The sequence below is a fragment of the Cucumis melo genome, chromosome 10, assembly GCF_025177605.1.
Source record: "Cucumis melo cultivar AY chromosome 10, USDA_Cmelo_AY_1.0, whole genome shotgun sequence".
In the NCBI taxonomy this organism is placed as follows: domain Eukaryota; kingdom Viridiplantae; phylum Streptophyta; class Magnoliopsida; order Cucurbitales; family Cucurbitaceae; genus Cucumis; species Cucumis melo.
The window spans coordinates 2,751,791-2,956,537 of NC_066866.1; the positions used below are offsets into that span (position 1 = coordinate 2,751,791).

The following is a 204,747-nucleotide window of genomic DNA, read 5'->3' on the forward strand; positions in this document are numbered from 1 at the left end:
CTTTTCTTTTCTTCTTCTTCTTCTTCTTCTTCTTTTTCCCAACTATACCAATCTATAACTTTTATTTCTCTCACTACCTCCCAAACAAAAGTCTCTAATGTGTTGGTTGAAGAAGATCAAAAGCTTTCACATATATCGGATCACAAGATTTGCAGAATATTATCACTAAACTCTTCTTCTTAAATAGTTATCTTACATCCGTATTTTATTCTTAATTAAACTACTACTTTTAACTATGTAAACTCCTCCTTATCAAAACTCATTTTATATGTTCGATTGGATCAATCATTACGTCATCAACGTACACTGATACGACTAAGTGCGTGTGACATGCTATGGTATTGTCCACTTTGGACTTTGTTTTTTTACTTCAATTAAAAAGATCTTATATATACATTGAAAATCGTTTTTTAGTACAATGCTATTGGATGGAGGATTGACCATTAACTTCAACCTATATAGAAAGGAAAGTCGTGTCAATATTACAGAGTCATGCTCACTTTTGACACTATAGTCTAGTTAACGTCACCATGGATTATACCTATATATATATTAGAGGTAATGGGTGACCAAACTAAGCTAAAAAAAGTTTCACACAGCCAGCTGGCCATTTGCTTCATCCAAGCTAATTTCAAAACCATATTCAAAATGGATTGATATTTGGAATTTTCTGATTACTAAAACTCAACTCTCTTCTAAAGTATCATTATTAATTATATATAGGTGGTCCTTGGTAACACCTATGTTATAAATTAGGATACCATACCATTGATATTTATCTAAGAAACCTACCGTCTTATAACTTAAAACCAAATGAAAGAAAATTATCAAATAATTTAGTGGTTATTTTCGATTATATTAATATTGGTATTCTAAATTAATTAGTTAATTAATTGTCTTATTTTCTTCAAACTTTTAGAATATCATATTAAAATATAACTTAGCTCGTTAATTTAGAGTCTCTCAAGAACGAGATAGTACTTTTCTTGGTTCATCGTGGACATGAACCTATTACTTTTACCCAAACTAACTTTACTGTCAAAGATTATTTCCTCCCAAAATTGTGTTATGCTACCCTTGAGTAACTTTCATTGAAGACAAAAAACCTAAATTAAATTTGATTATTGTTAGAAGGGATCTTTCATGGCAATACCAATATAAGGAATAAATGAAAAAGGAGAAGTGATATTGTGGGTGGATTGAGCATAGAACCTTGATTGATAGACCTCAGTGGTATTCTTTATTTTTAAAAAGTAAATACATAAACATATACATATATATATATATATAAATGCTTTACAATTTGTCTTTTTTTAAAATCTTATCAAGATTTTGACAAATAATGGTTGATGCCTAGTTGAGCAGCTATATATATTTTTTCACAGCTTGTAAAAGAAATGAAATTTATGAAGAATTCGTCATGTGATGCACAATAAAATTAATTAAGTTTTAGAAGCCAAAAGATATGTGGAATTGGAATGAGTTGATCATTAGCATTAAAACTGCAATGTGATCGAAATGAATAAATTAAATTAAACAGAAGTGAATATATATATATATATAGATCATAAGAAACAGTACCAAAGACCATTCATTTTCATATTGATTTTGTTTTGTTTTTCAAAATGAGAATATATAGTCAACATCCATATCAGAAAGATTAAGTTAAAAGATTGGACTATCCAAAAGTTAGGAATTAAAACATTATGACTCATAAAGTCAAAAAGTGGTGGATGAAAATGAGTCCGCGTATGAATCACCCAAAAATTAGAGATGAAATGTCAAATGAATGGATTTTTAGAAGGAAAAAAAAAATGTCATACGACCGTTTGTTAAAGTTAAATTCGAGTAGAATTACCAAAATATATTCTCGTGTATATAAGAAAAGTAGTCTCTCTCGCTCATTTCACTCGAAATCGGTGTCACTCTTGCCGAAATTGGTGCACTCTCACTTAAAATTGACGTCGCTCTCGTTAAAAAACGGGATCGCTCTCAACTAAATCTCGTTGTCGTCCATCAAGCTCCACTCTCTCTCAATCACTCTTCACTACTCTCTTTTCATCGGAGTTACATTGGTCACGTGGACACACCGTGTCAGAGAAGATGATGTAGAGTACAAAAAGATGGAGAAAGAAGTGTGAGGGAGAGGAATATATAGAATAAGAGAGTAATACCGTAACTTCACGCAATCATGACATCAACGAAGGCCATTTTACATTTTTTTCAAAATCAAGTCATTTGTCTTTTTGGGTCTTGAAAATAGATCCTCTTTACAATTGTGAGAAAATGCAAGGTTAAAATTAAAAATAAATAAATACCACCTCTCGAACCCGTATTTCTTTACTTTAAAAAAATAATTATAAAAAAATGGTTGTTTTCAAAATAATTGACAAATTACTTAATCTCACAGAGAAAAACTGCTAAAAACAAAATTTATTTCGTTTGATTTTTTTATAAAAGATAAATATTTTGTCAAATGTTTTATTTTCGATAATTTCTGAAAATGGCCCGACTCCTATTTTTCTCCATCGCTGTTCTTTGTAACTACTGGGCCAACAGTCATTTTGGGCTGCTATCTAATTCGGCCCAATGTTCTACCAGGCCCAACCCTGCTTCACATTATTTATTCAAAGAAATCCGAAGTTCCAATTAACGACAAATTTAACGGTAATCTATGGTCGTCAACATCTCTTGTTATTGCAAAATAGTCATAACATAGGTTTTTTGCTTCTTGAGCCCGTTAGATATGTACCTAATGTTGCTTCTATTTTGTGTGGCATGGACTCATGGACATCTTTCCAACGCTTCAACTAGTAGCAGGAGAACGGTGGCTGAGAGACGATACTTTCTAGACTCTGCGTAACTAAGTGATTTTTCTATCCCATCATCCTGGAGTCTTGATAGTTTGATTGTAATGGGATTGTTAAAGATAGAGGTGGTCAATTAATTTGATTATTGGTGAAGTCCCTTGTGGAGGAGATACTTGAGTGGAGTTTAGTGGGGGGAAAATTTTGCATATTAGTTGATAGCATAACTACGTGTTAGATCATTTGATCTCGTGAACTTTTTAGGATGGATTATTGCCATTCTAGTTCTTGTTAAATCGTTTCCCCCTAACAATTTCAAACTCTTCTTCTTTTATTACTTAAACGACTTTTTTTATAGAGTGGATAATAAAGAATAAGTCACAAATTATAATTACTTTAAATATAGATATGGATAAATGTATTATCGTATGAATGACACCGAAGTTCCATTCACAATAACAAGAAACTTAAGGGTTAAATGATCTATAGACTATGAAAAAAATGAAAACTTAAAATTTTGCAACGCTTTTTAAATTTGCACAAAATAAATGAAATTTAAGTACTTATAGTAGTCGGCATAGCCTTCCCCAAGAGGAATCAAGCTAAGATTCTCAATCCCATAGTTATTCTAATATATATATGTATGTATGTATGAGAGAGAGAGAAGTAAATATATCCACCATCCAGCATAGACCCTAAACTTTCCAACTCAAAATTATGGTGATCCAATCCAAACATTGACCAAATCAGTCTAAAAGTGTAAGCTATGTAAAAATGGGTGGACAAAGACATAGACATAGACAATAGGTAAAAGTGTTAGCTATGTCAAAGATGACCATTATTATAGAGGCTCAAAAGGAATCTCTAATTATAGCCTACAAACCAGTTTTTACGCTAAATCAATAAAAGACAACAATAAAGTTGAACTCCTAAAAAGAAAAAAACCATACTCCAAATTGCCTTAACATAATAGCCAACAAGTAAAAGATAAAAGAACACCAATCAAAATGAGATCCAACAATGAAACTACAAGGAAATGGAATGAAGGGAGTGAGCACTTTAGCCATCTTCTTCCTATACTTGACAAATCTGCATTGCTTCAGTATAAATATGAGTAAAATTGCAACACTTGCACCAACTAGTTTTTAAAAGCTAAGGAAACTAAACCTTTTTACTATTACAGTTAATCCATCAAATTCAAAACCCTTAGCTTCTACAATTTTTTTGAAAATTTAGGCTTCTTATCTTTTCCCTTCAACCATTTTTTCCTTGCACTCAAAGACAAACTCCCCTCACCTCACGCCTCTCCTTTTTTTTTTTTTTTTTTTTTCCATTTCTAAACATAAAATTTCCTTCCAAAACTTGTTTTCTTTAACATACAGTCATCGATAATCCATTCATCACAACCGAAAAGTAAGGAAGATTTAACTCTTTAACCCAATAATAAATCACTTGTAAAAACTTCATAGACAAAAGAATTCATAGGTTGTGAATTGTCCGGATGATGAATATAAAGAAGAGGTTCAATTCAAAGAAGCAAACACCTATAACTTATTTCATTTCTTGAGACACATATATGATCAAAAGCTAAATGGAGAGCACATAAAAATACGGGAGTTCTGTGTTTCAGCTCATAAAAGTTAAAGAAAAACAGTATTCAGTGAGCTGTGAATTTTCTATTGTACTCAAATTATTGGGAACTATAACTGTCCTAACAAGAAAATCAATCTTTGTAATATCTCAAACCAATAATCAGGGGTGGGGGAAAATGGGGGAGATGCATTATCAATGGAAGAAGAAGCAAATAAAAATGAGTCTGATGAGAGAATAAATGATATATTTATATATTTTTTCTTCTTTTTAAGATCTCCTTCCATGGAAAGTTTTTCTATAAAATCTTGAGTAAAATCAATTCCTCCCCACGCCTCCCTGCGCAGTTGGTTGAAAATATCTGAAGAGAGTATGGGAAATAACTCATCAGCTAAAATCATGTGTAGAAGAAGAAAGAAAACAAACCCATCTTCAGCAATTCATCTTGGAAGTTGGAAGTGTGAGACCACCATCAATGGAGAGCATAGCACAAACACTTTGGTTTTTTCTTTTCTTTTCTTTTTTTTTTTTTTTTTTTCTTCTTTTAAATTTCAGCATCCCATCACAGCACAGTTATACACAAAATTTGCAGATGGTTTCCTTGCAAGCAAATCCCATCTTGGAGGTCCTTCACTTGGAACCCATGAATTAAGTTCTATATAACCTTCACCCATTGCCCTTGGTCCACCAATAACAATAAGCCTATCTCCACAAGCTCTAAACGCAAGCCCCCAACCATTTGTTGAAACTGCTCGTTCAGGCAATCTTCCAACCGTATTCCATTCTCTTCTTTGCTTATCATATTTCCTCACCTCCATATCAGTATGATCTGCAGCATACAGCTCATTATTCACCACAGCAAGAAGAGGGGGTGCTTCAGCTGCAGCCGGCATTTCAGTGTCCCTAGCTGCAGGGCTACGGCCAGGTGACATATTGGGAATTTCGGTCCATTTTCGAGTTTCTAAATCATACTCTTCACCACATGTAAGAACATTAGCTTCACTTCCTCCAACTCCGCCAATAACATAGAATTTCTTGTCCATGAACACCCCAGAACAAAGCTTCCTTGGTTTGATCATATTAGGAAGAGTCACCCACGTTTTAGTCTCGGAATTGTAAAGCTCAGCAGTGTTGAGAATGTTGCCATTAGAATCACAACCACCAGCCAAAATTGCTATCTCCCCTTTACTAGCAGACCCAAATAAACATCTGGGATCATTCATACTCACTCCAGGACACCAGGAATTTGTCAGAATACTGTATCTATAAGTAACATGGGAATTTAAATCCTTACCAAAAACAAGAAGGTCAGTCCCTACTCCCAAGGATTCCTTATCCGAACACATGAAACATTCATTTGAATCCATCCTTGGCAAATGCATCCACCTTCGTTGAATTGGATCAAAAGCCTCCCATTCCAGAAGATGGCAAGAGAAGTAAACCCAGTGTTCAATCACACCGTTCAAACGCCTCAGCTTGTAAAGCTCCCCGTTACGAATTAACTTACGGAAACTTCGATTCAAAGATGCAATAGAACCATAATCGGACCTGGAGCAGCGAATTAAGCAATTAATAGAGTTGTCCCGACCAATGGAAGAGATTAGAGAACCGGAATCAGAACTATCCCCTGAATCAGACTCGTCATTTGGATGATGATCCCTTGAAGATCGAGGTCTGACGTTTCTACCATAAGAACTTGAGGTTTTAACAAAATCCTCGCCATCATGATCTGACGGGCGTTTCCCATTTGCCATTCCAACCTCGAGTCGATATGTTAAATTAAAGCAAGGCCACTGATTTTCTTGGTGGAAAGAGCTTGAGAACACCCTCGACGCCAGAAAGGAGCGATCCTCCAACATATCTCTCTCAGATGCAACCAATATAAAGCCCGAGATTTTCACAATTCCAATCCGATCCGATGTTTCTTTCTTTCTTCCTTCTCTTTCCTAGTCAAAAAATAAATAAAAGAATCCCACAGCTAGAAAGAATCAATAAATCAAAGCTCAAGATCCACTCAAAAACTTGAGGGTGGGGGTTGAGAAATACAGAAACAAGTCGATATAATCAAAACCCAATGCAGCTTTTTTACTAAAACTATAAATTTTTTATATAAAAAGATGAAAGCCACAGATTTAGAAACCTAACTTTTTCTATCACCAAATCGTGAAATACCCGAGAACCAGCTATTGCTAGTGAGGAGGGGAAAGAAAAGCAAGGTATCTAGAAAAATTCCAGGAACTTTTGAAGTAATTAATAAATAAACAATTGGCAAAAAAAAAAAAAAAATCTCGCACTGAATTCGCCAAACCAATCATCTCACTTCGGAGTTTAAAATCAAAAAATGGAGAGTAATATAATTAAAAACACAATGCCGCATAAACTAATCCTAGAAAAAAAAACATCAACAATTGAAAAGAAAAAAAAAACAAACAGAAACAGAGAGGATGAAATTAAAAGCTACCCCAACTGCCTTTCCTTCCAATCAAATAGAAAAAGAAAAAACAAGGGCAAAATGAAAACGGATCTAAAAATCTAGATAAAACCAACAAAAATCCAATAGCAGATAAAGAAACCATCAAAATCAATAAATCAAAATCAAACGCATCTTCCCGATATGGAAGAGCAATCGAAAGATCTGATAACGATAAGGGTATAATCAGAAATAAATTAAGAATGAACTGAATTAAGAAAGAACGAGAAAACAAAATAGTACAGGAGAAGAGAGAGAAGTAAAAATAGGAATAAAAAGAAAGAAAAAAAAAACCAATAATAATCAGAAGAATGAGAAAGGGGGACTTACTTAATAATGGATAAGAGAAGAAATAGGGTGTTGATTGGAATATTTGAAAGGGAAGGGAAAAAAAACTTAACGAACTGAGTGTGTTGTATTGTCTCTCTGTTCTTGCAGACACAAAAAAAGGAAAAAAAAAAAAAACTGTGGTATTTCTGATGTTGGGTCTCTGCGTCCTTTGGATTCTCTCTGCAAATCAGAGGAAGAGAGAGAGAGAAGGAATTGGGAGATGGAAATGGAGGGTTTGGATTTTGGCTTTCGAGCTCTAAAATTCCTTTGTGGTCCGCTCTTTATTATCTTTCTCACTTTAAAATAATTTTAAAAAAATTAAAAACCAAACAAATACCTGTTTATGTTTATTTCTCTTCTTCTTCCTCTTCTTCTTCTTCTTCTTCTTCTTCTTCTTCTTCTTCTTCTTTCAGATCTTAAATTATTGCAAATTACACTTTGTGTTATCCCGCGTGACTCTCTCTGTTCTCTCCTCTGACTCTCACTTAGATTTGATCCTAAAGAAAAAGGACCCAAAAAAGAAAGAAAATAAATAAATAAATAAAATAAATAAATTTACTCGGGGGAAAAGACGGTCGCGGGACCCACTTCTTCCCCCGTCGACTTTTCTTCCTTCTTTCCTCTTTCCAGAAGTCGGCAAGCATTCCGTCCAACGGCGGCGGCCGGAGACTCTGTTTCTCCGTTTGGTCCAAAATGTACGCACATCAAAAAAACAAAGAAGAGATAATTCTCCGGTACTCTGCCACCGAGGCGGCGTTGAGTTGTCAAGTAAAAAAAAAAATAAACAAACAAATAAATATTCCTCAACAAAGTCAAATTTAACGGACCTCCCGGTTAATTTGGTTTCAAGGAGCTTTTATTCACTGCTCACAACCCCACTCTACTCCCCCTGCACCCCCCCCCCCCCCTTCTTATTGGTCACATCACTCATTTTATTCTCCTCTCATTAAACCATAATGGCACCACTCACTATAAAATTTATCATTGTTATTATTAATTGGATTTGACTAGTCAAACCCTTATTACCCCCCTCACTAATCACATTACTAATTAACACATTCGTGTAAACTCAACACCTTTTTTATTATTATTATTATTATTAACAAAACAACCATTTTGTAGTTAATTACAAATTATCCCACTCATTCATCCAATCAGGTAGATATATTTTTTTTTCATAACTAATAAATTTAATTGAAGCACTAAACTTTATTCCTAAGTAATTGAATTTAAATTACCTGAGTTTAAATGGTTAAAAAGTCAACTCTCCACCTATTGTTGAAAGGAATGGCATTTACTTTACTTTTATAGCATTTATTTATTTAAATGCACGAAAAAAATATTTTTAGTTTTTTTTTTTTTTTTTTTTTTTTTTGCTTCCTTTAATTTTTTACAATGGCACTTGAGATTTTAACTCCACTTTATACTTTTTGTCCTTTTTTTAAAAAAAAAAAAAAGAAATGAAATAAATTGAATAAAAACCATATTTCGAGGATTTAAAGATAAAAGGGAATAAAATAAAAAACGTGTAAGAATGGAAATAGGAAAAAAAGAAAGGGAAAGGGAGGGAGGGAGGGTGGGCATTGGGAGGAGTGGGAGAAGGTTGGAAGGTGGAAGTGGTGTAAACCTTATGTAAATGTAATTAAGGAGGAAATTTGGGAATAAAAAAGATGCTTTGTTATTTTAAACCAACCAAAGGGATATATAATTGACTAAACAAAACATATAAATTAGACAACATGAGTGGACATCTAGAGAAAGTGGGACCCTTTCTCATTTCCCCCTCCCCTCCCCTCCCCTCCCCCCCCCCCCCCCCCCCCCCAATTTATTTTTCCTTAATGACCATTCTACCCCTCCCTCCTCTTAATCAATTTTATTTTTTTCATTGATTTGATGTTATATTCTCTTATGCCCATAGCCTTTTAATTCCTCTATTATTCATCAATTCTTCTTCTACCTTTTCTTTTCTTTTCTTTTTTTTTTTTAACCATAACCATAACCATAAAATTTTAAGGTTTTTGAAAAATAACATAGATACTATTGGACTAAAAAAAGAGAATTGATGTATGAAAAGTAGAGTTGCTTATTAATGATTTTTTCAAAAAAAAAAAAAAAAAGAAAAGAAAATATAAAGAAAGAAAGAAAGAAAGAAAATGGGATATGATGATCTAGACGTTAGATCTGATAATCAAATGGTGTGTTGGGTGTAAACATTTTTGATTGGTGGATTTATAAGGAAGGTCTACATTACAGAAACAAACAAACAAAAACTGAGCTATTAGTCAAAATCAATTTGCGGATAAAGTTAAACCACGTATATTGAGTTCCCATAGAAATTGCCAATTTGGTTTCCACAATTCCCATATTACCCACGCTAATAAAGGCAAGCCCGCGTGCTTTTACATGGTCATACTTGGGATTTCGACGGATTAAAAAAGATATAATTAGTTGAATTAATTTTGAATTTAGACCTTATCTAAAAATCTTAGGTGGCAAAGGGCAATGAGAATTAAAAATAACACGCTTTGTAGTTTTGGGGTTTTAGTAGTCCACCGACTTTTCTGTTCCGTTACGGCTCTCAAAGGGCCGTTCGCATCATCATGTTTTACCCTTCGTTGACTCTCCAAATCCTTCCAATCCAATCCAATCCAATCCACCACCCAAAGTTTCCTTTATGTTTTCTATTCTTTCTTCAACCACTCTTTCCATAACTTTTTTTCTTTTATTATTATTATTTTTACAACACTCACTGTTTTTAATTCAATCAAACAAAATACAAAATTAATAAACACATTTTTATCATTTACTAACATTTTCTTTTCTTTAGAATACAATCTTACGATCTTTTTTCTTTTTTCTTTTTTGGATTTAAAAGTTTATATAATCTACTTCGGTATTTCTTGTAAGTGCAAAATAACCCATTCTAAAAAATCTAAAAAGTATGAGTATTTATATATTCAATTATGAGAAATTTTATATTTCAATATCATAAATTATATTCAATTGTTTCTAAATTTTCATGGTGTGTTGGGATAGACTTTAAGCGTAGTCTAACCCTCACAAATTGTGATATATTACTTTTTTTAAGACAATTTTGTTTATTTATAAGATAAATCGACAATGTAAAGATGGAAAGTATGTTATGTACTTTACATATTTCTTCGTAAATTTTTGTGGCACATTACCACAAACAACTATCATCCTTTATCTTCTTATAGTTACAAATCATGGGTATTTGAGGAGTTAGAATGTAATCAGAATTATTGAAAATCAGAAGAGCATTTGGTTACGTGTAGAATTCAGAGTATAACAAAAATAAAATCGTAAAAAGTGAAAACGATAAAAGAAAATAAAGTTTAATGAATGATTGCTTAAATGAAATGAGTTTAACATTACAATTTGACCTCAAAACACTCACATTGATACATGAATTTTGGATTACATTACAATGCATTCCTAACGATTAGTTTTTATTTTATTTTCTTTTCTTTTTCCAATCTTGATTTTATCTTTTTAAGGGTTACTAACTCTTTAATATTTTTGTTCCTTTTATTACTATTTTTAATTATTTTATTTTATTTAAAGGTTTTTCATCTTTATTTGTGTGGATCTACGAACTTGATGTTTGATTTTTTTTTCTTAATGTTTTGAAATCTTATAAAAGACATTATTCTAGATAATTTTTAAATGTTAGAAACTCAAAACATAAATTATATTTTTATTATAATAAAAAATTTAAATTTGTCAAATAAAATACGTTTTTCAAGTGTTCAATTTAAAAATTGATATATTAGAAAATCTTAAAATATTTGACAACAATTCAAAATAACTCTCGAAGTGTATTTTAAAACCATTTATCAAATGAGTTTTTATATAAAATGAAAAACACTTAGTTTATACCTTAAATTAAGATTCTAATGTTATCTCAATTTCGATATAGAAAAACCGTGGATTAAGTTTGTCCGAATATAAATAAAACAAAGAATTATAAAAATAGTAAAATAGACAAACTATTAAATTAAGTGAAATGGGTTTTTGTAAAAAAAAAAATCACCAAAGGTATAAATAGTTTACATTTTTTTTATTTTTCTTAAAAAAAAACCCCAAGAAAAAAACATTATCCCTTTCCTATAAAAGTACAAAATAAAGAAAGAAAAAAACAATAGAATTTGCAAATCTTGAAAAAAAATAAAACAAAGTAAAATAAGAGGCAAAACCCGAGAGAATTCCTCATAAATTGGAAAATAATTATAAGAAGAAAAAACGTAATTTGACTAAGTCAAAACTAAAATTAAATAATAAAATCCATAAACTTCAAATCTTTTGAAGTGATTGAATTGAATACGACAAAAAAAGAAAATCATATTTTTACCGATAGTTTTAAAAGTGGTTTACTTCTGCAATTTTTTTTTTTTCAAAAGAGCACCATATCTACCCTTAGTTCCATCCATTAGATAAAGTGATATTTGATATATATATATATATATATATATATATATATATAATGGGTTACACTAATATAAGTAATAAGAAGTTAAGTTAAAAGTGGAATTAAAATGAATTTAAAGGGAAATTAAAAATAGTTTATATATATAATGTATTAAAAAAGAAGGGGGTAAGGGGAAAAGTCCATTCTCCAAGGACCATTTTTGGGGAGTTGGTTTGGTACGTATCCTTTTCTTCCCAATCCAATCATATTGGTATTTGCAATTTTCATTTCTTATTATAATGCCTCTCTACATCTACAAATTACGAACCACATCATCAACCTCATCACACATTACAATATATATATATATATATATATATATATATATATATATACATACATTATATTAAATTAACACATTACAAAAATTTATTTAAAAACTCTTTCTTCCATCCACTGTATTAAATTCCCATTTTAAATTCTACATAAAATCATTTGAATAATTACGATATCGTTTCTTACGTCATATGTCTTGAAATCATTTGGTTGTGCTTTGCCCTCTTTTTCCTTCTTGACCCATTGTGATTTATAATCTATGAATAGATAATTTTATTTCCACACTAAATTCTCAAAATATTTTTTTTAAAAAAATTATATTAATTGAAATTGAATATTTAAATTTTTAATGAACTTAATGATTCGGTAATTGAAATGATGGAAGTGAAATGTTTGATTTATGATCTTAATTTAATTATTCTACTAAAAGAAACTAAACATTTAAAAGTATATGAATTAGAATCGATCAAAAAATCAAATTGGTGGACGAAACTAATGTTTTTACCGTTCTAAACTATTTTCATATAATTTTAGATATAGATTTGGTTAGGTGATAAATATTTTAATTCTCATGTGAATTAACGAATAATTATCGGAAATCGAAAAATCCATAACTACATGATAAGTTTAATTTCTATTACGATGTTAATAAGAGTGCAATCTCTCGTAATTTTCAATCTACCTACCAAAGATATTTGATAAGAAGTACATAAATACGATTAATTAATAAATACTTGTGTAAAATAAATAAATTAAATTAAAGGAGAATTATAAAAAAAAAAAAAGTTTTGAGAAAATATTTAGATTGAATGGACATTTGACAAATAATATTTTTCAAAATTTAGAGCCAATTATAATATATTAAAGAAAAGAAAAGCAATGTTTACCTAAATACCGTAATATATGTATTTGTCAATATATTCAAATGCATCCAGAAGTTTTTTCTTTCTTTCTTTTTTCCATTTGTTAGTTTAATGTATCAAGTAGGTTTAAGCTTTAATAATGAAAACATAATCTAAACACAACTCATATTCAAATATACTTTAAAGTACATCAGGAAATCAAAGTTTAGAATTTCTTTTCTATGGATGACCCATATTTTCTAGGAACGACTTGAATATTAAATGATAAAATTCTAAAAAATCAATGAAAACAAACCTCAGTGATAGGGCATTCCCACCACCTTCATTATCGGGTTAATCATTAATCAATTGGCCCAACTGTTGATCTAAAAAAAAAAACATGTGATTGAAATGAATATCTCAATTTAGGGCTTCGAGAGTTCTTTTAAGATTGTGTTCATTATATTGTGTATGAACTATATGGAGGAGGTTGAAGAACACAGTCAGCACAGAGAAAAGTCTGATGCTCAGTCAGCAAGATGCCACGTGTAAGGAAGGCACACAGTCAGCAGATGAAAAAGGAAAGTGTATATATATATATATATATATCAGAGTAAATCCAGAAGGTTGGATTGGTTGATCATTCCTCGAGAAACTTCTTCTCCATTCTTTTATCAACTCTCTCTTGAACACTTCGATTGAAATTCTGAAGAAGTACATTCTAATTATAAACTGATGGAGCAATGAAGTTTTTTAGGTAAAAAGAAAAAAATTCATCTATGTTGTTTTATTTGTTTGAAGGAAAAGAAAAGAGGGTTCGTGAATATATATAACTGAAAAATGAAAAATGTGTAGTAAGTAGTAAGAGTCGTTAAGGACGATATTAAATAGAAAGTATTGATTTTGTTTTGAGTATCAAAAATGTACTATTGGATAAAACAATTTTCAGATTCAACCTTCTTTATTCCAGTTTATCAATTGAAAATTCATATAGTTTTTGTTAAATTAAAACATGCATCATTTAATAAACATACTAAGTTTTTTTTTCTTATATAAATCATGTTTGTAACGTAATTAAAACAAAAGACTTTATTTGTAATATAATATATTGAGTAATAACTTGAATTTATTTACGCATGTAACGTAATAAACTCAAATGATTATTAAAAATTTGATAGATTCTACTAATGTTTGAATTCCAACAACTTATTTTATTATTTAAAAACATATTAAAAACGACATTTTAAACAATCGTCTAATATATAACATTCAATTTGTGAATTTTCTACCAAACATGTATAAAAAAAATATGAAATAAAATCAATTTCAAACTCATACAGTAATGCTTCATGATTTAGCTCATTTTATATCTACAAATACAAATTTTATTTTTACGCCAAGATAAGGTTGTCGAACCTCGAACTTGAAAGTATAAAACAGAAGTTGTAGATATAAATTATTTAAAAGTGAGAGAGAAAAGAAAAAAAGGGAAATTAGTATAAAAAATTCAGTAAGCTTTTGAGAACGAATGGGGGGTACGAATACATGAAGTTGCAAAGAATAAAATTAAAAGTAATGTTAATTTGATTTTGTTGAAATGAAAATGTGTGGAAAAAAGAGCCACACAGGATTAATTAATTTGAAAGCCTAAATGCACTCTCTCGATTGGCTCAATTATTATATTATTTCTCAAACTTTGGTTGTGACAATTACTACAATATATATTAATGTGTGGGTATATTTAAATAATGTAAAAAAAAAAAAAAAAAAAAAAAAAAAAAGGAAGAAAGAAAGAGGTAAATAAATGAGAAGAAATAGTAAAAGAGAAAGAAAAGAAGAGAAGAAAAGAAAAGGGAAAGGAGAGGGGAAACAAACTTGAAAAGCACGCAAAATGGACTACATTCATTCAACCCGCCAAAGAAAAGATTCTGGCGTGCACTAACCACTTGCAAATGCAAATAATCCACACCTCCCCCCCTCACGTACCGAGGAGCCCAATCCTCCAACCAATCATTGCCACGTCTCCCCCCCTTTGTGTGGTCATGTGATCCATTATTGGACGGTGAGAAAGTTGTTTATACACTAATTGCAATTCAATGCTCCCCTCCCTCTCCCTCTCCCTCTCCCCAACATTTTCCCTTTTTTTTCACCCAACCTTCTATTTTTATTTTATTAATAATAGTAATAATCTTTACAATTTTACTTTCTATATTAAGTTATGTTGTTAATTACTTACTATTAATCACTTATTATATTAAGCAATATGACAATCAATTTTGCTACCATATTACCAGAAAGACAGAGATGATATAGAATCACTCATATTAATTCAGAAAAGTTCAATGCTCTACCTTTGATTGTACAGTATCTTTATAATATTACATTAATCTATTCACACTAATTACAAATCTTACATGTTTACGAAAATTTAGTATTTATCGTTTTTATGTACATTTATTTGTATAATGTTCTGAATGCAACTACTTGTTATGGGTATAAAATTGATTTTTTTTTTCCCTAACTTATTTAGGGTATGTTTGGGAAAAATATTTTTATAAAATAGATTTTGTAAAAGTGATTTTTTAATGATCAGATTTTTGTTTGGTTTTATACTTTTGAAAGAGATTTTTTAAATACTTTAAAATGATGTTGAATTGCTATATGTTTGGTCCAAAAGTGATTTTAAAATTACTAAATAATATCTTATACTTGAAAAGTATTTAACCTATTAAATATAATAATATATCTTTTTACTAATTTGATTTTGTATTTGTTTTTTTTCTTTTATAAATGTTTTAATTAAAAGGTTGACCACCAATAGTTGCTGAAAATTGTTGTTGGAAATGGAGATCGGTGATGATCACTGAAAAATGGTGATTAAATATCAGCAATAGTAGTCGCAGAAGTTGGTCAATGATGGTAATCGAAACACAGTTGTGGATAGTTGAGCGAAAACGATTTGTTAGAAATATGGTCACTCGAAGTTCTAATAAATATCTAACTTTATTAATTTATTTTTAACAAATATCTAATTTGTTGGAAGTTGTTCGACTCCAGTTGTTGAAATGTAATCAAAAAATTAATCCATGGTAATGTTGGAAAACGTAGATATGAGGTTGGCAAAAATGCTTGCATGAAGTTGTTCTACACAGCTATTTTGAAAAATATAGTTGTTGAAAATTGATTGACGATGATTCCGACAAGCGTCAATTAGAGGTTGGCTGGTAGTAATCGTCGAAAATTTGCTAACCGCCGCTACAATAAAAAGTAATCAAAAGTTGAATTTCAATAAATATCATCATCGCAAAAGGGGAATAACTCAATCAATCATACTTTAGAAATCAATTTTAATTAATTTTTTATTTTTTAAAACTCAATTTTATTTTATTCTCAATCATAATTATTTTATTTTACAAAAGTGAATTTGCTAATAACAAAAAGTGATTTTTAAGCATGTCAAAATCACTATCAACATTCTCTAACTAAGTTCACAAAAATATAATAATATCATCAAAATTCAAATTTCATAAAGTCATCCAATTGAAAATTAAAATAATCGGTTGAAGACATAGGTCAATATATCAAACCATTTTTATTTTTCTTAATTTTTCAACCGAATGGTTTCAAAAAAAAAAAATCTTATTAATTTAAAAAGTGAAAAAAAAACATGTAAATAATGTTTTTACAAAAGTTATCCTAACAAAACAATTACAAATTACAAATATATAACAAAATATCACAATTTACTAGCGATGGTTATTGCTATTTTTCAAACAACAACAATAATAAAATTACTGTAAAAGAAAAATTAGAGGAATTAAGTTATAATTAGCGAATGTTTAATCATAATTATAGTAATTATATTTGTAAAAGGATCATGAAAAGGATGTAGACAACAGCTTATATTAACTTCAAAAGTCCCACTCAAAAACGGCACCGTATAGCAATATATGTTTTGAGACATTGAAATGCAACAAATAATCCAAATGCATTGCTTTTTTCATCATCTGCTTTTTAAACATATAAATGGATACTCATTCATACTTTAGAATATATTCCTAGATTACATAATTCTAAACTTTAATTTTCATTTTAACGTTACATATATATTCTTAATATGGACAACGACAAACATTATTAATGTTGACATTGGCATACATAACCATCGTTTTATAATTTGAGAGAAGGAATTTTAAATTTAAATACCCAACCCAAATTCCAATCATAGTTTTCTTTTTTCTTTCTGAAAGAGGGAAATATATATATATATATATATATATATATATAATGAAAGGGTAGAAAAAGAAAAGAAGAGACAAAGTTAGGGAATTGTCAAAGTCATTATAGTGAAAGGATGGAAGGATTTGGTGTTTTATAATTGGTAACATTTATTGTGTAATAAGTAAAACTATAAATTCTCATATCTTAGAAAATGACTTTATGCAATGTTGAGCCAATATGTAATAAAGATGAAACACCAAAAATATGTGAAAGTTGGAGTACATCTCACAATTTTTTTTTTTCTTTTTTTAAAGAAAACATCCCCACTCATTTATTAATTTTTTACTATGGGGAAAAGTTCTTCTCAAAAAAATGTTTTTTTTATTACTTATTTATTTATTAAATTCCCCATGAGTATTTGCTATTAAATTCTTTTTAAAAGTAAAAAGTTTAAAATAGTTAGTGATTTTATATCAATGAATGAATATAAAATCATCCCTATCGAAACGTCGGTTGTTTTTAAATACAATAAAATAAACTAAAATATTATAAATAAATATTGAACGAAACCATTATTAACTATCAAAACGAGGTTAAAAAAATGATCAAATATCTTCTTTTTAAAGCCAAACACGAATTATCACATAAATGAAATTAGAATATGAAATTATAGAATATATGTTGAAATGTATGATATGCAATTGATGCTAATTAAACACAACATCTAATGCGGTATAGATTATATAATGATATGTAAAGATAATATTCTATAATTAATAAAAAAAAAAAACTTGTAGATATAATCCAGATGAAAAAGAAAAAAGAAAAAGAAATTGCGTGTACCATAAGAATAATGTATAAATTAAAAAGTAAGTGATAAGGTTTAATTAATTCAAACATAATTAGGCGAATTTTGTTTCCATCTTCCTCTTTAGTCCAAATACATTCACTTTAATCTTACTCAAAGTATTCATAAAAACAGTCCATTATATAATTCAAATATCAAAAAAAAAAAAAAAAAAAAAAAAAAAACACACCAAAAGACATAGTGAATCAAACCTAACCTCTTCTAATTAACCACGACTCTCCCAACCTTCTTTTCTAATCATACTTCTAAGTAAGTATCTTAAACAACATTACACTAAATCAAAAAGATGTAATAAAATAGATGTTTAGCTTCATATAGCATTTTAGAATTTTGGCGTATAGATTAGACACGTGTATAGAAATAATTTCAAAAAGGAAATATACGATTCCCCGATTTAATTAATATTAATTAAATATATTATGTTGTAAAAGTAGATAGAGAAAAAGGGCCAAATAATATATACATAATTAATACAGAAGAAGCAACCAAAAAAAGCAAAGGCACAACAAATTCTTTCCCCTATAGCTATATATATATATATATATATATATATATATATATATATATATATATATATATAGAGAGAGAGAGAGAGAGAGAGAGAGAGAGAGAGAGAGAGAGAGACAACTTTATTCTAAGCACACAAAAATAAATATTATACAATATAGAATTAAATTAGACATTTAATTTTTGGGCTTACTTTGTTAATGTGCTAAAATTTTGAATTAGTTAAAAAGCTTTACGTGAAATAGAATCCATTCCAAAATGTGCACCTAACTACACAAAGTCGAACACATACTATTATTTTTTATTATCCTCTCTTTATTTTTATTTTATTTTTTTACATCCATCCACAACTTGAATTATTGGACCCATCTTTTTTTTTTTTTTTTAATTTTTTTTGGGGTTTATATTAATTTAATTTAATTTAATTTAATTTAATTATTAAACTGTCAGTAACGGGGCTACCTATCTCTATGATATTTTCCCAATTTAATGTTTTTTTTTATTGTATAGTTTAATATAAATATATACAACACCTTATAGCTTTGTTTTTAGTTGAAGGGGTTCTCAAAACAGATCTCAATATCTGATTTAAGGGAATCTTGTTTTTAATTAGTGAAAGGCAATCTAGAAATTAACAATATTAGCTATCCCCCCCTTTCTATAAGACTAAGCCCAAAAATTAATATCTTTTCATTTGTCCTTTTCCGCTCCTTTGTATTCTATGTCGTTAGCATCTTAATTTTTTAAAATGGGTTTCAATTTTATCCTTATATTTCAATTTTATTTTTAAGATTTGAGTTTAGTTTCAATCAATTTCTTTCATAAGTTTATTAGATTTATCCGTTTGACTTTGATTTTCGATTGTTAACGTTAAAGTCTATTAATTAATTTAATAAAAAATAGTGAAACATATTAGTTAGAGAAATTTTCGTAAATGTAATAAGCTGATCAAATATTAGTCTATGTAATAAAATAAAAAAGTCTGATTTACTCTTCCTTTTCATCGTCTTTTCTCTCTCTTTTTTTTTTCTTTCTATCGTCTTTTTTTTTTTTTTTTTTTCAAATTGTTATTTGATTCAAGATGTCTTTATTCTCTTCCTCTTCTTCGTGTGTACTGAATATAAAAGATTTTGAAAAAAAAAAGGTAGCAAAATCTAAACGATTGTGTACAAGAAAATAAATGATCGTGTAACATATTTAAACGATCGTGTAGCAAAAAATCATTTAGATTTGACTATCGTGTAACAAATAATCTTAAAGAAAAATCGTTTTGATTTGGCTACGCAAATCTAAACGATCAACGATCTTGTATCAATTACAAGAGCCAAATTCTACTTTTTTATAATTTTTGTATTTTTCATTATGGGCTGTGAGCTTTTTATGTTTTCGAGATTATTCTATACAATATAAATATGTTGTTGTTTTGTTATATTATTAAAAAAGACGATTAAATACAATTCTTTTTAAATTATTTAAATAGGAATTTAAAAGTATAAATAGGGAATTAAAACAAAACCGAAAACCTAAGATATAAAATGTATTATTGATCATAATGGATGAAATGGAAAGATGGTTATAGAAATATAGGTAGGGAAAAGGAATAATATATGTTTATACCCTAAAATTAAGGTAATGTGGAAACTACTGTGGGTGATCATCATTGAGAAAGAGAAAGGACGAGGAGGATGGGGATCAACCCAATCATATAAAAAAAAAAAAAAAAAAAACTTAATAATAAATAACACAAAAGTGATTAATTGAATTCAATTGTTTAGAGTTTTCTCATTTGAAAACGGAAGCCACTTTTTTGAGCCGCAAAAGAAACGGATTTATATATATATTTGGTGAATGTGAAAGATTGAGCAATTGATATTTGGTTTTGTTGGGTCGAAAAAGAAAGGCAATTTTGAATAGGTCTCTGCCTCTTGGAGTTAGTATAGAGTTGAAAAATAATCAAAATAAAACCCTTTTTCTTTTCTTTTTCATTTTGATAGCTATAGTTTCCCTTTCCGTCTGTCATTGTTATACAATATATATATATATATATATATATATATATATATATATATATATATATATATAAAAATATATTTGTATGTATAAAAGTTGACCGATCTGACTAATCTTACACCTCTAAGTCTATAAATCCGCCTATTTGAAGATAAGGAAATAGAGGCAAAAATTCATTTTCTTTTTAGGTATGAGTCACATTTATGAGTAGTTTCGATATGATTATTTCTGACCAAACTTTGGCTCTTTTTTTTGATCCGTAAGAGAGGAAAAAAGAAAATATATAATGTTCTTTTTAACGATAGGAAAGGTTGAAGAAGACAAGGTGTTTGATAAAAGTCCCAACCGAGATTTTTGGTTTTAGATTAAAGTGAAGAAGGAAGGAATCTTGGGAGTGGAATTTGGTTCTTGAAGACGAATAGTTTGATATTGATTGAAAATGAATCTGAATAATGGTGTGTGCAAATTAATGATGGAGAGAAGCCCAATGTTTTGAAAGAATAATTTTAATTTTTTTTTCACTGCAAAAAAGAAAAATAAAAGGAAGAAAAAAATGTGTCGATCTATGGCCCAAACAAAACCCACTTTTGTTTATGCCTAATGAATTGAAGCACAAATGCGCATTATTTCATATTCCAAATGCCACCTATCTACTCTCTTCTCTTCATATTCACATTTCAATGCAACATCGATACTACATTATTACTCATCAACTCAACTGCATGATTCAAGTTTTTATTTTACAAAACTGTGAAAACTAACAACTAAACTTATTTGGGTTTTCATCAAATCAACTTAACTAACAACCACATATACAACCATTCTCCCTAATCTAACAACTACCCAATTCAATTCAAACACTAGCAACACCTCTCATAATCTTAGGACACACTGTTTAGTTTGTATTAATAATGCATGTCCTATGGTGAGGGTGGGACCAAGCTAGCGATTTTGGTAGAGAAAATTCAAAAAATGAAAAAAGAAAAAAAGGTCCAAATTAATGTGGCCCATTGGCAAAAAGAAAAGCCCATAAATTTAGAATTGAGAAAAAAGAAAAAGAAAAAAAAGAGAAGAACTTGGGCTTGCCACTACTTGAAACATGTGGTTGGCTCCATGGTAATTATAATAGACTTGTAATTAAATATATATATATATATATATATAGAGAGAGAGAGAGAGAGGAAGAAGTGAAAGGGCAATGGAAGCATTAAGACAGTGATTGAGATGGTTGGTGGGCAAATATGTTTAGAGGAAACCTTAGGATTTGGAAACCCAAAGACAAAAAACAGAAAGTTAAGGACTTTGATATATAAAATTGATTTGAATTGGACAGTCTAATCTAATCAATGAGTTAATATTATTTTTGAGTTTTGAGTTGTCTTAAGCTAAGCCCCCTAGGGGAACATACCCACATGGCCTTTGCTTATAAACTATAATAATATATAATACTGTTCTAACCACTTAACCTTGTTACATGGATTGTTATTAATACACACACCATAGCCATCAACTAACTAATTTTCACACACCAAAACCAAAAACCTATCACATGATTTTTCTTCTTAACCCCAAAACATATAACTTCCTTTCACTTTTTTTCCTTTTACCTTTCTTTTTTCCCTCTATTACCCGTCCTCTTGGGTGATTCCATCTTATTTGTTTACTTTTTGGAACTCTGGATTAGGAAATTACCCTCAATCTTAATGCTTTATCTCGTTTTTCTTGTTTAATGTGTTGTCTTCTTGGATCTACAAGGATATCTTTGACCATTAATGGTGTGAAAATTTGGTGTTGACATAAGAATGCTAAAACACATCTTCTGTGCTAAATTATTAGGGTACGACTTTATGTGTTTATAGACTTTGAATGCAAATCAATATAGTTTCAATATTCAACCATAAATATTCCTCTTCTTCCTCTTCCTCTTTTTTAAGGATATTTTAAGCTTATAGGATTATAAAATGTTTCATTTTCAAAGAAAAAAAAAACGTTTTGGGGTTTGACAAAATTGAATTTAAGTTAATGAAAAGACTATGTATAATGTATTAGGTAATTTATAAGTTTATGGATTATAAAACTTCTATTTATTTGATTTTTGAATTATTAATGTTGCAATATATATATATATTTATATAAAATAGTAATATAGAACTTTAAGATTAATTATTAAAATAATTAAGCCGGATTCATGTTTTCCTTTGTCTCTAAAATGTGGACTGGAGTCCCTACTCTAGGGGGAAAAATTAATTTAATTAATGAGACATCACATCTATATTTGTAACACTATATAAAACAAGTTAATTAACTATTTTCCTTATTCTTAAAACAAAAAACATATGCTTAAACATTACTCAAGTGACTATATATGGACATTAGGCTTAAAAAGTTAGATCATACTAAATCTATATAATAACTCAATCATAATTCTTTTTCTTGATACGGAAATTTCTAGGTATAACTAATGGAACAATGATATTTAAATTAAGGAACGGTACCAATCATATGATATTAATAATAACAATAATGATATGAGAGTATGATGAGATTGTTAGAGAGATGATGAAAAGAAGAAAGGGGAACAGCCTTAAACGGCTTATGACAGGGTAATGTCCTTTGTTCACAAAGTTGTGTGCATATGAAGGTTGGCCGGCGGGCCTCCCGCCACAACCATTAACCACCTTTCTTCACTCCTATGACCCATGTCCCAAAATTTTCTACCATACATTACCTCCCATATCCTTTAATTTATGTACAAAAGAAAGTAAAACATGTTGAAGTTTGAACAATAATCTTCACCTCTCTCTCATTCCCCATCAAAATGTTTAACCCCCATTCCTTCTGACTCGTTTGTAATTTGGAATATAACACAAAAATCCCCAATCCCCCACATGCCATTTCCAGTTATTAATTATTGCATGCAGGTGCCAAATTTATTACATATATTTTATTAAACTTAGTCAAATGACCTAAAGTTCGGCCTCCATATTTAATTTCAGGTGGTGGGGAATATGTGATGAAAATATCATATCATATAATACTTGATTACCCGGTGGGGGTCTGTAAGAAAGAATTTTTTTTTTTCCATATAATCTCACATTGTTATTATTTCCATTTTAGTTGGAAATGAAGAAAAAAATTAGGGTTTAGGGGATATTAATGAAGAGAGATTAGAGAATGCCACGTGGTGTGTCAAGGGGGGGAATGAATCGAAAAGTAAGGCGGAATGTATGGATAATGCATCACTAATCATACTCAAAATTTGACCCTTCATTAAACCCTTGATCTTGACACTCCCAAATATTTCATCCAAAATTCAAAAAAAAGAAGAAGAAGAAGAAGAAGAAGAAAATAGTAATTAATTTCATAACATGGGTGTGCAGTACTCTGAAGCTGACACAAGCAGGCCCGCTTATATATATATATATATATATATATATATATATAAATATAAAGAAAACCACATAAACAAGTTGAAAGTTTTAGCCCCAGTTTGGAGACAGAAGGAGCAGGGACGGTATGGCTATGGCCTCGAGCAGCTTTTAGGGTTATTATTTGATTTAAATATAAGTATAAGTGAGTATTAGAGTTATTGGGTAAAGTTGTCCGCTTCGACCCCAACAAATAGTGTATTACTCATTCTAAAAACACTTCCCCTCCCCTTTCTTTTCATGCCCTCCCATATCTCTTTGTCCAATTAACATTACATTATTGTTTCTCTTAGCCTGTCTCTTTTCAAATTAACACAAATTAATTTTTCCAATCATTATTATTAATTTAATTCATTCATATATATTGCTTTCTATATATATTGCCTTTCTCCAACTAAAACATTATAGACCTTCTTCATTTCATTTTTGGGTTTCTCTTCAACTGATCTCCTTTTCTTTCTCAAAGTCCCAATATCTTTACCCCTATTTTATAATTGAAAAAGAAGGGAAGGGGAAGAAATTATAATATCTGACAATTTTTAGTTTAATTTTGTTGAATTTGGAAAGAAATAAAGACAATGTCGGGGAGAAGCTCGCGTTCTAGGCGCTCGGGTGTTGGTTCGAGGAATATTTCTGACGAACAAATTGCTGATTTGATATCCAAACTACAACAGCTCATTCCGGAGATTCGCAATGGTCGTTCCTCCTCTAGGGTATTGTAGTTCTTTCTTTTCTTTTTTTTTAATTCTCTCACTTATTATTTACTTCATTAACTTTAGATTAATTAATTAATTAATTTATGTACTTAACTAATCAGTTGGTTAATTAATTGTGTGGATATTAGTTTGCATACTCAAGTGTTGTGTGCTAATTTTAGTTAGCTGCTCCCAGCAGGAACGATAGTGGTTATCTATTGGATTTTGAATCTAATTAATTGATTCATTCTGCATTTCTCAATCAATAATCTCCATCTTCTTCAATTACGATTTATAAAAAGAAAGAAAAACTTGTTTAACAAAATCACGTGGATTGTTAAGTCAAATTTCAATCACAAAGTCTAGGTTTTTTTTTTTAGTTTTCAAATTGCATCTCCATGCAAGATTTAAACAAGTAGGTAATAAAGGAAAAAACTAGTGAGAGAAAAAGCAAACAATAAAGAATCAATACAAAGATTTACATGATTTACTAAGGTAATCTCTTAACAACATTTTCGAACAAAGGAAGAGCAATCTAATTTGTATAGAGAGAAAATATCATATTGCAAATAATAAAGCACAAGAAAGAGTTAGAGAGAGTACGTTTATATACTATACCACGTGCTTGGTTTTTTTAGGGTGCATATAGCGATATACTCAAAATATTTAAACAATAAAATTAATTTAAAACAATGTATTGGAATACTTTAAATCTATTATCTAGCACTCTAAACGAGCAAGGCATAAAAGTCTCACTCCAACAAGGATCTTTTAAAACCTAAATTGTTTATATGTATTGTATGTTATTTGACAATTTCAAGCATCTAAGTTTAGAGAAGTGTCGTTAAACAAACACTCTAATTTCTATTAGCATCTTTGCATTTGTATTTTTTTTACTAATTACTTAAATCTTTGATTCGTTGTTTACTATCAACGTTTTCTTTGACTGTCGATTTCATTTATGTCATTGCAACAAAATCTTATCAATTCAAAATGTGTGTGGTGGTTGTTTAGGTATCGGCCTCAAAGGTTCTACAAGAGACATGCAACTATATAAGAAGCTTACAGAGAGAGGTGGATGATTTAAGCGATCGATTATCACAACTGTTAGCATCAACGGATCCTGAAAGTGCTCAAGCTGCCATAATTAGAAGCTTACTTATGTAGTATATTAATCAACCGAATTTCCCTAAGTTTAATTACCTTCTTCTATACTCATAATTTTCTCTTCACCCAACCACACCCCCCCTACTACCCATCCATGCAATTAAATTAATATAAACATATATAAATTGAAGTCGTATAATAAAAGGGACGATATTGTGATCTAGACTTTACTTTAATTAATTACTCTCGTAGATAATATATATGTATAATTGAATTTTGTTGCTTAATGGTGATTAGAGAAGAAATTATGTGTACGCATGAAAGTTGGCGAATATATTGTATTTGTTCCCACGATATAATATCTCATAAGGTTGATTGAAATTTGTTCAATTTTTAATCTTTATATTTAGTCCCTTAAAATTGACTACATAATCGCAATAATTTTCATACTAAAATGTGAATATATGGTTAAAAAATAAAAAATAATAAAAATAACTATAATAAATTTGTAGTAGTAAGAACGAATTTGACACTAAAAATCAATATTTAAAAATATATAAACTAAAATTCAACCAACCAACCAATTTATAATCACGATGATTTCTTGAATTTCCTTTCTTCGTGCAAAATGTGGAACCTATTATTGTTGCTTTTTAAAGAAAGTCTTTGTGTGAGCTTTAAAAACCTCAGTTTTGTTGCTACCCAACCAAGTCAAATTTTGACCAAGAAGAGTGTTTTCAAAGTTCTTTTCTATCTCAAAACAAAATGATCATTATTCTTCACCATTATTGGATGGATCAGCAAAATTTTCAAGCATGTGTGAATTTTTTTTGCACCTGCCAAATTGATGTCATGTAATATATATATATATATATATATATATATATATATATATATATATTATTCCTACGAACTTTTCATGAGCAAGTTTTTGAGTGTGACAGGACGAGTCATCTATTCAAGAAACCCTTTTCCTTTCTTTTCTACCTACCATACTTCTGTTTTGAAACTCTCTGTAAAATCTGAAGCATTTCTTAGAGTTTTGGGTTATAATATATTGTTTTGGCATTAATAAAAAAAAGAAATATATGCATGTATGAACTAATGAAGTACTAAATGATCAAGGAATGCAGCTTATAGTATGTGCAATTATAAAGCATTTAATAGTTAATTAGCTATTTTTAAGCTATATATATATATATATATATATATATATATATATATATATATATTTCTCCTTTTCCTTACTTTGTTTGATTTGTTTCCCTTGACTTGGGCAGAGAACTTTAAAGAAAAAGGGTAAGAGTACGGCTACCTTTATCCGGAGATTGATAAAAAGTTTGAAATGAAAGATTGAATTTCATCGTACAAAGAAAGAGGAACTTATTAGGTAGGGTTTCTCTTCAAATGTATAAATCAAAATTAGCTTAAAAGCAACCGGTTCTATAAATGATTTGATCTCAAAACATCTAGTTATATTGATTCGGCTTTGATAGTAGTTAGTTCATCAATGATATTTACTCTTTGTATATTCATCCATATACGAATGATTGGTCTTAAATAAAAGAAAGAAAGAAAAAGGTAACATATATAAAACTATCCATTTGAGTTGTATCCATATGTTCGAATAAAGACGTTGACCTAATTAGGACTAACTAAACAAACTTTTATTGGTTCAAACTTTTTCGATATTTTTTTGTTCATACTATACTCGTGGATCCTTTCTTTTCTTTGTTTAATTATTTCCGTTATCTGAACGATAATTTTTAGATGGTATTGTAAACTTGATAACCTCATAAAAAGAAACAATTTTCATGAATGAAATTAAATTAAATCCTCATATTTATTTAATTAGCCCTTTTAAAACTTGCTTTAATTGCTTGAGACTAATAAAGATCATATATTAATTCTTACTGCTGTAAACATTACAAAAACATAGCTAAACAAACTCTCTCTCTCCTTCGTAAGTCGTGAAAGTTATTAGTAAGCATTGTCGAGACACAAAATCCCCACTGCCCACACTAACTTTTAACACCTTTATTATTCTTCATTTTCTTCTCTCTTCAACTCAAGTTTCCAAAACTAATCAAGAGCTTTATTAAAGGATAAATGTGCAAAATATATAAAATGAAAAGAAGATAAGAAAAAGATCAAAAAGAAAATCTTTTAATTATATATTGATTATGAAAGAGATCTACAAATTAAATGCCCACAAATTTATCCTATATATTTTGTATCAATCATGCATTGATCGGAACAATAATAATCTTCTCAAAATATATTTAATGATTATGTCAACTCAAGAGTATGGTGTAGATATGTGACAATTTTGGCTGCATCAAAAAGTTGTCTTTTAATTAAGAAACCCATTCTATTTTATTCATATTTAATGTTATTGTCTCCATGGAATAAAGATATATAGATGGAATGGGAAGAGAGTTTATTTATTTATTTAGTTTAGTTATTCCTACTTTGAAGCTTCTGTTTTACTTTTGATGCAAAAAGGAAAGGGTTGACTTCACTTTCTTTTCAAGCTTTTGCTTTCTATGTTTCCTACATTTCTTTGTCCCAAAGCATTGCCTTTTCTTTTCTTCTCAATACAACTTCAACACTTTATCATTTAATATACTCCAAAACAAACATTTGCCAAATATGCTTTATGATAAGGTTTTTCCTCCCTTAGGTTTCCACACCGTCTGTCCTTTTAAAGGAAATCTTTCACCAACAAAATATATAAAAAAATAATCAACTAAAAGGTTTATAAATTGAAAATCAATAATATTGTAAATATATATAACAATCAACCTTATTGTAATATATATAGGTTAAGGGTTTAGGAGTTTTAGAAGTGAATATTGGTCGTTCGAAGTCAGTTTTTTTACCAAACCATCAAAGAATTTGATTTTGTTAATGTTCAAATCAATCCAGATCATAAATAAGTAAAAACTAGTTGTTAATTGGTTGATTTGTTTCGGTTTAAGCCTTCAAAAACTTTAAAATGTTGGCAGTTTGAAATTCTCTTAAATTGACACTAACAATATATCTCCTTATCTCCAACCAACTAACTTTAGTTCGATCGGTTTTGATTGATTGACTCGATTTTTGATCTATCATGCTCACCCCGAGAATCTACTGTGATATTATTAGTATGTTTTATCATATTTACTATTCTTTGAAAATATTGCTTTCACATTCCCACAAACCCCAATAATTATTTTATTTAGGGAAATTATAATAAATAGAACATTCAATCAAATATTTACATTTCGTACAAAAATCTCCCAGTAGTTTTGTTGTAAAACTTTTCTTTTTTTGAAAAATGCCGAAAAAAATAGAAAGTCCGTTTAGAAATGGGCCTCGAGAGTAGCTTTCTTAGGCCCAGATATTTATAGGCCCGAATCAAAGAAGGCCCATTGGTCTATCCAAAGAATGACGGCCTGGTTTTGCTCGGCCCAGTTAATCTCACTGTGGTCTATTCATTCCGGCGGCAGTCTTTGGCGCCTCCTTCTTCGAGAGTTTTCTCAGCTCGTCTTCAGAAATTTCATTCTCTGGAAGTCAATTCCTTTGTCTTCCACCGCAAGTTTCATATTTCTACAAAACGAATTGGTCAATTAAGTTACCGTTCCTGCAAAATTATGAATCCCGGTGGTTGTACGGTTGAAGTGACGGGCTTGTCTCCTATAGCAACAGAGAAAGATGTTCTCGATTTCTTCGCTTTCTCTGGCGCCATCGAGCTCGTTGAGATTGTTAGGTATTCGTCTTACTCAGTATCGAGCATTTCATTTCATGTCCTTGAGTCCTTAACCGATCTGTCTATATGTGATTAGTTTTGAGTTTGAAGAATTTATGGTTTCATGAAAACAGATCTGGCGATGATGCCTGCACTGCTTATGTAACATTCAAAGATGCTTATTCTCAAGAGACTGCTTGCTTGCTGAGTGTGAGTATTCCAAATTCCAAATAAGCTTCAGGCCTACAATACAGTATTTGATTCAATTCTTCCATTAAGTTTATTAGGGCGTGCCAGCGCGCGCCCTCTGATCCTATATTGACATGAGATCTTCATATTTTTATATTTATATAAATTATATAATTTATGGTATTAATTTCTCTGACTTTTCATTTTTTTATATGAACACGAGAATCTTACGGATGCTCAAATTTAAAAGACATATCTTTCAAATTATTTTTTTTTTCTGAGGAATATAATTTATGGATTTAATGCATTGCATCGATAGAATAGTGAAAGCCGCATTTTTGATTCTTGGGTTGTGAGCCACGGCCCACGTATTTAACTTATAATGTCGAGTTAAATCGTTCTGGAAATACGATAGTGCCTTAGTAGGCATTACTATGTGGTTCACTTGTGTTGATGTGGCTCATTTGGCAATTTTAGTTGTAAGAAGAGTGACACGGTGACATTTGTTTTTCTCGATTTAAAATTCTTTTGAATTTGCTGTCGCTTCATTGGAGGAGGGATTCTTCATCTGCTTTTGGTGAAGGATCTCTCTATCTTTTTCCTCAATGAAGCAACCGATTGCCTTTGTAGAGGATTGAGCCCCGCTTTTACTGGATTCCTATTAATCGTAAGGGATGGTTTCGTTTCCTCCAGTAAGGTCCTTTGTTAGAGAAAAAAACCTGAGTGTGGTTAAACCTTCGCTAAATAATAATAGCAAAAAACAACAATAACTATCAGTATCGAAATAATGGAAGGGAGAGAGAGATCCAGAAATTGGCTTTCAAATAATGAAAATTGCTTCATGAGCATTTAAGAACAAAAGTATAGTTTTGGCATCATCAAATCTGGAGAAGAAGCCATTATAGGAATATGCCATTGGAATGTTCTAAGCAGCACAAACCCGGATATAACTATACATTCTGTTGAAAAAAGGGACCCGTTTACTATTGTATAGACACGGGGTATAAATGTTTTAGGCTTATGACAAATCTGGATCTTCTTGTACAAATAATAATAATAATAATAATAATAATAAAAAAAGAAGATAAGTCTGAACCATAGACATGTGGCAGATCTGAATCTGTAATTAGAGAAACACTAACGTTGTTGTTTTTGTTACTGCTGCTGCCGAGTCTCTGATTATGGATGATGACATTGTTGTTGTTGTTGAATATGTGATAATTAGAGAGCCAAACACATCGTTGTTATTGTTGTTGAGTACACTGTGATTAGAGATAAATAACGTTGCTGTTAATAATTATTGTTGAATAATCTGCTAGACACATTTTTCTCTCCTTATTCTTCTTGGCTGCAAATTTTTTGTTGTTTTAGATAGCCGCATTAAATTAACATCCTCTTGGATTCAAATGATTAAGGAATTTCTATACGGATACTAAATTTCAGTTTGTAAGCATCAAGTGTTCCGGTTTGATTATCCTGTCTTTGCCCTTCGGTTTACCCTTAGGTTTTCAATCAACTTTCTTTTCTGTTCATGTGCTTAATGATGGTGGAAATACCTTTATTTACCCAATTGGACTTCATCAGACTATTATTTTTTCTCTAAGGAGATGGTCGTTACTTTTGGTCCTGTTTTTTCCTCCTGATAATAATGATCATGCTTTTAGCGTTCAATATCTGATTCTTGCAGGGAGCAAAAATTGTAGATCAAAGAGTTTGTATAACACGGTGGGGACATTTTGATGATGAATTTGGTTTTTGGAGTAGACCTCCTGGCCACCAGGAAGAAGACAGTACTTCTGCTGTAAGTGCCAAAAATTAGATTTATTAATATTTCCTACCTGTTGCAATTTACAAATGTTTTCTTCCTTTAGACAATCTTTTATTAATTGACGAGTTCTCCATCTTGTAGTCGGCACAAAGAAGTCAGTTCATTTCCAGTGCTGGTAACGCAGTGACCATGGCCCAGGAAGTAGTCAAAACCATGCTGGCCATGGGTTACGTGCTGGGTAAAGACACATTCACCAAAGCTAAAGCCTTCGATGAATCTCATCAGGTTTCAGCAACGGCAGCAGCTAAGGTAGCAGAATTGAGTCATAGAATTGGCCTTACTGACATGTTAGGTGCGGGTTTTGAAGCGGTTAAATCCGTAGATGAGAAGTACCACGTATTGGAGACCACCAAATCAGCTATATCAGCCACAGGAAGAACAGCCGCTGCCGCTGCCGATACTGTGGTCAGGAGTAGCTACTTCTCTAGGGGAGCTCTTTTCATGTCTGATGCTCTGAATCGAGCGGCCAAAGCTGCAGCTGACTTGGGTAGTCGTGGTCTTGAACATTAGTGCGAGAGAGTGCTTCTATCTCATCCATTGTAAATAAAGAAATTTAGATGCATACCTTTAAATTTGCAAGTATTACGATATTTTATTAGATGGTACATTCATCTAAATGCTGTATGTATAAGTGTAAACTTTAAATTTCATAGAGTTCAATTACACGTACTAGTTATTTGACCCCACAAGTTTGCTAAATTTTAACCTCAAATTCTGTAAAATTGGATCAGAGATGGTCTTTGTTGAGTCGTTTGTCAGTTTGTAAATTCAGTACCCTTGGAGTCAAATCTATTCTTTTAGCACTCTTGGAAACGTCTCCCAATTTGTACTTTTTACAATCCTTCCGTTTACAGATTGTCTTTTCCTTAATCAATTTGTTTGTTGAAGGTTGCTCTCAAATTTTATAAAACTTTATTTGGTTCATTTAGATTGTTGATTGTGTAATAGGGAGGCCATATGGATGGATGCTTGATTTGGGCGCAACAAGAATGAATCCCCGCATGCAATTTCATGATGTTGCCGCCTAGGATGGTTCCTTCCAGCTGTAACTGTCTGAGACTTGCAACACGCTCTAGCAGGCAATAGCTTCCTGCAAGTTACAGGTCGGTCTACTCTTCAATTTTCTGCTGTGGACTGCGGTCTCATCAACTAGACATAGAACATGCAGTTTTATTATATGATTCTTGGCATTTAGGCAACACAAGGAACAAACTCGAATGTTATATCTAAGCTGTTAATTAAATGATTAATTCTCAGCCATAACATTTGAATCATGCATTGCACAATATTCCCACACACCATGGCTGTATTGTCGTGGTCGGAGTCGATCACGTCTTCTGTTTCAAGTACATAAATAGTTTCAATAAAAATGATCATGGACCCCCTTCTTTATTAAAAAAAAAAGCATCTTCCCTGTATGGATCAACAACCATTTTTCCAGTACGTTGAAAAGCATCCCATCCAACAAAATAGAAACTTGTATATTTTACTCGGATTGAACTAAAGCACAATCCGGGAAAATATCGAACCTGAATTAGTCCAGTCAAAACGCTATTAACTAAAAATTGTGGAATTGGAAAAGGAAATACACAACATAAAAAGTAAATAGAAGAAAGAGCTTGTAAATTCTGACTTTTGCAGAAAATGATGATAGAAAAGGACCAATTATGTTGGGGCAATTGTAGTGTACAAATTTTTGTTTTTGGGGGTATCTGAAATAATTGTCCTTTTGGAACTGTTTGGACCTTTTTGTTGCTGTGATGGGTTAAGAGACAGAGCCCCTTTGAATGGTGGGTCACTCATAGTGTGCGATTGTTGGTGTGGGTCTTAGCAAATAACAGTGTTTTGAAACTGACTGAGCACGTAGGAGGCAAGTCATTGTTTCTCCAAAGGAGACTCCTGCCTCCATTTCCTACACTTTCTTAACCAACACACACCAGCTTTCTCTTCCTTTTATCCACTGCCCCTGCTTTTATTTTCATCTTCCATAAACCATCAACTATCAAACTAGACTGGAATTAAAACCTAGGTTTTTAGATCTATAGATTCCCATTTTTTTTTTGCAGCTTGTTACTTTGGTTCATCTATTGTGGACTACTCATTTGATTAATTTGGTAAAAGCCCTTTAAGTTATGCTAGCTTCTAAAACTCGCTTCTTAAATGAAAAAAGTCTCTGTTTGGGTCATGAAAATTCCAAAGAATACTGTGTCATGTGTCACTGTTTGTCGCTCTCTCTTTCTAAAGATGAAAGAATCCCGAGGCCTAAGAGTCTTTGATTCATCTTCCTTTATGTTAGTGAAGGGAACGATATGACGTCCTTCATCATTATAGAGAACGAAATTTGAGGTTCACATCAAACCTTATTTTAATATTTATTAGATATACACATATATTAGTCAATCTTATCCTATCCTTCCCTTCTTTTCTATTCCTCTCCCTCTCCTCTCTTGCGTCTTACGTTATGTTTGTAAAGGATTCCAAATCCTTTGTCAAACCAATGGGCCCAACAGTATGAATGGCCATCTCTTCCCAGATGGCCAGATAGCAGCTGCCATCTGCTTTAAGGGATAGTTTTTTCCCCTCCTTTTTAAATTACTCAAGACTTCCTTAAAGAGAAATTTCTCACTACATCAACAAATTTGATTCTACAGTTTCGTAGAATAAAATGTTCCGTGATGTGAGTTGATAATGGTTATTATTTAAAATTGGATGTTAAAGAGAGAGTATATATAAAATTTACTAAATATATATGGAATTCACTCTGTCGAATTTCTTTCCTAACACATCGAATTTGAGTTTAAAGAAGAATTTAATTAAGTCACATCCATCATCCATGGGAATATATCAATAGATAAAACAATTAATTCAAGTTTGACACTAAAATGACTTTGAGAATAAGATTTTTGTTATAAAACAACTTAAAGTGGGGGAAGAGATTACAGATCAAAAAGAAAAGGAAAAAAAAAAAACTTAAAAGAGATTCCATTGATTGACTTTATTAACAAAGTCCCATGAATCATGATTGAGCCATGAATTAAAAATGATTAAGCTACCTATAGAAGGACGGTAGAATAAGCCACAATTTTTTGTAGGTGGACAAGGAATGAAAATCATAAGTTAAATCCAAAATCACACACACAACTATATATATTGGTGTGTTGTAATAAAACACATATCTTTTTCTACTAACAAACACTATAATTATGATTTCCAAAAGGAAAGCACACCATTGGTAATGTTTTTGAAACATCATAAAGGTTCTCTTTAGCTAATTAATTAAAACACTCTATTAGAAAGAAATTATTCAATTTGGGTTATCATTTTTCCAAAAACTAACTGTTATATTCCATGAAAACAACCAGCCAAAATTTGTCGATAACTTCCAGGACCGATGTGAATTATGACGCACGGTTAAAAAAAGAAGACATACATATAAATATACAAATATAAAAATGGACAAATCAGCTTTTTGGTGCATTCGTCAAAATTTACAATCAATTTAGATATTTTTTGAATAAAAAAAACAGCATCCTCTCCACTTGTTTGACAAAAGGGACACAAAACTTTTGAGATTTTTATTTGAATCTAAATAAGGTAGCTGTGGTTAAAGAAAGCCACTTCCTTTTTCCCACCCTTTTTCATATTATACAAATATAAAAATATACAAGAACACTCCGTTCATTTCAATCTGCAAAAGAAAATCTTTATAGAAGACTTTTTGAGTCCTAAAAAACTCACTGTTCATAAATGTTCAAACCAATCAAAAAATTGTCCCTACCAAACCAACGGCTGAGATTGCGAATATTCCCTCTTAGCCATAAGTCATTATTATAATAACAATCTTCTTTTTTTAAATTAAGGGAAACTGTAAACTAAACCAGTTGTTAGGGAATCCCTATTGCTGCATATCTTCCTGTGTGGAAGGGAAATGAATATATATATATATATATATATATATATATATATTATGTATATGAAACAAGGTATTCAGAACACCTAATTTAAAAAATTAAAGAAAAAGAGAGAGAGAGAAATATAGTGACGTCAGAGAGAGGAAGCACATGGGATCAATCAGTGTCAGCTGAATACACCAGAAGCATGAACACATGTGGAGGAGAAGATTCAGATTATTAATTAAAAATTATTTCTTTTATATATATGTATTAAAGAAATTTAACTTAAATATTTGTAAAAAAAAAATAGGCAACAGGGCAGGGGGAAGAACATGGATCCACCCCATTCCAATGGGGCAGTGCAAAGCTTCCAACTCATAAGGCATGTGATGCAGCTGAGAATCCTTTGTCTCTGCCCAATTTCTTTTTTCAAAGTCACTATTTTCCTTTTCTTTTTCTTCTTCTTTTTCTTTTTTGTTTTTAAATTTTTATTTTCCCCTCCTTCCAAATGGGACCTCTTTTCAGTCTCATCATCACCAATTCAAAGGACATAACCAGGGTCCCCTATTTTCTAACCTCTCTAGGCTTCATTTTGATGGAATCCCTCTCCATTTCTTTTCTTTCAAACCCTAAAACCTCCAAAAGAACAGTAATTTAGCTCATACATATATCTGTATCATTTTTAACTGTCTGAAATTATTATACAAATCCACACTGTTGAGGAATCTCTGAAATATTTGGATAGATATCATGGATTAGTGGATATATACAATTCCCAAAATCAAGGTGGATCATGTTCATGTGTGGCTGCTGATTAGTTTAGTTTTTATTGAATTTTGATGTGTTTATCTGAGAGGTTAAATCATGTGATAGAAGATTTGACAGAGAAAAAGAAATTAAAAAAAAAAACTGTCTAAAGAAGTTAGATTATGAAATGTGCATACAAATCTGTGGCAGCAGAATTCCACTAATATTTTTTGAGTTTTTATTTATGGGACCAATATGATGCCTTTAAAATTGCTTTCATGGGTCCTATTTGGTCTCTGTTTCTTTCTATGTACGTTATGGAATCAATTCAACTTAGAAGAAAGAAGAAATATTGCTACAAAAGAGGCTTTTGAGTTTTGGGAGTCGATGCCTTCCTGTTTAATTACCTATTCTTTTTTGCATATTCACTGTGTACTCTCTATTTCTCAGCGTCTGTGTTGCCTTAACCTTTAGCCTTATCCCTACTTCAACTAACTTGCTTTTTTTATGCATCCCTTTCTCTCTTTTCTTCCCTCTCCCCACAAAATCACAATGCCCCACACTCTCATATTGCTCAATTATAAACAATTTAATGGCGATTTTTATGCCGAAATTTGGTTCTTCATCATTCCCCTTTATAAACCTTAGACCTAAATTCAATCAATTTGTAATCTCAAGATTTTTACATATATAGGTTAAAACACACTTATTTCCTCTTTGAGATTGTAGGTTTTTTTCAAATATCTGTACTTTCAAATGTGTAGTACTCGTTCATTGTTTTGAGTTAGTTGAAATTTGTATACACACTGTTCAAATGCACATGTGAAGTGGAGGAAAAATATTGTTTAGTACCTTAAATTGTTGTGTTTGATGGAGGTTGTAAAGTCTCAAGCCATGATTTGGAATATATGGATTGAATCCTTAGCGCAACTAGCATTTCCCGACATCCCATGCGACACACTACTTGCTTCAGCTTGAGTTGTGTTTCTTTTGAGTGAGGATTATTTGTACATTCAACATGTTCTATTCTTACTCGCATGTCTTTTAAAATAAGTATACCCAAGCCTTTAATTCATCACGGGATTTCTCTAAGTTAAATCATGTCTATCTTTTAAATTCTTAGGAACCTTACTAGTAAATATTAGGATATTAGAAATATTAAAATATTTAATGTATTAGGATGTTAAGTATATTGTCAAATATGTATTGTTTATTTTACGTGGGTTCATTTAAACTTCTCTATAATCTCTCATTTGTAACATTTCATAAGGACACTTATTACAATTCTCTTTATTTCTCCTCCGTCTTAATAGTGAACTTGTCCTACTTAATATTATGTATTGACATAGTTTAAAAATCCCTCTCATTAAAATGTTATAAAGTTAGATCATGAACACATACCACATGCTATTTGAAAATCAAAAGACAAGTATTGTTAATATGCTAACCCCCATCTCAGTTCTACATGCATTACTGCTTACTTTGGGATAATTATATAACTCATGATTTCACTTTTGGTTTCTCTTTTAAGAGACATTATATCAATTTTTACCAGTACATTTGTGATCATTTGCCATCTAATATGCTCACAACTTTATCTGGCACCAAAGTATATATATTTCAAAAATCACTAAGTTAAGGTCATAATATTGATATAAACTTTTAGGAACAACAAATTCTTCACCCTACCAATAGAGATATCGTCCTGTCCTCCTTTTCATACTTATATACTCACGATATATCTCTCCCTCCCACCCAGTTCATTGATCACATCATCCCCAATACTATACATTACAAAAATAACAATAGATATACAGAATGGTGCATGGAAGTGAGAACTATATATTATAAAAGCAAAAAGAGATTTGCATGGGAGATGGAAGGTGAAATAAATAAATAAAGAAGGAAGGAAGGACAAAGTGGGAAATGGATGGAAATATAAATGAGAGAGAAAAAGGACAAAAGGAGGCAGTGGGTGGGAAAGAGTGAAAAGAAAGAGGCATAGAGATATAGAAGAAAAAAAAAAGTGTATTGATAAATGGATTGACAATATAAATGGACAAATATTATTATTAGACATCATTTTGGGGAACGAAGACGTAATAACAGCTCCACTGCTCCTCTCCTTTTCTTCGACTCTCTTTCTCCCTTATCCATCGTCGTCATCATCATCACCTTAGTTCATAAAATTTAAAAAACAATAAAAACGTTACGTGATTGTTCGGCCCCCAACTTCAACTTAAGCCTAACTCATCCAAATTATAATAGTTAATGTTTTTACTATTATTGTTACTATTTTAAACATCTCTCTACTATATTACATTGGGTACTATTTTCCACTCAAAATATAGAATATTATGAGATCTAATGGGTTGCTTGCTCGAGCTTATTTTCGACTTTTCTTGTACTATTTTCTTGAGATAAATAAGTTAGTTTGGAGTATAATGAAGATGTTAAGAATGTGTCATTATTCTACATGGGATGTTCCATAACAGCTACTAACATCTTGACTAATAATCACTAAATGTAATGATCATTTAAGACCTTGTTAGTCGACTATAATAACCAACTTAGAGCTCCAAACGGGTGAGGTGAGTGAAATCTGTTTTCTTTTCAAATTTGGAGAAAGAAAGGAAAGAAAAGAGATGATGGGAAAGAGGTTGGTCCTGGTGCACGATACCCTGTTGGTGGGTTAGGTAGCAACCCCTGCCCAACCCTTTCTTCGGACCCATCCCTTAGATTCCTGCCCCCACCACTCTTAGCCAACTCACTCACTTCTCTCTTTTCTCTTTTTTTCTTAACTTAACCTTCTTTCTAATTTCTTCTTTTCCTTTTCTTTTCTTTCTTCACTTTACTTTACTTTTCATTCTTCTTCTTGAAAAAAAAAAAAAAGGTAAAAAAGATTTCCCCCCTTTTCACTTATTATATATCACCTATACCAAGTTTTCCTCTCTTCTTTTCTTTGCTTTTCCCCCTCTCAAATCACCCCTTTTTAATATTTGGTTGCTAAGTCTTCATATTGGGATTCAACAAGAATTCACACTTTTGGATTTTTAGTTGAATTTTTTTAAAAAAAATCATACACCTTACACTAAAATTTGATTCCATCCCCCCCTCATTTAAAGGCTTTAACAACTAAATTGGAATCTACTAACTTCAAAAGTACTTTACCCTCACCTTCATATTTATATCATTAAAAATATAAATTTTATGTGTGTGAATGTGATTTCTTATATATATATATATATATATATATATATATTTTTCATACAACTGTCATGCATATATATATATATATATATATATATATATATAAGATGATTTGTGGAAAAAGTGCCATTCATTTCTCTCCAAAAAGATTTCAAAAAAGTTACCCATTAACTCTTAACTCTTTGATTAAAGCTAATGATGAAAATTTTTGACTTAAACCTCTAAATCATTACTTCCAACTTAATTAATAATTTATTCCTCCTAAGCTAATTTTATTATTACACTGCTTTGACATGACCCCTGTTTGATTTATTGTTAAGTAATGTAGATTTTGTGTTAATAATATATATATATACTAAATATCTGAAATATTTCAATTACTGCAGCTGTTGTTTTGTGTTTTTCTTTAATTAAATTATTTTTTTAGCTTCTTTTCATTTATATATCTCCGTACAAGATGAAAATTTGTAATTAAAAGCTGCTCGATTTATATATACATACCCCAATAATATATATTATGTATATATAAAATAAAAGAATCCTGCAGCACAAATACGAAGCTAAGAAGAAGTGAGATCACACGTTCTCTTTTCTTTTCTTTTCTTTTTTTTTTTCTCTTTTTATTTTCCTCTCTCTTTCTACGTATCTATTAGAGAGAAGAAATTAATGGAGGTCTTTGTAGAAGCTAATATGGTATATAACCCAATATTTCACATATAAATCCCTCCCATCTCTCTTCTCTCCATTAATTGAACCAACCCAACTTGGCCTTTTCAAAAAAAAAAAAAAAAAAAAAAAAAAAAAGGAATTGTGTGTTTCTCTAAGTGAACCCAAGAAGGGGAATTTAAAAGAAGGGGAAAAAAAAAAAAAAGAAACCCGATTCATAAATTCAATCCTCTACTTCGATTAAGAAAGACAAGATTCCAGCCGCACAGGGCGGCGATTGAAGCTCCGGCCACCATGACAAGCAATGGGATGGCTTTTTTTCCAGCAAATTTCATGTTACAACCTTCCCATGAAGATCATGATCATCATCATCACCACTCTAATTCTCCTCCATCTCTCAACCCAATTCTACCTTCTTGCACACCTCAAGATTTTCATGGTAAATTTTTTTCTCAATCATATATCTAAAAAGACAAGAAAGGTTGAATCTTTTGGGATGAGTTTTTGATTAAAAAAAAAAAGAAAAAAATTGAATCTTTATGGTTTCTTCTTTGCAGGGGTTGCATCTTTTCTAGGAAAACGATCTATGTCATTTTCAGGGGCGGAAATGGTTGAAGAAGGGAATAACGGTGAGGATGAATTTTCTGATGATGGGTCACAGGCAGGTGAGAAAAAGAGGAGACTTAATATGGAGCAAGTTAAAACACTTGAGAAAAATTTTGAATTGGGGAATAAGCTTGAACCTGAGAGAAAAATGCAGCTTGCTAGAGCTCTTGGTTTACAGCCAAGACAGATTGCAATTTGGTTTCAAAACAGAAGGGCGAGATGGAAGACTAAACAACTTGAAAAAGACTACGATCTTCTCAAGAGACAATTTGAAGCTATCAAATCAGATAATGAAGCCCTCAAATCCCACAACCAAAAACTTCAAGCAGAGGTAAATCCCTAATTTATATAATGAATTCCTTCATCAACTTTAGATTTTGATACTATTAATATTAGTACATGATGATTAAAGTTCAGATTTTGAACGCAAAAATATGGTAATGATGACTCCAAAAAGGTGCATAGGACTATGTGTCTGTGGGAGAGAGAGAGAGAGAGAGGGAGACAACATTAATATTAAATTTACTTTTCTTAATTATATTAACTTTAAGTTTTTAAGATGAATCGATGTATTAACATCGTATTTAAGCAAGTGTAGCGTTCAAACGTCCTCTCCTTATGAGTGATCTAATTTAAGTTTTTTTTGGTGAATTTTGGGAATTAAAAGGAATTAGAAAGGGTGGATGTATATGTAATATATGTATATGTACGTAAAATGTAAATTATATTGAAGGAAGTTTTTTTTTTCTTTTTCTTTTTTTTTTTTTTTTTTGATTGGGTGATGATCAATACACAGATAATGGCACTAAAAAGTAGAGAACCAACAGAATCAATCAACTTGAACAAAGAAACAGAGGGATCATGCAGTAACAGAAGTGAAAACAGCTCTGATAACATAAAATTAGACATATCAAGAACACCAGCCATTGATAGTCCTCATCAACAACATCCAACAAATAGGCCACTTTTTCCCACTTCTTCATCACTAAGGCCTCCAGCATTAGCTCAACTCTTTCAAACCTCATCAAGATCATCAGACCATCCACCAAAACAAATTGATAATCATCATCAAATCCCTAAAGAAGAAAGCAGCAGTTTGTCCAATATGTTCTGTGGAATGGATGACCACTCGGGGTTTTGGCCTTGGTTGGAGCAACAACATTTCAACTGATTTATCATATATCATCATCATCATCATCATCAAAATTCCTCCATCTCTATCCCCATCTCCATCTCCATCTCCCATGATATCAAAAAAAAAAAGAAAAAAAAAATATATTAATAATGTCATAATATTAATATGTTTAATTTAATTGGATTTTTCTCAGAGAAATATGATCATCAAGACTCCTCTTCTTCCCACCCCCTCCCCCAATGAATTTGCATAATTTGTCATGAGTTTTTTCTTTCTCTCTTTTCATTTTTCTTCTCAACTTAAAGGTTTGTGCTTTTTTTTTCTTTCCCTTTTTCCTTTTTGGTGTTAGATTATTATTTGTCATTGTATAAATTAGTGGAACATATATATATATAAATATATATCATATTTATATTTTCAGGTGGCGGTTATTGAGAACCCCCTTATGGAGGAATGAATAATAAAGATGTTCTTTTTGTTTTTTGGGTTTTGAATTTTAAGCAAGTAAATCATCAGAAGATTATATAATTATTGGATGATGCATTTGGAGGAGTTAATAACATTAAAAATAAAAAGGGTATTATATGCTTATAGTTTTTCTCTGTGTGACAATAATAAAGTGAATATTGGATGGCAATGATTTTGGGTGATGATTTTTGGGTGCATGAAAAAGAAAAATCTACCATGAAAAGGCAGAGGCAAAGGCAGGTATTAAAATAAAAAATAATAATAATAATAATAATTGAATAAAGGGAGAGGGAATCAAACACACATCCCAAGATTGGAAAGAAGACAAAGAGATGGAAGAATGGTTTAGAAAAAAACAAAGGAAAGTTGGAGAAATGGTCGCTCTCTCGTGAAATAGACCTCTTCACAATCACTGATTTTTTTCTTCTTCTTTATGATCACAAATTGATACCCAAACAAAAAAACAACATAACAAGATGAGGTATCAATATAACTTATGATAATTACTTCTCTTTCTCCTCTCATGTGAACCCCCACTCCCACCCACTCCTCTACTCATTTCCACATCTTTCCTTTTTTTATTATTCAGTATAATTCTCACAACTTATTAGACTAAAAACATCCCCATTAAACTTTATGAATTCTTTTTTAAATTAATAGAATTCTAAAAACCAATAAAACCCTAGACTCTTAGGGTAAAAGACAGTTTTTTTTTGTTACTCTCTATGTTTTAATATTTATAACAACGTAATCCTCATTCAATTTTGATATCTACCAATAACTTCATGACCTTTAAATTTTATAACAATCTAGTCTATATCACAAGAAAAAATTCCATCAAAATTTGAGGGTTTGGCTTTTATTATCTAAGTATTTATAAAGAAGTTTAACTCTATCTTTTCTATTTGTGAAAACTAACTCTATGTGGCATAATGGTTGATTCACAATTCTCAGTCCAAAAGTCAAAGTTTTACCTTTATACGAACAATCGGGATGGTTCCAACCTTAGATTTACTTCTATTTATCTATATCTATACGTACAACAATACTAATAATAGTAGTAGTAGTAGATAGGTTTATATATATACCATACATATATTATCAATTTGCCCATAAAATATCCAAATTTTGTGATTCTTCATTAGAACAGTAGAAGCAGATAAATGACTTCAGTCACCTCCATACAAGAAGAAAACTTGAAGAAAAATGAAACTATACTTTTAGAGAGGTGTAGGTGTAGTTGATAGCTATTACGAACGTACCGAAAATATTTATATTAGCTTTTGTTAAATAATATGATATTAAATTTACTTTCGTTCTTTAGTTTAAGTTTTTGAATTAGTGAGTAATTTAAAAATTAAAATAATAGAAAATGGGTTTGATTTCCTTATAATTGAAAATTTTAAAACATAAGGAAAATAAAATGAAATGAAACTTTATAAACAGTAGAAGGTTAAATTGAGAAAGACAGTAACCCAATTATGGGTGATGAGTAGGGCCTTATATAGGAGAGACTGTGGAGAGGTTTGAATGTAATTAGCAAGTTTAAAAGTTTTAAGGAAATATTAAGAACTGCTTTACATAATTTAATTAATGTAATTAGCAACTGCTCGATCATTCAAGAGTTCAATAAATTAACAAAAAAGAAACTGACATTACATAATTTAAAGAGAGAAGCCGACAAGTTCTGTATTCCCTTCTGGTCTGGGCATCCATCCTCTGCTCTATGCATATTTATGTGTTTTTTTCTTTCTAATACAATTGATTGCGTGAGTAATTGAATCTTCCTTCTTTAAAGAGTTGAGGTTCATATTAATACCATAAAGTAAAAATTCACTTTGCTGCATATGTTAGAATCCGATGCACCACAATTAGCTTCCTACACTTTTTTTGTTACACTTAAAAAAGATTCAAGATTTTATATAATTATTGGTTCATGATTTTAATTGATACTTCCTTCAAACTTAATTAAAAATATACTATACGTGCTCCTAAAAAACAGTAATATGTAGATCGAGGGTAAGTAATTAGATTCAAAATAATTTAGTAAATAGCAATTTTCTTTTTTTTTTTTTTTTTTTTAATTTGTAAACACAGACAGAAGGAACATATTGAATGAATACTATTTTGTGTTTTGATACCCAACACCACCAACTCCCTAATGCGAGAGAATCTTAATCTCATTGGACTTGGACGTCTATGCCAAGGCCCAATAACAATCCAAATTGGGCCTAGACATCCAACCGGGCCGCTTTCCCTTAAAATTAGAGATCCATACCCCAATATATTATTAACAGAAAGAAATAAAAATAGAGGAGGCCACGTGGCCGAAATAATATCCACGAACAATCAGTCCTCTAAATTGACCACAGCTTTTGGGCCCCACAATTCATCCTCCAACCAATAGAAACTAAGAGATCTCAAAATCATCCTTAACCATTTCTCTGCTTCATTTCTCCCCTTACACTTCCGGATAACGCCCCCAAATGGCCGGCTCCTCCACTTCCATCTTCTCACCCACCGCCGCCACCGCCGCCACAGCCACCTCCTCCTCCTCCTCAAACCACCGACCACTCTTATACAATTTCCCCTCAAAAATCACTCCACAATTCCACAGACCCACCACCCGCATCCTCGTCTCCTCCTCCACCAACACTTCTCGCGCTGCCGCCAATTCCAAAAACGCCGCCGAAGAAATCGTTTTCTTCGACGGCGGCGCCCACTACGGCGACCTGGTAGCAAATCTTCTTCTGGGTTTTACTCTGCTTTGGCTGCCCTTAACTCTGGCCGCGGTTTCTAGGGCTTTTTATCTCAGATACAGATTCACCAACCTACGGGTAACGGTGATTTCGGGACTGACGGGTGAGGATAGGAGTGATTTCTCGTATGAAGTGATAAAGGACGTTCAGGTGGTGCCACGTTTCATCGGAGAATGGGGTGATGTTGTAATTACTCTCCAAGATGGTACTAAGGTTGATCTTAGGAGCGTTCCCAAGTTTAGAGAGATCGCTAAGTACTGTCTTTCTATGGCGGATAAACCTGCCGTTCCTAAAGAAACTGGCCCTAAAGGATTTTAGGGATATATCCATTCAGTTCCCTCTGTGTACGTAATTCTAACTTTACTCCTTTTTTGTTTTTGAATTTCTTCTTGGGATTTGGATGGAGGGTGTATGAGTATCGTTTACATATGTGTATCAAATTGTGGGAATTAGTATACAGTTCTTCATTGAATTTTGCCAGGACTATATGATTGAGATGTTTATCCATGGATGGAGATTGGACTTGTAAATGCCTAACTTCAAATTGGATGGATCTAAAAAGGCATCGAGTCAAGTGTATATTAACTAGAGTGGGTTTGAAGTTACGCATTGCTAATTATGATGCTCCTTTCATGGCTTTGAATTGGTTAATCGTTTTGAATATCGCATTGCAATTTCAATCTTATGTTCAACAACAAATTAAAATAGAGGACCGAAATTTTAATTTTAAGTCGAAGACATTTGCATCTATGTTCAAGTTGGTCACGTTGATGGTTTCTTTTTCTTGTATGCTTAATCGCATGCCCATATAGTGTATTAATTGTCAGAGGACTTAACGAAGAAAATGTATCATAAGGTTGTTAACTCTAATTGTTGTGTTTGATTTTAGTTGGCTTTAAAACTTCCAAATTTGATTGCATAGTCTTTGTAAATATTACTATTACTTGATTAGTAATCTAATCGTGGAATCATCACGATAGTTGTCGAGGTGAGTATGGTTAAATTGATTTGTTCTAAACCATTTTCTCAATATATGTCCTCCACTCTACTTGTTCACTATGAAATGCGTAGTTGAATTTTATAAATATAACATCACATTATCTGATGTAATTTTATTTCTGGACTCGGCCATGTATAGTAATTAAAATATTAGTGTCACCAACCTAAGCTTTATTCTTTCATATGTTTCAAATGTCATCGTCTTTGGTTCTGCCATACAAATACCTTGCCTATAAGTAATGCCACGTGAATCATCATATATTGGTTAAGTGGTAAAAAAAAGTGTCTCAATAATCATGAATTCAAATCAATGGTGATTACCTACCTAAAAAGAAATTAATAAATATAATTTTTAAACAAGTTAATAGGGTGTATTATATATATTATGTTTGCATTAGTGACATTTTATAGCTTATTTTTTATGTAAGATATCAATTTATCTCTTATGTTGATATCAAATCTAGGAAAACGTAGAAATATCAACCGATGAAATTTAATATTATAACGGAGTGAGTTGTGATTTATTTGATTTGTATTCTGTTTAGTTTAATAATTTGAGGATGAAATTTCAAACACAAAACAAAATTGTATAATTTTATGTTTAATGAGTCGAATTATGCTTAAGATGGAACTAGTAACACTAAGGTGTGAGAACAAAAAATACGCCGAAAAAAGTAGTGTTGTAATGCATTTGAATTGACTTTCTAAGTGTTTATAAATTCTTCTTAAACATTTAGAATGATAATTCAAACATGCATTTAAATTGTGGTAAGTACGTACCTAGTTGGACTAAAAATCTTGGAATTTCTTGATAATTGGATATTGAGCTGCATTTCATGAGTTGTGTGATTATCTTGTAGGGGACTAAATTTAAGATGTATATAATGTATTTGACTAAAATTGAATACCTTGAACAAATCTTAAAGTTCTAGTCTTAAAAGATAATTCAACTAAATATACGTAGTACATTATTATTATATGTACTAGGAGTGTTAAAAAAACTTGATGATCCTCAACATCACTAGACATATTTTGTTTCTTTAGTACACTTAATGACTGAGCACATGAGAAGAGAAACAATAGTACTTTGAAAAACCAACAAGAGGGCAACTTACTTGGTTGGGGGTGTGGCAGAGCTATCATTTTGAAGGTCAAATCAAATCTACACATAAATAATGCAGCCCAAAGCCAAACCAAACCAAGTATGAATACTTCAATCATGCCCTATTAACCCATCATATGGACTTCCATTCAAATCTAAAACAAAAAAACTTTATGTTCACCCATTTCACCAACATATATAAGCTATGCATACTATAAAGTTTAAAACTTTCGCCTCTCGATTCATCCGTTTCTTGACGTTTGATCGGAATGACCTTTCTAAGCTCTAAAATCTAGAATTTCAGCCCTAAACTAACAAGCACAAGTTGCACAACCATAAGTGAAATGAAATAAAATCTTAGTTTAAGGAGAGAAGGGAAAGAGAGAAAAAAAAAAAAAAAACATGAGCGCATCTGATCTGACCCCAAATGTTATGATGTCAACTCTCACAGCCCAGTTGTGAGCCCAAGTATTGGTTCAAGGTAACTAGAGATGGAAATTGTAGGCCCATAAATGGGTGGTAGGCCCAATTAGACATCATTGAAATGACATGGGCCTCGGAGTTAATCATAACCTTATGGCCCATTTCAAACCCACAACTTTTGTGCAAGGACATGACAATTGACAACTGAGATTGTGACATTTTTAGTAATGTAATAATAATAGTTCCTTTTATTTTCTTTTTTTTTTTTTTTTTTTTTTTGAAAAAGGTTTCTCAAATGGTAATAATTAATGGCTAAAATTTCATGCAAGTCTGCAGTTTGCAGTGAAAAAAAAAAGAAGAAGAAGAAGAAGGCCATCCATTGCAACCTTTTTAACTTACATCTCCATTAAAACTTAAGAGAAGAGACCTATTTCTTTTATGGGACCCTCTAAAGGCTTACAAAATTAAAGCAAATCATTTCAATTGACAGAGAAATGAATGAATTCAGTTTGATGAAGATGGGTGTAGCTTTAAAAAACACACACACACACACACACACACATATATATATATATGGCCCCAATCAAAAAACCTCTTTAATTTCAATCATATAAATATGCATGGAGATATGAGTTTTAACATATCCATTAAAAGTGCTAAATGTAAAAAAAGAAAAAAAGAAAAAAAAAAGGTCATTTAGTTAAATTGGATTAGATTATTAAAGAAAGAAAGTGAGTTACTTTAGTTGTTAGAGGTTGTGAGTCTGACAAGATCATTTTTTTTATTTTTATTTAGACCCATTGAAACAAAGTTTGGTGGCAATACAGACTTGGGCAGAGAGAAAGATAGAAAGAAAGAAAGAAAGAAAAGGAATAAATTGGATTTTGAGGAAGTGAAGTTAGCTGAGATTTTTTGCCAGCTTATTCACTCCAGACTTTTGACCATGTTTCAGCATTTGTCTACCACAACATGGGAGGTGAGGTCAAGTCAAGGGCAGAAATGAGAGAGAGAAATTCAGTGTGCTATGCTATGTTTTGATGAAGAAGAAAAGAGAAAACAAACTCATTAAATGGATCTTTATAATAAAAGAAATGGTAAAGAGAAAGTCCTGTTTTTGCTATTTTGACAGAGTGTAATTCTGCTACAAAAGACATGGCTGGGGATGGCCCTCTCTCATTCAAATTCTCTCTATACATATGGGGGGGGGGGGGGGGGGGGAGTTTAATTAATTAAAAGTCTCAAAAGTTTATATAGAATGATCTTTGTGGATATTGTATTTATTTTATTGGGAATATTATTTATGTAATTGTGGAGCAGTGTGCCTCCAAGGAAAAGACATGATTAAAGCACCAAAACAATCAAATGGAGTTTGATTTTGTATTGATTATTGGAAACAGTATTTAGAGCAGTAGTAGGTTGTCACTTGAGACTTGAGTGAGTGTGACATCAATTTTGGTGTAGTGGGATTTTTTATTAGAATCAAAAATACAAATTATCAAACATATGGAAAAAAATAAAAAGTTAACAATTAAGTAGGGTAAGCTGTTATAGTTCGTTCGATATTTTAAACTTAAAATTATAACCGAAGCTAAATTATGTCTTTGTTTAAATTTTATTATCTTTTACACGAATAACTATGTTTATTTCGTAGAGTTTCCAAATCTTAAATTTACATAATAATATTCTAAGGATGTCTTATAATTATTCATTAACTTATAATTAACTAATATAAATTGAACTTACATAACATGTTTATTCTAATTTTTTTCTAAATTTATATAGTTTAATTATTTTAGCTGTTAGTTTTCTCAACAAAAACAATCTATTAATTAATTTTTTTTTTTATAAAAATACACATACTATACAAATATACTAATTTAGATTTAAATTTGAAGATTTAAATTAAAGAGTAAACCATATTTATTAAAATAAATAAATAAAAACAAAATATCTATTTATATAATAAAAGAAAGGTTTACAAAAAAAGTAAAAAGAAAAATGAAGAATCACAAAAATCCATATTTTAGAAGAAAATAAAAGACTTTGAAGATACCATTGGAGAAGACATACTAAAATACAAAAGAATCTTCAAATGTTAGATCATCTCTAAAACAAAGCGTGTATAATAAAACAAAGGATTGATGCATTATTAAAGACATAGGTAATTAGGGGTGAGAAAAGGGAGGGGTGAAAGTTAGATTAGATTGAAAATGGGAGTTAAGAGTGTGAGAAATGGAATGGGGGAAAGGGCATAGGATTCCCAAAGCATTCATCTTTAGGAAGAGCGTGAGCGTGCTTTGTATAAAAAGATAGTGAAAGAAATTAAAAGAAAATAGTAAGAATGAATGAATGATATTGAAAAGGGAAGTAGGCAGCAGCAGCAGCAGCAATATCTAGGAAAATGGGGTGCCCACATTGTTGGAATCCCCAAGTAAGTGAACCCCAACATACATATATATGCATATATATATATATATATATATATATATATATATATATATATATATATATATATATGAAAAGCTAAATAGGGATGAAATATTTATAATTGCATAACACTCTAATTTCTGTTCCACACGTGGGACCTTTTTTTTCTTTTTCTTTCAATTTAACATGGGATCCGCCTATGTTATATTTTGTCCCAACCCATCAACCAAAAATCCTACCTTTTCTTTTCTTCACTTCACTACAAATTAAAGAGATAACCCCAAAAATAAAGGCTGAAAAAGGCACATTTTAATTTCCCACTTTAAAAAAAAAAAAAAAAAAAACTTTGCCCTCTCTTTCAAATGTTTATTTATCACATTTTTTTTATTTTTTTTTAAAATCCAAACGTAATAAAATAGAAAAATATTTGATATATTTAAGAAAGAAAAGAGAAAAATTTAACAAAAACATAGTCGAACAATTACGTGAGATAAAAAAAAATGAGTTCAATCGAAGATAAATGGATGTGTGATTTTGATTAAGTAATGTACGTAGGAAAGTGATTAAAATGTCAAACCAGGAAGATTAGTTTGGATAGAAAAGGGAGATGATTAAGGATAAGAAATAGGGGGGGGGGGGGGGGGGAATTGTGGTATTGAAAAGGAAAAAAGCAAAAGGAAAGGGTAGAAAGTTATTTTGTACTCTTAGCATTGCTTTTGTCTTTATGTCTAGGAGTAAGCTTTATTATTTTGTAGGGTAAATCTCTCTCATGCTTTTTAAGACCTTATTACCACCAAAATTTGAACTTAAATTTAGTAACCAACAAAAGAAAAGAAAGGAAATACAATGATTAGAGGAGCGCCATACCAAAATCCCCTAATTGGGACCCTCAATAGTGAATGTATATATAAAAAAGAATGGATTGTTCTAATTGGAGTATTGTTTTAATAATCAACCCAAATCACTAAAAACAAGACACCTCAATGTGAAACTTAAATTAAATTTTTTATTTTGTATTCATCTTTTTTTAATTAAAGAAAGTTTAGGAGATGATAAAGTGTGTAGTGATGATGGGCTATTTTTGCTTTTCCGAAAGAAACACCAAAGAGGACCAAACACTCTTACAACATAACATTTTTCTTTTCTTACCATTTATGTCTCTTTCAGCCTATAAAATTGGTAAATCGATATTTTGTAATTTTAAAACAAATTAACATGAACATCACTTACATTACATCTACATTAACCATATTTTGTTGCTTTTGTTTTTATATGTTTTAACAACGTAATGGAGATAATAGAGATATTGATTCATTTTTCATGTCAATATCAAACTTACGAGAATGTGAAAGTATTGATTGAAATTTCGAAACGTTGACAAAAATCTAATATTCTATGTAACCAAATTTACATTTTAAATCTACGCTTATTTAGGCCCATTATAATTCAATAATGGTTCTAGACATTTCTCTCCACTTTTTTTTTTTTCGTTTGACTTTGCTTTGTATTAGACATGCTTTTGTTTTTGTTCTCTTTTTGCTTGATTTCTTTCCTAAACTGTTCGTCACATTTTGCTAATACTATATTAAATATATTAAATATGTATTTTTGAGTGCTAACATAGGTTTCATATTTGAATTTTTAATTTGAATAAGCATCTAAGATCACCAAGTAGGAAAGATAAGGTATTTTGAAGAATAATTGGAAAGTAGGGTACTTTAATTCGTGTACAAAAGTACGTAGAGAGATGTTCTTTAATTTTGAGAGAGATGTTTTCGTACAAAAGTACTTTTGGGTGGAAAGTAAAAGTATTCCATACTAAATTAGGCTCAAAATTGGTAGTATCAAATTATTCTATTTGTATATATACACGGAGATATCTATATCAATTCCTAAAGGGTACGGTGACTTTGGGAGTCAAATGTTTTAGATTTAGCCATAAACACGATGAGAACTCGGACTTTATTTGCACTATTAGCATTACCGAACACCATACTATATTTGAGATAACTACCACTTTTTTCTAGCATTGATGATTTATAACTAAGTTCAATTTGCGCTCGTCACACATTTGGTCGTAAATAGCGAGGATTTTATCTACGTGATTAATATTAAAGAATAGAAGCAAAATCTCATACATCAACTCAGAAAAAAAAAGTGATGATGAACGACATATATAAACGAAGATAATTATCTTACACTATAACGACGAAAAGAATTTAGTTAGATCAAATATATGAACTAATTCCTACTTCATATTAAGATGAGACAAATTAATTGAAGGAAGAAATGAAATTACAAACGTTCACGTATTTTAAATCAACATTGTTCCAAGAAATCTAAGTTACTTTCGATTGTATGATTTATGATTCAACAAAAAATTGATTGAATCGTTAATCGTATGATAACGATATAAAAAAAAAAATTATCTACCAACGTTAGTAATTATTTATGATCTCCTAGAGAGGTACTTAATTAGAAAAATACGTGATTAATTTAGATAAGAGGAGGAAATAAATTAAATAAACATACAATAAGATGTTCAATGGTTCTTTCTTTGAGGAGTGACTTGTTGGAAAGTGGATATAAAAAAAATGTTGATGGTGTAAAATTGAGGAAAATATAATTATATATATATATATATATATATATATATATATATATATATATATATAAGTAAAGTAATTTCACAATTATCTACAACTTTTGAATTGATTATTTCCTAACAATATCTTTCAAATGAAAAAAAAAATTAATAGTTCTTGGGTTTATATATTCAAAAATCAACTCCTTTGCAAAAGGAAAGCATTAAGTAAAAAGTGACCAATTTTGTCAAAAGATTTCGATCCAATGCATCTCATCTAAAAAAAAATTGATTATAATCCCAAACTTTTAAATAATAAATATATCTATTTCAAAAGCTAATTAATATTATAATAAAAGACAAAGTAAATTCCTTTTAAATAATAAACCCTAGTGCTTTAGACCTCTTAACTAAATCATATTTTAGAAATTAAATGCTAAAAGAGAATTTCAAATATGCAAACGAAATCCAACCTAAGTTAGAGAAGGAAATAATCGTGGATATATCAATGAAGTCAATTATCTTAATTAGATATAAGATTTTTGGGATGAAACAAAAAATAAAGCTATGAAAGTGTATGTTCAAAATAAACAATATCATATTGTTGTGTAGATGTATATAAAAGTTTGGTGTCCTAACAAACATAGTCGTATGATTATTAATTTAAAATATATCTAAAAAGATTGTAACATCTCCTAATCTCCTTGTCATATATGCTTTAAAGAAAAAACTATACATTTGATTGTAAACCACCATCTCCCTATAAGACAAACTCACCAATCCAATAGCTATAAAATATCACACCTAAGAGTATAAAACCAAAGATTAAGACAAAAGAAAAAAGGCAATATATATGATGACCAATAATATAATATATATATATATATATGGCCATAATATTGCCAAAATCCAACTTGCTCATAATATTGCCAAATCCTCCATATTGTTTCAATTAATACTAAGATTAAAACTCTCATTGAGTATTATTAATTATAGTTTCTAATCATCCCTAAAACCCATCTTATATATATATATATATATATATATATATATTTGAAAAAGATGGACCCAAAAAAAAAAGAAAAAGAAAACCCTTGAGGCCCATTTTTTCTCCTTCCTCTTCCCCTTTAGGTGGAAAAAAATGGGTTTTCCTTTCTTTATATTTATAGAGAGGAAACATTTGTTAAAATGTTAATTGATTATGCAGGTGATGAGGTTGGCATAATGAGAGGTTCCCATGAAAAAAGAAGAAGCATATGTGATCATAAGCCCCACATCTATCTTATCACTTCATCAATCTCTTTGGGAACTTGGGCCTCCTCCCACCAACCATATACTAAATTAATCCTCCTCTCATTATAATTAGTATTTCTAATTCTTGGTCTTAATTGTTAAATTAATTAATTTCCCTAGTGGAACCATCTATAATAATAGTTATAAATACCCTATAATATAGGTTTTATTTTGATCACTACTCTACTACTACTACAACCTAATTCCCCACGTTGTATTCTATATGTCTATATATATGCTCTTTTATCTTTTATTTATATCTTTACCAAACTTCCAATTTCATTTCGATTGTGCAGATCAGTGTGTGACATAAAGATGGTTTATCTTTAACCTAGTTTCTGATTATTTCAACAATATATAATATATAATAGAAACTCTCTTTTTAATTAGGAACTACTTTCTGATTAGTGTGAAAAGGGAAAGCACACTTGACAGGTTATATATGATGGATGGTGTTGAAAGCACTTCCCATACTGATTCTGTAGCTGATGTGTATTTGTAGTGAAATGAGGAGAATTTTAAAAATTGGTTCAAAGTGTATATATGTGTGTGCCAAGAAATAGATCAATGGTTTTGAGGATCATCGATGTTTTGACAACTATTATCAATAATAATGTGTATAGAAGCATTTGAAATCCACTGACAAAAGGATGTTGCCAAAATCTTTATTCAAATGGATGCTTTGGGAATAGCTAGCGGGAGGAAAAAATTATTCCAAAACTGACCTGTATAGATTGGTAAAGTTTTTCTTTCTTTCTTTTTTATTTATTTATTATGTTTAATCCACAAACATTTTAAACTGGAGGATTTATATTTTGAAACAAATATTAAGACTTTTAGTCCGTTTGGATTGATCCCTGTTTTTCGATAATTCATTTTTATGAAAATAATTTGAAATAAACTTTTGAATAGTACAAAAGTTAAAAAAAAAATTAAATAATTGGAATTCAATATTAAATGGAGAGAAAATAACATTGTAGAGGTTTGTCTAAGAATAATATTAAAAGTATGAGAATTACAAGAGCTTTTAAAGATTGTTTTTGTAATTGTAAAATTTTTCTGTGATTGTAATAGTTTTTTTCACATAATAGATTTATCCTTTTGTACGTCGATCGTTTTTCGTTTATATAAATTTTTTGTGTTGTTTCTTTTTCTTTTTTTATTATTATGTTGGTAGTAGGTGGTTTTCTCAATAACCATGTTAGATCAATATAAGATTTTGTCAGAGTAAATTAAGGAATAAAATAAGTATATTTTAGGCCATGCATGCATAAATTAAAACATAAATAAATTAATGAAAATTGAGCTAAATGAACGTACATTAAATCTCAAAACTATTTTGATAACGGAATGAGAGTAATTCGTATATGGGAGCCATCACACTATTTTTTTACTTTTTTTTTTTTTAAGTGTGAAATTCTCAACCATTTATACCTATTTTGACAATCAAACTTAGGAAACATCTTTTTGAAAAAACGAAAGGAAAAAAAGAACATAGAGAGACAAAAATAAAATATGTGAAAAGGAGGGTTTGTGAAGAAAATATATATATACACACACACATGGAGAAAGGTTTACAAGTAATAATTAGTATGTGTTTAAAGCGAAAGTAATAAGAAAAAGTGATTTTATATGCACATGTGTGGGAGGAGATTTAATAAGTAAGAGATCTATATATACGTATTTAGAAAATGATTGGTGTGTGGGGAAGAAGATCAGGACAAAATTAATATATGGATAGAGAGACCATTAATTATCATTAACAAACAAAAATATTAACTAATAATAAGATAGCGGTAAATGGCACAATGAATATGTATAAAAAAAAGATATAGGAAAAAATAGATAATCTTACGATAATATGATTAAAAATAATTTCATATTCTGTTAATGATAAATGTTAATAGGCATCTCTATTGAATAGACATCGTTGGAAGCTGTAATAATAGATATACAATTTTGCTAAGTATTTTACCAATTTAATTTCTAATGGAAGATGTGAAAGGGAGGGGATGGGGTGTACATATAAGTCCAACTTATGGTTTGCTTTTCAATTTAATTAAGTTTGGCCACATGCATTGAAATGTTGATCACTTCTTTTCTTTTTGAAAACATCACTTCTTCACCTTAACCAACTACGTTCATGTTTCCTTATTAAAAAAACAATTATAATGGTCGTTTTCTAAAAATATCGAAATCATAAATAGATAATTCATAATAGTCACTTTTCAAAAGTATCGAAACCAAAATAGGTCTTTTGAAAGTATATACACAAAAATAGATATGAACAAAAAATATAGAGACAGAAAAAAAACCAAAATTGAAAGTATATGAATTGAAATATTATTTAATTGATTGATTAAAACAAAAAGAAAAAAAGAATACTTTTTTTGGTCCTTTAATCTTTAATTCAAAATGTTATATGTTTATTTTTTAAGTTTTGAGTTTAGTTCAATTTAATTCCTAGATTCTAAAATGTTACAATTTTACTTTTAGATTTGAGTTTTGTTTGAAGGTCTATGTTCTTCAATTTGATTTTCACCGTATAACCACTTTAATCAATGTTTGCTAATTAATTTTAAAAACTTAAAATAACTATAAGTAAATAAGTTTTACTACATTTCATCGATATTGAAATTAAATTAATTAATATATAACTTATGATATTAAACATAATTATTTTAATAAAAAAATTTAAAAAAAGGTATTTTTTTTTTAAAAAAAATGTTAAATAAAATATGTAAGTTTGGCCCATTGGATGGGGAAAGATGGTAAAATTAGGCCGCCTTTGAAATTGAATAATAAGGTAAGGTGTGTAACAATGAATTGGGGGTCCATATATATCTCCCACTTATGACTTATACCGCGTCCCATTTTGTCAAACTTATCGCTAACGCGTTTGGAAATTAACTTCATTAATATCTTTATCAAATCCTCCACATACTACCAAACAACCACACACACACACACACACACACACACACACACACACACACACACACACACACACACATATATATATATATATAGAATAGAATAGAATAGAAAAGAAAAGAAGAAAAAAAAACACACACACACAAATTAAAGTGTCCTTAGACTAGGGCCTTACTTAGACAATGAATATGAGCAAACGTTATTTTCACTTTAAATCAAATATATTTATATATATATTCCAAAAGCTGACAAAATTAAGCATTAATGGGGTTTGGAGGAAAGGAGAAGGGGACGTCTAAATTTCTTTTCTTCTTTTTTCTGTTTGTTTGATATCAAAAGAAGTTGGATTTCCATTATGGAATAACTATTGCTTTACATAAATTTGTAATTTGAATTGTGTACTATTAATGTACTTTTGAACCATGAAGTAGACCAAATCACATTTGTAGAACATTGTTATCAAACAATTGTTATCTGATTAGGTTTTGCAATTGAGATCAATTTTTGAGTAATTAGAGTGTGTGTAGTTTTTGCATAGGGTTCCACTCGGAGAAGGGGATGGTCATTTTCTAGGTCTTATTAGCATTGCATTTGGAAGGGGAATTGTGGGACAAATGTCACCGACCCTCCACATTTACTCTCATCATTCATAATACTCTTTCCCTTTCTAATAATCCCATCAACCCTTTAATTTCTTTCTTCTTTTTTCTTTTTCCCTTTCTATAAAATATAGCCTCTCTTTTTTTCTTTCCTTTAGTTTTACCTTTCAATATTCCTTTTTCTATATACCCATTTTAAATCTTATTTTTCAAGATTCCCTCTTGAAAAAGCATTAATTTTTGTAACTTAACTCATTTCCCTCTTTAAAAACCAATATTAATTATGAGTTATTGTTTTTTAGCTTAACTAATAAAAAAAAAAAAATAGATCAAACTTTTGTAGTATGAAAATTATATATTTTTTTTTAGGTAGAAATCCGTTGAGACGAGAGTATCTCCTAGACAGAGTCTTTTCAAAATAGGATAAAGGTCCAAGAAATACACTAGGACCAATGGGGCACGAATGGGGAAGCATTGGCCACTACTCCTACATTGTACCCTTCAACTACTTTATACATATTAAAAGAAAAGTTTTAATGTGTATATATGTGTTCTTATGGGATACCCACAATTTTTTACTTCTAGTGTTGGGTCCCCAACATGCCATTGACAAAAATGGGTGAATGTACTTTTCCATATTTCAATTTGGCTTACATGATTTAATATCATATGGTTTTAATACCCTATGTTCAAGAAAATGTTACATAATGCTATAGGTTTAAATTTATTAATTTTGTTGTAATTGACTTATTAGGTTTAGAATAAGGAAAAGTTTTAAAAAACGACGGGTGTTTTTTTATTTATTTGTGGTGTTGGAATTGCAACCAATTCTCACTTTAGTTGGATAAAAAGATGACTATAGGTATATATGTGAAAATAACTATCTCAATTGATTTGAGACTTTTTCAATGTGAAAAAAAAAAGGTAAATTACACTTTTAGTTCTTAAGATTTGAAGTTCGTGTCTATTTAATCAATAAAAGTAGACACTTTAGTTAACTTTATTAATCTAACCTTAATAGACAGTTAAAATGCTGACGTGAATATTAGTTATATTTAACGATAGTGTAAATTATATTGAAGTCGTTGAAAAATATATAAATTAAAATAATAGCTTTAAAATATTTAAAAGTAATAAACTATAACTTTAAAGTTGTTTATCTTTTTTTATTTAAATCATTGGTAAAAAAGAATTTAACAAAATTTAAATTATTATTTATTAATTTAAATAATATTTAAATTTTAAAAATTGATACATCTTTTTACCAACAATTTTTAAATAAAAAAAAAATTTAAAAATTTTAAATATTTTAAGGTTTTTTTATTTTAATTTATTTTTCAACTAATTCAATATACTTTGTACACATCAAATATAAGTAATATTCGTACTAACATTTAACGGTCTAATAAGCATTTCCTTAAGCTAAAGTTAACTTGGAGACTATTTAAAAGTATTTAGGAAATATAGAGACATCTGTTTTGAAACTTTAGGGATCAAAGAGACATGAATTTCAAATCTCAAAGGATTAAAGAGACATTTTAATCGAAACAAAACCATAAAACTTAATGTTCAAGTAGACATTATCGTACTTAAAATATTGTCACATTAGTGGGATTTAACCAAATAAACAAGAAAAAAAAAGGTAATTATATTTTAGAGGAGATGAAAAGTTTAATTAAAAAGAAAAAGGGAATGCAATAAATCTTTTTAGGCGGGATATTTCGCTGTCAAGAAAAGGATAGGGTTATGAGTATGCCATGTAGGGTCCACCAGTTTGAAGATTTTGAAGGCTAAAATGACTAAATTATGCTTCTTTCATTCCTACGTGGCAGTTCTTCATCTTGTCCACGTAGGATGATGAAGACAAAAGTGTTATGGATATTTGGTGATCAGTTCATATCACTTGTGAAAGTGGAAGTAATGTTTTGAATAATATTTTTTATTTTCATCATAATTAAAAGTAACATCATTTTCTTTTTTGTTGGAACTTGGAAATAATTACTTTCATTCTAAGTTCTTTTAATTACCAACAATTCTTACACTAACTTCCATCATTTTCTTTTCATTTTTTAAATTTTGAATCTGCATATACCCTTTGTGTTTTTTAACATAACCCATTTTTACTAAAACAATTTGCTATCAATTTTTTTTTGTTTTTTAATATTAATAAATACGAACAAAATTTACTATTGATTGATGATAAATAATATAACATAATTTAATTTTAATAAACAATAACATTTTGTTATATATAAAAATATTTTTAACAATTTTATCATTTAAATTCATATTTTTATTTGTATTTGATACAATTTTGATATATTACAAAATGTTGATCTTCTTTTTAATAAAATATACAATGTATTTTGTAAATAGATAACTAAAGAGACAGACAAAATACACGTGTTTTCTAAATAATAGAATATAATTATTATTTTTGGTTTTATCGGGTATTTATAATTGTTAACAATTTTATGGACAATAATAAAATATATAGCAACTTTTTTTAAAAAAATTCAAATATAGAAATACGGTTGATAGATTAATATAAATATTACTATATTTATAATGTTTTAAAAATATTTTTATATATATTAATACGTTATATCTAGTTGTTATGTTGTTATATTTGATTGTTTTTATTAAACGATATTGAGTTTTATTCTTATTGTTAATTTCTTATGGTTATTTAAAACGTCAAGTTTAAAATAAAAGGCGGTGGTTACTTCGTTATCAATTTTAACTTTTATTTTTGAATCTTGGCTGAAATCAAATTGAACTATTATTAAAAGTCTGTTTGGACTTACGAAAAAAATATTTTTCAATAAACTAATTTTGTGAACACTATTTAAAATATACTTAAAAAAATAATTTTGATTAGCTTTCAAATACTTTAATTATTTTTTAATTTAAACAGATGAAAATTTAATCTAAATACATCGATTAGAAAAAAATAAATTTTTTAAGAAAAAATTAAAATTGAAACATATTGTATGTTTTTTATTTAAAATTTATTTAAAATAAAAATTAAAGAGATAACCATTAGATAAAAAAATTGTTTAAAGAGGATATTAGTCTCAGAGTTTCTTCTTTATATATATATATATATATATATATATATATATATATATATATATATATATATATAAAGAGTATTAGTTAAAGAAAGAATAATAAAAGTGAAAGGAAAGAAATAAATAATATAGACATTAAAAAAATGTTGGGGAGGAAAAGATAAATTTCAAGAAAGAGTAAAGTTAGTGAAAAAGATATGTTAGATTAGAGGAAGAAAAACAGAGAAAAGTTGGAATATGGGAGAAAATTTAGGGAAAAAATTAGAGGGAAAAAAAAAGTAAAGAAATAATTAAAAAGAAAAATAAAGAGGAAAAAGAGAATGGGAGAAATATTAGTGAAAGAATCAAATATATGATATTTAGAGAGAAAGGAGTTTGAAAAAGATATAACATCTTTAGAAATACAAAAAGTAGAAATTTATAGATTAGAGGAGGTGGAAAAATGATTGTTACAAAGACCTCAAATTTAAGAGTTTGAAAAAGAAAGAAAACTTTAATTTTATATACATTTTTAGAAGAAGCTAGGAATATATTTTTAACATTAGAAAAGAAAATCATTTTTATTAACTTTCAATTTATTCATCTTCAAATTTCAACTTTCAATTTCAAATCATTTTAAACTTTTAATAAAAATAAATTGATTAAATTAAAATTCATACGATATATCAAGTTTGGATAAAGTGACTTTATTAGTAAAATCCAACGTTAGATCCCAAACCCAAACGTTCATAAGTAAATATGCTTAATTTTGAAAAACTAAAACAATAAATAAAATTGTTATCGAATCGACCTTAATTTATATTTAACCAAATTGAGACTCAACCTCAAATTTCTTAATTAGTTTTAAACGATGACGTAAATCTTATATTTTTTTTGTTTTATTTTTTTCCTACTAAGTTTAAGAACAAATCTTCCTTCGAAGAAAAAATTATTTTTATTTTATAAGAAAAACAATTTATTTTATTTGATTTACAATTCCAATCCATTGCCTTCTTTACTTTTGACCCTTTACTTGTAATCAGTAACCACATTATGTCTAAATCTCTTTTTATGATGCATATCTTGATCATCAAATAATAAGTTCACATACCAAATTATTAGTCTTTTTTTTTTCTTTCCCTTTTAAACCAAGATTAAAGTAAGAAATGAATTTAATTACAAAACCAAATTTATTACAATAGTTGGCATTACTATATAGTCATGCTGCTCATCATATATTTGGCCACATATCTATTAATGTCACACCAACCAAATTACCTCCAAGCATTGTGGGTTCAAATTTTCAAATTTTCAAATTTAGAAATATGGATTCACATTTTTCATTAATTATTAAACACACAATAAATGAACAGTGATTTTTTTTTAAAAAAAATTATTTATTTTGAGATGAGATAAAGAAAGAGTTGTTAAATGAGCATTGTAAGTCTCACAAAAGTCATGTGTCAACTACACTTTATTATTGATTATTTGAAATATTTATTTTTATCACACCCCATATTTACATTTCCCACTACGTAAAAATATTAAATTTTGACACCACACATTACATACATTTGTTTTACTTTGGACTTTGTTAGTAAATTTATGGTTTTTTAAAATACTTATTTCATGAAGATTGAAATTTCAAATTTCTATACCATAAACCCTAAATCCTATTGTTTGGTTAAAATGAGATTTGACATTTTATTATTATTATTACATTTTCATCCTCTTCTTCGTCTTTCTCTCTCGTTACCTCTCGACCCACTTGTCATCTCCCATTCCTCAATCATACAATTTATTTCTTTTCGTTTTTAATCATACAATCTCTTTCTTCTCATTTCTTTATCTTTCTCTTTGAAAAAAAAATACGAAAAAATGTATTTTTTTTTTGTTATACTTTCAAAATGTTACATTTTTTATCTTTAAATTTTGAGTTTAATTTTTATTTGATGAAATGCTACAAACTTATCCTTTAAGCTTTAGTTTTATTTCAACGTGATCCCTAGATTTCAGATTTAATTTCAAATTTTAAGAAATATTCATTTTCAGTTTTTAGGATTAATATTTATTAATTAGTAAAATTAAAAGGTTTAAATAATAAAAATTTAACTCAGTTCCATTATTTTATTTTCGTCATTTTACTTCATAGCTATTTTGAATTAATTAATTAATATTATTTTCAAAGACCCAATTGAGTTTTTAGTAAGAAAATCAAAATAAAAAAAAAGTAAACCAAAAAACTTAAAAATTAAATTAAAATAAATTTCCAAATAACAACTTTAAATCTAAATACCAAATTCAAAACTTACCCACTAACCAAAATCACTCAAACAAAGAACAAATTTATTAGACTTTAATATATATGTTCTTTTTTTTTCTGACAATTTCTGTTATTTTTTGTTATTACTTTCCCTTTATTTTTTGTTATTATTTTCCGATAGGGTTTAGGGTTTGGAATATATTTTCTATTTCCTCACCAAAGAAAAAAAAATCTTATTTCCTAACGGACTCGATCCAATGGTAATAATTTCGGATGGGGAAAAAAATGCGAAACAAAATCCAATTATATTTTCAATTAGATTCAACAAATCTAAAAGTGTCAGAAGATCCAATTATATTTTTTTCTAAAAAAATTAAATATTATTTCTTAATTCTTTTATATCAAAAGCATTTTTAAATTATTTTTAAAAATAAGAATAAAAAGACAATTGTTTGTGAGCCATTGCAATGTGTAATCTGCCAAACTGGATAGAGAAATAAAAAATGCTTAAATTTCAAATTTGATCTAATCTAATCTAATTAATTAACAAAATAAAAGGAATAAAATACTAAAAAGTAAAATCCAAAAAAGAGAGGAAAAAAAAAAAAAGAAGGAAAAAAAGAGCCTTTAGAGGAAGGTGATTCATGCTACTTCCAAAATTATCAATTTATTAACAACAATAACAATATTAATAATAATAATTATAAAGAAACATTATTCAAATTTTAAATTGAAAAAGAAAGAAACTGACCAATGAGGATGAAGATATTCAGTCTTGAATCACATGTGTCATCCATGCATCCATGTATATACACACACATACATCATACATATAGAAATTTGAATAATGTAGGTTTAAGAAAAAATCAATTTAACATCTCAAAATTATTCTTTACCAAAATGGAAAAATAATTATAATAAGAGAAAGTATTGTAAATCGTATAATGTTTAAAATATTTTAAAAAAAAAATATAGCAAAATTTCAAATCTATTAAATTTTGCTATATTATGTAAATATTTTGGTTTATTTAGCTATATTTAAATAGACATTTTCAAATATAACCTAATGAACCAAAATATGTATAAAATATAGTTAATTTTTATATTCTATCAATGATCAATATTGATCACCATTGCTAAACTTCTATTGGTGTAACATTGCTAGTAGGGGTGAGCATGATAGATTGAAAAATCGAGTCAGTCAATTGACATCGGTTGAAAAAATTTCAAAAATTATTTCTTAGTGATAAACCAACAAATCGACCACATTTACACAAATATGGTCAATGTGAATTTGAACATTTACTAAACTGATCATAATCGATTTAGTCAAAAAAATTTGACTATGATTGATCGATCAATGATCATCCCTAGTTGCTAAAACTTGTATCAATGTATATTACTTTATTGATAGAATCTATAATTTAATATTTTTAATAATTTTGTCGGTTACGATAATGTAAAGATATATTCAATTTTAGAATAAAAACACTACTAAATAACAATTTATTTTCTATAAGAAAGATCAACTATAAACTAGCCATGAGTAGTAAATCTAAAATGTTGAAGGGTAGAGATTAAATTTGTATAAACTAGAAAATATGTTTTTTATAAAAAGATTAAAAAGAATGAAAGAAGTATATATATAAAATTAAAATTGAGAAAAGATATATAAGAAAAGAAAAAAAGAAAAAGAAAGGAATTGTCAGTGAAATGTGGGAATAGTAGAGTCCACCATGGTATCCCCCACATGGAATTCAGCGTTCTTTTTCAAACTTCCCTTCATACCCGCGCACTCATCCATGAGTCCGTTGTTTCTATTTCTTATTTCTTTTATTTTTTTATCTCTCTATTTTCTTCAATTTTAAATCCCCACAACCTCCTTCTAGAGAGAGAGAGAGAGAGAGTGTGTGTGTGTGTGTGTGTGTGTTTCAAACACAGACCTTTCTCTGTCTCATCTCATTTCCTTCATTTCCATCTCTCAAATCTCTCCCTTTCACCCTTCTTCTACTTCATTCCCTTTTTTTACACAAACCCATTTCGTTTTTCAGATCTACCTATTCAACCAGCAAGATTACCATCATCATCCTTACTGGGTTTGGATTGGATTGGATTGGATTGGATTGGATTGGAGGATTCATCGTTGATTCTTAGTTCTCTCTGTTTGTTTCCCCCTTGAATCCCTGGAGGTTTTGTTTATTTAAACTCAGATACTAGTTCTATAGGGAAGAAATTAAAGTGGGTAAGAGAGAGAGAAGCAAAAATAAAAAGGGTTAGAATCCGAGGCGATTTCTATTTTGTATAGGGTTTTTGATAGAGAGGTTTCAAGTTCAGCATCGCTTTCGACTTGAAATTGGTGCTGTTCCGTTTTTGAACCCAACAGTGTTTTTGTATCATCCGTAAAGATTAAAGGAAAGTGAAGGGAGAAGTGTTCCTTTTTTAGGGACTTTGCAGTTTCTTATCCCCCCTTTTTTATATGCTATAGAAAGGCTTACCTTTAGCATGCAAGTGGGTTTCAATAAAAGGGGAGGAGCGCCTAAGAGATACTGTTGATTGTAATTAATAAAAGCAAATGCAGGACACCAAGAAGAAGCTCGCCACCGAAGATTCCAAGAAGAAGGAACGACACATCGTTTCCTGGACTCAACAGGTTTCTCTCTGTTTTTTTTTTTTTTTTCAATCTCTGTAGATTGCTTCCCTTGTTTATAGATCGTTTTGATGTGATTTCTGATATGGGTTATTGGAGTTTTCAGGAGGATGATATTCTCAGAGAGCAGATTAACCAACATGGAACAGAAAAGTAAGAACACTTTCTAGTCATTGACTCTATTATTAATCTCATTTAGTTTATTGTAACCTTGATTGATTGTTTATGGAATGAATTGATTGTGCAGTTGGGCAATCATTGCATCCAAGTTCAAGGATAAAACAACCAGACAGTGCAGAAGAAGGTAAATGAAAATGATGAGAACGATGGTAACAAAGCTGATTCAAACAGTTCTTGTTTTCTTCTTCTGGGTTGATCGAGTTTCACTGATGTGAATGGCCTAAATTTCAGATGGTACACATACTTGAATTCCGATTTTAAGAAAGGGGGATGGTCTCCAGAAGAGGATTTGCTTCTATGCGAGGTGATTGATTATTCCACCCACTTGTAAGAGCGGAGAATCTTGAATAGAGATTTAAATATTGTCTGTAATCACTATCTTATAAGTTTAAGATCTACTGTAAATGTAATTTTATTACATCTCTTAATTGTATGAGTGAAATTGAATCTTTGATATATAATGTTAAAATGCCTCGGATTAGCAAATATTAGCACATGCTGTGGTCTCTTAAAAGTTAAAGTAGCCTAATGGTCAATATGTGTTCAAACTTTTGAGTATTCCCACGTCATTGGATGCCCCTATATCTAATAAATTAACCTGGTCTACAGGCACAGAAAATATTTGGAAATAGATGGACAGAAATAGCAAAGGTGGTGTCAGGCAGGTATAGAACTGTCGAGTTCTCTTATTGCAGTTCAATTTTGCTGCAAATTCACTAAGCATTTCTATGTGATATGGCTTATGCAGAACGGACAATGCAGTGAAAAACCGGTTTACCACCCTGTGTAAAAAGAGAGCCAAATATGAAGCATTAGCAAAAGAGAACTCAAGTTCATTCATCAATCACAACAACAAAAGGGTTCTATTTCAAAAGGGGAGTGATGATGTTTCTTCCGAAACTTCTCAGCCAGTAAAGAGGATAAGGTATAAAATTTGTATACAAGATGTCTAAATAGAAACGTGAACGAGAAATTGCTTCACAGAAAAGAATTGATTATTTTGCAAATAACCATTTAGGAGAGCACACATATCTCATACGACGGAAGGTTGCTTGCTTGAGGATGGATCAAAAAAGCCAGGCTTAGCAATGGATCAGCAGCCGAGAGCTCCGTTTGCAGTGCTGGTAGAGAACATTGTTGACAATGCCGATGGTCTAAGTGCTAGTAAGTCACTTAAAGAAACAACTTCCCAATCATTTTGTTAAAACTGGAAACACATTACAGAGACAAGGAATACCACTCCTTGGAGGTTTTGTTTGTCGTTGCATCATTTGATTTACTTTTGGGCTAATAATAATGGGATTAATCTCTTCATTCTCCACCATAAGCAGCTCAAAGTAACAAAAGTCAAGGAACCTTTATCAAGAAGGATGATCCAAAGGTAACTGCTTTAACAGAACAAGCAGAATTACTCAGTTCACTCGCATTGAAGGTTAACTCAGAGAATACAGATCAAAGTCTAGAAAATGCTTGGAAGGTACTTTGTCTATCAACAATGCTGTTATATGTGCTATGTAACATTGAGCTGCATTTTGATAATGGCAGATAACCAAGTAAGAGTATAGTGAGATGAATCTTTATTCCATGTCTCCCTCGGCTGAACGAATAAACTCTATTTTTATTTTTAGACATGGCAAGTAGTCATCATAAAAAAGAGGATATCCTGAATTATATACTGCTGCTAACTTCATTCCCTAAAAATCGGAAACTTCACTTCCTATTAATACTCAAGTATTCTTCATATTATTTTCATGCATGATGTTTGATAGATTTATTATTTATTATTTTCTTTTTCTGTAATGTCCATTAAATATGAATCAGATTCTCCAAGATTTCCTCAGTCGAAGCAAAGAAAATGACACACACATAACCAAATATGTAACTCCGGATATTGACCTTCAACTGGAAGACACTAAGGGTTCAGTTGAGGATTTAAGGAGTAGCAATGATGGTAGTCAATGGAGGTAACAGAAATATGCTTTCTATTATTTCTCAAATTTGGATTACTTTTTATTTTCGGCCTTATCAATGAAATGGCCTGCAGAGAACCCAATCTCCACGAATCTCCTGGCAGTTCAGAATACAGTACTGGATCAACACTTGTATCCCAAACAGCAGAGGAAAAAATAGATCAAAGCCAACCTGAGATAGGGACTCATCATCAGGAACCTCAATTTGAATCCGGGTCAAGTTGCACCAGAGAGCAATATAATATTGGTGAATCTGAGAAAGAAATACTTCCAAAGACAAACCTGGAGCGAGGTAATGAATAAGTTCTTACATTGCTTATAGAGGCCCTTGATCTTTCCCATGATTATTTGCTGCTAAGAAGATGCAATGTTTTACTGTAGCAGAGACTTTCAAGTGTTGCAATGAACGAAAAATTGAATCCATTGCCTCTTCCTTTTCAAGCTCGGAATTCAGCTCCCCCATGCATGTAATTCCTCTTTTTAGATCCTTGGCAGCAGGAATTCCCAGCCCACAATTCTCTGAAAGTGTAAGTGACCTTTACATTTTTTTTTACTGCACTAATAAAATCAAATCAGACAAGTGATTGTGTTTTCATATTAAACAAAAAAGCAGTTTCAGTAATAAACAATGATTATAAAACTAAAGCAAAACATGAGGAGCTTTTGAGGGCTTAAGAAATCTGCCAGTTCAAAATAGCAGTGTCTTAGGCGTAAACCTTCCCCAATGAGATGTGGATTTCAGTTAAAACTTTAACATCACCTACAACCGTAGAAGTCTACCACAGTTCTTTATAGGTCCAAATTCACAAGTAATCAGGTTATAATTAGTATTTTCTATTTAAGTGAAATCTGTCTCTATCTACATATTATGAAACTTAGTTATTGATCTTCGTGCTCACAATTGATAAACTGTCAAAAGGAATCAAATTAATGGATTATACAATCAATGAGTTGGGGCAACAATTTGTTAGGGACTTTTAATGGTAAAAATTAAACCCCCAACTTTTATAAATGAAAAAATTGGACTGGCGAACTATCTTTTAATTTAAATCCTTTACTTTCACAAAAGAAAAAATTGGATCCATTTACTTTCTTTCACTCTCATCTTTCCTCAATTGCTTTCTCCATTCTCCAGCTACTCTCTCTCCCCATTCCCTTCATTGTTCCATTTCCTCCCATCCAGCCCATAAATCTATTTGGTTGCTGCTGGGCTGGTGCTACTGTAGTATCCAATTCACGGAGAGAAAGTATTCCATGAGAGGAACGTTGATAATGGACAAAGAAGAGACATTTTACTGCAGCATCCTAGTCCCAGAAAGGATTCAGAAGGACGGGAGAGAGTAAAGTAGGAATTAGGATGAAAGTGAGCGAATTTTCAATTTTTGAAAGTTTGAGGATTCATTTTTTACATTTGAAGTTTTATAATTTGCTTTAGTTCAAGAACTACCATCAGGAACTTTAGTTCTTACCTAAAAGAAATCCAGTTCTTCTCTTGAACAGCGTTTCATATTGATAAATGGTTCAAACTAGGAGACATTAGGAAAATGAAGTTAGTCTGGGTTAGCAAACATGGATTACATGGATCAAATCAAACTATCATGTAGAAATGTAGGACTCAGCTAGATAAATCTTTGGCCCTTTTTTCATCTGGAATTCAAGAAGATCAGACAAGGCTACCTACAGAACAGTACTAAGATCTTTTCAGGTATTATAATTAGGAAGTTAAACTGAGTTTTAAATGGAGAACATGAAACACTGTAAGAAATATCATGGTAGCAGCAAAATGAATTTTGATGGCCAAACTTTCTTCATTTTATAAGAATGCTTCATTATCACCAAGCTTAGCTTCATTGTCTAGATTTTTTCTTGAACAAATATAAAATGGAGGTGTAACTGATAGAAATGCTTTTGTTTTGGGACTTAGTAGTTGTAATGCGTATTGGCCTCTGCATTTTATGATTGACCTCTCATTTGTTTTGTTTTGTTCTTTTTTTCAGGAAAGGAGTTTTCTTCTTAAAACACTGGGAGTGGAGTCACCTTCCCTTAACCCTAGTGTTAATCCTTCACAACCACCACCCTGCAAAAGAGCCCTTCTCCAAAGTCTATAAAACCTATCTAATCATCCCACATACAGAATCTGCATTGTGTAGGTTCAAAATTCAGTCTCTCTTTTTTTTCTTTCTTTAAATTAAATTCCATTGGTTTGCAGCCATTCCGGCCTAAATTTTTCATAGTGGCATGTTGATATCTGCATTCCATAACTCGAGTCTAGAATGTTATGGATCATTCGGACACATCGGGACACATATAACCTCGTGTTCCACATTCTTTTTTTCTATTCTCTCCCTAGGTGGGGTTTTCTCTAATAGTAACATCCGAACCAGTGTGCTTTGGTGTGTCATTTTTTTTTCACCTTTCCAGTTTCTTGCAATATGTGATTTTGGTGTCCCAGTTTTTGTAGCTTGATTTCCCACATGTATATAACGTCTAGATACAATTTGTAGACATTCTATTCAAAGAGTAAGCATGCTTTGGCCGCATTCCTTACTCCCCTCCAACAAAAAGTGACTGAGGGAAGCAAAAAAACAAAAAACTGATAAAAAAAAAACTGATGAAAACAGGTAGAGGATAACCAGTTGGAATGGTTTCCTATATACTTTTTTTTTTATTTTTGGTGTGCAGAGGTATAGAATCAGCATTTTTTCTTTCTTTCTGTTCCTTACCTGATTTATGATGTAACAAACATAAATATGATTTGAATGGAATGTGTTTTGTTGTTAGTGTGCACTCATCCTTGTCTACCTTGGTTTCTCTTTCTCAAATGCTCCTGGATTTTGAACAGAACAGCAACCACTTAAGTATGAGAATACAGAAACCTGACTCTCTGATTATCATTCTCAGTTAAACAGAAGAAAGTGAAGAAAGAAAACACTGAAATTGTAAGAGCTTTAAACTTCTGGAAAAACTTGATACGTGAAACGAGAGTTGGAAATATATAAGGTGGGGAGTTAGGATAAGACAGAGAAGATAACTGGAGAGAATTTTGTAAGGTTACCTGATGTAGAAAGGGCCCTGGCATGAGACAGAAAATTGAAGGGAAGTCAGGGAAGAAGAAGAAGGATGTGTGTGTTAAATTCAGTCAGTGGTGGACAAAGTATAAATATAATTATGAGTAAAGTCAAAAAGTGGAAGGTTAAAGAGGAGGGAACTCACTACAAAATAAAGGGACACTATTGCTATCAACTTTCTCGAGGAACAAGGCTAATTTTGAATTCTGTTTCCAGCAAAGTGGAATGATCATCAGCCTGCCAACTTAACACCACTCAAAATTTGCCACAAATTTGACTTAAATATTGATTTTTTTTTGGAAGACTGGGAGTCTATCCAAATCTTACAGAAACATCTAATCTTTTATCGATTTAAGGAAATTCGTTGAGTTTTTATTTAAATAAAAAATTATTTTAAATAACAAAACTTAATTTATAAAAAATAAGGACAAATATTTAAACTTATTAGTGATAGATGACGGTAATTGTTTATGATAATTTGTTATATTTAGATATCAGTTGTAATTTGTGAAAGATGAAAAAAATTTAGATTGAGAATTTATTTCTGACAATATTCCGAACAAAACCTTTTAAGTAATGCTCTCGTTGTTTTATATTTGAATGTAGAACTAATTTCAACTATTAAACATACTTCAAAAAGAATCATGTTTATTATATTATAATATATTAGAAAAGTAACAAATTAAAATAATTTTATGTTAAAATTAAACAAAGAAAAAAAAAAGGTGCATTATGTCAAAGCAAATCAACAAGATTTGGCCGTATTCAATAACAAACAAGTTCTTCCTGCTGGATATGGTCATCATTTTTGGAAGTCAGAACCGAACACTAACACACACAAACTGTTCCTACAAACATTTTTCTTTTCAAAAGTCTTATTATGGTAGCAGATAAAAGAGTAACATAACATCTACATAAATAAAAATATGTTTTTTGTTTCTTTCCACATTGACTTCGTAGATTGAAGTGTAAATGCTCCCAAGGTCATTCAACTCTAGATATCATTAATGTAGATTATATCCATATCCTCACCTTCTAGCTGTTTTCTTAAGAAAAAGGTTCAAGGAGAGAACTTCACTGGTCCTCACCCCCGAAAAGCCTTGATTACAGTAAAATGAAAACTAAAGGCATAGTCAAAACTTTGTTCATATATCTTCTAAACCACTCTATAAAAATCTACATGATCCATGAATACTTGGGATTACCCTCCTCTAATTTAAGGACACCATTGAACCTTTGGTTACAATGTGGTATTTCCTAGTTAGGTGGTCTTTCTCTTTCTCTGCAACTTTTGGAGCTTCCTCCATTTGAGGTAGATTTGATAGGATAAACCTGAGAAGACCATTACAACGCAGCCCCACTGCTTGGATGATAGAGGATTTCCACTGAGTACAGAGGACACAACAATGCTGACAAATTTGCGAGTTGTTGTAATGGTGGTATTGGCGAGGGAACCAAATCGGCTAATTGTTAAGAAGATAAAGTTTTGGCCTACTGCTCCGCAGAGACAATACAGGAGAATGTCCCATGCTGCTTCAGGATGCTGTCTGCAGAATTCTATGGCATGATACCCAGTACCATGAGGCCATCCAAACATATAAATCATATTATATATAGTACCCCAGAGATTCATTCCCAACATTATGTCCCATGCACTCGTTTTTGGATACCTGCAGAGTTGATCATGAATTATTATAGTAATGCATCATTATAATCATCATAATTGAATTTAAATTGTTCAACAGCATAAAGCTTCAAAGTTGTTGACTGATTTGCATTTATTATCAGTTTCGGGATAGGGAGTATCAAAACATCAAATACTATCACAAGATAAATATCATGTTATAAAATGTACATCTTTTAACACGATAAATTCGTATAAACTAAAAATGTACCAGAAAATATGATAGCTCAACTCGTATAAATATTGTACTATTGAATCATTGATAAGGTTAGGAGGTTTGGTTTACCTACCCCAAATATTATAAAAAAAATCTAATAATATACTAGAAAGGAAAGTTCTAACAAAAGAAAATTATAAAAATATGATTCTTACCTTGCTGAAATGGAATCCTGAGTGGCATTCGTGAATCCATCAAATGCGAGGTTCAGGAAGCAAAGTCCATATCCAAGGGGTGCATTTGGATGTGCTAACTTGCTGATAGTCTTTGAGCTAGTCTGGAATTAAACACAAACATAAATAAATAAATATTATAAAGTAGAAATTGGAGATGTATTGATTAGCATCACTTTTCTCCAACACGTAAAGATAAAAAAAGAGAAGATTTGTAAAGGAAAAACCTTTAAGAGTGCAAATGTAGATACTCCTCCAGCAACCAGAAAAGTACACAAATATTCTGGAAATGTGTATTTAATACCATAAACTAGTGTACCCATCAGCATCACTGCATAAACAAAATACAAAGATTCAGATTCTGGAATATGTACATAGATCATTAATTCCAAGTCTTGTATACTTCATAATCTCTTTCCTTAAATTTTTATATACCATGGAACAAATAATATACCATCTTCATATTTAAGTGGAGTAAAACATAATTATTAAGAGGATCTCGTTGATTGACTGACCTGGAATCATTTTTGATGACTTTGCCAGGACCTGCAGAAAGACAACATAGTTTGTTAGCTAGTATCAAATATTCACTCGTTAATTCTATTTTTTCTAATTCTTCAACAGACAACAACCATCTAGACATTTTAGTCGACACTCTTTGTTAATTTAGTAGTCATACTCATCCTTAGCAGTAAGTATAGTCTACGTATACTTCCTCGTAGCAATTCAGAGTCAATCAAGGAAACCACAATTGATTAGATTTTAGAAAATTATAGAACCACGACATAAACAAAAAGGCTAAACAATAAAATAAGGGGATAAATTGAAACATGCCTGCGCAGGATAACTTATATACTTTAAAGCTTCAATTCCCATAGCTGGTCCAATCGTGTTCGTAATACCAGCACTCCAGTATGCCCACCAAGGTGCACCACCAGTGCTACGACTGGACCAGAGCTTTATCACTGTTTATGATGCACAACCAGCTTAATTCTTTTAACCACAGCTCAAAATATTTCTTTTACACAGTATGACAATGGAAGGTACACAATAGAATAGATTTGGTAAAAGGTTGAGCTAAGAGAAACTCACTTATGTATGACCATATTAAACAGACGACATTTTGTGCCAGGTTAAGGAAGGAAAGGTGTTCAAATCTCTTCCCGTCTGAACCAAAGCGCTTCGTGGACCTAAAAAGAATCGAAAGATGAATTAGATCATCAAATGGAACTGAATCCGTTAGTGAGCAAAGCAATAACAACAAGGATTTGCGCTCCTCCGGAGATTGACTTTTCCCAATAAAAAAGGGTTCCTCAGGATCAAGTTCAATGAGAAAACAGTTGGCAGAACGATTACTAATCCTCAAATCATATTATTATCATCATAATACTAATAATAATAAAAACCCCATGCGATAGATGCTCACTCCCAAAATTTTCTTAAACATAGGAGACCGATGCAAAATGATAGGCTACCCACACTACTGTTAATCCTCCAAAAAATGCAGAAATCTTAAAGGTTCAAGAATATAATGGCAAAGGAATTTGGCAGAAACATCATGAAGAATAAAGGGCAACATCTGATTCCACGGAATAGTTCTCCAGATTGCTCTAGACGAAAGGCATTCAGCGTTTGCAAGTAAGTTAAACAGAACCAAGACATTTGATAACAAAAATTACAGAAGAGAAAGCCCAATATGAAAAATCTGAAAACAAAGTTTATGCTGTATCAAAGTCCTCAGGAAGATATCAACAACAACAGACATTTGCTCAATAGAAACTAAAATAATAAATAAATCATAACGAACGAAAATAGCTTACAGAGTCTCCTGAAGAACGCCTTGGTAAATATAAGCGGACCAAATCCCGGCGACGCAAAAGGCGAGCACGAGCACGCGGCGGAATCCGCTGCCATGAGCTTCCATTCCTCAGCCCTTGATGTCGCCGGAGACAACTAGATCCAGCAATAAGAAATCGAAATTGCAGAAAAATGAAAGCGAAGAAATGGATTTAGGGAGGAAAAGAAACCGAATTGGAGAAGAAATTAACTGCCAGAGAGCCCTTTTACGAACGATGTAGAAGGTCGCAAACGACTGATATTGGACGGTATTACACGTGGAAGATGTTGATTGGAAACATGACTCAATGTCCTGTCTCTGATTGGCTGAAACGACGCAAAATTTTTTGAACGGAACGGAAGGCCAAAGTAAAAGACAACGGCAAAAGATCGACTTGGCGCCGTTAAGCTGCGTGGTTTTCTAAATTCTGATGGCGCGTAATGGGCTTAACACATTTCGGAACAACACTACGACGTGTCTTTTACGATTTGACGCTTTTATTTTAAGTTAACGACATGTCGTTTACATCCAAAAAAGGCTAAAACGGTGCGTTTCAATCCGGTTTTGGGCTTTAGGTCAAGCAATTAATGTTTGTTTGTTTTCTTAAATATTCTTTTGTCCTTTGTTTAATTTTGAATTTCATACTTTCAAATACTTAATTTTAGTATTTGAACTTTTAATAAATTATTAATTTAGTTCATACCTTGGTTTACTGTAGATTTTTTATTACTCTTTATTTTTATTACTTTTTTCATTATACTTTTTAAAAATATATTTACATTTTGTATTTATTTGCATGCATATTATTATAATATTTAACTAATTAAAAAAAAAAGGTTAAATTTAAGATTTACTAAAAGTAAAACGTTAAAAAATACAAGAACTAAATTGAATAACTTATAAATAACCGAAATCAAAATAATATTTTAACCTTCTTTTTCTTCCTCACAATCCTACCGATCGAAGGTTTCATTTTCATTTTAATTCAATTAGCATAAAACTTAGCCTACCAATTTTCAATTCTAAAATTTTTAGGACTTTACATGGAGAGCGAGAATAAACTTAAGGAAGCTCCAAAAAATGTGTAGCATATATATTTGACTTTTTTTTAATGACAATAAAGTTATCATTGTCAAAAATTGCATTATCTATACATTGTGTATTTATGATATCACAAATGTCAATAAAGCAAGTATGATGGCATTTTTTTGAATGTCACAAAAAGTTTAATAATATCGCTTTTTATTGTCAAGAACACATGAATTATGATAATCTTTATGTCTCAAAAGAATTTATTTGCCGACACTTTAAGTAGGAAGAGACTAATAACGTGTTGCCAAAAGTCTCACACGATACCAAATACAATCTATAAACAAGTTAGAAGTAAGTTAGATTTTTCATATTGGAGTCTCGTGAGTAAGAGTTTTTAAAGAGTCTACATTGAAAAAAAAACACATCCAAATTCTTGATATCTTTTTGTTTGTTGAGCATGGATGACCATCTAATTAGCTATATCTCATTTCCTTAATTTTCTAGTTAAGTAAAGAAAAAACTCTTTATTATTATTTTTATTTGAAAAAAGTTTTAAGTACTACAAAAATATGAAATTTTATTTATTATTTTCTACTTTAACATATATTTTTTTGTTCTTTTTCTTATAACATATTAAATATGATTCACTAATTCTACAAATATTTATGAACATATATTTTTTTAATGTGAATAAAGGGAACATGATCCGAAGTTATTTTATATGATTGATTTATCATCTCTGTCCCATCAAAATCCTCTACACAATTGTAGAGTTAAATGTCTTCCCAATTGGGAAGAGAACCGGAGTTTCTAAGCAAAGTTCAATTCCTTCTCAAGAGCAATGACCAGTCTTTCATTATTGTAATTAAATAGCTGACGAACTATAGAGTTTAATTATTTCAAATTATTCTTTGTCACTAACAGAAAATTTCATTAAACTAAAATAAAATTTACTCATAATTCCCCAAATGTCTACTAATTGAGAGGTTTGCTATACCATGCTATTAGGTAATGAGTTTCTTAACGTAACCTATGCAATTTAGTACTTTTTTTTAGGACAAACATGGTAATAGTAGGAAATCGAGGGTCTGTTTTGTTTCTAATTTTTTAAGAAACAAACATGTTTGATAGTCATTTTCATCTTTTATTTTTAGATTAAAAAAAAAGTTAATACAAAATGGATTAAACTTAAAAAAACGAAAACTAATTTTTATGTATTAATAAAATGGCATTAATTAATAAAGATGATAAATTGAATAACAATCATATAATTAAACTATTAGTAAAAACCCTATTTGAGTTTTGTTTTTATATTTATGAGGTGGTTGTTTGTCTTAGTAGTGGTGTGATCTTCTTGCCCATGAACACCACGACCAACGTTCAAACCCTAATTAAAATAGAAACACTATTAAATGGATCTTGATTATTTGACCTAGAAATTATTATTAAGGTAGAAAGACAAGAAATAGGAACCCTAAACTTTCATTAGAAAATATAAATAGAATTTCTCTTAATTTTTTAATTTATTTATTTCGATACAACTCCAATTTCTAAATATGATATATTTGGAGTATAAGTTATAAAATAGTTTTTTTTAAGGTTTGCTTTTTTATTATCAAATATCCTACATATGTCTATGAATTTATTCTCGATGGAGCCTAAAGAAATTCTAAGCTATATTAGTATTTATGTTGCCATTATTATTATTCTACTTTAAGAGGAATAACATCCTTTTCATGAAATGATTTTTTCAAAACCATTTTTAGTTGTGTGTATTATACATTATGCTGTTACATCTTAACTGTTACTTTCGTAAGTTTAAACATTTGAATGAAGCAATAAATTTGTGTTTTGCTTCTATCAAATTAGTGTGAAAAAAACCTTTAAATTTGGATATTCGATTTTCTAACGTCTAAAATTATTATATAAATGTCTTACTTACCTTAGCTTATTTAATTATTTCAATACAACAAGTTAACTTTAATCTTCTTTTACCTATATTATCTCATATGTTGTCAGGCCTTTTCTCTTTAATTTGACTATATTTTTTTTAAAAAAAAGTGTAATGATAAAAGACAATAAAATCTCTATCTATTTTCATAATTAATGATATGGTGTTATTCATTCCAAACATAATTCTTATGGTTTTTCTTTTGGTACTACCCAGAAGACCGAAGATAATCACTAATGCTTTTTTACCCACGAACACCTCGCTCCTTCCCCGACCAATGCAAGACTTTAGCATGTGTATAGTGGTTTGATCAATTCAACAACATTTTTTCATTGGGCTATTGTATATTCTAAAAGGAAACAAGCTAAAAGAGATACGTTACCCCTGTAGTTGATATATAGAAATACATTATGCACTGCAAAGCACTTTAATCTTCTACTGCAGTGTTGAACGTAACTGGTAACTATTTTGGTTGAAATTTCTTTTTTTTTTTTTTTGCCCCTACAAGATTAGAAAACAATATAATAACACAGAAAGTAAATCTCAAGAAACATTGGCAGTGGAACATCGTTAAATTGATCTATTTGACACCAAGAGTTCCCCCAAACACTTCAATCTAAGAAAGCATTATAAAAATTCTTGTCTAGGTGAAGTTGTTCAGGGAAACTCTAAGAGGCAAAAGATCTTTGTATCGTAAACAAATCCCCACTTAATTTCTCTCTCCCCCACCAAATGCTTTATTGCATACATGGTCTTTGTATATTTGGTATTTATAGGACAATGGATAAACTCCATTTTTGGATATGCTTTCATAATTCAATTCATTGAAGAAATTGGTGAAGAATCAAAGGGAGAGCCAAAGCCACAAAAATGTAAACTGGTAGGAACCTAGACGAATTGTTGGGTTCAATTGGAGGTAGCACAAAGGGAATATAATATATTGTAGATGGACTTGGACACTCCTTCATCTTGTGGTAATATATATATGCCATATGCCATATCTTATAGGTTGTCTAAAGAGAGATCCCTTATATGCATAAGAAGCTAAAGAAAGATATGAAAATGCCAATTTGATATATCATATTCACAACCCAACAACCACTTATCTATGTGACAATACTTAGAATGCATCTCATGAGTTTAATCACGTGTACAAAAGAATTGAATTATAAATCTGGTTCCTATAATTCGAAGAAAGTTGAATTTAGTTTCTATAATTTCAAATTAACATTTAGTTTTTTTATGGTTTGATAAAGTTTTCATTAATATTTATGATGTTTGATTTTACCATACTATAAGGGACTAATAATTTTAACTTTTAAGACCATAAAGACTGAAATTAAATTTTCTATCAATTATATGAGTCAAATTTACAATTTAATCTAATTAGAATATTTTTTTTGAAAAGGTAAAGAAAGAATTTTTATGAGATGCATCAAGATAGATGCATTTCTAAATCATGCACACCTAAGTGTTTTTCCTATCTAATATCTCGTTCTATTCTCCACTCTTCACTCTCTACAAATGCTAGGGCACCAGCTAGAAATGTGCTGGAGGATAATTCGAACAATTTGCATATAAATAATTGTATTTGATAGCATTTTTAGAGATAATAATTAAGTATATAGCAACATTGTTAAAGAATAGCAACTATAGAAAAATTTATCCGTGATACAGATACATATACTAGGGTTGTTCAAAAAAACCGGTAACCTGGCCAACCTGGATACCTAACCCAAACCATAATGGTTAGGTTGAGTTAGAAAATTGGAAAAAAAAAGTTGAGCCGATTGTCAGGTTGTGGTCGGGTTGACCTCGCCCAACTCAATTATATATATATATATACATATATACATATTTGTATGTTTCATCTTGCATCTTGAATAACAATTTGTTAACTTGGACTTTGAAAAACAATATGAAAATTTGCCTAAATAAATTATGGAGATGAAAAAAAAATCTACCAACACATCCCGAATTTTTTGGTTGGGTTGGACTGACCCTTGCATATTAATTGATAGGGTTTATTTTTTGTCAACCCCAATATTTTTGGTTGGTCGGTATACTTCTATTAAAAGTGAATCTAAAATTTGTTATATTTACATAATTTTGATATGATTAGTCTATTTGGAACCATTTCTTTAATTAGGGCAACATCATTGATTTCAATTTAATCCTATTAAATCTAAAGAAAATTGTGTTTTATGTTGGCAACAACATAAAACACAATTTGCTTTTGTGACCACCAACCGATGGTTTTTAATTAGCTACCTAATTAGGTAGATGATTATATTACAAAGAGTTAATTATGGAATGAAATAAATAGGTTTTCTGCATGAATATAATATATCACTACTCGACAATATTTAACCAAATCCTACTAATTAAACTGAAATCCTAATAAATAAGCATCAAACTAAAACTTAAGTTCAAATTCAACTTTTCATATCAGAGACTCAATTCAATATTTTCTTTTCTTTTCTTTTCTTTATAACATGAGAAAGATCATAGTCAACTCACGTTAAAAATGTTCAAGAAAAAAGAGATTTATGCTTTGGTTTCATATCTCTCCCAACTAGACCCACCAGTATGATAATTCTAATTAATTTTTTTTTTCTATTTCCAATTTGAGAGTAAATAAAAAAATAGGAGTAACTATAAAATTTTAGTTTTGAAAGACTGCATTTTGTAATTAGGACTTGGTAAGATGTTAATATTGTTCTTTCATAGGTAGAGTTTTCTTCTAATAATTTGGTTGTTTTCTTTTAGCCTTCAAATTATTTTCTTACTCATGTGCAAACAATAATCCTTAAGAATTAGTTGAATTAAATTAAATTGACCAATCCAACTAGAACCCATATCGTCCATTAAAGATCAGAATCCACATAGGCCTAAATCAAAAAGTTGATTTTAAACAATTTAAGTGGATAAAGTTATAGCTGTTTAATTAGTACAAAATTTGATGGGTATAAATTCGATTTCAAGTGGGGGTTTTTTCTTGAGGGAGTCGTAAGAACAGATTCATAGAAAGAAGAATATTCAAAGTTGATGAAGAAAAACAAAAAGATAAAAAAGTTAGAGGTTTGTGTGTTGTCCATTTCAAACCACTAATTTGGTACATTATTCAGACCAAATTCGTCCCCATAATATATATCCTTATGCTCCAAATAGTTTTCATGTCAAAATAATAAGTTCAAAAAGAACCTTGGATATTTCTTCTTTTTTTTTTTTTTTTTTTTTTTTTTTCATATTTTGGTTTATATATATATATATATAAATGTAGGCCCTGCTATGACTTTGTGATTATATATGAAACTGTTTGTTGATCATAGAGAAGGTCAAGTGCCCACTAGAGTTCCCTTGAGCACTTCATTGGAAATTTTGAAAATTTAAAAATTTCAAATTTTTGTCCAAACCTACTGAAGTGTTTGGGGGAACTCTCGGTGACATATGACATATTTGCAACTCTTTATTCCTTCATCAACTTCTTCTATTATTCATTTTTCTTTTTATATGATCAAAACATTGCGTTTATACTCTTTCTTTTAGGAAAAAAGTTGATAAACCCTACTCAATTTATACACTCAATTAAAAGGATCCAGAGTTTATGTTCGCACTCTCCCGCCGTAAAAAAGCTTAGTATGGTGTTGTCGTGTCCTTTTTAGCGAGTAATTGCAACCGTAACAACAATAGTTATGTATTTGTAATATTGTAGATCACTGAAACTTTTCGTGAACATACACATTTTCCATCTTTAAAAAAAAAAAAAAACTAAACAATTTATATGATATATATTCCAAATTTTATATTTTAGTTGAGTTAATTTTTACCATACTCTAACAACAAAAAATCTTCGAGACACAATTTTAGAATGTTAAAATAAAACTTTTAAAAGTAAAAAAAATGTTTGATAACGTTTAACTTTAAAGTTTAAATCATTACTAACCGATATTTTATCATCAATTAAAAAAACTTATTATAGCAAAATGACCTAAATTTTATAAATATAATAATATTTTACTTTATATTTGTGATAAATTATGATAGATTTAAACAATGATACCAAAAAATAAAAAAATTATTATGGTTTATCTTTTCAAATGTATTTTTTTTTTATGTATTAACATTTTTATTATAAATATTGAAAAAAATATTTATTATATTTACTTTGCTTAAAAGAAAATACTATTATCTAATTCATTTTTTCTATATAAAAGAAAAATGGTAAAAAATATAACATTTTTTTTTATATTTTTCAAAATATTTACGTTATACAGAAAAATCAATTTTAAATAGTTTAAAAAAAGAAAACACTTTTATAAAAACTAATTTTAAAAAATAAATTTAAAAGTCATTGAAAGATTACAAATCTTAAAAAGAAAAAGGACTAAAATTGTAATTAGTAATCAATGGTGAGTTCACTAAGCCACTCAAGGCGCTCAAGGCGCCCTTCAGCCGCGCCGGCTAACCACACAACAACGGAGGGCGGCGCGGGACGCCTGTTACCGGCCTAATGCTCTGGTCGGCAGCGAAACAGTCAATGCGCCTCCGTCGGTGGCCAACGGCGTCCCTTTTGCCGGCGTCAAATGGTCTGATATACACTACGGACATGAAAAATGGAGATAATCCGACCCTACAGCACCGGAACTACTGCGTAAGGAGGACTTGCTGTGAGCAATGGATGTTTCTATTTAAGGCTTCGTTACAAAATTGCTTCGTCGACATTCCGCCCTGCTTGGAATGAACTGCTGGCACTTTCCTCTTTCCTTTCTGTGTATAGTATCAATATCATGATTTAGCGCAAACAACTATGTTTTTTCAATCCATTTCCCCCACCAAAACAATACAAATATTATCTTCTTAATCTTTGATTCTGGTACCAAGAAATACGTTTACAATTAGCAAAAGTACAAATTATTGAGCTGGAAATGGCTGCTTCCTTTTGCAATATAATATATAATAATTCTTATGAAGACAAAAAAGATGGATTAGGTGTAACAAATCGCAATAAAGTTATAAACCACAAGTTAAATGAGTCACCTGACTTTCAGGGTAAAGTTCTCATCTCTCTCACTTTCAGTCAACTTCAACCGACAAAGAAAAACTTCAAATCTCGCAGTTCTTTCAATACCATTATGGTAATTTAATCTAAACCTTCTTTGGTCCCTCTGGGTTTGTTTGACATTGACAAATTAGCTATTTTTTTTTCAAAATTCTGCTATAGACTACTAGTTTTAGAGATTTTCATGAGATTTCACTGTGCCATATTTTTAAAAATAGCAATCATTTGTAAGGCCAGCGAGATTAAGAGACAGAGTTGCGGATCCAGCGTAGTGAGTTTGGTCAAACACCAGGAGCTGGCCGCTGGGGAGAGAGTTTAGTTGACTTTTTCTACTCAGTGTGATGAGGGAAAGTCAGAGTGAAGTGCGGCAGGGCAACTGGAGTTCAATTTTATATTGTGGGTTGGGCAGCACATGATTAGGATTTCTTTAATCTCTTCTTTTGAGTTTTGTTTGACGGTTGGAAATGCCTTGAGATTGCTTCACTCACTCTGGAGTTCCTTCTATATTTCTTTTCAGATCTCTGACTCTGTTCCGAACAATCACTGCCTTTCCCCTTTCTTTTTCAACAAGCTTAAAGTTTTTTCTCCTTCATGCAAAATTAATAACAGAAAGCACATGAAATTTTGATCCTTGCTTTTTCTTTTTCGTATCTCCGACCCATTTCATCAGTTTCTGTTTGATTAGAAGCAAAAAAGCTTTATCTTTTGCATGCTTTTGTTATGAGGTTTGCAGCACAGTTTTGAGTTTCAGCTTCAAGAACATGAAGACCTCCAGGGTTTCTTTCTCTTTTTGGTTTCCTGCTTTCATTTTTGCTGTTATCTTTCCAGTTTCAACAGGGCAACTTCCTCCAAGCGAAACCAGGATTCTGTTTGAGATTCAAAAACTTCTGGAGTATCCTGTTGCTTTTCAGGGATGGTCAAATTGGACCAACTTCTGCTATTTACCTCCTTCTCCGTCACTCAAAATTGTCTGTTCTGGAAATCACATAACAGAATTAACTGTCATTGGAAACAAAAGCTCTCCTTCCAAAGCCCCAAAATCAGTTTCAGTGAGTTCCATCCCTTCTCCCCAGACTCTTTCAAATAGTTTTTCCATTGATTCCTTCTTCACTGTTCTCACAAAGCTTTCAAACCTGAGAGTCTTGTCATTAGTATCTTTGGGATTGTGGGGTCCTTTCCCTTCCAAAGTTAACAGGCTCTCGTCTTTGGAAGTGCTTAACATAAGCTCAAATTTTATCTATGGAGGCATCCCTACAACAATCTCAAAACTTCAAAGTCTCAAGAGCCTTGTTTTGGCTGACAATTTGCTCAATGGAAGTGTTCCAGATCTCAAAGGCCTTGCAGTTCTTGAAGAGCTGAATTTAGGACAGAATCAACTAGGACAAAAAGTTCCTTCTCTGGGAGGAACTCTTATGATTATTGTACTGAGAAAAAACTTATTCAGATCTGAAATCCCCTCAAGAATCTTGCAACTCAATAAGCTTCAGTTATTCGATATCTCCTACAATAAGTTTCTTGGGCCAATCCATGCCTCCCTCTTCTCTCTACCTGCAGTTCAGTATCTCAACCTAGCTTATAACCAATTAAGTGGAGCGCTCTCTGTTAACACAACTTGCAATAGAAACCTTAAGTTTGTAGACATTTCACACAACCTTCTGATAGGAAAATTACCATCTTGCATCAGACCAAATTCGTCAAATCGCACTGTAAATATTTCTTGGAACTGCTTGTCAAGTGGAAGCTCGAAGGATCAGCATACTTATTCCTATTGCCATAAGGAAGCAATGGCCGTGAAGCCTCCCGGTGACGTACAGAAACAGAAACTTAGCAGCAAACTGGGTCTCGTGCTCGCTGTCATTGGAGGCGCTGTCGGAATTTCAGGCGTTGTTCTGTTATTAGTTTATGCAATCATCCGAAACAGAAGAAGAAGAAGATTTGGAGAGACCAAATATGAGAAATCTACAGCTGATAAACTCTCTGTTCGTGGCTCTCCACTTCCTAACAGTAAGCCAATATTCTTCCCATTTTAGTTCTTTTTCATCCGTAGTCAAATTACGGTCTTATTCATGTTAACTCGATTCTACACAGGACATGTACCCCAAACAAGGCTACCAGCACTTGGGTTGCCGCCATATCGGGTCTTCACATTGGAAGAGATCGAAGACATCACAAGAAATTTCGACCCGTCAAACGTGGTCGCCAAAGAACCCCAAGCAAAGGTGAGGAATTGGTTCAAACTTCGACATTGTGAAAATCTCGAGAAGAAGTAATTTCAATAAGAAGTTTTCTGTTCAATTCTTGCAGTATAAAGGGTGGTTGCCTGATGGTTCAGTGGTCCTGATCAGATGCTTTAAACTAAAGCAAAAACTTGTACCTCAAGCCTTAGCTCGACACATGGAAGAACTGCCAAATATGAGACATCGCCATTTGGTCAGTGTTCTTGGACACTGCACTTTCAGTCATCGAGATCAACTAAACCCAGCTACCACTGTCTTCGTTGTTAATGAATACATATCCAACGGCTCATTGAAGGATTGTCTTACAGGTAACGAAACAAACCCATCTCCATTTGGCTTCAAAGTTTAAACTCAAAAGGCCTCATTTTGTTATAATATAATGTTATATCGCATATACAGATTGGAAAAGGAAGGATGCTCTGAAATGGCCACAGAGAATGGGAATAACCATTGGCATTGCTAGGGGAATACAGCATTTGCATACTGGAATGGCATCCGGCATCTTTGGGAACGATATCAATATTGATAGCATTTTGTTGGATGAGACGCTGTCTGCAAAAATAAGCAATTACAACATTCTCATGCCGCTAGAGGTCGATCAAGATTTTATTTATACTTTGATCAACTGCTACTTTTATCAATCAATTTCTAAGAGAATTATTGTTTTCAAATTTTACAGAATGCAGAGACCGGGTTGAACGTGACAAAAAGGTACCATCTTTGTTTAAGATTATCTTCTATACAAAATCCAATAATCTAATTCCATACTAAATACAGAAGCGAGGATCCAGAGAAGGAAGATATCTTTCAATTTGGTGCTATTTTGCTGCAAGTCATCAATGGTAGACCGATCACAGCGACGAGTGAACTGGATGATCTGAAGATTGAGGTATCTCATAGATTAAAATTATTGGTACAATTTTGTAGAGCGTACAACACAAAGCAAAGATTCATTCACATTCTAATGGCTTCTATATACTATTTGTTATGGCAGTTTGAAAGTGGCTTGGCAGAAGTACTGAAATTACGGGGGGTTATCGATCCTTCGATTCAGGGCTCTTTTGCATTTGATTCACTGAAAACCACAATTCAAATTGCCATCAATTGTCTCAGCAAAGATCCAAACAAGCGACCTTCAATTGAAGATGTACTCTGGAATTTGCAATACTCAATGCAAGTTCAAGAAGGATGGACAAGTAGTGGAAACCTCGGAGCTTTCATATAGATGAAGATTAGTCCATAACGGTTGGCAATAAATGTAACAAAAGTTTACAAATATACAGCTCTAACATCTGCCCGAACATTTTATAAATTTCAAAAGCCCTTGTACAAGTTGGCAGTAAAGTTTCAAATGCAAGATCACAACCATCACTTCAACATTACCGCTCCTTAATCATTCATAATTCATCATGGTATGGCTAATAAGCACTCCGTCGTAGAAGGTTTCCCAATTCAATTGATAAAAATGGATTTACATCGATCAAAGGCCAGAATTAATGGAGAGAAGAAAACTTACTTGAGAAAGATGCCAAAAATACTAGCAGATAGTCGAATTGAAATAGACCAAAGTCGTTCATCTTTATAAACCAAGCAAGCATATCACATAATACGCAAATTACACAACAAATTGGTTTTCTTCCCAGGTAAAATATCATGCAAACAAGCCACCGACTATCTTTTTCGTTCTCCTACAACCATTTTGTGGCTAATCAGCAGTCCAACTCTGTTCCACGATCTCGCGTACTCTCCTGTTGTATTCACGCTTGTTCTCACTAAACATCCTAGCAGCTTCAGAATTAGCAGGAGAGTTCGGGTTGGGGTCGCACAGCAACGACTACAAGAGAAAAACACTATAGGGATTAAGATTCGGAAAACAAATAAGTGAGTTTGCAAATCAATAAGTGCACGAGTAGCCCATTTAACACTTTGAATTCCAAAAGTATGAGCAAGCCATTCTCCGTAATATAACAAACTAATCGGTAGATAATTCATTATATCCACACCTACTTCTTTTTTCCCTCTTCCAGGACTTGCCGTGTTGAATTATATCAGTATGTATGATTATCATAAAAAAATATAGATCAACGACACTGGCTACAATTTCTTGAGTAAGGCCAAATTCCAATCTGATAATCAGGCAAGATAGTTCCAGTTCTTTATAACTGGTCTTATCAATAGATAAGTAAATAAACAAAATAACGGATAAAAAATCTAAACTGTCACGTGCGATGAATTCAGAGATCAAAATTCAAGAACTAGAAGAACAAGGGCTTTTCTGGCATGGGTCAGCGGCGACGACAAGTGTACAACCAAGTAGAAGCAGCCAGTTCCATAAATATATGATGATAGGCATTCTGAGGATACGAGAACCATATGCGATCTACTTCCAGGATATAGGGCATAGTACAGGAGCCATCGCATTTCTCTTTTTTTTTTTTCTTTTTAAACTTAGTGGCATTTTTCTTTTAATGACAATATGATTACATGCTTTTCATTTGTACCCATATAATGCTGCACGGAGCTATTAATCATACAGCAATAAAAATTTCAGACTTCACATATATTAAGGCCAAACGTTAGATGATACCTGAATAGAGGTAAGTATAGCTGCTACATCATAGATTGGGCTCCACTGATTTTGCAGAATGTCCAAGCAAATGCTTCCATCAGCATAAACTGAAGATGATAGGAAAAGGCAAATGAGGGGGAAAAATGTAGGAACATGTACAGTAGAAAGAAATTAATAAAATTCACAAATTACATTGTAACCTACAAACATTTACTTCGTCACTTTTAACAAGATAGATATACTCTATCTCTTGCCCTTCACTCGTTAAAATCACCCAGGCCCAAGCCAAAAATACCAAGCATATCAAACATAGCATGCCAGGTTCATATAAAGGTTTAATGAAGCAGACACAGTGTGTTGGCAAATGCCAGAAAACAGCTGGACATATAACCTTCAGGAAAACTAGGCATCTTCTTGAACCCAGTGCCAATGGAGATCACAAAAATCCCTTAGATTGACCCGGAATGAACCACATAAGGCAAAAAAATTCTTGAGATTGTGGACTTACTATTAGGGTGGAACATTCTAGACACAAAGCGGACTGTTGGTGGCTTATTTGGATAGTCCTCAGTGAACTGAAGAGTCAGCTTAAACGTACCTGGTGAACTCAAAGAAAGATTAGCCAAGTTGCAATTCATAAGCTACCGGGGAAATTTACAAATAAAAAATAGTTACGAAAAATTAGCATAACCGGATGCAAGATTAAGTGATTCTCAGAAATTAAACAAGATGCTAATACCCATTTCACGGTCTAGGAAAAAACATCAGAATCCGATAATTTTAAGATTGATAGATCAATTAACTGTATAGAGCAAATAGCTATGCAGCCAACATATATATATACATAACTGAGATACGTGAAAAGAATATATCTGTTTTAAACTAGCGGTAAAAAGGCATCATCATCAGTTATATTTTGGACAGAAACAAAAGGAAATTATCAAACAAGAAATGAGTAAATCATTAGAAAACCTTATCCCTAATACAACGATGCCTTCTTAACAAGTCACTTAGGCCAAGAAACACAGAAATTTAGAATACCTCCATCCCAAGGTGTATCATCTGGGCTGCGAAAGCCAACCAAAAAAATGTCAAAGACCACAGCATCAGTAACCACAAAAGCAATTGTCATATAAAATTTCTGATAAGAAGAAAGACAGAGTTCATGATTTATTTTCCCAGCTTACCCAAATATAACAGCATTCCATAGCATGATATTATTGTCTTGGGGAGCACCACTGATGCCAGCAGGTGGATCTTGTTGCAACCTCCTGAAGTCCCTCATCAATCTCTTCCTTGCAGGAGTAGACATCCTCACCGGCTGAAAAAACAATAATCTAAACGTCAATTGTCAAGAAAAGCATTGAAAAAAGAACGTGCTCAATTGGAGCATGACGAAGTGCCATTGGATAAGGATACAAAAGATCAAAATTCAACCAAATGGAAGTTCGATAAACAACATGAAACAACTCAATCAAATGAGAAGGAAGCGGCTCTGTCTTCCATGATATCACAATAATGAAAAAGAACGACAGACCATTTCAAGGGCGATTTTTAAGTAAATAAAAAAAATATATACATCTACGTACATATATAGCAGCTTTGAAATGAAAGTCCAAAGCATACGTCGACATGAACCTCAAGGATGGAGAAGAAGGTGATAACATCTAATTCCATTTACAGGATTAACAAGAACACAGAGTCACCTCCTTGCACACATAATTCAATCCCAAAAACAAACTACTCGCAACCACAAACCCATGCCTCAACAAAACTAAAACGCCAGCTCGTTCCACGTCAATAAATCCTTTCCTACACCATCTCCGTAAAACAAAACCCTAGATCTCTGCTCTAAACTGCTGCTCAGACACGCAGAGCACAATTCCTAACAAATTAGGGCGAACAAGCTTCTAAGACCTCCATACCAACACATGTACATCCACGTCAATTACATCCAAAAACAAACACCACGGCACAGTGATCGACGAATCGGAGCCAAAACTATCAAATAAGACAAAAACTCAAAGAATTGAATGATTGATTGAGATCTCCCTTACCCGTAACCTAGCACGGCGAGCTGAGAACTTAGGCTGATCTCGGTGGATTCAGAAATGAATTCAAAGAAAATTAAACCCGATTCCTTTGCCTGCAGGTTTAATGAGAAGTGGTCGTCGAGAAGAGATCTCCACCGGTGTCCCAAAACACGAAAAGAGGAGAGAAAGTTAAAAGAAGATATCCCAAATCTTGTTTATATTTCATTCAAATAAACTTTTTTCACAAATTAATAAATAAATAAATTATAAAATTACAAAGGAAAATGAATTACCACGTGCACTGCTTACCTAATTTTGTATTTTTTTTTTTCTTTTCCTTCTTAATTTGCTATTTCTCCATCTTTGTACATTAACGAGACGCCGCCTTGGCTTAGCGGCTCCCATCATTTATAAATCACTCTCTACTCTAAGTTTTCTCTTCATAAATATCAATTTATTACATCAATATTCTTTGTATATTCGTGAAGTGTTTGAGACCCGTTTATGTACCCATAAACTATTATTATAAAACAACTCATTAAATGTTAATAATCATATCAATTTAAACTTTCAATTGCTAATTGAATTAATTTGGAGTTTAAATTGATATGATTTTCAAAACTAAAATTCCAATCGAGAAGTTGAAATTTGTCGGCTTTCTTTTCTTTATTATTGATGACAAATTAATTATATGATTTTTTTTTTCCCAATTTGATTGGTCATCGTACTTTTTACGCAATTGTCGCTTTTGTATAATATGTTATTCTTCTGTCGGCTTTTCTAACACCTTATCTCATGATGAGTTGTTTGATTTTTTATTTTCCTTTTTCACTTTAAAATTTCAACGGGACATTTCTTTCTTTTGAGGAAAAAAGTAAAAGTGATTTATTCATTTGGATGATTGGATGGTAAATGTCTTTTGAAATTATAGAAATTCAAAGTGGTTTTCCTTATACACTCTGATCATCAAAGCTGTTTTTGTAGGATGTCGGAATGGAATGGCTAAACAAGGGAATTAACAACTAACTAGACACTTTAGTTTCTTCCGTTCTAAATCTTGTTGGAAATTTCATATCAGACACTCCACATTTTCCATTTATTCAATCTCGTTAGTTGGAAATACATGTGTTGAGAGATGTATAAACAAATAATTTGAACTGAAATAAACAATTTTGAGTATAACAATGAAGATAATGTCGGCGCTACTTCATCCATCATGCTCACTTTGACCAAAATAAACAAGTTAACCTTCATAGTTTATTGTCAAAAGAGAATCGAACAAATTGATTACGAATCATAGAAGTCAATAAGCTTCTGCTATTATATAATTTCTTCTAACAAGTTCCTTGGGCCAATCCATTATTAACACCCCCCCCCCCCCCCCCCCCCCCAGCCAACAACTCTGATCTCGTTTCAAACTTTGACTCAATGAGAATCTCAAGGAAAATACGACTCCACGCTATGTTTATCTTTCAATTCTTGAATTTATATGAAGGGTGGTTGACCAGTGGTTGTTCATTGGGTCGTAAACAAATTCTTTAAACTAAAGCAACAACTACCTCAAACCTTAGGGGCATCACATGGAAGAGCAACCAATCTGAGGCATCGGCCTTTGGTCCATTCTTGAATACTGGACCATTATTTATCACCAGCACTGACTTTGTAGTTAATGAATACATACATATCCAACTTCTCGTAGAAAAAACAAACAACTTGTTCCATTCCATTTGACTTCAAAGTTTGAATCCAGAAGCCTAATCAAGGACCTGCATTTGAACTCTGTTTTGATTTTAGACCATCAAATACAAATTAGAGAAGGAAGAAGACTAGAAATGGCTGCTGAGCTTGGGAATTAGAAATTTAGAACTACCGTCGACAATGCCGCCACCAGCCACTCATCTGCGGAGAAACGGTATGGCGTTCTCATCCTGTTTAAGATCAGACAGTTTCTATATACGCATCAAGTGAATGCCATTTCTAAAGGATAGAAGAAAAGTAGGGTGAGAAAAATGGGAAAAAGCAGACCAGATAGTCAAATTGAAATAGACTGAAGTAGTTCATCTGAATAAACCAAGCAAGCATATCACATAATACGCAAATTACATAACAAATCAGTTTTCTTCCCAGATACAATATCGTGCAAACAAACCACTCGACTATCTTTTCTGTTTGCCTCTACAAGCATTTTGTGGCTAATCAGCAGTCCAACTCTGTTCCACAATTTCACGTACTCTCCTGTTGTACTCGCGCTTATTCTCGCTAAACATCCTAGCTGCTTCAGAATTTGCAGGAGAGTTTGGATTGGGATCGCACAGAAGCGACTGCAAAGGAGAATATTAACGATATCAAAACAAGTAATTAAAAATTACCATTAAAAGAAACGTTGAAGAGAACAAATTTGGTGGGGTAAGATAAAATAATGTTTACCTTCTCACCATCAAAAGGTATGTGGGAAAATTAATTTTTCAAAAGAATACCTTCATACCGTCGTGTATTATCTCACGACTGATGGATGAAAGTTAGGATTAGGGAAATACATGAAGAGTGGAACTTACAAACAAAGAATCCGAGAACAACCGAACCCAGGGCCCACTATTGCTCAATAAATTTCTTATCTTGGAGGATGAAGTTGTGCTCATCCATTAGTGAATCATTTTCGTTCTTTTTCTAATCTCACACCCGTATTTTCCACTCCCCCAACTCTCCCACCATTTTCCTCTCACAAACATATTCCTGTCCTCCCATGAAGCTTTCTCAGACCCTATACTCTTTTAACTTTTCCAGTGTGCGGCTGCTCATTTTTACCAATACACTATTCTTCTCTCTCACTACGTCACTTCCCATGTAATAGTACCGTTGCAGCTAAAACTCTGACCTTCAACTAAACTTCCCTCCCTAATCAACACCACTTTGAATCTAATATAGCTAAAACCCTTCTACTTTTATGTCTCCCTAACACATAAGTACTTCTGTTTTCATTTTAATTAGGAAGTCAAAAGCATTGTTGCTTTTTTTCCCATCTTTCTTTCATTTTTAAGATGAGATGGTATCACATTTCAAAATAATTTCAATGCTCAAGGGTTTAACTAGAATTTGAAACAATAAGAACGTAACTGAAACTTATTCTAAAGTCCAAGGGCATAATTCAAGAAAATCTACTGCCTATACTCATATTTTAAATTTATACCTGTATTTATACAACTCACAACTAACCTCATATTTTTCTGTTCATTTTAACAAAAAGTTTACAGAAGGGTTGTTTCTAACCACTTTAAAAGATTAAGGGAAGAAAATGAAACTTTATAAAATGAAGTGAACAGAATTGAAGTCTACCCTACAATTCAACGACATTTTTTATACTTCAGGTTTTTCTTTAATTTCTTTCTTTTTTCCCAAAAAGAGGGGAATGAATCAAACCAGTCATGCGTCACTAATTAAGAAATCAAGGACAAGAACTACAAGAATGGGGCTTCTATGGCAAGGGTCAGCAGGGAGTACAGGTTTACAACTAATTGCCTGCTCACCTAGCTAGTTTCATAAATATGTGAAAATAAGCATTTGGAAGACACATGAACCTTATGCATTCTTCTACAAAAGTTAGGGCAAAGAGGAGCAATGACAGGCTTCTTTGAATAACTATGATTACATTATTTACACCTAAAAAATGATAAAAGGAGGCTATTAACCATATAGCAAGAAAAGAAAATCAGTCTTAGCATACATTAAGGCCAAATTGATTAGGTGGTACCTGAATAGAAGTGAGTATAGCTGCTACATCATAAATTGGGCTCCACTGATTTTGCAGAATGTCCAGGCAAATGCTTCCATCGGCATAAACTGAAGGTGATTCCAAAAGCCAAATGAGGGAGGGAAAAAGACTAAGGACGTGCAGATATTTTGCCAATGAAAATTACAAAAAGCCCTCAAAATTGATCAAGAATGAAAGAAAGCATAAAGTATTTGTAATTTGTAAAGGCCACATTCTTGGAGGTGTGAACTTACTGTTAGGGTGAAACATTCTAGACACAAAGCGGACTGTTGGTGGCTTATTTGGATAATCTTCTGTGAACTGAAGTGTAAGTTTAAACGTACCTGATCAACTCAAAAAATGGTTTTATGTCATACAGTAAACAAGAAGTTCACTAATAAATATACTTCAGAAAACTACCAAAATCAAATAAAAGATTAACTAGAAGTTTCAGGAAATCAAACAAAATGCTAATTGCTAATATCCCTTCCATTTTTCAATATAATCTAATGTTTAGAAAAGCACAGCTGAATTAATTGATCCTTCATATCACATACCCACAACACACATCAGGACAGATGAAAGCAACTTGACATCACAAAGTTGAGCCCCAAGAAGAGAAAAATAATTTTTTAAGCAGGTTCTAACTATTCCGAATTTTCCATCAGAAAATACAATGCACTCCCTACATCAAAATTGCGGATAGAGCTTGACAAGAAGAACAAGAGACATGAAGATACAAACTATCTTTCAAATAAGTGTCGGATGAATTTTAAATCAACAAATTAATTTAACAGTGTAAAGCTAATAGCTATGTAGCCAAAATAAATCTGGATAATTGAGCAAAGTTAAGATACTATTATATATATTTTAGTATTATTTATTAATTGTAATTTTGGATGGGAGATAGAGTGAAATCATCAAACAAGAAACAAGTACATCATTAGAAGATATGGTTCTAATCACAACGCAGTTGTATACTTAACAACTCATTAAGAACCAGTACTTGAAAATACCTCCATCCCAAGGTGTATCATCTGGCCTGCAAAAGCCAACGAAATAACATGTAAAAGACCATGGCATCAGTAAGTGACGGAAGCAACAGTGGATATGTAAACAAATTATGACTAAAAAAAAGAAAGAAAAAGGTCGTACCCAAATATAACAGCATTCCATAGCATGATATTATTGTCTTGGGGAGCACCACTGATGCCAGCAGGTGGATCTTGCTGCAACCTCTTGAAATCTCTCATCAGTCTCTTCCTTGCAGGAGTAGACATCCTCACCGGCTGAAAATAAACCAAGGACAACAATTTTAACTTCACTTTCTTCAACACTCATGGCCAACGCAGAAAAATGAGTATGCTCAATCTAAACATGAAAACGCACCATTCAAGGATACAGAATATCAAAATTTACACCAAGCGCAAGTTCGATGAAAAACAAGAAACAAGTTCAATAATCAAATGGATGAAGAGAGTGATTGAACTTTTTAATTTCAATAACAGAACAAGCAAGACAAAAAGAAATGTCCTTGAGACAAGGATTTCAATTCGGAAAACTAACAACTGGCTATTGCATATCCGCGCCTTAACGAAACTAAAAAGCTAACTCATTCCACCTCAATAAATCGCTTACCATACCCTCCCCGTAATCAAAACCCCTAGATCTCTATCTAAAACTGCTAGTCAGACAAGCAGATGACATCGCCAAACAAAATTAGGGCGAACAAGTCTTCACAACAGTATGACTACATACACATAAACTCAACAACAACATCAATTACGTCCGCAACCTCAAGAACAAAAAGCTAGTTAAGGCCACAATAATCCACGAATCGTAGCCAAAATTAATTAACAATTAAAATGATCGAAAAATCCCTTACCTGTAACCTAGCGCGGCGAGAGCCTTCACTGATTGTATGGATTTAGAAACTAAATCAAAGAGAAACCTCGATTACAATTCTCCAGTAGTTTAAGGAGAAGGATTCGTCGATGAGAGACTTCCCCGGTGAACAAAACACGATCAGGGGCAGAAAGAGCGAAGGGGAAATCCAAAGTCTGCTTATATTATTGCATTTGTCCGAACCCACTCAAAAATAATAATAATAAATAATAATAATAATAATAATAAAGAAAATATATATTGAATATAGAAGAAAGTGAATTTACACGTGGCAATGATAATGTGCGAGTAATTTTGTAGCGGCTTTCTTACATCCTATTTTGGCCGGCTTTTTTGCGCCTTAATTAACCGGGCGGGCCCTTTGCCTCCTATGATTATTAGTAGGATTCCTTATTTCTAATTTCTCATAGACTACTCTTTTACAAAAGTTCTTTCTCAATTATTTAGTTTTTATATTTTTAATTTCCTAACATTTTACTTTCTCCCACTTAAAAATTTAGTATGTTAATTTCTATTTTTTAGAATTTAAACTTTGTATTATATAAAAATATGAAAATTTTGTACCGTAGAAATACGTCATTGAATCTTATCACAAATTTAGTCATTAAACCATTACACAAAGATTACATTTATATAGTAAATTTCAAACACTAAATTGTTATAAAATTGAAAGTATAATAATTAAATCAATACGAACCAAAAGTTAGAAACTAAACTGTTATTTTATAAAAATTCGAAGATTAAAAGTGATTTTTAACCGTTTCTAAATATAGTAAATATATATTTTTACTGATAAATTTTGAAATTTTCTTATATTTTATACATTTTTTTTTTAAGACTGCAATAATCCTCCTCCATTATTAATATTTTGTCATATATGGTTCTATTTTCTAGGGAACGAAAAAAGGAAGAGGAAATAGAGAAAATAATTGATTGGTCACCGTACTTTTGACGCAAATGTCGCTTTTCTGGAATATTCGTTTTCATTCAAACTTATCTAAAATCCTGTCCTTGATAAGTTATATGTAACATCTTCATATTTAGATCTCATTTACATAAATCCCTATCAAGATGTGGGAAGGAATAAATTATAGGACCACTCAATTAAATTGACCTGTTGCCGGGTGAATCTTGTTCGCATCTTTTATAGATTTTGTAGGTTTAGCTTCTATCTTACTTCTAAGTTGATTTATATAAAAGTTCATGGACTTACCATACTTTAATGCCTAATTGGTATTGGTATTATGTAATGCAATTAAACATATAATACTAAAATCTTTATTTGGAGATTACTTAATGAGACTATTCATAATTTGTTTTTGGTAAACGTGTAACTTTGATGAGAAGTGCATGGAGGCAAATGGATTTTACATTGAAACACTGCCTTCGTTCTGGCACTTAGCCTCCCTTCATTCTAAGAGTTCCATTTTTCCTTCTCTCTTCAAAGCATGCACAAAGTTCAACTCGGTTCCACAAGGTCAAATGCTGCTTTCCTACTTGATTGAAAAAAAGAAAAAGAGGTTCCCAGTGAACGTCTGTGGAGCAACGACCTCACGGATGTGTATTTGGAACTTTCTTCATCTGTCCACGTTCTAAAGGCGTTCCACGAAATGCCCTCATAGAATGATTTGCTTCGAGAAGAACCAAGGATGGTTGAACTTGCAGATCGTCATGGTTGGGCTAACAAAGGTTGGTAGGTTTCAAGATGATGTCCTAGAAAATACAACCTGCAGCCAAATATTGACGAATATAACGACTTGGTAGACATTGTGGGTAGAGCGCCATTAGAAGAATTGCTGCATGATCGGACATGGGTGGAGCAAATTTTTATAGATGTGTTTAGAATGCTGAATTGAATTATAAAATAAACATGTTAGAGTTGTTGGAAGATGAATTGAGATATGAAGTCTTGAACGATAGAAGTATGTACAAATACTTCAAATTTTGATGGGGTGTATTGAATGCAGAGAGAAAGAGAAGTAAATTGAACTCGGATAGTGAATACAACGAACACCTGTTTAGTGCTCGTAGCTTGGTTTAAGGAAAGGCTTTTAAAAACTTCAGAATTAAAGCAGAAGTGTCCACTTCCATTTGTTATATTATCCAATAAATTTGCATAGCTCGGAAATTGGGTAGATGATGAAAGGGTAAGAGAATCGATGTTGGATAAAGTATTGAGAAAGCTATGATCTGACATTAGTTTAAGAAGGTACATAAGCAAAGTTATTTAGTATACTTTGATGTCAAACCAGAATTTGCAACTAGTTTTACATCTTATCTTCCGTATATGTCAATTGTTAAAAAGACTTGTAGACGTCACTGGTTCAACATTTCTTCGGCAGAAAATCCGAAGTGGTTGATTATGTAGTTGGGTGGTTCAAAAATGAAGCACGAGATCACATCCCTTAAAGTGATGACCCCGACAACTTCTTCATCATCAGCTACGACATAGATCCTGTGGACTGACTTGGAAGCAAGACTATGGATAACAGAGCCAAGAGTTGAATCAAGTCTGCAGGTAATTGGTGGGGCAAGTTTCCCAATTTCGTGAGTCAACGTGACAATTGTTTTGATGAAATCCATAACGGTAAGCTTCCTGAAATCCAATGACAGAAAAGCATTATTGAGGATTAACTATCAAAAACAGGCTCTTAGAGCTTGAACACATTTGATAATTATAGAGAAGGAAGAAGAAATTAGCCCATATGAGCAATAAAGCAAGTTCATTACCTCTCTGTGGCATTAGTTTCAAACATAATTACTATGGTATCCTGTTCAGATATGTTTCTTCTATCCACATTTATTGGTATTCGTAGTTCGCAGATAATAGAGCATTCTATAGTAGAAGGTCAAGTTTGTGAATTAAAGGAAATTCAAAGTCCTTCCTTATATCCTACCTGAAATTGGAGAAAAGTTCAGGTTTAAGCAGTAAATATCTTATGTCTCTTATACTTATATTTCCCACTATCCTTTTCTTTGGCCCCTCAACAACTGGAAGGCCACCAATATGATTATCTCTCATTCGTTTGAAAGCTTCCAATATCAACTCGTTGCTTTGGATGCTAATAACCTGACAAAAAGGAGAAATAGCGATTAGAGTTGGAAAATGTTATAAGCCCAAATCAGCAATTATAAATACCTGCCTCTTTACAAGACACAAAAGGAAGTCCCAAATCAGAAATAGGTCTTGCAGATATACAGTCAAACCAGTCCCTTCCTTTACACCTTTCAAGACCCTGAACTACTGCAGATTGAGTTATGTAATTCTTGATCTCAGGTTTCCCTGATTCAATGACAGGTACATTCCTCAATCTATATTTTGAAAGTAGTAGTAAGACACATAGCATGGAATTATCTAGGGTCACAGGAAGAAATGGATCCCAGCGGTAGGATTTCAATATCATCTCAACCTGAAACATCAAAGTGTCAAGTGTTTAGTTCTTTCAAATTTGTTGCAAATAGCCTATTCTCAAGGACTCTTTAACATTTTTGTCTTGAAATATGGTTGCACCATGGAGAACAATGACAACATATAAGTACATGATACCAACTAAATGACTACATAATTTGAGCAATAAAAGTTACCCTACTGGCATAGTTTAAGAGCCTACTGTTGTTGATTTGAACGGTTCTTCTTGCAGTAGGACTTTGTAAAAATCTTCTCCTAAATTATCAGCAGCTGTTGGAGCATCTTTACCGATTCCTTTGTCAACAGCAACTCCACCAGCCACAGCAGCTCCAACCGCTGCTGCAGCTATCCCTGCAACTGCAACCGGACCAGTCGCCCCTAATGCCAATGCTCCAAGAGCACCAACTGCTCCTGCACCAACTCCAACAGCAGTAGCTGAACCAGCAGATAAAGCAGCTGCAGCAAGTTCTGCACTCTCCAACACCCACAAGATAATGGCCGAATAATCTACAATTCCAAGGTATCTTTCTCTCCAGTTCATATTTGCTTTTGCCTTTGGATTTATTACAGGAGCTGATAAAATGTTGCACTCAGATAGAATTTTTACAGCATTAGCAATTGTTGTGTCTGCTGGAATCTCAATAACTGCAAAAAAGCGTTGTTTTTTTTTATTTCTTCAACCCTTCCAATAATTTTGTATGCATATTCACATGAATGAAGTTCTAAAATTGAAGTTGTTGATACTCATTATTACCTCTGCCTCCTGGGACTCCAGGAAATGACGAAACTGGGATTCTAGAAAATGCATCATTCAGTGCCTCCTGTAGGTATTTCGGAAGTTTCTTCGAAGATTGTATGCGCTCGAAATAAGATCCGCAGTTCGACAATGCAGAATACTTAACCTCCTTTCCTTGCTCCATAGGTTGTAAACTGAGATCCTAGTAAAATGAATTATTCATTCGTATTTTCTTTCCAAAAAAGGTTCATACATTAAGTCAAGAGGATGTCACTAGGACCATTTCATGTTTCAAAAATAAACTTTAAAGACGAATTTAATATGCTTGAATTAGGAAGAAAGGTCCAAAAGAGCGGAAATCAATATTGGGAAAGAAACAACGATGCAGGATTTGAACAAAAGGCAAATTTAAAATAATATCTAAAACATATTAAGACCATACAAAAACAAGCACACCAGCAAAAGACAAGTTAAATCTAACCACTCGCCAAAATCAGCGTAGCTCTACACATGTGCGGAGTGGATTAAAAAGATTAAAAAAACAAAAAAAAAAAAAAATCTAACCCAGTTTCAACTTTCCAATGACCTGCCTGCCATAGCTTCTCTAAAGGTTCTCCTATTCTTCTCCCTCCAAACAATTTATAGGCGATAACTACAGTTGTTGGTTGTCAAAGTTGATTAAAAAACTCAATACTATATCGTGATTGAAACGTTTAAAAAACCATTATAACTACCTACCTCAGGAGATGTGCTTTCCTTGCGATTTCTATAAGCTCTTTGTGTTGGATCATCAAATGAATTCAGGAATTAGGATCAGAAAGTTTAACAAGAAGAGATGTTGGGTCTCTCTTTTCAACTGTTCTGCAGGAATTATCGCTATATTATTCCAATTTCCTGCCACGTGTGTGAACGCATCTCCTTCAGCTGCCACGTGGTATTCCATCGTTGAAACAGTCAGCATCTCTCTTTCCAGCATTACGTCGGTCCGGTTCCTTCCGGTTTCGAATTGCTCGACATATTTATTATATTTATAAATTTTTTAAAATGTTGTTATATATTTAATTATTTTTTATTTTATTACATTTTATTATTTATCAGTATTTTCTATTAAAAAATAAAATTTTAGAAATTAACTTTAAACTCGGATCTTGTAAAGAAGAAATATAAAAATTATGATGAAAAAAGAGAAATGTTCACAAATAAAAAAATACAAAACTATTTACATAAATAATAAAATGAAATTATGATATACATTAAACAAAATAGTTAGGATGGAATCCTAATTTTAAAATTTTTACAAAGATATATTTCAATTTTGGAAAAAAAAATTAATAATTCATTTATTTATTTTAATCGATTTTGTGACCAACAAAATTTCAAAAATTTTGACCCAAGTTTAAAGCTCTAATTCTTTTTATATATATATATATATAATTTAATCCAGGTATTCTAAGATGACTCTCAATAATTGGTCCTATGACTCACTAATTAATTTCATGGTTTGTGTGGAAATGTGCTGAAGTTAACATGGATTATTTGATAGATTCTTAAAAATTTGTATCAAAATGTCAAGATGCTTTTTTTCAAAATAAGGTTTTCAAACACCAAACTAATAACATGAACTAGAAAGTGAGATAGAAACCTAGAACTCAAAATAAGAGTGAAAGGAAAAACAAAAAAAATTAGGAAAAAAACTTGATGATGCCAACAAAAAATGTTAGAAATTTTTGTTTTATAGAAGACCAATCAAGAAGTTAGAAAACATGTTTATTATATGCATGATCAATTTAAGTACGCAGATGTTATATGTTGTATCCAATACTCAATAAAGTGAAGTGTATGTTTGGATTGACTTTCTGAGTGTTTATAAAGATAAATATATATATATATATATATATATATATATATATATATATTTTGACAAATACTTAAGAAGTCAATCCAAATGCCCTTATAGTTATATTCATTATCCATTCCAAAACTTTTTATGATCGTCATTTGTTTCTTAAATGCACCGAAAAAAGCATCAATCGAATGCTAGAATAAGTGTTTTTTTATTGGTTTAACAATTATTACTCGTTTGTAAGTGTCCCAATCATTCTTACAGGCTCTTAAAAGAACTTTGTAACAAATTTTATGGAAGACCAACCAAGAGCCCTTCTCATATTTGAAGACTATTATTAGTATATATGCAAGTGGAAGAAGTGATTGGTACAGTTATTCTACTTTGAGAAGTTGGTTAGTAAAAAGAGTGATCCACGTTGAGAAAAAATATCTCCACTATAACGTCTTTTGAGCGATTCTAAAAAGAATTCTTGAAAATTTATATTCTAAGTGGATTCATACTATTGTAGAGATGGGTAAAGGTCCATTGATTTTACCAATTGATATTAGAGTTATGATGTATACTTAATTATGTTGGTGACATCCTCAATGATTTTGAACAAAAGTTGGAGAATCCTCTAGATAAATTTCCAAATCGAACCAAATACGTTTTAGAATCACTACGTTATTTTTCTTTTCTTCTTGGATACGTTTTTACATTTATGTTTATCTAATTTAACAATAGGTAAGTTTTTCCGAAACAGTTCAGATCATTTCATTTTTCTATGAATATAACTTTTTTCGTCGTTTAGAAACCCGATAATCATAAATGTTATTAATCATTATTGTTATGGTGACAAGAAGGATGTAAATATGGAAATAAAAAAGAGATCAGTTATATGAGAGCTCTTGAAAGACATGTAGTATAAAGAATGTGTTGTGTTTGTTTATGGCTTCACCCAATGCAGTTGACACAACCAAAAAACAAAAACTAAATTGGTTAGTTGAGCAGTTGACCCCAAGAATTAGTGTCATGAATCTGTTTGTTGATCGCTGGTGTGTGGTAGAAAATTGGGAGTTGAAATTTAGCAAGGGCGACCAACGAAGCAGGCGAGCGCGCCGGAAAAACGTGTCATTCTTTTAACGTATGTCCCTGGTTTATAGGAGATCATATCCTTGCTTGAGAAGGGTCTTCTCTTGCGTTGATCACCTGAGGTAACAAAGAATGCTCCATTCATCATCAAGTCTCCCTCTGATCTCCATGTCCAGCTTTTCCAAACTTGCTCTGGTGAGTACTCTCTCTTTGTCACCTAAGTTTAAGTGCACAACCACTTTTAGTTTCTTGACAAAAATAATAACAAATGAATTGCTTGAGCAAGTTTGGAAAAGCTTTTCCAAACTTGCTCTGGTGAGTACTCTCTATTTGGTTACCTCTTTAGCATATACATTGGGAGGGGCAATGAAACGATTGCCTTGGCTGACAATGGTGGGATGCTGGCTACCACCAATGGCATACATAAGCCAATGAGTGTAGTCATTGTTGACAACATGGAAGAAGCCCCATCGACATCTTGGCATTCGCTGCACCAATCCTTGACCAAAGTGGTTGAATGCTACTGTCACTTGCATTATCTGATCATTTGAGTATCCGTCACTTGCTCCAAACAACATCACCTGTATGTAACTTGGTTTTTAACTTCGATTATATAAAACCGTCAGTCAAATAGTTTGTGGGCAAGATACATTCTTACCTCATTGTGGTGAGTGAAATGACAATTGGATATAGTTATGGCAGTAGATCCCATAATAGCATCAATGAGACCATCCTGACAATTGGACATGGACACATGGTCAATCCAAACATTGGAGGAGCCGAAGATGGAAATGCCGTCGCCGTCGCTCATAGTCCTCAAACCCACATGGTCGACAGCGTCTCTGATCATTCCTCCGTTACCAACTACAATGTGATGGATACGAAGACCATGGATGATGACATTTCTTACGTACTGAAGAGTAATGCCAGCGCCATAAGCAATCTGAACATTGGCCCCTCTTGCATCAATGGTCTTGTCGCTAGTCACGATGAGCTCCTGGGTGAGCCTAATGGCCATGTTGGTAGAGAAGGTGATCCACAGAGGTCCCTTTTGGATTACAGCATGACGAAGAGTCCCAGGTTTCGGGTTCATGAGGTCCGAATCCGACGAGTCGTTCACTACATAGTATGGACCCAACTTTCCACCAATGGTCTTGCGGCCAAAACCCAGAACACAATCGGCTAGCTTCTTCCTGTTCTGAGCCCAATTGGGGTCACATCTCCAGCACCGATCGATCGGATTAGTGGCTCGACATGGCCCTGTATATTTCTTCAAATTCCTCCTTGTACTGTTGCTTCCACTCAACGCCCTGCATCAAACTCAATTCTGAGTTTAGTAATGATTCTTTATACTAGAATTATATGTTGCTAAAAATTTCAAACTTACTGGCCAACTTCAGCATTGAGGGAGTCGGCGATGGTCTCAGGATTAGGTTCATAGGCATCAGCGGCGGCTTGTTCGGCCTCGGCAGCACGTGCTTTCCAGTAGTCATCGAAGTCTCCAATGTCAGCAAATGCAGTAGTAGCCAGCAAGGACAATGTTAGCAGCAGACTAAGTCTAGCCATTGTGATGGGTTGATGAAATGTTCTTGTGGGATTGAGCCAGCCTAACGAATGGTTAAATGAAATATAAACCTCAAGCGAAACACCAAAGGATTCGCTTGAGGATTGAAGAATGAATTGTTTGATGAGAAGAAGAGGGTTTTAAGAAGATGTTAAAAGGGAAAACAGAGGAAGATTAGAGGTTGAAGAAGGTCGTTCATGGCGGGAAGAAGGGAGAGCCGTTTGCCATTTAGACGGTTAAAACAGTTATTTACTAATAATGATATTTTTTCTATGGCCCAGTTTTGGCTTTTCGTTACTTATAAAACAAACATTCAACAAATCGACCTTTGTATTATTATTAATTTATCATAGTGATTCTCTTTATTTTTTCTTCATCTTTATTGTAACAATTCAAACTTCAAATATATGTATATATATGTGTGTATATGCACCCACCAATTAGAACCTTCAATTAAAAATTTTGGGTAAAATTAAAATTTCTAAATTTTGTTACATATATAGTATAAAAATTAAAAAACTTTATAAACACTTATAAAATTTCAATAAATTATTACACACATGTTTAATCTTGTAATTTTATCTACAAGTTTTAATCAAATCGTATAATATGTCACTATATACATGCATGCATAATGAATGTTAAAGGTTTTTAAATTTCGTATTTGTATAGATCATTAAACTTTTAAAAGTATTTAATAAATCCCTTGAACTTTTAGTTTTGTATTTTAATATGACTTTACACTTTTAAAAATGTCACATAAAATTGAAATTTGTGTAATTATATTCAATTGGCTCGTAAATTTTTTTAAAATACTAAATGCCGCAAAAACTTATTAGACTTATTACACTTTAAAATTTAATATCAATTTTAAGCTTACCAAAATTCAAGGATCTATCTAACACAAACTTAAAAGATAAAATTATTAAAATAAGATTAATTTAGTGATAACGGACGCAAACTTTTTTCATTATAGAGATGAGTGATTATTACAAAAGTTTAGTAGCCAACAGGCTGAGGATGGTCAACACCTCTCCTCCCTTGCTTGAAAAATACGGGTCTTTTTGAAAACTATAATAAAAGGAACAAGAAAATAGGTTGAAGTGGAAAAAAGGGTGAGTACAATTCAATCACCCACATCTCCTTGTTGTATATTATTAACCTGCTGATAAGTTTTATACATAGCCACCAATTGGTGAACTTTACAATAACAGTAACAGCATCCTCAATGAATGCTTCTCTTAAAGTCAATGAATATGTATGATACATATAGAACAGTATAAATCTCCTATACATAATCCAATAGCAGCATTGTCTTCGGTCTTCTAGTACAGTTTACATGAGGTTCATCCAACAGGCACTAAGTCTCATAGAAGTTAGCTATTGTCTAAATTTTGTGATTCACCTGAATTTTACTTGGATACTTCCCAAACCTTGTAGTCTTTTCCCTCGATAACCAATGACCATCCACTGGATCCGCTAGGCGGTTCAAAATTGCCTGGTCCAATCTTTACCGCAACTGTTTCATCAATGGTGGCTGCGTAGACATCCCTTTCTGCCTTCACAATTTTAACCTGAAAAATACGGTACAAAGTAATAAAAGCATAGTTATATTTGTTGTTGATCTATAATAGCATAGGACAAAAGGATTTTGTGGTATTGCGACCAATGAATGTTTACTACGGAACTACAATGGTCTAAAAAGTGAAAAGAGAGAAGTAGAGTCAAAGCAACTGCCAGTACTTTTCCAAAAACAGCCAACTAACAGTGTTAATACCTATGGGCTTGTAATTCCAGTCTATACATGGACTTCCTACTTTATAGCTTCCATTCATCATATGGCCAAGGCCTAAAAACTTGCCTTCATGATATACCAGTGAATTGACCACGACGCATAAGAATCGGGAGTCTATACTAGCATATTTATTTTTTCAACTCCATGGATGATGGATTGATATATAATGAATGTCCAATCTGAAATGTATTTTATGAAGCTGTGCGATTAGGGTCCTTTCGTGGCATATATGAAAGGAAAGGAATGTTAGAAACTTTGAAGATAAATCTTCAGCCTTCAATTCTATGTATTTTTCTACAGAATACAGCTTCATGGTGTTGTTCTTTACAATCGAAATTCTTTTGTAATTACATTACTTTTTTCCGTTTCTTTCCATGAAGTAATGAGTTTCTTCATACAGAAAAAGGAAAAAGAATATATTCTGTTTTCAGGTCCTTTCCTTTACTATTACTATTATTATTATCTATCCAATAAATGTGAAAAAGAAAAAAAAAACATCCCGAAGAAGGTGAAAGGGTTAGGAAAATAAAGTTCAAGTAGTCAATTTCTTTAATTTTTCTTTCAAATTTTTTAGAGAAGTTCACTATACTTACTACACTCCGGCAGTTAACTTTATTTCGTTTTCTGAGAGAAATAAGTGCTGCAATTTCAGATTTGTAGTGGGAGAAAATGTGGTCATAGAATACTGATGGTGTCCCAGGATGAGTCAGGAGGTAAGCATATCCTTGCATTTCCTTCCCACCAGGAAATCTCCAATGACCCTACAAGATGAGAAAACAGCATCATAAAATAACAAAAAAAGTTGATACTATATGGAAATTAGAAATGTAAATTCACGTTTACTGAAAATTGTAGATTCTAAATGGCATAAAGAAATGTACAGCAAATCACAGGAATTAATATGATTATCAGTTTACTAATGGGTTAAAAATAACATTTTGGTTACTTTGAGTCCCATTCTATTTTAGCTCTTGTTCTTTCAGACATCTAGATTTCACCATCTTATTTTCAATAAATTGTAAAAATGGTTCATACCATTCATGCATGGTTAACGTTTCCAAAAATTTAGTCTTTTTATCTCTATATATTCTAGACATGTATCCATACGGTGTCTTTTATTTTGCATAGGAGTTATTATTGTAATTTAACCAATTTCCATAATATTAACTTCAAACAACAAAAACTAATTTTAATATTTACTGACAAAATGGAATAGGATCAATACCAAGAGGTCAAAATGATATTTTGTATAACATTAACCATTCCAAGGGTAAAGTTGTAAAACTAGGTTATCAATGCGCAAAACTAAAACATCAGAGTGTATCTCTAATGAATGGCTCATCCAGTGGATTTCAGTTTTAAAGCAATAAACTAGTTCCTACGGAAAGATGTTTAAACCTGAGTAGATCCAGTGTCATGATTCTCTATAAAGGTAACAGCACGAGAGGGCCACCATCCAACGACTCCGGGAGGCTTTCCTTTCTCATCTGATAATCGCCAATATTCACATCTATCAAGTGCCTGTAAGAGACATTTTCCAAACAGTTACTGAAAAGAGAAGATATCGTTGTTTTTCTTTCTCCTTTTTTCTTTCCTTTTAATGAAAACAATAACTTCCATTGAGAGAAAATGAAGGATATGACTTCCTACAATGACTTGTTACAAGCATAAAAAGTTCTTAGCAATTATTGTAGAAGCACTACATAAAACAAACAACAATATGGTTTTTATAATGGAATCCGTCACACATATCTAAACTAGGGCCCATAAGAAAGCAGAAACAATAACATCGCAATAAAATCTCTTTCTTTTGTTGTTTGGAGTTCTATCCTGATTACAACTTTCAATGCAATGTTTCTTTTACTCCAGAAAAAAAGGACAAAATTTCTTTCTTGTACATATAGTCACAAGAAATATTGTGAATAAGCTCAGAAAACATATGCCGCAGAATTGACAACCAGATAATTAAATGAAAGCTTACAGAATGAAGGATCCCTTTGGTAGTAACATCAAATGCTCCAGCAGTTCCATTAGTAGCATTTATCCAATCAACGATCCTCTGCCTGTGAGCATCTTGATTATGATCCATCTCACCATACGTATAGCTCAGGGAATCCCAGTATTCACCAACAGCAAAGTAAGGTTCACTTGCATCCAAGTAATCCTTCACATAACCACCCCAGAATCCTCTGACAAAATCAAGCCTCCATCCATCATACCCAATTTCCTTTCTGCATGTCAACAGCCACAAGCATATGCATAAAAACAGTGCTACTCTAATTTTTAAAAGCAAGGCGCAGAAGAGACATCTGAAATGATTAGGAAAGCTGTTCTTAGAGAGGAATGATATCTAATCAGATTCGCACCTATCAAGGTATACATCTCAAATAACAGCCTACCCGATGAGAGGGCATTGAACTCTACCTCTAGGTTGAGTCCAAAGCCTCTTTTCACCACTCTGTCCAACTTATGTCACATTACTTAATGAATACTCCTTAACGTTTGTTTTTTAATACGATAAGGTCTTCATGTAGAAAAAAAAAGGTTAATAGATAAATAGAAGTTCCACAGAAACTAATAGTTCAGCCAAAAAGGGTTGATTGGGGAATTAACCTTAACCAGCATAACCATTCTTTAATATCATTTCTCACAAAATCTTGTGAATGATCAATGTTAGGCGCAGCATGGAAGTTATCTCCGCTACTTTTGTTGCCCCTACCCTTCACATGACATGAAAAATGAACAATCAATTTGCTGTCAAAGTAATCATAAATAATTGAAAAAAATGTAAATATTTAAATGAAGTCAACGTCTCAGTGTTAATGATTTAAAAGTTCAATGAGACATTTACACACCTGCGGAGGGTAATATCTAGCGTCATTTTTCTGTGCGTGTTTTCTAGTTTTCATAAAAGAATGGGGGACAAGAAGTATTTGCTTGCATTTAGCAGTCAACATTTTCAGAAATCATTAACAATCCATTCGATTTGATACTTTGATACCAACACAACGGTTTACACTATAAGAAATTTCTCTCATTCTTTTCACCCAAAATATAAAATGGTTAATCTTAGATCACATATGTAGAATTGACAATTACTCATATAAAGTATCGGCACTACTCAAAAAGTATTTTTCGTTTTAGCATTTACATAGTATTATACCTTTTATATTCATTTCATCGTGCAATATTTGAAAAATTATAATTGGAAAATTGAGTAGAACCTTAAATGCATGTATCTCACAGAAGGCAAGAAAAATTAAACCTGAAAATGTGGATCATCTGAAACAACTGCACGATCATCCCAATTTAAGCGACCACCAAATATATTCCAAATACCATTTTGATTTTTAAAATGTGCACAACGATGATTTAGGACAGCATCACCAAGAACCTTTATCCCGACATCATGGAACGTCTTCACAACATCCTTCAGCTCATCAATGTTACCATATCTGAAATGAACAAAGTAGAGTGTTGGCAAATATAAAATTTGGAGAACCTCCTCGTAATGATGATACCGTCTATTCTTTCAATTTACTAAATATGAGGGTAAATAGTAAACCAGAAGTCCCCAGATCACTTTAACAGATTTCTTTAAACTAGGGGCGGATTGGAAAAAAAAAAGTTCTATATGTTTCTTCATATGAAGTGTTATCATAGAAACCTATATTAAAACTATCAAGTCAAGCCAATTTTAATCTTTTATAAATATATTTATATACCTGGAATTTAAATTATACAGGTCCTTCGGCATGTACCCCTCCGGTGACACAGATTCAGTTGGAGGTGGCAACCATAGCACAGTAAAACCAAGGGAGGATAATTCTGCAGCTTTCTCTTTAAGTTCCATGTACCATCTTCCAGATTTGTGAGATTCCCAATTAAACCCTTGGCACAATATTTCAAAACCCGAACCTGTTCCAGAGGATATTCTCACAGGTGGTTCTACAGGTTTAGGCATCTCAATTATTTCTTCTGTAAAAGTTGGAGCAGAACTTCTGAAGATACTGTAGGCTTCCGCTGCCAATTTTTCAATTTCCTGAAGAATGTTTTCTTGTGCTTCTTTGGTTTTTTTCTTTTTAGTCTTTTGTGAAGAAATGTCAGTAACCAAATTTCTTATTTCCTTGATAATTCCATCAGTATAAGCAGTAACAGAAACTCCCTCAGATTCTTCTCCAGATTTTTTAGATGCTCCGCTGTCTTTTAATTTGCTCTTTCTTTGTTGATCAGGCAAGTTACCAGAACTTGATAAGGGAATGTAAAAGTCATCTCCCTTATAGTTTAACCAAGAGTTCTCATTCTGCTTGAGAACAAAAAGAAATCCTCCAAAATCTTCTTCTATGGTAAAAACACCAGAACATCCCTTCCCCCCTTCTTTTGGCTGCATCAAAAGATGTACAATATTCTTGAATGAAAATCAAAACATACACGAATTTTGTACAAAATTCAAATATGAAGAATTGAAAAATACATGTGTGCATAGAATGAATAAAATATGGATCACTCTTGAGTTCTGAAAGAAGAAAAAGCGAAAGAATACAAAGACAAAAAAAAAAAAAGATAATAATAAAAGACCTCCAATCTGAACCTACAAATAAAAGCACCCTAGAGAAAAAACCTCCAGTCTGAACCTAGCAAATAATTACAAAAGGGCTTGAGTCATCACCGCGCCTAAAGAGTAACATTAAAATTCACAAGTGAACAAAGATTAACCAAATCCCTCTAAATATCCTATTGTTTATCTCTTCCCCCAAGACTCCACAAAGTACACAACTCTGGAGTCCTCACAAAAAAAGAAAAAAAAGAAAGAAAAAGGAAGAGAAGAAAACCCTCTCTTTCCCACTAAATGGAAAATGGATGAGGAGCTTCACTAGTTGTAAAAGTTATATTTTTTTTAGGGACTAGGAAGATTCAACCCTTGAACTTATATGTCTTAACCAAATGAGTTAGGCTATATTTCTTATTTTAATATAAAACAATGTATCCATTTTTTTCCATTATTCAGAAGATTCACATCAACCACAGCCAAATCTGCAGCAGATTAAAAAAATTATGAAGGATAGATCAATTACTCTTGTTTTTCACCACATAGTTCAAGAACTTAAAAGAGGCTACAATCAAATTTCTATTCATTCTTCCAATAATCCCAGAAAAGAGTACTCGTAAAATGAAAGATTATATAGCGGCTTTTAGATAATAATAACAATAATAACCATCCTGTTTCCATAACAAAAAATAGAGGCATTTGATGATTTAGCAATCAGTATAAACTCAATTTCAGGAAAGAAAAATTTTGCAATGCACCTGCAGTAGCGTACGCAGGGCCTTGTTCTTGAATACTGTTGTTTCTGGAGGGTGAGGAGCAGCTGGAATCTCCCATTTCCTAGTATCATCTCTGCATGCTCCCCAGTGAACAACAACATCTCCAGGTAGATCACTTTCCAGATACAAAAGATATTTGGTTGTTTCAGGACACTTTTTAACTGAAACACTGATGGAATTATCAACAGCAACTTCCTTTACAATAGGCAGCTCTTCATAGAATCCTTCCAAAGACTTCTTATCCTCCTTCGTATCCCCAGATTCACTACTGCTTCCTTGATCTTTAGAATTTGTTTCTGTTTTGACAAGGAGGTTGGATAGCTGACCCAAAGCCCCTACAATTGAAGAAATTTAAGTAGTGCATCCTACCACATGAGAATGAGATAACAGCTGAAAGAATGAGATCAACACAAGGGAAACACTAAACAGGTTGTGAGGCAATTTAAAAATCACAACCCACTAACTAAACTAAATCCTTCTAGTACACAGTGGAAGCAAGGAAAGGACTTACAAGACATAACTGCAAGAAGACCATAGGCACTACTTTTTAGTTTGGTGGTCTAAGAATGTTTACAGTAAGAAATCACTAGGATGTCTTCCTGTTCAACAACTAAAATTTACAACCCTTATTATGAAATCAAATCAGATTGAACATAACAGAAGAGACACTAAAGAGAAATGGAGACGAAGCTTCATCAGTGGTTTTCAATTGAATGGAGATATACTATGAACATTAACTCAGTTATCTCTATCAGTCTTGTGCAGCTCAATGTCTGTGTTAGGACTCCTTCCCTGAAACTCAGTAAAATCCCAACAAAAATAGAGAAACAGAGATAGTACTCTACTATGATTCTATTTATGATAAATTCTAGATGAATTCACAAAATATTTACATAATACACTAAAGGATAGCACAGTAAAATAAGAAAGAAAAGACACAAATAAATGCCAAGGTTATCCTCCAGCTCCTTTGAGAAGGCTGGAATCCTCTCCTCAAAAGCCTCAACAGCCTTTACCCAAAATATGACCCAGTTTGCTAATACCCAAAACATTCCTTATGTACCTCATCAGGGTTACGTCCACCCCCCCCCCCCCCCCCCAAAGAACCTCCCCATCCTTGGTCTTCTGTGTAATTCCTATCATATCCATCCCTTACTTCTTCCTTTTGTAGGTGTAAATGATCAAAGGTCTAACAGTCTGATTCAAGTCAAGACTACAAGTTTATTCTTTTATAACACATAGCACGATTAGTTAGGAGCTCCGTCCGAACATTACAAGTCTACAAACAATAGATGGGAAAGTATGGAAGAATAAATTGGAGAAATAACAAAGTAAAGAGAATATTATGCCTAGCCAAATTAAGAGAAACATTACATATATATCATAAGTACCACTCCTACCAGGCCATAAACCCAAGCCCTTTTTAGCTCCAACTATATTGCCATCCTCACCACAGTAGTCTAAAAGAGGCACCTTGAAATCTCTCCCTTTGTGCTGATACCAAATTCCAGTTTCTTCATCCTGCACTACCAAAAATAAGAAGTCCCATTCACCAAAAGGACTTGCAATATTAAAAACGAGAAATGATTAAGGACCAAATAGGAATAGTAGAGACAGAGGTCCTCAATTGCTAAGTACTGAAAATAACAACCTTCAAAACAAAATTTATAGCTGCAATTGTTTTGTCGGGAGCAAGGTCTATCTTCACTTCATGAACGACATCTCCCGAAGAGGATGAGGATGATTTCTTCAATGGTGTCTCAATAGCATAATCCTGAAAATAGAATAGGAATTACACTTTTGCGGGCAGTGCAAGAACATTTTAGAAATTGGAATGAAGAGACTGTTACGTACTTTGATGGTTATTGAACCTGGTGGTATCATTTCTTTAGGAGGTTGATCCCATTCGCTGCAAGGTTAATTCATTCAACCCATTTTGGATTAAGGCAAGGTATCAACGAACCAAACTCCGCATCAGTAACTCTTTCAGTAATTCAAGTTTCTTCTCGTACCCAAAAGAACATAGATTAAAACGAGTTATACCTGCCACTATCGTCGATTAAGGACACCCCCCAATGAAGAATCCATTTCCCAGCAAGGTTACATCCTACAGTAAGCTCCCATTTATTGTGGTCCTTCCCCTGGGCTAGTTTGACAGAGATCCTTCCCTCCAACTACAAGCTCAAATCAACAACAATAACAAACTAAATCCAACCCTCCCAAATTCTTAAGTAAAGCAAGTAAATGCAAACAAAAAACTATCATTCCGAAAGTGAATGCACTTCCCAGCAGAAAGAAAACAGATCACATCACACAAATTAATGAACAGAGTCTCCCACATCATAAAACATAATTCAAACCTTCTCGTTGCGCTTGAGAGGAAAGGTCTCCTTGAACAAGACATCGGTAGATTGGAATGTAGGCGCATTAGTAGTGGTAGCTTTAAAAGTAGGAAGTCTATAAGAATTGTAATGGACAAAGGTCTTTCGGCCATGACAAAGAAGCTTATTGGGACAGTAAGTAAAGGAACAAGGCTTGAGCATATTGAATCTAGGACGATGATGAAACCTGTGTTTGGCTTTAGCACAGTGATAAAGGAGGGGATCGAGGGCAATCGACGACATGATCACACTGATGTGTGTTGCCACTCCTCCTTCTACAGCGGTCAGATGATGCAAGGAAGAAGGTGAAGGAAGAAAAGAGAAAGAAGAAAGGAAAAACAAAAGAAAAACAGAGGGAGATTGGAGATAAATGACGAGGAGAGTGGACGATATTTGTTAATTAAATTTGTAATGTAATTTTTTCCACCTTTTTTATTTGTTTGTTTCTTTTAGAAACAAAAATATCTGCCCAATTCAATTAGGCATATGTGTCATTATATGGTCATCATTCATGAATTTGTTTGGGAAATTGCCAAAAATAGCTTAAAAAAGGAGGGTTAAATGACTTTTGGGATAGTTTTTGAAAATAAAGAGTTTTAGGACAATTTATGTGTGAATGGACAAAAATGTCCTTCATTAAATTTCTCCTTCTCCTTCCCTTTCCCTTTCCCTTCTCTTCCACGTAAAAGCTTTCAACTTTCGCTTTCCCTTCTCTTTCGGGTAGAGTTGTTTCCTTTTCCATTCTCTTTTTGTGTAGAACACCTGAAGTAAAAAAAAAAAAAAAAATCGCTCTGCTCCGATACTTTGCTCTGCTCTAGTGTCGTTCGAAGATACTCCGACCATTCGTCTCTTGTCGTTCGTTGATCCTCTAGTGCATTTCGTCGCTCCTTCTTTTCAAACCATTCAATCAACTTTGAGCGTTTTCTCTTATTTCGGTGAGTTTCATCTCTAACCCATTTTTAATTTATTTGCTGTAAATATTTGGTTTAGGTATTTGTTGCGAGTTTCATCCGTAAATGTCTGGTTTAGGCTATTTTGGAATGGAATTATTTGCTGTAAATTAGTTTAGTCAAAGTTTGGTTTAGGTTCTTAGAAAGTTCAATGGGTAGTGAAAAATGAATTGAAGTAAAAGATTTAGTTTGCAAGAGTGCACTTGCAAGGAGTTTCAAGCTAAGCAACTACCATGCTCACATGTCATTGCTGCAGCACGAGATCGCAATATAAATGTTTATAGATTATGTGTTAATTATTACACCAATGAATGTTTGTTGGCAGCATATGCGGAGGCCGTCTACCTAATTGTAAATCAGTCAGCTTGGAAGACAAGCGAAGACTATCTACATATGATTGTTTTACCTCCGAAAGTAGTCAAAAGAGTTGAAGTAAAGAAATAGGTCACAACAGATTAACGTGTACTAATACAATTTCATATACCGAGAAGTCCAGCATACAAATTTAAAAATTTCTCTACCAATGTACTAATTATTACACTAATTAATGAATGTTCCTTTTCTTTCAATTTGTTATTTATCTATCTGGATGTGTTTTCTTAATGATGTCTCCAAATATTCGTACTTTATGTGCTTCTAGATAGATGAAGAAGACGAAAATAACAGCTGGCTTATTCATTTAGGAACACAAAAAACACAAACGTATTGACACAGATTTTAATTTGTTTAATATACAAACTGGTTTCACGATCGTTTAAATATAACTAAACGATCGTTTAAAATAACTAAACGATCGTTTAGTTACGTTAAACGATCGTTTAATGTAACTAAAAGATCGTTTAACGTAACTAAACGATCGTTTAAAATAACTAAACGATCGTTTAATTGTATTAAACGATCGTTTATATATTTCACACGACTATTCGTTTAGTTTGTAATTCTTTAATTTATATATTTTTTAATTCTTTGCTACTCAACTGCTTTAATTTATATATTAAGCGATCGTTTATATGTAATCACACTAATGTAAAAGATCGTGCATATATCTTTAAGCGATCGTTTAGTAAAGTCTAAACGATTTTCTTAATAAACATAAAAAATATTAAGCGATCGTTTACCTACAAGTAGTTTTGCAAACAAATATGATATTTGAATGTCATCAATTGACCATTCATAAACTACGTTTATTCTAATTTATATAGCATCTATACTTGTGCATTATAGAGAAGAATCGATACATATTTTGCAACATACATGATATACAACTCCTACAAATCTCGCAACAAAGTTCAATACATAGGAGTGTTGGTCCATAATCGAAATGCCAATTGTTTTCTAAAGTAGGACATGTTTTCTTGATATAATGTATCTAAATCAAAACCAGCAGCTATGTACTCAAAATACTTAATGGTGAATACGCCACAATCACTATTATTTCGTTGTAGTGGAATGGAGTCGACAATGATAACTGGCCAAGGATGAGAAGGATTAATCTTGTACGCGGGTCCATCAGTCGATGTCGATGTCATAATTGAAGCCTGAACAAAAAGGAACAAATGAAATAATAATTGCATAAGAGACTGACTAAACATGTCATAACAGCATGGTGAAAGTTAAAATAAATAGTGAAAATTTGGAAGGTGCGAGATACATGTGAGATAAACCACGAGGGCCTAAGAGACTTAACAAACATCAATAGAATCACTCCAAATGGATTAACAGGGGTACCAATTTCATTTTGAAATAAATAATGAAAGTTTGGAATGTGCGAGATGTGTGCGAGATACGCTCGAGATACATGCGAGATAAACCATGAGGGCCTAAGAGACTTACTAAACATCGATAGAATCACTCCAAATGGATTAGCAGGGGTACCAATTTCATTTCGAAATAAATAGTGAAAGTTTGGAATGTGCGAGATGTGTGCGAGATACGTGCGAGATAAACCGTGAAGGCCCAAGAGACTTACTAAACACCAATAGAATCACTCCAAATGGATTAGCAGGGGTACCAATTTCATTTCGAAATAAATAGTGAAAGTTTGGAATGTGCGAGATGTGTGCAAGATACGTGCGAGATACGTGCGAGATAAACCATGAGGGCCTAAGAGACTTACTAAACATCAATAGAATCACTCCAATGGATTAGCAGGGGTACCAATTTCATTTCGAAATAAATAGTGAAAGTTTGGAATGTGCGAGATGTGTGCGAGATACGTGCGAGATAAACCGTGAAGGCCCAAGAGACTTACTAAACACCAATAGAATCACTCCAAATGGATTAGCAGAGGTACCAATTTCATTTCGAAATAAATAGTGAAAGTTTGGAATGTGCGAGATGTGTGCGAGATACGTGCGAGATACGTGCGAGATAAACCATGAGGGCCTAAGAGACTTACTAAACATCAATAGAATCACTCCAAATGGATTAGCAGGGGTACCAATTTCATTTCGAAATAAATAGTAAAAGTTTGGAATGTGCGAGATGTGTGCGAGATGTGTGCGAGATAAACCATGAAGGCCTAAGAGACTTACTAATTTCCAGCAAATAAGTCGATTCCAAAAAAGCCTAAACCAGATGGATGAAACTCACAACAAATACCTAAACCAAACATTTACAGCAAATAAATTAAAAATGGGTTAGAGATAAAACTCACTGAAATAAGAGAAAAGACTCAAAGTTGATTTAATGGTTCGAAAAGGAGAAGCAACGAAATGCAATGGAGGACCAATGAACGGCAAGTGATGAACGATCGAAGTATCTTCGAAGAGTAGAGTGTAGGAATAGAGCGGGAAATTTCAAAAGCCAACAAAAGACGATTTTTTTTTTTACTTGAGGTGTTCTACGCGAAAGAGAAGGGAAAGAGAAACAACTATACGCGAAAGAGAAGGGAAAGCCAAAGCTGAAAGTTTTTACGTGGAAGAGAAAGGAAAGGGAAAGAGAAATTTAATGAAGGACATTTTTGTACATTCACACCTAAATTGTCCTAAAACCCTTTATTTTCAAAAACTATCCCAAAAGTCATTTAACCCTCCTTTTTTAAGTTATTTTTGGCAATTTCCCAATTTGTTTCAGATGTGGCTAATGAACTGTCATGTTATATAGACATAGACGTCGGATTAGTGAATTGTCGTTTGAAATTAATTGAAGATAGTTAGATATAAATAGATAAAAGTATGCATCTATTAAAAAAGAAAAAGAATACAATTTTTCACCTTTTAAGTTCTTGGTATGGTTTTCATTTGATCTAGTATTAGAAGGGACAATTCCTTGAATTTTATTACAATTGGGTATTTAGATTTTCAAATTTGTACTTTTAACTTCATTCAATTGATTTAAAAATTATAGGGTTAATAGTATAAAAACCTTGAAATCTAATAATCGAATTGAAATAAATTTTAAATCTAAGATGAATTTATAACACTGTGTAAAATTTATGCACCAAATTGAAAACCAACTCAAAAATTTAAAATTCAAAAGTGTAGGTATCTTTTGATAACACTATTATTTTTCTGTTTTTGTTTTTTAAAATCGAGACTATAGACTATTTAGATTAAAACATAAATGTATATAATATATATATATATATATATAGAATCAAATTGCTTAATTTCTAAAGTGTAGTGAATGGTTGGGTTCTTCTTAATTCTTATATTACTTGGGGTTGATGAAATGGATACATAAAATATTTAGGGGCCTTTACGTAATTAGGCAATTGCGGCGGGTCGTTCGTTTGCAGATTTGGCAAAAATCTAGAAAAGTGGACGGTCAAGAATTGCACACATCTAACTTCACGCAAAGCCATACTTTTTGCGTTCTTCAAAAGAAAAACATAAAATTACTTCAATTCTATTTCCATTTTCTACCCCCACTTTCTTTTTCTTTTTCCAAATTCTCTCTTTTCCCATTTGAATTTGGTATGAGTTATGTTGAATCTGTATCATTAAATTTCTCGTATTTGCCCAACTATTCACTTATTTTCCACTGTTCGTTTATTAACCTAAAAGATCAACTAACATGACAAAGACTATACAGAAAGAATTAGTTAAGGATCAAATAATAATAACAATAATAATAAGTGTTTTTTGTTCTTACATTTAGACAAAGTTGAACGATAGTTTTACCACTAAACTAGTCACACTCTAAAGGTATGTTTTGGGGAAGGAAAGAGTTATGAGTGAAAATGATTATAATAATCTTACGATTATCATAATCCTAGTGTTATGATAATATGTGTTTGGAGGAAAGGTTATTATTGGTAGTGTTATGGTAATATGTGTCTGGGGAAAGAATATAAAAGACAGTGTTATAATAGTATATGTTTGGAGGAGGGATTATGATAGCAGTGGTATAATAATATTTGTTTGGGGGAAATGTTATGATTGTAGTAATTTAAAAAACAATAATAGAATTTGGATCGGGTTAGTTGAATAGGGTAACGTGGGGTTGTAAGAAAGTAAAAAAATGATAAGATAGGTTTATTTAGAGATTAGAATAACCCTAATCCCCATTTATCATAATCTTTGGGCCAAACCGTGTTTGGCCCAATTTTCTAATCCTTTTCCCCCTAAAACCTCATTCCAAACACACATGTGTTTGGGATGGATTTTTAGGAGAAAAAGATAAAATTTGGCAAAATCATGTTTGGCCTAAAAAAATATGATAAATAATCTTAATCCCTAAACAACCATATCTTATGGTCTCTTTACTTTCTTATAACCCTACATTACCCTATCTAAATAACTCAATCTAAATTCTGTTATTATTTTTTAAATTACTATAGTCATAATCCTTATTTCAAACACATATTATTATAATACTACTATTCCAAACACATACTAGTATAACATATTTTTACATTATTTTTTCCAAACACATATTATCATAACACTAGGGTTATTATAATCATTTTCTCCCATAACTCTTTCTCTCCCCCAAACGTTCGCCTAAAACTATGCTAAATTTGCACGTGTGTAAAACTGCAATAAAATAATGTTTTTATTGAACACAATAAATGTAGGTTTTGTTGAAATGGGGATGCACAATCTCCCATTAATGCCTTTGTCATGCCCCAAATTAATTTGTTTTAGTGATTTTCTTTTGGTGAGAAATTATAAGTAAAAGAAGGAAAAGGAAAGTAAAAAAGAAAAGTGGGCCTCTTCTTTGAAGTTTGAACCATCTAACAACACTCAAACCAAGGACTAGTAGAAAATTTGAGTTTCTTTTAAGTGATTAAATAACTCAAAAAGAGAGAGAGAGAGTATCAATTTATACAAACTTTAAAAGACGTAACCATTCAAATTTCAAACTTTTCTCTGGAGTGTACTAACTTGTAACTTTTATTTGTTTCATTTACAAAAAAAATTCATTGTATCAATTAAACTTTAATGTTATAATTTTCTTTGTATATAATTTTCTTTGGAGAAGTCTAAACATATATTGGGAATTGATGCCTTAATTGTTTTCAAATGCCATCTTAAATACTTTTGAGTGATGCTGAGCCAAACAAATACTGCACAACCCTGCATCTTCTTCTTCTCTACCTACCACCTTCACACTTCTTATTTGCAGCCACCATTCTTCAAGTTTATGTTACCTTCGTTGTTCTCTTCACATGCTCATCTTGTACTATATCGAACCCAATTTCAAACTTAGGGGATGAAGATTTCTTGCCATGAAAAGAAAAACATAGCCTTTTCAAACCTCATCTGGCTCCACACTTGAAGAAGCAATAAACAAAGGCTTTGGCTCTTCTCTTTAGTGGTGCCGAAGGTCAGAATTGAACAGAATCAAGCATCAGTACTTGGAATACAAATATCTTCAAACCCATGTATGGAAAAATGGAAAAAAAAAAAAAAAACTCGTAAGGCCAGTGAACAGAATGAACCTGATTCTGCTGCATAGAAGAGAAGTGTCCAACAGGTTCTCCAAATGTCAGGTTGAAGCACTTCCCTGAAATTGCAACAATCAGATAGATGTCCGCTCCCATGTTCCAGGCTAACCAAATAATTCCAAAATGCAGAAGCTGGGAAGAATGAACGTCATCTTGATAGGAGCATTTCAAGACCACAATCCAACTAACCCAATATTTATGAATTCGTTTTTGATCCACCTGAGAAGGTTGATATAAAATCATTTTCCCAGAAAAGATACATGACCCAAGATTTCAGAAAAACGTTAAGAAAAGATTCACCCATTTGAAAATTTCGATTCTTCTTTAAGTGTGGAATCTGTAGCTTGAAGAAAGAAAATAGGACATAAATCAAACATCTTACCGGCACTGCAAAAACCCAATAGTTTTTTGAGAAACACTTGCTCCTACCGACATCGAAGCTGAGTGAATTTGAGGTAGGAAATGACAAATTGGAACTGAAAAACAAAAAATAATGGCAATGTTTAAGTGGAGATCACTGACCAGTCCACACACTCCGAGTCCTTCTCCTCATCATTGAAAGAATTACTCTAGCGCCATAGTGGAAGAACTGTGCGAATTAGGTAGCCCATTTTCACTCATGAATTCATCCGTCTGTGACTGAATCAGAGTTTTACGAAATGGGTTCAGGTCTTTTCAGTTGTCTGTAATGATTGCTTCTTTTCTCCGCCGTCCACGCGGCGGATTCCGAACGGTTTGAGGCCTTTCGGTTCACCGTCGGACACCCCCATCTTCTATTTTATAATTAACCTTCCCCATGATAGAATTTTGTCCATAGCTGCATACTTTTTCCTTTCTTGAACAGTCGAAATTTTGGACATTTGCATTGAGAAAGTGGATGTAGTATAAGTAAGAACACACGCGTCAGTGACTTACAATGTAAACCAAATGGGTTATTTTCTATCGATACCTATGACCAAAAATCAAGTCAAGAACGAATGGCTGAACCAAACTTAGAAAGTGGGTGTGTGAGAAGCCTAAAAATCCCTTCTTACATCAAATGCATGTTCCAATAATTTGGCAGCCAAATCCCTTGATTATCAATAATCAAGTTTAGATGTTTGAACTCCCTGTTGCTTAATACTTTGTAAACCTATGTTGAGATGTGAGGGATTGACTTTGTAAACTGGTAAATATTGCTGGTTAGTATTATCTTTTCTAGAATGGAAATGCTTGACATGCAAAAATTGAAGAGTAAAAGGAGGGGAAGGAAGAGGAGATATTGAGATTTGTCTGTTCTTTCCCAAAACAATATGACATTGAAAATCGATGAACAAAATTCATCTGCTATCGTACACTCTTTCTGCCAGGTTTCCCATTTTAACAAGATGATGATAATGCAGACATCTCTGCCTGTAGCATTTTTCAATGATCCACCAGCAAATGCTGTTTTGCAAAATAAACATCTATCTATACTGAGGTAGAAGGGGGAGATCTATTTGACGACAAAATGAGATGGGTTAACACAACTAGATAATTACTAATTAATTACCAAACAACCCAATTCTTAGGCTTTGACATTGGGTTTTGGAGATGGATGGGGTTGCTGATGATGATATGGAGAAGCATGAGAACCATTGGCGATTGAATAGCTGCGTAGTTGCTGCCCGTTCTTTGGAGCTGGTCCAGCCGCTGTGTGGTAGCCATTTCTCGCCATGGGGCTGGATCTTACACGGTCAGCTTGCATTGTCTGAAAATAATAAGATGAACTTGCCATGTCCTTGAGGTTTGGGAGAGGCTTCAAAGCTTCAACAACTTCACTCATCAAGGGTCTGACCTTTTGATCTCGGCTAAGGCATTGAGCAGCTAATTGTACTGCTTTTTGAGCACCTTTTATTGAGAAATGACCCTCAAGCCTAGGGTCTATCAAGCGATAGAATCTCTTTTTCTCTCCTAGGTATGGCCGTGCCCATTCCACAAGGTTATGTTCACCATTTGGACGGTTTTTATCCATGGATCTTCTGCCAGTTAACATTTCGAGAAGAACCACCCCAAAACTGTAAACATCACTCCTTGATGTAAGATGTCCTGCCAGGGGAGCACTTATCAGACCAAAAGCAATCGCTAGGAAGGAATAAAGCAAGTAGGCTGAACAATATGATACAGTTCCAAATTCTACAATTTTCATCTTAAAGTTGCATGCCATAGGACACATATGGGCAAAAGAACTGACAAGTGAAAAGAATATAAATCACCACACGTTCTTAGATTATGAACCATAAGTTCTACTTAGTTCAAGGATAATTTCTATTAAATGTACTTTTAAAATAGAATGGCAGAGAAACAGGATGTTTAATATTCTAAAACTCACCAGTCATAACGTATTCTGGAGCTGCATAGCCATATGTTCCCATCACCCGAGTAGAGACATGGGTTTTATCTCCATCGGGTCCATCTTTTGCAAGTCCAAAGTCAGAAAGCTTGGCATTGTATTCCTGAAGTAGTGAAATTATCAGGACGATTAAAAATGAAAAAACAACAAATTATAACCACAGGTTCTGTCACATACGGCATCTAATAGAATGTTGGATGTTTTAAAATCACGATATATCACAGGTCTTTTTGCTTCCTCATGAAGAAAAGCAAGACCCTTGGCAGCACCAAGTGCAATTTTCATCCTAATAGACCACGGAAGTGGTAGAGATCCTGCACATGAAATAGATTTTTACAAGTGAGAAACAGCATACATGTGTGCATGCATGGATCTATTTAAGGCATGTTTGATTATAAGATATGCCAAAACTGGTTTCTAAAGATCAAAGACTAAGCTAGTTAACTAGGTAACAGATCAGATCATAAGTCATGGACCTCCTGATATATTCCTATTCATTAAAGAAGACTCAAAGAACACACCGTCTACTTAAAAACCACAGGATCAGGATGAATGGAAGTGGAACATTTAATTGTGAAAACGGAAGCAACATACTCCGGAAAAGATGATTCTCTAGGCTTCCTCTAGGCATGAACTCATATACAAGCAATCTTTGATCATCTTCATTGCAGTAACCAATAAGTCTGACCAAGTTGGGATGTTTGAGATCACTGAGAAAATTAACTTCAGCCTGCCACAAATCACAGCCCACTCATCAATTTAGATAGTAGAGCATATGGAAATTTCAACCATCCAAACAACTTTTTATCACATCCATACAAGATGAAAAATATAAAGATCAAAATATCAAAAAGACAATAGATCAGAGAAGCTTCAAACCATCCATTCTTTGTGTCCCTGAAGACCATCATGGTTGAGGGTTTTAACAGCAACAGTGAGTCCTGTGCCAGGTTTAACTGGAGCAGTTCCGTTTTCTTCAACCCAACCCTTAAAAACACAACCAAAACCACCCTCACCAAGAAGACTCTCGGGTCTGAAGTTCCTTGTAGCCAACTTAAGATCATTAAATGAAAATTTCCGTAGATGAGGAGAAATTTTAAGTTCCTCTTCTAGTTTGGAAGTCGATGAATTACTCTCTCCATTACTCATACTTGTGTTTGTTGAAGATATCTCTCGAGGAGTTGGTTGGTCTCTACTTGAATCAGCCGTAGACTTGCTTTCAGCTGACACAAAAAGATCATAAATTAGAAAAACTTAAATAGATGTGTATATATTGTTATAAAATGCAGAGAAATAGCAACCACGTAGAATGCAACTTTGTTTCAAACTTAAAACATTGATCGAAAGTAACAAACCCCATCCTTTGGCAGGAAAAAGAAAAGAACAGAATTATGCAACATAGTCTTACGGACAAGTCTACATGAGTGGAAGCAAATGAATTAGCATTTAGAAATAAGAAAATACAGGGACAAAAAAATTTCTAGATAATCCGGTGAATAAGCAGTACAAGTGCGACTCCTCAATTGGTATATAACATACTCAAGTTTATGATGGGATACAAACTTGAAGTACAGCCATTAACTGAAAACCTCCACTATGTACTGGATCCATACATAAAAAGAGAATTTTTCTAATTCTATATTTCCATTTGACTTCTAGACCTTCCATTCCTCAAGAAAAGCTACTAAATTCCCCATTCTCTAAACAATCTGCTACTTACCCACCATCTACAGCCTTTGAAGATTACCGTGCACAATACCTCTTGTGTAATGACACTCGTCTGCATTTGTTTATTTATTTATTAACAAGAGACAAAATCTGCATTTCGCAACAAGGGTTTTCATAAATCTAGGAAATCGTTCTTGGTTGGGAAGGTAGAAGCTGCATTCAAGAAACTGCTCCCCCTTATTACAGAAACTTTACTGAATAAGTCTCAGCTTCAAGATCCATTTTCTGGTTTGAAGCAATAAAAGCCCCACAAGACTTTAAGCTCTGAACTAACTTTACAACTTTTATTATCTTCATAATCATCTACTACTATCCATAACAGAGGTTTAGAAAACACAAATGAAAGATTTCGAGCTTGTGTTGTTCAGTGATTTCAAGTACACTAAAATTGTTGTTAATCAACTAGCGACAACAATACACACCCCACGCCCACTCTTGGGTAATTTGGCTAAAAGAATGAATGCTAACATCAGAACATGTTCACAAATCACAAAATCAAAATGAGACCCTAAGAGAACATGGACTGAAGTAAAAATTTCAGGAAGTCCCAGAAAGCAATAAATCTAAGTATTCAACCAGCGAGCAAGCTACAAAGATTATAACAAGAGGGAAATGATCTTCCTCAAACATAAAGTCATTACCATAGTTGATACTAGTCCCACTTATCGAACTATCAACTTTGGATCTCGAAGAAATGCAGCTACCAAAAATCCTCAGAGCAATCCAACAACCAGTCTCCTCTTCCACGGTTTCAACTTGTTCCTTGTTGTTTTTCTGCTTCTTCTTCCCCTTCGATTCCCTAACTTCCCGAGACTCAACTTTCCCATCTTCAGCAATTACCTCCATGCCTTAAGTACCCAGAAGAACACAGATAATCTCAAAACTCCTCGAATCCGAAACACCATCCAGTGCCTCACCTCCCCCGAGTCGCTACTTCAACCCCAGCTAGTTAAAACTTCTCCTCGTAACACCACAAGTAAAAACCTACCGAAAGATCACCGAAATTTTCCAGCTCTCACTTAGGGCAAAAAAGAAGAATACACCCAGTTGAGACCCAGTTGAGAAGAAGATTACCAGATCGTATAAAAATCGATGAATTCCAAAAGGAAAAAAAAAAAAGAAGAAAAAGAAAAAAAAAAAAACCCTTCAAAAAGCAAAAACAAATGAATCAACTTGAGAATGAGCTCATAAAGAAGTCTTCTCTTCCATAAAAAAAAAAAAAATAATAACGTTATCCCAAGTCTTTCGCAGCTCAACTCACAAATCTCTTCCCCCAAAGATACAGATTATCCCCAAGATGGGTTTCCAACATGAAGAAGAACATCCAGATTAGTTTTAAGCTGGTAGAGTTATAAATTTCATGCCGGAGAAAATTAAAAATAAAAAAAGATGAAAAAAAAAAGAAAATTATTTTCCAAAATATCAATTCTCTCTCTCTCTCTCTTCCTTTTTCTTTTCTTTCTTTCTTTTTTTTTTTTTTCTTTATATTAATTTATTTACATTTTCCAATGGAATCAAAGACTGGGCAAAAGTTAAGCGTAGCTGCCCGGGGAAACGGGCAGAGAGCAAACTGCCGGTCGTGTCAGCTGACCGTGGCCCGGGGCGCCAAATCAGAATTGGACCAAACAATTCGGGCAGATAGAAAGTAGGGAAATCGGGCATGAGAGAGAAGATGACATGGCCCCACAGGGATGTCGACGTGTCTGCCTTCGTGGGCGGATTTGAATGCGCACGTCAAATTATTCGGTGCATTGCACGCACCTCTTTTCTATTTCCCCTTCTCTATTTTTTTTCCAATTATTCAAAAAAAAAAAAAAAAAACAATATATATATACACACACATATGAAAGACCGATTCTACCCCTACCCCACTCTCCTGCCCTAAATTATAATAATAGAGCCCCAACCCAACCCAACCCAACCCCCAATCATTTCAAGCTTTTTATTCAAGTAAATATTTGTTTGATAACGTAATCAAATTAGGCACAAAGGATAATTGTGATTTGGACATTAATTTTTCTAATTAAATCCTCTTCTTCCTTTTTGGACTCAGGTTTTTTTTTTATTCACATAAAATAATCTCAATAATCATTAATGAGAATATGTTCTGTAATCAAATTATGGGAGAAAATATATGTTTTGAATTTTAAAAAAAAATTAAAAAAAAGGTTTATAGAAACTAATCCTAAAAATAATTCCTCATGATTTATTAGTGGGAATAGAGCAATAATCACTTGAGAATTATCAATGTGTTCTCATTATAAGGTGGTTTTTTTTTTAATACTTGATTGAAAAGAGGTTGACTTCACATTTTAAAGATTAATTTTTCTTTTTTATAAAATACATTTCTACACAAAAATTATTTCATATATATATATCTTATAAATTGTCCATCTATGAATTGTTCTGCTTAAGGGGAAAATGGTCACTTGAGTATACAAAATAAGAAACTAAACTTCAAGTGAAAATTAGCTCCCTAGAAAATTGTGATTATTTTAAAAAAGAAAACAAAGGAGAAAAGATTGAGTGGATTTTCTTATTCCTTTTTGAGTGATTTATTTTTAAAAGAAATAAGTTGCTTTGATTAACAACCTTAGTTATTTTAATTTCAATTATAGAATAATTATAACGAAGAACAACATTTAAAAAATCTACAAATATATTGTTATTTGCATTATAATCTATCAAACGACGTATTGATAGATTCTAACGAATTTTGCTATATTTTAAAATTTTAAAAAAATATTGTTATATATTAATGCTTTAAATCTAATTGCTATATTTACAAATTTTCTCTTATATTGTTTAAAAAAAATTAAATTTCAAATAAAAAAAAAAGTGTTTAGTAGCAATTAGTTCAAGGAATAAAATGATTGACTTTTGCTGCATAAACGTGCACCACATAGCTTGACTTTCTTAATGCTACTTAGTTTTAAATATATTGATTAAAACTTAATTATTTTTTTAATATCATATATTATTAATTCGATGTGATAATCCTTTTTAATATATAACTTGTAAGCTTATAAAATAGTCATTCGAAAATGACACATTAATGACTTAATGATATATACTAATTTATATAACTTAAGGATGCACCCAAAAAAGGGATGCTGGCATTTTCATATGTACATTATTTGTTATATTTTTAAAATAGTTTATTTTCTTTAATTAAAAGGCAAATAATTGTCTTCTATTTATTTATTTATTAATTATTGTTATTAAGAACAATATTATGTAGGGGTCAAGTTTTAACATAAGCCAAGCATTATCTTGAATAGGGTATATGAGTAATCAAATACTTATAGAGAATAATTAGTTTAATAAATCGATAAAGATATTTGAACTATCAAATGGATTATTTCAGGTGAGGAATTTGGGGTTTTCTCTCCAATTTTCACAAGAAAAGTCAAACCCATAAAGATGATAATTGTAGTAAAATAGTTTAACTACCAAAATAATGTTGATGTTTGTCAAAAACAATTCCAAAAAGTCACAAAGAGGGAAGAAAGATAAATCAAAATTTTGCATCTTTGAATTCAGAGAATGGTATATGCCAAGTAGCTGTAGTAACTGTCTAAACATGTAACGTTATAAAATGGAACTACTTCCGAGTTATGATAAATCGTAACCATGAATGTGATAAAATGTTACGAGTGTATACGTTCGATCCATGGTAGCTTCCTACTTAGAATAATTTAATATCTTTCGATGAGTTATTTGACATCCAAATGCATAAAGTCAATCAAGTTTGTTAAGTGAGACTAAAGAAATACTTTTTTTTAAGGCGAATGTCAATTTAAGGTTATATCAATTTGAACCCTAAACTAATAGTTGTATCAATTTAAACCTTAAAGTAACAATTGTATATATATATTTTATTAGTGTATCCAAATGAAACACGATGTGGAGTATGAATATGAAGTGTAGGGTTATAAATTGAATTTGTTTTCTTTTGAAAGAATAAAGCTATTGAAATGAAAGATGAATGCATGAAATACGACACACCAACACCATCCAAAATGTAGTAAACTTGTTGGATGTAAAGTGTACTCTACTATTTTCTAAATGAAGAAATTCAAATCGGTAGTATAATAGTATTGGAAGCGTGCTTGAAGTGAAATCCATTTCCACACACTTCAGTTTGGGATTTCTTTTTTTGGTATATAGGTGTGGAAGGTGTGCTATCCATCTTTCTTTTTTGTTTTAGTACTCTTACAAAGCCATACTTCTGAGTTGTTTCCCACACTCTCTTTTTACATATAGGAATAGGAGATTTTTGTACTTTATATCAATAGCCATATAGCATGTGTGTATTAGATATAATAAAAGTCAAAAAGTGTGGAAAAACTAAGGATAAATAAACCATCAACACCTTCAATACTTTGCTACTCAATGACAAATAACTTTCACCACCATAGCAAGGGGACCAAACACGTAACAAAATCCACTATTTTTTTCTTCTTTTGTTCTCTATACTATAAAGGAAAGGGATCATCACTATTTAAACTATACTAATAGAATGTTTTTGGAGCTGAAAGAACAAATTTGATTGAACTTATGTTAGTACCATACAACTTCGAACCGTAATACCTCATAGATCTAAATCTCATACTCGTTCATAGTTTAGTATTCTTATAAAAGAAAACATTCAAACATCTTTTTTTAAATAATTGGTTAACCATAACTAAGAGTCCCAACTCCTTAAACAACTGCATTCCACACTAATGAGAGGAAAACAAAATTGTAAGTGTCCTCTCAAAATTAACAACACCCAAGCATTCTCCAATCCCATTCTTTAAAAAGACTTTCGAGGAGTTTTGTAATTGATTTTAAAGTGATTTATTTTTCACCATCTGCATAGAACAATAAATAATGTCCATGAAAAATGGAAAGAAAAAAAAAACTATCATCAATGATTTCACTCCATAAACCTAAGACCTGTCCGTTGAAGTTGGCTTAATTATGTGTGGTCTATTTTGAAACGTGCTGTTGGACAGGCCATAGGCACCATTACATCTTGTAGAAAGGATGAAAAAGAGGCATATTATTATTAGCCAAACAGCATGAAAGCATGATTAAGGCATCAAAATTAGGATTCAGGACCAGAAAATCTTAGAATGGTCATGGATTGAATAGATGTAAAAAATAGAAACTTACAATCTAATAGTATATCAAAAATCAGGCACAGCAAAAGTTGGAATTTCACAGTTTCTCTCCACTATTTTCTAGGTGCAGTAACCTAGAAGCACAAACAAATAAAATAAAAAAAGTAGAAAAGGTATATATTTTGACATTCCAGAATGTACATCGATTCCATTTCCAAGACTGGAGGTAACAACTTACAACACACGACTCAAAGCTATATATCCAAGATAAATTGATATGGCCATACCATACGGATATATCAAATTATCAGATCACACTCAAAGAGAAGGCAAAGGAGTGAATGGTCGTTGATTGGCCTAGAAACCATAAAAATTCTGATTCGGGGTTGGCCAAAAGGACGGGCCTTTGAGGGACCCTTGCAGAGCTCGAGATAAAATGTGAGATACTAGGAACCATCTTAAAGAATCCCAGTAGAAATGCTGGAGGTCGCATTGATTTTCAGTGAGTGCTCGGGGATATACGTAGCACCTGTCGCATCAAAATAATTAAGGGAGTTTATAGTTGATGTTATTGCAGAAAAATGATCGTTAGTTGATGGAAATAATAATGAGAAAGAATCTCAATGAAAAATAGTGGGCATGAAGAATTAGTAGAATGAGAACAAAATGTACAATCTTGCCCGTAATAAAGATAAAAGATTTTATTCCCTAATGTTAGGCATAGAAATAAAATTTGAATTGGTGTAAAACCAACAGAAAATAAAACATGTACTGAGAGTTGCAGAAAAGGGAAATGAGAGAATGGCACTACCCCTGTGGAAGAGATAAATTGAGACAGACAATTTTAGCATGGGACTCGCAAATCAATGAGGATACATTTTTTTATAAAAAGAAAAACTTTTAATCGATGAACAAATAGTACTACATCGAGAAAGGAAATAAGATTTATTTTCTCGTTCCCGTTAAGAAAATGCATCTACATAGGATTCAGGTTTGTTAGAAGAACAAGCATCGTAGCTAAAGTTTCAGCAGAAACCAAAAGCTTCATCAGAGACTTCAATGCCAGTAAACACTAGAATAAGAAGAATCAGTAACAAATAGTGATGGTCAGTAAATAAGAGAAAAATACTACTTATAAGTTCTATAGTCATTTGGGGTACATGCTAGGTATGCAAATACCTATACGCTGCCTTGACTGGGCTAATGCATCTATACTTAGTGTATGTGCAAACCAGGATAACTTAAATGTAAGAACAGTGAGCGGCCGTAGACATAAACAATAGCCAATTCCCCTGTCATAATAATTATCATTACCTATACTATAAATTTGTTTAAATTGGTTCACCCAAGCAAAAAAATGTTCAATAAATGAAGCATAATTGAAGAATCTAGAGAAGAGAGAGAACGACTAACATTACCTTTTTCCTTGACATCAATCTGTAATGTGTCGAGAGTAATTATGCCATCAGTCAAAGGAAGTAGCTCAAGCTTGATGGTAGCTGTGGATTGAGAAGGAATACATCTGCAGAGACCAAGCAAGGAATGAGTGTTGGAAAACCTATCTATTGAATGAGAAAGGAATTATTTATTACCCTAATGGAACTCTACTCTGGAGCCACAAATGCGAGCAACCAATAGCACTTGGGATGATATCTGACATGGGAGACGATTGTTCTTTAAAAGAGACTGACCCGCGTCCTGAATCAATACTCTGTTTTAGATTCTCAGTTACAGAAGGGATTGATCTTGGCCTTTCCAATGATGTAACATATTTCTCACTGCCTATTCTGCCTGCAACTTCATTTAAAACCATGTATGGACTCATGGGTGACGATGGTGAGGAATTCAATGAAATCACAGATGGAGGAGAAGTGGATGAAGCTGGAGCAAGAACCGTCATGGTCAGATCTTCAGATGTTAAATTTGAAGCCTGAAGTGTCAAAACCTGAAATTTAAACCATCTCAGATGACTTCGGATCGAACAGCATGAGAAATTGGTGCAGATGTGAGTGGATATTTCATTTGTTATTATTATTTTTGGTGGGAGGAAGTTGCTGAGATTTGATGCTTCAAACCTGAACGGGAAGGTGAGAAACAATTCCATTGGGTTTAGGGGGGTCCCCTGATAGCGCCACAGACACCATAAGATCCCTTGAAATTCGAGGTCGCCAACTAGTTGGTTGCTTGAAAAACAATCTTGACTCTGTACATATTCAGAAAATATAAGGAATACATTTACTTGATAAGGGGTAAAACTGAAAGAATTATTATATTGAGGTAAGAACAATCCATATACTTATCTTCTTCCAGTGCCCCTTTAGCCTTAATTCATAGGATCCTAACATTCTTTGTTTAATCTCGGTTGGTTTTAGAAACTTTAAATTGTGGAGTAAGCATACGCTTAAAAACAATAGCTTTAGAAGAAACGCAAAAACGTTATTGTCCAACCAGGTAAAAGCAATCTAATAAGATTTGTGGTTAGTTAATTGTAGGCTTGAAATATGTAGAAGATCCAACAAGTGGAAAGCAATGTTCATTAGGGAGGAAATAACTTTGCAAGGGTTATCTCAGGACCTTTTGGACCATCTGCTCTCAATCTTAAATCACCAATTGACCGTAACCCAAAAACTTAAGTTGATAGATGAATGTTAATTTAATATTATATCATCTAACACGTATCAAAAGAGAATAGTGGTCGCAAAGACACAAAAAAAAACTTGAATAACTAGTGCAGAACTGGAGAGAAGGTACTTGAAAACTCTATGTTTAGTCTATCATTATGGTCCTCCCCATCCACGTCCTTCAGTGATTATACTCCATCAGAAGTTACCTTAAGTTGGAATTTGTTTTCTATAACTATAAGTTCCTAAATCCTAAGGATGGGTAGTACTTGTGCAATTGATTTTTTTCCACAGTAATGATGATAGGGACGTGTTTGTCTCCTATGAGAATCAGAAAACTCAGACACAGAAAATGGCAAAGTACCCAATTAAACTAATTAAGATAAATTAGAAAAATAAAGATCAGTGAATATACCAGTATAGTTGCACCGGCAAGTTACCATAATTGCATATTGATCATTACTTTTGGGGGTAAGGGACAAACTTGATATTGCATTTCCAGCCTGCAATCGTGATGATTGGGAATTTTTTTCTCTACAAGCCTTCATATTCCTCCACATAGAAGTTGCTGGTTTGAGGATAAAAGAGTGCTCTTCGTCTCTCCTGCCACAAAGAAGCTCCACATAAGATCAAATGAAAATGTATTTTTTCAATAACCATATAAGAATGAAAACAGAGGCACCAATGTAGATATCTCATCATACCAAAATGATTCATTAGAAATGCTCAGATAAATTTGAAGGTTACGATTGTCACTTAAAAAGAATATAAAATAAAAAACTCTCGATCATGTATAATATTCTAGTCAATATTGAAATGATACACTGCAAAACTTACCCCTCGTTAGGGACTAGAGCACCAAAAGCCATAACCAAATACAACAAGCAACCATTAATAAAATAAAACCTTAACCAAAAAATTATATTAGTTCACCCCAAAAAATTTTATTAGTTAACAACACAGAAAATACGAAGTTCGTTCTCAAGCTACCCCCAGATACGCAACCCCGCCACTTGTTTGGTACAGCAAAAGCACAATAACCATAAAAATAATTGAAGCATGAGCGGACGATAACCTGAGGGCTAAATTTGGTAAGCTGTGTTCATTTCCTGCTTCTATGCAAGCTATTGGTAATGATGAAGGGAGTCCATCCTTTGATGCCTCTTCAAAAACAATCGTTATAGCATCAATATAAATTATGATATCCGGTATATGAGCTGGAGATACGTTCTACAAAACAACAAATGTAACTTCGTAAAGAAATTGCACAAAGAACATTTCAAATGAATACTTGAGAAACATAATAACAATGATATAGCAACTCCAATGGCGTTATCATGTACTAGTTATAACTTCATTAATTGAAAATAGATAAAATAAAAAAAAATGAAAAAAGAAAATTCTGGCATCAAACCTTAATTTGAACGCATAAAAGGTCATCCGTATTGCAATCAGCAGCAAAGGACTGGATGTCGACAGGATGAACAATTTCAAGTTTTCTCCTCCACCGTCTTCCTGGAATATGAATTCCTTTCAGGCCACAACAAACAGAAAATCTCTCTTGCTCCAAAGAGACGCCTCGAAAAGATAAAAGGTCATGGCCTCCAATTCTTTTACTTTTTGAGGGCTTTGGTGTTGAGAACTGGTCCCAATTTTCAAGTTCAAAGTTCGGCTTTGAACTTGCAGCTTTAACCGGTGCAGAAGGTGGTGCAGTATTGTGAGGTATCGAGGACATAGAGTAGCTCCTAAAATGGCCAAAGGAGAAGAGTTGAGAGCCAGAGGAAGAAGAAACACTAGACTTCTGAGATGTGCCACCAATTCCTGCATTGGTAGTTAAACGGGGAGGAGATAGAGGACGGGGAATAGGAGGAATGGTGTTATCCAGAGGAAGCAACCATTTCAACAATTCTCCACATGGATCCGGATTTGAATAGCCTAAGACATCCTGATTCTCAAATGACACTGGCAGCTCTTGGTATTTCTCAAATTGAAGAATTTCCAATACAGGATCTCTCAATGTGTCAACACCAACATTCACACGTAAAAGCACCTGCATCCTTCCCCCAAGAAGACAGAATGAGACTCAGTAGTTAGAAAGAGTGTTGAAATTGATACTAATATAAAGACTTGGGCACTTATATAGGCATAAACATAAAGCATTCTGAAAAGGATTATGATGATATCAAATGAACCAGAAACCATTATTCTGACGCGGAAGGAATGGTTAAATGAAATAATAGAAATCTGCTGCAAGTATGAATTAAATGGGGAACCAACCAAGTACTTATTTCTACTGAACCGGATGCACCACACAATACAAGCTGAACATCAGTACAAAAGATATAGAAAACTCTACTCTTTGGGATAAAAAGGCAAGTATAGTAAGTTTGTGAATTAATCAATTCATACTTCGGGTGGAAGTGTGTTGCAAGACCAAGATATCATATCAGTATTTCTAGGAGCCTACTGCAGGGTGTAGGCTCAAGAAGAAAATTGCGACATAACACTAAAATTTTTCAAGCGAAAGTTTCTGCAAGTATGCACGAGAATTCCAGAAGTTTTTTGATACATACCACTATGCTTCCATCAGAAAGAGAGCAGCATTTGAAGGAACCTCTTGCTACGCCACCAGAGACACTGGAATCAAAGTCTCCCTGATCAATGACTGCATTTATGCTAGGCTTAACAATGTTTTCACCCACTATCTCACAGTCACTTTGTTTGTCAGATTTTTTTTTTGACCAAAGGGGATCACTAGACTCAGCAATTCTTACAAAAAAGTGAGAGTTCTCAAATCGCTGTAATAACGTTTCTGTTTGTCGTCTGTGATCTTCCTTTCTGAGAAGAGATTCACTGGCAGAAACATCCTTTGATGGATCAATGTTCTCGTTTAATAGATCTTCACCATTCTGATCTGTACTGTGGCTTTCCCCATTTGTGGAATTAGTTCCATCATCTTCTATGTTTTCATTTTGTTTTTTAGGACTATGCCATTTTCCATTTTTACTCATAACTGCCGCGACTTTAAAAGGTGTTATGGTTTCTGTATCCTGTTTAGAAGCAGATAAACATGCCAAGATACATATTTGTTCACCTGTATAAAGGACAGAGTTAAAGAACCATACCAGAAACAAAGTATTTCTCTCATATGATGATGCCCGTGTATTAGAAACAAAATAAACAAGACATGAAGAAAGTATATGTACCTGGGAAAACAAAAGATCGATCCATCCTGCATAATGAATGTATATCTGATGCGTTTTTCCAATCAGAAGGAAGACCCTCTAGAAAAGAATATTAAGTATTAGATTTCCTTCGTGAAACAGAAGTGAAAAAGGAGCACGTATCTATCACGTAAAACAATATACGTATGTTAAGCATTCTACGACTCGGGAGTCAGAAACTCTAACCATACGTGAAGGAATTTCAGGTGTGTCTTCTTGAATGTAAAAATTTCACATCAAACGAAAGCTTTACTAAGTGGTGATGCTAGTAATATGACTAAATAATCTTACAAACTTAAAACACTAAAATGATATTCAAAAAATCTTTATACTATGACTTAAAATAGGAACCGCAAGATTTTATGCTATAAAATTCCCAAGCTAGCTCTATCCGAGAAACTTCGAACTTCAAACAAAAGGCCAGGGAGTTGATATTTTAGTTCATGAAGTGTCGCATTCTGTTTGGAGAACTAAAATTTCAACTTTGAAACTTCACACTCAGCTTCAAAAACATTTAATCGGACTTATGTGGATATCCAACACAATGATTCGTCGTGGTAAAAAAGAAGAAGTGATGATAAAGAAAGTAAATGCAGACAGATAAACTAGACGTATTGACTTGAAGCGGATGCTAAAGTTTTGGGTCGACTATCATAGAATGTCATGTGTATCTTCTTTCAATAAAAATCACAGTGCATACACTCTATATGGTGTGTTATGATCACCATCTTATCAAGTAAACTGTTATGTTAAGCATCGATTCGCGCATGACGACACATTAACCAAAAATCAAATTCAGACATTGATGAACTGATTGATATAACAAGAACGCACTGCATGGAATGGTAATCCACCCTTCTTCCTCTGAAACATCAGAGTGCTTCACTACACCAAAACGACCGCTTTTCTCCCTATGACCAGCAATACTTCCATTTTCACCGCCGGATGCATCAGCCTCCTCGTCATTATCATCATCAACAACAGAATATTGTGGAAATGGATCTTCAGAAATCAGACCTTCCAAAGTTACCGCTGGCTTTGGTGCGTAATAGGCAGCTGGAGGAGGAGTTTCTTGAATAGATGGTCGCTCTTGAGGCACAGTATGAGTAGATCTGAGTAGAAAATTCATTGTCGCATCTACAGAGTAACTGCAAAATCAAGATGTGAACGGTAAACTCGTAGTTTGGAATTGAAACTGATCGATGATGCCATTTGTCGATCTTTTAGCATGTATGGCAAAGAAATTGAGAATATAAAAGATAACTCGGTGAAAACAAGCGGTTCTTTGGTCTACCTGATCGGCGATCGAGCCGGAGAAGCTCTGTTAACGAAGTGGAGGATAGATCCAATGGTGGCGGAGCACCGGACATAAGGAAATCGGTGGCCGGGCCTGACATAATTTCTCACCACCGCCGATGGGCCATTTATTATGGGCTGGGCTTTACTTCTACAGAATTTCTTTAGGCCCGTTTTCCCCAGCCATTTCATTTTCTTCTTTTTCTCTCAAAGGAAATACTATTTTTTTTTTCATTTAGTTTGTGTTCTTCCCACAGCATGAGAATTCGAACATCTAATCTCAACAGACATGTTAATTAGGTACATTATCAATTAAGTCCATATTAACAATGCTTTTTTCGCGTAGTTTAATTTAAGTTTTTCCCACTCATTTATATTAGAAAAATCTACGATAATTAGTAACTAGTCTTAGAGATCCCTTATAATGGTTTGAAAGTCCTATAACTTGGTAATATCGTCCTTACTACCTTGAGATCTCTTTTATTTAGATGTGATATTGGTTCATTCGTGTTTCCCTCCTAAACTCAGGATTAGTACATCACAAATTAAGTACCAATTTTGTCAAATAAAAGACTATTTACGATATCAACAACTATTTGTTTGAAATTTGATAGAAAGGACAGCAACTCTTTTTTTTTATTGATGTTCATTGATTAAATAACTTATGATTTATTTTTGTTAAGAAGTTTTTTCAAATTATAGAAAATAAAAACTATTTACACCGAATAAAACAAATAAAACAAGAATAGCTTGCATTTTTTTTTTATTGTTCTCGAAAGAATTTCAAACAGAATGGTAAAAATGACAAAATGGAGAAATGCAAAATCAAGTACAATCAACCCAACGGAATGGCTAACGTCGTCGGTTTTTTCTCCAAGCTTGAACCAAAAATGTCTATTTCAAAATCAAAATCGCATGGACGTCACACACGAGAATGTGACTAGGATTTGGATAAGAACCATATTTTATCCACCGTCGGCTCCCTCGTCTGCTTCCCTCCTGTTCTCATCTTCACCCTGAGAACAAATGATTTCATACTACAGAAAAAAGAATTTAATCTTTCCTCATCTACGTGGTCATTCTGTGTCATAATGATTGTTGATTAGGACCGCCCATCGGCGGACCCTCCATAATTTCTCTGTTTTTCGGTAAATCTGCTGCAAAATTACACCTTCATCTTCATGGTTTTACATTCTTGTATTCTCATTCACACGATCGCTAGTTTTCAACAATTGGGTAATCATCTCTTTTTCTTTTTTAAATCTTTTGTGGCCAAAAGAGGCGGTATTGGGTAATATCAACTAGAAATATCGTGCCGCGAATTTGTGATCAGCTTTCGTTCTCCTTTCGTTTTCATTTTTCAATCAAGAAGGTGTGATGGGGTCATTTGATTTCTGAATAAGTTTCATTTCGATTCTCTCACCGCATGGAAAAATGGGTATTTGGGATGAAATTTTGTTGATCACAATCTACGCGATATTTTTCATTATTATGTTAGTAATATGGTGAAACACTCGCCGTTACCAAGTCTACTCTCTCAGTGAGGACCCCTTCTGATTCCTTGATAAGGATTCAATTTAGGGTTTTTGTTTGTTTCCTCCTTGATTTTACAAATTGTAGTTCAAAGTTTCTTCGAGAGACTGAAACCGCGATTTGAGTGACACATGGGATTGGGACTAATCCAAATTTTGAGGAAGAAACGAGATTCTGTCCAACAATTTGATGAACCAGGAGGATGGAATTGCCACTGGGTTTGATTGAACAATCGCTTAACAGTCGTTATTCGCTATGGGTTCGTGAAGCTCTTAACAATTTGTCGGATAATTTTACAATAACTGATCCCAGTATAGCAGGTCACCCAATAGTGTTCGTCAGCCCTGGATTCTTGAAGACGACTGGATATACCAAAGAAGAGGTGATTGGCAAAAATGGGAGAATGTTTCAGGGCCCAGAAACTAGTCGGAGCTCAGTAATGCTAATTCGTGAGGCAGTTCGTCAAGAGAAGGAGATTCAAATTAATTTACTAAATTATCGCAAAGATGGGACACCCTTCTGGGTCTTTTTCCAAATGACCCCTGTTTTCAGCAAGGAGGATGGACGAATCATCCATTTTGTGGGTGTTCAGGTGCCAATTTTGAAGAATTCAAGGAAATCTAGACGTGGGTTCTTAAGAATACAAGGTGTTTCATATGAGAATGAATTTAGAGCTTGCAAAAGTTTTTTAGGGTCCTGTCGCCGAGAGTTGATGTCTGATTCTATCTCGGAACTAGATTGTACTTTGAATAGAGACCCACAACCGGATTCCGATAGTAGAGGTGTGTTTGTACTTTCTACATTATGCATCAAACCATTTTCTATTTGCTTGTGTTGAAATTTGGGAGCTAACTTGAGCCAATGTTTTCTGAAAGTAGTGCTTGAAACTTCCATCTATTTCTCTCATTAACTTTCGTTCTTCTCTTTCTCGTTTTTTGTCATTGAGTAATTCTTTAATATATATTTTTAACACAGATTCAGTATTCATTTTGAGGCAAAAGTACAAGTTTATGGTCCGTTACTATTGTTCATTCAGAGCTTTAGTCACTTTTCTCTAATTGTTATTTTGTTTTTGTTTTCATCTTTGGTTATAATATTTGGTCATTGAGTTTCTACTGAGTGGATATCTCATAGGAGTAGAGATTGAAGAACCATGTGAAGCATGTGATGATGAGAAGCAAAGAGCTGCAATTGCTATTAGTAACATCTTATTTGTCCTAACTCATCACAGTGAGGTAACTGGCGGATTGGTGTGCGAAAGGAGATGCAGCTTGTCTAGGGTGGGCATTCTTTGTTCATCCTTGAATACATCTCTTAATAGAATTAAACAGAGCTTTGTATTGTGAGTTATTACTTATTTTTCCATACTATTACCTCTGTCTATGCTTAAATCTGACGCTTTATGGGCGGATACTTTATCCTGTTCAATTTTGGTTTCATGCCATGTCTCTGCTGTTTTGTAGAACGGATCCAAACTTACCAGACATGCCTATAGTCTATGCGAGTGACGAGTTTTTGAAATTAACAGGTGCCAAAAATTGATGCAACTGTATACCACCTGAGATTTTGATACCAAAAGATTCTGATTTAACTATACATTGCAATTGTTCTTCTCCTGCCTGCTATAGGTTATACTAGATGTGAAGTGCTTGGGCGTAACTGTAGATTCTTAAGTGGAATTGACACGGATTCTTCAACCCTTTTTAAGGTAGCCATTTTCTGGTTTGATAAGCATTTTCATGGGAATACTTAACGAATTAATTTGAGGTTAGGAGGAGCCTTCTAGAAATAATTGTTATGAATCTCATTTTCTTTACCAGATAAAGGAAAGTCTTCAGTCTGAACAAGCTTGCACTGTACGGATTTTAAATTACAGGTTGATATTATCTACAACATTTAATACAATGCGTAATTTGTAGTTTCGGAATGAAAGAAAACTTCTAACTGCTCGTATCACAGGAAAAATAAGAGCTCGTTTTGGAATGATCTCCACATATCACCTGTTCGTAATGCTTCTGGCAAGGTATTGTTGGTTTCTTTAGTTGACTAGATTGATTGAAATATTGGGATTCTCTAGTTTTACCATGTCCATGTTTTTTAATTGAATTAGAAACTTTGTTTGGTATGAGATAGCCGGATAAATTCCCCTTTAGCAAGTGGAACAAGGATAGTGGATAGGTGTTCAAGTCAACACAAGAGTTTAAAGAACTCTTATGTACTTCAGCTTAAGAATAGAGGCAAAGACAGCATTTTTATACAAGTCAATCCCATTAATAGTTACGCACTTTAGTCTCAAGAATGGTTATCAAAACACGCTTTCATTTATGTTTCTTTACTCTATTATTAAATCAATGTGTATGACAATAAGTGTAGTAATACTCATTATCCACCATTATTGATTTTTGACATTTTATAGCTGAATCCACAAAGAAAGTTGTTGCTCTTTCCTTACTAAATGAAAGGCATTGTTGGCAGGTAGCATATTTTGTGGGTGTCCAGATGGATGAAGATGATAAAAAGCAGGATGAACATGGGTTCAATCCCAAGATGAGGCAACTTAGCACTGTAGGTGCAGTCAAGGTGGCCGTGAGGAGCTTGTCGATGACTATGGGTTGTTCACAGGGTTAGCCCCGTTTCCACGTTTTGAATATTAATACTAAATTTTCTCTGTAATTACATCTTCTGAGTAGGTAAATTTGTAGTTTTCTTTCGTTCTCTGTAATTACATCCACAATTTACAGAGTGCTTTTCTTAAACATTATTGTGTAAACTTCACATTTTTCTAATTATATGGATTGGAGAGTGCTTCAATTTAAGTTGAAACAATGGATCACATTCTTTTTACTTATGTGGTTAGAATCGATATCAGGTTCGACATCTGGGTGGTATTATTATTTAGAGTATGTTAGCGGTTGTGTTTATAATTCAACTTATTGGTATGATGGAATATATTGAACTCACCGTGCTTGCAAATACTTGTACATACTACGTGATCCAAATGGTTTACCTGTCTTTTGATTAAACTTCCTAGATGAATTAAACTTCCTAGATGAACTTTAGATTGTTGTTTCACAAACTGATTAAAATTGAATATTACCTTGCTGTTTATCAGTTGGGTTTGATTAGCTTATTGTTGATAAAACTTTCTAAATGAACTTTAGGTTTGATTCCAGGCTATTAGTGCTAGAAGTCTGTTATTGGTTGATTTCACTATATTTACAATTTTTTTTAAAAAATTGTTGCTATATAATTTATTGAAAGCAATTAACAACAACCCGAGACTTACGTGGAAACCCGAGAACCGGGAGAAAAACCACGATACTTTAGTTTTTATTATTTTTCTTATGAACAAAAACAATAGGTACAAAGGGTGTATAAATAGAGTACAATAGGAATAAGAAAGGAAAAGATTTAGGAAATATTTAGGAAATAAAATCTTATATTTTATTTTTTCCAAAAGTATATTTTATTCTTTCCAAAAGTACTAATTCTAACACTCCCCCTCAAGTTGGGAGGTAAATATCAATGAGTCCCAACTTGCTAACGCAAAGGTCGAAGTGTGGTCGGAGAAGCCCCTTGGTAAGAACATCAGCAATCTGTTGGCTTGAAGGAATGTACGGAATGCATATGCTTCCACTGTCAAGTCTTTCTTTGATGAAATGCCGATCAATCTCAACATGTTTAGTTCTATCATGTTGCACTGGGTTGTTAGCAATACTAATAGCGGCTTTATTATCACAAAAAAGCTTCAATGGTGTCTCACATTCCTGATGAAGATCTGACAAGACTTTCTGGAGCCAAATTTCCTCACATATTCCCAGACTCATAGCTCTGTATTCAGCCTCAGCACTGCTCCTGGCCACAACACTTTGCTTCTTACTCCTCCAAGTTACAAGATTGCCCCAAACAAAGGTACAATAACCGGATGTAGACTTTCTATCAATAACAGATCCTGCCCAATCTGAGTCAGTATATGCCTCAATGGTCTTTCTATTTGTTTTTCTAAACATCAACCCTTTACCAGGTGTATTTTTCAAGTATCTCAGGATTCTGTTAACAGCTTCCATATGTTTCTCATAGGGAGCCTGCATAAACTGGCTGACAACACTCACAGCAAAGGAAATATCCGGACGAGTATGGGATAAGTAAATTAATTTACCTACAAGGCGCTGATATTGTTCTTTATCAACTGGAACTTGATCATCAGAGTTTCCTAGTTTACAGTTGAATTCAATAGGAGTATCAGCAGGACGACATCCCAACATACCTGTCTCGGTTAGCAAATCAAGGGTGTATTTTCTCTGAGACACGGAAATACCTTCTTTTGATCTAGCCACCTCCATTCCAAGGAAATATTTCAGATTTCCCAAGTCTTTGATTTCAAATTCATCACCCATTCTTTGCTTTAGTTGACTGATTTCTGTTTGATCATCTCCAGTCAAAACAATGTCATCCACATAAACAATTAGAATAGCTATCTTTCCTGTTTTGGAAGCCTTTGTAAATAAAGTATGGTCAGAGTGCCCTTGACTGTACCCTTGGGACTTGACAAAGGTAGTGAATCTGTCAAACCATGCTCTCGGAGACTGTTTCAGACCATATAGAGATTTTTGGAGTTTACACACCTCCTGACCAAATTGGGCTTCAAATCCTGGTGGGGGGCTCATGTAGACTTCCTCCACAAGGTCTCCATTCAAAAAAGCATTCTTAACATCCAGCTGGTATAGAGGCCAATCTTTGTTCACAGCAACAGATAGCAGGACTCTAACAGTATTCAATTTAGCAACTGGAGAAAAAGTTTCCGAATAGTCAATACCATAGGTTTGAGTGAACCCCTTTGCAACTAACCTTGCCTTGTGTCTATCAAGCGTACCATCTGCTTTGTATTTGAGAGAGAATACCCATTTGCATCCTACAGTTTTATGTCCCTTGGGTAGAGCACAGATCTCCCAAGTTCTATTCTTTTCGAGAGCCTTCATCTCTTCCATAACAGCATTCTTCCATTCAGGACACTCTAGAGCAGTGTAGATATTTTTCGGTATTATGGTAGAGTCAAGGTTTGCTGTAAACGCTCTAAACTGTGGAGAGAGATTATCATAGGAAACATAGTTGCAAATGGGATGTTTAGTGCATGATCTGGTACCTTTTCTCAATGCAATTGGAATGTCAAGAGAGGGATCATACTCATCAAGTTTTCTTGTATGACCCTGTTCAGCTTCATCGTTACTGGTTTCTATTCTAACCTCAGTCTCATCATCACGGTTCTTTTCTTCCATATTTTCAAGAACAGCAACATCAGACTTGTCATTCTCACTCATTGTATTATTAGTACAAGGTTTTGTAGGGTTTTCCATACCTTGGTCTCGAGGAGGTTCGAAATTTTGGACTGGAGCCGGCGGTTGACTAGTAGGGGACCCAACTTCCTTTCTGAGATTCCTCCTGTAATATGTTTTCCACGGAACTTGGTTTGTGGGTAAGATTATGGGATGAGGATCAATGTCAGACACGGTAATAAGAGTAGGTTCAACAAATTCAAAGGTGTTGTTAGACTCTTCACTCACATTCTCCCCCTGAAGATGGCTAACAGGAAAGTAGGGTCGGTTTTCACAGAAAGTAACGTCCATAGTGACAAAATATTTCCTAGACGGCGGGTGAAAACATTTATAACCGTGTTGGTGAAGGGGATACCCAACAAACACACAGGCCTGAGCCCGAGGGGTAAATTTGGTCTGATTAGGGCCGAAATTATGGACATAGGCGGTGCACCCAAACACACGAAGAGGAACCTCAGAAACAAGACGAGTAGAGGGGTAAGACTCCTTAAGACAATCTAAGGGAGTCTGAAGGTGGAGGATACGAGAAGGCATTCTATTGATTAAGTGAGCAGCTGTAAGAATAGCATCTCCCCACAGGTATGATGGAAGGGAAGTGGAAAGCATAAGTGAGCGGGCTACTTCCACAAGGTGTCGGTTTTTTCGTTCGGCCACTCCATTTTGTTGAGGAGTGTAGGCACATGAGGTTTGGTGAACAATCCCCTTGGAGGCTAGAAATTCACTAAGGTTATGGTTTTGGAATTCCCGACCATTATCACTTCGAAGAATTGCAATTTTTGTATGAAATTGTGTTTTGATAGTATGATAGAAGTTTTGGAAAATGGATGGAACCTCGGATTTATCTGAGATAAGGTAGACCCAGGTGAGACGGGTATGGTCATCAATGAAAGTTACAAACCACCGCTTTCCCGAGGAGGTGGTGACCTTGGAAGGACCCCAAACGTCACTATGGATGAGGTTAAACGGTTGTGTAGGTTTATATGGTTGTGAGGGAAAAGAGACTCGATGTTGTTTTGCCCGGATACACACATCACAAGATAGAGAAGAGACATCAACTTTAGAAAAAAGGTGGGGAAATAAATGTTGCATATATGTAAAGTTTGGGTGGCCCAGTCGAAAATGCCACAACATACAGTCTTGTTCAGAAGTGCTAAAGTAGGATGACAGTAAACTAACCCTAGACAAACTACTACATGAGGTATCATCATCAAGGATGTAAAGTCCCCTGCTATGCCGGGCAGTGCCAATCGTCCTCCCCGAGCTCATGTCCTGAAAATAAACCGATTCAGGTAAGAAGATAGCTTTACAATGCAACTCACGAGTGATCTTGCTTATAGATAACAAATTGTAAGACAGTTTAGGGACATGCAAAACATTTTGGAGAGCAAAACCGTCAAAGGGAACTATTTGTCCTTTGCCAGCGATCGGAGCTAGAGAGCCATCGGCTATTCGGATTTTTTCATTACCGGCACACGGGGCATATGAGATAAAGTGTTCTGAAGAACCTGTCAAGTGATCTGTAGCCCCCGAGTCTAAGATCCAGGGATTCTTCCCATCAACGCTAATAAGCCCAAGGGACTGAGGCATACCTGACTGAGCAATGGCACCCAGAGTCGGAGTCTTGGTCTGGCTCACAGTAGGATCAGTTGATTGAGAAGTGCTAGCAGGTGTAGTCTCACTAATGTAGGCACGTCCTGAGTTCTGTTTCTCGTTGGAGGACCGTTTCTTACCTCCTGGGGGACGACCGTGGAGTTTCCAACACTGATCCTTGGTGTGCCATTGTTTCTTCCAGTGCTCACACACAGGAATTGACTTCCCATTATTCTTGTCACTGTCATGATTTGAGGACCGAGCGCTAAAGGCTGCGGAGTCAATGGTAGGGGTAGTCAATACACCCATGGCATTAGTGCGATCCTCTTCCAGGCGGACTTCAAAACAAACTTCCATTAGCGAGGGAAGAGGTCTTTGTCCGAGTATGCGACCACAAACATTATCAAATTTGGGATTAAGTCCTGCAAGGAAGTCATAAACACGGTCAGCCTCTTCAAGTTTAGCATATTGTGTACTGTCATTTGGTGTGTCCCAAACTGTCTCTCTGCACAAATCCATCTCTTGCCAGAGGAGAGAGAGCTTGTTAAAATAGGTAGTTACGTCCAGGGTCCCTTGTTTGCAATTATGGACCTGTTTTCGCAGTGTATATAACCGAGAGGCATTCTGTCGTTTCGAGTAAAGGGTCTGAGTTGTATCCCACAAATCTTTTGCTGTGGCTGCATATAGTAAAGGCTTGCCGATCTGTGGTTCCATACTATTAATCAGCATGGACCGAATAAGTGAGTCCTCTCCTTTCCAGAGTCGTTCCAAGGCGTCTCCTGGTGGAGGACGTACAGTCTCTCCAGTTAAGAATCCGAACTGGTATCGACCTTCGAGGAACATCTTTATTGATTGGGACCAAGAAAAATAATTTTGACCATTTAATTTTTCGCCTGAAAAATTCCCTGTAGACGAACCCAAAGAGCCAGTTATATAATTTGACTGTGAATTAGGGAACGAAGTTACCGGGTTCTTGGAATACATCGGCAACTCGGTTGGTTTGGAATGCGTTGAAGATTCGCCCGCTTCAATGTCCGATCTGTTTTGGGGTTGATCAATTCCGTTACCAGAAAACAGCGGTTGCTGTAAAGGGTCAACGTACAGCTGCTGCTTACTGTACTGATTTGACAAATTTACGGTTGAGGGATGCTGTCCGGAGCTCGTAGACGGCGCATGAGGATGCGGATGGCCGGAAGGGTTTGACGGCTGGACATCCGACGGCGCGTAGAAGGGAACGGGATGGGCGGTGACGTGAAACGGCGGCGGCGCGTGGGCCCACGCGCCGGACACGAGCGGCGCGTGAATCAACTTCTGGTCAGACGGCGGCGCGTACGGCTGCGGAACCACTCCCGTTGGGTAGATCGGCGGTTTCTGTAGGTTCTGGAGCAGTTTCTCCACGGCGGCGGCGACGGCGGCGTCCACGGCGGCGGCGGCGGCGACGGGTTCAGTTTCGATCTGGGTTTCTCCTAGGTTATTTTCTAGGGTTTCGTTATTGCTTTGCTCTGATACCATATTGAAAGCAATTAACAACAACCCGAGACTTACGTGGAAACCCGAGAACCGGGAGAAAAACCACGATACTTTAGTTTTTATTATTTTTCTTATGAACAAAAACAATAGGTACAAAGGGAGTATAAATAGAGTACAATAGGAATAAGAAAGGAAAAGATTTAGGAAATATTTAGGAAATAAAATCTTATATTTTATTTTTTCCAAAAGTATATTTTATTCTTTCCAAAAGTACTAATTCTAACATAATTAATTGCTATCTCTAAAATTTGTATCTATTATAATTACTCTTATTGTTATTTCATTTTTATTATTCTTTGTTCTTTAAGAAACTGAAGTTTGATCTAGAGAAATGAAAGAAAGAATATAACTGCATTACAAATCATTTTTCTCCCAAACATACGGAATCAGGATTACCTCTTCAAGAATAGCAGTCATAGCCATTCTAAAGCAAAGAAACACCAAAGATCTTAAACCAACAAAGCCAGAGGGACTCGATAAACTAACATCGCCACAAAGTTGTGCAGCCTATGCATGACATGTGTGAATGGAGGTAGATTTAGAAGCATCAAATTTCAGTTGTCCTTGTGTACCTAACCGAATGTTGGTTCATAGTTTTTTCTAATTCAAATGATTCCAAAAAGTGATTCGTTGAAGGTATAGACTGTGACTGTGAGCTTTCAGACAAATCCATGTATTGAATCATTGGATAATACGACATGGCATGAAAGGTCACTTTTCAATAATTTGTTGATCCCTCTCTTCCCCTCCCTCGGTTGCACATTTTCTTGCTTAAGATTAATGCAGATTCATGGGTTATGATTAAAATTACCATTTTGTTATTGTTGTTCATCTGACTTCATACATAGAATAGTTACATAATGAGCCCCTCAAGTGTGTTATGCTGTATCCACTCATCCCTTGCTATTTAGTAGACATCAATTCTGATATGTAAATGACATGGCAATAAGAAGATTGAATTTACCTGAAGATTGAATTACTTGAAACCAAACACAAGAGATTGATAAAAAGATGCTTTGCATCACAGAAATTCACCGATATGAGACATTTCACATGCAAGTTACCACATCTACCTGCTCTGCCACGAGGAAGAATTTAACCTCCCATTTAATCCCATGCCAGCTGAAAGATGATGAGAGCATTTGCAGTGCTTGTCAAGCTCCTGATCTCCTCGGGATGGGGGTGAGAATTTCAATTTGTTTGAATAAATTTGTGGAACCGTGTAAGTATTATTGCATCATATATATATTTGTGTCTCTGTGGTTGTTTCATCTATTGTTGTGATTTTGGTCTGTACTTGTACTGCATGGCCCAAAATAGGTAGTGCACAAAGTTTAATCCACTGAGCACACACATCAACCAGTAGAATCTCTCAAGGTGATAATGGTTTATGTTTCTTCCGGATAGCCATGGTTGGTGGTCAGAGTTATCTGTGACATTGTTGACTATTGATACGATAACTGAACTGAGGTAGTAACCCATAGCCAGAGAAGCCCAGGAGAGAGATGTAGCCAAGGATCTCATGCTTGCAGGTGCTTCTGTGAAGAAAAATTCTAATGATCCAGCCAAGGAGAAAAGATCTGCTGATCCGAGAAACAAGTACTGGATGGCAATCCAAAGGAATGTGATGGGCAACGGTTGAGCGGAGTCGAGTAGACCGTTTTCAGTGGCTACTCTCTTACGCTTAGTCTCCACAGCTGCTGCAACTGCCATGGCTCCAATAGAGAAAAGTAACCCAACTCCTATCCTCTGAAGATGAGTGATTCCTGTTTCGGTTTTAGTTATTCTTCGAGAAAATGGGATGATTAAGTGATCGTATATCGGGGCGAGGAACATGATGAAGAGTATAGGGAAGATGGGGAGAGATGCAGGTGGAACTTTAAAGGAACCTATTTTGGTGTCCATTGTTGATGCTTGTTCAACCGAAAATGTGGAGAGCTGGGCTACACAACAGTTGAGGATGATGGTACAAGCAAATATTGGTAGAATTCTCAGAACAATCTTGACCTCTTCAACTTCTTTAACTGTACATTCTAATGCTGAATGGAATGGCTTGTTCAGAACTGCATTATTTAGAAACTTTAGACTCTGTGACGGTTCGTCCATCATCTGATCAGTTGCATCTCTTTCTTTTGCATTCTGTTTAGCTTCCTTGTCATCAAGAGCCGGGCTCATTGCCATACTCGCTATTGAGTTTCGTGAGTTCGTGCTGATGCAGCAACCAAACGTTGCGGCAACTAAAACCTGCTCAGTTAAAAACCAAAAAGGTTGTTTCAGTTAACTTTTCCCCACTCTCAATTAACTTTTCCCCACTCTCAATATGTTTAACTTCATTTCTATGTTCAATTATACTTCTATATACCTTGCTAATTGTTGTGAATGGACTTCCATCAGGTATTTTATTACGGTATAGAGGGGAGCCTGCAAAGAAGACAATGATAGACAAAAATAGGCTGAGCATTGCAATTCCAAAGCCCCACTCCCACCCTTTGTTGTCTTCAACCCACACCACCAATGTCACTGCAATTAGGCCACCACATGAGAGGCAAAAGACGAAGTAGTTGAAGAATGTGGATCTTCTTTTCCTGCCCTGTGGGGTACTGTCATCAAACTGCTCAGCCCCATGTGATGGCAGCGACCCCTTTATGCCACCGACCCCTAATGCCACCAGATATAGTCCCGCGAACAGCATTGCTGCTTTGCCACCGCTCGCTTCTTCACACACGGCGTAATGATTTGCTTGGCGATCACATGGAGGAGGCATCAGTGATGGCATCTTAGCTTGTATCAACAATATTGCCAACCCCTGCTCAAATGCTTGGCTTTAGATTTTGCATATTGTACAAGAAACTATGAAAAAAGAAGAAGCAAAGAAGTTGACTGAGCCCCGAGGATAAGAAAAGTAGAGTTGTATGACACAGTTATAGCTTTATTACTATTATCATCTCCTCGATCAATTGTAATACATATTTTATAAAAGGATAATGGTTTGATAAATTTAACTTTGATAATGTTATCAAACTCGTCGAAGTGCCAAAGGTTGTCGTGTGGTTGTCAGTAGAAGGAGTTAATAAAACATGAAGTTGATGTCTTTTAGTTATAGAGTTACACAGACTCTTTAAACCAAACAAGGCTTACAAATCCAACTTCTCATACTAAATACCCTCTAGTCAAAGATGTCAATCGAGAACCTCAACCATAATAAATATTCAAAATTTCAGAAAGAAAAGGACAAACAAAATGGAGCATCATTACTGGAAAAGCCCTGGTAAAAGCTAGGCAGCAAAATTAGAATAAAGTAAGTCGACAAGGTAAGTTTGTGGATGATTGAGTAGGGCCGTTATAATAAGAAGAAACCCTACCCGACCCAATAAAAGGGGGTAACCGAATATGAGAATAAATAAATTGAAATGATGGGATAGTGAGTAGTGTGAGTTAGTGTGAGTAGTAAGTAGTAAGTAGTTAATGCAATATGCCAGGTGTCAGTACTAAACAATCATATTCTCTCTTCACAATATATGTGATGTACTCACACTTACGTGTACACTCTTGTTGCCACGTGTTACATTTTCCTCTCACCTTATTGGTTGCCGCTTACCTGTTTATACGGACATCTTTTTTCTTTTTTTCTTTTTTTTAATTTTTATGTCGTTTTGACCATGTAATGTCGCGTTTTATAAAGATGCTTCCTTTTCTCTCTTCATTCCTATACCATATAATATAATATAATAACTAAATTAATTTAGTTATAACTTTAGTCCCTTGAAATCCCTCTATTCAAATCTCCATTCTCTTATGTTTATCATATTTCTTTTTCATACCCCCAATCCCTTACCCATAAGTCTCATATCAATTGATAAGGACTACTTTAAATTTAAAAATCATAATACCATAGAAAATTATAAAAATCAGGAATTATATTTTGGATAATTTTTTTTTCTCTAAAATTTAATATCAATTAGGTATGTCTTAATGTTTGATGTTTAATTTTTAATTTTACAAGTAAAATTTTGAAGGTATACCATGATATTTTAAGGTTAACTTTTACCATTTTTCTGGAATATTAATTAATTTAGTGAACGTGTATTTAAAATTAACCACAAAAAAAAAAAAAAAAAATCATTTGAAAGTTAGTGAACTTTATATGATCACAAAAAATCATCATGATGTTCATCCATAAGTCCAATGTTGTTTTTTAATTCAATTTTGAATTTGTATCCTAATGCAATTGAGATAAGCACTTAGTTTAAAATATTCCTACATATTTAAAAAGTCTTCAAAGGATTCCTTATCATAAACTATGGTTGAGTCAATTCACCTAAATTATTTAATCATTATTTCCATAATGATAAATTAATCCACATCGTCATGCTCTATCTTTTAAATAATCAAGTTTTCAACGTATCCTTATTTTCCTAAAGAAAAAAAATATTAAAAATAATCATACCCTACACGTCACATAATTATAATCTCTAGTTATTCATAAACAAAAAATGAAAGCTTCAAGTACATCTACACAATCATAATAAATAACTTTTCACTATTATAATGAAACTAAAAATAATAAAAAAAAAGGAAACCAAGAAATGAAGAGTATATATTTCTATTTCATTCGAGCACGCGATGAACGAATGTATATCTCGATGATGTACACGCTAAACTTTGAAAGAGATATATATCAGACAGATCGGAGAGGTAACGGGGGAAGAATGAAGGAAAGATAGTTGGGAATGGGCATTAATGAAGAATCAAAGGTATACCAACTAGGGAAATATGGAAGGGCCACAAGAGATGAATAGAGGACATTTGAGATTGGAAGTGGGCAACAAATCTTAGACAAACACCATAAATGGACAACTGTACAGAAAAAGAAAATTGTGTGTTAATAAATTTCTGACTGATGTGGACGACACTTAACGACACGTGTCCTAATAGAAAAACAGAAGTCTCATCCTCGTGGCACTCTCTCATTCGACACAACCCCTTCGGGTTAAGGACCAATAGCGTACGGATAGGGACAATACTTTAGTAAACACAATTACAAGGTAAAAAAATAAAAAACAAGATTTTTTGTTTTTCATTTTTGCCTTTTGCATGCTAATATAATATTTTATTTTATTTTGGGAGAAATAAAAGGTTTCGGAAAGAAAAAAAAAAAACCTTTCTTTTTATTTCAAGTAGAAAGATTCAAATCATATCGACGTATTTTTCGTAATAACATAAGTTAGGTTCGTTTTGGATGAAAAATGTGTTTTTTGTTATTAAATTTTGAATATAGTTTCTATTAATTAATTTAAAATAAGTTAGATGGTTATTACAAATTTAGTAACGGCAGTTTTCCTTTCTAGGAATGTTAAAATGAAATTTGAAGATAATACTAACAGACAATGATGTGAAATAACTAAAAGGAGTATTAAAAATCTTAAAACACAGAGATAAAAAACGAAAACAAATTTGAAAGTTCCAAAGATTAAATGTTAAATGCAGAAACCAAAAAAAAAAGAAAAAATGTAGAGGGAAGGAGGACCGACGAAATTAAAAAGCAGTTTAAAATCCGGGAGGTTTTCCTTTCTTTTGTCTTTACAACCAGGGGGGGGTATTCAACAGTTAGCTCGTGATCATCCCACCTCCTCTCCAATATTCAACTCTCCCCTTTTATTTTAATTAATTAAACAGATATATATATATATATATATTCATATATATTAAATTAAAATATCTTCATTCTTAATTAAATAATATTAAAGAAAAAACAAGAAAAGAAAGAAAACTTACAAGTAATTGAATGGCAGCACTAATGAGGTAGATATGATAAGAAGTGAAAAAGGCATCAGAAAGGAAACCACCAAGAAGGGCAAGAAGGAAGGCTGTTCCCATGAAATCTGTGACATTGTTTGCTGATTTTGATGGTGAAAAGTGCATGTAATGGGATAAGTACATCACCAAGTTGCTTGCATTTGCTAAAAACGCCAAATTCTCCAATATTTCCACAACTACATACATACATATACATACATACAGACATATACATATAATCAATAATCAATTAATAATCAAACCCTCTAACCAACAGGTTTCAATTTATGTTACTTCATAATAACATTAATCATACCCAAATCAAAAGATGCTGCAATGATTCCTCCATGGCGACCTCTCAAAGCTGGTTTCTTTCTCCAATCTACATATCCTTCCCATCTATTAATTTGATCATGATCATCACCAATTTCCTAACAAAAAAAAAAAAACCCATTTAGAATAAATGATGAATGAAATTTTGAACAGAAATAGAAGATGAGAGAGAGAGAGAGAGAGAGAGAGAGAGAGAGAGAGAAACAGAGAGAGAGAGGGAGAGAGTACCATATTGTTATTGGCTTAGAAGCGCTTTTGTGATGATGGGTTTTGGTTTTTGTAAAGAGAAGTGAGAGGGGAAAAGTGGAGTGGGAGATTTCAAGAGTTTATAGGGAGGGAAGGATGACACAAAAGAAAAAAAAATGGTAAGAAAGAGAGATCAGAGAGAAGAGAAATGTGTAGAGAAAATGACTTCCATTTCTTCACAAATTAATTAACTACACCACTTCATTTTGCCACAAAGAATAATATATATGTTTTTTTTTTTTAATAAAATTCCCTATTAGGCACTCTTATAGAGAGAGAGAGAGATAGATAGAGAGAGATGCACATGGGGTTAGGGAGGAGGAGGGTAGAAACTTAAGTTGGGATTCTTTTGTGTTGTGTGTTAAAAAAAGGGTTAACTTTGGGTTTGGCATAAAAGAAGAGAAGAAAGAAAAGAAAGTGAGAAAGGAAGGAAGAAAGAAACAGGTAGATATAGAAGCATCAAATCCCTCCACTAAGAAAAACAAAAACAAAATTTTGGGTACCCTTTTCTTTGTTTGACCCACATCACCTACACCAACAAAAATCACTAAAAACTTTTGGATTTTATTTCAAGAGTAGCACATATCTACCTTCTGTCTAACCAATTGTCTAATTACAAGTTGTCATGTACGTAATAAATTCTTTCTTAATTTTTCTTTCATTGTAATCAATGGAAATGCATCCCAAAAGGTTACACCCAAAAAATCCATAAAAATATTTGGGTGTATTCCGAACAATATTTGCACAGAGATAAATGCATTTCGAGTAGCATATATCTACCTACCGTCCAACCAATTGTCTAATTACAAGTTGTCACGGGAGAAAAATATGGATGCATTCCAAAGGCTATACCTACTATTTTTTTCTTCTCTCTTTTATTTTTTTTTAAATTTATATAATTAAATTTCCGTTCATTCATAGCGTAAGTTCTTTAGGTCAATCAATGATATCTAAGATGATATATGAATAGGGTTTCTTCGATATTATTTTTCTTTTTAATTAATTAATATTCATTTCCACTGATCTTAAAACGAAAGATACATCGAGATAAGGTATATAATCCAACTAGATCTTAACTATCACTCAAAACCATCCTCATTTATAGTTTTAAATCTAAAGTTAGTTTATAATTATGCCCACTCACACCCCATCTTGTGGGTTTATGCTTCATTACATTATTATTTTAGGCATTTTTCCAAAAGTTATGCACCTTTCTCTCAATACCTTCTGTGCCACAATTTATGGTAACACTCTATTGGTTTTCATTGCACACTAATTATTAAATTAATATTTACACATATCTCATCTCTATTTTTAATTATGTAATCATTTTGTACATAGAAAACTTCAACTTTTTTAATATATTTTTTCAAAAACCAATCCTTTAAGGATGAATGGTTTTCATATATTTTGGTATATATAGTAGTTGCCTATTTTGAGTTGAGGTTTATTAGACTCTCTCTAATGTACGAGTGTTGTCAACTATTTTTACCACACATGTTTGTTAGTTGTATAGTTGAATTTATTTGATATAATCCCTTGTGGATGACTATATATCATATATGATGCAATGTCTAGTCTAGTGTATTAATGGCTAAATTAGTAATAATGTAAAGACAAGTTTAATTAATATAATTACTTATTGGGATAAGTAATCAACTTGGTAATATTTGTTATTGGAAATTGTAACGTAGGCCAAAATGAACCATCCGAAAAAGAGAGACTAAAAACAACAATAAAGTAGCATGTATCTAAGACAAATCGGAAAGCGTTGTAAAAATATAATTATTTTGACCTCTTGATAAGAATTCGATTATTCTCCAATCTCTAACGACTTGACACAAAACATATGTTGACAAACATCAATATATTGATGTATTTTCTTTCGTATAATCTTTTGAGCATTAGTTCTTTTCTTTATACATATATGCGTACAATTCAATAAATAATTAATATACGGTTTGAAGCATATATCAATTTTTTTTTTTGTCAAATTTTGTGTGCAATAACAATAATACTTATCAAATGATTGATCCCTTTGAATCAAAATGACTTTTTAGAGGGTAAAGAATTAATTATATAATCTAGTTGGTATTGATTGTGTTGAAGGACCTAAATATATAGTCTAGTTGGTACAAAGAATCAGTAAAGAGTTTGGAATTTTGTGTATTCCAAATACTTTTAACTAAAAAACGAATAAAATGTTTGATTGAATTTTATGTGATATAATTTTGAAGATTCTTATTCAAATTCGTCCCCTTGCAAACAAGAAAAAAAAAAAAAAAAAAGAAAGACACACTTTAGATAGAGAACATAGAAGCAGTTTGACAAAGGAATTTATTCTTTCAATAAATTATTCTTTTTACACAAACCCATATGGGACTAAATTTTGTTGTGAAAAATTGATAGATAGGATGTGAAAGAGATGGAAGAATTTGAAAGCCCTAATGAGTTGAATAGATTAAAAAGAAACATATCAATTATTATTGCAAGAAAAAGATATATATATATATATATATATGTATGTATGTGTGTGTGTGTGTGTGTGTGTGTGTGTGGAAAGTTCTATTAGTATAAAATTTGCACCACTTGAAGGATCATAAGTTGGAATCCAATTTAGGAGTCAAGAGAACCTCAAAGAATATAATTTAAAAAATTGGGGGATTTGGTTTGGAAAAACTCCATTCCTTTTTTCTTTTCCTTTTTTTTTTCTTTATTAAAAACAAAACAAAATAAATTAAATTAAAATAAAACTCCAATATAATTCTTTTTTTTTTTAATAATAATTTTTATGCAAGTCAAGTCAATAAATAGAGGTGTAAAAGCAAAGTCAAATTCTCTTTTATTGACCCACCACACCGTCCTTCCCAATATACTTTTTTTCTTTTTTTACCAAACCCTAAACTTAACTAAATACCTACTTTCTTATATTTGGTTTTTCAAGTTTAGGGTTTTTTTTAGTATTAGATACATGATTACCGATACCAATAGAATTCTATCAATGCAGTGATAGATATCGATGTTTATTAAAATTTGAAATTTTGCTATATTTTAAAAATATTTTTAACTATTTTGCAATTTACGATAATTCTAATTCTTCGCTTTTCATTTTTTATGTAATTATTATTTAAATTTAAAATGTCATGTGTTATTATCTAAAATAAATAGCAAATTAGTCGTGAATCGTTCGTAACCTACTTTTAGAAATTCGAAAAATAAAAAGAAATACATTATATAAAATCTTAGACTCAAAAGCACTTTAAATGTTAATAAATAGAGGACTAAAAAGATCGTTTTTTTTTCTTCAAATTGCATTTTTTAACCCCTAAAAATATAAAAACCATGGTGAATTAGCCTAGTGATAAAAAAAATATAGTATCGATAACTAACTAACAGATGACTTATGTATTTGTATGTCTGAAAAAAAAAACCCTATTTAAACAAAATTATCAAAGCTAATATTTCTAAGATTTTTTCTTTTTTATCACACATCAATTTGAAAAGTTGTTTAAAAATAAAGGGAATGAAGGGTAGATGAAATTTCCAAAGTTGTTTTAAATTAGAGGAAGGGGTAGATGGATTATTTTCTCGAAATGGAGTAATATCAAATTAAAGCTAATTGTTTAACACAATACGTTTTGCTAATATTATACTTTTTTTTTTTTTTTTGTTTACTAATATAAGCTATATTTGAAATTCTAACAAAAGAAAAATTTATTTTTGGTAACATTTTAAATTTGTATATAAAGTTTTTATTAAAGTTTAAGCTTTGTAATTAGAAGAAAGTTGAGGGTGCATGATCCTAACCCTAGTAGCCCTAGCCAATAATGTAATGTCATTTTTGGATGAAAAAAATGTTGGAGCTGCCTATAAAAGTGAAACCTATTTGACAATAAAAGAAAGTCATTTCTGTATATGTCATGACTATGATATATGGGGTGTACAATCATATATTAAAAAGAGGAAAGAAAAGGCAGATTATTCAAAGAATTTGGTCTATAATATGTTTGATTTGATTCAAAAGGAAATCTAACCAATACTAAATATCTCATACCACCATACAATTATTATTTCTTATTTACCTTTTTTTTTTTTCTTTTGATTTGACAAAGAAACAAATAATGGAGATGATCATGGGAGAGAGCTAGGTCTAGGTGAAAATCAATAAATATGAACAAATCTATGCCACAACTTTTTTTTAACCCTAACTATACAATATATCAAAATTTCACCCTCAAATCTCTATACTCGTATTAAAAAAGTTAATTAAGTCTTATTTGATAGAGTATATGTAATTATACCCATCTCTTTTTTCTAGTACAATAATCACGAAAATGAAGACCAAACTTCCGACCTTTAAGAAATCATCTATATTGTGCAACAACTACGAAAGAAAGTCGATACTAATTATCAATGAGCTAAGTTTACTTTGAACATATATTGATCTATTATTTAACTACCATTCTTAGTTTACGACATTCCTTATTATTGAAAATGGTAGAAAGGAACTTTAATCATATGAAATAAGAGATTAATTAAGATCAAGAGATTTGATCATAGATTATGAAGAAATGAAGATCAATTTAATTGAGAAATTTATCGAATTAGTTTGATACAAAACTTGGATTGAGACAGAGATATATTATTGAAGTTAAGACAGGATATTTTACGTCGAAGTTTGGTCATTAAGAAGATCTCTCTTATCATTAATGTGAAGCTTATAATGACTAGACATAATGGCAGATAGTAACCAAAGAAGTTGTGTATAAAGTTTGTAAAAATAAATAAATAAAGATTCATGCATTTGTACAGACGTAATATTTTAATTTTGTCTCAAGTAAAAAAGCCAAAAGCAAGTATTAATGAAATTGAGATTTGGTCACATATGATATTGTTTGTATTGTGTGTCATTGTATTGATCACAAATTTATTATAAGAAAACATCATAATTGTCAAAATTGAATCCCACACACTTTCACATTCTATCCTACTAATGTATTGTTTATTAATTAGTAATCATATATTTGAAATGATATTAAATGAAATATTTTCAAATATATCAAAAAAATGAAATTATTTTAAAAAAATATATAGCAAAATATATCTATCAAATTCTCTATAGTTAAATAATTTTTTTTTGCTATACTTTGTAATTTTTTTTATTTCTGGATATTTAATTATATATATATATATAAAAGAAACTTTTTCAAATTTATCTAAAGTGATATTCTCTAAAAAAAATTGTTTTTTATTTGCTCATTTCACATTTGATGCTTATTAAATTCTTATATACATCACATTAAATTGACATTTTTTTAAGAAAAGAATTCAATCCTTCAAATCTCTATATATCACCCAATATCTTTAAAAATTGATTAATAATATTTTAGAGAGTGAAGAAAAGTTAATGAATTTAAGTTCAAATTTTGGGAACAATGTCTCTAAATAAATTAATTTGATTGAGGGATTAGAAAGTGAATTATCTATGTAAATAAATGTCATTTTTTTAATTAAAAATGCACCAATGATCAAAGTGAATCTATTAGTCTAAGAACATGGAAAATAAATTTTCTTTTAAAATAATTATCAATTAAAGAAGGTAGATGGGTTGCAATCATCGGTTGTCAACTTGGTATTGAAACTTACGTAACCATATAAACTGTACCGTTGTTTAAGTTTGATGGTTTGTTTTTTATCATTTGGAGATTCGATATTTATAACTATTATAAGTTTGATTTATCCAATTTTTTAACATGTCGCTTTCAAGATGATGTCGAGTTTACTGCCACGCATCTAACTAAAAAACGTAATGAATGAAGAATAAGAAAATAATCTTAAAATATATTTTGAGGTCGTCCTTTCATTTTCTCAAAATGGGATTCTCAATATTAATGATAATATATAAAAAAATCAATCTACATTGAAAAGTTCAAATTATAAAATCATGAACAACACAACGCCAACATTTATTTTAAATTTAAATTTTTGGAGAATTTTATTTTCAAAGTCATGTATTGATATTTTCTTTTAAGAAAATTATCGTAAATGACAAATTAAATCGTAGAAAATATTTACCAAGTATAACAAAATTTCAAATTCTATCGATGATAGACAATCAATATCACTCATAGAATCTAAACTTTTATTATATTTTATAAATACTTTGGTTCATTTTGTTATATATATTTGAAATCTTGTTTTTGTAAATTTAAACATCACCTCGTTAATATTTTTTTTTAAAAAAAATGAGAATTTGGATTTGTTTCTAAAAAGTAAAATTAAGAAGATCTAATTTCTATTTATGTGAAAGTAATTAGAAGGAATGCTATAAAGAAAAACCTTTTCATATGTTAATAAAAAAATGATTAATGTATTTGTATATCATATCTTATTTTTATCTAAAGCAAAGTAAACCCAAATAATAATAACAATAACAAAGAAAAAAGTCACTAATTAATGTAATTCAAAAGAGTCCCATTGGTATTATTAAAGAAACTTTCTTTTATTTCTGTATGGAGTATTTTTCTGAAAAAGAAAAGTATAAAGAAATTGAAATGTCAAAGCTGTATTATCAGTTTTCCCACTTTTTCAACTTAATCATAACTATTATTAAATACTTTGCATTAAAATTAGCATTAAGTTTCCCATATTAATTATTTAATTTTCTCAATTAATATTACCTTAATCCTTTTTTAAAAGTTTAACCACATCTTTACTTAGCTTCTTTTTATATTCGACTTGCATCTCTTTACTTGTTTCTTAATGCAATAGATTATTTATTCATCTCAATAAACATTATAGTCAATCCTATATATAATAACAATTTTGTTCATCTCTCGTAATAATAAAACTAATATTCATTTGTCCATCGATCAATGCAACCCATCTAGCTACTACCACATGTCCTCAACATCAAATGTGGCAATTAAAAAGCATTGCTACCTCATAAATCAATCTTTTAATTAACTAAAGATTTTAGTAGAGTTAACCCATCGTTTTATCTTTTCTAAATCAATTATAATATAAACTCGGAAAGAGATAATATAAAAATACATATATATTACATATGTTATGATATTTAGGTTAAAGACTAAGGGTAGGTATTCATGTATTAATCACACACAAAAGAAAAAAAAAAAAAAACAGCTCACTATGGATCACATTTTTTATCTTAGAGTTGACCAATCTTTTTTTTTTCTTTGACCAAATAAACCGACAGAAATTAAAATGAGTCACAACCAAGGAAAGAGACTTCTATTTTTCTTTATTTCTAAAAAAAATAAAGAATTATAAAATATTGAAAGTTTATTTATTTTTTAGAAAATAATTGGATTGAAAATCGCTGTTTTAACGAATATACTAACGTTTGGGCAAAACGGTGTCGTTTAAGGAATTTAAGTGAGCATTAAAAAGGCTTAACAAAAAATAAGAAATTGATTAATCAATCTCTGAATTATAATAATAATAATAATAATAATAATAATAATAATAATAATAAATATTATTATTATTATTATTATTATTATTATTATTATTATTCAAAATCAAAAGAATTAGGTAGGTGCCGATTATTTGGACGTACCACATCTGCCCGATTATTTGGAACTTATAGATTATTAATACGCGTTGACCTTTGAAAAAAAGGAGCTGGATTTTTCAGATTAAAATATTTATCCATTATAGGGTTGGTTTTAAATTTTAGGTTTATAAGTTTTATATATAAACCATTATTTGAAATTTGGACTACTGGGGTAAGTACTATAATATGTGTGTGTCGAGAGAGATTAAAATTATTGCTACAACTTGGTTGACATAATTACATAAGAAAAGTTGTTTTTAATTAAACAAAGTTTGATTCCAATTAAATTCTTACTTCATCCATGATATTGGCAGCACACAATGTCAACATTCTTCAAGAATAGAACATATAATGTATATATAATGTTCTCCATCATGATATTCTTTATGTGAAATATATTGCATGCTGATCAATATTGTTCCACCTCAGCCATTTTTCTCAAGGCCTTAACCCTTAAATTTTGTCCATTTATCCATTTATTACTAAATTGAAAGTTTTAGCTAATTTAGAAAACCCTTGGGACGTATGATTGTCCCCATTTTGATAAATGGGTACATTCATGCTCTTTGATCCATTTGAGTTTTAGAAAGAAAAAAAAAAGATAGTAAATTTTGGATCAAAAGTCTAAGCTAACCTCGATCTTCGACTTCGACCAAGATATTGAAATTGAGCTGTACCATTTGATGAAAGGGCATGCATCATTTAGTTCGATAATTAACTTAAAATAAAAATTTTCTATAACTACATCAATATGACTTCAAAAGAAAGTAAATTAATTCTCAAACGCTAATGATATTGATCATTAGAGGTGTTAGTGACAAACATACCAATACCTAGATTTTGATATTGCTTGAAGTCGAACTATACTGTCTCATCATAATTTGAAATAAACTATTTATTTATTTACCGGTGTGAAAGGCAATGGATATGGTAAATGTAAGAAAATTAGAAGGTGGTATGAGAGTAGTAAAGAGATTAGAGAGTGTTTTTAATGTGATGTGTAATTAATTATTAGTTGAAAATTGATGGGGGTTATAATTTAATTAAGGTAGAAGAGCTTATAAGGGCATGTGAATGATAAAGAGTAATTAATTAAAGGGATTTCACTTTCACCTCATCTTCCTCAAGAAACTCATGGAAACAACCTCACAATTCACATTCAATATTGAACCCACAATCTCTCCCTTTCACTATTCCCCTTCTTCTAAGGATCCTTTTCCTTTCATTCACACCTCCAAAATTCTCCCTTTTTTTCTCTCTCTATTCTTTATTTGGTTTTTTATGTTCTGATTTTTTCCTGATATTTTTGTATGTCCATTAGTTCGATCATCGACATGAAGAGTAGACTTGGCATTCTAACTTTTACTTGTTAGTGATATGAACAAAAAGAAAAAAGTTAGAAGGTTTCCTCTCATATAGAATAATGTATGGTGTATGAATAGATATTAGACCTACAATTTTATTTTTGAAATCCAATAAGAAAATTCTCTTATCCAAATCGGATAAGAACTTATTTTCTCTTATGTTATCTTAACTTTCGACCTCATTATGTTAGACCAAAATATCAATGAAAAAAGAAAAGATATAAGGTATGTGGACCAAATAAAATACTCAAAAAAAAAAAAATCAGTCATTGATATCGTTCATATATTGTTGGTAGAAAAACAAAACATGTTTAAATCATTAAAAAAAAAAAGAACAATTATTTAAAAAGATATTATTTTCGTTCGATTTATTTTCATAAATAGTTTTAAAATACTTTTCCTCAAAGTCGTAAATATATATAACAACTTATTAAGTTCTTCGAGTACAAGTTTTTATAATGTAGCTAGGTACTTTATTTTCTTTCAAATAATTAGTTAACCACTAAACGAACTTTATTAGTTGACATAAAATTTTCTTTTGAAAGTTAAAAATTGGATCCTCTATAACTATAATTATTGTTAAATTTAAAACATGAAACACGAACGAAATATACTCATTTAAAAATTTTTAGTTTATTCGTATGACATATCACTATTTGGGAAAATTGAAAACGTTTTTCTTTTTATCATTTTTCTTGTAGAAGAGGTTTTTTTTTTTTTTCATTTTTTTCTTTTAGAAAAACCATACTCTATAAAATCATTAATGAAAGAAAACATTCAAAGCGAAAAGTCCAATTTTAGTTGTCATGCTTATAAGGTAATGTGCATGTGATTCAATCCACGTGTCTATTAAAGAATATATTATGCTTCTTTTACTTGATAGGTAAAAATTTATAATTTTTCTATTTTTTAAAACATCTATTAAATTATTTAAATCTATTTCTTAAATATCAAATAAAATATTTTGATAAGTTTGAGTTTGATCATGAAAAATTATTACGCGAAGTAGAAGTATACATTTTAAATCTCCAATATTATTAGTCATCGACTTTGGTGACATTTAGAAGCTACGTTTTAGGAGAATAAAAACATTATTATTTTCATTTCAAGTAAAATAAATTTTTGGTTAAAAAAATCTTTTAGTTTTTATACTCTTAAATTTTTAACAATTTAGTCACTAAATTTTAATACGTAACAATTTAGTTCTTGAACATGCAAATTTCTATAAAATTTAAAACAAAAAAAGAAATTATATTAAAAATTATAACAAAATAAAAATCGACAATTTCTTATAGCATTTTTTACAAGAAAAATTAGATCATTACTGTTTACTTACTAAAATTTAGGAACTAAATTTGAATTATTGTCCTAAATTGACTTTCAATTGACTTGAAAGATAGGGTTATTTATCGGTATCAATTATCCATTTTAGTTTTTGTCTCTGGGGGGAAATACATCATAATAATAATGTCTATAACTTCGTCACATTTAGAAATTTCAAAAACAAAATTTAATGGATGAATTTTGTTTCCTTCTTATCCACAACGATAAGTTAATAACATCCCTTTTTTTTTTCCATTTCTTCTTTACTTTTATGAAAGCAACTTTTCATGGGCAAGCTCTCATTCAAACATGTTCAATTTCAATTGAAAAAAAAACAGTCTTTAAAAATAAAAATTAATCCCAAAGAAGTTGAAATTTTCTTTTCAAAGAAAAATGTAGAATAAAAATTTTTGATTTTGTATTGAAGTACATAATATATTATAAATAGTTACGTTGTCAAATCGAACAATACTCATACATATATGTGTGTATTTTAAATTTTCGTCCATGAGAAAAATTGATACTTGTAAAGCATGTTTGTCTTTATGTGCGATTTCTTTCTATGGTCTTTATTCTTTTCTTGTTTTTCTTCTTTTTTCTTTTTACTGTTATTTCTTTCTATCGTTTTTCTTATGTTTCTCTTCTTTTTTTATGTCACCTAGATTTGAATAAAAATAGCTAAATCTAAAGATTGTATAAAGAATCTTGAAAAAAATCTTTTAGATTTGAGTAACTATAAATCTAAACAATTGTGTAAAAAAATAAATCTGTATCAAAAGAATTTAAAAAAAAATCATTTAGCCAAATCTTGAAAAAAAAAAACGATTGTGTACCAAATTTTGAAAAAAAATTATTTATCTAAACGATCATGTAACGAATTTAAAAGATAGAATTGAAAAAATAAATTGTTTATCCAAATCTAAACAAGTAACAAACAATAACAAAATCTAAACATATACCAAATATATTACGGGTGTTGTTGATGGTGTGGTTGACATGACTTCTTTTTTTGTATTTTTTATGGTGAGCCTGTGAGCTTTTTTTTCGTTTTTGAAATTGTCTCGTACAATGTAAATATTTTGTTTATATTTTTGAAAAGAATCCAATCTAATACTCTATTTGTTAAAAAGAAAAAAAAGAGGAAAAAATAACAAAAATTGAACTAATAAGAACTAAACCAATAAAAATTGAACGCATGTACATGGATAAGGAGACGATTACTTCATATTCGTAGATGTTGCCTTTCAAATAGATGAATGATTGACATGTACTAAGGTGTGACACATTTTGAAAGCTATATTATTTTTATTAAAAGTTTTAGAAACATTATATTTTTAAAAAAGTAAATTTTAGTTTTAATAAAATAATAATAATAATAATAATAATAATAATAAAATCTCTGCTCATTTGAAAAAAGAATGCCTTTGTTAGACTTTTCGATTCCAAAATATCTTATTGATATGAAAGTTGGCCAATTGAATAATTTGAATTAGTGTTTTTGTTGAGAAAAGGGTGATTGGGGAAACGTGCAAAGTTGATTATACATATAAGTTAGCGTAGTAAAGATTTTTATACATTTTCATTGACTTTTATGTCTAAGAATAGAGAATGATTAATTAATCCTCTAACTTCAACATAAATATTTTTCTAATTAGTAATGAAATATAATTTAAAAGTTCATAAAAAACCTAATTAAGTACGATTTAAGAGTTCATAAAATGATATTATATGAGATCATTAAATTTTGTGGTTCTCTAATCGTTCATTATGTTTTAATGCTTGAAAAAGAACGATTTATTTTTAATACAAAGATAGAAATGATTTTTTTTCTTTTTGTTTTTTAGTTAAATATCAGAATACATCATAGGTTTACCAAAAGATTATTTATTTAAATAATTCGGTGGGTGTATTACAAATCTACGGTAAGATAAGATAATATGCCCTAAATTTATATATATATATATTAAGATCAATGTTTTTGTAGATTTTATATTTTAAAAAAAATCAAATACCAACCGGGAATGGAAATAAAGAGTTTATTAGTTTGGAGAAGTTTCCTTTTTACTCCCCAAATTAAAAAGAAAAATTTCACTAATAAACTTTTATATTCTTGACAATTAAATGTTCGACTTTAGAAGATAAGTTCAATAGAACGAAGAAGAAATTAGCATTTTGCAAATTTGTAAAGAAATATGAACACATGGGAATTGGAAAAAGATGCATATTAAATTGTTTTTCATTGTTGAAATATGAACACATGAGAACATTTTGATTGGTTTTGTGTGTAAGTTTGAGCTCAGCCCAAACTAGTTCAACCTTTTGTTTAGGCCCAACTTAACACACGTATACTGCTTATAAAATTAAACAGATTTAAAGCTTCCCTGTGCATATCAACAATCATAGCATTCCATGGACACAAAATCCCTATGGGGCATTACGTGATCGAGCAGGTCGCGCATGCAAAGTCAGTATCGCCACATTTGACACAAGCACTCACCATGGCCATCTGGCATACTATATCTAGCTCCTAAACTGATTCAAACATACGATAACATGAACTCAAACAACCCACTTCAGCATACATAAAAATAACCCACTTTCAACATGTGGGTCAAATTCAAGACCATGTTTGATAAGTGCACAATGAACAGTACGTTAAACTTTGCTTCACAAGCAGAAAATTATGCGCAAGTTCGAACAAGATTGAATTGGAGAATTTTGTTGTAAAATAATTGGAAGCTTTTTGTGTGGAGTTAAGCTTGTGGAGTAGTCTCTGATCATGGAGTTTAAAAGCACATTGGTCCAAATTTTGATTTGAATAGGGTAGATCGGTGGGGTTTTGTTTTTAATGGAAATGGATGCAACAAATTGGCCTAAAAGTTGCCGATCATTAAAAAGGCAATTATTGAGCAAATTGGGTGTGGATTTGTTTGAGCTCTTTGAGCAAGATGAAGGCATGCATTGATCAAAGCAATTGTTGGGTGCTTTGAGATATTTCTTAAAATGCTCATCAATTAGGTACTAATCAAAGTAGTAAAAGAATTGTAAGTGCAAAATCAGAACCATTTGATCATATAAGCTTTTTAGAATGTGTGGATGAGAGGAAGAACAAAACCGAAAGAAGTAATTTGGCGGAGAAGTGCTTTGTGTTATTGGCAGCGAGCGAGGAAGTCAAAATTGTGCCCACCGACCAATGTTTTTTCCTTTTTCACAAAAACATGCATTTTTCAAACAATAATTTCCGTCAATATTTTAATTGATATTCTTCCTTATATGGAAAAAAAAAATTATGACATAAAAATAATATATAAATATACATTTATCATTATCTATGATTAATTAATAAAATCCAAAATTTTCTATTATTTTATAACTATTTTTAACATTTTTATCGTATAGAATAATTTTTTATAGATAATGGTAAGAAATTTTAAAAATAGAAAAATTCATAAAATATTTAATAAGTTTTTTTCTATAAAGTGTAAATGGTTTGTTGATTTTGTAAGTTTTGAGAGTTCTATGTAATTCTTTTTATTTTGTAAAATATACTCATATACTAATTTATTTAAAAATCATAAAAGTTTATTTATTAATTTAAATGTATTTTTTTATTTTTGTAATTTTTTAAAATATTTTCATTCACATTTTATTAATATTTACATAAAGATATTTTAGTTGATAAAATGATTGTCTCATGAATGTAGTCGTTAATTTAAACATAACTCAACGTATTCAAATTTTACCGTTAAAAGAAATTATTGTAGTTTAATTTGTTGGTATATTTTTAGTATAATAATCGTAACGACGAGGGATAAACCATTTGTTGTAAAAAGAAGCTAAACTTATTTCTAACAAACATATCATTTGTTTAGTCATTTAAAGCTCTTGAAATATATTTAAACTTGTAGTTTAATATTTCTTAGTCTTAATAGTGAAATGTTTGTAAGATTAAAGGGAGGTTACACCCTGCTAGATTATTTAATTACTTAAGGAATTTTTTTAAAAATAACATGTTTTTTAGAAGTAATGTTAAAAATAGGGTAAAAGGTAAACCATCGACAAAAATAAATAATTTGAGAGAAGGTATTGGACTTCAATACGTGGACCCCACACTATTTTTCAAGATATTAAATTTTCAAATTCCAATTTTAAAAAATATTTTTATTTATTAATATTTTTCCAAATTTCAGTTTCCAAATAGGATTGCTTATTAAATATATTTTCAAATTTCAAATTCCAATCTCCAATTTTTTTAAATATATATGTATATATATTAGCAAAATATGTTATTAAATATTAAAATCTCTAAATTCCAATTTTCAAAAATATCTTTTCTGATTAAATATATTTCCTTATTAAACACCGAGTACATGACTTCGTCCAAATTATCATACTTTTATTAATAGTTTGCCTTCTACCCTATTTTTGACATTGTTTTTAAAGAATACATTATCTTAAAAATAAAAACTCTTACCTAAACATGTTTTTCTTTTATAAAAATAAAATAAAATAATAATATGTTCTCCATTTCATAATACTATAATATTACTTTATAAAGGGTGGAAAAGATTTTTTCTTTTTTATAAATTTAATAGTGTGAGATTCAAACCCTCATGTCATTTTACTAGTCATAATTTATCAATTAAATTACTATGTTTGGATTGTCTTAATACAATTCAAACATGATAAACATGTAGAACCATCCATTTTAATTTCATTTAACTTTGTCATTTTAGTACTTTTTAATCTAAAAATTAGAAAAATGTCTTCTTCTTAATTTTCAAAATTTTGGCCACATTGTTTAAACTATTAATCAGTAGAACATAAACAACAAGCGAATAACGTTTAAATTAAAAGTAATGTTTATAAACTTAATTTTTAAACGTAAAATGATTACCAAACGAGGCTATAATTAAAAAGGACGTTAAGATAGAAAATCATCCCAAACTGACTTACAAACTATTCTTATAATTATTATATATACATATAATATAACTTTTCCAATACTATAATTCAAAAGAAAGAATAAATAAAACACAAATCAACACTCCTAACAAAATGAAGATCTTCCTTTCTTTTATGGATTTATAGAATATTCTTTTGATTTCCATTTGAACTTTTTCTCTTACCATATGCCATTGATATAAGAAAAAGAGTAATATCAAATAATGTTGGAAGTGGAGAGCCCTAATCTTACAATAACACTCATTAATTAATTATAATATATATGTAAGGTTTATAGTTAAGTTTGTTTCTTCTTTCTTTCTTTCTTAAATAATCAAATTAAGAATACAAATCAAATCATTTAAAAAAAAACAAATCAAATCAATTAAAGATAGCATAACACGTTTCGTAATTTTTGTGGCCTTCCTTCTTCCTCCATTTAATGTCCAACTTGAAATTTTAAAATCAACTTATTTCAATCGGATTTGACAATTAAAAATAATTTCAAATCACTTTTATATAAACTTAAGTTTCGAAATTTTGAATTGGTTCATGGAAACATTAATGAAAAGTGAATTAACAGACACAATTATAACCTAAATTTATGTTAAGAATTTGTTTGGTATTCAATTTGAAAACGAAAAATTAATTAATTGATATATTTGTTAGTTAATTGATTAATTAATTGATCTATTTTGTGCTAATTTTTTTTTATATAATCACTAATTGCTTTGTAATATTATATAATTTATAACATTTTTTTTAATTTAAGAAAAATAAATTTAGTTTATACGATGAAATAACTTTTTAATTTCTCTTTTAATACAATTATGCATTAATTTAAAGTTTTTAAATTCAAAATATAGATAAAAAAATTTATAAAAATAATGTTTTCATAATTCGTAATATATGAAATTTGAACACAAGACTTTAAAGAACGTTCTTTTGAAAATAGAAATCAATCAAAATGGTAATACATGTTTCTACATTTTAGTATTTAATTGAAGTCTATAACACAAAGCTCTAACATACCTAACATATTCAACTCTATAAAAAAAGAAAGAAAAAAAAAAGCAAGTCTTGAAAAGAAGAAGCAAGTTTATACATTTAAGTGATAGTTGTTTTGCACTCAAAGATGGGTCAAGTAGAAAAGCAAAAGTAATATGAAAAGTAGTTGTTTTGCTTTTTCTTTTTTTATCTTTTTCTTTTTGATGTTAACATAAAGTTTCTAGCCAATATTCCACAACCTTCGATGAATGGCTTGTATAATTTAAAGTCACGTTCATCAGTAGATTTAGTGTAGGTTTAGACAAGCCAGCTCTCCCAACTTCATGCTCTTTATTTGGCAGGTCTAGTGGTTATGAACAAAATTTCTTATTCGGTCGTAATCTCGTTTTTTCACTTCTAAGTAAAATGTTGCAATAAATTTCTAGAGTGTTGTAAAGTTGATGGGCATTCTTCTATAAAGGCATTGAAAAGATATATTAGGTGGCCCTTTGTGTTCTTAATTTGGCTCCATTTATCAAGTTCTTAGAGATTGTGTGATGTAATTGAGTGTATTCTTGGGAGGAAGTAAAAGATAGAGTTTGGGCCCAATGTTTAACTGTTCATATATTAATTAATGAAATGTCACTTAATTTCAATGTGAGGGACCAATGACACCACTCATGATAAGATATCAAAATCATGTGATTGTAGTGTAGGGATGGTACAAATACCCCCAAACTACTCTTACCATGCTAAATTATTAAATTACAAATTTATAGTTGTTTCGATGGACTTTCTATATCTATATATAAAAAAATCAATTCTTGATCTAATTCTCTAAATTTTGATATTATTGAAGTATAGATAGTATTGAGACTGAAAATATAAATAATGTTTTAGGTCAAACGTGATATTTATGAAAAATGTTGATCGTTGAACTTTATAAAAGAATACTCTTGAAACTTTATCACTTGTTTTATAACACGCTAACTTTAAGAAGTTGTCAATATTACTTTCAAAACAATTTGTAAATGTTTTAAAACTAACTTTTGAGTAAAATTCCTTCAAAATCATAAACATAAATTGACTTAAAATGATGCGGTGATCTAATTTGTTGGTCTAGAAAAGTAATATGATAGATAGTTTTAAAACATTTAGGAAAGTTTATATTTGATATTTTTGTAAATAAATACCAAAATTGTAAGTGTATTTTAAATAATTTGAAGTTTATATTATATAATTTAGCTTGCATTGTTTTGGTGTAATTTGAACACGAGGGGCATTGTTTTCTAATAGACAGCAAAAATTCAAATCTCTCTCTCATCTTCTCTCTTCCTGTCTATGTCTATAAGCAAACCCAACTCACCAAACTTCTTCTTCAACTTCTACTTTTTTCTCCATCTTTGTCCTTTTAAGTTTCTGCATCAACTTATTTATAATTTGCATCAGTTCATGAATCCCACCAGCTCTCTCCATCCCTAAAACTTTCCACATTATCAAACCAATCCACACACACAATCCTACATTTTTCTCACTTCTTCAACCAAAAAAACAGCTAAAAAGCTTGGATTTTTCACCCTCGTTTGAGAATCCCACATGAACCCATTTCTCAATTATGGATTCTGAAACAACCCATTTTCTATCAAAACCTGAAGCTTCTTCTCTCCCCTGTTTCTGGGTCTCTGATTCTTGCTCTTCCATGAAAGGAGAAGGAACCCTTGGTGGGAAGAAGAGAAGGCTCTCAGTTGATCAAGTTCGGTTGCTTGAGAAGAATTTTAATGATGAGAATAAGCTTGAACATGAGAGGAAAGTTCAGATTGCTGAGGAGATAGGGTTGAGACCTCGTCAAGTTGCGGTTTGGTTTCAGAATCGAAGGGCTCGATCTAAGATGAAAAGAATTGAGAGTGATTATGAATGTTTGAATGCTGAATATGATAAGCTTAAGAGTGATTTTGATAGTCTTCTTAATATGAATCATGAACTCAAAGAAGAGGTATGGACTCTCTGTTTATGGCATTTAAAACTTCAGATCTGTTTAGATATTATCTTCATTGTCGTTTTGTTTCAGTCCCATTCTTATTTATTGTCTACTTTTTGTTCACTTTTTCATGTTCACTCATCTTCCTAAATACGACTTTAATAATTCAAAATCAATTTGGAGTCTAATTTTGTAGTTTTAAGCGTGATATTCATATCATCAACATGATTTTAAACTGATTAAAGATATATCAAGAGTGATTATGAACATGTCATTCCTGATCATGTACATCTAATACTTTAAGATTGTGTTTCACTGGAAAACAACTTTTATCAATAGTTATCAATGTTTTTATCAACTTACAGAAAATGTTTCATTTTGAAACCACTACGTACGGGATTTGAGAATGGTCGTGAACATGTCGCTCCCAAGCATGTACACCTATAAGTTCATTAAGTTGTGTTTCACTCGAAAAACAACTTTTATCAAAAGTTATTTCAAACTCATATTAAGGTATTCTCTACTAGTTCGATCAACTTACTCTTTTATCAAAAGTCTCTCAAACGCACTTTAAACGATTCCTTTTACTAAGTGCATCTACTTAGAGAAAATGTGTTCTATTTCATAACCACTTTTATCCAAAGTTATCTCAAACTTACTGTAAGCCGGTTTTCTACCAGGTTGATCAACTAAGAGCAAAATGGGCTGCTATGGAGAAGATGAAGAATCATTTTGAACCAGTTGGAGTTGAAGCCATGGTTTCATCAGTTACAGAACTTGAAAAAGCAAAAGCAAAGACAATGGGTGAAATTTTGTATAAAGTTCAAATGGGCTCATCAAGACATGAATTAGAAGGTAGCCTGAGTTCAAGCAAAAGTGATTGTTTTTATTCTGAAAGCCCCACAAGGGAAAACCAATCAAAGTCAGCCAATTTCTTGCAAGATGAAGAAGATGAATTAGGTTACTTAGGGAAACTAGAAGATGAACTTTCTGCCGATGAGCTCATGAATTCCTTTAACATTCTTAGTAGTGCAGTTGAAAATCAATCTTTCTGCTTTTGGTCTTAGTAGATATCGAGTTTAAATAACTATCAGTAAAATGTTTGAATCTACTGAAGATTAGAAATAAAAGAGTGGAAGTGATCATGAATATTACTTCTTCATTTACTATCATTTTGAGTAATTATCTAAACTATGTCTACTTCAAAACCAGCAAAAAGATCCCTTTCGACAAAGAAATAACAAAGAAAATGTTCTGAAAGTAAACAGAAGAAAAAAGTAACATTTACACAAAGCATGTTATAGGATGAAAAGGGAAAAAAAGTGAATACTTTGGCAAAACCCAAGGTTGATAAACAGTAAAAAGAACTCAACTTTCGGATTAGAATGAAATATATGAACAGTTATATTTTCTGTACAAAAAGTTACAAATAGTTCAACAATCAACGAAAAACAGAAAAATATTGTAAACAATAAAGAATTGATATAGAAATTTACGTTCACGACCAAAAGGAAAGAGCGATTCGTTTATTAAAGAAAATATCATATAACAAATAAAAAAGCGACGACAAACTCAAAGATTTCATAAAGCGCACTCCTTTAAATAATAGAAACAAAATCATAAATAACGTAAATAAGACCTTGTTGGAATGCTTAGAATATGTTTTTGTATTTGTCATATTACGTTACTTAAGTTTTTATCCCAGAGTTTAGAGAAATGTGTTATATAAACTCTCTAATCTTAAGGACATCTCTAACTCTATGATCTAAATTATTCTCTCCCGTATGAATTGCTCTCTCTATAGCCTCACCGTTCTTAACAAATCCTATAATTGGTTGTTTCTGAGCATTATCTCATATTCGAGTATTCTAACAAGTTCATATGAGAAGCCATTTATCAAATGAGGTAGAAAAATCCACAAATTTCAAAAGGCAATCATACAATCAAGACCTTACGCAAACGTTAACACTAATTAATACGTTTAATGTATCACGTTGATTGTGTAAAAATGTCAAAGTTTGCAGGTAGAAAGTCCAAATTGTGAATGGCCCCAGATGTCAAAAGCTTTTGAACAAGCCAAAATGACTTTTGAGCCTCATGATCCCTCCATTGCTTGTTCTTGTTTCATGGACATTGACACCTCCCACCTTCCATTATCGATGTAAGTTTTGAGTTTGATATTAACCTTTTTGTCTCAGCAATGAACTTCCAATAACAGTCCCTTAATCTGATTGAATAAGCCATCACCATCCATGAAAGCAAAAGAAGAAAGGTTAAGAAAAACCAAAATCTCTTTTTTTTGTGGACTATGTTAGCTTAAACTCTTATGGTTTATATTCTGTCACGTCCTTCTCTTACGTTAAAATCGTTCTGTAGAGGCAATTTTCAATGACGTAACAAATTTTTGAGCCATTCAATTGGTGGTTTCTTTATGAGAATGATTGGTGCTTTTTTTTTTCTGCTAAAGAAACAGAAACAGGAACTCATTAACTGAAAGTTTTTCAATTTTATGTGTTTAAAGAATTATTACTTGATTAAGAAATTGTGCACGTGCGAATGATTATTGGTGACACCTGGAGAGAATGGGATTTCAAGATCTTTTAACTGTTGGAATGGAGGCATTAGAATTTGGCACATGTGTTTTGGCAGTTTTCTCTATCGCAATCGGTTCATAATGATTGTGTCGGCATTTTTCTAATGGTTTTTGTTTTTAATTTGTGAGAAGATGAACATATTTCACCTTAGACTTATTATATACATACAAAAAAAATGAATGAAAATATTTTTCTAGAAAAAATAAGACGATTTTACTATGTGAGATTGAAATGAGTTGGGAAGATATTTTTTAATTACATTAGAGTGTTTAGTAAATTTAATAATGTATAGAAACTTCAAGGAAGACAGTAGGATATGTAACAACTTGAACTATCATTAAACTATGCTACAGCTATTTTCATAATTATGTTAGACTTACATTAATTCTTGAGGAAGTTTTTAGCTGTCCTAAAGAATAAAGCTAAATTCAAGAGATGAGGAATTTAAATCTTCAAATTGGAATTTAAGATTTTGAAGAATGTCACTGCAAATCTCAAGTCTTTGTCGTAAAAACTTTTGAGGCTTCGTCATGGAAAATCCCCTTGAAAATGATGAAGGATGCCTATAGAAAAATGCCCAAAAACTAAAAATCCCAACTTGAAAGGGTGGCCACAAACCGACATCATAGAGTGACGAATGCAACATTAGAGGAGCGCAACAAGATATTTAAGAGGAGGATTTCTGTAGAAAGCAATACCGAACTTAAAGGATCGAACACTACGGAATTTTAATTTGGGGAACAAACCATGGACAAAATCAGATTCATGAAGGATCTTTCATTTGTAGTACAAATGTACAATCAATCTCAGGATGTGCAGCAGCAAAAGAACACATGCAACAAAATGGCAGACAAACCTAAGAGCAAGGTGAGAGCTAGCTGCATAGTACAGACACCAAAGAGTCAACTCGAGATCCCAAATCAACCGTTGAATTACGTTCAGATTGGTGAACCCACATCAATCATTAAAGAAGTTAATCAACAGGTTCATATATTATTGCAATTAAAGACAAATCCATGGTTTTTGGGTGGTTCAGTTTCTTGCCAATTTTGTACCCAAACTAAGGTAATGTCTATGCTTGCCCGTAAATCAAACCAGACCAAATGAGCACGAATTTTTTATGTTTCGAACCACGATATTATATTTGCTCCTGCTGACATTTTAAGAACGAGATTCGCAATTCTACACGTGCAAAGAGCAATCAGAATACCAGCATTTACACAACATTTCTTGGCTAAGTATGGCAAATGAAAGTTGTTTGTGGATGTTTTCTCTTCTGAACAGTGTTCGCCAGACAAACTTTCTATCTACTGTCAAGTATCTCCACACTTTCAATTACTCTATTCTTAATATGATATGAGAAAAAGAAAATCTATGCCACCAAGAAAAGAGTAAGTAATCAATTGATCAGATTTCCAACTTAAACTAACAAGTAACAAGTCAAAGTCAAGATCTATCAGACTAAGATCAGACCAACCTGGTTCATTGTCAGTAGACAAAGAAATACCTAACCTTTTGGATTAGTTCATTTTCTCAAAGCTTTTCTTTATCATTCGAAGAATACTCCACATGAATGTTGATATAATGAAAAGAATCGCTCCAGTGACAATGGCCTCCTTCAGACCAAGATTCACCAACAAGTTGACTAGAAGCCCTGCCACTACAACACCAAAGAAATTTGCAGAGACACCTGACCAGAATGGCATGTCTAAGATGGAAGCAATTATGGCACCAGTCCAAGCTCCTGTTCCGGGGAAAGGCACGGCCACAAATAGCATCAGACCAAGCCACTGAAACTCTTCAACAGGTGCAGCTTTCTCTTTGGCCCTCTTGAATAACATATCGAGGAATTGAGAGGCAGATGCATTCCTTCCCGCTAGAAAAGTTGCAAATTTCTTCAAATAGAGTATGATGAAGGGTACAGGAACCATGTTCCTGCAGTTTGAATCCCACAGTTCATTTATCTCATCTAATCAGACTTTAAAAGTCACTTATGCAAAAGAGTTGTTGGTTATTTAAGTTGACATAGAAAACGGAAAAAATGCATCACTCACTGCTCCAGAAAATTTATGAACCATTTCAAAGTTCACTTCAAACATCCATCAATGTTTGAAGGACTTGGCTAATTCATCAAGATTTAGGCCTTCAATAATTCATAGGAAGATTGTGTCTCCATGAAAACACGTTGAGTTTTGAAATCTCCAGATCTTGTTTGACGGAACTTACCATCTATTCCTCAATAAACATAAAGACCCACTTACATTTGTAATACCAATAAAGCATGAGCTAGCAGTAATCTACTCCATGACTAGTTGATTTGAACTGAAATTTTCACCATGTCTTTACATTGATGTCCATGAAAAGTACGCAAACACAAAAGCCAGCGGCAGTTGAGGAGAAATATATTTTCTTTTTTTTTCACTGAAAAAAAATAAAGGAATACACGGACACACAAAAACAAGAGGGACTCCCTTAGGAAGAAGAGACGTCAATTATACGAATATGTTCCTATGGAATAATTACAAAAAGTTTTTGAAATAGAAGCCAAAAGGGACCATAACTCCCTAGTTTCCTCTCCACACCTCTAAACACCATATAGGCGCTCACTCACAAAACCCATAATACTTTGGACACATCAGCAAGACAAAGCAAACGGCCTCTCTCCAAAAGGAAGATTGAAGAGGAACTACTTGATCATAGCACCGACGATTTGTTAATTTCTAGAGATAGTAACAGATTGGGAGAACACGTAGAATAAAAAATGGAGTTTTTAGAAATTAAAACGTGAGAACTCACCCAAGTACTGATAGAACGGTTAGAGTAACAGGCTTAAGCTGCATCCAGTAACCAACAGGAATGGCCCCACGGAGCTCAATTACAGGAAGCGTAGCAAGGGCAAACACTACAGCCTCAGCAGGCCAGCCTGAGCTTTGCAATGCGCTGGCGATCTTTAGCCCAAAATTCGAAGCTCTGATAGAATCAACAGCAGCTTTAGCATCCCCAGAAGCAGCAAACCAAGCAAGGGATAAAGATGCCCAAAACAGAACCAAAATCAGAACTTTAATCGGCTTCTCCTCAAATGAAGGGATAATCTCGTCATCTTCGAGAAACCCATTTGAAGAACTTCGAGGGACAGTACGAATGATCCGAGAAGTCGAGGAAACAGGATCAGAACAGTTGGAATGAGGAACATTTACAAATGGACTCGAAAAATGAAGAGAATGTGTACTCTGAGTGATGGAGGGCCGATTAAGCTTGAGCGAAAAAAGGGTCTTTCTCGGCGAAAATGCAGAGAATAATGGAGAAGTTAATGGTAAAGAAGTAGTCATCGGTTACCGGAAGCTGAAGAATACGAGTGGGGGTTGAATTGTTCAAGAAAAATCCTCTGCAGCTCCAGAGGGATTTAGCCGAGACATTTGGGTGGGAGTGGGATTATGGCATTGGAAATTGATTCAGGGAATGATGATAGAAAAGGGTTTAGAGGAGATTTCTCCAATGTCAATCGAAGGGGTTCGAGCGGAGATGTTGAATCTTTGCAAATAGTGATGAATTGGAAAGGGCATTGCTGATTTTAGGGTATGAAGAGTATGATGAATTCACTGGGAATTTGGTAGAGAGGAAAGTGGGAAGAAGCGGCATAAGCAACAAGAGGAAGGATTTATCGAGGTTTTTGGTTTGGCTTAATTTGGATAAGATTAAGAGAGAAGAAGAAGTTGATGTGATTTTTTTAGTACAATAATCAAACCACATACTCAGGTCACCAATGTTTGACCGAGGAACGTGTGAGTTAGGTTTAGTTATAAAAAGCCTCCCCAATTTTGAAAATAAACATACAAATCTTCTTTTCGCACCATAGAATCATCACTCTTGATGACAACTCCTATGAATATCATGTTAAATTTTGGATATGGGTAAGTGTTCATCATCTTTGTGTTGTACCAACAGTGAATTTGTCTAAGTCAAAGGGTAAAACACAATGAAAGGTAGAAAGATTTTTAGAGTCGGATTCATGTTATTTCGTACATGATCATAATGGCGTAGTTGTTGTTCTCCAGGGTTTTTGAGTTACTTACGAGAATTAGATAACTAATTGAGCCCGAGGATGAGCCTGATTTCGTCTTTGGTAAGGGTCAATCTTGTACTAGGTCGACCAATTCCCTTCTTCCTACACCCACTTTAGCATTTAATTAATGCTTTTGACATGCTTGTATAGTTTTTTTTTTTTTTACTTCTCATTTCTAAATGTCAATTGGACACTTTTGTATTACTTTTGATGACACTTTTGTTTCATTTATAAAAGAAAAAAAAAACTTATTTCAAAGTTTTTGTGTATCCTTTCAAGATACTCATATTCCTTAAAAGTTACAAAATATTACATATTCTCAATAGCTAAAATACTAAAATAGAATTACGATCCTTTTACGACAAATTGGCATTAAAGATAAACACTTAATTTTATTTAGTTTAAGACTAGGTTGAGTAAAATGTTTGAACGGAGTTCGTTCTATACTTCCTCCAATCATATCGGAAAAGAATCAAAAATAAAAATATTTAACACACCATTGGTTATATTAATAAATAAATAATATATTCCTTCCAAAGTAACATTATTACCCAAAAAAAACTTTCGTAAAGATTTGGAAGTAAAGGTTTAATTATTTAGATGAACAAAAATTTGGATCCAAAACCAAAATCCATTTTCACCCCTACTTGATTTTAGATTAAAAATTAAATAAACCATAATATTATGCAAAAAGTAGTGGAGAAATTGAAAGAAAATAATAAACATTGAATCATGGACAAAAACATGAAAATGATTAAATTAGAAAGAACGAAAAATCAAAGGTAATTGAAGGGATAAGATTTGAGCAAACCTATATTGATATTATAATATATATTCATATATATATATATAGAGATTGGAATCAAGCAAACCTATATTGATATTATAATAATAATGTTGAAACTGTGATCTCATGCATTGAGAATAGAAGCCCTTTCAACGACCAAATATTAAAATAAATAAACAAATTATTATGGAAAACTTCCATTATTATCAAAACACATTTTGGAGAGAAAGAAAGAATGAGTTTGACAGAACACACGAAGAGTGAGAGAAAAGTAAAGGATATATCAAATGGAAGAGAAGAGAATATATAGGATTTGGTTGAAATTAATTAAAAAAAAAAAAAAAAAGGTATACAAAACATTAATTCAAAAAGGAAGTAATAAAATAATATAAGAGAAACTATTTTTTAAAAAAATATATATATTTTTAACGACATCTATCCTTTTCTTTTTTCATCTCAACTTTTTAAAAAATATATTAATCTCTAAACTTGTCACTGCGATTATTGTCAATTTTTTTTAATGTATTCAATATGAGATGAAATTAATCGAGTTTAAGAAAATAATGATATGATAGCGTTTTTTGGGTTAAAATTACTTATTTTGACAAATTTTCCTTATTATCTCTATGCAGAACTTTATTTTATTTAAAAAAAATTAGGAAGATTTATAGCTTTTTTTTGGTGTAAGAATTGATGGGATAGTTGGCCAAAGTTTGAAGCAATATGGTCAAAATTGCAATGATTTTTTTTTCTTCACTAAACTTTAAATAGCGTTTTTTTTGCTTCAAACAAAAGCTATCAAAGTCTCATATTTGGGGGTTTTTTTTTTTAATTTTATTTTTATAATAAAATGACACAAATGCTATAATTTCTTGTAGTTGGTGTCTTGTGTAATTGGCAAAAGGAAGGAATTACTTATGCAAAAGGACTTTAATAGAAAACAAAATACTAAACCTCAACAACTCATCTTACGGCTGAGAATAATAATTCACATTCCCACAATATCCCCCTCTTAAAGTATAGTAATATTTCAAAATTATTCAAACGACACATTTCAAATAATACCTCCATACATACATACATATATATATATATATATATAAATAGATATATAACTTAGCTTCCATTTTCTCTTCCCCCAAAAACCAAAAAGAAAAGAAAAACCCAACAGAAAGACTCCAACAAAATGAATTTTGCCAATTTCTTCTTTCTTATAATCCCCATTCTAATTGCTTCCTTCTCCCCTTCTCATGCTTCCATCTTCACCGTCACAAACAATTGCCCTCATCCCATATGGCCCGGCACGCTTTCTGGGGCGGGCACACCGCCACTTCCCACGACGGGTTTCCGTTTGGAGTCTGGACAAAGCGTTAGAATCCCGTCGACTCCGGGATGGTCGGGACGGATATGGGGTAGGACGGGATGCAACTTCGACGAGTCGGGGATTGGGAAATGTCAAACGGGAGATTGTGGGGGAAGGCTGGAATGTGATGGGAATGGTGCTACTCCTCCAGCTTCCTTGTTTGAAATCACTGTGGGTGTTGGAGATGATAAAGATTTCTATGACGTTAGTATTGTTGATGGCTATAATTTGCCACTCGTTGTTGTGCCAAGAGGTGTTTATGGGCCTTGTAATGCCACAGGATGTTCTTACGATCTCAATTTAGGTGCGTGCTTAAACGATTTGCTTGTTTCTTTCCATAAATATTTCAAATCAACGTATTAATATTTTATTATCTAATTTTTGTCGATATATATATGAACGAGGGTAAACAAATATAAATTTCAATCTATATATAAAAATAAAATTGTTATCAAACATAAACTTTGTTTTTTTTTATCTTAATTCGGGTTTTCCTTTAATATAATATTTGAATTTTCAATCAAATTCAAAAAAATTAAACAAAATAAAAGTTTCTTTTTTCTAAAAAATACATCTTTAAATTTTAGAAACAAAATAAACAAACGATACGATCATTATCAAAATAGTTTATAATCTAATGAATTCTAGTAAATTCTCATTATGCATTAAATTTATTATATTTGGTAAACTATATTCAACTTGTAATATAGAAATTTAGGGGTTAAATTAATTAATTTTGGAATTGAATAATGAACATATATATATATATATATATATATATATATATGTATATATATATGTTTGTAGGTTGCCCAAAAGAGCTGCAAGTAGTGGGGGGAGAGAACGGTGGAGTACAAGGGGGAGTGATTGCATGCAAAAGCGCTTGTGAGGCTTTTGGGCTTGATCAATATTGCTGCAGTGGACAATTCTCAAACCCTAATACATGCCATCCATCCATTTACTCCTCCATTTTCAAACATGCTTGTCCAAAGGCTTATAGTTATGCTTATGATGATGGCACCAGCACTTTCACTTGCAAAGCTTACGACTATACTATTGTTTTCTGCCCCGACGCCACTGGGTATGTTTATCGTTGCTTAAGCTTTACTCATTCTAGCATTATCTACTACGTACTATTTAACTTTTTTCATAATATTTTTAGATCACTTGAATGTATATCTCCTTAAATTTCGATTAAAATGATTCTTTAAGTTTATTTAAAAGCTTTAGGGTTAGTAATTAAGGAAATTTTAATTGGGAATCTAAATTGATTTGTTTAATAATAAAAGTTTAGAGTTTGTTCGTTGATTAATGCACTCATGAAAGTTCAAGATTTAATTAATAAATTGATACAAACCCTAAACGATTGTAGAGATGTAAATAGGTAACTTTCTAATCTTTACTTTCTTACGATCCCACATTGAAAAAAAATGAAAGAAGCCAATCTAACATCTTTATTAACTTATAAGATACATGATTTTGAGATCGAATCTATGTTAATTGATAGTCGGACAATATTACAAACTTTATCTAAAACAAGTGATTTTTTTTTTTTAATAATTTAGTTTAGTTTAAGGGTATGTGTTTTATACTAACAAGTGATGGAATTAATTAATTGGATATTAATGCAGATCAAAAAGAGCAACAAATGAAACAATAAGCACTCCACCAGGAATGGAAGACCCAACAGATGGGGAATTCATACATTTGGTTTCATCATCAACCATTCTCCAAGTCTTACCCTTTTCTTTAGTAATTATTAATGTATTACTCATCTTCATCAACTTACTTTTCTAATTTTCATCCCAAAAATTATTAAATCTCTTCATGCAAAGAGGCCTTAATTATGGATTATTGATCATGATATGTTTCTAATTAAAAACCCTAACACCTTTGCCCTTTGATTGCCAACATCCATGGCTAACCTTTCAAATTTGTATGGAAACTTTATATTAATGTAAAAGATTAGGGCTTGCGAGTGATCATTTTATTTTAATTTGTTCTTACAATATTTTTGCTGAATCGGAAGGAATTCATTTTAATATTTCAAGCATTTTTTTTTTGTTTGGAATTCAATCAACTTTTAAAGGATTTCAGATTAGGTATAATACAAGTAATTATAGGTTATTTATTTGATCTTAAAAATAATTAATCCAGGAAATGCGACAAAAAAAAATGCTCAATATTATATACTACGTAAAAAAAAGTTATATCCTCTTCTATATCACTTACCCAACTCGTCGATCGTTATAATTAACATAATCTTTAATAGTTTTTTAGTCACTACAACCATACATATGTTTCCTCTCTTATTTGGAGATAAGAAAAACATGTTATATATGTTCAACAACTTGTTAGTTTTTGAAGTTTTTAATTGTCGATTTCGATATACTTTATTCTATGTTCGATAAACCAATATTGGTGTCTTAAAATAGCCTTTTTATCCATAGACATCACAAAATAATATTTTACTTTGTTGGTCATATTTGTAAATTTCAAATAGTATTGCTAAGTTTACAATTTTTATACTTTTTTGTCATTCTTACGATAACCCTAAGATTTTCCTTAGAAAAAACTAACAATATGTCTCTCATTACAAATTTGATAATATATAAACTAAATTAATGTAATTTAATATGCAAGAACTATATAGGAATTAAATATATGTTTTCTATTTTTTAAATATCAAAGATTGAAAAACCAAATCTTGGAATTATCCTGACTTCTCTTATAGAAATTATTGGAAGTTGGATACTTGGGGTCCATTGTTATACTAGAAAAATATATATCAAAGACAAAAGGTAAATATTAAAAACAATTGAAATTTTCATAAATATAACAAGCTGTAAAATATTTATGGTCTATAAAACATGTTTTATATTCTCTTTCTTTCATTTCTTCTTTCAATCGTATATCGAATATAAAATATTTACTTTTTTTTCAAACTTTATTTGGTTCAAAATCGTGTAACAAATATTTTAGCTAGCAAAATCTATCAAATAATTAAAAAAAGGTTCATTTAGATTTGTGTGATCATAAGAAATAAAAGAGAGTGTATAAGCAAATTAAACTTATGCGTTGTTGACAGGACATTTTATATATTTTTCATACAGTTTTTTTCATTTTTAGGATTGTAAATATTTAATATTTGTTATATTCTTTTAAAAGGGTTTGAAAATAATTGGAAGAATTGCTACGACATGTCTCATCAACAACAACAACAAAAAAAAAAAAATCTAAAAATATATAATTTTGAAGAAAAGGAAGAAGAAATGTGTGAGGAAGTGGTGTACTAAAAAAGTGTTCAAAATGCATCAAATATTTTCAAAATTAAAACTGTCAAAGTTTCCTTTTTTTTTTTTTTTTTTGCTTTCTTGATGTTGTGAAAATTTTCTATACATTATCTTTTTAGCGCCACCCATTCTCAGCCGCCGCTCAACCGACGAGCCATGGGTCGGAAGAGAGATAAACCCTACCCTTCCTCCCACCTTCCTACCTCTGCCGCTAAGAGGCGACGCCCTCCGCCGTCTACGGTGGACGATGATTTGGAAAAGCCCGTGTCTAAACCTGCGCCACCGCTTGCCCTAGTCGTCGTTGACCTTCCTTCACAATGTTCGGTCCTTGACTTGAAGTCCCGGTTTGAGATCTACGGATCCATTTCCCGCATCCGAATCGACCGTGATTGTGTTGGCTACATCACTTATCGCACTAAAGACTCCGCCGATGCTGCCATGACCGCTGCCCTTGATCCCTCCTTCGCCTTCACTATTGATTCCAAAAAGGTACCTTCTTCTCTCTGCACTTATGGAGTAGTAAATTGAAGCTATTGCTGTGATCATTCTTGTTGTGTAGAGACATATGTACCAAATTTAGTCTAATTTCTACTGTTATCTACAAATCTCGCAAAAAATCTTCACACCCATCTGAATTTAGGTCCTGATTTTGCGTGCAAATATCTATAATTATCTAGGGATTACGACTAAATTTGGATTTTCTGCTCTGATACTTATCATTCTGAATGATGAAATTGAGTACAATTCCACAGGTTCAGGTACTATGGGCGAATGATCCTCAAGTCCAATGGCGACAAGGGATTAACGTTGGTGTTAACAAGAATAAGGAATTATCTTCAAAGCTCTTGCGGGCAGAGGTGCCACTAAGCAGACATGGAAGAAGCAATAAGCTTGCTTCAACCATTGTCAACCCCAGAAGAAGCAACAGCTCTTCAAGGTCAGATGTGCCTTTCAGGGGCAGAGAAGTTGTTGCTTATGATGATATTCTCTAAGTTCACAGATTGCATCTCACAGATTGCGTCAGATGTGCCTTTCAGGGGCAGAGAAGTTTTCTCCTTTTCATTTAGTGTGGTGGTATAGTGTAGTATAGATCGAGTTCTTAAGTGTACAATTAATTTATGTCAGTTGTCTCATATTCCCTTATTAATTCTTCTTGATTCAAACTTCTTTATGATCCTAAATCCAAGTTTGTATTAATCTGAAACTCAAGCTTTTCATCAAGGCTTAGTTGCTTACTTAATTACTATGTTCTTTTAGTCTTGCTTTGATCTTTGCCCCTTGCTATATGAGCTTCTTCTAGAGTATAGAGCTTCCTCTAACGGGACTATGTCTATGATCGGATCCCTTGAAGTTGTAGGTACGAGAACTTGACTAACATTATGTAAGAACTTCAATGGAGTGCTAGAGTGTACGATTTTCATATACACTGTATAGTTTTTCTTTTATTGAATTATGTTCTTGAACTTCCTTGGGACTAAGCAGGAACTGTTTCTGGCTTCTTCTGGACAATTTTGTAACAAAATATAAAGTTTCACTTTAAATATTGACAAAGTGCAGTTTTCATCTTGTGGTATTCTTTTGTTAAATAGGTAATGAGTTATATTATTATATATTTCATGTATAAATGGAACTATTTATGGAACGTATTGGATTTTTGTTAGGATCAATGTTTGTGGAGATTTAAAATTTCTCTCTTCAAAATATTGGGTGAAATAGTGAAAATTAAATAAATGGTAAAAATCTCAAACTGTAGAAGCAAAATAATGAAGGTCGACTCTTTATCATTATCATAGTAATTAATTGTACGCTAACTTTATTCATACTATTCCTCAAAGACTACTTAATCATATGCTAATTATTCATACTATTCCTCAAGCACTACTTAATCGTATTCCTAATTCTAATTAGTGTTGGTTTAGAGCGGCAAGTACGAAGAGTAAACACTGTTATATGAACCAGTTGAATATGAGTCTGATAGAGAAAGAGTTCTAATTTATGAGAGTATTATTATTAAATGATCTTAATTTCATCTTCACTAAAATCTTCAAACGAAACAATTAAAATGAGTCTAAAATTGGTGTAGTTGTTATAGGAATATAAGATTGCATTTCATTGCAAATGGAACCAAATTAATTTTAACCGTACTTACTTCAAATTACAAAATTGTATATATACCGGAAGATGGAATTGTCGGAAATTCATTCGCAATGTATCGGTGCCAAACTCGGGTCTCTCGTCGAAGTAAATTTTCGTCCTTCATCTCGGCGCTGCCCCACACTCCTCTGTCCTCCGCCGGAAAGTTCAAGCTGAGCAAATTACTTTAACAAAGAAAACGACAGCCCTAAATCAAGATTGGCGCTTGGCGCTTTGTTACTTGCAGAATTGATCGATGAATGATCCCCAACTAAAGGAAGACGACGTGGAGCAAGAGATATGGAGTTGGGGGGCAGGAACTGACGGCCAGCTCGGCACCGGCCGACTCGAGGATAACCATCTCCCCCAACTCGTGCGAACTCCGTCACTCTCCTCCGTCCCTGCCATCTCATTCCTCTCCTGCGGTGGCGCTCATGTCATCGCTTTGACTGCCGGTATCCGATCCTCCTCCACCATAAAAGGGTTCATCCAACGCCTCTGCCTTGTTCTTTGAGTCCTTTTGTTTTCCTTTTAGAATTGTTTTTGTTTGGTCTGTATACTGATTTCTATGTCCTGGGAATGTAAAAGAGTACAAAACAAAGTAATCAATATTCTGTAACGTATGAACTAAAGAGTTCAAGTTTTTGATTTAGTAGTACTAATGTTTTTGAAGGTGGTGGGGTGCTTACTTGGGGAAGAGGCAATTCAGGGCAGTTGGGGCTGGGAGACATGATAAGCAGCTTACACCCTAAGCCAGTGATGAGGCTGGGGAGCTACATCATAACCCAAGTTTCTGCTGGATGGAGCCATTCTGGTTTTGTTTCAGGTCGGTATATTAGGCTAGTTTGATAACAATCTCGTTTGTTGTTTTTGGTTTTTTTGAAAATTAAGTCTATTTTATTTTCATTTCTTACAATAATCTGGCTTGGTTTTAGACAATATTGGTAGATACAAAGCATGAAATTTAGAGGTGGGATGAGTGTTTGTAGGCATAGTTTTTTAGAACAAAAATCCAAAAACGAAATGGTTGTCAGGACCTTCATTATTGGTTTTTCTTCTTTATGAAGTTTTGCAGTACGTCTTTCAGTAGATCCCTTTTTCCATTCTTATGGTTTATTGTTGTAGATGAGGGAAAGCTTTATACTTGTGGGGATGGCTCATTTGGGCAGTTAGGGCATGGTGATTACCAGTTACGTTGCTTCCCTGATGAGGTCCTGTTTTTCTCTGATAAACATGTTGATCAGATTGCGTGTGGGATGCGCCACTCGCTTGCATTGGTAAAAGGTACATAAAAGTTTGGATGCATATAATCCTTGTAATATAATGTTACTTGAATCATTACCCATGTTTTCTTTAGTTATATTGCTAATGCAACTGCCACATGTTCTACCTTTTTTATGTCTATATCTGGGGTTGTCAATAATTTTGTATGTTCTGCCTTCTCTCCTTTTAACGAATCAACTGAAATTAGTTATCCAAGTTGTAGATCTTTTGGTGAATATCTTCAACCTCCATTGGTAGCTTTTTAAGTCTATGGCTATGCCAATGCAGTTCTTCTCAAATTTTGACAATGATGATGATGATGATGCAGGCTGTTCTGGTGAGCAAGTTTACGGATTTGGAGCTGGGAAACGGGGTCAATTGGGTATCTCTAAGAAGATTCAGACTGTTAATCTTCCCATACTTTCTTCCGAGTTGGAAGCTGCTGAAATAGTTGGCATAGCTGCTGGTGGAGATCATAGTGCTGCTTTATCCAGTGAGCATCAAATTTTCTTTTTATCCATATTAATTCCTCCAGTAAATTTGTACTTGGGCATTATTTTGAGACGTTTTGTATACAAGCCTTGCTACGAAACCCCTTTCTATTGGTATTATTTCGGGCGTGGTCGGTGTGCTATATATGTTAAGTACATACAGCCACTATCTATTACATGGAAACTCCTGTCAAGAATGATTTTCTAAGTGCTTAAAAAAGTGTTTGTAAGATCTATTGAGGACATTCAACCAAACCGTTGTTATATGTTGGCTGCTATTGCTTCAGCTGAAGGGCATCTCTACACTTGGGGAAGGGGATTCAAGAGCAATTCAGATGTATATTCTCCTCAACATCTACCTTCGCCTTCATCGTTCAGTAAAGTTGCCCTTGGATGGAATCATGCACTAGTGTTAACTGGTATTAACATTCATTTCACTTATTATTTAATTGAATAGTAATTCCACCCATGCGCTTTCAGTTTTACGAGGATTATATACATGTGATGATAATCTTCATGTTAAGTGGCAACCCTCCCTATCTTGAACAGATGAAGGGGAACTTTATATGCTTGGTGGCAAACATCACGGAGCGCTGAGTGATTCTGAAATGCTAAATGCGATGAAGTTTCTGCCTGGTAAAGGAATTAACTTCACTATTTGCCATTGTAACAAGCAAACCAAAACCATTCGAGTTGCTTGCTGATTACCACTTGATATGGGATTTTCATTGCATAGCAGGCGATTTCAAGGAAGATAATTTCCAAGCAATCCCTGCTCTTAGTGGAATAAAAGTTTTGGACATTGCAGCTGGGGCCGAGCATTCTGTAATTGTTACAGGCATGGTTTGTGAAGTTGTTGGTTGATAAGATATCATTTTTTTGCCGTCCTTACATTGTTCTAGTTGTATTGATTGTGCAGAGGATGGAGGTGTAAAGACTTGGGGTTGGGGGGAGCATGGTCAGCTTGGTTTGGGAGATACATGTGACCACACCAATCCACAAACGGTGAATCTAAACCTCAAACTTGAGAGTACTGCTTATGACGTCAAGGTCTATTGTGGCAGTGGCTTTACAGTTGCCGTTGCAACATCCAATCTCCGCAATTGAAACTGCATTTCCCTTTGGAGAAAACTCCATTGTATGATTTTTAACCTCTCAATTCGATCAGTTGAAAAAAAAAAGGGGGCGATGTGGATAGCAAGAAAAGCGATATTGCATTAGCCATAACAAGCTGAAATGAATCTTCAACAACTTTTATTGAGCTAATCAAGTTTTGTGGCAAAATTGTCCTATCTATCTATATTTTTACATCGTGGATGGAGACTAGAAGAAAACTAAACTAGAAGTTGAGAGAGAGGCAATGTAATTTGAACGAATATGCTACAATGGCACCCGGAAAAAAAAGAATATAAAAAGCCTGGTGTAAACTGTTAAGTGATAATCAGTAGATTATTTTCATATCCACTGGTGTTAACAATTGGGCGTAATGGATCGATCTTCCATTGGCCATCAACAATGAATTTAATCTGCATATAGCAAAAAATTGTGTTATGTTTGCTCAAAAAGCAGAAACTAAGTGAATAGAAATTCTAAAGAATAACCAACCTCGTATTTTCCAGGATACAGCTTTAGGAACAAGGAGAAAACCCCCGTGCTGGATCTTTCCATCTTCCTCTGCAGAATGAGCAACCGAGTAAGATTATATGAGATGAACGAATAAAACCAACACAAAACTGTGCAGTTTTTTCTTCGGTTTATGAAATTTCCAAACATATAGACACTTTTCCTACTACAATCAATAGAACATCATGTGCCTGAGCAATAGCCATCTGACAACAGTTATCTTTCATACAATTTGATCTAAAGGAAACCAAGGTCAAAAAATGTAAATCCATTGCAACCAAGTCATTCACCATCCTCAAAAGAAGTGGAGTTTATCAAAATAGAAAGTCCTTGTTATTTGTAATGGTTAAAAAAACCGTACTCTCTACGAAAAGGTCACTCAGCTGGCAGAAAATATACTAGGGAGAGAAATGGAGGGTAAGAAAACTAACAGCCCACAGTGTTCTTTTGTGTCGTGGATGATCTTATTGAGAAGCCCAACTGCTGAGCTACCACATATGCCAATATGTCACTTCTTTCAAATGAAAGTGCTAGTCACATTTCAATACGTAGGCAAGCAAAACAGTCTAGAGCCGTGACAGAGGAACCAATCCCACGTTACAGATTCCAATGTTAGTTTTAATTTTTAAATGTGCTTCCTAGGTTATTTCAACTGTCAAATTAAAGCAAATAATCAAATAGGAATTATTTTTTACCTGGGTTGACCAACCATCAAATGATCCTACTAAGAGAACCTCTGATGCAGAATTAGGCCAGACCACGCAAGCAGTACGAAGTAGTTGCAAAGCTCTGCGAGCACAATTGATCCTCTTCTGTTTCTCCTCTATCACCTTTTGTGCATCACTGAAAAGACTTAAAGTCATTGATACTTCCATAGTTAAAACAAAACACTATGCAAAACACAAGTTTCCCCGTACATAATTGTCAATGCCATCTTTCCTTCTATCACGGCTATCTTTGCTCGTATAGACCGTAGCTTGTCCTTGGCAGTCAGAATCTCATTTTCTTGAAACTCAAAAGCATCCGAAAGTTCCAGCAAATCATCAGAAGATTTATTTTGACCCTAATGATCATGATAATAATAAACAGGCAGGTCAATATTTTATTGTATTTAACATTATTGCTCAACAAGAGATTCATACGTTTTATCAATATTATTAGACTAGTAGGCATCTTTTACTTTATTAAGATCTTTCTCCAGTTCCAGAAGAAGAAATGATAGAATCGAGTATCATCCATTAAAATCAAGCATATGTAGAATGTCAGTCGTTTGAAACAAAATCTAGTTGCAGAATAAACAATAACAAAATCTAGTTGCAGAATAAACAATAACAAAATCTAGTTGCAGAATAAACCTTCTCAGACACAGATGCAGCATTAGATTTCAATGAGCCAATTACGGACGAGAGTTCCAACTCCATGTTCTGAAGGTGATGTCGTAGTTGATCGTGATTCATTTCTTTCTCAGAGTTTGAATTGGTAGGATCCCCTCTATATCCTAGTGTTTCATTCCTCAGAACATCCGACACCTTCCCGCTCAAAGCAATTTCAGAAACTGTACATATAAAAAATCAGTGGATATGAACTTTTATATCACAGAAACCAACAGATGAATATATATGAATAAATGAAAAACCTTCAAACTCTTCATCTTCAAGATCTGTCTTGACTGTGTTCCAACTTCTCTGCACCTCAGAACTAACAGAACCTCCAAAATCGTTAACTTTCACGCAAGAAGAACCTTGAGTAAGATAGCTCTCGAAATCGCTCCATTTTCCTTGTTTGGCGCTCAGTGGTGTGCTGATAGTGCTTCCTCGTAGATCGGCAACTGTCTTTTGCCATGCAAGAAGCATCACAAGTTAAGTTTCAGCCTTTTCCGATACTCATTTCAAAGTTCAAAAAGCAAAAAATAAAGCCATGGCACGAGCACGGCCAATGCTGACAAGCAATGGGAAAATATCCTGCATCAAACTCTATACATATCTTTCAGCCTCGTTACTCTAACAAGTACTTAATATGGGAGAAAGAAACCAGATGATCTCTATTACACCTTTAATTACGAACAACCTAGCTCAGATTAGGCACATCACTCTATTGAATCACTACAGCAAGCTTACCTCCATTGCTGTTGTTTCAGGATGCAAATTTTTTCCAGCTCCAAAGGTCGCATTTCTTTCTTTTTCTAATCGATTCAGCATACCCTCAATCCCAGACTCATGCTCAGCATCAGTTTCTCTGCGGAAAGGAAAGCATGCAAGACTTATCACCCTTACAAATATTGGTAATAGTAGACAAAACTAGACTCAACAAGGAAAACTCAATACTCTGTCGTTACAATGATTATTAAGGTACCCAGATTTATGTTATTTTGCTTCAATTTCTCAAACAAGAAGAAATCATCTTATAATTTCTCCATGAGAAAATGTATTTTAAGGTTGAAAACTCATTAGAAACCCCCCTAAATGAATCTTTTAATAAAATCAGGGGCAGATAGGGTAGGGGGAGCCGGAGAAAAATTATCTTTCGCAACATAACACAATTCTTTGTCCTTGTAATCATTTAGGTTTCCTTTCAATGGCAAGCTATAACACACCTTGAAGATAGCTGGTAATGAATTTCAAGATAATAGCATTTTGACGCAAATAGTTACTTTTGTAAGTATTTGTTTCAAATGAAGAAGAAAGAAACTAAGATGTTATAATGGAATCCTCACAGTGATCTACCGGTGAATGAAGATGATGTAGCTGACGAAGCAATAGAAGAAAGAGGCGTCGTATATTTCTGTCTTTCGTCGCACTTAAAACTATCCCAATCAGTGTCGAAGATAGACTTCTGTTCATCGAGACAGAATTGTCCAATACCCCCATATTCTTCTTCGTTCAAATCCCATCCAAGACAAAGCCAACCACCTTTCTTGACAATAGCATCCACCAAATCCTCCCTGCCACCCTCAATCAAGTCTTTCTTACTCGGAAACGCTTCAGAGTCTCTTGAACTTTTCATAAACTCCAATATCTCCGCCTCCAACGAGAAATCCCCTTCTCTACCCAAATCTTTACACCTCGTCACAAACCCAGAACAACCAAAGAACATACCTTTGGAAGACAAAAGCGCACACCTCCTTTCCGTGGCAACCATATGATACGAATTCCATCCCCATCTCGAGTTAGGAACAAAAGCAATGGAGGGTAACATGGAAGAGCTCAAACATCTAAACTCGGTTGGGAAGATGAAACAAGGAGTGGTGAATACGTTGGTGAAGACGAGCATGGCTCAGGCATTTCGTCGAACAACTGGTGCTCAGAGAAAAAGAAACACCCAGAAAAGGGTAAAAGGGTAGAGCAACGGAGAAAGAAAGACACAGTTACCGATGCAACGGAACAAAACTGGTGGGAAATGCAAGGCGCATTAATTAAGTATAGCAATGAGATAACCCGGCGTTAAAGGAACAGTCTTGGCTTGGGCAGAGGAGATAATTGGAGGCTTCATTTGCTTCAGAATTGATGGTTGGTTAGCACTTGGCAGTTGGGAAGTAATGGAGAAGCATCAAGAACGGTGGTTGGTTCAACAAATTGTGGCCGTCCCCTTCACCGGTGAACTAAGATACGATATGAAGATGGAAAAAAAAAACGGAGCGAAATGTGATGACTAAAATGGCTAACGGATAATTTATACGAACGACACTGCTTATTTTGTTTACATCTACACAAATATTGGCTCTCGAATTTACCAAAATGTCCCAGCATATATGGATATAAAATGTACATTTTTGGATATTTTTGTAACTTGCAAGATTATAGAAACAAAAAGTCATAATAAATACATATTTTGCATTTTTATTAATTAATTACAATATTTATTGCATTTTGTTGTTTTCTCTTTTATTGGAATCTATGGATGTGTGAAAAATCAATTGAAAAAAAAAATTGTAATAGCATGTACCATTTTGAAAATATGATATAATAAATATAGTACATTTTTTTTTAAATTATGTAAAAAAAATGCAACAAAATTCTCTCTTTTTAAAATACATGTTGTGATTATTTCTAAATTATCCATCAAAAACTTATTTCCTCTTCTCTTTTAATGTCCTAATTATCCTATTTTTCTTCTCCTACTTTTTAAGTTCCTAATCATTCTTTTTTGTACGAGAAAAACAATTTGTTATATTTCTTCTCCTTTTTCAAAGACTTAGTCATCATTTCTTACGAAGGAAAAACGATTTGTTCTTCCTGCTTAGAGTAGCAGTATTAAGTATATGAACGATAAAACATATCAAGAATATATTAGTAAAGTATATCTAACATATCGTTAAAGTAAATCACTATTAAGTATGTCAATCAAGTTTACAAAGTGTACATTGATAGTGTATCAGGTGTATCAATAGGACTTTAGACATATCAAATGTATTTGATCAATCAAGTGTATTAATGAAAAATACTAAGTATGTCTGCAGTATATCAGGCGTATAAAACATATCACGTGTATAAAAAATATCAAATTTGTTAAGTGTACCAGTAAAGTATAACAAGTTTATTAGCAGTGCATCTAGTGTATCAAACTTATTAGTGAAACATTTAAATATATCAAACTAATTAAGTGTATCAAGGCCTAAGGGGTATTAAGTATATCAAGAAAAATCAAGTGTTACGAAGTGTATTAAGGTCCAAAGTATACTTAGAAGTATCAAATGTATCAAGTGTCTTAAGAAATATATGGTATATCAAATGTATATCGGTAGCGAGGATATTCGTGACATTTTAACTCTTATATGTATGGGCTGAATTTTGCTTTTGTCATTTTTTACAAATGATAGATATCGTGTGCTATAAACTTAACTACTATCTTCTTTTGCTTAACGCAAAAGTGTCACAAAAGTACTTTCATTATAGTCTTATGATAAGTATTCTTTTTACTTTAGTAAACGTCACGTCACTTTTTTTTAAAAGATGCTTATATGTTTTAAACAATAGATATAGAGAATATCACATTGAAATTTCTTAGAGACTACAAAAGTTACTTTGAGTTCTATTCTATTTTTCATCATTATATTCTCTAAATTATATAGTTTCAATAAAACTTAAAAAATTAGTATTAGTTGTTATTAGTATATTATTCAAAATTTTCAAAAAAGAAACAAAAGAAAAATCACTGTAAAAGGTTTGAGAAAAGTTTATTTTATGCAATTTCTTTAATAAAGTTATCAGTGCTATTTTCCAATTTCAATAAAAATAAATGGGGACAGAAGATTGATTTCAAGATTTGAAGTAAATGGACTAAATTTAAATATTTATAATTATACAAAAACATTATAATAAAACTCAATAACATAAATTAAAATGATGTTTATTGAATCAAAATGATATTTATGGAAGGATAAATTTTGACTAATCATAAGTTACTATGTCATCAGAACGAAAGATCATTTTTATTGAATTTATGACTAATTAAGTATTATTATCTCTAAACTAAAAATAGAAGATAAATATATGGTTAGATGTCTAATTGTGCTTAAAATTATAAGTGGGATAAGATCAAGTAATTAGAGTCAATTGCATCTGAAGAATCCGAGGTTCAAGTTCATGGCAAAATTTAGGCTAAAAAAAAAATACTAAGCTCATACCCAATTTCAATCAAGTCCAACAATCAAGCATAGAAGCAACAAACTCATTCCATAAAAAATCTCACAAAGATATTTTATCCATTCATTTTAAGAGATTCGAATAATTGAAAGTTGGAGCTCCAAAACTCTGAAGATCTAAATGTTGAAATTTTAAAGGTCTAAAGAATACAAGTCTTGTTTAACTAGTGCAAACTATTTACAAATGTATAAATCTCTAGAGTGTTTGAGTGTTTTGCTTGACACCATATACATCTTAAAGTTCTCTCTCTCGTAATTGAGTTTGATTTCTATTATTCAAATATACATTTTCACATACCCTTAAACTTAAAACAAATATACATTTTCACATGCCCTTAAACTTAAAACAAATATACATTTTCACATGCCCTTAAACTTAAAACAAATATACATTTTCACATGCCCTTAAACTTAAAACTTACAAGTAGTTGGGAACAAAAGTTTGTAATTATAATTGTTGAAAATATATATCTTTTTTGTAGAGTTCAACGCAAGAAAACAAATTCATGTTCACTTGTGCTTATAGTTTGTGATTTTATTTTTGTCACTATTGTTATGTCTTTAGTCATTTGTCTTTTTTTTTTTTTTTTTTTGTTTGAAAATGAAAGAAAGCAAAAGGAGATCTGAGGAAAAAAAAGTCATGGTGTGACTAATTTCACCAAAAATCCTTGCAAGAACACTCACCATCTTTGAAATGATGAAACCTATTCCTATCTCTCACAATAATCTCCCTCTCAAAAATTTTGGAAATCATCTTTGTTACATCATGGCAATCCCAACAAACTCTGAGGTTCTTCACTATTCTAATGGGCAACCCCTCCTTCAAACTAATCAATCCAAATGCAATTGCCATCTTCTCACTATGTTTACACAATGCATCTTCTTTTTCTTCTTCTTCTATATCAAATAGCACAGAGTTTGTACTTGCTACATAACCTGCTAACTTCAACCGTTTAGAGATCTCTCCCCACATTGTTTCAATCGCGTCGTAACTCGGGTGAGACTTGTCACCTACAAAGAATTCATGAACTTCTCCATTGACCTCCATAACACTGCAACCAGGGAGTTTGCTTATGCCTCCAGCTTTCATTGATTGGCGTACATTACTTACTCTTTCCCAGTTTCCCGTGTCAGCGTATATGTTCGATAACAAGACATAGGCACCGTGATTCTTGCCTTCAACCTCAATCAGTTTTCTCGAGGCAAACTCACCCAACTCCATATTCTTGTACATTCTACAGGCATTAAGCAAAGCTCCCCAAGCACCCGCATGTGGCTTAAGAGGCATGGTGTTGATGAAGTTTAGAGCCTCTTCTAATCGCCCCGCTCGACCATACAAATCCACCATACAACCATAGTGCTCATGCTTTGGTTCAATACCATGATCTCTCTTCATTGAGTCGAAATGTGAACGACCTTCATCAACGAATCCAACCACGCTACAACCTTTCAGAACAGAAATGAATGTGATTTCATTAGGGGCAATTCCTTCACGTTTCATAAGTGAAAACAGTTCAAGGCACTTCTGGCCATAACCATTCATGGCAAGCCCACCTATGGCAGTACTCCAGGTATATACATTCTTTTCATTCATTTCCCAGAAAACCTTCAATGCCTTATCAACATTTCCACATTTGAAATACATATCAACAAGTGCAGTACCCAAATTGACAGTCATCTGAATCTTGTTCTTTTCTATATAAGCATGTGCCCATTTCCCTTGGTCTAGTGCACCCAAGTGAGTGCAAGCTGTTACAACAGAAACCATAGACACCTCATTAACCTTGACACCATCCACTTGCATGAGCTTAAACAGATTCAAAGCTTCCCTTGATTGTCCCCTTTGAGCATAACCAGCAATCATAGCATTCCATGACACATAATCCCTCTGAGGCATTGAGTCAAACAGGTTTCGTGCAAAACCAATATCACCACATTTTGCACATGCACTCACCATGGTCGTTTGACAGACTAAATCTGGTTTCTGAACTGACTCAAACACACGATGGCATGAACTCAAACAACCCATTTCAGCATACATAAATATTAACCCACTTTCAACATGTGGGTCATATTCAAAACCTTGTTTGATGAGTGCACCATGAACAGCTGGACCTGCTTCACAAGCAGATTGGGCACAAGTCCGAACCAGAAAATTGAAAGTGTAATTGTCTGGTGACATAACATCATTGGATTGGAGAATTTTGTTGTAAAACTGGAAGCTTCTATGTGGGGTTAAGCTTTTGGAATAGGCTCTGATCATGGAGTTTAAGGCAAATAAGGTTGGTTTGGCACATTGGTCCAAAATTTGATTGGAATACAATAAATTGGTGGGGTTTTTTAGGGCAATGGATGCAACAAATTGGCCTAAAAGTTGGCGATTATTGAAAAGGCCATTAATTAGCAGTTGGGTGTGAATTTGTTTGAGCTCTTTGAGCGTGATGAAGGAATCAATCAAAGCAATTGTTGGGTGCTTTGCGATATTTCTTAAGGTGCTCATAAGTACTAATCATGTAGAAACAGAAGTCCAAATTCAGCAATCAGAGCCATCTAATATGTCTTTTTTAACTGTGTGAACTTTTATATCAAAAAAACCAACCTATGAATACATGAATAAACGAAAATTCTTCAAAATCTTCATCTTGATTAGTCCATACATTTCAAATCAAACAGCTCCGTTGTTCACTTTCAAATACAAAAAACGAACATTCTCATCCAAAATCCACCATATACCTTAATTAAAGACTCCAAATTAGTCCAAAACTTCCACCACCAACCTTTCACAAACCAGATACTACCCTGACATACTTTAATCGAGTCCAAACTAGTCCAAAGTGTGTTCACACTTGATGAACATTAACCAAACACTTAGAAATCTACCCAAACCCAACAACAAACAAATTCCAAGAGTTCGTAATAATATCCCAACACTTGAAACCAATTCGTTATAAGAATTAACAAAATAATCCTTACCCAAACTTACCGAAAAAGCTTCAATCCTTCAATACCGGAACTCGACCAAAGCTTATCCCAAAATCAAAATCGCTGCTGCCAAACTCCACGTTGCCGAAAACGTGACACTGAACGTATTGTTTATGCTGGAGCCTAAAGGGGAGAAGAAATGGTACCTCAAAACCCCAGACAATGTCGTCGGAATCGTGCTCACAAAGCAAGTCAGGGATTAATGGGTGAATGTGTCGGTCGTGGAGCAAGGGAACGCAGAAGACCACGTCAAACTGATAGGTCGAGATTGTCAGCTGGCGTCTCGTATGAAAAGTCGCCGGCGAAGAGATTGGCGGAGGAGGGTTGTCAATGGCTAAAGAGGAAGAGGAAGAAGGTGACGGGGTTTAGGGTTTTCTTTATACGGATTCAAATGGTAGTTAAAATGTTATTAGTTAGACTATAATTTTGACGTGTGAAAATCCTTACCATTCTATCGTCAATCTTTGAGCTTAGAGTATTGCAAAGTCGCGTTTGATTTTTATTGTACGAATCTACCATTTTTGTTTGGGAATGAATAAAAGAGAGCAAAAGAATCGCTCCCCATCTAAAAGAGTGTACTCTTACTTTTTGGGCTTAGAACGAAAGTGGGTTGGGCCCCCACAAAAAGGTTAGATAGTGGGCTTTGATCCATAAAAGAAATCTACTTGTAAATCTCGGACTTAACATTCACTTTTATGATAATGTTCCAGATTTGATTTTTGGCTATTAATTTTTTATGTGTGTAATGACTTATTGTCATTCTCTCTCTTCCATTGTCCTCTCCATGTGCAAATTCTAATGGAATATAATTACTTTCTTCGAATTTATATTTTACGATTTATACCGTTTTTGTTTTAGTTCTCCTTGTTATTGTCGTACGTCCTTAAAAGTGTGGTCTCTCCGATTACTGATTAAGGTTGTCACCTCGAAAAAACTTATGTTGTTATCTTGTGTTTGTGCCGAGAAACGCAATTGTGACAATCCTTTGATTATAGAACTCATACTACTGTAATTATTAATCGTAAGTATTGCTCTAGATCTTGGTGTGAATCGATTATTGCATATTGAGAGGGAGTCTTAAATTTGAGTAACCCTAAGTTACTTTGATAGAGAGTGTCACACCTCGGAAGAGCCTAAGTGATCTTATACTAAATTAATTCTTGTTTTTTTACATATAAATACAAAGTTGTAATCACTTAACTTTATATATATTAGTGAATATATCTTTTATGGCACACTACCCCAAACTGTGGTATTGTACCAAAATGGATTACCAAACCTTACGTTGTGTTTTTTAATATTTGCATTTGAGTTTATTCTTGGAATTGTTGTAACATTGCATCTAACAAGTTACATTATACGTTAAATAATCCCTCTTTTAGATCTAACGTATATAAATATTTATAAAAAATATATATATAAAAAAAGCAAAATATTTGAGTAATATTTAAATTAATTAATAATCATTTGAGGCATTTCAAACAATTTAATTAATCAACATGTTTTCTATTTATATTATAACTTATTTTTATGATCAATTGATACTTTTTACCGTATATTGAAAACATCATATCAGTTTTTAAATCTAAGTTGAACCCTTAAAAAGATGAAAATGTGAAATATGTTGATAGAATTTAATACCATAAATAATATAATATGATCCTCATATCATATGTTCATTACCGTAGGTATAAATGGTTGCTTCAATGTACAAGATCTAAGTGTTGTATTCAATTCTAACTTAATGGGAGAATCGCCACATGCACGAGTCAAAAAGAATAGTCATCAAGCTAAGTACCCACGAGACGTTAAAGACACATGATCATAACGAAATTTTCATCTACTATTCAAGTTTGACAGATGTGGCTTGGAAAATTCTTTCAGTACTACAAGACTATATGAAATTTTTAGTTTACATTTAGGTGTTTCCTAATATATTTAAAAGTTGGGAAAAAATCATAGATTTAATTTTGTTTTTTCTTTTTTTAATTGAATCGCAGCTAATAAAGTGATTATAATTTTGCCACATGCATTCAACTTTTTGTTTAATTCAAAATCGTCACATATAAAAAAGAAATCATAACTATTTTCAAAAATTTAATTTGTATCTTTATTGTATAAAAAAAATGTCGAACATTGCATAACTATTGTACTTTCTTCTTAGTCTTACCTTAATTTTAAAGGAATGTCGACGCAATATACAATAAATTGATGGAGTATCAAAAATTTTGTAGGAATGGTCGTAAGCTTCATGATGGGTGATGTTTTCAAATTTGAACACATATAAAGTCAAAAATAGCCAACTTGCATTTTACATACACCCATTTTGTAGGGTCTTTTTCTTTCCAGCTTTTATTCAATCATCTTCTATATTAATATATAGACCTTTCCTGTTTCTTGGTGAAATATTATATATGAAAGTGATAGATGTCACAATATTTATAAGATACGTGAGTTACTTCTCTTGTTGTTTATTGAGTTCGAGATGAAATTTTATATTAAACTAGTTTGGTATTAGAAACAATAAAGACGAAATGGACGATTCGATCTAAAATAAGAGTCAATGCAACAAACACAATGACATATAATTAAAAGTTGAAAAATATATTGTTGAAAGTATATTTTTTTAGAGTTTTTTTGTTAAATAAAAACGTATTTGGAATATTCCAAATACCAAACTAATAAAGGAATCAAACAATACTATTAAACATGACCTCTAGCTACTAGCAATCCATCACACTCATTGATATAAAAATGAAATTGATGTCAAATATATTTGATGAAATAGCCATATGCAAAGTTCACAATTAAAAATAGTATTAAATTATATTTATTTCTTTTATGAAAATGATAAATTTAATCACTCTTTAGGCCACAAACTCCAATATATTCCATGGAAGTTTCTTTTCTAGCTATATGAATATGAATCCAATTTATATATGTCCTAGACCTTATATAGCACTTTCCTTTTGTTTGCCTTTTTCAACTATGTAGTGATAGTCATATGAATTTCATAATTATAAGAACCTTTTACAATGAAACCCTAACCGGGTAAAATAATTTGTAATCATTACACTGACAAATACTTTATACTCTTTATATATAAACTTTAGAAGCTAGACTAGTAATAAAATTGTGTCTTAGCTATCTCTAAACTTGAACTTCAAGTCCCACATTTTAGGGTTTTTCAGATTACTTTTATTAAACTATAAAGTTCATCGTCAACAAGATTTTTAAATCCGCCACTGATTTATACATATTACTAATTTTAATTTTAGGAGAAAAAACAAAGAAGTAATGTGAAATGGTAATTGTTTTAGTTAATAGTCATTTTCATTCTTAGATTTTCGAGTCCGACTATCCATTAAAAGAAGAAAAAAAAAAGAGAAAGCCTATCCTCTAAACCGTAGGCAAGGAAGAAAGCCTATCCTTCTACGGGAGCCTACTAAAAGGAAGAAAAAAGACGAAGAAGTACTTCTATGAGTATTGTATGATTTTTTTTTAAATATAATAAAATATTACTGTCTATTAGTGATAAACATTGATAGGTATCTATCATCTACCAGTATCTACCGTTGTTAGTCATAGATAGACAATGATATTTTACCGTATTTATATCTCGATTTTTTAATGTAACGAAAATAAAGAGTATTTAATTCATGATTGTGTTTCTGAGAAGATTTGTTATACTTTTAGAAGTGCTCTACTTTTATTATTTTTAATATTATTGTTTAATTATTTATTTTTAAAAAAGAAAAGAGACAAAATGGAGAAATTCCAAAAACCATAAATAAGAAGAGCCAAAATCATCATCAAGCATTAATTAATTGCCCCTCTTCTCCAACAGTGAAATTGGAAGATGACACCCATATTACCCATTTGTATATTATTATTGGGCTTGCATGTTTCATGTGATGTTTTTGTTCCCCTCTCTCCAAATGCTTGAATCATTAACTCTTCTTGGCCTCATATCAACCTGTTTTTTTTTTTTGAATCAATGTTTAAATTACACATCATTCTATTTGAGACTAATGTATGTTTATACTTTCATATGTGTGATGTTATGTTTGTCTTGAACGCAGTCGCGAAAGTCCTCTTATTTCAAAGAAGCTAATCTAGTGATAATTAAATTGACCTAAACTCTTAGCTCAAACGGGTCCAAACCAAGATCAATAAAATTATATTCTATGAATCGACATAAGGTGGATTCCACTTAGTGCTATTGACATGCATACGCTCCATTTCTAGAAGTCGTAGATTTAATATCTCTCGTTCTACATTTATGGTACTAAAAAAGGAAAACCAGTTAGTCCACTGAATAAGACCCAATTAAGTTTAACTAGTTAAGCCTAAGACACCGCTTTGTAAAATAGGCGAATTAGCTAATCACTTTGTGACTCAACTTTAAGAAAACAAACATCATTTCTGAAAAGAAAGAATTAGAAACTCAAGTATTAGAATAAACTTTTTTTTTTTCAAAACAAAAGAATAAAAGGGTTCTAGAATGAAAACAAATCAAAGTTAATAAAAAAAAAAAACGACAATAAAAGGCAAATTACAACAATCTTCAAATTCCCCATTTTCTCTTTAACATTTATCATGATAAAGGAAATTTCAAAAACAATTAATTGGTAGATAATATTACAATACACACACACCTCTTTCTTTCCCAAAACCAAGTAATTAAGTAACGTACACGACTCTAAATGGATTCAAGAAACCCACATGACAATGGCTTCGAGACAACACAATAATGCTTTAGCCTCCATATCCCCCCAATATTACCCAATTATTTAACATACGTAAACAACAAACTCTCATATATGTAAACAACCAAATACTTCTTGTCATAAATAAAAACTATATTCAATCTAACCAAACAAATAATTTAATATATACTTCCCTCTGAGCTTTGAATCAACCTATAAAAACGTAATTCGCCAAGTAAATTAATGTTTCTTCTATAATTACTAGCTATCTTTTTAATCGTTCTAATTGTCCTGTCGATCGATAAATGAATAATTGATTGATAACTAAATTTTTGTTTGGTAACTATTTTATCTATATATTACTTCTCATTTTCAAAAAGTTTCATTTCTAACACATACCTAAATACTTACGATAGATTCCAATATTCAATGACTATGTAATTTCTCGATTGTGTTTTTTATCTGCATTTACACGATTTCTCTTTCCGAAGTCTTAAACACTTCTGAATCATAATTAACGACAAATTTACACTTAGATCTCTAAAAAAATAAAAAAAAAATGGAAAAATTGTTAACAAATGCAATTAAAATTTACCTCAAAACAACTTTTTCATTTAATTCTTTTTGCCTTTGTTTGTTAAGCAGTGATATGTGAAGTTGACATAACATCTAATTTTATTTAATATATATATGTGTGTGTGTGTTTTTAAAAAGTTTTATGATTTTTCTTTTAAATATAACAAAAACAAATCAAAATATTTTTAAAATATTATAAAGTTTTATGTTAAATATGGATTTAAAATATGTTATATTTATTAGTTTGAACAATTTTGCTATTTACAATCATTTTTCAATTTTTTTTATTAATCTGTCTTCTCTTCCTTTTTGATTATCCTTTCCTTCTCCATCTCTCCTCCACGCCTTCCGCCACCGCCACCGCCGGGGACTGCCATTCTTTCACCTTCTCTCCCTTTAAATACTTTGAAGTCTAAGAAATTCATATTTCTTTCTCCTTTTCAGTTTTCACCAAAGGAAGGAATTGGAATTGATATTTATGGAATAAAATCTCTGACACGTACGATTTCGAAGCTTTTTGACAAAACATTAATGGGGCGGTGGTGTGGGAAAGCGAACCATCCATAGACACGTGGAATGTTTAAAGTCTGGTAAGACCCAAAATTTAGAAATATATATATACCTTTAATGTGCCACGTGGACTTTTTCATGCCTTTCATTTGTTCCACGTTGCTTCCACCTAGGTTGAATAGTATGGTTGTATCAAATATCAACAATGCCTTTGGATTAATTTATATACATAACAAAAAAAAAAAAAATTCTCCTCGGTTTTTTAAAATGCATTTCCAGAAGTAAAACACCTTTAATTTTTTTAAAATATATATATTTTTAAAATTTAAACATTTTAAAAGGTAATCTAAATACAATATAATACAAAAACTAATTCTTGTTTGGTTTCGTAATTAGTCAATACTACAAATTATTTTTTAGTGATGTTATTGGGTGCAGGTATATATGTTTCTTTTTACAAAAAGAAAATCCCAATCATTTAAAAACAATATTTTTTTTTCCCTTTTGAAAATAAGTGAAATTGGATTTAGGGCCTTTTTGGGTTTAGGGATATCATTATTGGAATCATCCCACCACGTGGATTCTATAGTCACATCCTCATTATACACAACTTTATTAATATCAATAATTAATAGTTTGAGAGGCTGCTGGCTAGCTTTAATTAGTACAAAATAATTTAGACTAAACAAAAGAAAATTTAGGTTGTCAATTACATTTTCACCCAAATTTGAAGGTAGACATTGATAGAATCAAATTTTTGCTGAAAATACTCCTAAAAATTCACCTAAATTGTAATTTAACCATTTACTATTATTACTTTGAAAATTTATAGATAAAATTAGATAAGCAATTATATCATGATTACATCATTATAAGTTAATAAATACTTTTGTCAGTAGTACTATACACTTTTCTAGTTTTGTTGTTAACGTATGTTCAATAATAATTGGGAATGGGATATGTGAGAGAGGGAGGGCTAAACCATGGTTGTCGTTAAGCTATAGTTATGGTGGTGTTTATACTTATTTGGTTTGAAGTCTTGTACGTTACCCTTTGTCTTTTTTCAACTTTGTTTCAAGTAATACATAGAATAATTAACAAGGAATGGAATTATAGTAAAACAATGTCTCATTGATGAAAAGTTTAAATGTCATTAATGAAAAGTTTGTATTTTGTTATTGAGATCACAATCTCAACCTTTCAAGTGAGTTTCAAAGAATCATTCGATCTTTACCGACTTATAAACACAAATTTTTGCTTCTCGAGAGAGTACAACTTTAAGTCAATAAGAACTAATTTTGGTTTCTTACTTGTTTATGTGGGTATTATGGCACTAGTCATAGATCATAAATTAGGGTGCGACCTCTATCTTTGAATTCTCTATTTTCTTCGTCACAAAATTAATTTTTGAATTATTAAATGCATGTTTTTAAACACTCTAAAATCAACCTCAAATCTATTTGGTAAAATTAATGCTAGTAAAATCACTTCATCGAAAAAATTAATAATTAAGAAAAAGAGAAAAGTAATCTCAAATAATTATTCATTATCGTTCCTTCTTTGACAAATATTCCAGCACAAGTTTAATATGTATAATCCATAATCACTTTAAAGAAATTTATTCTATCATAATGGATTATAATCTTCTAGGTGGGATCATTGTTGTTAATGGAAAATGTGGAAGAAGATACCATCATTTAACCATATTAGGTATGTGTGTGTTATTAAATCAATTAAATTTTGGCTTAATTAATTTCTTTTTGACAAAATTAGAGAATGGATTAGAGATTATCTTTAATTAGGTAGTGCCTCATGGCTATGGAGCAAAAATTTACTGAATTAGGTGAACAAATTCCAACTAATGGTTTGAAATGACATTGATGAACGATTTTTTTTTTTTTTAAAAAAAAACATTAATGGAGATATCTTTTTAATGGTTTTTTTTTTTATCAGCTGGTTTGTTTATTATTTGTTTAATTTCTCTTTATGAGCAATTTGGCCCAT

General features: G+C 32.2%; 24 protein-coding genes, 3 long non-coding RNA genes and 1 other non-coding gene across 46 annotated transcripts; 13 read left to right on the plus strand and 15 right to left on the minus strand.

Moving 5' to 3' along the window:
- Positions 1 to 4,447: 4,447 nt before the first annotated feature.
- Positions 4,448 to 7,960, minus strand: LOC103503254 (F-box/kelch-repeat protein SKIP11). Of its 4 annotated transcripts, XM_051091153.1 has the most exons (3): positions 7,786 to 7,959; positions 7,535 to 7,694; positions 4,448 to 6,343 (listed from the first exon to the last, which is right to left on the minus strand). In XM_051091153.1, the coding sequence occupies exon 3, from the start codon at positions 6,254 to 6,256 to the stop codon at positions 4,949 to 4,951; it is 1,308 nt and encodes a 435-aa protein (XP_050947110.1). In that variant the 5' UTR covers positions 6,257 to 6,343; positions 7,535 to 7,694; positions 7,786 to 7,959; the 3' UTR covers positions 4,448 to 4,948. The 4 variants fall into 4 exon arrangements, with proteins under 4 accessions (XP_050947110.1, XP_050947111.1, XP_050947112.1 ...); XM_051091154.1 differs by having other exon boundaries at positions 4,448 to 6,375; positions 7,535 to 7,960; XM_051091155.1 differs by having other exon boundaries at positions 7,198 to 7,959.
- Positions 7,961 to 24,262: 16,302 nt separating this feature from the next.
- LOC103489101 (transcription factor PRE6-like) lies at positions 24,263 to 25,954 on the plus strand. The gene is made up of 2 exons (XM_008448109.3): positions 24,263 to 24,551; positions 25,548 to 25,954. Exons 1-2 carry the CDS (start codon positions 24,417 to 24,419, stop codon positions 25,698 to 25,700), a joined length of 288 nt encoding a protein of 95 aa, XP_008446331.1. The 5' UTR covers positions 24,263 to 24,416; the 3' UTR covers positions 25,701 to 25,954.
- Positions 25,955 to 29,115: 3,161 nt separating this feature from the next.
- Positions 29,116 to 32,201, plus strand: LOC103489100 (binding partner of ACD11 1). Its single transcript, XM_008448108.3, has 4 exons — positions 29,116 to 29,391; positions 29,505 to 29,580; positions 31,247 to 31,360; positions 31,469 to 32,201. The coding sequence occupies exons 1-4, from the start codon at positions 29,276 to 29,278 to the stop codon at positions 31,895 to 31,897; spliced, it is 735 nt and encodes a 244-aa protein (XP_008446330.2). The 5' UTR covers positions 29,116 to 29,275; the 3' UTR covers positions 31,898 to 32,201.
- A 7,560-nt stretch (positions 32,202 to 39,761) lies between these two features.
- LOC103489099 (homeobox-leucine zipper protein ATHB-13) lies at positions 39,762 to 42,124 on the plus strand. The gene is made up of 3 exons (XM_008448107.3): positions 39,762 to 40,342; positions 40,461 to 40,840; positions 41,306 to 42,124. Exons 1-3 carry the CDS (start codon positions 40,198 to 40,200, stop codon positions 41,678 to 41,680), a joined length of 900 nt encoding a protein of 299 aa, XP_008446329.1. The 5' UTR covers positions 39,762 to 40,197; the 3' UTR covers positions 41,681 to 42,124.
- A 2,419-nt stretch (positions 42,125 to 44,543) lies between these two features.
- LOC103489098 (uncharacterized) lies at positions 44,544 to 45,621 on the plus strand. Its single transcript, XM_008448106.3, has 2 exons — positions 44,544 to 45,215; positions 45,353 to 45,621. The coding sequence occupies exon 1, from the start codon at positions 44,599 to 44,601 to the stop codon at positions 45,187 to 45,189; it is 591 nt and encodes a 196-aa protein (XP_008446328.1). The 5' UTR covers positions 44,544 to 44,598; the 3' UTR covers positions 45,190 to 45,215; positions 45,353 to 45,621.
- An 18,774-nt stretch (positions 45,622 to 64,395) lies between these two features.
- LOC103489096 (transcription factor MYB124) lies at positions 64,396 to 70,132 on the plus strand. Of its 2 annotated transcripts, none has more exons than XM_008448104.3 (12): positions 64,396 to 65,198; positions 65,302 to 65,348; positions 65,443 to 65,499; positions 65,607 to 65,679; positions 65,985 to 66,040; positions 66,124 to 66,300; positions 66,394 to 66,539; positions 66,704 to 66,852; positions 67,197 to 67,339; positions 67,420 to 67,637; positions 67,730 to 67,872; positions 69,343 to 70,132. In XM_008448104.3, the coding sequence occupies exons 1-12, from the start codon at positions 65,121 to 65,123 to the stop codon at positions 69,451 to 69,453; spliced, it is 1,398 nt and encodes a 465-aa protein (XP_008446326.2). In that variant the 5' UTR covers positions 64,396 to 65,120; the 3' UTR covers positions 69,454 to 70,132. The 2 variants fall into 2 exon arrangements, with proteins under 2 accessions (XP_008446326.2, XP_008446327.2); XM_008448105.3 differs by having other exon boundaries at positions 64,397 to 65,198; positions 66,707 to 66,852.
- LOC103489097 (uncharacterized) lies at positions 69,735 to 70,720 on the minus strand. Of its 2 annotated transcripts, XR_007824402.1 has the most exons (3): positions 70,559 to 70,720; positions 70,401 to 70,417; positions 69,735 to 70,172 (listed from the first exon to the last, which is right to left on the minus strand). It is a non-coding gene; the product is annotated as an uncharacterized LOC103489097 (long non-coding RNA). The 2 variants fall into 2 exon arrangements; XR_537572.3 differs by having other exon boundaries at positions 70,401 to 70,720.
- Positions 70,721 to 71,256: 536 nt separating this feature from the next.
- On the minus strand, positions 71,257 to 74,741 carry LOC103489095 (UDP-galactose/UDP-glucose transporter 3). The gene is made up of 7 exons (XM_008448103.3): positions 74,308 to 74,741; positions 73,580 to 73,677; positions 73,322 to 73,452; positions 73,003 to 73,033; positions 72,715 to 72,818; positions 72,470 to 72,591; positions 71,257 to 72,083 (listed from the first exon to the last, which is right to left on the minus strand). The coding sequence occupies exons 1-7, from the start codon at positions 74,409 to 74,411 to the stop codon at positions 71,675 to 71,677; spliced, it is 999 nt and encodes a 332-aa protein (XP_008446325.1). The 5' UTR covers positions 74,412 to 74,741; the 3' UTR covers positions 71,257 to 71,674.
- Positions 74,742 to 77,891: 3,150 nt separating this feature from the next.
- MIR395C (microRNA MIR395c) lies at positions 77,892 to 77,980 on the minus strand. Its single transcript, NR_120786.1, has one exon. It is a non-coding gene; the product is annotated as a microRNA MIR395c (primary transcript).
- Positions 77,981 to 81,745: 3,765 nt separating this feature from the next.
- On the plus strand, positions 81,746 to 85,983 carry LOC103489094 (probable LRR receptor-like serine/threonine-protein kinase At1g14390). Its single transcript, XM_008448102.3, has 7 exons — positions 81,746 to 84,373; positions 84,458 to 84,588; positions 84,674 to 84,914; positions 85,006 to 85,199; positions 85,286 to 85,317; positions 85,384 to 85,495; positions 85,601 to 85,983. The coding sequence occupies exons 1-7, from the start codon at positions 83,131 to 83,133 to the stop codon at positions 85,829 to 85,831; spliced, it is 2,184 nt and encodes a 727-aa protein (XP_008446324.2). The 5' UTR covers positions 81,746 to 83,130; the 3' UTR covers positions 85,832 to 85,983.
- Positions 85,984 to 86,159: 176 nt separating this feature from the next.
- On the minus strand, positions 86,160 to 94,991 carry LOC103489093 (ubiquitin-conjugating enzyme E2 2-like). 4 transcript variants are annotated; one of them, XM_051091158.1, is made up of 6 exons: positions 94,842 to 94,991; positions 88,363 to 88,496; positions 88,217 to 88,242; positions 87,684 to 87,773; positions 87,194 to 87,282; positions 86,160 to 86,440 (listed from the first exon to the last, which is right to left on the minus strand). In XM_051091158.1, the coding sequence occupies exons 2-6, from the start codon at positions 88,485 to 88,487 to the stop codon at positions 86,312 to 86,314; spliced, it is 459 nt and encodes a 152-aa protein (XP_050947115.1). In that variant the 5' UTR covers positions 88,488 to 88,496; positions 94,842 to 94,991; the 3' UTR covers positions 86,160 to 86,311. The 4 variants fall into 4 exon arrangements, with proteins under 4 accessions (XP_050947115.1, XP_008446323.1, XP_050947113.1 ...); XM_008448101.3 differs by lacking the exon at positions 94,842 to 94,991 and adding an exon at positions 89,233 to 89,257; XM_051091156.1 differs by lacking the exon at positions 94,842 to 94,991 and adding an exon at positions 88,765 to 89,209.
- Positions 91,238 to 94,991, minus strand: LOC103489092 (ubiquitin-conjugating enzyme E2 2). Its single transcript, XM_008448100.3, has 6 exons — positions 94,842 to 94,991; positions 94,112 to 94,245; positions 93,973 to 93,998; positions 93,211 to 93,300; positions 92,957 to 93,045; positions 91,238 to 91,529 (listed from the first exon to the last, which is right to left on the minus strand). Exons 2-6 carry the CDS (start codon positions 94,234 to 94,236, stop codon positions 91,401 to 91,403), a joined length of 459 nt encoding a protein of 152 aa, XP_008446322.1. The 5' UTR covers positions 94,237 to 94,245; positions 94,842 to 94,991; the 3' UTR covers positions 91,238 to 91,400.
- Positions 94,992 to 97,035: 2,044 nt separating this feature from the next.
- On the minus strand, positions 97,036 to 99,900 carry LOC103489091 (SNF1-related protein kinase regulatory subunit gamma-1-like). Of its 4 annotated transcripts, none has more exons than XM_008448099.3 (7): positions 99,745 to 99,857; positions 99,571 to 99,658; positions 99,025 to 99,200; positions 98,473 to 98,915; positions 98,005 to 98,271; positions 97,759 to 97,931; positions 97,036 to 97,457 (listed from the first exon to the last, which is right to left on the minus strand). In XM_008448099.3, exons 3-7 carry the CDS (start codon positions 99,188 to 99,190, stop codon positions 97,178 to 97,180), a joined length of 1,329 nt encoding a protein of 442 aa, XP_008446321.2. In that variant the 5' UTR covers positions 99,191 to 99,200; positions 99,571 to 99,658; positions 99,745 to 99,857; the 3' UTR covers positions 97,036 to 97,177. The 4 variants fall into 4 exon arrangements, with proteins under 4 accessions (XP_008446321.2, XP_008446320.2, XP_008446319.2 ...); XM_008448098.3 differs by having other exon boundaries at positions 99,025 to 99,208; XM_008448097.3 differs by lacking the exon at positions 99,571 to 99,658 and having other exon boundaries at positions 99,025 to 99,208; positions 99,745 to 99,900.
- Positions 99,901 to 101,637: 1,737 nt separating this feature from the next.
- On the minus strand, positions 101,638 to 103,612 carry LOC103489090 (probable pectate lyase P59). The gene is made up of 4 exons (XM_008448094.3): positions 103,311 to 103,612; positions 102,582 to 103,233; positions 102,262 to 102,504; positions 101,638 to 102,140 (listed from the first exon to the last, which is right to left on the minus strand). Exons 1-4 carry the CDS (start codon positions 103,487 to 103,489, stop codon positions 101,916 to 101,918), a joined length of 1,299 nt encoding a protein of 432 aa, XP_008446316.1. The 5' UTR covers positions 103,490 to 103,612; the 3' UTR covers positions 101,638 to 101,915.
- Positions 103,613 to 104,585: 973 nt separating this feature from the next.
- On the minus strand, positions 104,586 to 113,378 carry LOC103489088 (alpha-amylase 3, chloroplastic). 4 transcript variants are annotated; one of them, XM_008448092.3, is made up of 13 exons: positions 112,968 to 113,378; positions 112,651 to 112,781; positions 112,462 to 112,516; positions 112,259 to 112,381; positions 112,008 to 112,128; positions 110,590 to 110,942; positions 109,008 to 109,666; positions 108,548 to 108,737; positions 107,896 to 108,002; positions 107,264 to 107,513; positions 106,681 to 106,803; positions 105,876 to 106,043; positions 104,586 to 105,061 (listed from the first exon to the last, which is right to left on the minus strand). In XM_008448092.3, the coding sequence occupies exons 1-13, from the start codon at positions 113,229 to 113,231 to the stop codon at positions 104,900 to 104,902; spliced, it is 2,706 nt and encodes a 901-aa protein (XP_008446314.2). In that variant the 5' UTR covers positions 113,232 to 113,378; the 3' UTR covers positions 104,586 to 104,899. The 4 variants fall into 4 exon arrangements, with proteins under 4 accessions (XP_008446314.2, XP_050947118.1, XP_050947116.1 ...); XM_051091161.1 differs by having other exon boundaries at positions 111,999 to 112,128; positions 112,968 to 113,377; XM_051091159.1 differs by lacking the exon at positions 104,586 to 105,061 and having other exon boundaries at positions 105,074 to 106,043; positions 111,999 to 112,128; positions 112,968 to 113,377.
- A 384-nt stretch (positions 113,379 to 113,762) lies between these two features.
- Positions 113,763 to 114,507, plus strand: LOC127151449 (uncharacterized). The gene is made up of 2 exons (XR_007824403.1): positions 113,763 to 113,923; positions 114,264 to 114,507. It is a non-coding gene; the product is annotated as an uncharacterized LOC127151449 (long non-coding RNA).
- Positions 114,508 to 121,092: 6,585 nt separating this feature from the next.
- LOC103489089 (serine/threonine-protein kinase PBL34-like) lies at positions 121,093 to 125,766 on the minus strand. The gene is made up of 6 exons (XM_008448093.3): positions 124,572 to 125,766; positions 123,082 to 123,425; positions 122,797 to 122,932; positions 122,380 to 122,516; positions 122,182 to 122,305; positions 121,093 to 121,898 (listed from the first exon to the last, which is right to left on the minus strand). Exons 1-6 carry the CDS (start codon positions 124,774 to 124,776, stop codon positions 121,378 to 121,380), a joined length of 1,467 nt encoding a protein of 488 aa, XP_008446315.1. The 5' UTR covers positions 124,777 to 125,766; the 3' UTR covers positions 121,093 to 121,377.
- Positions 125,767 to 129,043: 3,277 nt separating this feature from the next.
- LOC103489086 (uncharacterized) lies at positions 129,044 to 136,386 on the minus strand. The gene is made up of 11 exons (XM_008448091.3): positions 136,178 to 136,386; positions 135,718 to 136,031; positions 134,866 to 134,943; positions 134,233 to 134,753; positions 133,074 to 133,709; positions 132,735 to 132,889; positions 132,075 to 132,262; positions 131,114 to 131,241; positions 130,631 to 130,983; positions 130,457 to 130,560; positions 129,044 to 129,567 (listed from the first exon to the last, which is right to left on the minus strand). Exons 1-11 carry the CDS (start codon positions 136,369 to 136,371, stop codon positions 129,497 to 129,499), a joined length of 2,742 nt encoding a protein of 913 aa, XP_008446313.2. The 5' UTR covers positions 136,372 to 136,386; the 3' UTR covers positions 129,044 to 129,496.
- A 729-nt stretch (positions 136,387 to 137,115) lies between these two features.
- On the plus strand, positions 137,116 to 140,538 carry LOC103489085 (protein TWIN LOV 1). Of its 2 annotated transcripts, none has more exons than XM_008448089.3 (7): positions 137,116 to 138,494; positions 138,847 to 139,054; positions 139,176 to 139,240; positions 139,341 to 139,420; positions 139,533 to 139,588; positions 139,672 to 139,735; positions 140,188 to 140,538. In XM_008448089.3, the coding sequence occupies exons 1-7, from the start codon at positions 137,915 to 137,917 to the stop codon at positions 140,338 to 140,340; spliced, it is 1,206 nt and encodes a 401-aa protein (XP_008446311.1). In that variant the 5' UTR covers positions 137,116 to 137,914; the 3' UTR covers positions 140,341 to 140,538. The 2 variants fall into 2 exon arrangements, with proteins under 2 accessions (XP_008446311.1, XP_008446312.3); XM_008448090.3 differs by having other exon boundaries at positions 137,180 to 138,494; positions 138,853 to 139,054.
- A 6,581-nt stretch (positions 140,539 to 147,119) lies between these two features.
- On the minus strand, positions 147,120 to 152,945 carry LOC103489084 (protein NRT1/ PTR FAMILY 4.6). Its single transcript, XM_051091162.1, has 5 exons — positions 152,523 to 152,945; positions 152,278 to 152,392; positions 151,941 to 152,158; positions 148,528 to 148,971; positions 147,120 to 148,409 (listed from the first exon to the last, which is right to left on the minus strand). Exons 1-5 carry the CDS (start codon positions 152,523 to 152,525, stop codon positions 147,438 to 147,440), a joined length of 1,752 nt encoding a protein of 583 aa, XP_050947119.1. The 5' UTR covers positions 152,526 to 152,945; the 3' UTR covers positions 147,120 to 147,437.
- Positions 148,291 to 149,265, plus strand: LOC127151450 (uncharacterized). The gene is made up of 2 exons (XR_007824404.1): positions 148,291 to 148,432; positions 148,560 to 149,265. It is a non-coding gene; the product is annotated as an uncharacterized LOC127151450 (long non-coding RNA).
- A 16,936-nt stretch (positions 152,946 to 169,881) lies between the features above and the next one.
- On the plus strand, positions 169,882 to 171,887 carry LOC103489083 (homeobox-leucine zipper protein ATHB-16). The gene is made up of 2 exons (XM_008448087.3): positions 169,882 to 170,730; positions 171,396 to 171,887. The coding sequence occupies exons 1-2, from the start codon at positions 170,353 to 170,355 to the stop codon at positions 171,780 to 171,782; spliced, it is 765 nt and encodes a 254-aa protein (XP_008446309.2). The 5' UTR covers positions 169,882 to 170,352; the 3' UTR covers positions 171,783 to 171,887.
- A 2,797-nt stretch (positions 171,888 to 174,684) lies between these two features.
- On the minus strand, positions 174,685 to 177,082 carry LOC103489082 (uncharacterized). The gene is made up of 2 exons (XM_008448086.3): positions 176,106 to 177,082; positions 174,685 to 175,244 (listed from the first exon to the last, which is right to left on the minus strand). The coding sequence occupies exons 1-2, from the start codon at positions 176,636 to 176,638 to the stop codon at positions 174,830 to 174,832; spliced, it is 948 nt and encodes a 315-aa protein (XP_008446308.1). The 5' UTR covers positions 176,639 to 177,082; the 3' UTR covers positions 174,685 to 174,829.
- A 2,109-nt stretch (positions 177,083 to 179,191) lies between these two features.
- On the plus strand, positions 179,192 to 181,518 carry LOC103489081 (pathogenesis-related thaumatin-like protein 3.5). The gene is made up of 3 exons (XM_008448085.3): positions 179,192 to 179,826; positions 180,330 to 180,603; positions 181,154 to 181,518. The coding sequence occupies exons 1-3, from the start codon at positions 179,346 to 179,348 to the stop codon at positions 181,317 to 181,319; spliced, it is 921 nt and encodes a 306-aa protein (XP_008446307.2). The 5' UTR covers positions 179,192 to 179,345; the 3' UTR covers positions 181,320 to 181,518.
- A 1,233-nt stretch (positions 181,519 to 182,751) lies between these two features.
- On the plus strand, positions 182,752 to 184,055 carry LOC103489077 (uncharacterized protein At1g27050). The gene is made up of 2 exons (XM_008448079.3): positions 182,752 to 183,304; positions 183,568 to 184,055. Exons 1-2 carry the CDS (start codon positions 182,972 to 182,974, stop codon positions 183,805 to 183,807), a joined length of 573 nt encoding a protein of 190 aa, XP_008446301.1. The 5' UTR covers positions 182,752 to 182,971; the 3' UTR covers positions 183,808 to 184,055.
- A 923-nt stretch (positions 184,056 to 184,978) lies between these two features.
- LOC103489079 (ultraviolet-B receptor UVR8) lies at positions 184,979 to 188,162 on the plus strand. 4 transcript variants are annotated; one of them, XM_008448080.3, is made up of 8 exons: positions 184,985 to 185,403; positions 185,622 to 185,774; positions 186,074 to 186,232; positions 186,540 to 186,704; positions 186,990 to 187,121; positions 187,252 to 187,338; positions 187,439 to 187,540; positions 187,622 to 188,162. In XM_008448080.3, exons 1-8 carry the CDS (start codon positions 185,205 to 185,207, stop codon positions 187,807 to 187,809), a joined length of 1,185 nt encoding a protein of 394 aa, XP_008446302.2. In that variant the 5' UTR covers positions 184,985 to 185,204; the 3' UTR covers positions 187,810 to 188,162. The 4 variants fall into 4 exon arrangements, with proteins under 4 accessions (XP_050947120.1, XP_008446302.2, XP_050947121.1 ...); XM_008448081.3 differs by having other exon boundaries at positions 184,991 to 185,403; positions 187,442 to 187,540; positions 187,622 to 187,986; XM_051091163.1 differs by lacking the exon at positions 186,074 to 186,232 and having other exon boundaries at positions 184,979 to 185,403; positions 187,622 to 187,986.
- On the minus strand, positions 187,935 to 192,002 carry LOC103489080 (protein PTST homolog 2, chloroplastic). The gene is made up of 8 exons (XM_008448084.3): positions 191,039 to 192,002; positions 190,443 to 190,560; positions 189,962 to 190,157; positions 189,681 to 189,880; positions 189,243 to 189,388; positions 189,021 to 189,168; positions 188,308 to 188,376; positions 187,935 to 188,228 (listed from the first exon to the last, which is right to left on the minus strand). Exons 1-8 carry the CDS (start codon positions 191,593 to 191,595, stop codon positions 188,133 to 188,135), a joined length of 1,530 nt encoding a protein of 509 aa, XP_008446306.2. The 5' UTR covers positions 191,596 to 192,002; the 3' UTR covers positions 187,935 to 188,132.
- Positions 192,003 to 194,590: 2,588 nt separating this feature from the next.
- Positions 194,591 to 197,437, minus strand: LOC103489076 (putative pentatricopeptide repeat-containing protein At5g40405). The gene has a single exon (XM_008448078.3). It carries the CDS (start codon positions 196,464 to 196,466, stop codon positions 194,622 to 194,624), a length of 1,845 nt encoding a protein of 614 aa, XP_008446300.2. The 5' UTR covers positions 196,467 to 197,437; the 3' UTR covers positions 194,591 to 194,621.
- Between the last annotated feature and the right edge of the window lie 7,310 nt (positions 197,438 to 204,747).

Coding starts and splice junctions, on each gene's coding strand:
- LOC103489084 (XM_051091162.1), bottom strand. Junction 152,159..152,277: donor TGCAGCATCTTTTGATTTGG/GTATGATTAATG, acceptor GTATGTATGTAG/TTGTGGAAATATTGGAGAAT. Junction 148,972..151,940: donor GTGCTGCCATTCAATTACTT/GTAAGTTTTCTT, acceptor GCATTTGAGCAG/GGGTTGGCAATATTGTTGAT.
- LOC103503254 (XM_051091154.1), bottom strand. CDS start 6,256: ATGTTGGAGGATCGCTCCTTTCTGGCGTCGAGGGTGTTCTCAAGCTCT.
- LOC103489096 (XM_008448104.3), top strand. CDS start 65,121: ATGCAGGACACCAAGAAGAAGCTCGCCACCGAAGATTCCAAGAAGAAG. Junction 65,349..65,442: donor AACCAACATGGAACAGAAAA/GTAAGAACACTT, acceptor TTGATTGTGCAG/TTGGGCAATCATTGCATCCA. Junction 65,500..65,606: donor ACCAGACAGTGCAGAAGAAG/GTAAATGAAAAT, acceptor CCTAAATTTCAG/ATGGTACACATACTTGAATT.
- LOC103489090 (XM_008448094.3), bottom strand. CDS start 103,489: ATGGCTAGACTTAGTCTGCTGCTAACATTGTCCTTGCTGGCTACTACT. Junction 102,505..102,581: donor ATTTCACTCACCACAATGAG/GTAAGAATGTAT, acceptor AGTTACATACAG/GTGATGTTGTTTGGAGCAAG. Junction 102,141..102,261: donor CCAATGTATATGCTAAAGAG/GTAACCAAATAG, acceptor ACTTAAACTTAG/GTGACAAAGAGAGAGTACTC.
- LOC103489095 (XM_008448103.3), bottom strand. CDS start 74,411: ATGGAAGCTCATGGCAGCGGATTCCGCCGCGTGCTCGTGCTCGCCTTT. Junction 73,034..73,321: donor ATATAAGTTATCCTGCGCAG/GCATGTTTCAAT, acceptor GTCTTTCTGCAG/GTCCTGGCAAAGTCATCAAA. Junction 72,084..72,469: donor CAGGATTCCATTTCAGCAAG/GTAAGAATCATA, acceptor TCAACTCTGCAG/GTATCCAAAAACGAGTGCAT.
- LOC103489089 (XM_008448093.3), bottom strand. CDS start 124,776: ATGGAGGTAATTGCTGAAGATGGGAAAGTTGAGTCTCGGGAAGTTAGG. Junction 122,306..122,379: donor CCAACATTCTATTAGATGCC/GTATGTGACAGA, acceptor TCACTACTTCAG/GAATACAATGCCAAGCTTTC. Junction 121,899..122,181: donor TCCAGAATACGTTATGACTG/GTGAGTTTTAGA, acceptor CTCCCCTGGCAG/GACATCTTACATCAAGGAGT.
- LOC103489086 (XM_008448091.3), bottom strand. CDS start 136,371: ATGAAATGGCTGGGGAAAACGGGCCTAAAGAAATTCTGTAGAAGTAAA. Junction 136,032..136,177: donor CCGGCTCGATCGCCGATCAG/GTAGACCAAAGA, acceptor TTGATTTTGCAG/TTACTCTGTAGATGCGACAA. Junction 129,568..130,456: donor GATTGATGTCAAGGAAAAAG/GTAATGTTAGTC, acceptor TTGATGCGACAG/GTGCTACGTATATCCCCGAG.
- LOC103489092 (XM_008448100.3), bottom strand. CDS start 94,236: ATGTCTACTCCTGCAAGGAAGAGACTGATGAGAGATTTCAAGAGGTTG. Junction 93,301..93,972: donor TGATACACCTTGGGATGGAG/GTATTTTCAAGT, acceptor TGAGTTGATCAG/GTACGTTTAAACTTACACTT. Junction 91,530..92,956: donor CTATACTCACTTCTATTCAG/GTACCACCTAAT, acceptor TCTCCTTTGCAG/TCGCTTCTGTGCGATCCCAA.
- LOC103489101 (XM_008448109.3), top strand. CDS start 24,417: ATGTCGGGGAGAAGCTCGCGTTCTAGGCGCTCGGGTGTTGGTTCGAGG. Junction 24,552..25,547: donor ATGGTCGTTCCTCCTCTAGG/GTATTGTAGTTC, acceptor GTGGTTGTTTAG/GTATCGGCCTCAAAGGTTCT.
- LOC103489080 (XM_008448084.3), bottom strand. CDS start 191,595: ATGCTCGTCTTCACCAACGTATTCACCACTCCTTGTTTCATCTTCCCA. Junction 190,561..191,038: donor TCATTCACCGGTAGATCACT/GTGAGGATTCCA, acceptor TCCTTTCCGCAG/AGAAACTGATGCTGAGCATG. Junction 189,169..189,242: donor AAGATGGCATTGACAATTAT/GTACGGGGAAAC, acceptor AAGTCTTTTCAG/TGATGCACAAAAGGTGATAG.
- LOC103489082 (XM_008448086.3), bottom strand. CDS start 176,638: ATGACTACTTCTTTACCATTAACTTCTCCATTATTCTCTGCATTTTCG. Junction 175,245..176,105: donor ACCGTTCTATCAGTACTTGG/GTGAGTTCTCAC, acceptor TTCAAACTGCAG/GAACATGGTTCCTGTACCCT.
- LOC103489077 (XM_008448079.3), top strand. CDS start 182,972: ATGGGTCGGAAGAGAGATAAACCCTACCCTTCCTCCCACCTTCCTACC. Junction 183,305..183,567: donor TCACTATTGATTCCAAAAAG/GTACCTTCTTCT, acceptor ACAATTCCACAG/GTTCAGGTACTATGGGCGAA.
- LOC103489088 (XM_051091159.1), bottom strand. CDS start 113,231: ATGTCGTCGATTGCCCTCGATCCCCTCCTTTATCACTGTGCTAAAGCC. Junction 108,738..109,007: donor CTGTATAATTTAAATTCCAG/GTATATAAATAT, acceptor TGTTCATTTCAG/ATATGGTAACATTGATGAGC. Junction 106,804..107,263: donor CCAAAGGGATCCTTCATTCT/GTAAGCTTTCAT, acceptor TGTCTCTTACAG/GCACTTGATAGATGTGAATA.
- LOC103489081 (XM_008448085.3), top strand. CDS start 179,346: ATGAATTTTGCCAATTTCTTCTTTCTTATAATCCCCATTCTAATTGCT. Junction 179,827..180,329: donor TTCTTACGATCTCAATTTAG/GTGCGTGCTTAA, acceptor ATATGTTTGTAG/GTTGCCCAAAAGAGCTGCAA. Junction 180,604..181,153: donor TTCTGCCCCGACGCCACTGG/GTATGTTTATCG, acceptor ATATTAATGCAG/ATCAAAAAGAGCAACAAATG.
- LOC103489091 (XM_008448096.3), bottom strand. CDS start 99,797: ATGATCCAACACAAAGAGCTTATAGAAATCGCAAGGAAAGCACATCTC. Junction 98,916..99,024: donor TGGAGTCCCAGGAGGCAGAG/GTAATAATGAGT, acceptor GCTTTTTTGCAG/TTATTGAGATTCCAGCAGAC. Junction 97,458..97,758: donor GAACTTTTCTCCAATTTCAG/GTAGGATATAAG, acceptor ATTGGATTTCAG/GAAGCTTACCGTTATGGATT.
- LOC103489094 (XM_008448102.3), top strand. CDS start 83,131: ATGAAGACCTCCAGGGTTTCTTTCTCTTTTTGGTTTCCTGCTTTCATT. Junction 84,589..84,673: donor CCAAAGAACCCCAAGCAAAG/GTGAGGAATTGG, acceptor CAATTCTTGCAG/TATAAAGGGTGGTTGCCTGA. Junction 84,915..85,005: donor ATTGAAGGATTGTCTTACAG/GTAACGAAACAA, acceptor TCGCATATACAG/ATTGGAAAAGGAAGGATGCT.
- LOC103489076 (XM_008448078.3), bottom strand. CDS start 196,466: ATGAGCACCTTAAGAAATATCGCAAAGCACCCAACAATTGCTTTGATT.
- LOC103489079 (XM_008448080.3), top strand. CDS start 185,205: ATGAATGATCCCCAACTAAAGGAAGACGACGTGGAGCAAGAGATATGG. Junction 185,404..185,621: donor TGTCATCGCTTTGACTGCCG/GTATCCGATCCT, acceptor ATGTTTTTGAAG/GTGGTGGGGTGCTTACTTGG. Junction 186,705..186,989: donor TCATAGTGCTGCTTTATCCA/GTGAGCATCAAA, acceptor CTATTGCTTCAG/CTGAAGGGCATCTCTACACT.
- LOC103489093 (XM_051091156.1), bottom strand. CDS start 88,842: ATGTTATCACCTTCTTCTCCATCCTTGAGGTTCATGTCGACGTATGCT. Junction 88,243..88,362: donor TGGAATGCTGTTATATTTGG/GTAAGCTGGGAA, acceptor TGGCTTTCGCAG/CCCAGATGATACACCTTGGG. Junction 87,283..87,683: donor TAGAATGTTCCACCCTAATA/GTAAGTCCACAA, acceptor TATCATCTTCAG/TTTATGCTGATGGAAGCATT.
- LOC103489085 (XM_008448089.3), top strand. CDS start 137,915: ATGGAATTGCCACTGGGTTTGATTGAACAATCGCTTAACAGTCGTTAT. Junction 138,495..138,846: donor ACCGGATTCCGATAGTAGAG/GTGTGTTTGTAC, acceptor GATATCTCATAG/GAGTAGAGATTGAAGAACCA. Junction 139,736..140,187: donor TTCGTAATGCTTCTGGCAAG/GTATTGTTGGTT, acceptor CATTGTTGGCAG/GTAGCATATTTTGTGGGTGT.
- LOC103489099 (XM_008448107.3), top strand. CDS start 40,198: ATGACAAGCAATGGGATGGCTTTTTTTCCAGCAAATTTCATGTTACAA. Junction 40,343..40,460: donor CACACCTCAAGATTTTCATG/GTAAATTTTTTT, acceptor TCTTCTTTGCAG/GGGTTGCATCTTTTCTAGGA. Junction 40,841..41,305: donor ACCAAAAACTTCAAGCAGAG/GTAAATCCCTAA, acceptor ATCAATACACAG/ATAATGGCACTAAAAAGTAG.
- LOC103489083 (XM_008448087.3), top strand. CDS start 170,353: ATGGATTCTGAAACAACCCATTTTCTATCAAAACCTGAAGCTTCTTCT. Junction 170,731..171,395: donor ATCATGAACTCAAAGAAGAG/GTATGGACTCTC, acceptor GTTTTCTACCAG/GTTGATCAACTAAGAGCAAA.
- LOC103489098 (XM_008448106.3), top strand. CDS start 44,599: ATGGCCGGCTCCTCCACTTCCATCTTCTCACCCACCGCCGCCACCGCC.
- LOC103489100 (XM_008448108.3), top strand. CDS start 29,276: ATGAATCCCGGTGGTTGTACGGTTGAAGTGACGGGCTTGTCTCCTATA. Junction 29,392..29,504: donor GAGCTCGTTGAGATTGTTAG/GTATTCGTCTTA, acceptor TCATGAAAACAG/ATCTGGCGATGATGCCTGCA. Junction 29,581..31,246: donor AGACTGCTTGCTTGCTGAGT/GTGAGTATTCCA, acceptor TGATTCTTGCAG/GGAGCAAAAATTGTAGATCA.